The sequence below is a fragment of the Glycine soja genome, chromosome 20, assembly GCF_004193775.1.
Source record: "Glycine soja cultivar W05 chromosome 20, ASM419377v2, whole genome shotgun sequence".
Taxonomy (NCBI): domain Eukaryota; kingdom Viridiplantae; phylum Streptophyta; class Magnoliopsida; order Fabales; family Fabaceae; genus Glycine; species Glycine soja.
In genome coordinates this window covers 3,316,632-3,604,989 of record NC_041021.1, presented here as the reverse complement: position 1 = coordinate 3,604,989, position 288,358 = coordinate 3,316,632, and the positions used below count along the sequence as shown (strand labels likewise).

The following is a 288,358-nucleotide window of genomic DNA, read 5'->3' as shown; positions in this document are numbered from 1 at the left end:
ATTGACTTTAGTCAAGTCATGTTGTCCTTTAACTCTCAAGTGGATTGATGTCATAAATGATGTAATAAAACCGATGGTTGAACATGATATTTGGGATATCGTCAAATTACTTAAAAGTGTGAAACCCATAAGTTATAGATAAGTATTTATAGTCAAAAGAGATTCAATGGGTAATATTGAGTTATATAGAGTTTGTCTTGTCGCCAAAAGTTTTACAAGAAAGAAAGCATTGATCACAAAGAAACTTTCTCTATGATTTCTTAGAAAGATTTTCTTAGGACTATAATGATATTATAGATCATTTTAATAATTGTTTTGCATAGATGGATTTAAAAATTACGTCCCTAAATAGAAACTTTGAAGAAACAATTTATATGATGCAACCAAAAAACCTTGTTTAAGATGATCCAAAGTGTATGGTATACAAACTAAAGAAATTCATTTATGCTTTTAAACAAGTCTCTTGTCTATGGTATTAAAAAATTCATCAAGATTATCTCTTATGGTATTGAGGTAAATTTAGTTGATGATTGTGTATACTAAAAGTTCAGTGGGAGTAAATTTATTAATTTGGTATTATGTATCATACAGTTTATTGTTGCTAAACAATTATATTGTAGTTTATCATGTATGCTTAAGTTTATTTTTTATTGTCTTGGAATTATTTTTTGCTGAGTCCTAAGGTGATATATGAGTAATCTTGGTATGCAACACTAGAAAGTAGTAAAGTGCATTATGCGCTAGTTAGTTAAAGAGACCAAAAGCTACATGTTTTTGTATCAAAAGTCTAGAAGTTTAGAGATCATTGGGTATTCTAACTTCGATTTTTACGGAATATTTTTACAGCAATCACTCCACATAAGGATCCACATTTAACCATGTTGGTGGAGTTAATATTTTTCTATGAGACATCATACGAGAATTATTGTAACTGGCTTGCCTGTTGTTGCCAAAATTAAGAAGTCATCGGGCGTGTAACACCCTCTATCCCATACATATATGTACTAATAATAAAAGGAAAAGAAATTATAATTAATTAAAAGTTCTTAAAACACATTTAAATAAAATCCTTTCAAAAGAGTAAAAGGCCCACATTCACTTTTTTTTTCATCATAATAAAACTTGTCCAAATAATAAAATCATTTCGGCTCAAACAAGACCATCCAAGACTTCATACAATTAATATAGAAATCTATACCCCAATGCCACGTCCTATCAAAGCATTGTGTTCCCACATCCTCTAGCATAAGTTTCTGCATAGCCATTCACCTAACCATCTTCTCCCACAAATACAAAATTCGAGATCATTACAGGATCCAAACACAAATAGCACACGGGGAGTGCGTTATCACATTCCTAACTAATAGAGAGAAATGAGACAACTAGATATACATATGTTCGCTTCCCCACACAGTTTCTTTTTCTTAAATTTACAGACACTTATGTCAATGGGAAAGTGATATACTGGCAAGCGCACCGGGTCGCCAAGTATTTAAAATTAAAACGGAATGATCCAAGTATCAAACACAGGGAACTTGCTTATTTGATAGAGTTTTATTCAGAAATAGGGCATTGTGTGAAAAACATTGATAATTGAGAATATAAACAAAAGTAAACTAGATTCTACATTAAAAAGCAGTAAATGCAAGTAATTAAAACTTGACAGCAATAGGTAAAAAAAATGTTGGGTTTTTCAAACAAACAAGTTGATGCATATGAAGATATTTCTCTAATTGATCATGTTCTTGTGTTCTATGCTGAAGCCTAAAGTACTAAACCTTGATCCCTCATAAGTTTAGACTAATTTAACCCAAGCTTCGTTCTCAGATCCCTCTTGTTGGACTAGGATTAACTTAAACAGCATTATCATCACAACATAATAAGAAAACTAAAACCCCGCAATACATCCCTGGTAATGCAGTTATTTAGCCCTGCTTCTATCTAGTTCTAAAGCAACATTACATTTCCCAATGCTAAAGTCACCTAACAGTACACACAAATGGGTGATCAGACCAAGAGCATGCAGTAATTAAGCATTGAAAGAAGCATTGAACACACAAAACATAATTAATTAGATATGAGAAGTAATTACATCAATTGTTCATTAGAAATCCCCAACTAGTGTTTTTAGCTAGCCATACAAGGAACCCTAATACAAGTGAGGTAGAAAGTACAGAGCAATTGTTGCTTACACAGGAAGGGAGATCCCTCCTCCTCTTCTTGGCACCTCACAATCACTCAAACACTCTCCAATCTCTCAAAGTGTTGAACCCTAGCTACCTTGCTTAGCTGCTGCCTCTAGGGCACTCTTCTCGAATTTTGTGCAAAAGTATGCAGCTCTAGTAAAGGTGTTGTATCCTTTAATTCTGACAAATCAGGCTTTAAATAGGCTCTGAAATCATGATGTCGCGCTTAGTGCCACCGTCGCGCTTAGCGCGAGTAAGTGGATTTGGGCTAGGCGCCAGTCGTGCGCTGAGCCTGGCAAGAGACGAAAGTCTCGCTTAGCGAGCTGATCTCACGCTTAGCGTGTGGCCTCGATTCTTGTGCTCTTCCAGATTCTCCCATCACGCTAAGTGCGTTGTAGCTGGACTTAGCGATAGATGCGAGCTGAGCCCACAGTTTCCGCTTAGCGCAACTGCTCCTTTTAGCACTTCAAGACTTTAGCCTCTTTAGACCTGAAATTGTATAGATTTTATCATTAATTCCAATTAAAGATACTATAATGACAGGTATCTAAGCATATCAAGATTTATTTACAAATTCCTACAAAAGAACTATAAATTGGGGAAACTATACATGTTTTGAAAAAGTTTTCTATACAAAAGTTATTCATATAAGACGACTAACAAACTCCCCCAAATTTACAGTTTTGCTTGTCCTCAAACAAAGAAAGAATAGTTCACTTCTCCTCAAGTGACAACATCTACAGTGGTTATTCAAAACTTGTGTTTGTCTTAAGAGAATTCAATCACATGAAATGAATGTCATAAAATGCTTCAATCAACAGCCCTTCACAAAACATGCAACTTTTCAAAGATAAGAACATTTTTATTCAGACTCACAACTGAAATAAGCTAGTACGAATGACAAATATCAAGGAAGGATCATTAACCAAAGCCTCACGGTCACTGTTTCACTCACACACAAATGTTTAGGCTTATTCCATCATAAACAACTAACACAAGTCCCAACCTTTGCATTTCATCTCATGCCATACGGAAATAAACACACAAATTGAATCTGAAAGGCTTTCTAGGCTTGTAACGAGGCTGGGCTGCCAACAAATCATGGTTTTTCTAGGATTCAAAAGCTTAAATTCTAGGAGAGCATTCATCCATAGATCAACCTTTACTTTTTATTAATTCCCAACCTACTACTTGCCCTTTGGCACTTAGCTTTTTCTTTTTGTTAAATGGCAGCACACACACACACTTTTATTTTATAATTACATTTTTTAACACATTTAACTGTGTGTGCTGCTTTGCTCTTACCATTCCATTCCTTTTTACCCAATAGCTCCCCCAAATTTGGGGCAAACTTACTTTGATATGTGACTCCCCCAAATTTGGGGCAATTTTTGCCTTGAACCAAGTCTTTCTATGAATGATGCTCTCCTACAGCCTAAGACAAGGTAGCAAGAGATAAATTGTGCAGGCTCAAGGTTCAATCAATCAAACATTCATTCAGCTCAAACTGGGTGCAAGGGATAAATCATTCATGCACATGATAAACTTTTTGGCTAAGTGGCTATTTACAATCAAACATGGCCTTCATCATCCTCAAATTCATGCATTCATTCCATACTTCAGAGATTCATGCAAAAATCATTACCCAATGTTATTCGTTTCTCTCATAATTAAGATCACACTCTCACCGGATTACGGTTAACACATTCCTTCATAATCAATCTGACAAATCGACTAGCATTTTTAGTCATAATCCTAATTTCATGTTCTTTCTCTTCTAATGACTACATACTTGTTCAAGACATATGATCTACACATTCCAATTCACTCAAATCATACAATTGCTTCATTCAAAGCAATCACAAACACCGAATTTCAAATCAGACATCAAACCACTGAATATAATCAATGCATTGTTCAATCATGCTTTTATACAAGCTACCAAACAAAATATAACTATAAACTGAATTTAAAAACTAAACTAGAAATAAAAAACTTAAACATAAACATAAAATGAACTAAAAAAGAATAATAGTAAAACTGTTCAAAATGCAAGAAAATAAAGATCCTGTCAATCATCCTACCAATGATCCTCTCCATGCTCGTTCAGATCCAACACTGCTGCAACTGGAGGGTCCTGAGCAAGAGGCTGGTCAGGCACTGGTGCTGGTGTAGATGACTCTGGGTCTTCAAGGACTGGAGCTGGTGATGGGTGAGACTGAGGAACAAACTCTGGTGATGCTACCTCCTCCTGAGCGATCTCTGCGACTGGCTCATAAATGAATGGCTCAGGAGGAATGAGCTTGTCCTCCTCTGGAACAAGCTCTTGGGCTACGGAGGCCTCACCCCCTCCCAAAGGAGAAGGCTGGACTCCTGGCCAAGCCACCTGGCTAAGGAACTCCTCCATGCTCTTCATAGGCTGCAGGCCTAAGCTCTATAGTCTCTACATGATAATAATATGGCCTCTGTGCAAGCTCTGCAACATAGCAAATAAAGTCTCTGAAGTAAAGGAAGATGATCCTATAGAAGGAGCTGTAATAGGAGCTGGTAAGGGTGCAGATGCAGATGGGGCAGAAGAAGTTGGAACTGTAGTGGAGGGAGCTGCTAATGGGGGAATCTCAAAAGATGGGAGAGTCTCTGACCTCTTCCCCTTGGCCTTGTGAGGCCCTCTGAAAGAGACTGAGGGGTCATCGAGGTTCCAGCAGTTTTTCTTCACATAAGCCAAATTAATGGCTAGACTGAGACTCTAAAAAAGATAAAGAATCAGAAGTGACTCCCCGGGCTTTGCATAAAGCAGTGATGAGGGCAGGGAAACCCAACCTCGAGGAATCATGCTGTGCAATCATAGAAATCTGACTTGAGATAATATACCCCAAGTTCATGTCCATCTTCTGGATGATGCCGTAGATCAACCTGGCCCTATCCAGTGTGATGTTAGAAGTGTGAGAAGTAAGGGCCAAGTTGGAGAATGAAAGAATGCTCCATGTCTGAGCAAGAGTGGTCAGATTCTTCCTCAAGATCTTCAAGGGCAGCCCATCTGCATTTAGCTCAAATCCCCTCCCAGGGATGCATAATTGGGCTGGCAGTTCCGATGGATCTGGCCTTAGATGACAAAATCTTGAGTATGAAGATAGCTCTTCCCCCTCCTCTATGATCATAGGGGTCTTCAGAAAAGTATTCAAAGCATCTGCATCAAATTTGATCAAGTGACCTCTGACCCTCACCTGCTTAGGTGAGTTATCCTTTGGATCATAGAGGTTAGCATAGAACTCCTTAATGATTGCAACATCAGTGCTTCGGTCCATGAAATTGGTCAGCTCCTTGTGCCAATTCCTTCTCTTGAGCTTAGCCTTGAACTCATCAAATTTTGTATGATATATCATGACATTTCTCTCAGGCAGGATCTTCCTGCTAATAACAATATCAGAGTAACAATCCCAGGCCTCCTGAGATGTGAATCTGGAGCGGTCATAGCGGGCCTGGTATACTGAGGCAGGGGCCTTTCTCTTGCGGAAAGCCATCTGAAAAGAAATAGACGATAAAACAGGATTAAATAGGAGTTATTCACAATTGGAAAACAGAAAAAAAACTGAAAATAGGACTGGGCGCTTAGCACAGAAAGCTGGGCTTAGCGCGCCTTATGAAAATTTGTTCATGGGCTAAGCGTGATAGCCACGCGCTTAGCCTGAGTACTCAGAAAATATTTTCTGCATATTAGGCTTAGTGTAGCGCACTTAGCCTAAATCCACATTTTTCATAAACATAGAGAGATTTGAGCTTAGCGCGATAGGCACGCTTACCCTAACATCTCAAAAAGACAACATGGGTTTAGCGCAACAGGCCTGCGCTTAGCGCTGTCTGCAACTCAAAATTGTTCTGCAATTTGCACTTAGCCTGAGATGTCAGGCTTAGCGCTAAATCAAGCCCTAACTTACAGGGATAGTCCAAGCTTAGTGCGTCGAGCGCACTAAGCGCAATTCTATGAGTTTCAAAAAAAGTGAAGGATTGGCGCTTAGCACATCTTGTCACTAAGCTCAATTCATGAAAGCTCAAATCCAGAGAGGAAATTGAGCTTAGTGCAGGGTAGCGCTTAGCGCTGCTACAATAATTTTTCAACAGAGAAGGAATTCCGCTTAGCGTATCATCTTCGCTAAGCCCAAATCAATGAAGTTCAATTATAGAGAAGAAATTGAGCTTATCACAATGATGTGCGCTTAGCTGAACCATCTAGCCAATTGGTGAAGGGTCAAAGCGCTTAGCACAAGCAACATAGGCTTAGCGTGTGAAGACATAGCGCTTAGCACAAGTGATGCGCTTAGCGGATGGACAACTGAAAAATTTTTCTAAGTCTTTTCCTGTCCAACTCTTCACAAGAACTTGAAACCCTTCTTATCAATACTATCAAGCTTAAATCACATACAATCACAAGCAATTAAACTAACTAAATGCGGGAAAAATAGAAATTAGAAAGAGAGCTGGGTTGCCTCCTAGTAAGCGCTCGTTTAACATCATTAGCTTGACACATTGTTCTTTTATCCTGGATCCAACAAGGTTCCAACTTCCAGAACCTTCTTCTCCAATCTCTTCTCATCCATCACATTCACCTTCATTCAAACATTTTGGTCAGGCAAAGCTTTCTTTTCATGAAACAGATCGAAACTGATCTGTTGTTCTTCTATGGTCATTTGTAGTTTCCTCTTCCCCGTATCTACCACACAGCTTGCGGTAGACATAAATGTTCGTCCATGAATTAGGGGAATGTCAGCATCTTCTTCTATGTCCATCACTAGAAAATCAGCCAGAAAGATCAAATGTTTGACCCTAACCAAAAGTCTTCAATCACTCTATAGGGTCTTGTGATGGAGCGATCAACCAATTGTAAGGTCATGCGAGTAGGCATTATCTCTAACTCTCTAAGTCGCCGGCACATGGAGAAAGGCATCAAGTTGATACAAGCTCCCAAATCAATGAGAGCCTTACCCACAGCGACCTCACCAATAGAACACGGGATGGTGACACTTCCAGGATCTTTATGCTTCGGTGGAAGGATGCGTCGAATGACAACACTACAATTTCCTTCCACAATTATCGTGTCACTGTGGATATACCGGTTCTTCTTCATCAGCATGTCTTTTAAAAATTTGGCATAGAGTGACATCTGTTGGAGAGTTTCTCCAAAAGGCAATGTGATCTCCAACTTCTTGAAGATGTCAAGAAATCTGGCTAAGTGTCGCTCTTTATCCTTCTTGGAAGGTACCAATGGATATGCCACTTCCTTGCCTTCAGCTGGAGAGAGTTCTCTCTTCTTCTCTCTTTCATATCCTCTCTTACTCTTTTTTCTTTCCTCAACCTTCTGTTTTTCTTTTTCATTTTTTTCTTTTTCTACTTCTTCTTTTTCTTTTTCTTTTTCTTTTTCTTTGTCTTCCTTCATCTTTATTTCTATTTCACTCTCTTTTATTGGTGTTTCTCTCTCCTGTTGGTCATCTTCATCTTCCATAACTTCCTCAAGTTCAACTAAGTCAGAAACGAGTTCAAGTGTCGGCTCAGTTGCCAGCTGTTGTTTATGCTCCTCCACCTTCTTCTCAGTTTTTCCTTCATCAACATGGGTTGCCATTCTGCTCCTTGTCACGACAACTTTGCACTCCTCTTTTGGATTTTTCTCGGTGTTAGCACTAAAGCTGCTTGATGGTCAATCTGCCAACTGTTTAGCCAGTTGTCCCACTTGGACTTCCAGATTCTTTATGGCAGACTCTGTACTATTCTAATTTGACATAGTACCTGCATAAATTGAGCCAGAGTCTCTTCCAGCTTCGTTGTCCGATCATAGAGACTAGGCCCTTGTTGCTGTGGCCTTGTGGATGGTCCACCCTGGTCTTTGTTGAAAGGATTTCCAAGGTGATTCCTCCATTGTCCCTGTTGTTGGTTGTATTGTTGTCCATGCTGGAATACAGAGAATCCACCTGCATTGAAATTGTGTCTTAGCTGGTTCCCCATATAATTGACTTCATGAGCTAGTTCTTCATTGGGAACTGTCATATCCTAATTTTGTCTGGGGACCATTGTTTGTCGGCATGCGACCTTCGTTTGACAACCTCAAAATGTTTAACATCCATCGTTGTGGAATCCGTAAAGTTTCGAGATGTTTCGGGAAGAAACCGGTCAAAAACACGAAGACGAGAGTGTATTTAGAAAAGTGGGGTGTGTGTAAATAAATTGTTACACTCTAATTTCATCCGAGGACCATTGTTGATCACTTCAGAAAGCTTAACACTCATCGTGGTGGAACTTGTAAAGTTTCGTGAGATTTCAGAAAGAAAACGACCAAAAACACAAAAGTGGAGGGTGAACTTATCAAGATAGGGGTGTAAATAGCAATTTGAATCTAGGCCCATCCAAAACATTTTGGAAGTTGGGTTGCTTAAGGAGGAAGCAACTGGGCGGCAAGCTCCTCCACATTGTTAAAAAATGGTTTACGACACTTCCGTGGCTTCCGTAATGCTTTCGTAAAATTTCCGAAAACCTTGGGTAAGCATATTTCACTTAACATTGGTGAAAGGGAAGAGAAAAAAAATGAAAATCAAATCCGAAACATTTCTGTAAGGCTTCCATAACTTTTCTGTAAAGTACGAAAAGGGGGGTGAACTTAGTAATTAGGGTGCGCTTAGAAATCTTCCTCAAGAAGCCTCTGGGCGGAAAGCACCTCCCTTTTCCTTATAAATAGGGGAGGGGGAGCTATTTCAAAATGTTCATGACCCCTAAGCTATGCATTTCGGCTATTTTGGGCAAAAAACACGTTTTCGTGAAGAAAAATCGAGTCGAAGTGCTTCCGTAATGCTTCCGTGATGCTTCCGTAAGCGATTCTGTGAAAATTCTTCATCGTTCTTCATTGTTCTTCACCGTTCTTCGTTCGTTCTTCAATCTTCAACCGGTAAGTTCCCGAAATCAAATCTTTCAATTCATTCTATGCACCTTTAGTGGTCCCTACTTGTTTTGTGTACTTTCACTTTAATTTCGCTTACTTTCAGTTTTCTTTTCTTCCGCTTTAACGAGCTTTTAACCGTTTATTTAAGCCGTTTTCTCACCTAATAAATGATAAAATGAATTTCAACCGATCATTTGTATTGTAATCTCGTTCAATCATTGTTAAAACAAAATCTAACCGATTGTTCACGCTGTAACCTCGATTAAACCAAAAAAAGCAAAATAATAATAAAATAATCAAAATATCTTGAAAAAAAAAATCAAGAAAAATCAATCGGATGTTTTTCTTTGAAAGTTTCCTTGAATGAATTGACTAATAACCAAAGTAAAACTAAAGCTAAAATCAACTCACAAATCAAGCTTTGTCCGCAAAAATCACAAAAGACCATTTTAAGGTCCAACGCCTTAAACGGTCCTCTTTGCTTTTATCGGTTAACATGGACCGTTCAAAAGCATACAATCAACATGTAACTTTACCACTTTTTGCAAGAACTACGTAGGTCTGATTTCCTCATTGCAATTGAGGATACATAGGAGCAAAAGCTCCGCTTTTGTCGACCACCCCAAGAGATCATTAATTGTCCAACCCCTTAATGTTTCTCTACTTTCAAAAACCAAGAGATCGTTAATGGTCCAACGCCTTAACGTTTCTCTCCTTTCAAAATCAAAAGTTCGTTTAATGGTCCAACGCCTTAAATGACCTTTTGTTCGGTTATAATATATCTTGCGAAAAAAGATAAAAACAACTTAACCAACGTTTAGTTCTCAAAGAACTACGTAGGTCTGATTTCCTCATCGCAATTGGGGAATACGTAGGAGCGAGGGAAACACCCTTGTCGACCACTAAAAGATAAAAAAATACAAAAAAACACAAAAAGCATAAAAACACAAAAAGACATAAAAAAAGGTAAAATAAAACATTTTGAAGTCATATTTGCACACTTGATTAAAGGTTGTCGTCCTTTGTGACGGACGCGTGGGGTGCTAATACCTTTCCCGTGCGTAAAAACAACTCCTGAACCTTTCACGATTAAAGTTTGTAGACCACACCTTTCCAATTTTTCTGACGTTTTCCTCGAATAAATGTTGGTGGCGACTCCGCGCATTTTCCTCCCATAGAAGATGCACCCGTGAGCCCCGCGTCGCCCTCCCACCAAAGGATAGGTTGCGACAGTTGGCCACTTCACTGGGGACTATTTTTAGAGAGTTATGGCTTCTAATCTTGTGCAATATCATGACTTCCTCTTTTGTCGGTTTCCTTTTATTTCTCTTACGTTCTTGTACATAACTCTTTGATGCTTTTAGTGTGTTTTTGAAATGTATACATGAGATAGATATTTATTCATTTGATGCACACAAACACCAGCACTATTTGTACACATGGTGAGTTGAAAAGGGGCCCTACACCCGGGTCCATGGGAACATAAGGAATGGAGGTGAATCTGTGGTCATGCTGGGTCTCCGACTTGCTTGATAACAGTGAATCCTCATCTAGAGTTTTTCTCTATGATAACATATTATTGTTGGTAGTTCCTACTGCCGCAATATGTTTTTTCGAAGGGGATGATACCTCTAGAAACCATCAAGAGAGATATGACCACCTTGGGAATTATCACTAAAAGCCTTTTAGTTCCTCCCATTTAGGTCCCTAAAATAGGGGCACGAAGTGAACATGCTGCGTGCCTTTTAAACACTGCCATGCATATAACCTAAATGTCATGTACGCCTTTGTTGTATGATTATTTGAGGATATTGTCATGCTGTGTACATCCCCCTGTTGCGCTTTTACGCATCTGCATTATGTCGTCACACATGCATGGTATGTTGGTCTCGTCTTTTGTCACGGGAAGCCGAAAGGTCCATATCACCTTCTTCACTGCACACATGGGGCACTGTGCCCCCGAATGCGCAAGTAAGAAGATATGATTTTTCGGTCTCTCGTGTCCGTAAATGCATTCATATCATTCACCGCATAAGCATCTCTTCATGGCATCGTAATGGACATATCATTCCTACATTTGTCACTTATCATTTCATGCATTGCATTTTGCATAAGTCATTTCATCACCATGCATCTGCATCTAACATGCTTTTTGCATACCTATTATTTTCATGTTTACTCATGCATGATCCTTGCGTTTTCCTCTGCAAAACAAAAACAAAAAAAGGAAGCGTGAAAATTCACACTACATTCTTAGTTGCATGTGTTAGGTACCATGAGCCAACCATGTTGGGATCATAAACCCATTTCTAAAAAAAAACCACAAAACAAAATGATTGAGCATGGTACCTAATGCGTGGTGAACTAGGAAATGATGTTTCTTCGAGCATCTCAATCGCATCATTTCCTTTTCCATGCATAGCGTACGTATTCTCGAGCCTTTCATCTCTATGAAATGTTGTCAAAGTATTGGCGATCAAAATTGTTGTTCCTTGGGTTATGGGGTTGAACCAAGCTCATGCTTTTATGAAAAGGTTCATCAAGTCAAGTTGAAGTATGGAAGTAACCACCATGCAAAAATTGGGGCAAAAGATGGATCGAGTTACATCGCTGCTTCGTTTATTGCCAAACACATTTAGGACTGTTGATGTCCTTGTTACTTCTAGTTTACCTTGACAAAGATGTCATGGACCATGCTGAAAATCTAAATTGATTCAACCCCATGTCCTGTGTAAAAATTTGCAATGCTTCAAACTGTGCATCATTCACATACATCCATGCTTTTCATTGGTTGCATTGATCATTGCATTCTTTCCTTGAAAAAAAATGAACTTAATCATTGTTTTCAAAAAGAAAAGAACATGCTTTACGGTGCCCTTACCGAACCCGTGCTACAGCTAGAGTAATGGGTGAAGTAGAGGAGGTGCAAGAGCAGATGAAGGCCGACATGGAGGCCACGAAAGAGCAAATGGCCACAATGATGGAGGCCATGATGAGCATGAAGAAGATAATGGAAGCCAATGCGGTTGCCGTTGCCGCTACCAGCGCTGTTGCTAAGGTGAACCCGATGCCCTCATTTGGTCTCAACCAAATGAATCATCCAACCTCAAATATGGTAGGCAAAGAGTTGGGAGGTACGGGCGGCTCTCATTTAGCGCAAAAAAAGAACCAAGCATGCCTTCCCACCATATGGCTTGCCTCCCAACTATACACTACCCAATGTGGCATACACTCTCAGTGAGGATGTCAATAACTCCACTCTCATACTCATTGAAAACCAACAACCTCAATTTGATCATGCACATGTCTCTCAACCCATGGGGGAGACACATGAAATGCCCCACCACAATCTAGCCGACTTCAAGCCTTGCCTCGGATATGCAACTAAAGGGAAAGCAGTTGGTGGTATACCCTTGCAAAACACTTTGGAGGGCCCTCAGTTTTGCCCCCAACCACAACCCTTGCATTCCACAGCAGGTAAAATCCCTTCTATTATAAAAGAAATGGGAAAAGTTGGATCACATAGAGGAAAGGCTTAGGGTCGTTGAAGGAGGTGGAGGTTATGCCTTTACTAACCTAGAAGAGTTGTTCCTAGTACCCAATATCATCACCCCTCCCAAGTTCAAGGTGTCGGACTTTGACAAGTACAAGGGGACTACTTTCCCCAAGAACCATCTATAGATGTATTGTCAAAAGATGGGGGCATACACAAAAGAGGAGAAACTGCTGATACATTTCTTCCAAGAAAGTCTTACTGGGGTAGCTGTTACTTGGTACACTAACTTGGAACCTTCCCGAGTCCATTCTTGGAAGGACCTAATGGTTGCTTTCGTTAGGCAGTGTCAGTATAATTCTGATATGGCTCCAAATAGGATGCAACTACAGAACATGTGCAAAAAGGGGCATGAATCTTTCAAAGAATATGCCCAAAGGTGGAGAGACCTGGTAGCTCAAGTGGCACCTCCAATGACGGAGAAAGAGATGATCACAATAATAATAGACACATTACTAGTGTTTTACTATGAAAAATGGTGGGGTACACACCTTCAAGCTTTGCGGATTTGGTCTTTGCCGGCGAAAGGAACGAAGTGGATCTGAAAAGAGGAAAATTTAAATAATCCTGCTTGGACGAATGAGAAAACTGGGGCAAATGAAGAGGGTGAGAATGAAGGTGAAACCCATGCTACAATTGTCATTCCTACATGGCCAAACTTCCCACTAGCCCAACAATGTTATTACTTAACCAATATAAGCTCTTCTCATTACCCACCACCCAGTCATCCACAAAGGTCATCCCTAAATCAATCACAAAGCCTGTCTACCACACGCCCAATGCCCAAACACCACCTTTAGCGAAAACCAAAAAGGAATTTTGCAGCAAAAAGCCTGTAGGATTCACCCCAAATTCTGGTGTCATATGCTAACTTGCTCCCATACCTACTTGATAATGCAATGGTAGCCATAACCCCTGCTTGGTTTCCTCAACCTCCATTTTTCTGAGGATACGACTCGAACGCAACATGTGCATATCATGGAGGAGTTTCGGGAAATTCCATTGAGCACTGTATGACTTCGAAGCATAAGGTGCAAAGTCTAATTGATGCGGGCTGGTTGAAACATGAGGAGAATCGATTGTGAATCCTAACATTGACAAGCGACACTACACACGGGGCAATTTTGAAAGTTGTTGTTAGATGTCTCTAATGACTCATCAGGATTTTCAAGTTTACGCCATTATTGTAAACCACAGTTACAATGCTAAATAAAATGGATAAATTTGACATCTTTGTCCCTCATCCTCTCGTAATTACATCTTTGCTTCCACTGGAATGTGAGTGTAAGCCATTGGTTTGTTTGCTCAAAGCGATCTGCGCTCCTGAGTGTTGACTTCTAAGTCCGTTCAAATAGAGATTCTCGTCCTGCACATTGGTGGGGGTGCCGTAAAACGACGAGTAAAGCAAAAAAAAAAGTTCAAGAAAAAAAGCATTTGATTGACTGTGTTTTCAAGTAAAATATAGACGTTCATGTGACCTCATTTTATCATTCCAGAAAGTTTGTCTTTTTTAGAGAGAAGTGATTTATCAAGAATAAGAGTCATTTTACTTAAATTGTCAACTGAAAAAATCCTTCAACTATTTCTCGTCCTTGAAAAATTCTTTTTGCGAGAATCAACCGCTTCTTTCATTCTTCCTTGCTACAAGGTTGTGAAAACAAAACAACGGTGGATACCTCAGAGCCCTACACTGGGGCAATGAAAGGCACCATGCAAAAACCTCAAGCGAACCTAGGGGTAGATTAGAAGTTCTCACCCAATAGGTTCCCAGCTACAAGGTCATGACGAAAGATAACAATTGGTACCTCAAAGCCTTACACTGGGGCAATGAGGGGCACCGTGCATGAGCCTCAAGCGAACCTAGGGGCAGATTAGAAGTTCTCACCCAATAGGTTCCCTACTACAAGGTCATGACAAAAGACAACGATTGGTACCTCAAAGCCCTACACTAGGGCAATGAAAGGCGCCATGCAAAAACCTCAAGCGAACCTAGGGGTAGATTAGAAGTTCTCACCCAATAGGTTCCCAGCTACAAGGTCATGACGAAAGACAACAATTGGTACCTCAAAGCCTTACACTGGGGCAATAAAGGGCACCGTGCATAAGCCTCAAGCGAACCTAGGGGAAGATCAAAAGTTCTCACCCGTCGATGTTTTTAAATGAAAAGAGGGGGACAAACCCTGGGTTTTCAATGGATTGATTAAACGTCAAACGACTCCATTGCCGTCACTCCAAAATGGTCAAGTGTTTAAATCAAACAGAACATACACTCTGAGGGAGTTCCCGGAGAGATTTGCAAAAGATAGGATGAGGTTGCATGAATTATCACCTCTTTCAAAAGAACAGTCAATCTGTGTTTTCCGAAAAAATCAAATCAAAATCAAAATCACAATATAGGGAAAGAATGTCATGAACATTGTAAAACTTTCCATTACATTGCATTGTTGCATACAAAGTCCGCATTTACCGCATTTCAAGACAAAGGTTGCATGCATCTGGATCCCTAAAAATCATATTAACTACATAGATTTCCTACATCTACTGTCTAATCTTTTTGAATTCGGAATGACCGGCCCTCTCAATGAGTCAATCTCTTGCTTTCTCATAAGGGTGGACCCATGAGGACGACACGTCCTTACCTTCAGAGAGCTACACGCCCTCGCCTTGAGAGGGCTACACGTCCTCACCTTCAGAGGACTACACGTCCTCGCCTTGAGAGGGCTACAAGCCCTCACCTTTAAAGGACAACATGTCCTCGCCTTCAGAGGGCTACATGCCCTCGCCTTCAGAGGACTACACGTCCTCACCTTCAAAGGGCTGCATGCCCTCGCCTTCAGAGGACTACACGTCCTCACCTTCAGAGGGCTATACGCTCTCACCTTCAGAGGACTACATGTCCTCGCCTTCAGAAGGTTGCACGCCCTCACCTTTAGAGGACTGCACGTCCTCACCTTCAGAGGGCTATGCACCCTCACCTTCAGAGGACTACACGTCCACGCCTTCACAGGGCTACATGCCCTCGCCTTCAGAGGACTACAGGTCCTCGCCTTCAGAGGACTACACGTCCTCGCCTTCAGAGGACTACACGTCCTCACCTTCAGAGGACTACACGTCCTCACCTTCAGAAGGCTACACGCTTTCACCTTCAGAGGAGTACACGTCCTCGCCTTCAAAGGGTTGCACACCCTCACCTTCAGAGGACTACACGTCCTCTCCTTCAGCGGGCTACACACCCTCACCTTCAGAGGACTACACGCCCTCGCCTTCACAGGGCTACACGCCCTCGCCTTCAGAGGACTACACGTCCTCCCCTTCAGAGGACTACACGTCCTCGCCTTCAGAGGGTTGCACGCCTTCACACGTCCTTGCCTTTAGAGGGTTGCACATCCTCGCTTTCAGAGGGCTCCACATCTGTGCCTTTAGAGGACTTAAGGTCCTCTACACTTAATGCTTAATTGAGACTTGTGCTCCCGAGTGAGGGGCCAGTAGTTTCCCTTTATCAGTCCCTTGGTCACCCCCTGATCTCGGAGGAGGGCCAACTGTGCGAGCACAACCAGAGGGAGGCTATCGTGCAGCCACTATGCATACTGGGGCAAGATTTCACCCTTTTCGCTACAAAGAGATGAGTGCGGATCATGCGCACCAACATGACCACTCTTACACAGATATGGATGACATTGCTACTTAGCAACATTCTGCCCAGTGACCATAATGCCGATCTTCCCTTGTGAAAAATTCAGTTGGTCTGTGCCGTCATGACATAGGTAAGTATGCACGTGGCTCAACTGATTTCTGATGCCATTCATTATTGTAGGGATCACGCCCATAAGACACCAAATGGACCTGGAGGAGCCCAACAGGGCCCTGGGGTTTCCAGCTCTGGTTACGGGCCTCTATCAGTCCTACAGGGTGCCCGTCCCCCCCAGCAAGGTCATGCCATTGTGACATAGGTAGGTATGAACTTCTCTCAACTAATTTTTGATGTCATCTATTGTTTGCAGGGATCGTGCCCGCAAGACACCTAGTGGACCCGAAGAAGTCCAACAGGGTCTTGGGGTTTCCAGCCCTGATTACGGGCCTCTATCAGTTCTACGGAGTGCCTGTTGCCCCCACCAAGGTCATCAGGCCCCCTAATAACCGAGCTTTCATCAAGAAGTATTATGTCCCTAGGCAAGCGTAGGGCGAGACACCACAACAGTCTGGGGATGGCTGACAGCGGGCAACAAATGCACTGCCACCATCTCCAAAGCCCCTTAGTTCATCTACAAATGCTGGAGCGTTGCCTACGACCCGTGGTCGACCAGCAGGCGACCAAGTCCAAAGCCAAAGGTAAGCAAAAGTACTAGGTCCGTGACCGACAAGTCATCATGCGTCCAGCTCAAGACGCTAAAGAAGCGCTACTAGGAGGCAACCTAGTACCTTTTAAATTTCTGCTTGTTATTTGATCACCTTTTGTTTCTCAAGTCATAGTAGGACACACCTAGTTGCTTATGATCCTAGGAATTTAAATAAAACAAGCACAAGCTCGGAAGGTAGTCATACCTCACAATATATATATATATATATGTATGTATGTATGGAAATGAAGTAAGAATGCAGTATAATAAATGGAAATGAAAATATAAACTTGTAAAACAGATATCAAGGGCACACCGGAGACCGGCTTACAAATCCCAGGTTTTCATAAACAAAGAAACCAAAGCGGTGGCAGAGCCGCATGGATCGGTAAAGAGAGAGAAGAGGGATAAAAATAGAAATTTATTGAAACTTGAAAGAAGCGCTTACAAAAATCTTGTTTCAGAGCACCTCTCTTCAGAAACCTGAAAAATGGCCAAATGAAAGGGTGCCTCACAACATACATGAGGACTCCTTATATAGCCAAAAATCTAAGACTGATAGTTGCCGGTAGTTTTGACCGGGACTATTTGACTGTTTGTTACAAGATAAGTAGGTTTGACCGGGACTTTAATGGCTACAGGACAGGTAGTATTGTCTAGCATTAATTACACATTAATTACAAACAGACGATTTTGTGACCGAAATTAAATTTAATCTAAACAGATACCAAAACAATCATCTTCGTTTTGGTAAAACGGGTCTTGTTCTTCTTCTTCAGTAGAACTTGTTTCTTCCTTCTTTGAGGATGAACCTTCTTCTTCCTGCTGTAGCATTTGCAGAACTTTTTTTAAAATTTTTAGTTAGGACCTCCTTTGATTTCAATCTTGCTAAAAATGATGCCAGATGATACTTTTGGTTCAAAAACACAAAAGTTTCTGGATTAGCTGCTTTGAGGAATTCTGGATGGGATTGGAGCCAGAGTTTTACTTGTTCTGAATCTGCTTTGGATGAGTCAAATTGTGTCCACCATTTTACAAATGCATGTCTTTGTAGTGATGGATATTGGTTTGTCTTTTCAGTCTTGCTGTAACGATATTGCCATGAGAAGATCCATGACAGTGCAAAGCTTGAAAAGTATTTAAGATCTACTGGAATTCGTGATTCCTGCGAATTGTATTGTCTCTCAAATTGAGCAAATGCTTGTTGGACTGTTTCTGGGAATATCTCTGGAATTGGTCCAAAGAAGTCCCACCATTGCAAAAACCAATTGGGAAAATTGTAAATTGTATTGGTCTTGAAATATATCAGCCATGAATGCTTGAAGCGGGTATTTTGGTGCCAAAACACCTTAGTCCAAGCATCAACATAATCCCAATAGGTATAACCTACCGGATCAAATGGAACTGAAAATCTCTTTCCTTTGTTCAAGTCCGAACCAAAGTGTCTTGGTTGAAGAACTTTTAGTATTTGGATTGTGGAGTGGGTGTTTAATGTTTGGTCTTTTGGGTCTTTGAAATGTTTGATAGATATTGAATTTGAATCTACCAAAATCAATTCATAAAAAGTTATTGTCTTCAGGATGGTGGTTGGTTTGTAGTGAAATCCTGGTGGGAAAGCCTTGGTCGTCGCCTTGAAGGGATTTTTGTCCCAAAATTCAGGTTCCATCTGCAAAACAGTTTCAAATTTATTTTTATAAATATAATTGTTAGTTTGTTTGGTAGGTGGTGTTTGAGTTTTGGCTAAAGGTAGTTCCCCTTTAGGATCGGTAGCTATTTTGGTCATTGATGCATTTTGGATCATTGTTTGTAAATTTGATTTAGATTCATCATTAGATTTTGAGGCAATGTCTGCCCAAGATTTTTTGATTATTTTTGGAAATTTGGTTAGACCCATGTCTTGAAGGGCCTGAAGGGTTTCAATTGGCCATGCATAGTCGGCCGATGTTTGTTTGGCGGTTGCTGGTTTGGGGGATTCCTGAGTGGATGGCTCAAGTTTGATTGAGGTAATCTGGGTTGATGACCCTTCTAAATTGGTTTTCTGGGTAGATGACCCAGCCTGGGTTGGTGACCTAGAAGAGGTTGATGATTTCTTAATGGTTGGCTCTGGAAGAGCCAGTCTGGCTCCTTTGACTGTAGTTCTTCCTCCCCTTAGGGAGATTCCCGATGGCTTAGGAGGCATTACCACTTTTCTGTAAGAATTCACGGGTAAGGTTGTCAGGTAATGAATTTGAGGTGCCCTTGATGTATTCTATGTCAAAATCAAAGACACTTAGAATTGCTTGCCATCTTGCAAAAATTTGTTTTGAGGCAAGGTTTTTAACATCTTTTTGTAAAATATCTTTGGCTGATTTACAATCAACTCTGATTAAAAATTTTTGGTTTAATAAATTCGATTGAAATTTGGAAATGCACAAAACAATTGCTAAAACTTCCTTTTTAACAGTTGAATATTTTAATTGTGCAGGATTCCAATGTTTTGATGTATATGCAATGACATGATCTTGGCCATGGACTCTTTGTTTGAGGATGCCACCATAACCTATGTCTGAAGCATCAGTTTCGACAATTTTAAATGTCTGTGGAATAGGAAGATACAGACATTTTATGGATTGAACTTTGACTTTGATTTCTTTAACTGTTTCTGTATGGAGGTCAGACCAAGGAGGTGGAATTTTCTTCAGCCTATCATGCAATGGCTTGACAATATTGTTTAAATAGGGGACAAATTCTCCTACGTAATTTAGACAACCTAGAAATCTTTGTAACTGGGTTTTGTCTAAGATTTGGTTGGGAAATTTGCTAGCAAACTCAATTGACCTTTCTATTGGAATGATTGTACCTTGATATATATTGTGACCAAGGAATCGAATTCGAGTTTGGAAAAGATTGATTTTTAATTTGGAGACTGCCAAACCATTCTGTTTGATGATATGGATGAAGGTCTGGAGATGTTTGAAATGTTGGTCAATGTTTTGGGAAAAGATTAAAACATCGTCTATGTAGACAATGACAAATTTTGAATAGGGATTAAAAATATCATTCATAATTTTTTGAAATTTTGAAGGGGCATTCTTCAGTCCGAATGGCATCACATTCCATTCATATTGCCCGAAAGGTACAGTAAACGTTGTTTTGTACCTATCTGATTCTTGGATTTGGATTTGCCAAAATCCAGATTTCATATCAAATTTTGAAAATATCTTTGCAAAATTTAATCTGTTAAGCAAATCTTTTTTGTTTGGAATAGGATATCTAATCCATTGTAATGCTTGATTTAGTGGTTTGTAATTTATGACTAAGCGGGGTGTTCCACGTTCAATCTCAGATTGTTTGTTGACATAAAAAGCCGCACAAGACCATAGGCTTTTGCTTTTCCGGATTAGGCCTTTATCAAGCAAATCCTTGATTTCCTTTTGGTAGTATTGAAGAAGTTCTTCGTTCATTTGGATTAGTCTAGCTTTTGTGGGAATTTTTTTTCCCTAAAGTCTTTCTCATAAGGGAGATCAACAATATGTTTCTTTCTATCCCAAAATGCATGTGGCAAATCAGAACAGACAGTCGATTCAATATGATTTAATAAAGATTGAATTTTTTCTTTTACTTGGGGTTTTCCCAGTTGTATCTGAATATTATTAAAAGATACTTCTTCTTTTAAGAAGTTAATTTGATTAATCTTATTTTCTATAAGATTTATATTTTTGGAAATTGGTTTAGTAGAAAAATTAAATATAATTTTTCTTCCTAAATAATTTGTGGTTATTCCTTCATTAGATATTTGGATGGGAAACAGGGCTCTAATGAAGGGTATTCCTAGGATTACTTCATTCTTAAGGTTTTTTACCAGAATAAATTTGGTGTTAATCTTAAGACCTTGGTTTTCAATGATTGCATTTGATAGCTTAAAATTAATTTTTAATTTTGAGCCGTTTGCCGTACTTAATTTTTTTGAGGTTTTCTCAAAGAATTTTGTAGGAATTAATCCTTCTAAAATGCAGTTTGAATCAGCCCCTGTGTCAAATAGGGCCATTGTTTCTAAAACGAAATCATTAATAATTATTTTTATGTTTATGTAAAATTTTTGGATTTTAATCTTGTTGATTAATCCCATAAACATATCATCTTCTAAATTTTCTGGTTGGTTTTCCTCACTGTTGTTGGCACTTTCAGAATCACTATCTTCCTCAAACTGAGAAAGAATGATCTGATGAATTTCTTGTTGTTGACGAAGTTCTTTTACCTCTTTTTTTAGATTGTTTATCTCTGTTTGGAGATCTTGGATTGTCGTTGGTTTGGTTCAAGAATTTTCTAATCTCTTGAGTATGTTACTTACATCAAATTTGTTGTTTGTAATAAAATCCTTTTGTCTAGGTTTTACCTCTAATGTTTTCTTGAGTTTTTCCAGAAAAACCTTCTTTTCCTGGGGGTCAGGTATGGAATTGATTACTTCAAACAAGAGATCTTGTTCTCTCGTTAGAGTATTGATTTGCCCATCATCATCATCTGTTGATGATAGTTGGTCATCTTGTTGGATTAGGTTTAGGTTTTCATCGGAAAGCACGGAGGATGAAGTTTCTGTTTCTTCCTCCGAGGTTTCTATAAGCAAATTGTTTATTTGCTCTTCAATTGCGGGTTCTAGGTTATGGTTTCTTAACTTCTTTTTTAGTCTACAATATTTGCTAATGTGGCCTTGTTTTCCACAATCGTAGCACGTTATTTTTTATTTTATTTTTTGTTTAGGATTTTCCATTTCTCTACTGGTTGATGGTTTGTGTGAGTATCTCCTCCTTGGAAATCTCTTTGTATTGACCGGTTTATTCTCATGGATTTCTTTTCTATAGGATTGTTTTTTCTTTTGTTTTGGACAGGCCGGTAGACCAAATTGTTCGCAGAAAGAACCTAAATCTTTCTTTGTTTGAGCCTTTTCTTTGGCTAATTGCCTCTGAATTTTGTCATCCTGACAAATTTTTAAGGCTACCTTTTGGACATAAGAAATTAATTGACTATAGCTTAAACTTTCATACGGAATATCTCCATTGGCAAATTGACTACGGATTTTATCTCTAACCTTTTCTCCTAATGATCTGGGAAGACCGGCTAGAAATTTTTCTTTCCAAAAAGGTTGTTGACTATCTTCTCTTGTGTAAACCCTAGTTAGGAAAGTATCTCTGTAGCACCTAAAATCCGCTAAGGTTCTACACTTAAGATTTGATAATAATTCTGCAGACCTATCTTTCCACAAGGATGGGTCTCCAATGAAATGTTGGGCTATTGTAAAAATTAATGTGTTAACAGCGTCAGGAATCTCTTTATCATCGTCATTAGTAATGACTTTTCCATTGAGATCCGTCTTAACTGCGCTGTAAATTTTTTCTTTTTCTTCATTAGTGAGATAATTATCCCACCATCCTTTCAGTTGTCCAGAAAATCCTGCCACTAAGATATCTATAATGGTCTCTTTTGAACATTCATGGGAGGTTTGGTATGCTGTAGCTACCATGGTCATATGTTGGAGTGTATTCATGATGTTATACTCCGTTTGTGCATCTATGTTCCATTCATAGATGTTGTTTGCACTAAAACTATTAAAATTGTTTTCACCTCTTTCTTCTAATAGAAGGTCAGGGGCAGTCGGACGTTGATAATATAATTTGGAGGGTGTTTTCCAGTGTTTGGAATTAATTGGATTTATATTCTTTTCTGACACTGATCCTATCTCAGTTGTGTTATCTGAGTTTTGGTCACTATTTTCATTAATAACATTAATTAATTTGGAGGTACTTCTTGTTACCATTTTGGAAGTATTTTCTGAGGTTTGGGGAGTATCTGGAATGACCTTAAGTAAACTACCAATCTTGTTTAGTAATTCACTATGATTGTCACCTACGCCTTCAATTAAGGATTTAGTTTTTCTAAGTTCCCTAATTTTTCGTTTAGCTTTCTCACTAACTTTGAAAGGTTTGAATAAAGGTTTTTCAATGGGGATACTTGGCGAAGCTTCCTCAATTGATTTTTGTTTAGAAACTACCTTAGCTTTTATGGTTTCTCCTAAAGCTTGTAAATATTTATTGGTATAATTTGCCTGTTCCATTAGGCCCTTAATGTCTTTAGATGTTACTTCCTCGTTGACATCTTTTGTCTTGAATGGAATTGCCATGACAGGTTTATTGTTACTGTCTTTGATATTTGGTAGTTGATATTGTGTTGCGGGAGATAATTCCGATTGGATTAACTCATCATCCTTCACTTGCTAATTTGTTATGACATTTGTTGTTGGATCACCTATGATGTCTTGTTTCCAAGGGTAATCTATATCCTTTCTGATGGCATAAGCATGAAACCAATCAAAGAAAAGGACACTAATTTTGATTCTTTCAACAAATTCGTAGAACTTGTCTTGCATTTGTTTTCTGTTTGTACCCTTGTAATGTTGGAAAAACCATCTCCATTGAGGCTCATTCTCTGGAGAATAAAAATCTTTCCTAAGGGTTTCCTTATCAATGCTAAAGTTGTCAGATAACATCATAAGGTTCCATAGAAGAGTATGTTGGGGATTGGATCGACTTTTGGTCGTCCTCTTGTTCTTGGTTATAAGTTGTTCTAGGTATGCTAGAAGTAGTGTCTAATCCTTGGAGGTTTACAGTAGGAAACGGGTTATGTGACTCAGATCTGGTTAGTCCTACTGGAATTGAATGGGTTCTAAACGAAAAAGACCTTCTGGGTGACTCATATTCAGACCTAGAGGCTTCTATCCTTGATGAAAAAGAATTTCCCCTATTGAAGGTTATCTCTACCTTTCCGGAGTTTTCTTGCTTAATATGCTCTATGGTTGGAGCGTGTCGGGGAACAGACGGTGTGGCCTTATCCATAACCCATCTTTCAGGAAGAGTTACTTCATCCCATTTTATTTTTCTTGTGAGAGAAACGTTAGCCTTTGTCATATCAGTGATAAACAAAGTTGTTTCTCCTTTTTGAGGTTTTAACAGGACTCTAGATGCACAAGTATTCATGACCTTGTACTAGATTCTATAAATTAAGGCTGTTGGGATTGATCCTTCTTTCATGTCAAGGCCATGAAAGTGGATGTTTAAGAATAGAGAGTCAAGAATGTTTCTGTCCATTCTTCCCCTAGAGGAATATTGTTTTCTACTGTTTTGATTATGTAATCAAAGTTGTGTTTGTCCTTAATTGTTTCAAGAACATATAGTTGATCCTGAGGGATTTCTGGAATGTTCTAGTCATCTATGTTTTGATTGATATCTTCGAATCGGACTTCCTCATCGAAGAGATTGTGTTTGGGGGCGACCTCTTGGGTCTGGTTATCTTGATCATTTAATAAATTGGAGTTTCTTGAAGAAGATGATGAGGAGGAATTTGATTGAAAAGAGATACGGGAAAAAGAGCGCAATAGTCTAGACATGATTATAACATTCTCTAATATCTTTGCCTTCATTTGGTTCCATAGAAATATTTCCATAAGGCTTTATGTTACAGAACTTCTTGGATCTGAATAAATGAAACAAATTTTTTTTTAGACAATATAGTTTGAACACTACTCCTATAGCCACGAGTATATTATGTCTCAATATTTTATTTGAACAATACACCTTAGTCTTACTGCCCTTTCTCAACCACGGGACTTACTGCTACAGTATCATTCAACTAAAATATCTGACTGCTGTGCTTCCAGAAAATACTGTTCAAACACATACTGTTTAAATTAAAATTACTGTACATGGTTCAGATCCATAAGTTCAGTTAACATATGCCCTTACGGACACTATTCCTACTTCCATCCTTGCCCTCGGAAGAAAACAAAGAAAAGAAAGTTCCCAATCAAAGATTGAAAGAAAGCAAAAGAAGAAAATTCCCAATCAAGATTGGAAGAAAGCAAAAAAAAAACATTCCCAATCAAAGATTGGAAGAAAACAAAATATATAGAAAGGTTTTTGGACCAGACAATATCTGAACAATACAGAATTGTCACAAGTAATCAAGAAAAGAAAGAAAACCACGACTTGAAGTGGTCTCCTCCCTTTGATTGCCAACCAAAATCCTGTGCGCTAACGACTTTCTCGCCCCGCACTAAAAAAAATAGAAAAGGAAAAGGCCCAAACACTCAGAGCCAAATTCCTCACCAAAACACCATTCCTGAAAAGGTCCTATTGATCCATGATCACGCACGTAATCTTTGATTTGATAGGAAATTATTTGCAAAATTAAGTCATGACATATCTATGGTTCGGAATTGTGATAAAATACTTACCTGTGTGAGATTGATACACTTCGAGTGATTTTCTTCTATTTTGTTGGACCCAGTGTTTCCTCTAAATGGTCATTTAGAAACAAAACGCTAACATCCAAAATCTCATTTGTGGTTATGAGAAAATTTCATCAGCATACTCTCATTCCCCAATAGACACATTGTTTTTCATCAAAAAATCATATGTTGCCCTGATCAGTTGAAGGTTTTGTTTCTTTACTAAATCATGTTCGCATTTTAGTGAAAAAACACTGAGACTATTTTAGTCTCACAAAGTCAAGAACTACGTAGTTTGAGTTCCTCATCACAAATTGAGGATACGTAGGAGCAAAAGCCTTGCTTTTGTCGACTACCCCACCTTTTGTTACCGTGACCCAAAAGTCTGGTGGCATGCGGAGACACCCGACGGTAACCTGCAAACACCCTTTGCTATCCAGCGACTCGAGAGTCCGTTAGCATGCGAAGACACCTTACGGTTATCCACACCTCGTCATTCGGAGACCCCAAGTCCGATTGACAAGCAGAGACCAATGTGTTCATCTGCACCCTTTTCGGAGATGTCAGCATCTTTCGATAGAGACTATTTTAGTCTCACACCGCTTTCTTAAGAACTACGTAGGTCTGAGTTCCTCATCACAAATTGAGGATATGTAGGAGCAAAAGCCTCGCTTTTTTCGACCGCCCAACCTTTCGCTATCCTGACCCGAGAAGTCAGGTGGCAGGCGGAGATACTCAAGTGGTTATCCGTACAAAACGATTTTTGTTAATCCTAACCCAAGAAGTCAGGTGGTAGGTGGAGATACCCAAGTGGTTATCCATATAAACACTCTTTTGCTATCCGTTAGACTCAGAGTCCGGTAGCATGCAGAGACTAGCGTCGTCATCTGCACCATTTGCCAACCAGGGGCAAGCAACCCCGTTGAGACGCAGAGACTAACATCATCTTCTGCACCTTTGTCATCTAGAGATGGCGAGTCCGATGACATGCAAAAATACCCAAGTGGTTATCTGTACAAACGATTTCTGTTAATCCTAACCTGAGAAGTCAGGTGGCAGGCGGAGATACCCAAGTGGTTATCCATACAAAACGATTTTTGTTGACCCTGACCCGAGAAGTCAGGTGGCAGGCGGAGATACCTAAGTGGTTATCCGTACAAAACGATTTTTGTTAATCCTGACTCGAGAAGTCAGGTGGCAGGAAGAGATACCCAAGTGGTTATCCGTATAAACAGTATTTTGCTATCCGTTAGACTCAGAGTCTGGTAGCATGCAGAGACTAAAGTCATCATCTACACCCTTTGTCAACTAGGGGCAAGCAAGCCTGTTGACACACATAGACTAACATTGTCTTCTGCACCTTTGTCATCCAGAGACGGCGAGTCCGATGACATGCGGAGATACCCAAGTGGTTATCCGTACAAACGATTTCTATTAATCCTGACCTGAGAAGTCAGGTGGCAGACGGAGATACCCAATTGGTTATCCATACAAAACGATTTCTATTGACCTTGACTCGTGAAGTCAGGTGGCAGGCGGAGATACCCAAGTGGTTATCCGTACAAAATTATTTCTGTTAATCCTGACCCGGGAAGTCAGGTGGCAGGCAGAGATACCCAAGTGGTTATCCGTATAAACACTGTTTTGCTAGCCATCAGACTCAGAGTTTGGTAGCATGCAGAGACTAACGTCGTCTTCTGCACCTTTGTCATCCAGAGACGGTGAGTCCGATGACATGCGGAGATGCCCAAGTGGTTATCCATACAAAACGATTTCTATTAATCCTGACCCGAGAAGTCAGGTGGCAGGCGGAAATACCCCAAGTGGTTATCCATACAAACGCACTTCTATTAATCCTAACCCGAGAAGTCAGGTGGCAAGCAGAAATACCCCAAGTGGTTATTCGTACACACACAGTTCCTCTACCCCGACCTAGAGAAGTCAGGTAGCATGCAGAGATGCCCTATATGGTAATCCACACACATTTCGAAGACGACAATGTCTTCACCTCAAAAACTTCAATATCCTTTTCCCTTGTGCTTCGTAGGACTCGACGTCCTATATTTGTACGTATTTTTTTAAAAAAAGGAATTTAAATATCTTCATGCCTTCATGGGTTTTACTGCTTGGATTTGCGCTAGTGGCCGGTCGGGTAAATATTCAGCTCGAATGAAATTAGTGTCTTATCTTTACTTCCCTTGTATCTCCAATAAAAGATATGTAAAGAGGGGCAACTGTCATACCCTAATTTCGTCCGGGGACCATTATTTGTCGGCATACGACCTTCGTTTGACCACCTCAAAATGTTTAACACCCATCGTTGTGGAATACGTAAAGTTCCGAGATGTTTCGGGAAGAAATCGGTCAAAAACACGAAGACAGGAGTGTATTTAGCAAAGTGGGGTGTGTGTAAATAAACTGTTACACTCTAATTTCATCCGAGGACCATTGTTGATCGCTTCAGAAGGCTTAACACTCATCGCGGTGGAATCCGTAAAGTTTCGTGAGATTTCGGAAAGAAAACGATAAAAAAACACAAAAATGGGGGGGGGTGAACTTATCAAGATATGGGTGTAAATAGCAATTTGAATCTAGGCCTTCCGAAACATTTTGGAAGTTGGGTTGCTTAAGGAGGAAGCGACTGGGCGGCAAGCTCCTCCACGTTGTTGAAAAATGGTTTACGTGGCTTTCGTAATGCTTCCGTAAAATTTCCGAAAACCTTGGGTAAGCATATTTCACTTAACATTGGTGAAAGGGAAGAGAAAAAAAGATGAAAATCAAATCCGAAACACTTCTGTAAGGCTTCCATAACTTTTCTGTAAAGTACGAAAAGGGGGGTGAACTTAGTAATTAGGGTGCGCTTAGAAATCTTCCTCAAGAAGCCTCTAGGCGGAAAGCACCTCCCTTTTCCTTATAAATAGGGGAGGGGGAGCTATTTCAAAATGTTCCCTAAGCTATGCATTTCGGCTATTTTGGGCAAAAAACATGTTTTCGTGAAGAAAAATCGAGTCGAAGTGCTTCTGTAATGCTTCCGTGAGCGATTCTGTGAAAATTCTTCATCGTTCTTCATCGTTCTTCACCGTTCTTCGTTCGTTCTCCGTCGTTCTTCAGTCTTCAACCGGTAAGTTCCCGAAATCGAATCTTTCAATTCACTCTATGCACCTTTAGTGGTCCCTACCTGTTTTGTGTACTTTCACTTTAATTTCGCTTACTTTTAGTTTTCTTTTCTTCCGCTTTAACGAGCTTTTAACCGTTTATTTAAGCAGTTTTCTCACCTAATAAATGATAAAATGAATTTCAACCGATCATTTGTATTGTAATCTCGTTCAATCACTGTTAAAACAAAATCTAACCGATTGTTCACGCTGTAACCTCGGTTAAACCAAAAAAAGCAAAATTATAATAAAATAATCAAAATATCTTGAAAAAAAATAATAATAAAATAATCAAGAAAAATCAATCAGATGTTTTTCTTTGAAAGTTTCCTTGAATGAATTGACTAATAACCAAAGTGAAACTAAAGCTAAAATCAACTCACAAATCAAGCTTTGTCCGCAAAAATCTCTAAAGACCGTTTTAAGGTCCAACGCCTTAAACGGTCCTCTTTGCTTTTATCGGTTAACATGGACTGTTCAAAAGCATAAAATCAACATGTAACTTTACCACTTTTTGCAAGAACTACGTAGGTCTGATTTCCTCATCGCAATTGAGGATACGTAGGAGCAAAAACCCCGCTTTTGTCGACCACCAACCCCAAGAGATCATTAATGGTCCAACGCGTTAATGTTTCTCTACTTTCAAAAACCAAGAGATCGTTAATGGTCCAACGCCTTAACGTTTCTCTCCTTTCAAAATCAAAAGTTCGTTTAATGGTCTAACGCCTTAAATGACCTTTTGTTCGGTTATAATATATCTTGCAAAAAAGGATAAAAACAACTTAACCAATGTTTAGTTCTCAAAGAACTACGTAGGTCAGATTTCCTCATCGCAATTGAGGAATACGTAAGAGCGAGGGAAACACCCTTGTCGACCACAAAAAGATAAAAAATACAAAAAACACAAAAAGTATAAAAACACAAAAAGACATAAAAAAGGGAAAATAAAACATTTTGAAGTCATATTTGCACACTTGATTAAAGGCTATCGTCCTTTGTGACGGACGCGTGGGGTGCTAATACCTTCCCCGTGTGTAAAAATAACTCCTGAACCTTTCACGATTAAAGTTCGTAGACCACACCTTTCCGATTTTTCCAACGTTTTTCTCGAATAAATGTTGGTGGCGACTCCACGCATTTTCCTCCCATGAAAGATGCACCCGTGAGTCCCGCATCGCCCTCCCGCCAAAGGATAGGTTGCAACAGGGTCACAGCAGCCAGAATCGTGAGCTCCACCACAGATGGCACACCCTGCAACCTGCAAAACAGTAAATGGTAAAGATTGTGCAGGATGTATTTGAGTTGGCAACTTACTTAGTGGTTCAGTCAATGCTTTCAATTGCTTGGACAAAAACTTGTTTTGTGCCAACAATACATCTTGTGATGAAAGCTCTAGCAAGCTTCTTTTTGTTAGAATGTGGGCTCTATCTCTCAAAATAGCTATGTCACTTGCAGCCATATTTTCAATAAGTTTCATGGCTTCTTCGGGAGTCTTTAATTTTATTTTTCCCCCAGCAGAAGCATCTAGTAGCTACTTGGACTGTGGCCTTAACCCATCAATAAAATTGTTGAGCTGAATCGTTTCTGAGAATCCGTGAGTAGGTGTCTTTCTCAATAGACCACGAAATCTTTCTAAGGCCTCACTCAGGGATTCATCTGGAAATTAGTGAAAAGAAGAGATGGTCGTTTTTCCTTCTACAGTCTTATACACAAGGAAATACGTCTTTAGAAATTTCTCAACCACTTCATCCCAAGTCTTAAGATTGTTGCCTTTGAATGAGCGAAGCCACCTCTTAGCTTCTCTAGACAATGAGAATGAAAACAAGCTCAATTGAATTGCATCTTCAGGCACACCAGCCAATCGAATAGTGTTGCATATTTCAATGTATGTGGCTAGGTGTGCATATCAGTCTTCATTTGGTAACCCGTGAAACAAATTATTTTGGATTAATTGAATCAATGATGGAGGGTATGTAATGGTCTGGGCTTGAACCTCCGGTTGTGCAATGCTAGTGAAAAATTGTGGTACACTTGAACTTGAATAGTCTTCAAGGGTCACTCTCCTTGGCTGCTCAGCCATGATAGTGTCTCCTCTAACTCCTGCATGAGATTGCCCTTGAGTAGGAAAACTAGAAGATGCCTCAGAAGATCGAGGTTTCTTGGAGTTGCTGCTGCTTCTAAGTCCTGCAAAAAATTTCTAATTCTCTCTGTGCTTCGTCTCCTGCAAGTAGCGTTAATCTCCAAATCGATGGGAATTAAATCACCTGCAGCAGATCTCCTTTGCATACAAAACAAGCAGAACAACAATTATCCAATTCCAAAGAACAATAAATTATGCAGTAACTAAATATTCACAAAAAGAATCAATGAATCAAAGAAAGCAATATAAAGCAATGCCTTAAAACTGAACTGAACTCTTCTAATGAATTAAAATCCCCGACAACAATGCCATAAATACTTTGTTCGATTCCCCACAAAGTTCCTTTTTCTTAAATTTACAAACACTTATATCAATGGGAAAGTGATATATCGGCAAGCGCACTGGGTCGCCAAGTATTTAAAATTAAAACAGAATGATCCGAGTATCGAACATAGGAAACTTGCTTATTAGACAGAGTTTTATTCAAAAATAGGGCATCGTGTGAACAACATTGACAATTGAGAATATAAACAAAAGTAAACTAGATTCTACATTAAAAAGCACTAAATGCAAGTAATTAAAAATTTGACAACAATAGGTAAAAAAACGTTGGGTCTTTCTAACAAACAAGTTGATGCATATGAAGATATTTCTCTAATTGATCATGTTCTTGTGTTCTATGTTGAAGCCTAAAGTACTAAACCTTGATCCCTCGTAAGTTTACACTAATTTAACCCAAGCTTCGTCCTCAGATCCCTCTTGCTGGACTAAGCTTAACTTAAACAGCATTATCATCATAGCATAATAAGAAAACTAAAACCCCACAATCCATCCCTAGTAATGCAGTTATTTAGCCCTGCTTCTATCAAGTTCTAAGGCAACAGTACATTTCCCAATGCTAAAGTCACCTAACAGTACACACAAATGGGTGATCAGACCAAGAGCATGCAGTAATTAAGCATTGAACACACAAAACACAACTAATTAGATATGAGAAGAAATTACATCAACTGTTCATTAGAAATCCCCAACTAGGGTTTTTAGCCAGCCATACAAGGAACCCTAATACAAGTGAGGTAGAAAGTAAAGAACAATTATTGCTTACACAGGATGAGGGATCCCTCCTCCTCTTCTTGGCACCTCATAATCACTCAAACACTCTCCGATCTCTAAAAGTGATGAAACCTAGCTACCTTTCTTAGCTGCTGCCTCCAGGCACTCTTCTCAAATTTTGAGCAAAAGTATGTAGCTATGGTAAATGTGTTGTATCCTTTAATTCTGACAAATCAGGCTTTAAATAGGCTTTGAAATCATGATGTCGCGCTTAGCGCGAGTAAGTGGATTTGGGCTTGGCGCCAATCGTGCGCTGAGCTTGACAAGAGACGAAAGTCCCACTTAGCGAGCTGATCTCACCCTTAGCGCGTGGCCTCGATTCTTGTGCTCTTCCAGATTCTCTCATCACGCTAAGCGCGTTGTAGCTGCACTTAGCGGTAGATGCGAGTTGAGCCCATAGGTTTCGCTTAGTGCAACTGCTCCTTTTAGCACTTCAAGACTTTAGCCTCTTGTGACCTGAAAATGTATAGATTTTATCATTAATTCCAATTAAAGATACCCTAATGACAGGTATCTAAACATATCAAGATTTATTTACAAATTCCTACAAAAGAACTATAAATTGGGGAAACTATACATGTTTTGAAAAAGTTTTCTATACAAAAGTTGGTCGTATAAGACGACTAACAACATATCATGTAAATGAGATACAACTTACTTAAACATAGCTCACGTAATTCCACCACTTTGTCGCATAACATCACATCACAACACAACACGTCTCATTCATTTTTACATCATTCATGTACTCAAAGATCAAAACACAATATCTCTAAATCAATCAATATCAATAAATACACAAGCGTTATGCAATAGATACACTTAGACTCAAGCCTAAATGCAATGTAGTACCATGTCAGTGAAAAACCACCCTAGGGCGCTAAGGAGTACATAACAAGTCACACCACACAATGGGTATATCAGGTCACTCTCACTAAGTGAAATTATAAGGTGACAAGTCAGGGTCACTCCATTTTGCGAGAATGCTCGAACCATATGGGATCAATATAGGCTTAAAGGGGCACTCAAACCGAGTGTCTTTACCCCCAAGGCCTAGACTCCGAACAATCCGTTAGGGCCTTACCTTTTTTATTCAGGTCCAACCCCTAAAATAATTCTTTTTACACACAAAAACTGCTCATGAATTATGCAATACCCATGACCTCACACTCATATTTCAAACACATTTAACACATTACGCTAAAATTTAACACGGGTTCCTAACAAGGAAACCTACACTTTTCCTTTAACATCGCATATAGACATTTTCCTCAAGGTAAATACTAGTCGGGTTATTGTATAATTCATAGCTCACAATACAAGTATTATCACATCAAGTGTTAAACACACACTTATTTACAACCAAATCTCATGTCCACAATTTCACATTTCATAATGTCACAATCCACCATCACATGTTTACGTGTATCTCACAAATTAACAGATGTTCAACTTTACACTTATACTCAATCTCAATAACAATATTATAATTTCAAAGCAACATGTTATCCCCCAATTCGTCACATATTTAATTTATCACTTATACACAATTTCAATCATAATTTCACGATCCCAATATAACTATTTATCACGTTAATCCTATAAAAAAAACAAACAAATTATATAAAAATGTTTCTCAATCCACGGGGAGTAAAACCCCTCAACAATTTCACATAATCATATAGATAGAATTTCAATGCAATAAACATCTCAAAATAAACCCCAATTTGATCCTCTAAGGATTCCTACACATGTTTATTCTAACTCCAATTGCGATAAACTCATCCCTTATCTCTAAGCGGGTTCATGTGTGTATTCTGACAGTGATAGCGGAATCTCTAGTGATTTCCTGAGATTCCTCAAGCTTTTCCTCTGGTTTACTCTGATAGGGTTTCCAAGCGTTGGAGAGAAGGACAAGAAATTAAAACCTTCATTTTGTACTATCTTTGTGCGATTCACTTTTCTCTCTCCATGAATACTTCTTTGCAAATCCTAACATTGAAGATGTGCAAAATTGAATCAAGAACCAGGTGTCTAAATTTCACAACAATCCAACGGTTAACGAGTCCGGGATCCTAGTTTTACTAGACAAGTTTTGAGTCTCTACAGGAAAAGAGAAAGTTACGATACGAAGGACATTTGTCTTAGCTCAAAAACTTTTTCACAATTTCCAACAGTGAGAATGCTCGGAAATGAGTTACAAACCTGGTGCTGAAATATCATAGCGATCCAACGGTTAACGAGTCCGAGATCGTCATTTTATTAAGAGGGTTTTGGGAGGGGAAAAAAGAAAACGAGATTGAGAGGAAGAGGAGACGTAGAGCCTATCGTTACTCTGAAAACTGACCTAACATGTCTATATTTATAGCTAGAGTACTCACAACCTATTATTTAATTTGTTTATTTATTTATTTTTATTGTTTTATAAAAAGTAACTCTATTTTATTTTCTATCAAATGAATAAATCGAATATCTTTTATTTATTTTCCTTCAAATCATTATTTTAATACAGTTATTTCTCCTTATTTATTTAATTATAAAAACCTCACCATTTTTTTAAAACTCCATTTATTTTAAATGAAAACGTTTTTAATTTATTTCGTGAAAAACTGGGATGTTACAGGGTGTTTACTGGGACAACATCTTAGTGGTCTTATTAAGGATTCAACCAAGTAAAAGTTTGTTAACATAAAATATTTGTTTGTTAAATAATGAATTTAGAATATGCAGATTTGTATAGAACATATAGGGACTCATTCCATACTAGTTGATCCACTTACTAAAGGTAACACTTAAATTTTTTTTTTTTCATGAGCACATTGTTCATATGGGTGTAATTCTTGATAGTACCTTAGTTTAGTTTGCTTATGGTCTATATCTTATGGTTTACAAATATTTTGTTGTTTGGATTTTCTGCAGAAATAAAGTTAAAGTTTATCATTTCATTATAAGCTTGTTTTGTTTGCAATATTTATATAGTGTTTGTATTGATCTCTATATAGAATAAAATTTAGATCAATTGGAATTAGGTATGACTGAGATCACATTGAATGTAATTTACATGTTGTTTATCCATATTGACACATACAAAAAGTGTCACTATAGACTAATGTATGTAGGTATAAATCCATTCGGCATATACCCACACATAATTTTAGTGTGAATAGGATCCAGCCACATATCTTGTGTGTCACTATAGTCTATACCTATACAATTCAGAAAATATGGGAATAAATATATTAACATATGCCAACGTGAATTGTGTGTCCCTATAGGCAATACCTAAATTATAAATATATAATAGTTTTAATCCATTTAACATCATATAAAAAAACAAAATAATCAAATAAATTAAAAAGAACCAAAGTATAAATAATAAAATTTATATGCTTGCATAATTACAAAAAACAAAATTATATATAATAAAATTTAATTACATTGAGATATAATTAAGTAAATAGAAATAGTTACCGAAAAATCACTGACTAGATGGACTTAAGAAAATATTGGTCATGATCCTCTTGCATCTAGTGGTGAAAAACAACTTTAGTCACCAAAAATAATAAAAAATAATCACTCAGTGGAAATATTAAAAAAATTATTTTTAAAAAATATTCTCTCTTAATTGTTTAAGAATCATATCAAGCCTAAAAGGAATATTATGAAGTCTTTGCAAAATAAACACTAAGATGCAAATAATGTCCAAAAAACTCTAGTCAGCCATGCAATGTATACATTAATTAATAACTAAAAGAATACATCATAATCATAAATGCACAAACTATGTAAAACAAGGAGAAAATATTAAAAAAAATACATATTTACATACCTTCATTGCTTTCCAATAGGAAGTTCTAGGAAAATGTAATGGATATAGATTGTAGCTTTCTCCAAGCAGAAACAAAGCTCTCTCTAACATTAAGCAATGAGCATGGGATTTATATGTTTAAAACTGCTGCAAAAAAGCCTTTTAAAGACAGTTAATAAAGACATTCAACGACGGTTACAAACTGTTCTTATATCCAATGTCATTGAAAGTTAAGACCTTTAACGACGGTTAAAAAACAACCATTATAGAATAATCAAACTTTCTAAGACAGTTGTCAACTAGGATTGTCTTAGACATGATACTTTCTAAAACAACCGTCTTAGAAAAGAAAGGATATTTTCTAAGACGGTCCCAGATCAGAACCATCTTAGAAAGTATCATTTCAAATACTTTCTAAGACGGTCTTAGCTAAAACCCATCTTAGAAAAAGTCTTTTCTACGTCTTAGAAAGTTTCCTTTCAAAGACGGTTTTTAAATAGAACCGTCTTAGAAAATCTTAAACATGATACTTTTTAAGACGGTTGTTTGGTAAAAACCGTCTTAAAAAAGAAAGGATACTTTCTAAGATGGTCTCAAATTAGAGCCGTCTTAGAAAGTATCATTTCAAATACTTTCTAAGATGGTCTTAGCTAAGAACCATCTTTGAAAGTGTCTTTTCTAAGACAGTCTTATTTCTTACCTAAACTGTCTTAGAAAACATTGCTTTTTTTAGACATAATTGGTTTTGTTCACTCACACATATGCAGAGCCATCAACCAAATATGCTCCATAGTTTCCCACGTAAGTTTCAATTACAATGGGACATTTCCTATATCTTTCATCTCTCATAAAGTCAGAAGAATCTTTGGTGCATCTATCATAATAAATTTCTCGTGCCTCATGTGCTATCTCCACACTTCTTCTAAGCATAGTTTATTTTGTATTAAATAAAAATTATACTAATAAACCATCAATCTAACATTTTTTTTAAATAACCACCAATCGGATATTAGTTATTAAAGAGCAGTGGAACATTCCACATTATAGAATTAAAAATGAGAAAGAAGAGATACAATAGGGAATTCACACCTGGTATGCCACATTTTCTAATTTATGCCCGAGCTTGCTCAAAGCCTCAGCATAGGGACCAATTAACTCTAGATTTCCTATTGCATTTAATAGTGCTCTAGCCTGCAAAATAGAAAAATAAATTGAAACAACATTAGATGCCAGAAATGTTCCAAGCTATTCAAATAATTATGGTAACACCCAACCTGCAAAAATTCCATCAAAAGGTAATATGCCTGCTTAACATTCAGTTTCTCATAGTAATCATAGGTAGGATTCCAGTTTATAATGAGAGCATCTCGAACACTTTGTGCAATTGCAAAGATTACTGTGAGAATGTCTACCATGGACTCACGACTTGACTTGCATAAACTATTGAGTTTGGCTTAATCTAGTTTTTAGCCTATTTATAAAAAGGATAGGCTTAACCATTTAAAAAAAAACATGTCACAATATAAATTTATTTAATTTTAAAATAGAAGAACTTGATTGAGTAAAAAATTAAGTGACCAAATCACACAAATCTAATATGATTTTTAATTTTAAAATATAAAAACTTATGCTATTTAAAATATGCATAACAATTATTTATAAGGCACAAATTAGTCTTTTTTTCTAACAAGGACACATGTATCTTCACGAGAGAATAATATGCTTAAGTAAAGTTGGACCACTATAAATAATATTTTTTTTTTCAAATATTAACTGTAACTACGTACTAAAAGATAGGGCAAAGTACAACAAACCTGGACCAATCCAATGGGCTTTATTGTGATTGAGTTTCAAAAAAAGACCGTGACCCATTATCTTTTCCAATAATGGTCTAGGACCATGAGCACCTGCATAAGGCTGCAAGCATGCCTGCAAGCATATGATTAAGGATCATTTTACAAAAAAAAAAAAAAACACACCCAAAGGTGTGTATTGTTTTAAGAAAATAAATAAATTATACATTTATAATGTCATTCAATTATAACATAATTTATGATAAATTCATTAAATTTTATGATAAAAACTATTTCACACTATGATAGTGTATGATATTAAACTCTTATTTTAAAGGGAAAAAAATGTAAATGATGAAAAATAATACAAGCATATTGGTTGTGGGTTGTGTTGTTCATTCTTAATTTTGTTGTTTTCGAGCCTTAGGCCTTCCTCAAGACTAAAAAAATATAAAATAAAAAGGTAATTGTTTTATAATTTATATTTATACTAGCATTTAAGTTTTATTAACTTGCATTTTAAATTGTGCATGCTCTCTTGTGCTTGAACTTGATTTTTTATTAATAAATAAAAATTCAATTGTTTTATAATTTATATTTATAGCATTTAAGTTGTAGTTACAATATACATTTTAAATAGTACTCTTAGTCACATACATGAGCCCCGCATGCATCTCGCTCATTTACTGGGGCTTGGTTACATTAATTGGTTTCAACAAATCCATATCCATACTGATAAGTGATGACTTCTAATGAATTGTATATATCAGGTTATTTCAGGGCTAGACTAAGACAGCAAAAATATAAAATATATATTGAAAGGTAGTTGCTAGGTAGCTGCGTAAGTAAGCGCATATATATCTGATGGGGGATGATGCTATTTAATGAGTATCATACAGAATAATATTAGGAGACACAGAGAACAACTACATATGGAGACCATTATTATGATTGCAGTGGCTAGTACACCATTATTACTATCTAATAATGCAATCATTTCACAACTAACAAAATAAGAATATAAAGTAAAAGAAAATTTTGAAAGAAAGCACCACAAAAATATAAAGCACAATTACTAATTGAGTAATGTAGTTTTCATTGAACTACATTACTCAATTAGTAAGTATAAATACCTGGTAGCTTGTTCACTGCAGAAACTATCTGGCCTTGTTCCAAGTTTCATGAACTTCATATCTATTTATTGTGATCTATCCCCAATGATCAAGAAAAACCTCTACTTGAAAGCCTGCACAAATTCTGAACACTACAACTATAATGCTACTATAGATCCCATAAAGTAAAGGTCAGGATATTATGCTTAAGGTCAGAATCCATTCCCCTCACACAAAGAATGACACAAGAAAATCTATTAACTAACTTCACAGCTAATTAAGCACAACAACATCCCTTGATTTGACTATGGTTGGAACTTATTCAATTTATTATACTACAATTCATGAGTAATAATGCGTGGACATATTCAATTTATTCTACTACAATTCATTCTAGGAAGGGGTGCTGTCATTTAACTTATTTGGTTCTAAGTATTACACAATTCAACTATATCTTTGGTTCTAAATCTTTCTGTCCGAACAAGATGACCTACATCATCCCTGTATCACAACCAAGTTATATTAACATACACACAGGCTAGAAACCACTATCAGTATGATTTTTTTCATTTGTCAAACATGCCAAATGGAAGAAAAGGGTTATGCTTCAATAAGCTGAAAATCAATCTTTCCAAATCTAGTTGAACTGTGTAATACTGTAATTATATGAAACAGAAACAATTACCTAAATCCTATGATAATATATGGAACACCAACCAGAAATGACTGAATCTGCAAACAGAAAAAGAGGCTTGTCGAATTTATCATGCTAGTGAAAATGAGAACCTAAGAAAGTAAAAAGATTGATGACAAAAGATAGGAAATGTACCCAAAACTTCAACAGTTTCTCCCTCTCGAATCTTTCCTCGATGTGATAATTTAACTACATCATAAGAAATGACAGTTGTATATCGTCAAGCCAACATAAATGCGCTATTGGAAAAGAAAAATAAGAATTGAGACTAAAGTATAACACAAGACAACTGGAAATATGTCAACCTCACAACTTGCCTTTAACCCCACATAAAATCTCTTTGCCTCAATAGTCGAATCACAACAATCCATCTCAGCACCCATTAAGATGCAGTGAGCTCCTAATTTTGTCTTAATCACAGCACAAAATTCAACATTGGCATCAACATGATGTATCCCCTCTCCATCTGCTTTATTAGGATCTTCAGTTGCAAGGCTCTCAAAACAATATCCTACATGACATCTAATTTCCAAACACATTAATTTTAAGGTTTATCCAATAAAAAATTTTAAAAAATGGAAGCAAAAAGAGGGAACTGGAAAGTAATATTCTATTTTGCATAATAATTAAGTAGAAAGGAAAACATCATATTTTTACAAATTAAACATTGTTCTTTTTCACTTTTTTTCCTTTCACTTTCAAAATTAAATGTTTCTTTGAGTGTGTTTAGTTTTCTACATTGCCAATATCTTCCGATGTCAATTAATTTGAATTTTCCGGCTTGGTTCCAATATAAGGCATTATTTCCAACCATAATTAGGGAAAAAGATGGTGTGAAGTGGATGCAAACCATTGTAATCAGCTTGATACCACAGTCACACACTTCCTCTGAGCAAGATGCTTTTCCATTTTCCCTAACATGTACCCTTTTTTGCTTTATTGATAACATTTTCTCTCACACAGATGAACAAACCGAGATCATCTGCCTTGATTGTTGCTCCATTGATTATACTAAAGATTTACATATCCAAATATCATAAATAAAAAGGCATCTAATCTTACCTCCTACGATCTAAATCACTTTGAGGTTTTTTTGGTAATTTTTACACATCAAGATAGACAACACCATTCCTTTTATGCACTCCCATTTCCCAAGGTGCATGACGGATATAAGCTGTTGCCAGTATCTGCAAAGATAGGAATAATTAGTTAATACTCATATTCTCATCACTTGTACTTAAATTGAACAATAGCACACAACTCACAAGGTTATCACCACTTGACTTAGAAATTTCTAAAATGCCAAAATCAAACAATCCAAAATGAATAATTACCTTGTTAAGATTGTTACAGAATGTCTGCAAAAATGAAACAAGATTGATGTATGACCATCAATAATTAATTCAGCAACATATTAAAATATTTTGAAAACATAGATCATGATATACTTCATACCACAAAATGAATGTTTTGAAGCGGGATATTTTTGTCTCCAACGCAAGCACGAAGATCACCAAATCCCTCTGAGCCTAAGTCTGCTTTACAAATTAACAACAGAAGAAAAAAAATTACTAACATAAATAGCAGTGTACAATTGAACATTGTTTGTCATGCACAAATCATCCAAGTAGCATTTCAAAATCTAACTAAATTCATAAACTAAAAGATTAGGTTATAGACAAATCACATACCTTTTTTGGGAATGTATGTATCATAACCTTCATTCAAATCAGCTCCAACATCCTCAGTGATATGGCGGTTAAAAAGTCTTTAAATAAACGGGGGGAAAAGTGCTTAAATAAGCATAATATCACAATAGACCATTGCAAAGAGAAACAAACAAAAATCAAGTAATCATGGATCTCAAACAGCTTACCAAGCTATGATCGCTGAAGTATACTTCTCCGCCTTCTAGACGACTATAGCAGGCAACTTCACAAGACTATTAAAATAATCCACAAGGATACCAAAAGAACCACTCTTGGCTCCGAACCCATGCCGGTTCTGGATGTTCCCAATCCAAAACCCTCAAATTTGGGAAATGTATAAGAAAGTCGAGGCCTTGTTTTGGATGGCAGAGTGTTGGATCAAGTGGCCTTGGAATAATTAAGAAGCAGGGTTAAATTAATTATGATGTGTCTTGACTAATTAAAAATTTATCCTTCTTAATGTTACTAGATTCAATTAGGCTTTACTAATAAGTTATGAGAAAGTAAAGAACAGAAACAATAACTTAGACAAAAGTAAAATGGAAATAAAAAGTGCACAGCGGAAATTAAATAGTGTAGGGAAGAAGGAAACAAACACAAGATTTATACTGGTTTGGCCACAACCTGTGCCTACGTCCAGTCCCCAAGCAACCAATGGTTCTTGAGATTTCCAATAACCTTGTAAAATCCTTTACAAGCAAAGATCCACAAGGGATCTACCCTTCCTTGTTCTCTTTGAACAACCAAGTGGATGTACGCTCCACTTGAACTGATCCATAAGAGATGTATCATCTCTTGTTCTCAGTATTACTACCCAAGTAGATGTACGCTCTACTTGTACCACAAAGGATGTACGCTCCAATGTGTTCAGACAAAGAATTCTTAGGCGGTTAGTCCATTGAATCTTTGTAAGGGGAAACAAAAGATATCTCAGGCGGTTAGTCCTTTCAAATCTTTTGTTCAGAGGGAAGAGGAAGAATCAAAAGAATTCTCAGGCGGTTAGTCCTTTAAATCTTTTGGCAAGAGGAAGAAGGAAGAATCAAAAGAATTCTCAGGCAGTTAGTCCTTTGAATCTTTTAGCAAGAGGAAGAAGGAAGAAAAGATAGTACACTTTTGTTTTCTGCAGAATTTCCACTTGCAGTAAAACAAAGTTTTGAAACCAAAGTTTAGAAAGCTTTTTGGCAAGAGTTTTTGCAAAGAAAGACAATGGGCAATGGTAAAAAAAATATTTGAAAGAGATATGTGTTTTGGATGCTTGTAAAATGCGTGCCAAGGTTTTGCTTTTATAGACTCTTCATGTCTGGTCAAAAAACCATTGGAAGAGTTATGACTTTTGAGAAAATCATGTTAAGAGTTATAACTCTTAACTTTTTCTTCAAAACTATTCACTGGTAATTGATTACCACAATGGTGTAATTGCTTACACAATGTATTTTATGAAAAGTTGTGACTCTTCACAATTGGATTTGAATTCCAACGTTCAGATTCACTTGTAATCGATTACTAATATAGTGTAATCGATTACACTATTTGAAAATCATTTTGGAACGTTACAAATCATTTGAAAATATTTTGAAAACCAATCTGGTCACTGGTAATCGATTACTGCTAACTGGTAATAGATTACCAGAGAGTAATCACTCTAGTAACTTAGAAAATTTGAGAAAATTCTTTTGTAAAACAAAACTGTGCTATTTGGTTTTTGAAAAATTCTTTTAATACTTATCCTATATGAAGTCTTGACTTGTTGCTTCATGATTTCTTCTCTTGAATCTTGAATCTTGGATTGGATTCTTGATGCTTGATCTTGAAGTCTTGAATCAATCTTGAATCAATCATTTGAGCTTTTGGCATCATCAACATTGCTTGGTTCATCATCATGAAGCTTGCTTCTACACATAGGAGGTGGACCTCTCACCGGACCTTCGCCACTGGGCCATCCTCAGCAATGGCAAGCGCCACTTCATCACCCACGTCCTCGCCTTCTTCGTTGCCTCCGACGACATCGTCCTAGAAAACCTCAGCAGCCGCTTCATCAAAGAAATCCAACTCCCGGAGGCCCAAGCTTTCTACGGCTTCCAAATCGCCATCGAAAATATCCACTCCGAAATGTACAGCCTCCCCCTAGAAACCTACATCAAAGACTCCACAAAAAAAATTGTTTGTTTCGCGCCATAAACATCATCCCATGCATCACCAAAAAAGCCCAGTGGGCCCTCCGCTAGATCAATGCCTCAGAATCCTTCGCGGAGTGCCTCATGGCATTCGCTTGCATCAAAGGAATATTCTTCTCCAGAAGCTTCTGCGCGATATTTTGGCTCAAGAAGCACGGGTTAATGTTGGGGCTCACCTTCTCCAACGAACTCATCTCGCGAGATGAGGGGCTTCACTGCAACTTTGTGTGTCTCTTGTACTTGCTTCTCAGGAAGAAGCTTAGTGAGGGGCGTGTGAGGGAGATTGTGCGTGACGCAGTGGAGATTGAGAGGGAGTTTGCGTGCGGGGGTCCAGGGACGATGGGTTAGAGAACGCTATGGCGTTGTTAGGTTTCTTTCTTTCGGCACTTTTGAATGCCAAGGGACACCACAACCTTTATGAAAGAGGGTGGAAGACCACTGAGATAACGATGGTGTTTTAATAAAACCCGTCATAATTTTTATGACCAACACACATTCTAAGGTGGTTTTTAATAACCGTCTTTAGAATGTGTGTCGTACAAGGCTTTTTTCAATAAATAATTACAAAATTACCACTAGTTCGTTTTCTAAGGCGGTTCTAAAAGAACCACCGTAGAATGGCTATCGTAAAAACACCCATTTCTAGTAGTGCAAAGCCAATTTGTAAACAATTAAGACACAAGAATATTAGGCACATCAAACCTTTGAATTTACTTTACCGTCTAACCTAGTATAGCAAATGCAATATAAGCGTAGGGAAATAAATACAAAATATTAACACCATTTGTAAAATAATTAATACCTTTGAATTTTATGAACAGAACTGACCGTCTTCACTAAACCCAAACCCAACTCAGATAAACAAGTATCCACAAAGGGGTTAGGTCCTGTGAGGAATATTAAATACTCTGGACTCTAGCATCAGCATGTATAAGAATAAATATAATATTATGTTCATGAAGAGATATAGCATCATATTTGATGAAATTGTAATTTTTTATAGCCGGATAATTATGCTCTGAGTAAGATGGCTTTTTTTGTATAAGAATAAATATAATATTATGTTCATGAAGTTTATTCTTTCATTTTTTTGAATATTTTGTTGTGAATGGTATCTGTTAGGGTTCTAAAATTTATATTGATTGTTTCCCTAAATTGTAATTATTTGTGTTTTTTCAGAAGTTCAAAAGTGACAAATGATGTTTGTATTATATTGATTTACACATTAAAAAAATTATGAAGAGATGAATTTCTATGTTTCCTTTTATTACATCTAAGCCGGCTTTCAAGGAAATCACCAGCCATTGGATTACCTATCATTACATAGACCAATGAATTGAAGAAGCGAAATTCCGTTATAAAATTATGCATCTTCTCTGGTTAAAAAATTAGTCAGTTTCTTGTAGATATTAGTAGAATGTGTGTATGTTGGCTAGCAATCGCTGAAACTGGTTAGCAACCCGTCTTTTGGAAAAATACATTCTTCGGGCCATTCAGACTGTTGTTACTATTGTCGCAAGTATTTACATTTTGCTGGCTACAAAAGAGGCTTTTACCAGCATTCGCCGCAATTGTCGAAAATTCTTTACCGACCCTGGATATAATTGAATTGTCGGTAAAAATATTAGTATCTATGTTTATTGTCACTAAAACGCAAAATAATTGCCATGTAAAAACTCACTTTTGGTGTAGTATTACCCCCTTTCACAAATCAATTGACCCTGTAACCTCGGTTTTCAGTTAAACCCAGCCTCCTCGGAAATGCATATCTTGTCGTCAACTTTGATGGCTCCGCTCAGCACTGCCATGGATTGTCCCTATGCAAAATCAGCGTCTTGCATTGGAATCTTAGCGAGCTACCTATGTGCGCCACAACTCTAGTGGTTCCAATCTTGAAGCACTTGGGTTCACGCCTAATTCTCCCAATCCGATGGCATTTGGCCAAACAATAAATAGGAAATTGTAGCTCATTTAGTTTATAGGCAGGTTTATATGCCTAACTTTTAAACCTTCATTTAGTTTATTTGCAGTTCTTTAACTATAATGATTAACTATCGTCCATTGCTGCCACAAAGCTGCACAAAATTAGAAATTGCAGAAGATAATTTGATTCCTAAATCTGTTGCCACAATGAAAAGGGTGTTAATTACTCAGTGATAGTTCATGCTTTATGATTCTGGGAGGTCCATGTGACGATGGGAAGGACATAAGAAATTTGTGAGAGCGTAATGGCCGGGGAGAAAGGGGTCCCGTGAGTTTTTTTAGTGAATTACTAAGAGTCGTTAGATCAAATTAAAATGAATCAGTGATATTTGGTGTTATACAGTAATTTGACACATTGATATCATTTTGATCCCATCGTATATATGTCCTCTCAAATAATAATACCTATGAATTAAGGAAAATATTAACTAATGTGTTAAGAATATTAGTTGAAAAAGTAAAATAGACAATATTTTTTATTGTAATGAGTAAAAGTACTCCCTATAACTTTTAATAAAATCTTTTTTAATTAAAAGGTGACCATTGCTAGCTAAAGAGAGGAGAAGACATTCAAACTATATTGGCACCCCTTCCCCTAAACTCAAAACCAACACAACCAGAAATTTACAATAATTAAAGATATATTGTTGACAGTCATGTGGCTTTCCAAAAATGGGAACAAATTTAAAAACAGAGGTATCCAATATAGTGAAAATATTATAAGATACTCTCTTACTCTCATATAAGATACATTTTTCTCATATGATATATCCTCTCTCTCTATATATATATTAATATTATGAAAAGTAATATATTTAAAAGCTTCAAGTAAATTTAATTAACGTTAATATTAAATATTGACTAAAAAACATTAATATTAAATAGGGTAATTAATTATTTCCAAAAAAATATTACTTTTGTCCATTGAATAATATCCATTTTTTACTACTAAATACAAATTGATTTTGGCTTAACATTTATAAAATAAAAAGTAGTAGCATATTTTCGATTGAGGAATTATTGTGGGACCAAAGCTTAAAACCTTGAAGATATGTCTTTAGGTCTTAGTTTTGGTTTAATAATTTTACAATGCCAAACAAGTTTTATAGATATGGCATATGTATTGATTGTTTTAGACTAAACATGATGATTGTTATAGGTTAAGTCTTCTTTTATACATTCTTAATATGATTCTAAGATGTTAAACAAATTGATTCATCTCTAAGTTTCTTAAGAGCAATGAGTTCAACATAGTGTAATTGATTATAATATTTTGAAATCAATTACAAAGTGTTCACTACTAAAAAATATACATTTAACATCGGCATGTTAACATCGGTTTCCGGAAAAACCGATGTTAACAAAAGCGCAGTGGCATACTCGTAATTAAGATTTGTTTATTAACATCGGTTTTATGAAAAACCGATGTTAACTGTTAACATCGGTTTTGTAAAAAACCGATGTTAACACAAATGCGGTGGCGATGTCAACATCAGTTTTTTAAATAACCAATGTTAACATTCACTTGTTAACATCGGTTTTTGCAAAACCGATGTTAACTTTAGAAAGTTAACATCGGTTTTTTAAAACACCGATGTTGACATGAACTACTTAACATCGGTTTTGTTTAAAAAACCAATGTTGTCCCTTTCATAAGTACTAAAACCCCAAAAATCCTTTTTCCCTCCACACGTTCAGTAACCAAAACTCTTTCTCCATTTCTTCCTCATCACTTAGGTTATTGGTCCTCCTGAAGCTGCCATTCCTGTTCGTGTTCGAGTTGGAGTTCGCACCAGTTCCCGTTCGAGTTGGTGTTCGAGTTCGAGTACGTGTTGGAGTTCGAGTTCGAGTTCGCAGCTGTTCCCATTCGAGTTCGTGTTCGTCACTGTCGCATTTAGGTACGTGGGCAAACCTGCTTCTTTCTGTGCTTTGTGGTCATAATTCGTGTCGTCATTTCCCACATTGTAGAGTGTGAGTCAACACCTTGCTTCGCTTCGATTGGTGTCTGCTTCTTCCTTTGTTTGAATGGTTTTCGTTGCAAGCTGGCTTTTGATTTTTGCTACAAATTTTAAGGTAAAATAACATCTTAAATGTTTGGCTTCGAGTTTCATTATTTCACCCTCCTGGGGATTCAATGCTTTTTGTGGCTTTGTGTTTACAGTGACCCTGGACCTCAGCAGCACTATGCCTTTGTGGGTTTGTGTTTACAATGACCCTGGAGCTCACTTATCAGTGAAGTTTCCATCAAAGGTAAGTATGACAGTGTCCCTGAAACATTTATTTTCGTTCCATGATAGAAAAATTGTTGAACCCAGCATTTACTAATTCATATGGTACCGTTGTTGACCCTAGACCTCAGTTGCACTGTGCCTTTGTGGGTTTCTATTTACAGTGACCCTGGAGCTCACCTATCAGTGAAGTTTCCATCAAAGGTAAGTACCACACTGTCCCTGAAACTGGAATTCTAGAGCTCTGTTTTAGGTACACAAAATGGGGGGACATGGGATGTTGAGCTTTTCCTAACACAAATTGAGATCTTAGCAGATTATTGGGCATGAAAGCCTCCAGAAATGAGGTTGTGGCAAATGTATGCTCCAAAGTGTAACCTTAAAGCAAATCTTCTTCCTTCAATTTGACTTATTTTGGTTCAACATTTCCATTGTGTAATATCACTAGTTAGGAAACCTGACCAATTGATGAAAGAATTATATGTCTTATTCTTCCTCTCTCTTGTTCTTGATCTCTACTCTCTAGTGGCATTGCTGCTTCTGAACCTTTTTTTATCCTTGAAGTAGTTTAATTTTTTTTATTTGTGTTAAACTAGTGAAGAGTGAAGTTGTTCTGTCACACTCATTGATTTTCCTTTCATTTTGATGGAAGCCTAAGCAATACGCTGCCACTGAATTGCCAGTAAGAAAAATTGGTCATGAAACACACACACACACACAAACCCTAATCACACACACACACACACACACACGTATGATAGAAACACACAGACACACACTCATCACACACACACACACACACACACACACACACACACTCATCATACAAACACACACACACACACACACAAGTTTGATAACAAATTTGTTCAATTATACATGCAGAAATTTCTTCAGTTCTGACTTGTTAGCTGTGCCAAGGTAGCTGGCCTCTTCATAAGGTACTTATCTAAGTTTAACTTAAATTCTACTGCAGTGGTGATGACCTACTAATATTAGTGAAAACAAATTTGCCTATTGTACCTTAGTTAATTTGTTCAGAGTTGTAAAAAATGAATTGGTTTTAACTTGAGTTATTCGTATTTTAAGTTTTCAAATATGCTTGCATGATTGTATTTGTATGAGGATTATATTATTTTTTTATATAAATTTTGGCAAGCTGAACAGTTGTTAGTGTAATGTTGGTATTTTAGGGGCAGTGGAGTTATTTAAGGGTACTTGTTAGCTTTTTTTTGTTTTGAACGGCGAAAATAATTTATATATTATAAGATAAGTAGTACCAGAGGTACTACAAGATAACACAGGAGATAAGATCTCCTGAAACAGAAAACCAAAACAGCATTACATCAGCCCAACAATAAATCACCAAAAGCCCAACCCTACAGACCACACACTAATTAAAAGCCATAGCCATAGCCATAACTGAGGACCATTGATGGAAAGGAACATTAAAATCATTTTCCCTCCCCCTCACATTGACAGGAGTATTTGAGTCACTCCTTCTAGAACTACCTTGCCCAGTGATTGTCCTTCCCATGAACTTTCCTGCTCTGCTCAGTCCACTACCAACAGCACCAAGACCACTGCCGACAAAACCAACTCCGGCACCAATGCCACTGCCAACAAGACCGGCTCCAGCACCAATTCCAGTTCCCACAAGTCCAGCTCCCACACCAATTCCAGTCCCCACAAGTCCAGCACCAGTAGCAACACCAGTACCAACCATTCCAACACCGGACCCAACTGCCGAGGCTGCTCCATCTAGCGAATCCATTGTAGTTCCTATAACTTCCTCTTCTTTAAGTTTATTCCTTTCTTCTAGTATATTTTTCTCTGCTTATAGTGCAACCAACTGTTCTTCCTTGTTAAATTAGAGATAAAAGATCTAAAATTCCAATGAGATTAAGACTTTTAATCCAGTGAAATTGTAGAGGGAAAGAAAGTGCGGGGGGGGGGGGGGGGGGGTCACTCTCAATTTACATCTATACTATAGCCCCAGAAACTATGTAGTGATGTTAATCATAGCCAAATGCAAACAAATCAATGCATGTCTTATTTATACCTTTATGGTTATGGTTCCTCGATCCTTCTTGTCTTTCACTTTCAGTGTATCAAGTGATGTCAGCAGCCCCAATTCAAACTCCTTTTCAGTTTCTGGTTCCAAGTCATTAAGTGGCAATTTTACTATTCCCAATCGCTTATCTTGCTCAATGTCTTTATCAGAAACCTATTTCCAGATCCATGAATGAAAAATCATTTATGATAGTTTTATTAAATCAATCATGGCACACAAACAATTTGATAAGGATTGTGCAGTTAGAAGGAGAAAATTTGAAGATTTCAAACTAAAATACTAACAGGTGTAGGCTGAAAACAGATTATAAACCTTCAGGGGGAGAAGATAAAGTATCAACTAGACAGAGTTGGCTACATATATCACACATGTCCAGTGTTATGCCAAAAAACAAGGGTTAAGGAGAGGCCAATTAGATCAAAGTCCTTTTAAATAGTTCACTTTGAGTTATTCATGATCTTATACCTCTAACTTCTGGGCTATCCTCCATCTAAACAACTACTCACAATGGGACATCTATAAGTCTTACTTGCACATGGACAAACCTTTATTAAATGTAATTCTAATATTCTACCTTTTTTTTCTTTCATGGGTGCTACTACTACTTTCTCTTATTTTTTATTGCAAGTCCATTCACTCCTTGAAAGATTCTTATCTTTACAACACTTAGCTTATGAAGGTTTGAAAGTAGTTGTATAATATTCCTTTAAGCTTAAGCAGCACCTTTTGATAAAAAAATAACACTAGAAGCATTCCACCATTTCATTCACCTAGCAAGAATCCTCTTTTTTGCCCCCAATTTTCCTGCTTGTCGTTGTATCTTCCTTTCCCCTGCATCATTCACAGTACACACTCTTTAGCTTCATGATCATGGATTCACGATATGTTTTCCATATATGTACAACAAAATACATAATAAAAAGTGAGATGAAGAAAAAAGGAAGTAGTGTATAATAATGATGATTAATATTACTAATTTTTTATAGTTCTCTATCTTGTTCTTTGAAACGAATGATCCCTGCATAAAATAAGCAAGAAATGTTATGTGTATCGAAACCTATGAGAAAACAAGCTAGCTACAGCTAAGAATTGAGAGAAAGGGAAAAAGAAACAATGAAGCAATATTTTCACTATTAAGAGACAATGATATTTAGTAACAATCAAAGTACATCCAAGAATTATATTGTAATAGACTAATAGTACAGCGATTAAAGATCAAGAGAGGGTAAAAGGCGAGCACTGGGAGATCAAGAAAAACACCCAATAATAGTAATCATTATCATATTAATTCACAAAATCATAACACACATATAGTTAAAGCAATACATACAACAAAGCCTTAGCTTTATAATTAATTAATTAAGCTTTACCTAAACTTTTTTTTCCTGCATGTGAATGAAACATTGATGTATTCAAGTTCTCTCGTGGACCATATATATATATAACCCTATTAAAACAGGGAGTAGACAAGCTGAGAGAACCTGAAGAAAAAGTTCTTTGGATGCTTGCATTTTCGATGTCATCAATCCTTATAAAAGATGACAAGCCGAAGAACCTAACCCAAGAATATTCATTCTGATTGCCCAATGATTTCTTTCTATTACTTTGTTCTGGAAAGGGAGAGGAATTAATCATAAAAAGATTAAAAAAATGAAGATTAAAAAAAGCAATCAATGATTCTTAAGTGTTTTTTCTGGGTTTGCTTTTCCTTCTCGCCCTGCTTCTTGACGGTTCCCCTTTTGGGATTTGAATCTCTTCCTTTGTGATTCTTTTGCATGCCACCGATTCTGATGTTAACTCCTCTTGTTGCTTCCCATGTTAAATAGATGGGCTGCATCTTCCTCTGAGCTATTACACAATGGACATCTTGAATCGTTTAGCTCCACTTGTCTAATCCTTAGGTTTGTCCTGGTTGGCAAACGATCTTTAATGAGCCTCTATGCGAACGCTATTGTTTTACTTGGGATCTTGAGGTTCCATAATTCCACATAAGTCCTATCTTCGGGAATCCCCCCTGTTGCTTCCATCAATAACCGGTATGCAGATTTTGTGGAGTAGTTCCCACTCGGGTCAGCCTTCCAAACCCATAAATCTGGTCTATCTTGATGAATTGTAACTTGAGCTAACTACTCTAGAAATTCAGCAGCCATCCCAATTTCATTATCAAATAGAGATCTCCTCCAACTAAAATTTCATTCCCATCCTATGATTATTGGTAGGAACGAAGCCAGCACCACAGCACCCTGCTACCTAACCCGTGCTACAAAAATCCATCCCCCATACTCCCAAGCTAAGTACAGAAACCTAGTGTTAGATTGGTAGTCCATTGGTTAAAATGAACTGTAAAATCTTTCTCGTTGGACTTGAGCCATGACCAAAGTAATAGTAGAGCATCATCCATAACTTTGCTGCTGTTGAAACCTTGATTTTGAAAGACTATTCTGTTTCTTTGTTGCCAAATGGTCGACGTTACTGCCATTCCCATACTGCATCTGAAAAACTCCCCATCTACATAATAGTCTACTGCTGCTGAGATGAAATCTGGTATAACCGTGGGTATTTTAGCTTCAATGGTACATCATTGTCAACCCAACAGTCCTCCCAGAATCGACACTTGTCACCACAGCCCAGCCTCCATTCAGTTTCCCTCCTAAGTGCCCTGCTTTCTTGCAGGTTGTGAATGTTGATCATGTCCTTCCACCATAATGAGTCATGACCACCTATTTTCCCTTCTTCCAAAGACCTCTAGCCACCATATTTAGAGACTAGTATCCTGGCCCATGGTTCGCCGGGCTGCTGGAACATCTCCCATCTCCCATGGTTCGCTTTAATTACAGTCGCTCTAAGTGTTCCCTGGGGTTTAAGCTCCAGTTCACTGCAAAAAAACAAAGGTGCTTAAGCAGTGTAAAGTATTTGAGCATCACCATTTAAATTGGCATGTTCCTAAATACCAATTTGTTTTACTTTTTCAAGGGGGAGAGGAAACAAAATAAAACAGAAGCTCATTCCTTGAGGAATATTCCTACAGCAATTTCAAATAATTTGAAAAACTGTTTATCAGATATATTAGTCAACCACATGTTTTGATCTGCATGCAGATAGAAATATAAAACAGGAAAAAAAAACAAGTGTTGGTGATAGGTGAAACAAGTGTTGGTGTGTCTTGTAGTCATACTCATAATATAATGGTGATAGGTGAAACAAGTGTTTTGGTTTTGGGTGTTGTTGTGCTCCTCCTCGTTACTCAGCTTCTCCCCATCCTACGCTCCCGCTGACACCAACATGTTCGGTCTCTCTTCTAGCCCTCCGATCTTCATAAGCAATGGCTCTGATTCACCCATTCCCTATTCGCCGTCTTTCACATGACGTCTTTCACGCAACACACACTTCAGTCTTCCCGCTCCCACTCATAGCCTATTCCCTATTTTTCTTTTTACAATATTAATTAAACTGAAAATATATCTGCATGTCCCTCAGAGATTGCAGTTTCCACCCATTGCACCACATCAGCCCCACCCTTTCCATTGCTGACATACTGAGAACGAAACCTCGCTGTCAACATCTCAATTATGACAACACCAAGACAGTGAACAACGTAACTGCGTGAAACCTGGCCTTGTTGTGTTGCCTCTGGTGCCTTCTAAGCGAATAGTTTTTGTGCAACGGTTGAAGGGTTAACCATATGGCTGACCCCGTAATCTACAAGCATTGGTTCATTGTCTGGTCCAACGAGAACATTGTTGGACTTGAGATAATGGTGTGGAAGATCAGAGGAAGCAAGTACTGTGTAAAGATAATGCATTCCTTGTGCGATTCGTCGTACACACACACACACCTTGATGCGACTCACACACACTGAGAAACCCTAATGACAAACACACACACATACCCTCATCAAAGACACACACACACACCCTCTTGAAAAATTCACACAAAGGCACCCCCTGATGAGACACACACACACACACCCTAAAGAGACACGCAGACACACAGACAAACCCATATAGGCATGGACACACACACACCCTCATGATAGACACACACCGATGAACCCAGAGACACATACACACACACAAAAACCCTAATCACATCCACACACACACCCTCATCACACACATACAGACACAATCACAAACCCTAATCAAACACACACACACACAGAAACCCTAATGACACACAAACACACACCCTCATGACACACAGACACACAGACACACTTAGTCAACCTGACTTGCGACCTAGTCAATTTCCGTTAGCTTTCTTGTATGTGATGAATGTAATATGCTATAGAAACAACTGTTGATGTCGATATTTGTCTATAATCGAAATTTAGATTTTGTATGTTCTTGTATGTCGTCAATGTTATTTGCTATATAAACAAATGTTGTTCATGCTGAGTGAACCTTAGATTCCTGTTTGAGACTGAATGCAATGATTCTTGCGGAGAGTTTGCATTAGTCATTGTATTTAGTCTTGAATTGTCCGTTTGGACAGTTTGGGGAGACTGGTATTTTTATGTTAGATTCATTCGTGAAGGTTATTATTATTTTGATTAATACGATGAAATTTGGGTTCAATGCATTTCAAGTTGTTCTCTGGGTGCATACTTGATTATCGGGAAATTCATTTCACCGATGTCATGTCGTGTACTTGGAGACCAATGCGAAATGCTGTCGAAATTTTGTCAAATTATTTAAAATAATGCTAACCCTGACGTTTGAAGCTAACATAAAAGACAGTCTTCCTAAATGGGATAGGGCCACACCTATAAATAAAAAGTGAGATTTTCATGCATGGAATTGCTTAGATGGATCGAAGTTGGATGAATGAAAGTCGCATGAGCCCAGAATATGAGCATGGCATCGAGCAGTTTTTTCAATTTGCTTCAGAAAGAGGCCGACCGAATGAAGAAGGAAAATATTATTGTCCTTGCATCAAATGTTTGAATGGAAGACGACAACTACTGGATGACATAGGGACCATCTATTGTGTGATGGCATTAAGAAGAATTGCACGATGTGGATATGGCATGGTGAACTGACAGACATGCAGAGTGGGTCACAATCTGAACAGTTTGATATAGAAATGGGAGATCGCTTGGAGGACATGATTTGTGACCTTGGACAAGAGTCTTTCCAGCAAGCACATGCCCCTGTCTATGAAGGATTGCAGAGTGATTCAAAGAAGCCTTTGTATATGGGGTGCAAGAATTCCTTAACTTTATTGTCTGCGGTGTTAAGTCTGGTTAATGTGAAGGCCAGGTATGGGTGGAGTGACAAAAGTTTCACCTCACTACTTGAGGTAGTGCACAATCTGCTTCCAGATGACAACACGTTGCCTATAACCTATTATAAGGCAAAAAAGATATTGTGTCCCATGGGTATGGAATATCAGAAGATTCATGCTTGCCCTAATGATTGCATACTGTATAGGCATGAATGCCAAGAAATGTCCAAATGCCCTATCTGTGGGGCTTCACGGTACAAACTGAAGGATGAAGAGGAAAGCATGTATGATGAAAACTCAAAGAAGGGCCCGCCAGCGAAGGTTTTGTGGTATCTTCCAATCATTCCAAGGTTCAAGCATCTTTTTGCTAACGAGGATGACGCAAAAGACCTTACATGGCATGCAAATGAAAGGATTTCTGATGGACTGGTCTGTCATCCGGCTGATTGCTCACAGTGGAAGAAAATTGATGCTTTGTATCCGGATTTCGGGAAAGAGCCAAGAAATCTTAGACTTGGACTCGCTAGTGATGGAATGAATCCATATGGCACGTTAAGCACTCAACACAGTTCATGGCCAGTTCTGCTAGTAATTTACAATTTGCCTCCTTGGTTGTGCATGAAGCGAAAATACATGATGTTGTCTATGATGATATCAGGCCCAAGACAGCCAGGAAATGACATTGATATTTATCTAAGTTCGTTGGTTGAAGACCTGAAAAATTTGTGGGACGAGGGGGTTTTAGTGTTTGATGCATTTCACAAGGAGACGTTTGAAATGCGTGCAATGCTTTTTTGTACCATTAATGACTTTCCAGCATATGGGAATCTCAGCGGTTATAGTGTTAAGGGTCATCATGCATGCCCCATCTGTGAAGAAAACACAAGCTACATACAACTAAAACATGGAAGAAAAACAATCTATAGTAGGCATCGCCGTTTTCTAAGACCCACTCATCCTTACAGACGACTGAAAAAAGCTTTTAATGGAAGTCAAGAGCATGATATTGCACGCATACCATTGACTGGTGAGCAGGTATACCAGCGGGTTCAACACCTGAATACTGTATTTGGAAAGACCCAAAAGAAGGATAAAAGTAAGAGTTGCATATGGAAGAAGAGGTCCATTTTCTTTGATCTTCCGTACTGGTTTGATCTAGACGTTAGACATTGTATTGATGTTATGCATGTGGAGAAAAATGTATGTGACAGTGTGATTGGGACGCTTCTTAACATTCAAGGCAAGACGAAGGATGGCTTGAATACCCGTTAAGATCTAGCTGATATGGGGATACGATCACAGTTGCATCCAAAGTCTGATGGCAACAAAATTTACTTGCCCCCAGCTTGCCATACTTTGTCTAAAAATGAGAAGATAAGTTTTTGTCAGTGTCTTCGTCAGGTGAAGGTTCCACAAGGATACTCTTCAAATATTAAGAGCCTTGTGCAGATGAAGGAGTTGAAGCTTGTAGGGTTAAAGTCTCACGATTGTCACGTGCTTATGCAACAATTGTTAGCCGTGGCTATACGAGACATCTTGCCAAACAAAGTCAGGTTAGCCATAACTCGCCTGTGCTTTTTCTTCCATGCTATATGTAGCAAAGTCATTGATCTTATGAAGTTTGATGAGCTGGAAAATGAGGCCACAATTATATTGTGCCAGTTGGAGATGTATTTTCCCCCTGCTTTCTTTGACATCATGATTCACTTGATTGTGCATCTGGTCAGAGAAATCAAATGTTGTGGTCCTGTTTATCTACGGTGGATGCACCCGGTTGAGCGATACATGAAGATCTTAAAAGGGTATACAAAAAATCTATATCATCCAGAAGCATCTATTATTGAGAGGTACATTGCAGAAGAAGCCATTGAATTTTGTTCAGAATACATTGAGAAGGCTAAACCTGTTGGCCTTCCTGAGTCTCGGCATGATGACAGGGTGGGTGGTAAGGGTTCAAGAGGACTGCATGTGATGACTCCAAGTCTAGAAGATTTGTTACAAGCTCACTTGTATGTCTTGAACAACAGTAATGAAGTTTTGCCATACATACTTAAGCATGAAGCTTTAGTCAAACAGAATAATCCAAAAATGTCAAAGAATTGGGTGTTGAAAAAGCATAACAAGACTTTTTATGATTGGTTTAAAGATACAATCTTTGCAGATGACAATGCTTCATAAACATTAAGAAAGCTAGCAGATGGACCTAAAAGAAATGTTATAACTTGGCAAGGATACGACATAAACAAGTATTCATTTTACACAAAAGCTCAAGATGACAAAAGTACAATGCAGAACAGCGGGGTCACCCTAAGGGCTGAATCTTAACACTTTGCAAGTGTGAATGACGCCAATCCCTGTGTAGCGTCCATCCCATACTTTGGGTTCATTGATGAAATTTAGGAGCTTAACTATGTGAAATTTATTGTATGTGTTTTTAAATGTAAATGGGTTGACAGCAACACCGATGTGCGCACCAATGATATAGGATTTACGCTAGTAGACCTAAAGAAACTTGGTTACCACAATGACCCTTTCATCATGGCAGAACAAGCTAGACAAGTATTTTACGTGCAAGACCCTTGTGATGAAAGGTGGTGCGTGGTTCTGCAGGGCAAAACAATTGGTGTTAATGTAGAAGATGATGATTCATACATGGACACCTATGTTAATCCTTTGATCGCACAAATCACTCCTAACGTTGTCGGAGAAGAAGAAGCTGACGACGTTCATGCTAATCATAATGATCATAATGAAGGAGAATTGATTAACATCGTCTAATGTAATTTTCTGCAGAGACAGAGGTCACCAAAGCAAGTAAGTGACAGCTACATTTTTTCTGATTGAGGCATCGGTATTTTGTTTTAGATGGCATCCTTAGGACTTCATACAGCTCATGTTTGTCGCCAGTTTCATCATCCACCACCTTTTTCTTCTCTGTCTTCTCACGTTTATTGTTGTTAAACCCATATTTATGCTCTCCTCCCTTCATGTCTTGTTTTATCACAACTTTAGCCGAATCTCCTATCTTTAGCACAGTTGAATCCCCTGTCTTATTCTCCAATGACACACTTTGATGGCCTGTATCTCTTTTCTTCATATGTTCTAGTGCTTCAGCTTCAGAATGCATAAAGCAATCTGAACTTTCCAGTGATCACTAAAGGCTTCTGCATCAGCATTGACACTCTCCACCCTTTTTGCTTTATGCTTTTGTGCTGCATTTCGTGCTTCCTCCTTATAAATCTCACATTTATTAGAGGTTGCACTGGAACGATCAGCACCAATTTGTGCTTCTTCCTCGTCTACCAGCTCAATATCTTTCCTTTCAAATTTTGTTTTGTAAATTATAGTGTAGTTTACAAAAGCAAAGGTGAAATGAAAGATATTGAGCTGGTAGAGGAGGAAGAGGCACGGATTGGTGCTTATTCTTCTAGTGCAACCTCTAATAAATCTGAGAATTATAAGGAGGAAGCACGGAATGCAGCACAGAAGCATAAAGCAAAGAGGGTGGAGAGTGTCAATGCTGATGCAGAAGCCTTTGGTGATCACTGGAAAGTTCAGATTGCTCTATGCATTCTGAAGCTGAAGCACTAGAACATATGAAGAAAAAAGATACAGGCCATCAAAGTGTGTCATTGGAGAATAAGATAGGAGATTCAACTGTGCTGAAGATAGGAGATTCGGCTAAAGTTGTGATAAAACAAGACATGAAGGGAGGAGAGCATAAATATGGGTTTAACAACAATAAACGCAAGAAAGCAGAGAAGGTAAGGGTGGTGGATGATGAAACTGGCGAACATGAGTTGTATGAAGTCCTAAGGATGCCATCTAGATGTGTATGAAGTCGGAGGTTTTGGTTTTTGTATAGGCAATTAGTTATATTTTTTAAGGACTGATTTGACATTAAATTGTAAAATTTAGAAACTAATTTATTTCTCAAACTAATTTATCATTTTCCACGTATTCAAAAATTAAATTAAAACTTTTTACATGTTTCAAAAATTAATTTATTTCTCAGACACTTTATTTACCCTTTAAATTTACTATCATAACTTCATTGTAACTTTGAAACTATAAAAACTTTTGTAACAAAAAAAAGAAATTATAAAAAACTTTATTTAAAAATTGGTGAAAGTATAGACTATAGAGTCCTTCCTGCACATTAATTTAAACTAGAGATCGTACTGAATTTTAATTAAATGTTGAGATGTGGAAAACTATGAATTGAATCCTCCTTGAACTTGTAGGACACAATATGGACCTACCTCTTTAGACATGCAGTAAATTAGCCTAGTGAGAGTCAGAGCAGTAAAATGTTGAACATAAGACATGTACAAATTTGTTAAGTAATAACAGGTATGCAATAGCTTGTACTTCTCATCTCAACATCTAAACATACCAAAAGATCAGTAGGTCTTCTATGTTGAGTTTTAGCCTCTTCCTTTGAGACATAACTAATGTACTCTTTTGTATCTTCCAAAACAATTATCTGCATAGATGAAAAGCCAATAAAACATATGTTTTTATACAACTCCACATTGTACATTAACACCCAGAAGATTTTAATTTTAAACACAACAAACCTCATTTCTTTAAACAATAAAGATTCAGCCACCAATAGTGAAAAACTGAAAATAGTGTGGATTGGAAAGGTTTTGCTTTTTTATAAGGCAAACCTTCAATCCACATGGATATGTGACCACTGTTTTTATTTGTTTGATTCACTTGCTTTGGTATAAAATCACTGGTGATCACAGGTTACACGAGTCTTGTTCAAGTCTCAAGCCAATTAGTGTGTGTTGTATTGAAAAATGTCAGTGTGCTTATCTAACTAGTTGAATGATTATTTGATTAAACTGCTTGGGTGGATCTATCAAAATTTGTCACCATATAGGCATGTACTTCTTTAGTTGTTCAAACCTGTTTTCTTCTTGTCTGTCTTGAACCACTTATTCCTAATAATTATACAGGAATCTGTAATTAATCAATTGCCAATTTGTTGTCGAGTCAAATCCTGTAAATTTATGATTAAAAGTCATTAGTTGCTATTTTGTTTTGGGATTTGATTTCCTTGTCCCTTTTCTTAGTTTGTTTTGCATACATCCAGATTGTTAAACGCTAAAATCTGAAAGATGTAAAATAAAAAACCTTGATTATATTTTCAGTTTTCTCCTTCTTCTTAAGCAGTTGCAATGCTTGTTGTTTTTGAAGTTTCATATGGTCCTCCTCTTCCATCATGAAATGGCCAGCCTCCTCATCTTTCTTCTGTTTATAAGCCTCCATATGTAAGGCATATTGCTCCTTATTTTTCTTTGCCATCTGAGAGTTACTTAATAAGTTACTTGTTCTTCTTTCCATCTTTTTCTGCCTCTTGTTTGAATTGCATGTACTGTTCAAGCAATTCCATTGCAGTCCTCTGCTTCTGCTCGTCTTCCAAGAACCTCATTGAGTCAGTTTCACGTTTTTCCTTTGCAATCACCTGCAAATAAGCTTCTTTCCCCGCATGGTATATCCCCTCATAAGGCTTCTTCTCTTCTGCAGTAACAGTCTTCTGCAGTAAGGTAGCCAGAAATATTTTTCTAAAAAGCATGGATATTATACAAGTTAGAAATTCCACCCCTACAGTCTTCTGCAGTAACAGTCTTCTGCAGATAACAATTCCATAATGACTGAAATAATGATCATGCATATGATTCATGAATAATTAAGGAAAAAAAAAGGAATAAATAAACTTTGGCAGAAGAAAATAAACCAAAAATAGCAGTATCACGCACCATCATCTACTGTTGTAATATTATTGTTGATTCTTCCTTCAATAGAGGTATGATTTTGGGATCTCCTTTGTCGTTCCTTAACTCCACCTATATATTTCATTTAAGGAGGTAATGTGAGTTTTGGCTCTTAACTAAGAAACATACGCGGCAAATGGAAATTGAATGAAAATGGAAATAGCAAGAAAAAAGCATGCATACACTTACTGCTGACAATACTGTTATTATTCCCTTGATCTTTTCCTCCTGAGCTGTCATGTGTTGTATTTTGGATTGCTCTTCCCAATTGAAAGCCATGAGTTTTTGTAACGTTTGGCAACCGCTCAGCAGTAGTAGTAACGTTCTGAGATGTTCCTCTTTGTAAGTTGCCTTCTGAATACCCCTTGAATAGTCTGAAACTAGAGTTTCTATACATTAAGGTAACTGTGACAACAACAGGGAAAGCTATGGAATTCGGTGCCATCTGCACGGTTTCAACCAAACCCTTTAAAATTGCCAAGAATTCCCGTAATTAAGCTCTAGCCTCTAAGAATAAGAACAATGAGAGAAAGCAAAAGTAATCAAGGACTAATTAAGGACAATTTGTTCCAAAAACAAGAATGGTGAGAATTCTAAATAAAACAAAGAACCAGCCCATAAATCAAAAACCAAAAAGAGAATTGTGTGAATTGATCATTGGGTTCCCTTAGGCTTTTACATAATTAATTTGCAAATAGAGGCAACCTTTTTAAATCATAAGTGATTGGTCATAGCTAAAGTATCAAGGTGAATTTTATTTGTAACATGAGATTTAAATTATAGGGTTGTCACTTTAGAAAGATAATTCTACCCTTCTATTACCTCTAACTTAAAAGTTAATGTTATTGTTATATAAGACCAAAATATCATTCAATGGCCAAACAACTGAAGTCCCTGGAGCTGGAGAAGAAAGGTAGCCAGAAATGGTGCTAAAGTATTTGCACATTGCAGTCTTCTTATTTAAGAAAATGATGCTAAGGACATTAACTAAGATTAAAGTCCAAACCATATGACTGAATGAAGCCAAATCCATCTACATTTATTTTTTAGGTTATATAAAAATTCAGGGAAAAGGAAACTGTCCTATTCCAGAATAAGGCATGAAGAGTAATTTGACTCATTTGAAGTTCCAGTTTTCAAATATCTTAATCCAATCAACCTTTATGTCATAAATAAAAAATAAAAACCTTAGAGTCCTACTAGAGATTGACCCTAGAAGAGAATAAACACTACACTAAACTACCATTATGCAGGCCATTTGCAGCAAGGACAGAAGGACCACGCTGAACCAAATTCAGCAGTGAGATGCCTCATAATTGTAATCAAACACATATGACAGAGTTTAAAATAAATTCAATTAAACACGTTTTAACTTTATAGGCAATTTAGTGCATGTTTGTGGGTACTTTCTGTTCAGTTTGAACATGATGATGGGTGGAGACTTGCAAGCTTTAGATGGTTCAATTAGTAAAATTATGCTTTCTAGCGTGTGTGAGTGCATCATATCCCACACCGTGCGTAAGCAATTTTTTCACCATCAACGCTTGATTTGATGCAATCAACGTTATGTTAGCACACCAAATTAAAGATTTATTTTAGTCTTATTTGTGTAACCTTTATTTATATTATGTACGAAATACTTATACTGGTTTAATATATTTTAAATGACTTCAAAAGTAAGTTTTGAATTTTTTTTACATTTTAACATCATGTTTTTTTTTACTTTTGTTCTCTTAATTTATAGAAGTGTACCTAAGTTTAATATTTATTTTATAGTTTTTGAATACAATGAACTGTTGATGTCGGTATTTGTCTGTAACCCAAATTTACATTTTAATGATGTATACAGGATCATGGCTTCTCCACCTGCCTCGCCTCCTCCTCCTCCTCCTCCTCCTCCTCCTCCTCCTATTTCCGATGCATCAGCTTCACCGTCTGCCGTGAAACGGACACGCAAAGCCTCACGTCTATGATCCTTGTCTACTAGACCAGCTGGTGCTGAAAGACCAGTGGTCCACATTGATCCTGCTACCGGCAAGGCTGACGGTCCCCACAGGAAGAAATTAAGAACTTATTTGGGGATTGTGGCGCGTGATAAGGTGGACATCACGTACGAGAACTGGAAGGAGGTCCCTACTGCTCATAAGGACTTGATTTGGGAGGATATTCAGGTATTTATATTTTCTTATTTGATGTTTTCTAATTAATAGCCAAAAAATACATTATTGTAACAAATAAACCTTATTTGATATTGTCAGGCGGAATTTGAAATCCCAGAGGCTTCTGACAGTAGGACGAAAAGAAAGTTACTTCAGACTGTGGGCGAGAGATGGAGGTAGTTTAAATCAGACCTCACGAGGAAATGGGCCCTTGCACCTGATACCGATAGTGTGGACGACACTATCTATGAGAAATGCGGGATAAGCAAGGAAAAATGGGCCCCGTTTTGCCAGATTCACAGAGACACTTCTTGGGAGGTATGTTCCTTGCCATTTAAGTTGTTTTTCAAAAAACATTAACTTGTTATACTTCATAAGGACTTGATTTGGGAGGATATTCAGGTATTTATATTTTCTTATTTGATGTTGTCTAATTAATAGCCAAAAAATACATTATTGTAACAAATAAACCTTATTTGATATTGTCAGGCGGAATTTGAAATCCCAGAGGCTTCTGACAGTAGGACGAAAAGAAAGTTACTTCAGACTGTGGGCGAGAGATGGAGGTAGTTTAAATCAGACCTCACGAGGAAATGGGTCCTTGCACCTGATACTGATAGTGTGGACGACACTATCTATGAGAAATGCGGGATAAGCAAGGAAAAATGGGCCCCGTTTTGCCAGATTCACAGAGACACTTCTTGGGAGGTATGTTCCTTGCCATTTAAGTTGTTTTTCAAAAAACATTAACTTGTTATACTTCATTCTACCAATTTGAAAGATTGTTGTTTTATTTTTGCAGGATGTGCACAAAAAGGCGCATGCCATCCAGAAACAGAACACTGCCCCCCACGTTTTGTCTCGTGGGGGTTATGAATATTTAGAGCAGAAGCTCCTAGCTGAGAAGACAAAGAAGAAGCTCGAGGAAGCTGCACGGTCCGAAAGCGTTGATGGCGTCATCGACCCTCCATCCCCGGTCAGACACCACGTGAAGTGGAAGATGGCCAGCACGAAGAAAACAGGGGAAATGACGACTGAGGCTGCAAAGGAAATCACTGAGAAGATCGTAAGTCATCTTCAACTAACCATTACAATTATATTTCAATATTTTGTGAATGCCATGTACAACTGTGTGTTTTCTGTACAGGATTCCTTTGAGGAGCAGGCGACACAGGGATCCTTCATCCCCTATGGACGTCAGGATGTTCTGACCGCTGCTATTGGACGTCCAGAGCACCCTGGACGTGTCCGTGCTGCTGGAGCCGGTGTCACCTATCAAGCACTACTTTGGTTCGGCTCCATGGATGTCCCGCACCTCTTCCTCCCTGCCTCCTAAGGAATTGCAGCAGCTGATCCAACAAATCAGGGACCCGCTAGAGGAGTCCATCACAGAGAGAGTGACGCGGCAGGTCATGGCATCCTTCAGCCAGATGCAGTCCCAGCTTCAGTCGCAGATGCAATCTCAGGGATTTGTAGTGCCTCCTGACCCTCTGGTTGGTCCCTCCGGTCCTCGAGTGAGCACAAAGGGGAGTTGTGTTGATCCCTTAGGAAACGATCCTGAGACGGGTGACTTTGATAGGTGCGGCTTGTACATAGAAGCAGATCCTGCCCGCCTGGTTGCCATGGGGAGAGTTTATGAGGGATCCACTGTTGTTCATAACACTCCTTTGTTGCCTGACCCAGTAAAGGTGAGTGTGGAGGAGGTTACAGATGCAGATGCTCTAGTTCCTGTACCCACTGATGAGGTTTCCTTAGTGGGGTAGGCACTTCACACCTTCCTTGCTTGGCCGACACATCTGGTGAATTCTTTATCATAGCAGGTACTTTATTCTTACTATATGTTTGTTCTTTTTAAATTAATTCATTCAGCGTGTCTCAAATTAGGCCATTTAACTTTGTTTCATGAACAGGTAGCTGTGTCTCCAGCAAAACCACCTCCAAAGCCCGATCCGGAGGTCGATGATCCACTATATCTGATGACATTGATCATCCCGGAGCTTTTCTTGAGGCCTTACCAGGTTACATGGGATGCCACCGTGTTCGGGGTCTTTAATCCAGATTTCCCGCTCTACATAAAAAATGAAGACCTCTCGAAAATCGTACACGGTGGTCAATGTCTCAGCATATCAGTGTTACAGTTGTGGATTCTGTAAGTCATTTTATGTTACTTTTAATTATCCAAGTTATTGCTTTCAATTCATAAATATTTAACTTTGACTTAACATAAACAGGCATCTGACTGATACAAGTATGCGAGCGGGGAATTATGATATCTATGGATTCCTCGAGCCACAGTCCATTTAGAGGTCTGGGCAATCGCAATTTGAGTCTGAAAGTTACATAAAGACTTGGATGCAGAGTTCAAAGCGCGATGTCTATCTTGTAGCCTACCTAAATGGGTAAGTCACACAAAATAACTTAATTTTATTAATGTTTACTAATATACTAACCCATATTCGTCTCCACTGCAGCGGACACTGGCAGATGGTGGTCATCCTGCCCAAGGAACACCTAGTTGTTTGGTTTTGTTCATTGCATAACAGGCTAGACAACTACCTTAAGGGGATTATTAATAGTTTAGTGTTCTTTTCTATACATTTGCATTGAAATACCTCAACAACAACAGTTTTTAATTGTAACTCATCTGGAACAGTTCTTTAAAAGGTCTTGATGATGCTCCACAGCCTAAATCAAAGGCTCCTGCTAGGTGGATTGTCGTCAAGGTACGTCATTTACATAAAACTCCCACTTATATATATTTCTTATGTGTTTGTACACTAATTGTTTAATTAATATCCAAATTTCATTATGTATTTAGTGTAATAGACAAAAAGGAAGTACTGAGTGCGGCTACTATGTCATGCACTAGATGTCCACCATCATTTTAGAAACATTTAGGAATAACTGGGAAGCGGTACGTTTATTTCAAACAAATCCGATTTTTTAATAATTTGTATTACATTATTAACTTATTATCATTTATTTCATCGTGCAGTATTTTAACAATCCTAGACCATTGGAGCCAGAGAGATTAAAGGCGTTGCGGATCCAGTGGGCACAATTTTATCTCCGAGTTAGAGATCAGACTTAGGGTATAGGGACATTAAGTTTAGCTTAGTTTACTTTGGTTTAACATTTTTGACATTTCTTATGTAATTTGAACATTGAATTCATTTGTTTATGATAAATCAATTATTAATTGTTTATTGTGTGATTAAAACTGCTTGAAAGCAGGTTAAATGTTTATTTGCTGTGAATTGAGTCTGAAATTACATTTTACAGGTACAATTTTGGGTTTATTGTAAAAACAGAAAGGTTATATAAAAAAAAAACTTGAAAACAACATCGGTTATTAAAAAAAAACCAATGTCAACATTCAACTTAACATCGATTATTTATAAATAAAAAAAAGCCGATGTTAATGTACATAGGTTAACATCGGTTATTTATAAACAACCGATGTTAATGTACATAGGTTAACATCGGTTATTTATAAATAATCGATGTTATACATAAATTATTACAGCAAAATAGGTGCATGAATGATGAACGTTCACATCGGTTTCTTCTAAAAACTGATGTTAATATAACATATTAACATATTAACATCGGTTTTAGCAGAAAACTGATGTCAACGTCCCTCACGCATACACTTATTTTGTTGTACTTCTTTCTTTATAACATCAGTTATTTATAAAACTGATGTTAACATTTTTATGTTAACATCGGTTTTTTAAAATCGATGTTAACAACAATACATTCTACATCGGTGCTTTCAACATCGGTTTTACAACCGATGTAGAAGACCCTAAATAACCGATGTTGAAAGTGTATTTTCTAATAGTAGTTACAACAAGCAACATATCTCTCTTCTACTTTAAATTTGACAAGCTTGGATGAATTAATCAATTATTAGTTTTAGTAATCGATTATAGAAGCCAATTTTAGAAGGAGGAAGGCTTTATAGCTTGAGATAATCGATTAACATGTGCTATAATCGATTAGATTACTTTTGGAAACTTAAGGTGCCCCTTGTGTGATGAATAATTGATTACCACAATTGCTAATCAATTATTCCAAAAAGAAGAGAAGCATGAGAAACTCTTTATCTGAAAAGAGATAATCGATTAAATTTTTTTCAAAAGGTAGAACAAATAGGATTTTGGAGAATTATTTGATTACCATATTTGACAATTGATTAAATTTGTTTTACCTGTCAAAATTATAAATATCCTTTTAGGCTCTTTTCATTAGCGACTGTTGATACACTTTGAACTTTGAGAAAAATACTTAAAGAGAGTCAAGTAAGGGAATTTCGTTATATTTCTTCTGAAAATTCAATGCAAGTTGATCAAGATCCATTCATTGTTCATCATGATTTGATCATTCTCAAAAGAAGAGCTTGAAAATGTTGTGATCTACATATCAAGGTATTCGCTGTTATTCTAAAATTCATTCTTTTTTTTTTATCTTGGTTAGGCTTACCAAGAGTTTTGTGAGTTGATAGAATTTGAACTCTTGTTCTTTCTCTTATACGATTCAAGGAAAGAGTAAAATCTAGAAAATTATATCTACATAGTATTTGTATCTAATTCTCTATAAGTGAAAGTTTTAAGAGGTCTTAAAACAAGGTCCCTTAAGAACTGAACCATTGTATAATTTTGAATTTCCCTTACTCTTAGCTTTGTTGTTAAATCTTGGAAATGAAATTGGTGTTAAAGGGCAATCAAATTCTATTTTTCATATGATCTTGTTGTGATAATCTTTTTTGTGACAATCTTTTCAGAAAACATTGATAGCTGGAAATGGATTGTTTTGATTGAATTAACAAACAAAGTGGTAAAAATTCAATCCCCTCCCTTTTTTGATTCCCGGATAACCCCACAATTATAGTTTTTTTAACTAAAAATAAAATAATACATTTTACACAATTCAAAAAGAAATCACTTTAAATAATTACATATGTAAGTATATATTATTTTAAAAAATTATTTATGCAATTTCCAATAATGATATTTGTTTTTACTGCATCAATGACATTTAATTATAAAATTCATCTTAAAAACATCTAAAAATATAGTAAAATATTAATTGTTATTATAAAATACACTCAACACAAAAACAATTAAAGAGATTAAAGGACAGTTCCATTAGCATCAACATAATTTGGTAAAAAATTACCCAAGACACTTAACATTGCAATTAATTCTTGGTCAAAATATGCTATACTATTTGACTCATTAATAATAATATCTTTAAATGCTCAAAGAAAAAATCATTTCTAGGAGTATTTTAATATTGTAGTTATTTTTGTCTAAAGCGTTATTATATTTTCTTAATATATATCGTTTACTTTCCACATTATACTTTATAACAGATGATAGACTCTACATGCAATTCTATATTTTAAGGTTAAAAGAATAAGAAAACATAAGTGCACCTGATTTTAATTTGAACTAGTGGAGTGTCCGTGCGATGCACGGGTCGGTATTTTGCTGTAAGTGAAATAAATACTATTTGTCAGGATATTGTTTTTATCATTAGACTGTAAGTGACATAAATAATATTTGTCAGGGTGCTGTTTGTATAATTTTACTGTAAGTGACATAAATACTATTTGTCAGGGTGTTGTTTGTATATAACATAAAGATAATTTGTATCAAGAGTTGATTGTGTTCAAAACATTTTAAAATTGATTTAAATTATATAAAAGAAACATAGGAAATAAATTAAAAAATATTGTGGTTTTGCAGGAAAATTTTTATTTTATTGTGAAGAGGGACTAAATTTTCATCATTAATAGACATATGAAAGTAATATTTTCATTGTAAAAGATAATTGACACTTAAAAAAATAAGTTTTTTTGTAAAATAATTTTGTAGTGTTTGTTTAAAAAAAAAATAGTGGGCATATGAAAGTAATATTTTCATTATAAAAGATAATTTACACTTATAAAAAAATAATGTTTTAGTCTTTGTTTTAAAAAATGTTTTAGTCTATAAAAATAATTTGTTGTTATGTTAAATAATTTTGTAATCTCTATAAATAATATTATTTAAAAATAACCTTTTCTTATCCTAAATAAATTTTAATCTAATTCAGCAAAAAAAATTATAATCATGTATAAAAAATAATGTTTTAGAACAATTTTAGTTATGTATATGATTATGGGACACAAAGTTAATGCTCTTTGTAATTTAAAATTAAAAAATTATTCTAGCAATTTGAATGTAAAAAAAATATGCAGCTTAAATTAATTTAAACATATAGCATTTTAATGGTTAAAAATTGCTAAACTTAAATGCAATTTTGTTTTTTTAATTTTATTTAATCTACAATTTGATCTCTTTATTTTATAATTAAAACATTTGATTATTCTATTTTTAAAAATTCACAACTATGATCTCTTTATTGCAAAATATAAATATTTGGTTTTTATATCTTTAAAAATCCACAATTTTTGTTTAATCTTTTATTTTTTGTATATTATATTTCTTTTTTTTTTTACTCTGTGCTATTGTTTTCCAAATGCAGAACGGGAATGAGAGAATCCATTGCTTATGTTACTATTGGCTTTCTTATTTAGTGAAGAAGGGTATTTTTGTGGGAAAAGAAAATGCAAAACACAAAGGTTAGGAAATAACTAAAAACTTTTCCCCGTAACTTTAAAAAACTAAAATGTTCAATAATTAGAAGCAAAAATATTGAAAGGTCACAGTATGGTGGGATAATTTTTTTTTTTTTCTGATCAAGTAAATCTGAAAACAGAACATGGATATTACATGGTTTGTAAAACATAAGCACTAGAATAAGCAACAAATAAATATGAGATGAGCATAGCAGGGAATGTGTAAGATGAGCAGAGTAGACAACAATATCCCTCCATCAACAATGTTCAGTTTACTAAACAATAAATTCGTAGTACAGCAGTTATAAATTACTAATATAGCATATTAAATAAAACAGACTCATTTCATTCAAATTCAAACCATGAAAACTCAAAACTCACTAATACATTCCTTAACAATGTCATATGACAAAACAAAATTTGAAAGCCAAAATTCATGTGGAATACATCTCAACTGCATCAGAAATATACTCCATGCGTAGGATGTTTAACTCTGGCAGAAAACAAAATAAAAATGTTTTTATGAACCAATACTAATGTGTAAAAGAGAAATAAAATTTAAGCTAATGTGCAAAATAAAAAAGATTAAACATTTATAATATATCTGATGTTCAAAGTCAAATAAGTAAATAAGAAAGAGACCATGTAATTGACAAAATGTTCATAAAAGACAAAAAGATAGAAAAACCAAAGTACATAAGCTAACTCTAATACTCCCAATTCTTTCTTCGGCGGATGACAATTTCCCATATTTTATCAATGGTCCTTTAATAGATGGAAACTTCATCACCATGGGAGAAATCATTATCTGCAAGGAATTGATACCATGGTTGGACAACATATCTGCGCCTAACTCCACCATCAACCACCACAACATTCCACTGTAATGGAGGTCCAAATCTCCTGAGAATGGTCATGTGTTGACCGCAAGCATTTACATGTGTCATGGCACAATTGGGGAGTCTCTGCATGGGGAAAAATATGTGTCATGGCACAATTGGGGAGTCTTTGCATGGGAAAAAATATGATGATATATAAGCATGAATTAATAAGCAACATTGAAGAGGTTTTCATTGTTACCAGTGGTCCTGGTGCACCAAGAATTGATTGTGTGATTTCAAGTGTCTAAATATGTTGTCTTGACATAACTTCTGGCCTTCCGCAAGTCTGACATTCTAGTGAGGGAACGAAATAAAGATCAAACATGGATTTGCTGCTGCATGCCAAGAATTTAATGATCACAGATTCGTAAATTGATAAATCTTTTCTGAATTCTTTCAGCCCTTCCGCAAAGTAGACTTTTTCCCGATGCTGCCTTAGCCTGATTTGGTATATTGTTCCATCATATCTAAAGTTGACAAACTCAGGGTATTTTGGTGCCCATTGTTGGTGGTAAAAAGTGGGCACTTCTATAATGTCCTGCAAATAATTATAGCAAGAAAGCAAATATGAAACAACATGAAGAATAAAAACAATTAGTATGTAACATTACCATATCATTGTGGAATACTGCAGTGAACTGTAGGATTAATGGATTAGTGTGAGTTGGATATTCAATCTACAGTGAGAGGAAATGCAAAAATGAAAATCAAGTATGACACTGAAATAGGAACGTCTAAAATATGTGGAGAATGACAACAACATATTAAAATGAAAAAAAGTTGTATGTACATTGTTTGTGACATAAAGGTTTCATTTTGCAGATTCTTATTGCTGTAAATGTGCCGTTAATCTTTTCGATCAAACTTTTAGGGTGATACTCATGCCAAACTTAACAGGATGCTGACATAAAGTATCTTTCGACTGGAATGTAGATTAACAATCAAATAACAAAGGAAATTGTGTATTTGTTGTCTGCTGGTAAAAAATAAACAAAACAATCTTTATAACAGTTGACAATAGTAATGAGTCAAAATATATCCGTGCATGCATTCAAAACATAAAGGAAGAAAGAAGGCTTGGTTCCATAGCTAGATCAGAATAGCAGGAGACAAAGAAAAGGTAGGTATGTCAAAGGTCACGCATTTTTTCAGGCTGAACAATCGAAAGCAATATACATAAAAATCAAATAAAAAAATTAAATAACCAAAAAAAGGAAAACAATTACATGCAAGGGACCGAGAATGAAAAGGAAGTAAAATACAAAACAAAAAGCTAAGCCAGCAGGAAGCAAAACAATAACCCATGTGAATGGAGTGAAAGAGTGAATGGAGTGAGAACGGGAATAGAAGAGAATAAGAAATGGAAAAAACGCAGGAGAGAAAGAATGGATGGAGCATAAATGGAAAAAATCCAAGAAAACAGAGAATGAACAAAGTTCAAAATATTTTGAGAGAGTAAGCTGAGTAATTGGTTTCACATGCACCTTGCTTGTAGTTGTTGATGAATCAGAACTGGTGCTTGTCTTGGTTGAGTCAGTTGATAACTCTGAAGGCATTCTCTGAGCTGTTTTAGTATTTTTTTTGTTCAAGGAATGAACGTTGAATATCTGCTGAAGAAGTGACCTGTGAAGAATAAATGTTGAAGTGACACAGTGGTTGATGAAAATGTGTAAGGGGCAGAATACGGAGAGGTTTGAGAATTGTGGAGCATTCAATGGAGTATGGCAAGATTGGAGGTGGAGAGTCATCTGAATCGTTGTGACTAATTTTTTTTTTTTTTGTTTACTGAATGTCCACAACCAATATTGATATTTATAAAAATGCAGTGAAACAAATATATGAGCAAAAAATAATCAGCATGTATTTAATATGACAGGTGTTAACAAAGTAATTATGTTATATACTATATATTATATATTATATTATATTATATATATATATATAATAAAATAAATAAATAATCTGAGAAGACTAATTTTTTGGTATGAAGCAAAGATTTTTTACCAAATTAGATGGTTTTTAATAACTAATTCAAATAAATAATAATGTAATGTAATGGTGGAAGCAGACATAAAAATCATAGATTTGGTTTTAAAAATCGCAACCTTAGATGTTTAAAAAGCATAGAAGACAGACCCAAGATTCTGGGCTGTAAAAAACCATTTTTTAAAAATTAACCAATGATACAGATATAAACCGAAAATGCAAGGCAAGGTGTAGAAGCTCTAGCAACATTTCCTTCTTGTAATTAATTAATAATTCATTTATTTCCCAAAAAAATCCCTCCTCAGTGCCAGGTGTTGCAACTACGTTTTCCCTTGTCTCCTCTTTATTTCTCTCATGAAATTACGTTACCACTTTTTTTCTGATCTTTCTCTTCTTTCTTTGTGTTTGTCACAACATTTTCTCTCTTTAGAAAAAATGAGGAGTGAGAGAAAGGGATCAGAAGAGAATGGGAATGGGAAAGGGTGAACGGAGTCAGAATGAGGATGGAATGGCAATGGGAAAAGAAGAGATGGGAAAACCCAAAACTTTTTGATGAATATGAAAATTTTTAATCATGAACCAAAAAATCAAACCTGGACTCGTGGAGTTTCCAGATAAAAACTGCACCTGTAGTGTGTTATTCTACCAGATGTGCATGCAATAGAGGCAAACTAAAAACATTTAAGCTTTTGAACTGTAAAAAAGAAAGAAACAAAGAAAACATAGACAACAAAAACAAATCAAAATTAGACAAAAAGAAATGGGAAAAAAATAGATAAAAATGGAACCTTTAATAATTAAATATTAATGTTAATAAATTGACAATGATTACGACAAAAATAAATAGAAAATTAAACCTGATTTGAATAATATGGTAAAATTGATAGTGTAATATTTGGGAAAAACCTTTCCATTAATAGGTACTTGCCAATTAATTTTGTCTAATAATAAATAATAAACTCTTCAATCTTTTTTCACTTCAATCCACGTGTAATTTTATATATTATTTTTTAATTTTGCTCAGTGCTTACACCTTCCTCACATGCTGATGTTTTTTTCTAGTACCATCAAGCCACACGTATCACTTTCTAATTGTCGGATATAAAAATAGAGTGATGATGACCCCATTTTGATTGATGGAAAAATATTTATGTTACTTTGTTTTGACAGTTTAAAGTTGTAATTTAATCATTATGATTTCCAGATAATGCATTTTATTGTTTACAATTTGCTGAAAAACGTAAATTGAAAACATATTTTTTATATTAGTTACACTGAGTTATCTAATATTAGAAATTTTATTAATTTCACTTTCGTATGAAATTTTTTTTTCCATTAAAAGTATGATATGATATTTTTGTTTTCATAATAACGAATTCTCTCTCCTCCATCTCTTTTGCCTCCGTCAAGATTTTCTTATCAATCAGCTTTAAATATTATATTGTCCATTTGGTAAAATTGATAGTGTAATATCTGAAAAGAAGTTGCATATAAAAATAGAGTGATGATGACCCCATTTTGATTGATGGAGAAATTTTTATGTTACTTTGTTTTGACAGTTTAAAATTGTAATTTAATCATTATGATTTCTAGGTAATGCATTTTATTGTTTACAATTTGCTGAAAAACGTAAATTGAAAACACATTTTTTATATTAGTTACACTGAGTTATTTAATATTAGTAATTTTATTCATTTCACTTTCGTGTGAAATTTTTTTTTCATTAATAGTATAATATGATCTTTTTGTTTTGATAATAACGAAGTTACGAAAATTGATTCCACTATTATAAACCCGATTTATGAAGGAAATGCACATATAGTGAAGAGTATTTTGTTTATCACATTTTGTTCTTTCTCTATTTTAATTTATACCAAATTCGTGATTTTGGAAGTAAAAGGAGCTTGCAATCAGCTTTAAATATTATACTGCCAATTTAAAAATAAATAGAAAATTAAAGCTGATTTGAATAATATGGTAAAATTGATAGTGTAATATTTGGAAAAAACCTTTCCATTAATAGGTAATTGCCAATTATTTTTGTCCAATAAAAAATAATAAACTCTCCAATCTTTATTTTCTCACTTCAATCCACGTGTAATTTTATTTATTATTTTTTTATTTTGCTTAGTGCTTACACCTTCCTCACATGCTGATGTTTTTTTCCAGTACCACCAAGCAACACGTATCACTTTCTAATTGTCGGATATAAAAATAGAGTGATGATGACCCCATTTTGATTGATGGAGAAATTTTTATGTTACTTTGTTTTGACAGTTTAAAATTGTAATTTAATCATTATGATTTCCAAGTAATGCATTTTATTGTTTACAATTTGCTGAAAAACGTAAATTGAAAACACATTTTTTATATTAGTTACACAGAGTTATTTAATATTAGTAATTTTATTCATTTCACTTTTGTATGAAATTTTTCTTTTCATTAAAAGTATGATATGATCTTTTTGTTTTGATAATAACGAAGTTACGAAAATTGATTCCACTATTATAAACCCGATATATGATGGAAAGACACATATAGTGAAGAGTATTTTGTTTATCACATTTTGTTCTTTCTCTATTTTAATTTATAGCAAATTCGTGATTTTGGAAGTAAAAGGAGCTTGCAATCAGCTTTAAATATTATACTGCCAATTTAAAAATGAAACAAAAACGTTAGGAAAATTAAAAAACCCTTTCCATTAATAGGTACTTGCCAATTAATTTTTGCCAATCAATTTTAAATATTTTGTTGGAGTATGAAAATGGTCATGATCTTCAAATTAATGAGACTATTCCGTTAGGATATGAAGATGATGATAATATTATGTTACTTAGTGTAATATTTGGAAAAAAGCTTTCCATCGATAGGTACTTGCCAATTAATTGTTGCCAATTAATTTTGTCCAATAAAAAATAATAAATTCTCCAATCCTTCTTTTCTCACTTCAACCCACGTGTCCTACAATGTCATTTTTTAATTTTATTATTTTTGCTCAATGCTCACACCTTCCTCACATGTCGAAGTTGTTTTCCAGTACCACCAAGTCATACGCGTCGCTTTCTAATTGTCGGATCTCACCGCACCATTTAATTCCCCTTAATTCTAGAACTTTCTCCTCTCTCCTCCATGCCTTTTGCCTCCATCAAGATTCTCTTATCAATCAGTTTTAAATATTATATTGTCCATTTGGTAAAATTGATAGTGTAATATCTGAAAAAATCCTTTCCATTAATAGGTACTTGCCAATTAATTTTTGTCAATTAATTTTAAACATTTTGTTGGAGTATGAAAATGGTTATGATCTTCAAATTAATGAGACTATTCCGTTAGGATATGAAGATAATCCTAATATTATGTTACTTAACAATTAGTTTTAAATATTATGCCGTCAATTTGGTAAAATTGATAGTGTAATATTTGAAAAAACCCTTTCCATTAATAGGAACTCGCCAATTAATTTTTGGAAATAAGTTTAAATATTCTGTTGAAGTATGAAAATGGTCATGATTTTCAAATTAGTGAGACTATTCCTTTAAGATATGAAGATAATCATAATATTATGTTACTTAACAATCAGCTTTAAATATTATACTACCAATTTAAAAATTAAACAAAAACGTTAGGAAAATTGAAAAAAACATTTCCATTAATAGGTACTTGCCAATTAATTTTTGCCAATCAATTTTAAATATTTTGTTGGAGTATGAAAATGGTCATGATCTTCAAATTAATGAGACTATTCCGTTAGGATATGAAGATAATGATAATATTATGTTACTTAGTGTAATATTTGGAGTAAAAATGATAGGTATAGTGTCTTCTTCAACCTTGTCTGCATACAATACTGATTCATGAAATACAATCAACATGCAATGACATAAACAAAAATGGAACCAAAACGAAAACAAAAGATAAACGGAATATAAAGAAAACAAATAAAGAAAACGAACTTGTAGATAGAGAAACAAAGAAAAGAATCCTGTTTGAGATAAAAATCAAATAAAAATTGAAGGTTTTTGGAGTTAAAAATTGCAGCTTTAGTGTCTCCTTCCACCTTCTCTACATACAATAACGATTCATAAAAAGCAATTAACATGCAGCGAGATAAACAAAAATGGAACTAAAACAAAAATAGGAGTAAAACGGAATATGAAGAGGAATGAAGACGAATGAAAATGGAAGTTGGAGAAACAAAGAAACAAAGAAAACAGAATATGAAGGAAGATGAATGGAGAGGAACGAAAAAGGAAGATGGAGAAACAAAGAAACAAAGAAAACGAACATGTAGATAGAGAAACAAAGAAACAAAGAAAACGAACATGTAGACAGAGAAACAAAGGAGACAAACCTTTTGACATAAAAATCAGATAAAAATGGAAGCTTTTTGGAGTAAAAAATGGCAGCTTCGGTGTCTTCTTCCACCTTCTCTGCATACAATAGCAATTCATTAAAAACAATGAATAGGCAGTGAGATAAACGAAAATGGAACCAAAACAAAAATAGAAATAAAACGGAATATGAATATGAAGAGGAATGGAGAGGAACAAAAATGGAAGATGGAGAGGATGTAAAAAATCAGTAACAACTCTTTGTAGCAAAAATGACAGAAGATAATTTAAAAAAAAAAACAAAAAAGGATTAGAAGAGAAACAAAAAGAAATCAGCATAGCAAAAATGGGAGAAGATAATTTTTTGAAAAAAGGAAATTACGAAAAAAAATGACACATTTGTTCTTCAACACAGAACCTATACTCATGTAGAAAACAAAATAAAGGCAGAACACCTCCAAAAATTAAAGCCTTTGTGTTTACGAACCTGAACCCATGAAGTTTTTGAGATAAAAATTGCAACTTTAATGTGTTTTTCCACCTTCTCTGCATACAGCATGCCAAAAGAATACAAAAAAATTTAAACTTTTGTATTGGGAGAAGTCAGAAAACAAAATAAAGGCAGAACACCACAAAAAATTTAAGCTTTTGTGTCTACGAACCTGCATTTAAAAAAAACGAAAAAGAATTAGAAGAGAAACAAAAAGAAATCAACAACAACTCTTGTAGCAAAAATGGGAGAAGATAAATTTTTTAAAAAAGGAAATTACGAAAAAAATGACACGTTTTTTGTTCAACACAGAACCTGTACTCATGTAGAAAACAAAATAAAGGTAGAACACCCCCAAAAATTAAAACCTTTGTGTTTATGAACCTGAACCCATGAAGTTTTTGAGATAAAAATCACAACTTTAATGTGTTTTTCCACCTTCTCTGCATACAACATCCCAAAAGAACACAAAAAAATTTAAACTTTTGTATTGTGAGAAGTCAGAAAACAAAATAAAGGCAGAACACCACAAAAAATTTAAGTTTTTGTGTCTACGAACCTGCATTTTAAAAAACGAAAAAGAATTAGAAGAAAAACAAAAAGAAATCAGCAACAACTCTTGTAGCAAAAATGACAGGAAATAATTTTCTTTTAAAAAAACGAAAAAGAACAGTAACCTCAAGTCCTATTGTTGCAATCCTTGCACGGGCAAAGCGCCGTAACCTTCAACACCACTATTAGCCTGTCCCAAAAATCAAACCACAAAAAATTAGGCAAAAAAAGGAGAAAAAATAGATTAAAATGGAACCTTTATTCTTGAATACCTTTATTCTTTAGTAGCCTATCCCAACTCTTCCATGGACAAAGCCTCGTAACCTTCAGCACCGTCGTTAGACTGTCCTAAAAATCAAAGCACAAAAAATTAGACAAAAAAGGGAAAAAAATAGAATATTGATGTGAAACAAAATATGGACGGACGCAAAAGAATAAAGGAGGAGAAACAAAAATGGGATGGATGAAAAAGAATAAAGGAGGAGAAACAAAAGCGGAGAAGTAAAAAAGGAGAAGTTGAGGAAGAGAAAAAAGGGGAAACTGAATATTGATAGAGAAGAAAAGAGAAGAAGTTGAGGAAGAGAAACAGGGGGGAAGGAATCTGGACGGACACAACAGAAATGGAAGAGAGAGAAGAAAGTTATGGAATTAAAGAGAATTAAATGGTGAGGTAAAATCTGGCAATTAGAAAGTGACACGTGGCTTGTGGTTGTGAAAATAAGGAATTGCAACAGCTGGCACAAAGAAGAGAGAAGGGGCCTTGTAAAACACAAACCTTCAGAAAAGGATGAAGTCTTCACATGGCAATGAGCAAAGATGCATAAAAGAGGGTTTATTATTGGACAGGTGGCAACACACAACAATGAGCAAAGAAGCATAAAAGAAGGCCTATAATTGGCCAGATGTCAACAGGACAAAGAATAGGCAGTGAACAGGTGTCAACAGGACAGAGAAAATGTAGTCAGAGCCTTATTTGTATAATTATATAGATTTCCAACTTCTTTAATTTTTTAGGCTTTTATGATCTTATTCTAACAAATATTCTGTTGAACTTGAAGCACCTCTATAATTATTATTGTCCTACATATTCAAATAAAACATTAATACTATAAAATCAAGTTTGGTGAGCTGAAAAGGAAATAAAATATTTAGATGAATAGAGAATAAAATTATCCAATGAGCTGAAACGGATATCAATTGTTAAAAAATAGTCAATAAAAGATAAAAGGGTTAACTGAATTCTTAGTGATTAAACTATCTTGAAATTCAATTTTTTAATCCCTAAACAAATGTTTGATTTCTCAAGATCCCTCGATTTTATCCAATAAGATTTGTGATCCCAAAACTTTTGTTTGACGACTAGTCGAGATCCTTATACTTTTAAAAAATTCAACTTTTAGTCCTTAAATAAAAATTTGAATTCATTATTTTTATTTATTTATTTAGATTTTAGGAACTAAAAATCAAATTTTTCAAAATTTTAGTGACTAAAAATCTTAATAAATAAAAGTTGATGGATCTTGACTGGTCAAGTTTTTGCTTAGGAACTAAAAGCCAAATTTAAAAAGAAAATAGTTTAGAGATTTTAACTCAACAAATTTTTGTTTAAGGACTAAAAATTGAATTTAAAAAATGTTAGGATTAAAAACTTTACGAACACAAGATAAAATTTGAAAACGATTGAAAACTTAAGAGCAGGGGTTAAAATAATAAAATTAGGGGTGTACAAAATAACAACAATATATATATATATATATATATATATATATATATATATATATATATATATATATATATATTTGTATTTCCTTAAAAGTTACGGAGTCAAATACACCCCATCAACTGCATATAGGTCCGCCACTCCGTTCCTTGTTGCCCCAGTCATCTTACAACCAAATGTGCGTATGATTCCTTGATGACCACTGGTAAGAAATTAAAAATTCATTTTAATAACAGCCATAGAATAAGACGTACGTTAGAATTTTGTAATATAAAAAATTGATGTTGATTTTTTAAAATTTTATACAATTACCCTATTATTCTTTAAATGATATGATGGATAATAGTATTTTTTTAAAAAAATAGGACAAGAAACCAAAATTTAAGCGTTGGGCATCATAAACAAATTTAAGCGTTTATAAGAAAACAATAATCTTCAAACAATGAGTTCTTTTTCATCCTAGCTAAATCTCCGTTGAGTATCATAAACAAATTAAACAAACTAGTATATATTTATAAATTCTGTTGGTTCGCCCAACCTTAATTATCACACTAACACAGAAAATGCCTGAACAACACACAAGTCAACAATTTCCAATAACATTCATCCAATAACAGTTTATAAATGACACTTTTTTTTCTCTCTAGACAAACAGCAAAGAATGAGTACCTAGAGCAAATTCCTAATAATAGCCCTTGCCACATTCGCCACATCATGCATACCATTATTCACATGGGTGAGTGGTGATTTCCCATGGAAGCCATTTTCACAAGAATCAGCCTCAACAGCACAGTCACTTACCGCATTTTCTGCAAATTTGGGGTTTCCCCTCACAGCCCTAGTGGCAGTTGGCACATCAAGCTTCAAAATCCCATCGTAATCGTCAGCACATTCACTTAAGGCTTTCTTATTCCCACCCTGCTTAAGAAGTTGCTTGATTGTTTTCTCGGCTTCGGTTGCTTTGGCTTTGATCACATCGACCAAAATCAATGCAAGGCCTGCAATATCAGCGCTAGGGGCACGGGGGTCAGCTTTTAGGAGTTGAAGACAAAGATTAGGATTTGGGGTTCTCTTGCAAGTTTCCTCAATGAGTTTCAAATCATTTGGTTGCAAAACTCTGCAATGACATGCTGACATTGAAATGATAGCCACAACAAGAATGCTGCAAATTATAGAGAGGTGCTTCAAGTTCAGCATCTTTGTTAGAATACGATGGATGATATATAGAAGGCTCAAAAATTGAAGTTGGGGAATAGAAATTGAAATCAAGTGCACTGTGGTTGTGGAGCTTCCTGTTCTTTCAGCCTTAAGTAGAGAATTGCTTGGAGAGATAATCATCAATTACAAGGAATTTTAATGTGACAAGTAAATGATATCATTAATAAAATAAATAACGGCCAGAAAAGGAGTATAGCATTAAATATTATTAAATACTAATAATAATAAATGAGATTTTCTAATCAATGGGCCAAAGATATTATTATTAATGAATCAAATAATATAAGTATTTTGACAATAATCAAATTACTGACAAGTGTCAAGTATAGTTTAAAAAAATGAGTTGTTTTTAGTGGCATTATGCTCATATTCTCCGAGTATGTTTTTTGGCTTGAGCTTTCACTAGCTACTCCAAATTGTAATTGTGATAAGAATGCGATTAAACAGCAGAGAGAATAAGATTGTATAATTTGCTTTCTTAAATGTGTTGGAGAAGCTTATGGAATTGCTAGAACTCGGATTTTGCTTTCGAAATCCTTGCCTTCAATTAGCAAGGTATTTTCTCTTGTTATTCAAGAGGAAGGACAAGTCACTAATGGAATTGTTGATTAGAAGGTTTTGGTCACTTCATCTGAAAACCAAAACTATTATTCATTTGAAAACCAAAATTACCTTTAATAATGGAAGAGGAAGAGGAAGGAAGAGGTTCACTCAAGGAAGAGGAAATCAGACAGTGAAACAATGTACCTTTTGTAATAGAATGGGAAACAATGTCATAAAATGGGAAATAATGTTAGGAAATTTCATATCGCCTGCTTCAATTTTCAGGATGCAACTTAGATATTTGTTGGATAACTTCAGTTGGTGCTAATTGGTTTTAAGCTTAAATCTAACAACCCATGTTGCTACAAACATGGTTTCCCACTCAGAAGACTTTGTTTCCTCAATTCACTCCTGATCAAATTCAAGAGCTGCTAACTATTCTGCAGCACAACAAAATCCAGCCTCACGCTGTTAATTAAGTCAGTTCATTTGTTGGTGAGTTATCCAATCATCACAACTTCCCAAATGGCCAAGCACGCAAACAATCTACGCACTCAACAATTGAAAGTATTTGGTGATTCTGATTGGTTGACCTATGATATTGTGTTTTTTACAAAGCGCCTGGATCCCTCCTCATTTATGAATGGGCTGTCATATTAACTGTACCTAGACAAATGAACAGAGAACCTAAATAAACTACATGTGACACACAAATATCGTTGATCAAGCAAAGACAATGCAAGAAACAGAAAAATCACATTATGTCAAATTTTAAGTATTTCAAACTGAGAGATATGAACAGCGAAGAAGATTGAATGAAGAAAAGGATTCTCATTGCATAAAGGTATTTATAAAGAAAAGTATCTCATTGTTTACATGGGTAACTAACCAACAGGAATTAAAAACTAATTAATGATATGTCTTAGTTCCACTCACCTTGGCATAACTACCAGTAACAACCTAACTAACTTGGACTTCAACTGCTATTGGCTGATCATTTTATATCAGCAGATATCATGCTCCAAGCTTTCAGGTTTTCCACTACGATTGGTTCAGTACCATTGTTGAACACAAACAAGTGCGCTTGGTTCATCACTGCTAGCTCAGGATAGACCCGGGACAAAATGTTTGTCTTCCCTCCTGCTCCAAAACTCTCCACAACTGAGTGATCAATCTTCCATTCATTTGAAAAAACAAAGAATATTAAATAATTATACATTAGTATTTTGGAGCTCATAAATGCTATATATTGTTGTTGAAATCCTGATCCATTTGTGGATAAATTAGTTAGTTTTCATTTTTTAGAAAATTAGTTAATTTGTTAGTAGCTTGTTGCTGAAAAACAGAAAATAGTGTGTTAAGTTGTAATTTTCAGTTTCATCTTTTCAGCCCTTTCACAATGATGTATAAATACAATTGATCATTCAATAAGATAAGTTGAATGAGTTTATACATTACAAGAAAGAAATACACTTGCAGAATAGAAACTTTCTCTCTCCTACCTCATACATTTCTCTTTTTTCCTGCAAATGTGTGTCAAGGAACTCATATGTTCTTGATACTAACTATGGTATCTAGAGCAAGGAACGATCAAGAAGGGATCTTTAAGCACAACCATGGCTTCCAATGGCCCTTTTCCAGCGAATCTCCCAGTTCTCACTGGCAAGAACTTCAGCAAGTGGCAAGTTCAGATGAAAGCCTTGTTTGGCTTCCAAGATTTAACTGATATTGTTGAAAATGGTGTAGAAGTTCCAAGAGACAATGCTCCTGATGCACAAAAGGTAGGATTCAAAGAATTAAAGAAGCGGGATTGCAAAGCATTGGTGATTCTTCATCAGTGTGTTGATGATATCCACTTTGAGAAGATTGCAGGTGCAACTACTACAAAAGAAGCCTGGGACATGTTGAACAAAGCCTATGCTGGTGCAAAAAAAGTCAAGAAAGTGCGCTTACAAACCATGAAGAGACAGTTTGAACTGCTGCAGATGGAAGAGAATGAAGGTATTGGAGATTTCTTTGGTAGATTACAAGTTCTTACTAATTCAATGAAAGGTTGTGGTGAGAAATTCACTGATCTAATACTGATTGAAAAAGTATTAAGATCATTGAATCTAAAATTCGACCACATTGTGGTTGCTATTGAGGAATCAAAGGATTTGAAATCCATGAGCATTGATGAATTACAAGGTTCCCTCAAAGCCCATGAGCAAAGATTGCAAGAAAGGAATAATTGTAATACACAGCCTGTTGAAACAGCTCTTCAAGCTCAACAAAACCCGAAGAACTCTGGAAATGAATCATCCAGAGGAAAGAGAGGCAGATTCAAGAACTCAAGAGGAAAAGGCAACCATGGATCAAGAGAGCACTCAGATTAGAAAAATAATGGCCACCAAAGTTCCAACAGAGGAGGACATATTGGAAATCGAGGGAGAGGAGGAAAAAAGACCTAGGACAAGAAGAATGTAGATTGTTACAACTGTGGAAATAAGGGACATTATGCTGCTGATGGTTGGTACAAGGATAAAAATCCTGCTGATGAGGCTCAACTTGCAGAAGGAGCAGATTCAGTTTCTGAACCTGTCCTGTTGATGGTGACAAACAAGACAACGCCTGATGACAAGGGTCAATGGTACTTAGACACAGGATGCTCTACACACATGACTGGTCACAAAGACTAGTTTGTTTGTCTAGATGAAAGGATGAAAAGCAAAGTGAGATTTGCAAATGACAGCACCATGCTTGCTGAAGGAATTGGAAACGTCTTGATTCAGAGGAAAGATGGCAGAGAAACTTGCATAGAGGATGTACTTTATGTTCCAGGCATAAGCAGCAATCTTCTAAGTCTTGGCCAGTTACTTCAAAAAGGATTTAAGATAACTATGGAGGACATGATGATGCTGGTATATGACAAAACCAGAAATCTAATCATAAAAACACCATTGACCAGAAATAGAACTTTCAAAATTGGAATGCAAGCACTTGAGCACGAATGTCTTAGTGCTGTGAGCAACAAAGAAGAATGGCTTTGGCACTATAGGCTTGGAAACTTGAATTTTAGAGATCTTGCTCAAATGCACAAGTTGGCACTGTAGAAGCAAGGCTTCATGGTGAATGTGATTCAAAGGTGTTTTGATGATAACAATGATGACAACAAAAGATGATGACAAAGGTGATGAACAAAAAGATCAAAGATCAAAGAACAACTCAAGTGAATCAAAGAACATCTCAAGAGAATCAAGAACAAGTCAAGAGTTCAAGAATCAAGATTCAAGATCTCAAGAATCAAGATCAAGATTCAAGAATGAAGAAAAGACTCAATCAAGATAAGTATTAAAAAGTTTTTTCAAAACTTTGAATAGCGCATGGTTTTTTGACAAAACCTTTACCAAAGAGTTTTTACTCTCTGGTAATCGATTACCATATTGTTGTAATCGATTACCAGTAGCAAAATGAGTTTGAAAAAGTTTTCAAACTGAATTTACAACGTTCCAATTATTTTTCAAAAGGCTGTAATCGATTACAATGTTTTGGTAATCGATTACCAGTGCCCTTAAATGTTAAAATTCAAATTTAAATGTGAAGAGTCACATCCTTTCACTCAAAACCAGTGACTGTTTCTGAAAAATCAAAAGATGTAACTCTTCAAAAAGGTTTTGACTTTTTCAAATGGGTTTTAAGTTTTTCTAAAAGTTATAACTCTTCTGAATGGTTTTCTTGACCAGACGTGGAGAGTCTATAAAAGCAAGGCTTTCTTTTGCATTTCAACAAACTTGAACACTTATTTCATACAATCCTTTATAAGCCTTGAATCTCTTTGAACTTCTTCTTCTTCTTTGTACCAAAAGCTTTCTGAAGTTTTCTGGTTTTCCAAACCTTGAAAACTTGTGCTATTCATCCTTTTCATTCTCTTCTCCCTTTGCCAAAAAGAATTCGCCAAGGACTAACCGCCTGAATTCTTTTTGTGTCTCTCTTCTCCCTTTTCCAAAAGAACGAAGGACTAACCGTCTGAATTCTTTTGTGTCTCCCTTCTCCCTTGTCAAAGAATTCAAAATGACACAGTCTGAGAATTCTTTTGATTCTTCCCTTTCCCTAATACAAAAGTGTTCAAAGGACTAACCGCCTGAGAATTCTTTTGTATCCCCATTCACAAAGTATCAAAGGTTTAACAGCCTGAGATCTTTGTCTCAACACATTGGAGGGTACATCCTTTGTGGTACAAGTAGAGGGTACATCTACTTGGGTTTGACTGAGAACAAGAGAGGGTACATCTCTTGTGGATCAGTTCTAGTGGAGGATACATCCACTAGGTTCAAAGAGAACAAGGGAGGGTACATCCCTTGTGGATCTTTGCTTGTAAAAGGTTTTTTTACAAGGTTGAAAGAAATCTCAAGGACCGCAGGTCGCTTGGGGACTAGATGTAGGCACGGGTTGTTGCCGAACCAGTATAAAAACTCTTGTGTGTTTGTTTCCTTCTTCCCTACTCTTTTACTTTCCGCTGTGCATTTAATTTTCGCTTTTACTTTCTGTTAAGTTTCTCTTCTACTCCTCATTCTGTTAACAAATTAGTAAAAGCCTTAAAAGAGTAATTTTTTAATTAGTAAAGGTTTAGGAATAATTAATTCAACCCCCCCCCCCTTCTTAATTATTCCGAGGCCACTCGATCCAATAGGCACGAGGAATTCCTCAACTACAACAACCACAGGAGAAATGCAGAAATTTCTTGGAATGCAAGCAGACAAAGAAGCCCTTCAAGAAGTTTATCCCAATAAAATCAACTCAGAAGCTTGAAATCATCTATTCAGATGTTTGTGGCCCTATACAAGTAGAGTCCCTTGGAGGAAACAGGTACTTTATAACCTTTATAGATGATTTCACTAGAAAGACCTGGATTTATATGATCAAAAGAAAGAGTGATGTGTTTAATATCTTTAAGAAGTACAAAGCTTATGTTGAAAATCAAAGCTCTAGGAAGATTAAAGTGTTGAGAACTTATGGAGGTACTTTATAACCTTTGTAAAGTTTCTTTCTGAAATCATATGCCCCAAGGGAAACAAACCCCAATCTAGGGTCAATTCATTCATAACTATGAATAATTTCCCTCATTAGCACTAATATCTTAAGTTGTCCATTGTCCTACATTACATACACAGAAATAGAGGAGCCAAAACAATCGGTTCAAACTAATCACTTCTACGATTTACAAAATTTCCATTAGTATAGTAGTTTGTAAAGTTTCCTTTTGAAATCATTTGCCCCAAGGGCAACATATCCCAATTCATTCATATCTTTGAATAATTTCTCTCTACAATTATTTAGTATGCTAAAAGAATATTATGCTAGCATCATCTGGACATACCAAATTTACACACACTTACAATACAATCAAACATAAAATTAGATTCATTTAGCCACTTTAGAAAAGCTACATATGGATCAAACTATCTGCAATGCACTAATTTGGTAAATGAAATTCAGAGTAAGCAAATAATCCTAGGACCCACCAAGTGAATACATAAAACCAGCCGGTCCTCCACACCACATACAAACCCTAGGGCAAATTAACGCATCCTGACATAAACCACTTTGTGCAATAATCGTAGACTATTGAAGACCTCTACTGCAATATGTCCACAAAAGAATTGAAACAAGATCACAATCTATTCATTAATTCATCTCCTTTTCAAAGAGACACAGTTGCTTTCTAGTTTTTTATAATGCAGTCAATGATTAAAACTAACTACAGAATACGGCAAGATATGCAAAAACGAAAATGCAGGTCCAGAAATAAAGTCTTCATTCTAACCGTTCATCCAGTTTTTAAGGGGTTGGAAATGGAATCCAGTTCTGTCATAATCTCCTCTCACCGAAACCGCTTCAATGCAATTGTTGATCATCAGCAACACCATGGAGTAAAACACCACAGGCATCCTGGTGTTTGGGAGAGCCATCTGAAAAATGGACGCCCAAATCAGTATATCACAGCTCCAAAGTGAATTACCAAGAAAACTCATAAGTCACAACAGGAAATTGAAGCTTTGCTAGTATATTAGCAGCATAGGAAAAAATGATTTTTTCCGTATAGGAAAAAATGATTTTTTCCGTCAGCAAATAATAATATATAATATTAGTAGCGGACTAGTTCCAAATCACAAGCTGTAAAAAGGGAAGCAGCCCAAAAAAAATACAAAGACCAAAAAGGTCCCATGATGAACACAAAATAAAGAAAATCAGTCAAAACAACAGCAACTCATCAAAGGAAAAACTGACCAATCGTAAAAGGAGAAGTTGACCCAGGCTTTGATTTAAGCACTATTGAGTCCACTACCCTTCGATTCTGATTTGCTCTTTCAGTTCATTAAGTGGTGCTTGTTTACAGGTTCATTGAGTCACCTAGTGCTGCTATTGGATATATATTCTGACATGTAGGGGATGCTGATAGTATCATTAGTTTTTCAATTAAATTTCATTTTTTTTATAGCATTGAGTATTATTATTGTTAAGCATCTTGAAAAGATAAAACTGGAATCGGTGATTCCATACTTCATTTCCCAATATGGAAACTTGAATTAATTAAATGCTTTTCTAGGTTCATTAGAATTCTTATACTACCTAGTACCTATATGCCTGCTGTGAAAGTCATTTTCACACCAGCATGTACGTACTACTAAAATTACTCTATTGGTAGTTGATTAGATGATAGGTGATAGTTGATAGTTGATAATTTTAGAGAATTGTTTTAGAAAGAAGGCTATGTCATTGATTTCTTGGATTGTCAATTACAACATACCAATTGCCTATTTATAGGCTCAAGTCACCAACCTCTCAATGGTGGTGAATGTTTCTACATTACTTTAGGTCTTTCTAGAATTTTCATGATAGATTAGTATCATGATAGATTAGTATCATGATAGTTCTAGATTCTTCTATCTTATACATACACTTATAGTTCTAGATTGTTCTACCATATTCATACACATTATAGTTCTAGATTGTTCTACCATATTCTATAGTTCTAGGATATTCTACTATTTTCATATATATTATATTTAAGAATATTCTAGAAATTTGTAGCAATTTCAACACTCCTCCTTGATGCAAATTTCTGTGACTCCAAGCATAGCTCGTAATTCTTCAAATCTTGGTCTTGGCAAAGCCTTCGTGAATATGTCTGCAATTTGATCTTCTGTTCTGCAGTAGTCGAGTTTGATCTCTTTAGTTGCTTCAGCTTTTCTGATAAAGTGATACTTGATTGCTATGTGTTTTGTTCTGTTGTGATGAACTGGATTCTTCGCCATTGCAATTGCTGATTTGTTGTCGCAGTTGATTTTAGTAGGCTTATCTTGTTTTTCTCCCATGTCTTCAAGTATCCTACGAAGCCATATAGCTTGACTCGTTGCTTCAGTAGCTGCCACGTACTCTGCTTCTGCTGTTGATTGTGCTACTGTAGCTTGCTTCTTCGACGCCCAAGAGAACATTCCCGATCCTAGTGAGAAAGCATAGCCAGAGGTACTCTTCATGTCATCTGCCGAACCTGCCCAATCACTGTCGGTGTAGCCAAGTAATTCTGAGTTGGTTTCGGTAGTATACCATATACCGAACTCTTTTGTTCCTTGTAGATACCTCAAAATTCTTTTTCCTGCTCCAAAGTGTATTTGACTTGGGCTTTGCATGAATCTTGATAGAAGACTTGTAGCATACATTATGTCAGGCCGTGTAGCTCTATGCCGAGGAAGTAACTCATCAAACCAAGGTCGGTCATCTCAAAGGTCTTCATCATGTCTTCTTGAGACTTGATGTAAAGTGTAGGCTCACTCTTGCTCCTCCTGAATCCTCGATCAATGAAATACTGATCGATTCTGCTATACCATGCTCGAGGTGCTTGCTTCAAACCGTAGAGTGCTTTTCTTAGTCTTAACACTTTTTTTCTTTGCCTTCAGACACGAATCCTTGTGGTTGTTCCACATAGATCTCTTCTTCAAGTACGCCGTTAAGGAAGGTGGATTTGACATCTAGTTGATGGATACTCCATCCTTTTTGTGACGTAAGAGCTATTAGAGCTCTTATGGTATCAAGACGAGCTACTGGTGAAAATGTCTCATTGTAGTCAATTCCGGGTTGCTGTGAGTAACCCTTAGCTACTAGCCTCGCCTTGTGTTTCTGTATGGTGCCATCAGGGTTGAGCTTTGTCTTATAGACCCACTTAACCCCAATGATATCTTTTCCATCGGGACGATTTACTAACTCCCATGTGTTGCTTTTCTCAATCATCTGTATCTCTTCTTCCATTGCCTTGACCCATACTTCCTGCTTTGACGCTTCTTCAAAGCTTCCAGGTTCAAGTATGGCCAAGTTACAGGTTTCATATATGTCCACCAAAGATCTTACTCGTCTTGGAGTAGACTCTGGTGATGATAGTTCTTGATCTTGTTGTTGTGATGGAGGTGAAGGTGGTTCACCTGGGTCTTCTTCCTCATCTTCTTCTTGAGGTAGTTGAGCGGGTATAAGAACGTTCTTCTCCACTTTTTCTTCATCCCAATTCCATGAAGCATATTCATCAACTTCAACATCTCGACTGATGACGAGTTTCTTAGTTTGCAAGTTGTAGACACGGTAGCCCTTAGAGATATTGCTATACCCAAGGAAGATACCTCGTATAGTCGATCTTGTCTTCAAGCTTGTGCCTCTTCACGTCTGGAATATGAATGTAGCATATAGATCCAAAGACCCTTAGGTGCTTTGCTGATGGCTTCTTCCCGTTCCAAGCTTCAATTGGAGTCTTGTCTTTTACAGACTTAGTTGGACATCTGTTGAGTATGTAAACAACAGTGTAGACTGCTTCAGCCCAGAATGTGTTAGGTAGTCCCTTTTCCTTGAGCATCGATCTAGCCATCTCCATAACTGTGCGATTCTTTCTCTCGGACACTCCATTTTGTTGAGGAGAATATGCGACTGTAAGTTGTCTCTCAATGCCTTCATCCTCACAAAATCTTTCAAACTCGCGAGAGGTGTACTCTTTGCCGCGATCACTTCTTAGTACTTTTATCCGTTTTCCACTTTGATTTTCAACAAGGGCCTTGAACTTTTTGAATACTCCAAAGACTTCTGATTTTTCTTTTAGAAAATATACCCATGTCATTCTAGAGAAGTCATCAATGAAGAGTATGAAGTACCTGTTTTTCCCATGTGATGGCATCCTCATTGGTCCACAAACGTCCGTATGTATCAGCTCCAATAGATCTTTCGCTCTCCATGCTCCACTTGTTGAGAAAGGAAATCGGTGTTGCTTACCAAGAAGACATCCTTCACACACTTCATTGTTCTCCTTTATGCTTGGAAGATCTCTCATCATGTTCTTCTCATGTAACAACTTCAAGGCATGTGAGTTGAAGTGGCCAAATCTTCGATGCCATAGCCATGAATCATCAACTTGTACCTTCATGGCAATGTTTGTTGCATATTTTAAATTTAGATGGAAGCTTCTATTGCTCTTATTCATCTTTACTTGGGCTATCTCAGACCTTTTATTTTTGTTGTCTAAGATTTTGCATACACCTCCTTCAAAGTGAAGTGTGTAGCCTCTCTCCATCATTTGGCCAATGCTTAGAAAATTTTCTTTTAGGCTGGGAACTAGTAAGACATCATGGACGAGTCGCGTACCTTTATCTGTCTCCACCATGACAGTGCCTTTGCCTTTTGATTCAACCACACTTCCATTTCCCAGTCGAACTTTGACTTTGACAGACTCGTCAATGCTTTTGAAAATAGTCTCATCCTTGGCCATGTGATTGCTACATCCACTATCCAAGTACCAGTTTCCTCCCTTTTCTTTTATTGAGTCTTGAGTGGCGTAGAACGTATATTGTTCTTGATCATGCTCCTCTGCGATATTAGCTTGATGCCTATTTTTGTTGTGACAATTTTTCTCTACGTGCCCGAACTTCTTGCAATGGTTGCATTGTGGCATATTACGAAACCAACAATTTTTCTCTGCATGGCCTTGCCTTTTGCATATATTGCATAGAGGATTTTTATCTGTTTTGTTCTTAAGGAAATTCCTAGAACCTTCTCTTCTTCTAGAAGTTTCTCCATAATTTTTCTTTCCTCTATTTTCTTTGTTTTGGGGCTGAAATTTAAACTATGACTGGAAGGCATTTTCAATTGTATCTTCTTTATGCCTATACAGTCTTTGCTCATATGCTTCAAGAGAGCCCACAAGTTCTGTCTCTGATAGAGTGGACAGATCTTTGGTTTCCTCAATCGTTGTCACGATTGGGTCAAACTTTTGGGGCATAGTAATTAGAATTTTCTCAATAATTTTCTTGTCAAAAATATCTTTCCCAAAAGCTCTCATTTGATTAACTATTCCTTTAACTTTAGAATAATAATCTTTAACTGTCTTAGACTCCTTCATCTTCAATAGTTCAAAATCTCTTCTTAGAGATTGAAGTTTAACGGCACGTACCTTAACACTTCCTTGAAACTCCTCCTACAATGTGTTCCACGCTTCTTTGGCAGTCTTAGCTCCCATAATTCTTGGGAAAATTGGATCAGTCACCGCTTGTTGCAAGGTGAACAACGCCTTTGAATTTCTCTATTTATTTTTCTTCAACTCTTTTTCTTGAGATGCATTAAGAGCTGAAGTATCCGCGGGAATGGTGAAGCCTTCTTCTGCTATGTCCCATAAATCTTGAGATGAAAAATATGTTTCCATTTTAACACGCCAGAAATCATAATTTTCACCATTGAAGATAGGGACAGAAATAGTTGACGATTGAGTAGTGTTATCCATAGCTTAGAAAAAATATTATTAGAGTGGGTTAATAGTACAAAGGAAATTTTTGAAGTAGTTGGGAGGATTTTGGAATGGTAGGTAGGTAATATAACTACGCCCAATGTATGACCGAACGTAGCTCTGATGCCACTGTTGGTAGTTGGTTAGATGATAGTTGATAGTTGATAGTTGATAGTTGATAGTTTTAGAGAATTGTTTTAGAAAGAAGGCTATGTCATTGATTTCTTGGATTGTCAATTACAACATACCAATTGCCTATTTATAGGCTCAAGTCACCAACCTCTCAATGGTGGTGAATGTTTCTACATTACTTTAGGTCTTTCTAGAATTTTCATGATAGATTAATATCATGATAGTTCTAGATTCTTGTATCTTATACATACACTTATAGTTCTAGATTGTTCTACCATATTCATACACATTATAGTTCTAGATTGTTCTACCATATTCTATATTTCTAGGATATTCTACTATTTTCATATATATTATATTTAAGAATATTCTAGAAATTTGTAGCAATTTCAACATACTCTATATATAGTCCCAGGGCAGAAAGGGTTGCAGACCTGGATTATATTATAATAGGTGACTGCTTTCTGAGATGGATACACACACAAATAAATGCATTTGCCGATACTAGCATAAGCTTAGTCGTTTACTTGAATGCATGCATATAACAATAATAATATGAGACCAATATTTCCCCCATATTAACTTCAGTTTGATCAATGGAGATCACAAGAATATTTTGGTCCCCAGTCCTTTTAACCATTCTCTGCTGTGCTTCCAACTAGACAAATAAGAGAAGATTCTTGAAAATATGGTGACAGTAACGTTAATTCCTCTTGAAATCACAAGATTGTTCCCAACGTTTAACGCCTAGTCGCCTACTATGTATGAATTTGTAAGCTGAGATTTCTTTTAACTATAAAATTTGATTAAACTTTTTAAGATAAGAGTGTCTAAATATTTTCAATAGCCCCCTCCCCCCTCTCCCCATCTCCCAATTTCCTTCTTTTCAAGGACCAACCCTGAAAAGGGTGTTAGTTACTCAGTGATAGTTCATGCTTTACGATTCTGGGAGGTCCATGTGACGATGGGAAGGACATAAGAAATTTGTGAGAGCGTAATGGGGAGAAAGGGGTCACGTGAGTTTTTTTAGAGAATTACTAATTAAGAGTCGTTAGATCAAATTAAAATGAATGATTGAGATTTGGTGTTATACAGGAATTTGACACATTGATATCATTTTGATGCCATGGCATATATGTCCTCTCAAATAATAATACTGATGAATTAAGGAAAATATTAACTAATGTGTTAAAGAATATTGAAAAAGTAAAATAAAAAATATTTTTATTGGAATGAGTAAAAGTGCTCCCTATAACTTTTAATAAAAATTTTATCTTTTTATTTCCTTAATTACTACCCTAGACTAAGAAGTAGTATTTCGTTCACATTAGAGGAACTAAACGTAATATCTATATTTTTTTTTTAATCAAAAGGTGACAATTCCCAGCTAAACAGAGGAGAAGACATTCCAACCCCTTGTCCTAAACCCAAAACCAACACAACCTGAAATTTACATTAAAGGTATATTATTGACAGTCATGTGGCTTTCCAAAAGTGGGAACAAATTTTAAAAACAGAGATATCCAACATAGACATGGCAAGAAAATTCGTACCTGTGGGTATCCGTCTGAATTCGTCCTGATTTTGATGGGTAATACCCGAGTTGATCGGGTATGGGTTCGGGTTCAGGTTTTCTCCATTAAACAAAAGTAGGGTACGGATACAGGTATGTGATTACTACATCCGTCGCGACCCCGAATTCGGACCTGCCCCGCCACTTAAATTTTTTAAAATTTTTGCATAATTTAATCAAAAGGCCTAGAATTTTAATTACTAGTTAATTTTATTTTAAATTTTTGACATAATTTAATATTCTTTTCTTAATGATTTTTGTAGACACATGCACTATGATAAATTTATTGATATATAAGTAATTAAAAATAAATGTTTAACAATCAATTTATTTTTTCTAAAATTAAATTTTTAATATTTTCTTTACAAAAAAAATATTTTTTTAATTTGAATCGGATACGGGACGAGGTCGGGGATACCCAATAAATTTTAACCCGTTGAGTATTGGGTATGGGGACATGCTGGGGGAGTCGGGGTCGGGGCGATTGGGGAGACAATACCCATTCCCGCCCTGCCCCGTTGCCATGTCTAATCCAACATAGTGAAAATATTATAAGATACCCTTTCACTCTCATATAACTTACCTTCTTCGCATATGATATATCATATATTTAATTAACATTAATATTAAATATTTACTAAAAAAACATTAATATTAAATAGTGTAATTAATTATTTCTAAAAAAAATATTACTTTTGGCCATTGAATAATATCTATTATAACATAAAGTAATAAAAAAAATTAGTTGTTTTATTTTTTATTCAATAAAAAATATTAATTAGTCTTGACATTTTAATAGAAAGTAGGTTTGGAATGCACAAATATTATTAGTTATGGGAAGAAGGATAATGAGTTTTAATGGTCTTATTAATGATTTTGGCTTAACATTTATAATATAAAAAAGTAGTAACATATTTTCGATTGAAGAATTATTGTTGGACCAAAGCTTAAAACCTTGAAGATATGTCTTTAGGTCTTAGTTTTGGTTTAATAATTTTACAATGTCAAACAAGTTTAATAGATGTGATATTTGTATTGATTGTTTTAGACTAACATGATGATTGTTCTAGGTTAAGTCTTCTTTTATGCATTATTAATATGATTCTAAGGTGTTAAACAAATTGATTCATCTCTAAGTTTCTTGAGAGCAATGAGTTCAACATATGTAGTGTAATTGATTATAATGTTTTGAAATCAATTACAAAGTTTTAGAATGAGCAACATATCTCTCATCTACTTGAAATTTGGCAAGCTTTGATGAATTAACCAATTATTAATTTCAGTAATCAATTATAGAAGACAATTTTAGAAGGAGGGAGGCTTTATAGCTTGAGATAATTGATTAACATGTACTGTAATCCATTAGATTACTTTTGGAAACTTAAGGTGCTCCTTGTGTGATGAATAATCAATACCACAATTGCTAATCAATTATTCCAAAAAGCATGAGAAACTCTTTATCTGAAAGAGATAATGGATTACAATTTTTTTGAAAAGGTAGAACAAATAGGATTTTGGAGAATTATTTGATTACCATATTTGACAATTGATTAATCTGTTTTACCAGTCAAAATTATAAATATTTGTTAACTCGTTGGCAAGTGTACCAAATTTGTAACAAGTAGTAAAGTACTTGAAAGTCTGAGTATCGAATCTACGAGAACTTTGTTATATTTAGATTAAAGCAAATCCAATCTACAAGAAAGAGATAAGAAATTTAAAATAAAAGATGCAGAAAGATAAAGACACTGCTAGAAAAATAGCGTTCTACATCGGTGGAATTGGCATTTCTACGACGGTGGACGTGTGTCTTTAAATCTAATGTCGTTGTAGAGGGTGGATGTTTCTACATCGGTCGTAAAAGGACCGTCTTAGAAACACGTCACAAAGGAAGTCGTGCCTACAACAACACCAATGTAGAAAGCACTGCTTTCTACATCGTTGTTGGCTTAAGCACAACTTTGTTTCTCATGTGTTCTACGACGATCATTTTAAGACCGATGTAGTTTATCACGTGTTCTACGACGATCCTTTTACGATCGATGTAGAAATCTTTGTTAAGCACCAGCTGATATCACCACCTGCAATGTTTACAATACAAACAGAATAGCATAAAAACTACTACAATGCAATGATAAAACACATAATAGTTTTCAAGGTTCTAAAAACCCTCCTATGGGCAATGCAACAAATGGCTTTTACAAGAGAAAGACAAGTATCAATCTTCTAAATTTCTAAGGAAGTGAGGAAGGAAACTAGTAAATCAATACAAGGATAAAACTGCATAATAGTTTTCAAGGTTCAAAGTGTCAATATACACAATGCAATGAATTGATCTTTAATGCTTCATAACAATAAAAATCATATTGATGAGTCTAGCTAAATGAACGATATGACAGTTTTATATTTTCACCCAAATTCTTCTCAGATAATTTGACGCAAGAATCTAATGACAACAAAAATGGTATTAACACAGCAGCATAAAAAATGGAATGAACATGTGTTGAGAAGAAAATATATATGAAAGTTGTAAAAAATTGTAGCTCATGCCTAGTATATTTTTTTTATTGATAAATGTTAATTGTTAGTATGATTAATTTTTTTTATTAGATCATGCCTTGTGTATTCTATTTAAAATAAAAAAGTTATACGATATTTTATTTTATTTTTCTCTACTTTTTGCTTTTGCAAATAAGTTGTGTATATGAAATATGACTTGTCATCTTTTTTGTATTCCTCGTCTACAACTTGGATTATGAGGATGTTTAGATAATTTTTCTTTTCAGAAGTACTTCTAGAAAAAAAATGAAAAAATAAAAAATAAAAAATTCTCCATAATCTAAAATTTACTTAAACATAAGTTAAAAATAAGTTTTTTAGAAACTATGATTTTTTTTTTACAAATTAATTTATATGCAAGTTAATTTTAGTTTTTTTTTCTCGTTCTTATAAGTGCCTCTGAGAAGTATATCCAAGCATATCCTAAATCGATAACATTTTTATTCTAGGCCAATTCAGGAATTTCCGAAACAAATTATAGAGCTTAAAGGACCAAATACGAGGTTTACGTAAAACCATTTACGTGTGGATTATTATTTGTAAAGTTTGTATTGTTGGTAGGCCGTGGCCCGCCACAAGGACTTCAACAAATATAAAGAGGAAGGGAGCATTTGTTACCTAGTTGTTATTGTGCAGATTCTTCATGTCCAGAAGGTGTTTTTTTTTTTAATAGCATGGGAAAACCCCCAGAAAATAACTAAAACCTGCGCCAAAACACTGTAGACATTATATTAGCCATAACAATTGTATAGTGATAAATGCATAAAATGTAAAGCAATCAATGACACAGAAACATATTCATAATATTGAATCATGAAGTAGGAATTCCTGCAAATCCAATCCATTTCAGTTGTTTTCAGCTATAGTTACCCCCACAACCAAAGAGACCATTCCATGGATTTAAACCCATGACTTACAGAAAAGGCCATAAGGCAGCAACTTTACTGTTGTGCCAAAATTATTTATATGTATATATGAACTCCAAGGGTCTAATTATTTCATTTTACCACCAATCTGAACTAATACCAGTAAACAATCCTGCAATGCCTTTAACGGATTAAATTAGCCCGATTCATAACTCAATTACAAAAAAAAAAAAAAAAAAAACAGATTTTAAAAGAATTTTAAATATGTATGTATAGTACCCTTCCTTGTCCTCCCCATGCAACAAGAACTTCATCCCAAGGTTGTGTATCTATTTTTTTTCCTCTTGTAGTTTCCTCTGGTCCATGCAACAAGAGCATCTCCAGGGTTGTCTATCTATTTTTTTCCAAATAAAATATGGCCAAACAGTTAGTGGTGAATTAATTATTTTGTACTGTACCTCTTTAATTTCTTCCTCGGTGATTTTGCCATCTGCATCTTTATCAACCCTGCATTCCAAATCCAAATTAATATAAGTCATCTCAAGGGTGATATATACTTACTGAGAATCCAAATTAACCAAAACAATGAATTACATGTCAAAGAATGTTTTGAGCCTAGTAACAAAGTTCTGGTCAGAAATATGATCCCAGAATTCCTTCTACTGGATCTTGTTAATGGAACCCCCCTGAATACCTCTCTGCCTAGCAAGAGTATCAAAAAGCTTTTCTGCAAAAGCCTCAGACTCCTTGTTCAACCCTACAATCAAATCAAATCCAGTGATATGCAGACACAGAATTCAGAAACTAGTCTATATTTACATTCCTATCAATCATTTGAAGCAAGATGGGTGGGGTTTGGTACCTAAGCATTGGGCAAATAAAGCTAAGATAAAAAAGAGATTATACAATATATATGAGGGGCAATTGGCTTCCTGTGCCATCACTTCTACCTACACTTCCCTAATTTTTAATATCTCAATGTTACCCTTCTTCCTTTAGGTGGTGTGGGCTGTTTCTGTACAGTGTCTGCCACCTTATGTTCTGCATTGATGTGAGGATAGCAGAATTCGATAATCCACCATCTTTACTCATATTCAATGCCTCATTATTCATATCCATATCTAAGGATATATATGTTCATTGCTTCAGCAATATTTTGACCACATAGTTCTTCCTTCTCAAACTCATCTAGGACCATCTAACAACATATTCATCTAGAACCACAACCTAATCTTAAAAAACTTCATACTTCAATTCCTAGTCCATATGGAAACTTAAAAAAAAAAATCTTTTATGAAAAAATGTACCCTTTTATTTTAAGAATGAACTATCAATTTGATCCTCGAAGTATTAACCTCTCCCCTACTTATTCCCTCAAGTAATGTAAATTAGAAGTCTCTCTATCATTTTTCCACATCTGAATCAGAAAACACAGTTCATTAACAAACTTTTAATCTTTATTTTTAACCAATCAAAGTTGAGGCTGAGATTCCGAAATAGAACCTGATTCTTTGGTTTGATCCGCGGCTTCAACTTGTTCAGACTGATCACATACCTTTGCTTCTTCGCTTGCATGCTCATGCGAGGCCGTTGAAGAAAACCCGAATCTAGAAGTCAATGATGAATTCATAAAATTGGTTTGAAGCAGAATCAGCTAGAACATAACAAAACACACATAGACTTAACGAGAATTTCTATCTAAAACTAAATTTGCTCAACACAGAATCGTAAGGGGAAAGTGGAGAAATTCTAAAATTGGCAGAATAATTCTTAGAAAAAAATCATAACAGGATAAACCGAACTCACAGATGGCATAAAAATCCCAAAACTGTGGAGTTTTCAATAAACCCTAAAACCCTAGAAAAACCCCCCACTACTAAAAATACCGAAAAATCAAATTTTGATCGCGTTTTCGAAGTGCGGTTACCTTGTTGGGAGATGGGTGAAGGAGGGAATGGAAGTTATTGGACAGGGTGGTGGAGAAAGGTTGGGAATTTCGTGAAACAGAGAAAAGGGTGAAGCTTCAAGAAAGGATGGCAGAGGAACGGTGGGTCTACAAGTGTGAGGGTATGGTGGGTCGACCAGTGGAAGCTACGTAATGGAGGATACACTTAGGGTATGGTCAGTGTGCAAAGTGGGAGGGTATGAAGAAAAGAAGGCAGACGGACGTAGTGAGGGTATGGCGCAGAGTAATGAGGAGTCACAAATTAGAAAGAAAAGTCTATTATATAGTTCAAAATTAAAGACGGGTTTTACACTAACCCCGTTGTTGTCTCTAGCATGCTTCAAAGACAGTGTCAGCCAAATACGTCTTTGTTTCTTTTTACCAAATGATGGAAGATGTCTTTATTTATCTATCTTCCAAGTGTCTAATCCCTAGAACTAATGCATACATATTTTCTTTAAATTTTATTTAGAAGTTACCCTTACTCGATCGTCTATCCCCTAATAGAATATAAAAGATGAATAATTCATGAAAAGATAAACATAAAATATAATAGGAAAGAAAACACCTGGTATTGCATTGATAAATAATGAGTACATCGCTTTGGCTTTTAAGCCTGTCAGACCCTAACTAAGAATTTAGCCACTCATGTCATGAGACACTTTTATACTTTAGGAGGTTGAGGTGGATGGAAGAAAGTGATAGATAACAAAAAGGAAAGAGGGTTTCCCTAAGGGATAGATTCGGTGTGTGGGTTGTGTGTCTCCTCTTTGGCTTAACTCCCTTTGGAGTGGACTTGAACCTAATACTAAAAATCTTCCTTATTGAAATTTTTGATATTTTCTCTATCTTTTTCTCTTTTAATCTCTCGTTTTCATAGTTGCATGTCATAATTAAGAAAAATATCAAATCTTAATATTTAAGTCAAAAATAATTGCTAAATAAATGTTTTAAAAGATATTTTCAATATATTTTTATTATCAAAATAACTCATATTTAATAGTTATCAATATCCTTTTATGTTCTTTTCATTAGTGACCTACACATCAAGGTGAAAGTGTTGATAGGATTTGAACTCAAGGTGTATTCGTTTTTATTCAAGAATTCATTCTTTTTTTTTCTTTTATCTTGGTTAGGGTTACCAGAGTTTTGTGAGTTGATAGGATTTGAACTCTCATTCTTTCTCTTATAGGATTCAAGGAAAGAGTAAAATCTAGGAAATTATATTTGCATGGTATTTGTAATTAATTCTCTATAAGTGAAAGTTCTAAGAGATTTTAAAACAAGGTCCCTTAAGAATTGAACCATTATAAATTTTATGTATAATTCTCATTCTCTTTGACTCTTAGCTTTGTTGTTAAATCTTGGGAATGAAATTGGTGTAAAGGGCCATATAATTTTGTTTTTCATATGATCTTGTTGTGATAATCTTTTCAGAAAACATTGATTAATGGATATGAGTTGTTTTGATTGAATTAACAAATAAAGCGGTAAAAGTTCAATCCCCTCCCTTTTTAGATTCCCGGAGAACCCCACAATTATAGTTTTTTTAGACTAAAAATAAAATAATACTTTTTAGCCAATTCAAAAAGAAGTCACTTTAAATAATTACATATTTATATGAATATATATTATTTTAAAAAATTATTTATGCGATTTCCAATAATGATATTTGTTTTAAATGCATCAATGACATTTAATTATAGAATTCATTTTAAAAATATCTAAAAAATATAGTAAAATATAAATTGTTATTATAAAATACATCCAACACAAAAAAAAAATTAAAAAGAGATTAAAGGACAGTTCCATTAGCATCAACATAATTTGGTAAAAAATTACCCATGACACTTAACATTGCAATTAATTCTTGGTCAAAATATGCTATACTATTTGACTCATTAATAATAATATCTTTAAATGCTCAAAGACAAACTCATTTCTAGGAGTATCTCAATATTGTAGTTATTTTTTGTCCAAAGCGTTATTGTATTTTTTTAATATATATCGTTTACTTTCCACATTATACTTTATAACTTATGATAGATTCTACACGCAATTCTATATTTTAAGGTTAAAAGAGTAAGAAAACATAAGTGCACTTGATTTTTAATTTAAATTTCCAACTTTAATTTTTGAGGCTTTTATGATCATATTCTAACGAAGATTCTGTTGAACTTGAAGCGCCTCTCTCAATAATTATTATCGCCGTACATATTCAAATAAAAACATTAATACTATAAAATCAAGTTTGGTGAGCTGAAAAGGAAATAAAATATTTAGTTGAATAGAGAATAAAAGTATCCAATGAGCTGAAAAGGATACCAATTGTCGAAAAAAATAGTCAATAAAAGATAAAAGGGTTAATTGAGTTCTTAGTAATTAAACTTTTTTGAAATTCAATTTTTTAGTCTCTAACCAAATGTTTGATGTCTGAAGATCCCTCATTTTTTTCCATTAAGATTTGTGGTCCCAAAACTTTTGTTTGACGACTAGTTGAGATCCTATACTTTTAGAAAATTCAGTTTTTTTTTCCTAAATAAAAGCTTGAACCCATAATTTTTATTTCTTTATAGTGATTTTAGGAACTAAAAATTGAAATTTTTTAAATTTTAGTGACTAAAAACTTTAACAAATAAAAGTTGACGGACATTGATCAATTTACTTTTTGCTTAGGAACTAAAAGCTAAATTTCTTTAAAAAATAGTTTAGGGATCTTAACCCAACAAACTTTTGTTTAAGGACTAAAAATTGAATTTTAGAAAAGGTTAGGGGTTAAAAATTTTACTAACACAAAATATAATTTGAGAACGATTGAAAACTTAACAGCAGGGGTTAAAATTATAAAATTAGGGGTGTAGGTACAGTTCTACATGCCCCTATGGAAGATTCTTCTATCAAAAAGAAAATTCTAATTTTTTACTTTTTAGAAGGAAATTAAAATTTCATTTTTCAGTTGTTTAAATTTCTGTTTTGAAATTATAAAAATTTAAAGGAGTCAAATACACCCCCAATCCACATATAGGTCTGCCACTCTGTTGCTTGTTGCCCCAGTCATCAGTTACAATACGATTCCTTGATGACCATGGGTAAGAAATTAAAAATTCATTTTAATAACTTCCATAGAATAAGACGTTAGAATTTTGTAATATAAATAATTGATGTTAATTTTTAAAATTTTATACAATTACCCTATTATTCTTTAAATGATATGATCGATATTAGTATTTTTTTAAAAAAAAATAGGACAAGAAAACAAAATTTAAGTGTTTGGTATTTTAGAAACTTAATTTAAACAAGAAAACAAAAATCTTAAAACAAAATGAGTTCTTTTTCATCCTAGCTAAATCTCTGTTGAGCATCATAACCAAATTAAACAAACTAGTATAGATGTATGAATTCTGTTGGTTCGTCCAACCTTAATTATCACACTAACACAGAAAATGCCTGAACAAACAATTTCCAATAACATTCATTCAAATAGACTTCATTTTCATACAATAATGTCTCTCATTATCCTTTTATATTTGGACAGTTTGTTAATGACACGTTTTTTTTTTCTCTCTAGTCAAACAGGAAATAATGAGTACCTAGAGCAAAGTCCTAATAATGGCCCTTGCCACATTCGCCACATCACGCATACCATTATTCACATGGGTGAGTGGTGATTTCCCATTGAAGCGATTCTCACAAATATCAGCCTCAACAGCACAATCACTTACCGCATCATCTGCAAATTTGGGGTCTCCCCTCACAGCCCTAGTGGCTTGTGGTATATCAAGTATCAAAATCCCTTTGTAATCGACAGCACATTCACTTAAGGCTTTCTTATTCCCACCCTGCTTAAGAAGTTGCTTGATTGTTTTCTCGGCTTCATTTGCTTTGGCTTTGATCACATCGACCAAAATCAATGCAAGGCTTGCAGTATCAGCGCTAGGGGCACGGGGGTCACCTTTTAGGAGTTGAAGACAAAGATTAGGTTTTGGGGTTCTCTTGCAAGTTTCCTCAATGAGTTTCAAATCATTTGGTTGCAAAACTCTGCAATGACATGCTGACATTGAAATGATAGCCACAACAAGAATGCTGCAAATTATAGAGAGGTGCTTCAAGTTCAGCATCTTTGTTAGAATACGATAGATGATATATAGAAGGCTAAAGAATTGAAGTTGGGAAATAGAAATTGAAATCAAGTGCACTGTGGTTGTGGAGCTTCCTGTTCTTTCAGCCTTAAATAGAGAATTGCTTGGAGAGATACTCATCAATTACAAGAATTTTAATGTGACAAGTAAATGATATTATTAATAAAATAAATAACGGTCAGAAACGGAGTATAACATTAATTATTATTAAATACTCATTAATAAATGAGATTTTTCTAATAAATGGGTCAAAGATATTATTGATGAATCAAATAGTATAAGTATTTTGACAATAATCAAATTACTGATGACAAGTGTCAAGTATAGTTTAAAAAAAAATGTTATTTTTAGTGGCATTATGCTCATATTTTCTAAGTATGTTTTTTGGGTTGAACTTTCACTACCTGATCTTTAAGAACATTTTTTGGTCTAACACTAATTTGCTTTCTTAAATGTCTTGGAGAAGCTTATGGAACTGTTAGAACTCAGATTTTGCTTATGGATTCCTTGCCTTCAATTAGCGAGGTCTTTTCTCTTGTTATTCAACTAGAAGGGTCACTACTAGAAAATATACTTTTCACACTGATTATTAAGGTCTTACAACATTGTTTATTAACCGATATTGAAACTATTGACGTTAAAAGTCTCTGCGTCAACATCGATTTTGAAAACCGATGTAAACTAAATTACACAATATTAATTTTCTACAAAATCGATGTCGTATCATAAAAAAATAACAAAAAACATAAAATATGTAGAAAATCACATCAATTTTTTTTATGAAAATTGATGTTGTTGTTGAATATGAATTGTTCACTAATTCTTTTCCTTTCCCGATTTTTTCAACATTGTAAGCCTGTTCTGTATTTTTGCTTCAATGTTTACTTATTTAATAAATCATGATTAACTACATTATTTTGTACTATTTTACATTAACCTTTTTCTTGAAATAATTTTGTTTTTCAGTTAATTATAGGTACGATCATTTTTCCCTTCAAATTTAACTCAGTTTTCAACTTGGTTCCTTTTGTAGTATTCCACATCCCTATACGCTGTAACTAGCTATTAAATTTATATAAAAAAAAATTTCTCTCACAGTGCATGGTAATATTCAAGAAAAAGTTTGATACTCAAATCTTAGTAATATGTTATGCTTTGCATGACTTCTGGTAATTAGACCAAGGGACAATTGGGTATGTGAAATCCATCATGAGGCATGGGAATGACGATCACTTGAAACTGGAAAGCATGGATTTTTTGTTTTCCCAATCTATATATTAATTCCTGGGTTCTTTCTTCGGTGGTTTCCCAATCAATTCCATACTTAAGCCTTGAGTTTTTTACATGCAGGAGAGTCTATGAACTCAGAGGCAATTCTAATTGTTCAGACACAAGTAAAGGGTCTCCATGCACTGGGTAACTGTTATTTTCCTTGGATCTGATTGTGCTGTGTATTTTTTCAAGATGTTGTTCATTGTGGGTCTCATTCAAGTGGTGTCATAAAATATGATAAAGTAAGACTTTGTGATTTTCTTGTCATAAACTAGGATCTTCCAATGCTTATAATTTGATATTCTTCTCTTAATTTTCTGTTTGCATATCCATGCATGAATGGACTGTATGTAGAATGTTAGCCTTGTAGAATTCCTTTTTTAAAAATTTTGGAAAGTGCTAATGCATTTGAAATTTTAGAATGAATTGTTAAGCTCTAGCTTATTGATATTGCTGTTATCTTGTTCTAGTGAGTAAAATAAAATTGGATTGTTTGACTATTTTAACTAACATATAGGGTGTATGATAGGGTGTGACCCCCTATTAAAAAGGTCTATGAAAGAATAAATAAAGGAATAGAGCTGCTTGAGTTAGTTACATAAGTCAGCAGAGTAGTTAGGATCGAGAGATGTTTGTACAAAAAGGAGGAAGGTTTAGGAAGAGATATTCAGAAAAGTTGGAAATTCATTGTGAGGAGGATTCTGGTCCCTCAAATAACCAGAGCTATTCTTTCAGTGGTTCAATTCATTATTGGGGAATAACCTCGTTCGGTTCTTTTCTTTTCTTTTCTTTTCTCGATATTCTATTACTGTTATATGCGGATCCAGTTTCTGAGTGTATCATGAACATATAGTGAAAATTGTACTAGATATTTGTCATCTATTACATAAATGCTGGAATAATTTCTGGTGTTTGTATTTTGTAGAAATTAACTAAGAGGTGAAAAGATTTCCCTGTGAAAGTAAGGATTCCACTGTAATTTCTAACAGAGAGGAGCAATGACCCTTAGGAGATTAAGGATTCAAATGTAATTCTGAAGTTGTTTTAAACAGATTATGACATTGACACCTTGGAAGTTTTTGAAACCTAAAACGCGCCCTCTGGTTCTTATATTGCGTTGACCTCCATTGGTATTGTTATTTCATGATTTTCATCTGTATATAATTGTGTAAAAGTTTTTGTAAAATCTCTCAATGCCTGCACAAAATTTGAACATGGCAAGTCTGTCTTAAGAAAATTAAAAATAGTAGGGAAGTGTAATTTTCTGTATTATCATCTATGCCTTTGGTGCATGTTTTATTTGTGGAAGTTTTCCATTATCGTATTGTTGACTTTGTAGTGAATTTAATGGAAGAGTTTCAGCGTGTAACTTCTCTCTGTGCCTTGATCCTTCCAAAGGGAAAATTCACATGATAATTTGATTTTTTTTTTATGGACAAATGTTACTTGTTATCTTTCCTATGTTTTTGGCTTGATAATATTTCTGTGCCATACATGAACCGCACAAGGTTTCAAATCTATCCACTGAGCTCATTTAGTGATCTGTGGGCAAGATTAATATCCTTCCTCAGCTGAGTCCAATGAATGCCAAGTTATGCTTTTCCTACACTCCTTGCTTTTTCTCAAAAAAAAAAAAAAAATTACGGAAGAACTCAATCTATATGGGATAAAGCTCATTTATTCAATTATTTCGACATATAAATTTTAGGTAACCTGTTTGGCCGGTAATTTTGTTTACTATTAACCTGTTGGGTGCTTATAAGCCATAATTACTGATTAGAGAAAACTAGTTTTTTGTTTTGTTATTCTCAATCAATTTTTACAATTATATCTTTTTTTTTAACGGATTACTTATTAGATTCCATTCCAAGAAAATGTATGTCTTTCCCTCTAGTTTTTTTTTTATACTCATTGGTAAATATAATTTACTTATTAGATTCCAATTCAAGAAAATATAAATTACAACTTCTAAGTTCTAAATATAAATTACTTCTAAGTTCTTTGCAAATACACTTAATAAATAAAAGTTGAGAGACTTTGATTAGTCAAGTTCTTGTTTAAGAACTAAAAGTCAAATTTAAAAAAAATAATTTAGAGATCGTAACCCAGATAACTTTTATTTAATGACTAAAAATTAAATTTTGAAAAGGTTAGGAATTAAAAACTTAACTAACCCAAGATAAAATTTGACAAAAATTGAAAACTTAAGAACAGGGTTTAAAATTATAAAATTAAGAGTGCACAAACAAACAACAATAAATATATATTTGTATTTCCTTAAATGTTACCGAGTGCAATTACACCCCCTCAACTATAAGATGAAGAGGCAGAGGAAGAGGTTCACTCAAGTACTACTAGAATAATAATATTCTACAACACTCCAACCACACCGGTTTCAACAAGCCGTGGTTGAATAAAATGCAGTGGCAATATTATAATTAAAAAGAAACGAGCAACATCGTTTTTGTTAAAGATGATGTAATTTATTCTATTCAACAACGTTTTTTAAACAAACCCGTTGTGGTCTTGGATTCTGCGTGCAATAATATTTTTTATTCAACAACATTTTTTAAACAAACCCGTTGTGGTCTTGGATTCTGCGTTTTTATTTTTTATTCTTTCTCGCTCCTAGAATATGGAAAGGCACAAACCTAAATTCCAAGAGCAGCGCCGTTTCTCTCTCAGGGACCACGAGCCACACTCCAAGCATGGTTGTTATCCTCTTTGGCGTCGCGACTCAGCAAGGGCTCTGACAAGCCCTTGATGAGATCAAGAAGAGCATAGCCACGCCAAACGTTAACACAAAACCCCAATACCCTAGTCCCGACCACAGAATAGCATAGCCACGCCAAACACTCGCTTCCTTCTACCACCCTTTTTCTCCTGCTTCCAAACTCTTCCCTAGCGTCCCTTTTGTTGCATTTTCCTTCATTAATAATCAGTAATTAGTCTCTCCCAAAAATACAACCTTTACTCTTTTCTTCAAAGAAAGACACTTTTTTTTTAATTTTAATTTTCTGGGTCAAAGAGAAAATGAGTGATTGGGCACCGGTGTTGAACGGGGTGGTTCTGTTCATGCTGCTCCAACCAGGGCTGCTTTTCTCCTTTCCTGGGAACGGGAAGCAGCTTGAGTTCGGTAGCATGAAGACCAATGACAAAGCCATTTTCATCCACACGTTCATCTTGTTCGCGCTCTACTATGTCCTCATCCTCGCCGTTAAAATCCATATCTACACCGGCTGAACCGATTCCCGGGATCTGAGGTATCATTTCGTTATTGGTTACCAAGCAAACAAAAGAAAAGGAAAAACACACCACCATTGTTGTAACTGGAACTGCCTGTTCTTCTTTCTTTACTTGTTCTTTTTGTTATCTTTTTATGGAAATAATAATAATAATAATAAATAAATAAAGCAAAGATTTTTCTTCTTTTTGGATATGGGAAATGCATAGATCTAACTATTTTCTGGTGGTCGTGTTTTGCTTTTGATTGATTTATGTGTAGTTTTGGGTTTGAACTAACTTTTCATGTCCTTTTTCGGATCCAAAAGCTGAGTTTTGTAGTGAGTACTCAGAAGGATTTTTTTTAAGGTGACTGTAGTTGGAAAAAAAATGTGCTTGTGAAAATTTGTCGTTCCATCATCCATGTGCAATTTGATTTGTGTTCCTTGCAGTTGACACTTGTCCTACAAGTGAGTGGCTTCTCTTACCATTTTGAATTTTTTATGGTGTCCATCTTTGTTTTCATTTGATTTCCTTGTTTCATTTTTTGGGGTCAATTTGTGTCCTTTCTTGTTTCATATTACTTTAATTTGCAATTTATATTTTTTGCAATTTGATTGAAATGATGGTTTCAATTCTGAACGTTGGATTGCACATGTTCACTCTCCTTGAGTTGTGATTTTATGGTGTTTGATACACTGCATGAGAAATAAAGTTTCAATATTTTGACATGTAGTTTAAAATTTTGTTGTCTATATATTTTATTCCATTATTATTATGCTTCTTAGTTCTCGGGTTTATATCTTTTCAGTATGCCATTTTCTGTATATATTTATCTTCTCAATGTGAAAGCTCTTATTCGTATCTGACTAAACTGATTTGCTATTGACTAATAAGCAGGCAGCTCTTCTCAAATATGGATGCTACTTATAACAACTGTGTAACTTTTTTTTACAAAAATTACAAGTGTGTAATTTTTCTTTTTTGTCCGAAGGACAGTGTAAAGAGGACAAAGAAATAGTAGAATGTAGAATTCTTTTGTTGATACAGATTTTTTTCTCTCTCTCTCGATCTCTTTGGTTTTGTTCATATATAGTAATTAATTCTTTAGTTGCTGCCTTGCTGGATTTTTTTACTGTTTATACTGTATTAATAAAGACATGGCAAAAACTAATCTTCACTTTGGTGAACATTGCCTATACATTCCCCCTTGATATATATGTTACTAATTCAGAGCCTAATTCTACAAGGGAATATTCAATAAACTTTGCTTTCAATTGTCCCTTGTGGAAAAAAATCACTTTTTATTAGATTCACGTAACCAACACCCCTACAGGGTTCACTTTGGTTAAGGAAATTTGTTTCATCCTGTTATAAAAAATAGAGAAAGAGTAACTGCCTGTTTTTGTCTAGGTACTTTATTTGGATAATTTAATTAGTGCAGGATTAATAGCTTATGTTGTGATGTTACCAAAAAAAGAAGGGTGTAAATGGAAGGTGTTAACCACCTTTTACATTGTAGTTAATAGCTTATTAATTTGTATGTTACAGGCTTGTTCACAAGGATAACTGACGGTGATCTTCACAAGTATTTCAGTAAAGAGGGAAAGGTATTGTTCCTTTCAATTGTTATGTTGAACTTATGGCAGTGTAGTGATGAGCGCATTCTGTTATTCAACATGATTTGATGCCGTGTCTCTTTTCAGTTTTCTCGATGCTTGTATTTAAGCAACTATAGTTGCTAAATCTAAATATTCTCCTATTTCTTATTTCTCCTGACATATACTTTCAAAGGCTTATTACCCTCCATCTATACTTTGTTGAAGCCGTGCTTTTTTTAGCTTTCCCCTTAAAAGTGCTTTGATATATTAATATCAACAAAAAGATTAATTACATTGATTTGAAACATGGTTTGATTTCTAAGATTAATTACATCCTATTCCTCATTCACTGCGTTGGTTGTTTGTAATATAACAATTCTATGCAGTTTTCTCCTTCTTTTTCATCCTTAGGAGTCCAGATTTATAATTAGTGTTTGTAAAGGTAATTGCCACTTGTCTTTTTAATTTATTTCCTTTTATATTGTCTTTTTAATTTTATTAAAAGTGCTGTCAAATTTTATTTACTAAAAGTATATATTACTTTAAGAAAGATAAGGAGAGATAGAGGAATTATTATTATTGTATGTTATTATTTTGGGGATAATGGTTTGGTGGAATTTAATTATGTGTAGGTGGATGACAAGTACCAATATTCATGTCACAACAAAGATAGCCGAGTTCATGGATGGGAAAACGCTAAACTACAGGTTTAATATTAATTTACTTTATCTATCTAATATATAAGTATATATTATATACTTGATTTTATAACTTAGCTACAAGTTTAATATTAATTTACTTTACCTATTCATTCACACTGTAAATTTCTAAGGATTAAAACCACAACATGGAGATGAAGAGGTTTAATTTGTCCATCTCTAAACCTATAAGTAGGTTCATTAGATTCAATTTTGGTTCAAATCAGGCTTTTGGTTTGTAGTTTGCAAATGGTTGTCCGGACTCATTCCAAGTGTCACTTCTGATTATGTTAGTCTGTTAGTAATCTTGATACAACTTAAAGGCCTTAGTAGTTTGCTACTAGGAGAATTATGTCTACCAGCCATCAGTTGGGCCAGGTCCAACATGTTTTTTTCATGTTAATTCTCTAATTGGCTTGGTCGATAATAATATTTAGCATAGATAGCTATGCAAAACTTTTAGTCCTGATAGTTCAAACAATTTACGACATTATAAATAAAAATAGAATTTTTCTTTTCCTCCAGTGCTGAATGATAATGATAATGCTGAGTTGCTAACTGCTTGTAATTATAAATACTGATTTTAATATTATATAATAATATTTATTGATTATTAGAAATATTGATAATATAAATTTTGATTATTAATTAACCTAAATTTTAATTGTTTGCAGGTTATTTAACATTTAACATCGGTGCTTACGTCACCACCGATGTTAAAATACACAGGTTATTCAACATTTAACATTGGTGCTTATGTCACCACTGATGTTAAAACATTTTTTACATCGTTGACGAATACAACACCGACTTTGAAGATATAATTTCTACATTGGTGGTAAGGATAGCACCGATGTAGAAAACATTATATTTCTACAACGGTCGATTGAGGAACGATGTTGAAACTTTTAACTTTCAACGATATCATATTCAAAAATGGTCCAAAAATGATGTAAAATGTCATTTTCGACCGATGTAAAAACTGCGATTTCTAGTAGTGAAGGAAGAGGAAATCACGGAGTGAAGCAATCTTTTGTGATAGAATGGGAAATAATGTCAGAAAATCTCATATCGTCTGCTTCAATTCTCGCGGTGCAACTTATATATTTGTTGGATAACTTTACTTGGTGCTAATAGGTTTTAAGCTAAAATCTAACAACCCATGTTGCTACAAACATGGTTTCCCACTCAGAAGACTTTGTTTCCTCAATTCACTCCTGAGCAAATTCAAGAGCTGCTAACTATTCTGCAGCGCAACAAAATCCAGCCTCACACTGTTAATCAAGTCAGTTCATTTGTTGGTGAGTCATCCACTCATCACAACTTCTCAAATGACCAATTAGCATGTAAACAATCTACGCATTCATCAATTGAAAGTATTTGGTGATTTTGATTGGTTGACCTATAATATTGTGTTTTTTACAAAGTGCATGGATCCCTCCCCATTTGTGAATGGACTTGTCAAATAAACTATATCCAGACAAATGGACAGAGAACCTAAATAAAATTACATGTGACCTATGAAGCACGGACACGCCGCTGAAGTGTTGTGTCCCACGTCGGTGGCGCACCGGACACGCAAACGGGTACGACTCCGGTGCGACGCGGTGTTCGTTGCCTCCGCTGTCACCAGACACGGTTGGACGTAGGAAGTGCGCGATTGGACGCGGCCCACCAAGGGGACACGCGCGACGATGCGCAGGTTAATGATCATGCACGCTCCTCCTCCGATAAGGACTCACCGTATATAGAATTGCGGGTGCGAATATCAAAAGAAAAGAAGGTAGGAAAGAAAAAGGATAGAAGAATCGGTTGATGTTTGAGGAATCGCATTAGAGCGAGATTCGAATGAAGGAGCAGCGACGGCAGAGAGTTACGCCAAGCGTGGCGGTGGTGGCGGGTTGTAGCTTCTGATTTAGAGAGTAAAATGATGAAGCGATTTGGATTAAAGGACGATAATATTCAGATGAAAAGGGGGAAATTAAGAGTTTTTGTTTGCCCTTTTTATTTTCCTCTAGAGAGAGACACACGGAGGAAATGATATATTAATAAGGTGAGGAATTTTTTTTTTCTTCCTTTGAGAAACGTTTTTATTTACACTCTTTTTTTAATTTTTTTAATTTCTGCAACCTCATGAGTCATGGTGGCATTGGCTCTTGAGTGTAACCAACTATACGAGTCCACATGGCGATGATGTTGCGTGGTCCTTCAACTAAACGGTTAAGGTAAATCTGTATTTATTTCTCAATAATTCTACATTTTCTTATAACTATTTATTATTAATTTACTAAATTTTTATAGTAAATATTAATTGTATTTAATATTTACAAGAGATTAAATATAATTTTATTATTTATTTAACATTTTTTTTATAAAATATAATGTTTAAATTTTAATTAACATCCTATCCCATTTGTGACTCATTATCATAGGAAAAGTTCTTTTTAGATGATGATAAATATATAAATTTTGATTTTCAATTTAGATCTTTTATGAATATAACTCATTTAATTTTATGTATATATATATATATATATATATATATATATATCATGTGTCTGTATCCTACATTTTGGACATTACAAGTGTTTATATGTCCGTGTCGGTGTCAATATTTCATAACATGTGACGCACAAATATCGTAGGTCTACCAAAGACAATGCAAGAAACAGATAAATCACATTATGTCAAATTTTAAGTATTTCAAACTGAGAGATATGAACAGCGGAGAAGATTGAATGAAGAAAACAATTCTCATTGCATAAAGGTATTTATAAAGAAAAGTATCTCACTGTTTACATGCGTAACTAACCAAGAGGAATTAAAAACTAACTACTGATATGTCTGAGTTCCACCCACCCTGTCATATGTACCAGTAACCACCTAACTAACTTGGACTTCAATTGCTTCAGGCTGATCATTTTATATCAGCAGATATCATGCTCCAAGCTTTGAGGTTTTGCACTACGATTGGTTCAGTACCATTGTTGAACACAAACAAGTGCACTTGGTTCATCACTACTAGCTCGGGATAGACTCGGGACAAAATGTTTGTCTTCCCTCCTGCTCCAAAACTCTCCACAACTGAGTGATCAATCTTCCATTCATTTGAAAACACAAAAAATATTAAATACTTATACATTAGTATTTTGTAGTGCATAAATGCTATATATAAGTACCAAATGGAATTGAATTTGCACATACCAAACTCATAAGAGAAATCTTCTTATCCGCAGCCAAATCCACATCTACAAACCCCGCAAATTGCGGTTTGTACAGATCACTCTTCAAAGATGAACTATTTAGAAATACCAAAAACAAAAATAACCAATTTGAAGGAAATACAAAAAAACAAAATATCATATAATTAAAATAACCTAACCCCATCCAATGCAATTCTCCAACCACTTAATTTGATCTCTTTTGGTCTAAAACCCATCCTATCATGAAGATAGAAAGAAAACTAGAAGTTCTCATCCCAATTTGGAATAGACTAACCTTCTCGCATCAGAGCATAAGAGAACAATATGCTTATTTGGACTTTTGAAAACTCTGAAAAACACAGGAGTGAACTCTTCGAGATTTTGAGAAGCCAAAGTCAGAAGTCCAAACGGTCCAACCCCACCCTGTAGTTTTGAACCCTTTTGGGCACATGGATCCTGCGCCTTTACCCACTTAGGATCATATGCCTCTGCCTTGTCCAAGCTTGAAAAGGAGAACGTAACTTCAACATCTGCCTGCAGTTATATAATATCATTAGTTTTATATCATTATATGTATTTATTTGTATGAGCATACATTCATTAATGCATAATTAAGAATTAGACCTGGGCAACAGTGATTCCTTTTACTTCACTATAATCTCCCTTCTCAAGCCTTTGATTGTCTATGTTAACTTCTTTGCCTCTGAGACTGTTTAACTCTTCAACAGGCCATTGCACCAATTGTCTCCCAGTAAAATCCAGCCACACAGTTCGTGGAATCGCCTAATTATTTTACCAGACACATACACGCATATTACAATTCCTTTAATTTGTATAAGGATACAAAAATAAAACACTTATATCTGAATGCCAAAGAAAAAACATGAAAGGGAGTCAGAGATTCAGAATCGAGCAAAGATTGAATAAATCTAGAATTATCTCTCTCAATCCAAGAAAAAAAATATTGAAAACATATGTAAGATTGGGCAGTGAAGAGAATAAAAGGGTAGAAAGAAAAAGAAAGACAAAAGCAAGATGGAGCCAAAATTTAATTTCTTACTAAGAAATTTTTTTATTTTACATTTAAACTCAATAATTTTAGGTTTTTATTTTACATTTAAACTGAATAATTTTAGGTCAAAGAGTATTTAACAATGTCAAAATATATTGTCTCCTGATTAGATTGAACAATTTAAGAGAAATTACTGTGCCCTGGCCTGTGGCTGCATCTATTGAAACTGATAAAAACTCTGTAATCGGGAGAGTGAATTTCTTATCGAATGAAGAAGATAACTGGCTTTTTAAATAGCCCTACACCAGTAACTACTACCACCACTCGTGGAATATCAAATTTTATCAAGACCAGCATGAAAATAAGGAATGCAACTATAGTCAACCTATCAAACTCCTATTACATAGGACTTATAAGCAAAAGATAAAACCATATGAAATATAAATAAGAGAACAAAACTCTATTTTATTTTAACCTTGTGTTGAAGGAAATGCATACATATAAATTCAGTACCTGAATTCCTGCCCATCCTTTCCGAAAATTGTCTATCGGTTTATCACACTCGTTTGCCCAACCCCATAAGATCCTCCTGTTCTTGCTGGGGTCAAAAAATGATTTGGAAGCATAGAAGTTGCCATAATCATACCTAAGTCCACCCCAACCATCCACTAACCCATGTCTTGAAGTCCTTGCTCCTGTATAGATAAGCTATTCCTCTGCGCTTCCTTACACTGCCCACCAGCATCCTCCAGTGACCGTCCTTGCCCCACCAAGCTGTTGTGGGGTCACGAAATTCAGTGTGGTTAACATCTTTATCTACCACAGCTGGGTTGAGCTTGTCTGGTTTCACCCATCTCCGAAGAAGTGGGTCATTTGGGTCTTCTGGTTCGGCATAGCATTGCACTTGAGTGTTATTTTCTTCTATAACTCCAGTGTAGAGGATCACGGGCCCCTTACCAGGGATTATGGTAGCAGACCCTGACCAGCAGCCAAATTTGTCAAAGGTCTTTGATGGATAAATAGCATGTTCAATGCCATTCCAGTTTATCAGATCCTTGGACACTGAGTGCGCCCACACTATGTTACCCCACACTGTGCCATTGGGATTGTACTGGTAGAACAGATGGTATACTCCATTGTAGTACATTGGCCCTGCATTGTTGACAATTAAAAGTGTAAGATGGTGTACACAAATGTATGGATGGTTGTCATTGAAAAAATAAAAGTAAAATATAATAGAATTATAAAGTTCTTGGTTACCATTTGGATTTGCATGTGATTGACGCATCGTTACAGAGATATAGGTACCATGAAAGTATTACATGCAAAGGAGAGAAAGTTATTAGCTTGATTGGTAATGAAAACAAAAATTATAAAATTTCTACAAAATATGTTTATATAGGATAGCATGAGACAGTCAAAATAAGTAAAAGAAGCATGTATTTTAATGTATTATTTTTTGGTACACATTTTAATGTTATATGAATGGTTAAAATTACTCATTTCTTATAAAAAAAAAGGAAATTATTAAATTTTACTGTCAAAATTTTTACACAATGTTATCAAAATGCAGAAGTAGTCTACTTATTTGATGCAAATGAAAGAAAAGTTCCATCTTTAAGGATTAAACCTACTGCAATGATGTGCATGAGTACAAGGGAGAAAATCATAATAAACTATTACATTATGTTGCACTTTTAATTTCAATCTTGGTTTCTTACTGCAAACAAAAAACATTAATAACTATTACATTTCATCCCTTTCCCTTCTCTTTCTATCAATTATCCAAATAGCCTAAAACAAGAATGGCATTTTTTTGTATGAAGAGCTAGATCCACTGTCCTACATTACAGACACGGAAAGAGAGGGGCCAAAACAATTTATTTAAATAAACTTATCTGAATATGATCGTCATTTACTAAAATGCCGTTTGAAATCATATGCCCCAAGGGAAACAAATCCCAATTTAGGGTCATTAATTCTACTGCAATATGTCCACAAAAGAATTGAAACAAGATCACAATCTATTCATTAATTCATCTCCTTTTCAAAGAGACACAGTTGCTTTCTAGTTTTTTATAATGCAGTCAATGATTAAAACTAACTACAGAATATGGCAAGATATGCAAAAACGAAAATGCAGGTCCAGAAATAAAGTCTTCATTCTAACCGTTCATCCAGTTTTTAAGGGGCTGGAAATGGAATCCAGTTCCGTGATAATCTCCTCTCACCAAAACCGCTTCAATGCAATTGTTGATCATCAGCAACACCATGGAGAAAAACACCACAGGCATCCTGGTGTTTGGGAGAGCCATCTGAAAAAAGGACACCCAAATCAGTACATCACAGCTCCAAAGTTAATTACCAAGAAAACTCACAAGTCAAAACAGGAAATTGAAGCTTTGTAGTATATTAGCAGCATAGGAACAAATGCTTTTTTCCGTCAGCAAATAAGAATATATAATATTAGTAGTGGACTAGTTCCAAATCACAAGCTATAAAAAGGGAAGCAGCCCAAAAAAAATACAAAGACCAAAAAGGTCCCATGATGAACACAAAATAAAGAAAATCAGTCAAAACAATAGCAACTCATCAAAGGAAAAACTGACCAATCGTAAAAGGAGAAGTTGACCCAGGCTTTGATTTAAGCACTATTGAGTCCACTACCCTTCGATTCTGATTTGTTCTTTCAGTTCAATAAGTGGTGTTTGTTTACAGGTTCATTGAGTCACCTAGTGCTGCTATTGGATATATATTCTGACATGTAGGGGATGCTGATAGTATGATTACTTTTTCAATTAAATTTCATTTTTTTTATTGCATTGAGTATTATTATGGTTGAACATCTTGAAAAGATAAAACTGGAATGGGTGATTCTATACTTAATTTCCCAATATGGAAACTTGAATTAATTAAATGCTTTTCTAGGTTCTGTTAGAATTCTTATACCACCTAGTACCTATATGCCTGCTGTGAAAGTCATTTTCACACCAGCATGTACGTACTACTAAAATTACTCTATATATAGTCCCAGGGCAGAAAGGGTTGCAGACCTGGATTATATTATAATAGGTGACTGCTTTCTGAGATGGATACGCACACAAATAAATGCATTTGCCGATACTAGCATAAGCTTAGTCGTTTACTTGAATGCATGCATATAACAATAATAATATGAGACCAATATTTCCCCCATATTAACTTCTGTTTGATCAATGGAGATCACAAGAATATTTTGGTCCCCAGTCCTTTTAACCATTCTCTGCTGTGCTTCCAACTAGACAAATAAGAGAAGATTCTTGAAAATATGGTGACAGTAACGTTAATTCCTCTTGAAATCACAAGATTGTTCCCAACGTTTAACGCCTAGTCGCCTACTATGTATGGATTTGTAGGCTGAGATTTCTTTTAACTATAAAATTTGATTAAACTTTTAAAGATAAGAGTGTCTAAATATTTTCAATAGCCCCCTCCCCCCTCTCCCCATCTCCCAATTTCCTTCTTTTCAAGGACCAACCCTGAAAAGGGTGTTAGTTACTCAGTGATAGTTCATGCTTTACGATTCTGGGAGGTCCATGTGACGATGGGAAGGACATAAGAAATTTGTGAGAGCGTAATGGGGAGAAAGGGGTCACGTGAGCTTTTTTAGTGAATTACTAAGAGTCGTTAGATCAAATTAAAATGAATAATTGAGATTTGGTGTTATACAGTAATTTGACACATTGATATCATTTTGATGCCATGGCATATATGTCCTCTCAAATAGTAATACTGATGACTTAAGGAAAATATTAACTAATGTATTAAGAATATTGAAAAAGTAAAATAAAAAATATTTTTATTGGAATGAGTAAAAGTGCTCCCTATAACTTTTAATAAAAATTTTATCTTTTTATTTCCTTAATTATTACCCTAGACTAAGAAGTAGTATTTCGTTCACATTAGAGGAACTAAATGTAATATCTCTGTTTGTTTTTAATCAAAAGGTGACAATTGCCAGCTAAATAGGGAAAAGACATTCCAACCCCTTGTCCTAAACCCAAAACCAACGCAAAGTAATAAAAAAAATTAGTTGTTTTATTTTTTATTTGATAAAAAATATTAATTAGTCTGACATTTTAATAGAAAGTAGGTTTGGAATGCACAAATATTATTAGTTATGGGAAGAAGGATAATGAGTTTTAATGGTCTTATTAATGATTTTGGCTTAACATTTATAATATAAAAAAGTAGTAACATATTTTCGATTGAAGAATTATTGTTAGACCAAAGCTTAAAACCTTGAAGATATGTCTTTAGGTCTTAGTTTTGGTTTAATAATTTTTCAATGTCAAACAAGTTTAATAGATGTGGCATTTGTATTGATTATTTTAGACTGGCATGATGATTGTTCTAGGTTAAGTCTTCCTTTATACATTATTAATATGATTCTAAGGTGTTAAACAAATTGATTCATCTCTAAGTTTCTTAAGAGCAATGAGTTCAACATATATAGTGTAATTGATTATAATGTTTTGAAATCAATTACAAAGTTTTAGAATGAGCAACATATCTCTCTTCTACTTGAAATTTGGCAAGCTTTGATGAATGAACCAATTATTAATTTCAGTAATCAATTATAGAAGACAATTTTAGAAGGAAGGAGGCTTTATAGCTTGAGATAATTGATTAACATGTACTGTAATCCATTAGATTACTTTTGGAAACTTAAGGTGCTCCTTGTGTGATGAATAATCAATACCACAATTGCTAATCAATTATTCCAAAAAGCATGAGAAACTCTTTATCTGAAAGAGATAATGGATTACAAATTTTTTGAAAAGGTAGAACAAATAGGATTTTGGAGAATTATTTGATTACCATATTTGACAATTGATTAATCTGTTTTACCAATCAAAATTATAATTATTTGTTAACTCGTTGACAAGTGTACCAAATTTGTAAGAAGTTGTAAAGTACTTGAAAGTCTGAGTGTCGAATCCACGGGGACTTTGTTGGACTTAAATTAAAGCAAATCCAATTTACAAGCAAGAGGTAAGAAATTTAAAATAAAAGATGCAGAAAGATAAAGATTTAAAAGGAAAGATAAGAGATAAAAGATAGAGAAGATAAAATATTTAAAGTAAAAGATAATAAAGATAAAAAAATAAGATAAGAAAAGAAAAATAAAAGATAAACAAAGATAAGAAAAAAAAAAGAAAAGATGAATAAAAGATAAGTTCTCAAGAATGTGATGATGTTGGGACCTAGCCTGTCGTATCTGCATAGGATGTATAATTTTATGATTTTCTTTATCAATATAGGTGAATTTATCATTCCCACAACTATTCATTTACTTGTCTTTGATTACTCACGATGATTATCATCCTATTTTATTCATCTATCTTCCAAATTCCTTTGAAAAGATTCAATGAATAAAATGCATGAAGTATGAATTCTAGATGTTTGCAAAAATTCATGGGCATGAAATTATCATTCTATCTCTAGCAATGAATTTCTTACGAAATCCTTTCTTTTTGTTCTATTAGAATTTGCCCTCTTCCAAGTGTCTAACCCCTAAAACTAATGCATGCATATTTTCTTTAAATTTTATTTAGAAGTTACCTTCTCTCGAGCGTCTATCTCCTAATAGAATATAAAAGATGAATAATGCATGAAAAGATAAACAGAAAAGATAATAAGAAATAAATCATTTGGTATTGCATTAATAAATAGTGGGTACATCATACATCGCTTTGCCTTTTAGGCCTGTCAGACCCTATCTAAGGATTTAGCCTCTCATGTCATGAGAGACTTTTACACTTTAGGAGGTTGAGGTGGATGGAAGAAAGTGATAGATAATAAAAAAGAAAGAGGGTTTCCCTAAGGGATAGACTCGGTGTGTGGGTTGTATGTCTCCTCTTTGGCTTAACTCCCTTTGTAGTGGACTTGAACCTAATACTAAAAATCTTCCTTTTTGATATTTTTGATATTTTCTCGATCTTTTTCTCTTTTAATCCCTCATTTTCATAGCTGCATGCCATAATTAAGAAAAATATCAAATCTTAATATTTAAGTCAAAAATAACTACTAAATAAATATTTTTAAAGATATTTTTAATATATTTTTATTATCAAAATAGCTTATATTTAGTAGTTATTAATATCCTTTTATGTTTTTTTCATTAGTGACCTACACATCAAGGTGGAAGTGTTGATAGGATTTGAACTCAAGGTGTATTTGTTTTTATTCAAAAATTCATTCTTATTTTTTTTTATCTTGGTTAGGGTTACCAAGATTTTTGTGAGTTGATAGGATTTGAACTCTCATTCTTTCTCTTATAGGATTTAAGGACAAAGTAAAATATAGGGAATTATATTTGCATAGTATTTGTAACTAATTCTCTATAAGTGAAAGTTCTAAGAGATTTTAAAACAAGGTCCCTTAAGAATTGAACCATTATAAATTTTATGTATAATTTTCATTCTCTTTGACTCTTAGATTTGTTGTTAATACTTGGAAATGAAATTGGTGTTGAAGGGCCATATAATTTTGTTTTTCAAATGATCTTGTTGTGATAATCTTTTCAGAAAACATTGATTAATGGAAATGGGTTGTTTTGATTGAATTCACAAATAAAGCAGTAAAAGTTCAATCCCCTCCCTTTTTAGATTCCCGGAGAACCCCACAATTATAGTTTTTTTAAACTAAAAATGAAATAATACTTTTTAGCCATTTCAAAAACAAGTCACTTTAAATAATTACATATTTATATGAATATATATTATTTAAAAAAATTATTTATGCGATTTCCAATAATGATATTTGTTTTAACTGCATCAATGACATTTAATTATAGAATTCATTTTAAAAATATCTAAAAAATATAGTAACATATAAATTGTTATTATAAAATACATCCAACACAAAAAAAATTAAAAAGAGATTAAAGGACAGTTCCATTAGCATCAACATAATTTGGTAAAAAATTACCCATTACACTTAACATTGCAATTAATTCTTGGTCAAAATATGCTATATTATTTGACTCATTAATAATAATATCTTTAAATGCTCAAAGACAAATTCATTTCTAGGAGTATCTCAATATTGTAGTTATTTTTTGTCTAAAGCGTTATTGTATTTTCTTAATATATATCGTTTACTTTCCACATTATACTTTATAACTGATGATAGATTCTACACGCAATTCTATATTTTAAGGTTAAAAGAGTAAGAAAACATAAGCGCACTTGATTTTAATTTAAATTTCCGACTTTAATTTTTGAGGCTTTTATGATCATATTCTAACAGAGATTCTGTTGAACTTGAAGTGCCTCTCTCAATAATTATTATCGCCGTACATATTCAAATAAAAACATTAATACTATAAAATCAAGTTTGGTGAGCTGAAAAGGAAATAAAATATTTAATTGAATAGAGAATAAAAGTATCCAATGAGCTGAAAAGGATACCAATTGTCGAAAAAATTAGTCAATAAAAGATAAAAGGGTTAACTGAGTTCTTAGTAATTAAACTTTTTTGAAATTCAATTTTTTAGTCTCTAACCAAATGTTTGATTTCTGAAGATCCCTCATTTTTTTCCATTAAGATTTGTGGTCTCAAAACTTTTGTTTGACGACTGGTTGAGATCCTATACTTTTAGAAAATTCAGTTTTTTTTCCTAAATAATAGCTTGAACCCATAATTTTTATTTCTTTATTGTGATTTTAGGAACTAAAAATTGAATTTTTTTAAATTTTAGTGACTAAAAACTTACAAATAAAAGTTGACGGACATTGATCAATTAACTTTTTGCTTAGGAACTAAAAGCTAAATTTCTTAAAAAAATAGTTTAGGGATCTTAACCCAACAAACTTTTGTTTAAGGACTAAAAATTGAATTTTAGAAAAGGTTAGAGGTTAAAAATTTTACAAACACAAGATATAATTTGAGAACCATTGAAAACTAAACAGCAGGGGGTTAAAATTATAAAATTAGACGTGCACAAAATTCAATCAACGGTGTAAGGCATGACCCACGTCACCTGATTGACGCTCCACGAGTTCAAACGATGTTTCTTGAAGAAGAGTATCATTGGCGTGAATGTTATAAATGAAATATATGAACGTCTTGGTAGGTTCTTCTGTCAAGAAGAAAATTGTAATTTTTCACCTTTTTAGTTGTTTAAATTTCTGTTTTGAAATTCCAAAAATTTAAAGGAGTCAAAATACACCCCCTATCTACATATAGGTCCGCCACTCCGTTGCTTGTTGCCCAAGTCATCAGTTACAATAGGATTCCTTGATGACCATTGGTAATAAATTAAAAATTCATTGTAATAACAGCTATAGAATATGATGTTAGAATTTTGTAATATAAAAAATTGATGTTAATTTTTAAAATTTTATACAATTACCCTATTATTCTTTAAATGATATGATCGATCGATATTAGTATTTTTTTTTAAATAGGACAAGAAAACAAAATTTAAGTGTTAGGTATTTTAGAAACTTAATTTAAACAAGAAAACAAAAATCTTAAAACAAATTAAACAAAGTAGTATAGATGTATAAATTCTGTTGGTTCGTCCAACCTTAATTATCACACTCACACAGAAAATGCCTGAACAAACAATTTCCAATAACATTCATTCAAATAGACTTCATTTTCATACAATAATGTCTCTCATTATCCTTTTATATTTGAACAGTTTGTTAATGACACGTTTTTTTTTTCTCTGTAGTCAAACAAGAAATAATGAGTACCTAGAGCAAAGTCCTAATAATGGCCCTTGCCACATTCGCCACATCACGCATACCATTATTCACATGGGTGAGTGGTGATTTCCCATTGAAGCGATTCTCACAAATATCAGCCTCAACAGCACAATCACTTACCGCATCATCTGCAAATTTGGGGTCTCCCCTCACAGCCCTAGTGGCTTGTGGTATATCAAGTATCAAAATCCCTTTGTAATCGACAGCACATTCACTTAAGGCTTTCTTATTCCCACCCTGCTTAAGAAGTTGCTTGATTGTTTTCTCGGCTTCATTTGCTTTGGCTTTGATCACATCGACCAAAATCAATGCAAGGCCTGCAGTATCAGCGCTAGGGGCACGGGGGTCACCTTTTAGGAGTTGAAGACAAAGATTAGGTTTTGGGGTTCTCTTGCAAGTTTCCTCAATGAGTTTCAAATCATTTGGTTGCAAAACTCTGCAATGACATGCTGACATTGAAATGATAGCCACAACAAGAATGCTGCAAATTATAGAGAGGTGCTTCAAGTTCAGCATCTTTGTTAGAATACGATAGATGATATATAGAAGGCTATAGAATTGAAGTTGGGGAATAGAAATTGAAATCAAGTGCACTGTGGTTGTGGAGCTTCCTGTTCTTTCAGCCTTAAATATAGAATTGCTTGGAGAGATACTCATCAATTACAAGAATTTTAATATGACAAGTAAATGATATTATTAATGAAATAAATAACGGTCAGAAACGGAGTATAACATTAATTATTATTAAATACTCATATTAATAAATGAGATTTTTCTAATAAATGGGTCAAAGATATTATTGATGAATCAAATAGTATAAGTATTTTGACAATAATCAAATTACTGATGACAAGTGTCAAGTATAGTTTAAAAAAATGTTATTTTTAGTGGCATTATGCTCATATTTTCTAAGTATATTTTTTGGGTTGAACTTTCACTACCTGATCTTTAAGAACATTTTTTGGTCTAACACTAAGCAAAAATATTACTAACTTTTTTTGATAAAATTTAGAAAATATCATCAAATATCAATAAATATTAATGATATGTTTTCGTAACTTTGGAAGATCCAAGAGCTACTCCAAATTGTACTTGAGATAAGAATGTGATTAAACAACACCGAGAATAAGATTATGTAATTTGCTTTCTTAAATGTCTTGGAGAAGCTTATGGAACTGCTAGAACTCAGATTTTGCTTATGGAATCGTTGCCTTCAATTAGCAAGGTCTTTTCTCTTGTTATTCAACTAGATGGACCACTACTAGAAAATATACTTTTCACACTGGTTATTAAGGTCTTACAACATTGTTTATTAATCGATATTGAAATTATTGACGTTAAAAGTCTCTGCGTTAACATCGGTTTTGAAAAGCAATGTAAACTAAATTACACAATATTAATTTTCTACAAAATCGATGTCGTATCATAAAAAAATAACAAAAAACATAAAATATGTAAAAAACCACATCAATTTTTTTATGATAATTGATGTTGTTGTTGAATATGAATTGTTCACTAATTCTTTTTCTTCCCCAATTTTTTCAACATTGTAAGCTTGTTCTGTATTTTTGCTTCAATGTTTATTTATTTAATAAATCATGATTAACTACATTATTTTGTACTATTTTACATTAACCTTTTTCTTGAAATAATTTTGTTTTTCAGTTAATTATAGGTACGATCATCTTTTCCCTTCAAATTTAACTCAGTTTTCAACTTGGTTCCTTTTGTAGTATTCCACATCCCTATAAGCTGTAACTATTAAATTTATATATAAAAAAAAAATTCTCCCACAGTGCATGGTAATATTCAAGGAAAAGTTTGATGCTCAAATCTTAGTAATATGTTATGCTTTGCATGACTTCTGGTAATTAGACCAAGGGACAATTGGGTATGTAAAATCTGAAATTTCCATCATGAGGCATGGGAATGACGATCACTTGAAACTGGAAAGCATGGATTTTTTGTTTTCCCAATCTATATATTAATTCCTGGGTTCTTTCTTCGGTGGTTTCCCAATCAATTCCATACTTAAGCCTTGAGTTTTTTACATGCAGGAGAGTCTATGAACTCAGGCAATTCTAATTGTTCAGATACAAGTAAAGGGTCTCCATGCACTGGGTAACTGTTACTTTCCTTGGATCTGATTGTGCTGTGTATTTTTTCAAGATGTTGCTCATTCTGGGTCTCATTCAAGTGGTGTCATAAAATATGATAAAGTAAGACTTTGTGATTTTCTTGTCATAAAATATGATCTTCCAATGCTTATAATTTGATATTCTTCTCTTAATTTTCTGTTTGCATATCCATGCATGAATGGACTGTATGCAGAATGTTAGCCTTGTAGAATTCCTTTTTTAAACATTTTGGAAAGTGCTAATGCATTTGAAATTTAGAATGAATTGTTAAGCTCTAGCTGATTGATATCGCTGTTATCTTGTTCTAGTGAGTAAAATAAAATTGGATTGTTTGACTATTTTAACTAACATATAGGGTGTATGATAGGGTGTGACCCCCTATTAAAAAGGTCTATGAAAGAATAAATAAAGGAATAGAGCTGCTTGAGTTAGTTACATAAGTCAGCAAAGTAGTTAGGATCGAGAGATGTTTGTACAAAAAGGAGGAAGGCTTAGGAAGAGATATTGAGAAAAATTGGAAATTCATTCTGAGGAGGATTCAGGTCCCTCAAAGAACCAGAGCTATTCTTTCTGTGGTTCAATTTATTATTGGGGAATAACCCCGTTCCGTTCTTTAATTTTCTTTTCTTTTCTCGGTATTCTATTACTGTTATATGTTGATCCAGTTTCTGAGTGTATCATGAGCATATAGTGAAAATTGTACCAGATATTTGTCATCTATTACATAAATGCTGGAATAATTTCTGGTGTTTGTATTTTGTAGAAATTAACTAAGAGGTGAAAAGATTTCCCTGTGAAAGTAAGGATTCCACTGTAATTTCTAACAGAGAGGAGCAATGACCCTTAGGAGATTAAGGATTCAAATGTAATTCTGAAGTTGTTTTAAATAGATTATGACATTGACACCTTGGAAGTTTTTGAAACCTAAAACGCGCCCTCTGGTTCTTATATTGCGTTGACCTCCATTGGTATTGTTATTTCATGATTTTCATCTGTATATAATTGTGTAAAAGTTTTTGTAAAAACTCTCAATGCCTGCACAAAATCTGAACATGGCAAGTCTGTCTTAAGAAAATTAAAAATAGTAGGGAAATGTAATTTTCTGTATTATCATCTATGCCTTTGGTGCATGTTTTATTTGTGGAAGTTTTCCATTATCGTATTGTTGACTTTGTAGTGAATTTAATGGAAGAGTTTCAGCGTGTAACTTCTCTCTGTGCCTTGATCCTTCCAAAGGGAAAATTCACATGATAATTTTATTTTTTTTATGGACAAATGTTACTTGTTATCTTTCCTATGCTTTTGGCTTGATAATATTTTTGTGCCATATATGAACCGCACAAGGTTTCAATTCTATCCACTGAGCTCATTTAGTGATCTGTGGGCAAGATTAATATCCTTCCTCAGCTTAGTCCAATGAATGCCAAGTTATGCTTTTCCTACACTCCTTGCTTTTTCTCAAAAAAAAAAAAAAATACGAAAGAACTCAATCTATATGGGATAAAGCTCATTTATGTAAAAATATACATATATTGATCTAAACATGCAAATCAATTTAAATGGTATATTCAGATCAAACAGCGGAAATTAAAATATTACGAGCGTACCTCCAGTCATTGCAAATTGAACGCGAAGCGGTACACACACAAACCTGGAAGACAGTTTTGTTCTTCGTAACCCTTACTCACTCTGAATAGATGGTGTAATTTTTTCTGAATGGAGAAGTGGGTTTGGTGATACAAAACTGAGAGCACCCCATCACAGAGCTCAACTTGTTATCAGAACGTGAGATAGGAAGTTATCAGTACGTGAGATAAAGGATGGGTACGTGATTTGTTTCTGAAGGTGGTTGCAAATAAATTGCAAAGATATGGGTTGAATGTGGATGGAAAATGGATCAGATTCAGAAATAACTAAATGTTCCAAAATAATAAAATAAAATAAAAAAGACATGGAACGTGAACGTGGGCGCTCAATATTCTCCCACTTGGTCCATTTAACCCAACATCAACCATAACAAGAAACATAATATATGAGTCATGGCGATAGGTCCTCTAATGATGAGTAGTATCTTCCATGTACCACAATATATCAAGTCTCTCAACACTAGCTCTCAACTTAATGAATAAACCATATATTTATTCTATATCTAAACCGAATGATTTTTCTCGAAATAAATAAATATGTGCACAAAACCATATGAGAAAATATCTAACTGAATAAGAGTTTCATTGAAAATAACAAATGTACATACAATGAAATTACATCATGGAACCAAGTCCCATTCGTATTACATGATCCTTAAAATTCTTTGGTGGCATGCCGTTAGTTAAAGGATCAACAATCATCAACTCAGTGTTGACGTGTTCAATGACCACTTTCTTTTCTTTAACACGTTCTCTTATGGCTAAGTACTTGATGTCGATGTGCTTACTTCAACTTCCACTTTTGTTGTTTTTAGCCATAAACACCGCAGCAAAGTTGTCACAATACAACTTTAATGGCCTAGAAATAGAGTCCACAACTCTAAGGCCAAACATGAAACTCTTCAACCATACACCATGCGAGGTAGCCTCAAAACAAGAAACGAACTCAGCCTCCATAGTGGAAGTAGCAGTTAAGGTTTGCTTGGGACTTCTCCAAGATACAGCTCCACCGGCTAACATAAAAATATAACTAGATGTTGATCTTCGTGAATCAACGCAACCAGCAAAGTCTGAGTCGAAGTAGCCAATCACTTCCAGACAATCAGTTTGTCTGTACATGAGCATGTAATCCTTTGTTCCTTGAAGATATCTCATCACTTTCTTTGCAGCTTTCCAGTGGTCAATACCTGGATTACTTTGATATCTTCCCAAGACTCCAACAACGAACGCAATATCAGATCTAGTGCAAACCTGAGCATACATAAGGCTTCCAACTGCTGAAGCATATGGAATATTTTTCATGTGTCCCCGCTCAAAATCATTTTTGGGGCATTGACTCAAAGCAAGTTTGTCACCCTTCACAATGGGAGCTACACTTGGTGAACAATCTTTCATATTAAATCTCTCTAAAACTTTGTTGATATAGGTTTCTTGAGACAAGCCTAAAATGCCTCGAGATCTTTCTCTATGGATCTTTATGCCTATGACATAAGATGCTTCTCCCATATCCTTCATATCAAATTTCTTTGAGAGAAATTGTTTCACCTCATATAGCATACCCTTATCATTAGTCGCAAGCAGAATATCATCTATGTATAATACAAGGAAACAAATCTTACTCCCACTGACCTTCTGGTATATACAGTGATCCATGACATTCTCTTCAAAGCTAAATGAAGAAATGACCTTATGAAATTTTAAATACCACTGGCGGGAGGCTTGTTTCAATCCATAGATGGACTTATTAAGCTTGCAGACTAAGTGCTCACCAACACTAGATAAGAATCCCTCAGGTTGTTTCATGTAAACCTCTTCTTCTAGATCACCATTTAGGAACGCCGTTTTCACATCCATTTGATGCAGCTCAAGATCAAAATGAGCTACTAATGCCAAAATTACTCGAAGAGAGTCTTTCTTAGATACAGGGGAAAAGGTCTCTTTGTAATCGATTCCTTATCTTTGAGTGAATCCTTTAGCAACAAGTCTTGCCTTATGTCTCTCAATGTTGTCTTCTGAGTCTTTCTTTGTTTTGAAGACCCATCTACATCTGATGGCTTTTACACCAACAGGCAACTCAACGAGATCCCAAACTTGGTTAGATGCCATAGAATCCATCTCATCCCTCATAGCATTATACCATAAATTTGATTCCTTAGAACTCATGGCTTGTGAAAACGTCTTAGGATCATTTTCGACTCCAATGTTGTAGTCTGATTCTTGTAGGTACACTACATAATCACTAGGAATTGCTGTCTTTTTTACTCTAGTAGATCTTCTTAATGTTGTTTTGTCATCTTGTTGAGGAACATGTTCAACTGGTTCTTCACCAGTTTGTTCAATATCATCATGTTGTTCCTCACAAACAACTTGATCTACATGATCACTTTCAACAGCTTGTGGAACTTCAATCATTGGTTGTCTAACACCCATTTTAACTTGAGGGGTGGGAATGACTACCAACCTATTACTTGTCCCAGAAGGTTCAACTTCATAGTGATCCCTTTCAGAAGAAATGTTCTGAAATTGATCACTCTCACTGATCAAGTCATTTTCAAGAAACTTTGCATTCCTTGATTCCACAATCCTAGTGTTGTGGGATGGACAATAGAACCTATATCTTTTAGACCTTTCAGCATATCCAATGAAATACCCAGTAATAGTCTTAGGGTCTAGTTTCTTCTCTTGTGGATTATAAATTCTTACTTCAGACGGGCATCCCCAAACGCGTATATGTCACAAACTTGGTTTCCAACCCTTGAATAACGCAAAATGTGTCTTTGAGATAGCCTTGGTTGAAACTCGGTTTAATATATACGTAGCCGTCTTAAGAGCATCAATCCACAAAAATTGAGGAAGCTTTACATTACTCCTCATGCTTCTCACCATGTCTAATAAGGTTCGATTTCTTCGTTCTGCCACACCATTTTGATCCGGAGAACCAGGCATAGTGTATTGGGCAACAATCCCATGTTCTTGAAGAAATTCTGCAAATGAACCTGATGCTTGTCCATCCTTTGTGTATCTACCATAGTACTCCCCACCTCTATCTGATCTCACGATTTTAATTTGTTTTCCACATTGTTTCTCAACTTCATCCTTAAAAACTTTAAAGGCATCTAAAGCTTCATTCTTAGAATGAAGTAAGTAGAGATACATATATCGTGAATAATCATCTATAAAGGTTATGAAGTATTTCGGACTATTTGCATCCATGTCTGGATAACATATGTCTGTATGTATGATTTCTAATAAATTAGAACTCCTCTTTGCACCCTTTTTAGACTTGTTAGTTTGCTTACCCTTAATGCAATCTACACAAGTATCAAAATCAGCGAAATCCAAAGTACTAAGTACTCCTTCATTTACTAATCGCTTGATTCTCTCAATAGAGATATGTCCTAATCTCCGGTGCCACAACATAGAGGATTCTTCATTCGCAATACATCGTTTTAACCCAATAGAAACGTGCATAGAAGTAGCGTCGCTTTTCAATTCAATCAAATAAAGACCATCAACCAATTGACCACAACCAATAATTTCATATTTATTTAGTAAATTAAAACCAAAGTCTGTAAAATTAAAATAAAATCCCAAAGGTGCAAGTTTAGAAACAGGAATTAAGTTTTTACAGAAACTAGGAACATAAAAAACTTTCTCCAAATGTAATTTAAAGCCACTACTTAAAACTAAGACGCACGTTCCAATGGCCTCTACATGCGAGCTCATCCTACTCCCTGAGTAGATGCACTGCTCACTTCCCACTGGCTTCCTTAGGCTTTCCATACCCTTTCTTCTCAAACCAACTTTTAAATTTGGGGCAGTCCTTCTTCATGTGTCCTTTCTTTTTACAGAAGAAACACTTTGACTCCTTTTTAATTGTTGGTTGAGTCGGAATCTTTCCTTTATTGGTGCCTACAGACTTCTTCCTATCCTTTCCAGAAGTAGAAGTAGTCAAATTTACCTTCTCACCCTCTTCCATTATCAATCTCTCCTCTTCTTGAACACACATGGTCATCAATTCATTAATAGACCATTTATCCTTATGTGTGTTGTAGGAGATTTTGAAGGGTGTATACTGTTGAGGTAGGGTGCACAAAATGAAATGTACCAGGAAGGATTCAGACATGGTAACTTCCAGGGTTTTCAACTGAGTCACTATGTCCCTTAAGCGCATGATATATTCACGCACACCCCTTGTTCCAGTAAGCTTAATGGAAGAGAATTGCATAATGAGTGTGCTAGCAAGCGACTTCTCAGAGGTCGTAAACTGTTCATCAATGGCTTTCAACAGATCTCTGACCTTATCATGCTGGTCAACTGAACCCCGGATACTAGTGGATATGTTGGTTTTTATGAACATAACGGAGAGACGATTAGATCTCTCCCACTTTTCATAAAGATCAACAGCATCAGGTTCACTAGTTTCAGTAATAGCCAGTGGCTCATCCTTCCTTATAGCATAGTCAATATTCATCCAGCCCAAATGAAAGTGAACTCTTTCCTTCCAAACCTTATAATTATCACCTTTCAAAATGGGAAGGTCACAAGAAATATTCATAGATTGTGAAACTGCAAACAAACATACATGCTCATTAAGAAAATTTGAGACTAAACAAATGTCATGTTTTGCCAATGCAAATCATGTCTCAATATATGAATCTAGTGACACAAAACTTGCCTGTGGGCTAAAGTCCTACTCAATTAGATTCATCATGCAACTTTATGATAAAACTATTAAATCATGTTCTTTTCCTTAATTCCTGTGGGTAAATTAAGAAATATAATTTAATATTTTATCCTAATTAATCATACAAATACAACAAAATTCCTGTGGGTAGATTTCATCACATTACATATGATTAATCACAATTAATATTTCTAATGTGATTATAAATTTAGCATATAATTTTACTCAATTAAAGATGTTGTGGCTATTCTCTAATTTAATAAAATTATATTAATCACTTAACATTCAAAAATAATCTTTGCATAAACATACTTAATAATGCAAATGTGCTTAATATCAAATCATAAAAATTACATGTATGCCAATTCAAAATAACATTGTATGTATATCCATTCAACATGTAATAAACTTTAAGGATCAAATCCAATGCATACCAGTATTTAACATAATATTGCATGTTCAACATAACTTAGAGACACACAATTTTAAACAATTTGTGCATAAATGATTTATCCTTCAAAAGTTATAAATATACATGAACTGCACTTAATAAACAATTAAATTGCAATAGCTTAGCGGCAAAGGGAGTCCTTTGATGTTGTACTCAGAAAATAAACTCCGCAAAGGAACGACCCAATAAGCAAGACAGAGGTACAAATAGGCTCTGATACCAAATGTAAAAATATACATATACTGATCTAAACATGCAAATCAATTTAAATGGCATATTCAGATCAAACAGCGAAAATTAAAATATTACGAGCGTACCTCCAGTCATTGCAAATCGAACGCGAAGCGGCACACACACGAACCTGGAAGACAGTTTTGTTCTTCCAAACCCTTACTCACTCTGAATAGATGGTGTAATTTTTTCTGAATAGAGAAGTGGGTTTGGTGATACAAAACTGAGAGCACCACATCCTATTTATAGAGTTTGTTCATCACAGAGCTCAACTTGTTATCAAAACGTGAGATAAGAAGTTATCAGTATGTGAGATAAAGGATGGGTAAGTTCAGTACTTGAGATAAAAGATGGGTACGTGATTTGTTACTGAAGGTGGTTGCAAATATATTGCAAAGATATGGATTGAATGTGGATGGAAAATGGACCAAATTCAGAAATAACTAAATGTTCCAAAATAATAAAAAAATAATAAAAAAAAGACGTGGAATGTGAACATGGGCGCTTCCAACAATTTATTCAATTATTTCGACATATAAATTTTAGGTAACCTGTTTGGCCGGTAATTTTGTTTACTATTAACTTTTGGGTGCTTATAAGCCATAATTACTGATTAGAGAAAACTAGTTTTTTGTTTTGTTATTCTCAATCAATTTTTACAATTATATCTTTTTTTTTAACGGATTACTTATTAGATTCCATTCCAAGAAAATGTATGTCTTTTCCTCTAGTTTTTTTTTATACTCATTGGTAAATATAATTTACTTATTAGATTCCAATTCAAGAAAATATAAATTACAACTTCTAAGTTCTAAATATAAATTACTTCTAAGTTCTTTGCAAATACACTTAATAAATAAAAGTTGAGAGACTTTGATCAGTCAAGTTCTTGTTTAAGAACTAAAAGTCAAATTTTTTTTAAAAATAATTTATAGATCCTAACCCAGCAAACTTTTATTTAATGACTAAAAATTAAATTTTGAAAAGGTTAGGAATTAAAAACTTAACTAACCCAAGATAAAATTTGACAAAGATTGAAACTTAAGAACAGGGGTTTAAAATTATAAAATTAAGAGTGCACAAACAAACAACAATAAATATATATTTGTATTTCCTTAAATGTTACGGAGTGCAATTACACCCCCTCAACTGTAAGATGAAGAGGCAGAGGAAGAGGTTCACTCAAGGAAGAGGAAATCACACAGTGAAGCAATGTACCTTTTGTGATAGAATGAGAAACAATGTCAGGAAATCTCATAACGTCTGCTTCAATTCTCGCGGTGCAACTTATATATTTGTTGGATAACTTTACTTGGTGCTAATTGATTTTAAGCTAAAATCTAACAACCCATGTTGCTACAAACATGGTTTCCCACTGAGAAGACTTTGTTTCCTTAATTCACTCTTGAGCAAATTCAAGAGCTGCTACCTATTCTGCAGGGCAACAAAATCTAGCCTCACACTGTTAATCAAGTCAGTTCATTTGTTGGTGAGTCATCCACTCATCACAACTTCTCAAATGACCAATTAGCACGTAAACAATCTACACATTCATCAATTGAAAGTATTTGGTGATTCTGATTGGTTGACCTATAATATTGTGTTTTTTACAAAGTGCATGGATCCCTCCCCATTTGTGAATGGACTGTCATATTAACTGTATCTAGACAAATGAAGAGAACCTAAATAAAACTACATGTGACCTATGAAGCACGGACATGCCCCTGAAGTGTTGTGTCCCGCGTCGGAGGCGCACTGGACATGCAAACGGGTACGACTCCGGTGCGACGCGGTGTGCGTTGCCTCCGTGGTCACCGGACATGGTTGGACGCAGGAAGCGTGAGATTGGACGCGGCCCACCAAGTGGACACCCGCGACAATGCACAGGTTAATAATCGAGCACACTCCTCCTCCGATAAGGACTCACCGTATACAGAATCGCGGGCTGCGAATATCAAAAGAAGAGAAGGTAGGAAAGAAAAAGGACAGAAGAATCGGTTAATGTTTGAGGAATCGTGTTAGAGCGAGATTTGAATGAAGGAGCAGCGGCGGCGGCGGGTTGTAGCTTCCGATTTAGAGAGTAAAACGACAAAGCGATTTGGATTAAAGGACGATGATGTTCAGATGAAAAGGGGGAAAGAGTTTTTGTTTGCCCTTTTTATTTTCCTCTAGAGAGAGACACACGGAGGAAATGATATATTAATAAGGTGAGGAAAAAAAGTTTTTTTTTTTCCATTTGAGTCATGGTGGCATTGGCTCTTGAGTGTAACCAACTATACGAGTCCACATGGCGATGATGTTGTGTGGTCCTTCAACTAAACGGTTAAGGTAAATCTGTATTTATTTCTCAATAATTCTACATTTTCTTATAACTATTTATTATTAATTTACTAAATTTTTATAGTAAATATTAATTGTATTTAATATTTACAAGAGATTAAATATAATTTTATTATTTATTTAACATTTTTTTTTATAAAATATAATGTTTAAATTTTAATTAACATCCTATCCCATTTGTGACTCATTATCATAGGAAAAGTTCTTTTTAGATGATGATAAATATATAAATTTTGATTTTCAATTTAGATCTTTTATGAATATAACTCATTTAATTTTATGTATATATATATATATATATATATATATATATATATATATATATATATATATATATATATATATCATGTGTCTGTATCCTACATTTTGGACATTACAAGTGTTTATATGTCCGTGTCGGTGTCAATATTTCATAACATGTGACGCACAAATATCGTAGGTCTACCAAAGACAATGCAAGAAACAGATAAATCACATTATGTCAAATTTTAAGTATTTCAAACTGAGAGATATGAACAGCGGAGAAGATTGAATGAAGAAAACGATTCTCATTGCATAAAGGTATTTATAAAGAAAAGTATCTCACTGTTTACATGCGTAACTAACCAAGAGGAATTAAAAACTAACTAATGATATGTCTGAGTTCCACCCACCCTGGCATATGTACCAGTAACCACCTAACTAACTTGGACTTCAATTGCTTCAGGCTGATCATTTTATATCAGCAGATATCATGCTCCAAGCTTTGAGGTTTTGCACTACGATTGGTTCAGTACCATTGTTGAACACAAACAAGTGCGCTTGGTTCATCACTGCTAGCTCGGGATAGACTCGGGACAAAATGTTTGTCTTCCCTCCTGCTCCAAAACTCTCCACAACTGAGTGATCAATCTTCCATTCATTTGAAAACACAAAGAATATTAAATACTTATACATTAGTATTTTGTAGTGCATAAATGCTATATATAAGTACCAAATGGAATTGAATTTGCACATACCAAACTCCTAAGAGAAATCTTCTTATCCGCGGCCAAATCCACATCTACAAACCCAGCAAATTGCGGTTTGTACAGATCACTCTTCAAAGATGAACTATTTAGAAATACCAAAAACAAAAATAACCAATTTGAAGGAAATACAAAAAAACAAAATATCATATAATTAAAAGAACCTAACCCCATCCAATGCAATTCTCCAACCACTTAATTTGATCTCTTTTGGTCTAAAACCCATCCTATCATGAAGATAGAAAGAAAACTAGAAGTTCTCATCCCAATTTAGAATAGACTAACCTTCTCGCATCAGAGCATAAGAGAACAATATGCTTATTTGGACTTTTGAAAACTCTGAAAAACACAGGAGTGAACTCTTCGAGATTTTGAGAAGCCAAAGTCAGAAGTCCAAACGGTCCAACCCCACCCTGTAGTTTTGAACCCTTTTGGGCACATAGATCCTGCGCCTTTACCCACTTAGGATCATATGCCTCTGCCTTGTCCAAGCTTGAAAAGGAGAACGTAACTTCAACATCTGCCTGCAGTTATATAATATCATTAGTTTTATATCATTATATGTATTTATTTGTATGAGCATACATTCATTAATGCATAACTAAGAATTAGACCTGGGCAGCAGTGATTCCTTTTACTTCACTATAATCTCCCTTCTCAAGCCTTTGATTGTCTATGTTAACTTCTTTGCCTCTGAGACTGTTTAACTCTTCAACAGGCCATTGCACCAATTGTCTCCCAGTAAAATCGAGCCACACAGTTCGTGGAATTGCCTAATTATTTTACCAGACACATACACGCATATTTCAATTCCTTTAATTTGTATAAGGATACAAAAATAAAACACTTATATCTGAATGCCAAAGAAAAAAACATGAAAGGGAGTCAGAGATTCAGAATCGAGCAAAGATTGAATAAATCTAGAATTATCTCTCTCAATCCAAGAAAAAAAATATTGAAAACATATGTAAGATTGGGCAGTGAAGAGAATAAAAGGGGTAGAAAGAAAAAGAAAGACAAAAGCAAGATGGAGCCAAAATTTAATTTCTTACTAAGAAATTTTTTTATTTTACATTTAAACTCAATAATTTTAGGTTTTTATTTTACATTTAAACTGAATAATTTTAGGTCAAAGAGTATTTAACAATGTCAAAATATATTGTCTCCTGATTAGATTGAACAATTTAAGAGAAATTACTGTGCCCTGTCCTGTAGCTGCATCTATTGAAACTGATAAAAACTCTGTAATCGGGAGAGTGAATTTCTTATCGAATGAAGAAGACAACTGGCTTTTTAAATAGCCCTACACCAGTAACTACTACCACCACTCGTGGAATATCAAATTTTATCAAGATCAGCCAGAAAATAAGGAGTGCAACTATAGTCAACCTATCAAACTCCTATTACATAGGACTTATAAGCAAAAGATAAAACCATATGAAATATAAATAAGAGAACAAAACTCTATTTTATTTTAACCTTGAAGGAAATGCATACATATAAATTCAGTACCTGAATTCCTGCCCATCCTTTCCGAAAATTGTCTATCGGTTTATCACACTCGTTTGCCCAACCCCATAAGATCCTCCTGTTCTTGCTGGGGTCAAAAAATGATTTGGAAGCATAGAAGTTGCCATAATCATACCTAAGTCCACCCCAACCATCCACTGAAGTGTTGTCAGGCACATACCTATCCTTATCCTCCAGATAGGTCCCCACAGTATAGTAATCGAACTTAGTATCATCAAGGCTGTTCTTCAACACATGTTTCACTGGATTCCCCACTACATTTCCTATAACTGAAACTGGGTAAAAGTCGGGGCACTCCCACATACCCGTACCACCCTTGGAATGGATAGGGTGTTTGGCCCGAACCCATGTCTTGAAGTCCTTGCTCCTGTATAGATAAGCTATTCCTCTGCGCTTCCTTACACTGCCCACCAGCATCCTCCAGTGACCGTCCTTGCCCCACCAAGCTGTTGTGGGGTCACGAAATTCAGTGTGGTTAACATCTTTATCTACCACAGCTGGGTTGAGCTTGTCTGGTTTCACCCATCTCCGAAGAAGTGGGTCATTTGGGTCTTCTGGTTCGGCATAGCATTGCACTTGAGTGTTATTTTCGTCTATAACTCCAGTGTAGAGGATCACGGGCCCCTTACCAGGGATTATGGTAGCAGACCCTGACCAGCAGCCAAATTTGTCAAAGGGCTTTGATGGATAAATAGCATGTTCAATGCCATTCCAGTTTATCAGATCCTTGGACACTGAGTGCGCCCACACTATGTTACCCCACACTGTGCCATTGGGATTGTACTGGTAGAACAGATGGTATACTCCATTGTAGTACATTGGCCCTGTATTGTTGACAATTAAAAGTGTAAGATGGTGTACACAAATGTATGGATGGTTGTCATTGAAAAAATAAAAGTAAAATATAATAGAATTATAAAGTTCTTGGTTACCATTTGGATCTACATGTGATTGACGCATCGTTACAGAGATATAGGTACCATGAAAGTATTACATGCAAAGGAAAGAAAGTTATTAGCTTGATTGGTAATGAAAACAAAAATTATAAAATTTCTACATAATATGTTTCTATAGGATAACATGAAACTGTCGAAATAAGTAAAGGAAGCATGTATTTTAATTTATTAGTTTTTGGTACACATTTTAATGTTATATGAATGGTTAAAATTATTCATTTCCTATAAAAAAAATATTAAATTTTAATGTGAAACTTTTTACACAATGTTATCAAACTGCAGGAGTAGCCTACTTATTTGATGCAAATTAAAGAAAAGTTCCATCTTTAATGATTAAACCTACTGCAATGATGTGCATGAGTAAGAGAGAAAAAATCATAATAAAATTAACGCATCCTGACTTAAACCAGCAGGCCCTGTACACCATATACAATCCCCATGGCAAATTAACGCATCCTGACTTAAACCACTTTGTACAATATTCGTAGACTATTGAAGACCTCTACTGCAATATGTCCACAAAAGAATTGAAACAAGATCACAATCTATTCATTAATTCATCTCCTTTTCAAAGAGACACAGTTGCTTTCTAGTTTTTTATATTGCAGTCAATGATTAAAACTAACTACAGAATATGGCAAGATATGCAAAAACGAAAATGCAGGTCCAGAAATAAAGTCTTCATACTAACCGTTCATCCAGTTTTTAAGGGGCTGGAAATGGAATCCAGTTCTGTGATAATCTCCTCTCACCGAAACTGCTTCAATGCAATTGTTGATGATCAGCAACACCATGGAGTAAAACACCACAGGCATCTTGGTGCTTGGGAGAGCCATCTGAAAAATGGACACCCGAATCAGTACATCACAGCTCCAAAGTTAATTACCAAGAAAACTCACAAGTCACAACAGGAAATTGAAGCTTTGCTGGTACATTAGCAGCATAGGAACACATGCTTTTTCCGTCAGCAAATAATAATATATAATATTAATAGGGGACTAGTTCCAAATCACAAGCTGTAAAAAGGGAAGCAGCACAAAAAAGTACAAAGACCAAAAAGGTCCCATGATGAACACAAAATAAAGAAAATCAGTCAAAACAACAGCAACTCATCAAAGGAAAAACTGACCAATCGTAAAAGGAGAAGTTGACCGAGGCTTTGATTTAAGCACTATTGAGTCCACTACCCTTCGATTCTGATTTGTTCTTTCAGTTCAATAAGTGGTGCTTGTTTACAGGTTCATTGAGTCACCTAGTGCTGCTATTGGATATATATTCTGACATGTAGGGGATGCTCATAGTATCATTAGTTTTTCAATTAAATTTCATTTTTTTTATTGCATTGAGTATTATTATTGTTGAACATCTTGAAAAGATAAAACTGGAATTGCTGATTCCATACTTAATTTCCCAATATGGAAACTTGAATTAATTAAATGCTTTTCTAGGTTCTGTTAGAATTCTTATACTACCTAGTACCTATATGCCTGCTGTGAAAGTCATTTTCACACCAGCATGTACGTACTACTAAAATTACTCTATATATAGTCCCAGGGCAGAAAGGGTTGCAGACCTGGATTATATTATAATAGGTGACTGCTTTCTGAGATGGATACACACACAAATAAATGCATTTGCCAATACTAGCATAAGCTTAGTCGTTTACTTGAATGCATGCATATAACAATAATAATATGAGACCAATATTTCCCCCATATTAACTTCAGTTTGATCAATGGAGATCACAAGAATATTTTGGTCCCCAGTCCTTTTAACCATTCTCTGCTGTGCTTCCAACTAGACAAATAAGAGAAGATTCTTGAAAATATGGTGACAGTAACGTTAATTCCTCTTGAAATCACAAGATTGTTCCCAACGTTTAACGCCTAGTCGCCTACTATGTATGAATTTATAAGCTGAGATTTCTTTTAACTATAAAATTTGATTAAACTTTTTAAGATAAGAGTGTCTAAATATTTTCAATAGCCCCCTCCCCCCTCTCCCCATCTCCCAATTTCCTTCTTTTCAAGGACCAACCCTGAAAAGGGTGTTAGTTACTCAGTGATAGTTCATGCTTTACGATTCTGGGAGGTCCATGTGACGATGGGAAGGACATAAGAAATTTGTGAGAGCGTAATGGGGAGAAAGGGGTCACGTGAGCTTTTTTAGTGAATTACTAAGAGTCGTTAGATCAAATTAAAATGAATGATTGAGATTTGGTGTTATACAGCAATTTGACACATTGATATCATTTTGATGCCATGGCATATATGTCCTCTCAAAGAGTAATACTGATGAATTAAGGAAAATATTAACTAATGTGTTAAGAATATTGAAAAAGCAAAATAAAAAATATTTTTATTGGAATGAGTAAAAGTGCTCCCTATAACTTTTAATAAAAATTTTATCTTTTTATTTCCTTAATTATTACCCTAGACTAAGAAGTAGTATTTCGTTCACATTAGAGGAACTAAATGTAATATCTCTGTTTTTTTTAAATCAAAAGGTGACCAGCTAAACAGAGGAGAAATTTAATCAAAAGGTGACATTCCAACCCCTTGTAAAGGTATATTATTGACAGTCACGTGGCTTTCCAAGAGTGGGAACAAATTTTAAAAACAGAGGTAATAAACATGGCAAGAAAATTTGTATATGTGGGTTTCCGTCCGAATCCGTCTCGACTTTGATGGGTAATACCCGAGTTGATCGGGTATGGGTTCGGGTTTGGATTTTCTCCAATAACCAAAAGTAGGGTATGAGTACGGGTATATGATTATTACATCAGCCCCGACCCCGAATCCGGACCCGTCCTGCCACTTAAATTTTTTAGAATTTTTGCATAATTTAATCAAAAGGCCTATAATTTTAATTACTAGTTAATTTTATTTTAAATTTTTGACATAATTTAATATTATTTTCTTAACGATTTTTGTAGACACATGCACTATGATAAATTTATTGATATATAAGTAATTAAAAATAAATGTTTAACAATCAATTTATTTTTTCTAAAATCAAATTTTTAATATTTTATTTACAAAAAAAATTATTTTTCTAATTTGAATCAGATACAGGACGGGATCGGGGATACCCAATACCCCTAACGGGTACAGAGATGAGATAATAAATTTTAACCCGTTGAGTATCGGGTATGGGAACATGTTGGGGGAGTCGGAGTCGAAGATTGGGGAGACAATACCTGTTTCTGCCCTGCCCCATTGCCATGTCTAATCCAACATAGTGAAAATATTATAAGATACCCTCTCACTCTCATATAAGTTACCTTCTTCTCATATGATATATCATATATTTAATTAACGTTAATATTAAATATTGACTAAAAAAACATTAATATTAATTATTTCTAAAAAATATTACTTTTGACCATTGAATAATACCCATTATAACATAAAGTAATAAAAAAATTTAGTTGTTTTATTTTTTATTTAATAAAAAATATTAATTAGTCAGACATTTTAATAGAAAGTAGGTTTGGAATGTACAAATATTATTAGTTATGGGAAGAAGGATAATGAGTTTTAATGGTCTTATTAATGAATATTTGACTTCATGCATTCATTTATGATACTATATAAAATAATATTTTTTAATACTAAATACAAATAGATTTTGGCTTAACATTTATAAAATAAAAAAGTAGTAACATATTTTCGATTGAAGAATTATTGTTGGACCAAAGCTTAAAACCTTGAAGATATGTCTTTAGGTCTTAGTTTTGGTTTAATAATTTTACAATGTCAAACAAGTTTAATAGATGTGGCATTTGTATTGATTGTTTTAGACGGGCATGATGATTGTTCTAGGTTAAGCCTTCTTTTATACATTATTAATATGATTCTAAGGTGTTAAACAAATTGATTCATCTCTAAGTTTCTTAAGAGCAATGAGGTCAACATATATAGTGTAATTGATTATAATGTTTTGAAATCAATTACAAAGTGTTACAACAAGCAACATATCTCTCTTCTACTTGAAATTTGGCAAGCTTTGATCAATTAACCAATTATTAGTTTCAGTAATCGATTATAGAAGACAATTTTAGATGGAGAGAGGCTTTATAGCTTGAGATAATTGATTAACATGTACTGTAATCCATTAGATTACTTTTGGAAACTTAAGGTGCTCCTTGTGTGATGAATAATCAATACCACAATTGCTAATCAATTATTCCAAAAAGCATGAGAAACTCTTTATCTGAAAGAAATAATGGATTACAAATTTTTTGAAAAGGTAGAACAAATAGGATTTTGGAGAATTATTTGATTACCATATTTGACAATTGATTAAATTTGTTTTACCGGTCAAAATTATAAAGATCTGTTAACTCATTGGCAAGTATATCAAATTTGTCACAAGTAGTAAAGTACTTGGAAGTTCGAGTGTCGAATCCATGGGGTCTTTGTTTGTACTTAGATTAAAGCAAATCCAATTTACAAGCAAGAGATAAGGAATTTAAAATAAAAGATGTAGAAAGATAAAGATTTAAAAGGAAAGATAAGAGATAAAAGATAGAGAAGATAAAATATTTAAATTAAAAGATAATAAAGATAAAAAATAGAAGATAAAATATTTAAATTAAAAGATAATAAAGATAAAAAATAGAAGATAAAAAAATAAGATAAGAAAAGAAAAATAAAAGAGAAAGAAAGATTAAAAAAAAGATAAGATGAATAAAAGATAAATTCTCAAGAATGTGATGATGTTGGGACTTAGCTTGCCTTATTTGCTTATGATGTATAATTTTATGATTTTTCTTTATCAATATAGGTGAATTTATCCTACACATATCTGTTCATTTACTTGTCCATAATTCTTCACGATGATTAGCCTATTTTATTTATCTATCTTCCAAATTCTTTTGAAAAGATTCAATGAATAAAAGGCATGAAGTATGAATTCCAGATATTTGCAAAAATGCATGGGCATGAAATTATCATTCTATGTCTTGACTTTCTGATGAAATCCTTTCTTTTTGTTCTATTAGAAGTTACCCTCTTCCAAGTGTCTAATCCCTAAAACTAATGCATGCATATTTTCTTTAAATTTTATTTAGAAGGTACCCTCTCTCGAGCGTCTAACCCCTAACAGAATATAAAAGATGAATAATGCATGAAAAAATAAACAGAAAAGATAATAGAAAAGAAAACACATGGTATTGCATTGATAAATAGTGAGTACATCATATATCGCTTTGACTTTTAGGCCTATCAGACCCTAACTAAGGATTTAGTCTCTCATGTCATGAGAGACTTTTACACTTTAGGAGGTTGAGGAAAATGGAAGAAAGTGATAGATAATTAATAACAAGGAAAGAGGGTTTTCCTAAGGGATAGACCCGGTGTGTGGGTTGTGTGTCTTCTCTTTGGCTTGACTCCCTTTGGAGTGGACTTGGGCCTAAACTAAAAATCTTCCTTATTGATATTTTTGATATTTTCTTGATCTTTTTCTCTTTTAATCCCTCATTTTCATATTTGCACGTTATAATTAAGAAAAATATCAAATCTTAATATCTAAGCCAAAAATAACTGCTAAATAAATATTTTTAAAGATATTTTCAATATATTTTTATTATCAAAATAGTTCATATTTAACAGTTATCAATGTCCTCTTTATGTTCTTTTCATTAGTGACTCTTGATACACTTTTAACTTTGAGAAAAATACTTAAACAGAGTCAAGTAAAGGAATTTCATTATATTTCTTCTGAAGATTCAATGCAAGCTGATCAAGATTCATTCATTAATGTTCATCATGATTTGATCATTCTTAGAAGAAGAACTTGAAAATATTGTGATCTACACATCAAGGTGTATTCGTTTTTATTCAGAAATTCATTCTTGTTTGTTTTTTTTATCTTGGTTAGGGTTACCAAGAGTTTTGTAAGTTAATAGGATTTGAACTCTCATTCTTTCTCTTATAGGATTCAAGGAAATAGTAAAATCTAGGGAATTATATTTGCATAGTATTTGTACCTAATTCTCTATAAGTGAAAGTTCTAAGAGATTTTTAAAACAAGGTCCCTTAAGAATTGAACCATTATAAATTTTATGTATAATTCTCATTCTCTTTGACTCTTAGCTTTGTTGTTAAATCTTGGAAATGAAATTGGTGTTAAAGGGCCATTAAATTTTGTTTTTCATATGATCTTTTTGTGATAATCTTTTCAAGAAAACATTGATTAATGGAAATGGGTTGTTTTGATTGAATTAACAAATAAAGCGGTAAAAGTTCAATCCACTCCCTTTTTAGATTCTCGGAGAACCCCACAATTATAGTTTTTTTTTAAGCTAAAAATAAAATAATACTTTTTAGCCAATTCAAAAAGAAGTCACTTTAAATAATTACATATTTATATGAATATATATTATTTTAAAAAATTATTTATGCGATTTCCAATAATGATATTTGTTTTAACTGCATCGATGACATTTAATTATAGAATGGATTTTTAAAATATTAAAAAAATATAGTAAAATATAAATTTTTATTATAAAATACATCCAACACAAAAAAAATTAGAAAGAGATTAAAGGACAGTTCCATTAGCATCAACATAATTTGGTAAAAAATTACCCATGACACTTAACATTGCAATTAATTCTTGGTCGAAATATGCTATACTATTTGACTCATTAATAATATCTTTAAATGCTCAAAGACAAACTCATTTCTAGGAGTATCTCAATATTGTAGTTATTTTTGTCTAAAGCATTATTGTATTTTCTTAATATATATCGTTTACTTTCCACATTATACTTTATAACTGATGATAGATTCTACACACAATTCTATATTTTAAGGTTAAAAGAGTAAGCAAAAACATAAGTGCACTTGATTTTTAATTTAAATTTCCAACTTCTTTAATTTTTGAGGCTTTTATGATCATATTCTAACGAAGATTGTGTTGAACTTGAAACGCCTCTCTCAATAATTAATATCGCCGTACATATTCAAATAAAAACATTAATACTATAAAATCAAGTTTGGTGAGCTGAAAAGGAAATAAAATATTTAGTTGAAAAGAGAATAAAAGTATCCAATGAGCTGGAAAGGATTCCAATTGTCGAAAAAAATAGTCAATAAAAGATAAAAGGGCTAACTGAGTTCTTAGTAACTAAACTTTTTTGAAATTCAATTTTTTAGTCTCTAAACAAATATTTGATTTCTCAAGATCTCTCATTTTTTCCCATTAAGATTTGTGGTCCCAAAACTTTTGTTTGACGACTAGTTGAGATCCTATACTTTTAGAAAATTCAGTTTTTTGTTCCTAAATAAAAGCTTGAACCCATAATTTTTATTTATTTATTGTGATTTTAGGAACTAAAAATTGAATTTTTTTAAATTTTAGTGACTAAAAACTTTAACAAATAAAAGTTGACAGACATTGATCAATTAACTTTTTGCTTAGGAACTAAAAGCTAAATTTCTTAAAAAATTAGTTTAGGGATCTTAACCCAACAAATTTTGGTTTAAGGACTAAAAATTGAATTTTAGAAAAGGTTAGGGGTTAAAAACTTTACTAACACAAGATAAAATTTGAGAATGATTGAAAACTTAAGAACAGGGGGTTAACAATATATAATTAGGGGTGCACAAAATTCAGTCAACAGTGCAAGGCAAGACCCAGGTCTTTTGCGATAGTTAGCACCTCCTCTACGGGTGCAGTTCTACATGTCCCCTTATACCTGCACCTGATTGACGCTTCGCGAGTTCAAACGGTGTTTTTTGAAGAAAGAGTATGATTGGCGTGAGGGAAGAGTTGCGAGTTCGAGAACGAGATTTTTGGAAACTTTCAAGTGAAAGAGAGGATGAATGTTATAAATGAAATATATAAACGTTTTAGAATGTTCTTCTATCAAGAAGAAAATTCTAATTTTTCACCTTTTAGAAGGAAATTAAAATTTCATTTTTTAATTGTTTAAATTTCTATTTTGAAATTCCAAAATTTTAAAGGAGTCAAATACACCCCCTATCTACATATAGGTCCGCCACTCCGTTGCTTTTTGCCCCAGTCATCAGTTACAATACGATTTCTTGATGACCATTTGTAAGAAATTAAAAATTCATTTTAATAACAGCCATAGAATAAGACGATAGAATTTTGTAATATAAAAAATTGATGTTAATTTTTAAAATTTTATACAATTACCTTATTATTCTTTAAATGATATGATCGATATTAGTATTTTTTTTTTTTGAAAAATAGGACAAGAAAACAAAATTTTAGTGTTAGATATTTTAGAAACTTAATTTAAACAAGAAAACAAAAATCTTAAAACAAAATGTGTTTTTTTTCATCCTAGCTAAATCACTGTTGAACATCATAAACAAATTAAACAAACTAGTATAGATGTATAAATTCTGTTGGTTCGTCCAACCTTAATTATCACACTAACACAGAAAATGCCTGAACAAACAATAATGACATGTTTTATATTTGGACAGTTTGTTAATGACACGTTTTTTTTTCTCTCTAGTCAAACAGGAAATAATGAGTACCTAGAGCAAAATCCTAATAATGGCCCTTGCCACATTCGCCACATCACGCATACCATTATTCACATGGGTGAGTGGTGATTTCCCATTGAAGCGATTCTCACAAATATCAGCCTCAACAGCACAATCACTTACCGCATCATCTGCAAATTTGGGGTCCCCCCTCACAGCCCTAGTGGCTTGTGGTATATCAAGTATCAAAATCCCTTTGTAATCGACAGCACATTTACTTAAGGCTTTCTTATTCCCACCCTGCTTAAGAAGTTGCTTGATTGTTTTCTCGGCTTCCTTTGCTTTGGCTTTGATCACCTCGACCAAAATCAATGCAAGGCCTGCAATATCAGCGCTAGGGGCACGGGGGTCACCTTTTAGGAGTTGAAGACAAAGATTAGGTTCTGGGGTTCTGGGGTTCTCTTGCAAGTTTCCTCAATGAGTTTCAAATCATTTGGTTGCAAAAACTCTGCAATGACATGCTGACATTGAAATGATAGCCACAACAAGAATGCTGCAAATTATAGAGAGGTGCTTCAAGTTCAACATCTTTGTTAGAATACGATAGATGATATATGTTGATAAATATTTGTGTTTTAATTTAAAATTTATAAATATATTAATTCTATTTTATAAAATAAAATATTTATTTTAGATTTTCTTAAGATTTTGTTTTAATGAGTCAATTAGTTTGTTATGTTTGTTGTGACAACTGTAGGTTGGTTTTCCAATGGTCATATTTTGTTGTTGCAAAATGCCTATATATTATCTTTCCTCCTTTCTAAAAAGATGACAGAGCTACAGTCTCATCCCTTCCTTCCAAAATTTTCTATTTCTTTTCTTATAAACTAATTTATTTCTTGAGAGTAAGAGCATTGGTGTTCATAAGGTTTGGGGATCCTTTCGCTGCACACGATCGGAACCAACGGGTTGTCGTATCTTGGGAGAGGAGCGCAATCAGAATTTCTTACCCGTGCAGTGGGGGCGTTTTCTCTCTAAGGACAGCGTTTACGCGCTTCAACCCAGGCTATTTAATTCTTTCCCTTGATTTAATTTTTTTCTTGTGTTCATTGTATGATATAATGCATTATTTATGCGTTGTCAATTAAATTTATTTTGCTACTGTTATTTTGTTATTTAATTCAAGACTGTGCATCTTCTTCGTATATTATTTTCCTTCATTTTTTTATTTTATTTTCCAACAGTCTTAGAGAGAAAAATGTTTTAGAGCGAAAATGTTTTATACTTTCTTCTTGCATAGTCTTTTCTACAGTAGCATGATGTTGTATCAAAATATCTATAATGGATATGATTGAGTTCCTTTCTAGTAAGCATGAAAAATTAATGGATGAAAACACAATGCATTATGTTCCATTAAAAATGTTTATTATATTATTTATTTCCTGAAATTTTACATTAGTATGAGATTGTTGAAAAATATTTTCTTTGTCTATTGTATTTTTGTTTAAGATAAAAAATGCTTTTAGAATTAGTTTGTGTAAAAAAAAAACTAAAAGCATCTCACTACTTTCATTCCTGCCTTAGGAAGTTATCTTTTACTTGGTCAAATGATCCTGTGAACACAAGTCTTTAAAATCAGGACATTTGTTGTTTGGTTTTTTTAATTTCTATTGTTTAACTATTTTGTTGCTACATGTTGACTGATTGTCTCTTTATTTATAACTCAATGATAAAAGATAAGCCTGTGAAAATATAACACACAAAAATAATAAAATAAACACTTTGGTGAAACTTTATATTTTGCATGTCGTATTCTTAAAAGAGTACCTTATAAACAAAAGAAAAATCTTTATGAGCTATGGAGAAAAAGAGAACCAAATCTGAAATATCTTAAAGTGTGGGGGTGTCTAGTAAAGGTTAATATCTCTATTAATAAGAAAAGGAAAATTGAAAAAAAAAATATTAATTATATGTTGTTGGATATTTTTTACATAATACTACTTATAGATTCTTAGTTATTAATTTAGAAGTATCTGAAATTTCTAATGGTACTATTATGGAGTCTAGAGATGTGACTTTCGTTGAAAATATTTTTTCTTGAAAAATAAATTGTTAAATCTTTGTATGGTTTGAAACAAGCTCCAAAGCATTGACACAAAAGTTTGATTAAGTTATTCTTTTGTATGATTTTCAAATTAATGATAGTGATAAATGTGTGTATGTGAAACAATTTGATGATAATGGATGCGTCATTTTATGTATCTAGATGACATATTGATATTTGGTAGTAAATGAATTTCATAAATGATGTGAAGTTTTTCTTGTTTAGAAACTTTGACATAAAAGACCTTGGTCAAGTAGATATGATTTTGGGAATTAAGCTTATAAAGAAAAATGATGGCATGACTTTTACCAAATCTTATTATGTTGAAAAGCTATTGAAGAAGTTTAATTATTTTGATGCGAAACATGCTTTTACTCCTTATGACTCTTATCCATCAAGTTAATGAAAATTTGAGTAAAGGAATTTCTTCACATAAATATTCTCAAAGTATCGGTTCTTTGTTGCATTTGACAAACTTCTCTAGGCCTGTCTGATATTGCACATGCAGTTGGTAGATTGGAAAGTAATTGAGGAATTTAGTGATACAAAATTGAAGTTCTGATTTTGATGAAATAAAATTGACAAGTGGTCATGTCTTTGCTTTAGCTGGTTGTGCAGTATCATGAAAATCTATTAGACAAATTATTATTTCACATGGAAGCAAAAATTATTGCTTTAAATACTGCTACTAGTGAGGCTAAATTTCTTAAAAATGTATTATGCAATTTGTCATTGTTGAATAAGCGTATACCTCCAATTTTAATGCATTGTGATAGTCAAATTGTTATATCTAAAGTGACTAGCAAAATTTTAATGAAAAAAGAAGACACTTAAGAGTGAGACATAAGTCTATTAGAAATTTGATTTCTCATGGTGATTCTCTTGACTTTGTCAGGTCATAAAATAATATTGCGGATCCGCTTACAAAAAGGTGGACATGTCAACAAGTATTTGAGTCGTCGAGGGGAATGAGATTAAAGTCCATTATTTAGTTACAACAATGAACACCCGTCTCTGTGTGATTGGTGATCCCATGAATGGAGTTCAACGGGTAACAACGAAATTGTTTGTTAACTAAAGTACACCAAAATGAAATTTGGCAGAGCTGTTCCGTTTCTCATTCCTATGACGAGGTGTATTATAAATTGTGGCAATATTAAGGTTGAGGTATTTATATGTGTATTTTTGGTGAAAAAAAATACCTCTTAATGAATTCGATGACAATTATTGTAGGGGTGGGGGTCACAATCCACTCTTTGAGGATTCACCTAGTGAGTGTGGTGGTGGGGCCGCCACTGTGAGATATGGGCTAATCTCTAAGTGACACTCACGAAACAAGATACAAGCGCAAGGCCGTGTAACGCGCTACCACTGATTAGAACCTAATTGAACGCCAATATTGTAGGGGTTGTGTACTAAAGTCCGGTTAAAGAATATGTAGTTCAAGACAATCAAGTCACTACATTTTTCTCGGATGGAAGTTCATAAACACTAGGTATAAGGCTCAAACCCGGAAGGTGCCTTATACCGAAATACAATATCACATGCTCTTTCTCTTATGTTTTTATACAAATTATCTTTTAGAAAATATATTTTAAAATTTTAAATTATGTGGGGGAATGTTGATAAATATTTGTGTTTTAATTTAAAATTTATAAATATATTAATTCTATTTTATAAAATAAAATATTTATTTTAGATTTTCTTAAGATTTTGTTTTAATGAGTCAACTAGTTTGTTATGTTTGTTGTGACAACTGTAGGTTGGTTTTCCAATGGTCATATTTTGTTGTTGCAAAATGCCTATATATTATCTTTCCTTCTAGATGACAGAGCTACAGTCTCATCCCTTTCTCCCAAAATTTTCTTTTTCTTTTCTTATAAACTAATTTATTTCTTGAGAGTAAGAGCATTGGTGTTCATAAGGTTTGGGGATCCTTTCGCTGCACATGATCGGAACCAACGGGTTGTCGTATCTTGGGAGAGGAGCGTAATCAGAATTTCTTACCCGTGCAGTGTGGGCATTTTCTCTCTAAGGATAGCGTTTACGCGCTTCAACCCAGGCTATTTAATTCTTTCCCTTGATTTAATTTTTTCCTTGTGCTCATTGTATGATATAATGCATTATTTATGTGTTGTCAATTAAATTTATTTTGCTACTATTATTTTGTTATTTAATTCAAGACTGTGCATCTTCTTCGTATATTATTTTCCTTCATTTTTTATTTTATTTTCCAACAATATATAGAAGGCTCAAGAATTGAAGTTGGGAAATAGAAATTGAAATCAAGTGCACTGAGGTTGTGGAGCTTCCTGTTCTTTCAGCCTTAAATATAGAATTGCTTGGAGAGATACTAATCAATTACAAGAATTTTAACGTGACAAGTAAATGATATTATTAATAAAATAAATAACGGTCAGCAACAGAGTATAACATTAATTATTATTAAATACTAATATTAATAAATGAGATTTTTCTAATCAATGGGTCAAAGATATTATTGATGAATCAAATAGTATAACTATTTTGACAATAATCAAATTAGTGATCACAAGTAGGGGTGAAAATAGGTTAAGGCGGTCTACAGGGGCCTACGATCTAGCCTATATAAAGCCTGGTCTGGACTGACCTATTTAATTAAAAGATTAGACTTAGACTTTTTTAAAAACCTATTAAATTAAATTGACCAGGCTTAAGCTTATTAAAAAGTCTTATAAGTCTGATAGGTCGGCCTATATATATATATATTTATATTATTTTTTTGGTACCATTAATATTTTTTCTTTGAAACTAATAAACTTTGATTACTCACTACTGCTCCATAACTTCCATTCCTATAATCAACTAAGATTTTAATTATGATTTAGGTGTGAGTCATGTACCATTTTATATTCCTCATTATTTTTATTTGCTTTCTTATTCCTGTTAGCGTTTCCTTTTCCTATTAGGTTTTCTTTTCATTTTAACTTTCTTATTACGTTCCTATTCCAAAGCAAACAAAAATCATATCTTTTCCACTCCAAGCTTTGATAGAGGTAAAACTTCAAAACCTTATCATTTTTTCTTGCATCTTCTTATTCCTTTAACATTTTTTATTGAATCTTCTTTTTACCTTCTCGTTTCCATGCATATATTCTTTCTTCATGGTGAAAGCCAACTAGCGCTTCTCCTCCTTTTCCATGAAGGAATATTAAAGATTTAATGTGAAGAAGACTTTTAAAAAGGCTATCAGGTCAGACTAAACTCTTAAAAAGGCCAGACTGAGCCAAAATAAAAGTCTTTGATAGGCTATAAATCAGGCTCAGGCCTCAAAAATTTATCGTAGGCTAGGCTCGGACCTTTTAAAGCCCGATCTAACCTATTCCCACCCCTAATGACAAGTGTCAAGTATAGTTAAAAAAAAAATTGTTTTTAGTGGCATTATGCTCATATTTTCTAAGTATGTTTTTTGGCTTGAGCTTTCACTACCTGATCATTAAGAACATTTTTTGGTCTAACACTAAGTAAAAATATTACTAACTTTTTTGGTAATATTTAGAAAATACCATCAAATATCAATAAATATTAATGATATGTTTTCGTAACTTTGGAAGATTCAAGAGCTACTCCAAATTGTACATGTGATAAGAATGTGATTAAACAGCATCGAGAATAAGATTGTGTAATTTGCTTTCTTAAATGTCTTGGAGAAGCTTATGGAACTGCTAGAACTCAGATTTTGCTTATGGAATCCTTGCCTTCAATTAGCAAGGTCTTTTCTCTTGTTATTCAACTAGAAGGACCACTACTAGAAAATATACTTTTCACACTGGTTATTACGGTCTTACAACATTATTTATTAACTGATATTGAAACTACTGACGTTAAAAGTCTCTGCGTTAACATCGGTTTTTTAAAATCGACGTAAACTAAATTACACAACATCGGTTTTCTACAAAATCAATGTCGTATCATAAAAAAAATAACAAAAAACATAAAATATGTAGAAAACCACATCAATTTTTTTTTAATGAAAATTGATGTTGTTGTTGAATATGAATTGTTCACTAATTCTTTTCCTTTCCCAATTTTTTCAACATTGTAAGCCTGTTCTGTATTTTTGCTTCAATGTTTATTTATTTAATAACTCATGATTGACTACATTATTTTGTACTATTTTACATTAACCTTTTTCTTGAAATAATTTTGTTTTTCAGTTAATTATAGGTACAATCATTTTTCCCTTCAAATTTAACTCAGTTTTCAACTTGGTTCCTTTTGTAGTATTCCACATCCCTATGAGCTGTAACTATTAAATTTATATCAAAAAAATTTCTCCCACGGTGCATGGTAATATTCAAGGAAAAGTTGATGCTGAAATCTTAGTAATATGTTATGCTTTGCATGACTTCTGGAAATCCATATCTATGAGATTTGAGTTCTGAAATGCTTGAATGCATTCAAAACTTTCATCAGAAAAGAAATTCATATGTATGAACTTAGGGTCAATAATAGAATGAGAGGAGAAGAGGTACGTTGTTGTTCCGATGAGAACAAAAAGGAGGAGGAAATGGAGGAAGGAATCAGAGTATCCTGAGCCTCGGAGTGCCGTTGGCATCTACTCGAAGAACCCTTGTGCTTCTTCGATGGTTTTGCCATTTGAGAGAGTTATTTGAAATTTTAATCGGTTGAAATGAAAGAGGATGAAAAAAGATGAATGTTGGACTTTGTGGGACGTGATTTGGATAAGAAATGAGCGAGTTATGGTAGAAAGAAAAAATTGGGAATGAGGGTTTCGCGAGAAAGATGAAGGTGCTGGTTCGTGAATTTTGAAATTTGAATTTATAAGCAACAGGGATGCGTTGTAATCAATTACATCTTTTGGTAATCGATTACACTTAGCCTGACTCGCTGTAATCGATTGTACATTGTGGTAATCGAATATTTGTTTTAAAAATAAACTTCATGCTTTAAGAAAGAAAAACAACTCAATCAAACAAATAAGCACAAACTTACAATAGCAATTAACCAAGACAAACAAATAAAATTTTGTTAGTCATCATATAAACAAGTTAATCGAAAGGAAAGTTTCAACCAACTTAATTTAAAAGAGAATGGTTTTGATGTTACCTTTTTCATGATTTAAGTGCCTAGATCTTCAAAGATGGAGGTCAGACTTTTTCTTTTTGCTTAATCTTCTTGAGAGATGTTCGCATCGCTCTCATAGTCCTTGGATAGAAGGTTGATCTCCTTCTCTGAACCATCGGATGAGTCATTGTCATCCCATGCAATATACGCCTTCTTGGATCTTCTTTCTTCATGACTTTTCTTCTCATTCTTCTCGGGCCATGACTCATTTGTGGGGTAATGTGCATTTATATGACCGTATTGATTACACTTATAACATTTAAGTGTTGGGGAACCTTCTTGAGATCTCTTCCCAGTGTTGAAGTTATGGAGTCTCTCCATTCTTATATTTTTGAAGAATTTATGAAACTTCTTCACAAAGAGTGAGGAGTCCTCTTCATCATCAAGATTCTTCTTCTTCTTCTTCTTCTTCTTCTTGTATTGAGGAGGAGGCTTTGAGTGCTATGCTTCTTTTCCTTTTGTCGGTCTCTTCACTTTGGTTGAGACATTGAAGTTCCATTTCATGTTCTTGTAGTTTGCCAAAAAGAGTGGCAAGAGATATAGAAGAAAGATCTTTACTTTCAGAAATGACAGTTACCTTGGGTTGTCATTCCCTACTTAAGCATCTCAAAACTTTATTAATTAGATCTTCATTAGGAAAGGTTTTTCCTAAGGAGGCAAGGTGATTAACTATGTGTGTGAATCTTTCCTGCATGCTTTGGATGTTCTCATTTGTGATCATCCTAAAGAGATCATATTCATGGGTCAATGTATTAATCCTAGATCTCTTAACATCAGTTGTGCCTTCATGTGTGAGTTGAAGTGTGTCCCACATCTCCTTAGCAGTTGTGCAGTTTGAGATCCTAAAATATTAATCTATTCCTAGGGCAGAAGTAATAATGTTTTTGGCTTTAAGATTATATTGAACTCTTCTTTTATCTTATTCAGACCATTTCTCTCTAGGTTTTTCTATTGTTGTGCCTGTTGATGTGCTTCCATCTACTATGGTGGGTACATAAGGTCCTATTTCTATGGCTTCCCAAATATTGTAGTTTATGGCTTCAATAAAGATTTGCATTCGGGTTTTTCAATAGTGGTAACCTTCACCATTAAAGATAGGTGGCCTATGGATGGAGTTTCCTTCGGGAAACAGAGAATTTGAGGAGGCCAATAATCTTGAAGTTGTGAAACTTTTCTCAAGAAATACGCTCTGATACCACTTGTTGGATCAAGTAACCTTAGAATAATTAAGAAGGGGGGGATTGAATTAATTATGAACGTGTCTTGACTAATTAAAAATTTATTCTTCTTACTAGATTCAATTAGGCTTTACTACTAAGTTAGGAGAAAGTAAAGAATAGAAACAATAACTTAGACAAAAGTAAAGCGGAAATAAAAAGTGCACAGTGAAAATTAAAGAGTGTAGGGAAGAAGGAAACAAACACAAGATTTATATTGGTTCGGCCACAACCCATGCCTACGTCCAGTCCCCAAGCAACCACCGGTTCTTGACATTTCCAATAACCTTGTAAAATCCTTTACAAGCAAAGATCCACAAGGGATGTAGCCTCCCTTGTTCTCTTTGAACAACCAAGTGGATGTACGCTCCACTTAAACTGATCCACAAGAGATGTACCATCTCTTTTTCTCAGTATTACAACCCAAGTAGATGTACGCTCTACTTGTACCACAAAGGATGTACGTTCCAATGTGTTAAGACAAAGAATTCTTAGGCGGTTAGTCCCTTGAATCTTTGTAAGGGGAAACAAAAGATATCTCAGGCGGTTAGTCCTTTGAAATCTTTTGTTCAGAGGAAAGAGGAAGAATCAAAAGAATTCTCAGGCGGTTAGTCCTTTTAATCTTTTTGGAAAGAGGGAGAAGGAAGAAAAGATAGCACACTTTTATTTTCTGCAGAATTTCCACTTGCAGAAAAACAAAGTTTTGAAACCGAAGTTTAGAAAGCTTTTTGGCAAGAGTTTTTGCAAAGAAAAACAATTGGCAATGGTCAAAAAATATTTGAAAGAGATATGTGTTTTGGATGCTTGTAAAATGCGTGCCCAGGTCTTGCTTTTATAGACTCTCAATGTCTGGTCAAAAAAACCATTGGAAGAGTTATGACTTTTGAGAAAATAAGTTAAGAGTTGTAACTCTTAACTTTTTCTTCAAAACTATTAACTGGTAATCGATTTCTACAATGGTGTAATCGATTACACAATGTATTTTATGAAAAGTTGTGACTCTTCACAATTGGATTTGAATTCCAACGTTCAGATTCACTTGTAATCGATTACTAATATAGTGTAATCGATTACACTATTTGAAAATCATTTTGGAACATTACAAATCATTTGAAAATATTTTGAAAATCAATCTGGTCACTAGTAATCGATTACCAGAGAGTAATCACTCTGGTAACTTAGAAAATTTGAAAAAAATTCTTTTGTAAAACAAAACTGTGCTATTTGGTTTTTGAAAAATTCTTTTAATACTTATCCTATATGAAGTCTTGACTTGTTGCTTCTTGATTTCTTCTCTTGAATCTTGAATCTTGGATTGGATTCTTGATGCTTGATCTTGAAGTCTTGAATCAATCACTTGGACTTTTGGCATCATCAAAATTGTTTGGTTCATCATCATGAAGCTTGCTTCTACACAGAGGAGGTGGACTTCTCGTCGGACCTCCGCCACTGGGCCACCCTTAGCGATGGCAAGCGCCACTTCATCACCCATGTCCTCACCTTCTTTGCTGCCTCCGATGACATCGTCCTAGAAAACCTCGGCAGCCGCTTCACCAAAGAAATCCAACTCCTGGAGGCCCGCGCTTTCTACGGCTTCCAAATCGCCATCGAAAATATCCACTCCGAAATGTACAGCCTCCTCTTAGAAACCTACACCAAAGACTCCACAAAAAAAAATTTTTGTTTCGTGCCATAAACACCATCCCATGCATCACCAAAAAAGCCCAGTGGGCCCTCCAGTAGATCAACGCCTCAGAATCCTTCGCGGAGCGCCTCATGGCATTCTCTTGCGTCTAAGGAATATTCTTCTCCGAAAGCTTCTGCGCGATATTTTGGCTCAAGAAGCGCGGGTTAATGTCAGGGCTCACCTTCTCCAATGAATTCATCTCGCGAGATGAGGGGCTTCACTACGACTTCGCGTGTCTCTTGTACTTGCTTCTCAGGAAGAAGCTTAGTGAGGGGCGTGTCAGGGAGATTGTGTGTGACGCGGTGGAGATTGAGAGGGAGTTTGTGTGCAGGGGTCAAGGGATGATGGGTTAGAGAACGCTATGGCGTTGTTAGGTTTCTTTCTTTCGGCACTTTTGAATGCCAAGGGAAACCACAACCTTTATGAAAGAGTGTGGAAGACCACTGAGATAACGATGGTGTTTTAATAAAACCCGTCATAATTTTTATGACCAACACACATTCTAAGGTGATTTTCAATAACCGTCTTAGAATGTGTATCGTACAAGGCTTTTTTCAATAAATAATTACAAAAATACCACCAGTTCCTTTTCTAAAGCGATTCTAAAAGAACCATCGTAGAATGGCTATCGTAAAAACACCCATTTCTAGTAGTGCAAAGCCAATTTGTAAACAATTAAGACACAAGAATATTAGGCACATCAAACCTTTGAATTTACTTTACCATCTAACCTAGTATAGCAAATGCAATATAAGCATAGGGAAATAAATACAAAATATTAACACCATTTGTAAACAATTAATACCTTTTAATTTTATGAACAGAACTGACTGTCTTCAGTAAACCCAAACCCAACTCAGATAAACAAGTATCCACAAAGGGGTTAGGTCCTGTGAGGAATATTAAATACTCTGGACTCTAGCATCAGCATGTATAAGAATAAATATAATATTATGGTCATGAAGAGATATAGCATCATATTTGATGAAATTGTAATTTTTTATAGCCGGATAATTATGCTCTGAGTAAGATGGCTTTTTTAAAAAGGTCAGAAACTAAATACTAAATAAAACCACTCTAAACCTGCCTATCTCAAGCAACAACAAACATGCAGACTGAACCAACCTGATCATTTGAGGAAAGGCAATCAAATGCATGAATGACAACTGCAAACTTATCCTTGGAATCAGATGCAATCACCACAGGACTGTTTAGAGAAAGAACATATATTGTGTATGTCAGTGTAGGTGTCTGTTGGTATATAGTTAAGTTTTTTGGTAGTATGAGGAATACTCACTAATCTGGTCTTGGCTTTAAAGATATTGAATAAGAATTATTACTTAATATTCTGTAAATGAGTACTCTAAACTTGATCTTTGTTTTGTTTTAAGGAAACTTAAACATATATTGAGATGCTTTTGGTCTGTGATCCATTTGGCAGGTGCATTTTCAATTTTCTATGGCAAACAGCGAGACCCTCAATCTACACCATGCATGTCATAGGTAAAGGAAATTCTGAACTCTACCTTTGATTTGTGTTTTGGAAAACTTTGATTTCCCTGAAGAACTCACAACTTCACATTTCTTATGACTTGATTAAGTTAAACAGTTATAAGAGGAATTTTAATTTTAAGTGAAGACTGAAGAAGATTTAAAGCAGGACAGGAAAATGATTCTCTTGATAAAACATGCATGCCTAATTATGCAGAATCTGATTGCCTATGTTTTGGTGAGCCTTGTATTGTAATCAGAACTTTAAAATGCCAAATTAAAACTTAAAATTTTCCTATTTATGTGTGTCACGTTATAACTATGAGATTGTTCTGTAGATTTTTTTAGTTAATACTATGTATCCCTTAATATTAGGTCTTGCAAAAGCATGTCTTCAAAATATTAAAGGTAAGTGACTCTGCCATATGCCTGAGTACTATTAGTGGTACCTTTGATATTACACTGCATGATTGAGAAGCTTGAAATAGACACAACTGAAATGAAATCTATCAATGTGAATAACCAATCTTTAGAATATGATCTAATTGCTGGTCTCTGTTACTACCTGTTACTGCCTGGAACAATGGATATTTCAGCACATGGTGCCCAGGCTCCTGTCTGGTGCTCTTACAAATCGAAAATTGCATGCTTCATTACTTTCTAAATGGTTAGTTACTTATTATTTGAAGTTAAGAACTTAGGGATATGGAATTGTATGGTAATTATTTTATTGGTTATTGTGTTTCTGATCATCCAGTTTATTCTTTCATTTTTTTGAATATTTTGGTTCGAATGGTATCTGTTAGGGTTCTGAAATTTATATTGATTGTTTCCCTAAATTGTAATTATTTGTGTTTTTTCAGAAGTTCAAAAATGACAAATGATGTTTGTATTATATTGATTTACGCATAAAAAAAATTATGAAGAGATGAATTTCTATGTTTCCTTTTATTACAGCTAAGCCGGTTTTCAAGGAAATCACCAGCCATTGGATTACCTATCATTACACAGACCAATGAATTGAAGAAGCGAAATTCCGTTATAAAATTATGCATCTTCTTTGGTTAAAAAATTAGTCAGTTTCTTGTAGATATTAGTAGAATGTGTGTATGTTGGCTAGCAATGGCTGAAACTGGTTAGCAACCCGTCTTTTGGAAAAATACATTCTTCGGGCCATTCAGACTGCTGTTACTATTGTCGCTATAAGTATTTACATTTTGCCGGCTACAAAAGAGGCTTTTACCAGCATTCGCCGCAATTGTTGGAAATTCTTTACCGACCCTGGATACCCTGTCTATAACTGAATTGTCGGTAAAAATATTAGTATCTATGTTTATTGTCACTAAAACGCAAAATAATTGCCATGTAAACTCACTTTTGGTGTAGTATTACCCCCTTTCACAAAACAATTGACCTTGTAACCTCGGTTTTCAGTTAAACCCAGCCTCCTCGGAAATGCATATCTTGCCATCAACTTTGATGGCTCCGCTCAGCACCACCATGGATTGTGCCTATGCAAAATCAGCGTCTTGCATTGGAATCTCAGCGAGCTACCTATATGCACCACAACTCTAGTGGTTCCAATCTTGAAGCACTTGGGTTCACGCCTAATTCTCCCAATCAGATGGCATTTGGCCAAACAATAAATAGGAAATTGTAGCTCATTTAGTTTATAGGCAGGTTTATATGCCTAACTTTTAAACCTTCATTTAGTTTATTTGCAGTTCTTTAACTATAATGATTAACTATCGTCCATTGCCACAAAGCTGCACAAAATTAGAAATTGCAGAAGATAATTTGATTCCTAAATCTGTTGCCACAATGAAAAGGGTGTTAATTACTCAGTGATAGTTGATGCTTTACGATTCTGGGAGGTCCATGTGACGATGGGAAGGACATAAGAAATTTGTGAGAGCCTAATGGCCGGGGAGAAAGGGGTCCCGTGAGTTTTTTTAGTGAATTACTAAGAGTCGTTAGATCAAATTAAAATGAATGAGTGATATTTGGTGTTATACAGTAATTTGACACATTGATATCATTTTGATCCCATCGTATATATGTCCTCTCAAATAATAATACTTATGAATTAAGGAAAATATTAACTAATGTGTTAAGAATATTAGTTGAAAAAGTAAAATAGACAATATTTTTATTGTAATGAGTAAAAGTACTCCCTATAACTTTTAATAAAATCTTTTTTAATTAAAAGGTGACCATTGCTAGCTAAACAGAGGAGAAGACATTCAAACTATATTGGCACCCCTTCCCCTAAACTCAAAACCAACACAACTAGAAATTTACATTAATTAAAGATATATTGTTGACAGTCATGTGGCTTTCCAAAAATGGGAACAAATTTAAAAAACAGAGGTATCCAATATAGTGAAAATATTATAAGATACTCTCTTACTCTCATATAAGATACATTTTTCTCATATGATATATCCTCTCTCTCTATATATATTAATATTATCAAAAGTAATATATTTAAAAGCTTCAAGTAAATTTAATTAACGTTAATATTAAATATTGACTAAAAAACATTAATATTAAATAGGGTAATTAATTATTTCCAAAAAAATATTACTTTTGGCCATTGAATAATATCCATTTTTTACTACTAAATACAAATTGATTTTGGCTTAACATTTATAAAATAAAAAGTAGTAGCATATTTTCGATTGAGGAATTATTGTGGGACCAAAGCTTAAAATCTTGAAGATATGTCTTTAGGTCTTAGTTTTGGTTTAATAATTTTACAATGCCAAACAAGTTTTATAGATATGGCATATGTATTGATTGTTTTAGACTAAACATGATGATTGTTATAGGTTAAGTCTTCTTTTATACATTCTTAATATGATTCTAAGATGTTAAACAAATTGATTCATCTCTAAGTTTCTTAAGAGCAATGAGTTCAACATAGTGTAATTGATTATAATATTTTGAAATCAATTACAAAGTGTTACAACAAGCAACATATCTCTCTTCTACTTGAAATTTGACAATCTTTGATGAATTAATCAATTATTAGTTTTAGTAATCGATTATAGAAGCCAATTTTACGAGGAAGGCTTTATAGCTTGAGATAATCAATTACCACAATTGCTAATCAGTTATTCCAAAAAGAAGAGAAGCATGAGAAACTCTTTATCTGAAAAGAGATAATCGATTAATTTTTTTTTTTCAAAAGGTAGAACAAATAGGATTTTGGAGAATTATTTGATTACCATATTTGACAATTGATTAAATTTGTTTTACCTGTCAAAATTATAAATATCCTTTTATGCTCTTTTCATTAGTGACTTTTGATACACTTTGAACTTTGAGAAAAATACTTAAAGAGAGTCAAGTAAGGGAATTTCATTATATTTCTTCTGAAGATTCAATGCAAGTTGATCAAGATCCATTCATTGTTCATCATGATTTGATCATTCTCAAAAGAAGAGCTTGAAAATGTTGTGATCTACATATCAAGGTGTATTCGTTTTTATTCTAAAATTCATTTTTTTTTATCTTGGTTAGGCTTACCAAGAGTTTTGTGAGTTGATAGAATTTGAACTCTTGTTCTTTCTCTTGTACGATTCAATGAAAGAGTAAAATCTAGAAAATCAAATATGCATAGTATTTGTATCTAATTCTCTATAAGTGAAAGTTTTAAGAGGTCTTAAAACAAGGTCCCTTAAGAATTGAACCATTATAGATTTTGTGTATAATTCTTATTCTCTCTTACTCTTAGCTTTGTTGTTAAATCTTGGAAATGAAATTGGTGTTAAAGGGAAATCAAATTCTATTTTTCATATGATCTTGTTGTGATAATCTTTTTTGTGACAATCTTTTCAGAAAACATTGATAACTGGAAATGGATTGTTTTGATTGAATTAACAAACAAAGTGGTAAAAATTCAATCCCCTCCCTTTTTAGATTCCCGGATAACCCCACAATTATAGTTTTTTGAAACTAAAAATAAAATAATACATTTTACACAATTAAAAAAGAAATCACTTTAAATAATTACATATGTTAGTATATATTATTTAAAAAAATTATTCATGCAATTTCCAATAATGATATTTGTTTTTACTGCATCAATGACATTTAATTATAAAATTCATCTTAAAAATATCTAAAAAATATAGTAAAATATAACTTGTTATTATAAAGTACACCCAACACAAAAACAATTAAAGAGATTAAAGGACAATTCCATTAGCATCAACATCATTTGGTAAAAAATTACCCAAGACACTTAACATTGTCAAAATATGCTATACTATTTGACTCATTAATAATAATATCTTTAAATGCTCAAAGAAAAAAATCATTTCTAGGAGTATTTTAACATTGTAGTTATTTTTGTCTAAAGCGTTATTGTATTTTCTTAATATATATCGTTTTCTTTCCACATTATACTTTATAAGTGATGATAGACTCTACACACAATTCTATATTTTAAGGTTAAAAGAATAAGAAAACATAAGTGCACCTGATTTTAATTTGAATTTTTAACTTCTTTAATTTTTTAGGCTTTTATGATCTTATTCTAACAAAGATTCTGTTGAACTTGAAGCACCTCTATAATTATTATCGTCCTACATATTCAAATAAAACATTAATACTATAAAATCAAGTTTGGTGAGCTGAAAAGGAAATAAAATATTTAGTTGAATAGAGAATAAAAGTATCCAATGAGCTGAAACGGATATTAAAAAATAGTCGATAAAAGATAAAAGGGTTAATTGAATTCTTAGTGATTAAACTATCTTGAAATTCAATTTTTTAATCCTTAAACAAATGTTTGATTTCTCAAGATCCCTCAATTTTATCCAATAAGATTTGTGATCCCAAAACTTTTGTTTGACGACTAGTCGAGATCCTTATACTTTTAAAAAATTCAATTTTTAGTCCTTAAATAAAAATTTAAATCCATTATTTTTATTTATTTATTTAGATTTTAGGAACTAAAACCCAAATATTTCAAAATTTTAGAGACTAAAAATCTTAATAAATAAAAGTTGATGGACCTTCACTATTAGAAAATACACTTTCAACATCGGTTGTTTACGACATTTTATATCGGTTTTAAAACTAATGTTGAATGAAATATTTTTAACATCGGTTATTCAAAACCGATGTTAACATAAAAACGATAACATCAATTTTCGATGTGATCCTCAAAGAACTACAGCAAAATAAGTGTATGCATGATGAACCTTGACATCGGTTTTCTACCAAAACCGATGTTAATGTTATATATTCACATCGGTTTTGTAGTAAAACCGATGTTAATGAAATATCTTAACATCGGTTTTCTAGCAAAATCAATGTTAATATATTACATTAACATCGATTTTACTAGAAAATCGATGTCAACGTTCATATGCATACACTTATTTTGTTGTAGTTCTTTGTATATTACATCAGTTATTTATAAATAACCGATGTTAACATTTCTACTTTAACATCGATTATTCGTAAATAACCGATATTAATATGCAAATGTTAACATCGGTTATTTACATAACCAATGTTAAGGTTCATGTTGACATCGGTTTTTGTAAATAACCGATGTTGTTTACTATATTAACATCGGTTTTTGTTAATAACCGATGTTGTTTTGAAGTTTTTTTATATAAACTTTCTGTTTTTACACAGCAAATAAACATTTTATTCTTCTTTGAAGTAATTTTAATCATAATAAACATTGAATAATTGATTTATCATAAACAACGATCAACAAATGAATTCAATGTTCAAATTACATAGGAAATGTCAAAAATGTCAAACCAAAGTAAACTAAGCTGAACTTAATGTCCCTAAATCCTAGGTTAGATCTCTAACTCAAAGATAATATTGTGCCCACTGGATCCGCAATGCCTTTAATCTCTCTAGCTGCAATTGTCTAGGATTGTTAAAATACTGCTTGATGAAATAAATGATAATAAGTTAATAATGTAATACAAATTATTAAAAAATTGAATTTGTTTGAAATAAACGTACTGCTTCCCAGTTATTCCTAAAAGTTCCTAAAATGATGGGGGACATCCAGTGCATCACATAGTAGCCACACTCAGTACTTCCTTTTTGTTTATTACACTAAATACATAATGGAATTTGACTATTAATTAAACAATTAGTGTATAGACACATAAGAAATATATGTAAGTGGAAGTTTTATGTAAATGACGTACCTTGACGATAATCCACCTAGCAGGAGTCTTTGATTTAGGCTGTGGAGCATCATCAAGACCTTTTAAAGCACTGTTTCAGATGAGTAACAATTAAAAACTGGTATTGTTGAGGTATTTCAATGCAAATGTATTGAAAATAACACTAACCTGTTAATAATCCCCTTAAGGTAGTTGTCTGGCCTGTTATGCAATGAACAAAACCAGACAACTAGGTGTTCCTTGAGCAGGATGACCACCATCTGCCAGTGTCCACTGCAGTGGAGACGAATATGAGTTAGTATATTAGTAAACATTAATTAAATTCAGTTATTTTGTGTGACTTACCCATTTAGGTAGGCTCCAAGATAGACATCGTGTTTTGAACTCTGCATCCAAGTCTTTATTTTATATAACTTTCAGACTCAAACTGCGATTGCCCAAACCTCTGAATGGACAGTGAGATGCCTGTTTATGTTAAGTCAAAGTTAAATATTTATGAATTGAAAGCAATAACTTAGGTAATTAAAAGTAATATAAAATGACTTACAGAATCCACAACTGTAACACTGATATGCTGAGACATTGACCATTGTGTGTGATTTCGGAGAGATCTTCGTGCTTTATGTAGAGCGGGAAATTTGGATTAAAGACCCCGAACATGGTGGCATCCCATGTAACCTGATAAGGCCTCAAGAAAAACTCTGGGATGGTCAATGTCATCAGATAAAGCGGATCATCGACCTCTGGATCGGGCTTTGGAGGTGGTTTTTCCAGAGACACGGCTACCTGTTCATGAAACAAAGTTAAATGGCCTAATTTGAGGCACGCTGAATGAATTAATTTAAAAAGAAGAAACATATAGTAAGAGTAAAGTACCTGTTGTGATAAAGATTTGACCAGATGTGTCGGCCAAGCAAGGAAGGTGTGAAGGGTCTGTCCCACTAAGGAAACCTCATCAGTGGGTACAGGAACTGGAGCATCTGCATATGTAACCTCTTCCACACCCACCTTTACTTGGCCAGGCAACAAATGAGTGTTATGAACAACAGTGGATCCCTCATAAACTCTTCCCTGGGCAACCAGGCGAGCAAGATCTACTTCAATGTACAAGTTGCACCTATCTGAGTCACTCGTCTCAGGATCGTTTCTTGAGGAATCAACATAACTCCCCTTTGTGCTTATTCGAGGACTGGAGGGACCAACCAGAGGCTCGGGAGGTAGTGCAAGTCCCTGAGATTGCATCTGGGACTACATCTGGCTGAAGGATGCCATGATCTGCCGCGTCACGTTTTCTGTGATGGACTCCTCTAGCTAGTCCCTGATTTGCTGGGTCAGCTACTGCAATTCTTCAGGAGGCAGGGAGGAAGAGCTATGGGATGCCCGTGGAGCCGATCCAAAGTATTGCTTGATGGTGACACCGGCTCCAGCAGCACGAACACGTTCAGGGTGCTCTGGACGTCCAATAGCAGCGGTGAGAACATCCTAACGTCCATGGGGGACGAAGGATCCCTGTGTCACCTGCTCCTCAAAGGAATCCTACACAGAAAACACACAGTTGTACATGACATTCACAAAATATTGAAATATAATTCTAATGGTTAGTTGGAAATGACTTACGATCTTCTCAGCGATTTCCTGTGCGGCCTCAGTCATTATCTCCCCTGTTTTCTTCGTGCGGGCCATCTTCCACTTCACGTGGCGTCTGACCGGGGACGGAGGCTCGATGATGCCATCAATGCTTCCTAATTGTGCAGCTTCCTCCAGCTTCTTCTTCGTCTTCTTAACCAGGAGCTCCTGCTCCAAATATTCATAACCCCCACTAGACAAAACGTGGGGGGCAATGTTCTGTTTCTGGATGGCCTGCGCCTTTTTGCGCACATCTTGCAAAAATAAAACAATAATCTTTCAAATTGCTAGAATGAAGTATAACAAGTTAATGTTTTTTGAAAAACAATTTAAATGGCAAGGAACATACCTCCCAAGAAGGGTCTCTGCGAGTCTGGCAAAACTGGACCCATTTTTCCTTGCTGATGCCATATTTCTCACAGACAGTGTCCTCCACACCGTCCTGATCGGCTGCAAGGGCCCATTTCTTCGTGAGGTCTGATTTAAACTGCCTCAATCTCTCGCCCACGGTCTGAAGTAACTTCCTTTTCGTCCTATTGTCAGAAGCCTCTGGGATTTCAAATTCCGCCTGACAACATCAAATAAGGTTTATTTGTTACAATAATGTATTTTTTGGCTATTAACTAAACAAAATCAAATAAGAAAAGAAAAATACTTGAATATCCTCCCAAATCAAGTCCTTCTGAGCAGTAGGGACCTCCTTCCAGTTCTCATAGGTGATGTCCACCTTATCACGCGCCATAATCCTCAAATGTGTTCTTAATTTCTTCCTGTGGGGACCGTCGGCCATGCCGGTAGTAGGATCAACATGGACCACTGGTCTCTCAGCACCAGGTGGTCTAGTAGACAACGATCGTAGGTGTGAGGCTTTGCGTGCCCGCTTCATGGCAGACGGCAAAAGCCGATGCGTCGGAAGGAGCAGGAGGTGGAGGAGGAGGAGGAGGAGGCGTCGAGGCAGGTGGAGAAGCCATGATCCTGTATACATCATCAAAATGTAAATTTCGATTACAGACAAATATCAACATGCTTAATCTACTTTAACACGTAATGCAGCACAACAACATGCTCCTCGCTATAATGAAATGACAAAGAAAGAACATATCAATTCTTTAAATAACAAGATGCATGATGTTAGGGGTCAAGTAGTCTAAAGGCCCAATTTTGCCTAAAATTTTCTGTAGGTGTGGTGGATTGTTTTGTTTCTGGGGTTTCTAAGGTGGGAGTGAATTTGGGTGGTGTTTGATTTTTTTAAGGTTGTTTTGTATTTTGTGGGGGGTGTGGACTACGGAGTGAATGCATTGGCATCATCATGGTGGAGGAGAATGCATTGCACAACTTATACTCACCATGTAAATACTCTCATTCAAGCCACTTGTCCCACTAAAACTTCTTTTCTAATAGTCCAGGTATGTGCAGTGTTGCTATATTTTCCCGTGTACAATATGGTATAAAACCCATTGTTAGGCGATAGGCCTACCTCAATTTAGAACAGACCTTGTAATTGGGTAACTAAATCCTTATACATTGATCAAGAACAGGCATAACAAAACCAGGGGCAAAAGATCCCAGGTATAGGTAGAAAGAGAAATCTGCCAATTAAGAAAATATATGCAGAAGTTATCTAGATCTACAGACACATGCACAAGCACGCCAACATGCAAATAACATAAGGTTAAAGCAGGTTTAAAGCCATAAGTTCCACATAAGTTGAGATCAATTTATAACTATAAATATTAGCTTCTAATTAAATATGGAAAATCACATAGGTAACGTGGAAAAAAGTCAATTTTGCTATTCTAAATCCAGTGTCTCTAGTCTATCTTTTTTTTTTCATCAGCAATTGTGTATTTTATTTTTGTACAATGAATCATGTGCCACATTGTAATATGCTTAGTAAAAAGAATGCAGTAGTGAAAATTAGGAGTGGTATGTGAGTGATTCCCAATAAATAAACTATGCAACTAAAAAGTTCAAATAAACACTGAATCTTTCTTTTAAAAAATACTGAATCTAATAATATTCCAAAAAAGAATTGAATCTAATATAATAGATATTGTCGTGTCAAAAAAATATAATAGAAGCTCCTTGAGGCACATGAAAATTGCTCCTTTAGGTTACAGGGAAAAGAGTCATCTCATCACAATTCGCAGGCCGAATAATGGCTACTAAATTTGTTGGTTGTGGCCCTGGCCCACTTTCGGGCAGTAGGTAATTGGGTCTGGCAAGTAACAACTTAAGTCCAATGAATTTGGAAGAAGAAGAAAACGAGTTTGGGGTTTTCCTTGCCAACATTGCTTATGACTGGTTTCACTAAAGTTCAAGTGAACACAATTTGGATAATCTGTTTTCTTTATTATTTAAAACACACTTATTGTCATTGTTATTATTAATATGATCAGCAATATGACAAAAGTATGAGATTAATTGCCTTGGAAAACCCAAGTGAAAGTCATATACTGTCTGTTGACTCTGTGGTACCTAATGGCTGGATTCTGGAACACCAATCCTATAAAGTAGTATGTACTGTCTGGTTCTTATAAAGCTATTATTATGTATTATAAATTATAATGCTTCCATGATTTGTAAGCGGTGGTCAGAAAGAAGATAAAAACAAGATTGGCCATGCACCTAATATTTGACAATTCAGACGCTACTATCAGTCTTATGAACTAATTCTCATGTAGGCCAACCCGGAAAATCCAATTCATCCACTCATTTGTATGTTACTAATTCATGCATACTTTAAATTGTGTGGACCAAATCATTTTTGTGTTCCCGATTTCATTCACGTGTTTACATAAGTAAGAGAAATTTGTATTTGTATAACATTTTTATTTTATACAAATTTTGTACAACAAAAAAAGATAAAAGAATAAGATAAGATGATGCGACGGAGAACAATAGAAAGAAAAATTATTCATGAATAATACAACGTTATTGGACTAAATAAAAGATGTTTTAACTACTAAACTTCATTATGGATATCATCTATGTCCATGATGCTTATGTTAGACCAACCCCGAAAATCCAATTCATTAAGTCATTTCCATGTTCTTTAAGTCAAACATTAAATTGTGTGGACCAAATCCTTTTTTGTTGCTGATTTCATCTTTTGTTTGCATATAAAAATTATTAGGCCAGATATAAGATGTCTTAGCTACTAATCTAATTTTTTCAAAAGGAGTCTGCTGAAATGAGTCAATTTTATTTTTTTGGATTCTATATGTTATTACTTTTTTGTTTATAGAATAATTTTCATTTGTTCAAAGTTTAAGCTCACTAAAGGTGACATGTTTGTGGGGTAATTATTTTTCTTTGCATCAAAGAAAAATGAATGAGGTGGAAACAAATTCGGATAGGTACCCCAAGCCATTACACATGAAGGGATAGAGAGGTAGATTTTATAATACACATAAAGAAAATCCATAAGGACATAAAAGCAACTGTACAATAAAATTATATATGTCAAATAACTGTAGGAGATAAAAGTTTTAACTGTAAAGCAAATCCACAAGGACATAAAGGCTTAAACTGTAAAGCAAATCTCAAAAAATGGATGATAGGCGCAAGATAAATATTCTATCACCACTCTTATCATTCTACCTAAACTAAGAGAGAAGATAAAATCAATTTAGATATTTTCATTGATGATAATAACCAAATGAGGGATACATTTATGTTGAGTAACCTGAGTGCAAAAGCAGTGTGGACAACAAGTGCAAAAGCAGTGTGGACAGCAAGGTCAATGCCTGGAGCTAACAAGAAGATGATTGACGCACTAGCTGCTAGGAAGAAGGAACAGTATCTGAAGAAGGAAGAGTACCTACAACAATTTAAGATGGACTGCCATAAGTTCCATTTTCAAAGCTTTCATCCAATATATGCATGCTTTCAATAATGCAATTAGTAAACCAATTACACAAACCAATGTAGTATTGATTGATTCTAAATAGAAATGTAGTATTGATTTGCTCCATTTTATGGACTCATATTAAATGTCCATTAAATATTAATGAATTTGAATTATGTGTATGAGTTATGTAAATTAATCTAGCAAAATCAAATATATAAATAGAAAATTACATTAGACGATGTTAATTAATTCTCCTTCGTCATGATCATTACGATTAGCATGAACGTCGTCAGCTTCTTCTTCTTCGACAACATTAAGAGTCATTTGTTCGGTCAAAGGACTAACATAGGTGTCCATGTATGAATCATCATCTTTTACATTGACACCAATTGTTTTGCCCTAGAGAACCACGCACCACCTTTCATCACAGGGGTCTTGCACGTAAAATACTTGTCTAGCTTGTTCTGCCATGATGAAAGGGTCATTGTGGTAACCAAGTTTCTTTAGGTCTACCAATGTAAATCCTATATCATCGGTGCGCACACCGGTGTTGCTGTCAACCCATTTACATTTGAAAACACATACAGTAAATTTCACATAGTTAAGCTCCCAAATTTCATCAATGAACCCAAAGTAAGGGATGGATGCTACATAGGGATTGGCGTTATTCACACTTGCGAAGTGTTGAGATTCAGCCCTTAGGGTGACCCCACTGTTCTGCATTGTACTTTTGTCATCTTGTGCTTTTGTGTAAAATGAATACTTGTTTATGTTGTATCCTTGCCAAGTTATAACATTTCTTTTAGGCCCATATGCTAGCTTTCTTAATGTTTCTGAAGTATTCTCATCTGCAAAGATTGCATCTTTAAACCAATCACAGAAAGTCTTGTTATGCTTTATCAACACCCAATTCTTTGACATTTTTGGATTATTCTATTTGACTAAAGCTTCATGCTTATGTATGTATGGCAAAACTTTATTACTGTTGTTCAAGACATACAAGTGAGCTTGTAACAAATCTTCTACACTTGGAGTGATCACATGCAGTCCTCTTGAACCCTTACCACCCACTCTGTCATCATGCCGAGACTCAGAAAGGCCTACAGGTTTAGCCTTCTGAATGTATTCTGAACAAAATTCAATGGCTTCTTCTGCAATGTACCTCTCAAAAATAGATGCTTCTTTAGATTCTTTGTATACCCTTTTAAGATCTTCATGTATCACTCAACCGGGTACATCTACCATAGATAAACAGGACCACAACATTTGATTTCTCTAACCACATGCACAATCAAGTGAATCATGATGTCAAAGAAAGCAGGGGGAAAATACATCTCTAACTGGCACAGTATAATTGCGACCTCATTTTCCAGCTCATCAAACTTGACAAAATCAATGACTTTGCTACATATAGCATAGAAGAAAAAGCACAGGCGAGTTATGGCTAACCTGACTTTGTTTGGCAAGATGTCTCATATAACCACGACTAACAATTGTTGCATGAGCACGTGACAATCGTGAGACTTTAACCCTACAAGCTTAAGCTCCTTCAACTGCAAAAGACTCTTAATATTTGAATAGTATCCTTGTGGAACCTTCACCCGACAAAGACACTGACAAAAACTTATCTTCTCCTTTTTGGACAAAGTATGACAAGCTGGGGGCAAGTAAATTTTCTTTCCATCAGACCTTGGATGCAACTGTGATCGTATCCCCATATTAGCTAGATCTTGACGGTATTCAAGCCATCCTTCGTCTTGCCTTGAATGTTAAGGAGTGTCCCAATCACACTGTCACAAACATTTTTCTCCACATGCATAACATCAATACAATGTCTAATGTCTAGATCAGACCAGTACCGAAGATCAAAGAAAATGTACCTCTTCTTCCATATGCAACTCTTACTTTTATCCTTCTTTTGGGTTTTTCCATTAAAAGCTTTTTTTAGTCGTCTGTAAGGATGATTGGGTGTTAGAAAGCGGCAATGCCTACTGTAGACTATTTTTCTTCTATGTTTTAGTTGTATGTAGCTTGTGTTTTCTTCACAGATGGGGCATGCATGATGACCCTTAACACTGTAACCGCTGAGATTCCCATATGCTGGAAAGTCATTAATGGTACAATAAAGCATTGCACGCATTTTGAATGTCTCCTTGCAAAACGCATCAAACACTACAACCCCCTCGTCCCACAACTTTCTCAGATCTTCAACCAACGGTGTTAGATAAACATCAATGTCATTTCCTGGCTGTCTTGGGCCCGATATCATCATAGACAACATCATGTATTTTCGCTTCATGCACAACCAAGGAGAAAAATTGTAAATTACTAGCAGAACTGGCCATGAACTGTGTTGAGTGCTTAAGGTGCCATATGGATTCATTCCATCACTGACTAGTCCAAGTCGAAGATTTCTTGGCTCTTTCCCAAAATCCAGATACAAACCATCAATCTTCTTCCACTGCGAGCAATCAGCCGGATGACGGACCATTCCATCAGAAACCCTTCCATTTGCATGCCATGTAAGGTCTTTTGTGTCGTCCTCATTAGAAAAAAGACGCTTAAACCTTGGAATGATTGGAAGATACCACAAAACCTTCACTGGGGGGCCCTTGTTAGAGTTTTCATCAAAACTTCTTTCCTCTTCATCCTTCACTTTGTACCGTGAAGTCCCACAGATAGAGCATTTTGACATTTCTTAGAATTCATGCCTGTACAGTATGCAATCATTGGGGCAAGCATGAATCTTTTGATACTCCTTACCCATCAGACACAATATCTTTTTTCGCCTTATAGTAACTTTTAGGCAACGTGTTGTCCTCTGGAAGCAGATTGTGCACTACCTCAAGCAGTAAGGTGAAACTTTTGTCACTCCACCCATACCTGGCCTTCATATTAACCAGACTTAACACCGCAGACAATAGGGTTAAGGAATTCTTGCACCTTGTATACAAAGGTTTCTTTGAATCACTCTGCAATCCTTCATACATAGGGGCGTGTGCTTGCTAGAAAGACTCTTGTCCAAGGTCACGAATCATGTCCTCCAAGCGATCTCCCATGTCTACATCAAACGGTTCAGATTGGGACCCACTCTGCATGTCTATCACTTCACCATGCCATATCCACGTCGTGTAATTCTTCTTAATCCCATCACACAATAGATGGTCTCGTATGTCGTCTAGTAGTTATCATTTTCCATTCAAACAATTGATGCAAGGACAATAATATTTTTCTTCTTCATTCGGTTGACCTCTTTTTGAAGCAAATTGCAAGAACTGCTCGACGTCATCCTCACATTCTAGGCTCATGTGACTTTTATTCATCCAACTTCGATCCATCTAAGCAATTCCATACATGAAAATCTCACTTTTTTATTTATAGGTGTGGCCCTATCCCATTTAGGAAGATTGTCTTTTATGTTAGCTTCAAACGTCAGGGTTAACATTATTTTGAAAATTTTGACTAAATTTCGGTAGCATTTCGCATTGGTCTCCAAGTACACGACATGACATCGGTGAAATTAATTTCCCGATAATCAAGTATGCACTCAGAGAACAACGTGAAATGCATTGTACTGAAATTTGATCAAATTAATCAAAATAATAATAACCTTAACGAATGAATCTAATATAAAAATACCAGTCTCCCCAAACTGTCCAAATGGACAATTCTAGACTAAATACAATGACTAATGCAAACTGTCCGCAAGAATCATTGCATTCATTCTCAAACGAGAATCTAAGGTTCACTCAACATGAACAACAGTTGTTTATATAGCACATTACATTGATGACGTATAAGAACATACAAAATCTAAATTTCAATTACAGACAAATATCAACTAAGTGTGTGTGTGTCTTCTTTATTATTGTAGTTGGGTATGTGTATTCTTTTGTGAATATGTTAGAGTGGTGTGTGTGTGTGATTAGGGTTTGTGTGTGTGTGTGTGTGTGTCATGAGGTTGACTAAGTGTGTGTGTGCATATGTGTGTGCGTATGTGTGTGATTAGGGTTTGTGTGTGTGTGTGTGTGTATTTGTCATAAGGGTGTCTGATGAGGGTGTGTGTGTGATGAGGATGATGAGGGTGGGTGTGTGTTTGTGTGATTAGGGTGTCTATGTGCATTTGTGATTAGGCTTTGTGTGTGTGTGTGTGTGTGTTTGTGATGAGGGTGTGTGTGTGTGTTTGTCATTAGGGTTTGTATGTGTTTGTGTCATGAGTGTGTGTGTGTGTGTGCTTGTGTGGGGAGTCATTTGAGGGTAGCAAAGGATCATCATACTGTAAACATCATCAACCACACCATGCACTCCTATATTGCTGGCATAGACAGATTCCCAGATAAACCTACAAGGGTCTCGAAAAGATAGCTTATATGATTTGGAATGAAAGGGCATTCAATTGGTTCTAGTGGTTAGAACTGTGGACAAGGGTCATGATTTGGGCAGTGTTCAAACATGGGTTCTTGGGGATGTTTTAGATTTACTTTTCAGAAAATCCATGAGGTGTTAATGGAGTTGTAATTCAAATTCGATGCTAGATTGATCATACAGGTAATTTGGAAGGTCCTTAAAGATCAACGTAATGTATTAACAGAAGAAAAATTGATGAAAGACAAGAAAATTAGAGACACAAATCTATTATTTTGCTCTGCCAAGGGAGAAAACCCTTCTACAATTGTTAAATTTGCAAACTTAGTGCATGTTTGGATTAATCTATTAAACTGCTGCAAGCCTCTATACCAAATAAAATGAGGCCTTACAATCCCTATGCACAAACATCAGATTCATCCCATAAGGCCTTTACAACAACATCAGATTCATAAAAGGAATTTTTTTAATCAAACTAGTGTATTTGGTTTGGACAAACTAGTGTCTATTATCTTTTTCTCTGCAGCATTCAAGATTTGAAGCATGTTATTAGTAGTTATTATTAAAAGCAGGGTTTAGTTTTTTTATGTGCTCTCTATTAGCCAGCTGGTATAAATCAAAGACTTCTACAACTATACAAGTAATGTTTACAAAAACAATTTCTAAGTATTTTTTGAATCAGATATAAATACCTGCGTTGGAGGCTTTAGCACAATGAAGTACTTTATATAATGAGCACAGGAGCACTTTTGGAAACAGCAATGAGCGCAAGATCAACACTGGCGAAAATCACTCCTAGTGGAATCTAAAAATCAAATGAGAGTAGGCCTTATAATCAATTAACATTGGTTATAAGTGAGGCTGGTATGCATACAGGCAAAAGGAAGGACATGAATATGATGCTGGTCCACCTTTGTCTTGGTTGACACCTAACTAGTATATAAAATGACAAAAGAGAACTTCATGAAATTTGTGGACACCTTTGAGAGGTAATTCCCAAAAAATTTATTTCGCTGAGTACTAGGAATTAAATTGTGAAATGACTTGTATGCTATCCCAACCAAGACCACATGGACTATATAGTAGTATTTATTACCCAATTCGTCTTAATTCGTAGAGCCATACATTCCCTCACACCCCCAAGATTTTGCTTTCGTACAAGGAAAGACAACCACACTACTTCCATCTCCATTATTTGAGTACTACTTTGCATCAAAGGTTCAACAATTCGTGCGTGCACAGTGCCAAATCGTGATCACAACTTAATCTATTAGCTAGCTTCACATGTCTTGTATATTAGGCTTCACAAAGGGAGCTAGGAAGTGATTAATACTGCTAGGAAGTGATATATACTTCAAGTGTGTGGAACCTGGAAACAACTTAACAGCAAAGCTACGGAATTGAAGCTGAATTATTTAGCTTAATTAATTTCCTTCAATCAAATGATTCAGAAGATGTTTGAACCCAGCCGTTCTGGTCTAACAAGAAGCTCCTCCCATGTAGCCTCCATGTAAGTTCTAATTGCATTAATTTCATCCTTCAGTTGGTACAAATCATGGATTTGTAAATCGCTTTTCATTATTAGAAATAACATCTTGGTTAAAAGGAAGATATCAATTTTTTAATTAAGTTACCTAAGGCAGTTAAAAGGTATCTAAAAGGAAGTTTAAAGGATCCTAAGGAACCTAAGGCAGTTAAAATGTATATAAAAGGTATCTACTTTTAGATATGTACTGATGCAGTAACATGCAGTAACATCAATGTCGGGGCAAGTATAAGTGAATATGGTGTTATGGGTATGGATGATCAAAGAGGTTCCCTTTTTGGCAGTCCTATTCATGCTGGTGCATTAGATATCTTTAAGGAAGATGTTTATGGCTTTGGTGTCATTCTACTTGAATTGGTTACTGGTAAGTTAGTGAACGGTAATGGGCAACCATATAATTTTCTACTGTGTTGGTGTGATATGAAAATAGCAGTTCAAACAGAAATGGAATTAAAAATGAAAATAACAGCCATCCCACTATCCTGCAATATCATTTTGGGGTCAGTCACTCCACACTGCTACTTGGGATTAAGAATTAAAATATATACGTCTATACTCAGACACACTCTCTCAAGTATACACAAATCAAAATATAGACATCATTGATATTGGAAAAATGATCATCACCTGATACAAAAAATAGAGGCTGCCTTATATCAATCACAACCAATTTATCAGTGTATGAATCACTGATGAGAAACAAATCTGTGGAAGAATAGTACTGGTCACCTAAAAATTCAGTGGAAGAAAAAAGTTAGTGAAATATTTTGCAAATAAATTGATCTAGCTAGTTTGGCATAAGCCAAATATTTGTACATGAAATTTGTCTGTTACACACATTAGTATACTAAGTAGTCTTGCAGATAAATTGATGTATTTAGTTTACTCAGAATATAACATCTTGTGAAGTGAGAAAGCAAGAGAAAAGCAAATAAAGAACCTAATAAATTAATTGTAATTCCAATCTGTCCTCAGACAAAAAGTAAACAATAACAGAAATCATCAGTCTCATTTTGCCCCAAAAAACTAACAGCACATAAGCTAAAGTTTAAGTTCTTGTATTGGACACCGGAAACATGTCCTCCTATATCTCTCTGTCTTGGATTTTTCTTCTTAGCTGTCTTATCCCTTCCCAAATTGCCTTATGACCAATTTGGATCCCTTCAATTACATCTTGTGTCTAATATTTTTAACCTTATTTTAATAGAAGGTTAGTTGTCCAATTTTTTTTTTTTACTTCAAAATAGAAAGCACTAACACAAAATACTCTGCAATCAAAGAAAAAAACAAGAAAACTATCATGACTGACAACTGCAGAATGACATCATTAAATTCTGCTAATCTTAACCCCTTTGAACTTCCCTCTTTTATCTCTCCTGGCTTCTTTTATATCAAGCATAATTTGGATTACTTGTTTACTGTTGTTTGAAGTATCAACCTCTAAAAAGTTGAGTGCCTAAAATATCTAATTTGAGCCTTTTGTTTTGTGATAGAGTAAGACTCAGAAAGACCTCATACTCATAGACTCATAGTCACTCTCACATCTACTTTCATTTCACACATAAACAAATAGGAAGAACTTTCACCCTTTAATTGAAAGAAATGCACAAGCATTAATAGTGGTATGCTATATATATGCCTCAACCAATTAATTGAATATACAGTAATTTTCTTTATCCTACACAAGGACTAAAGACATTGCCGCTAAGTTTATACTGGAAACAGTATCAAGAAGAAAGTGAATAAAAGGAAAAGACATAAAAAGCACTAGACGATAGACATGGTTAATGTGCTCTATGGATAACTGATGTGCATGTTAGAAGCCCTCTTAGAACATTATCCACCACTAACTCAAAACATTAACCAGCCAAAGGAATTAGGAATTCATAATATAATACTGAATATAACCATATTCACAACATGACCAACACTTTTGTCAGCCTAAATACTCGAGTAACATCCTGAATGAAGACACAGAATGTGAAGGAAAAGGAAACCGTTTAGGAAGCATTTTCAGTTGTGCATGGCTTTTAGTTTTGTGTGTGTGTGTGTGTTTGTCTGTGTGTGTGTGTGTCTCTCTCTCTCTCTCTCTGTGTATGTCTCTATGTGTATGTGTGTCTCTCTCTCTTTGTGTGTGTGTGTCTTTGTCTGTGTCTCTCTCTCTCTGTGTCTCTGTGTGTGTGGGTGTGTGTGTCTGTGTCTGTGCAACAAATCAGACACAATAGAGGTCAAAAAAGAGATGCTCAATCAAATCTTGCTAATCAAATCTTGCTTAAAAACAAATCTTAGGAGCAAACTCTAAACCAACACATCAACAAAAATTTATATCTTCAGTAAAAGAAAAGAATGGGAGAGGTCAAAAAAGAGATGCTCAATCAATGCAGTAGCTCCCATCCATAAATCAGACACAATAGACTTGATAATAAAATGATTCTAAACAAACATATACTTTAGTAACATTCATTGTCAATAAATAATCAGAATAAAGTTCACAGTGACATATTTCAGAAAAGAGCGAAACAGAAAAACACTAACCTTGTAAATGACATAATTAATGAGACGTTCAACCAGTTTACGAGTTTCAAAAGCATATAACTTCGTGAAAAACACAGCCTGCAAGTGATAAGAGGTCCCATAAACAGTAATAAATATATTAATTGATAAAAGAAATTAACAGGATCTATACTATCATGGACAAAAATCATGGACACCCTAGCCTACAAGATTACTTAGAAAATAAAGAAGAAAGCAACAGTAGCATAAATTGAGCAATGGGTAAATCATTGCTATTACACCTTTCTAATATAAAAAATTATAAAAATAAAAATTGTTACCAAATCCTAGGCAGAAAAAAGATTGATTATAATTCACCACCACAATTTTCAGGAACTATATTACACTATCCTATTCTTGTATCAACTAACTAGCCCAAAATAGGAAAAACACCAACAACAACCTACTTAAGACTTAAGAGCTACTTATCTGTGCAGAGCAACTTAGAACAATACTATTCTCCTTCAAACCTTGCTTTATAGATCCAACATATCTAGATGCTATTACTATCAGTACACATCATGCAACAAAGAGAATTATAACACTCCACCATCAAAGAGAATTATAAGTATCTATAACACTCCACCATCACTGTACTATAAAGGACAAGATGAAAAAGAAACCAGTTCATCTGCAGTTTCTCCCCTCCTACTTATCATCTTACGATGAAAAGAGCAAACCCACGAAGCCTAGGAATGTCTATGTGGACAAGTGAGACAGGAAAGGGAGGTGAATGGTCTAATTAAATCCACCCACATGCCAATCACCACCGTGCATGCTCACTTACCATTTCCATTCGTAGTTCCAAGACAAGAACTCCTTCAACAATTAAAGCCACCAACAAGGTTCTCACCCTCTACAATACACCCAAACATCAAAGCCATCATTTTCTATCACATTCAATTCAACACAGCAACTACTTGACTACTTCACAACTACCCAACCAGACTATCTGGGCAGGCTGACCAATCATAACACCTACGTTTAACCAGACAAGACGACATATCCCAGCTTCAATATGTAGTCCCTTCAAACAACACTAATCTTCATAATCCTTTTCAATATTGATTAAACATGTACAAAACTGCACTGGGCTCTTGAACCAAATACATTGAAAACAAAAAGCCAACTAGAGATTAAGTCCAAACAACTTGAACATGTACAAAGGCACAGGGACCAAGCTTACCTCAAACCCAAACAGTGACAATGGCAGTGAGATCTAAAACAATGGCACAGAGACATGAAGCTTTCCTCGTACCTCGATTAGGTCACTACTTTGCCCTTCGAACCGAAACAACACAGACATAGTAGGTTAGACAAAATGAAGCTTAGACATCAAATAGTTTACCTCACTCAAAATGACACAATGCGAGCAAAAACCTAATCCTTGCAGCGAACACGACTTCCATAAACCAACTCCTTGCAACACACACAAACAAACATCCTTGCAGTGAGCACAAGTTCCCCAAACAAACAAACAAAGAATAAGAAGTAGAACAAGAACAAGAACAACAAGAAGACAACAAAGACTAAGGTCTTTGCGGTTACAAAGAAGAAGAAGAAGAAGAAGAAGAAGAAGAAGAAGAAGTTGTACCTAGGTAACGTGGCTACGTGTCACGGTCGCGAAGAAGCTGTACAAAGAACCTGAAGAAGTTGTACTCACGGTCCCGAAGAAGAAGAAGCGAAGAAGAAGAAGAAGAAGAACAAGCGAAGAACAGAGCGCGAGGAAAGTAGCTAGGGGTCGGGTTCTGAAATTTTAAAATATGAGTCCAACATCTGTTTTCAATAACAAACTGATGTTAACCGAATGATGTCAACGTTGACATTGATTTTCTGAGAAAAACCGATGTTATAATCATTTCGTTAACATCGATTTTCCGTAAAATCGATGTTAATGAAATGATGTTAACATCGGTTTTCCAAAAAACCGATGTTATCGTATGATATGTTAACATCGGCTTTAAAAACACCGATGTTAACGAATGGTGTTAACATCGGTTTTTTAAAAAACAGATGTTAACGTCTTTTAATTAACATCGGTTATACAAAAAACCGATGTTAAGGAATATACATTATTTACATATATGCCACCACGTTTACCTTAACATCAGTTTTGTGTAAAACCGATGTTAATTTGACGATGCTAAATGTGTTTTTTGTAGTAGTGCTTGACCGGTCAAGTTTTTGCTTAGGAACTAAAAGTCAAATTTTTAAAAAAATAGTTTAGGGATATTAACTCAACAAACTTTTGTTTAAGGACTAAAAATTGAATTTAAAAAAGGTTAGGATTAAAAACTTTACGAACACAAGATAAAATTTGAGAACGATTGAAAACATAAGAGCAGGGGTTAAAATAATAAAATTAGGGGTGTACAAAATAACAACAATAAATATATATATTTGTATTTCTTTAAAAGTTACAGAGTCAAATACACCCCATCAACTGCATATAGGTCCGCCACTCCGTTCCTTGTTGCCCCAGTCATCTTACAACCAAATGTGTGTATGATTCCTTGATGACCACTGGTAAGAAATTAAAAATTCATTTTAATAACAGCCATTGGATAAGACGTTAGAATTTTGTAATATAAAAAATTGATGTTGATTTTTAAAAATTTTATACATTACCGTATTATTCTTTAAATGATATGATCGATAATAGTATTTTTTTAAAAAATAGGACAAGAAACCAAAATTTAAGCGTTGAGCATCATAAACAAATTTAAGCGTTCACAAGAAAACAAAAATCTTCAAACAATGAGTTCTTTTTCATCCTAGCTAAATCTCCGTTGAGCATCATAAACAAATAAAACAAACTAGTATATATTTATAAATTCTGTTGGTTCGCCCAATCTTAATTATCACACTAACACAGAAAATGCCTGAACAACACACAAGTCAACAATTTCCAATAACATTCAACCAAATAGATTTCATTTTCATACAATAATGTCTCTCATTATCCTTTTATATTTGGACAGTTTATAAATGACACTTTTTTTTTCCTCTCTAGACAAACAGCAAATAATGAGTACCTAGAGCAAATTCCTAATAATAGCCCTTGCCACATTCGCCACATCACGCATACCATTATTCACATGGGTGAGTGGTGATTTCCCATGGAAGCCATTCTCACAAGAATCAGCCTCAACAGCACAGTCACTTACCGTATTTTCTGCAAATTTGGGGTCTCCCCTCACAGCCCTAGTGGCAGTTGGCACATCAAGCATCAAAATCCCATCGTAATCATCAGCACATTCACTTAAGGCTTTCTTGTTCCCACCCTGCTTAAGAAGTTGCTTGATTGTTTTCTCGGCTTCGGTTGCTTTGGCTTTGATCACATCGACCAAAATCAATGCAAGGCCTGCAATATCAGCGCTAGGGGCACGGGGGTCAGCTTTTAGGAGTTGAAGACAAAGATTAGGATTTGGGGTTCTCTTGCAAGTTTCCTCAATGAGTTTCAAATCATTTGGTTGCAAAACTCTGCAATGACATGCTGACATTGAAATGATAGCCACAACAAGAATGCTGCAAATTATAGAGAGGTGCTTCAAGTTCATCATCTTTGTTAGAATACGATGGATGACATATAGAAGGCTCAAAAATTGAAGTTGGGGAATAGAAATTGAAATCAAGTGCACTGTGGTTGTGGAGCTTCCTGTTCTTTCAGCCTTAAGTAGAGAATTGCTTAGAGAGATAATCATCAATTACAAGGAATTTTAATGTGACAAGTAAATGATATTATTAATAAAATAAATAACGGCCAGAAAAGGAGTATAGCATCAAATATTATTAAATACTAATATTAATAAATGAGATTTTCTAATCAATGGGTCAAAGATATTATTATTAATGAATCAAATAATGTAAGTATTATGACAAGAATCAAATTACTAACAAGTGTCAAGTATAGTTTAAAAAAATGAGTTGTTTTTAGTGGCATAATGCTCACTCATATTCTCGGAGTATGTTTTTTGGCTTGAGCTTTCACTAGCTACTCCAAATTGTAATTGTGATAAGAATGCGATTAAACAGCAGACAGAATAAGATTGTGTAATTTGCTTTCTTAAATGTGTTGGAGAAGCTTATGGAACTGCTAGAACTCGGATTTTGCTTTCGAAATCCTTGCCTTCAATTAGCAAGGTATTTTCTCTCGTTATTCAAGAGGAAGGACAAGTCACTAAATGGAATTGTTGATTAGAAGGTTTTGGTCACTTCATCTGAAAACCAGAACTATTATTCATTTGAAAACCAAAATTACCTTTAATAATGGAAGAGGAAGAGGAAGAGATGCACCTAGCGAAACAATGTAAGATGAAGAGGAAGAGGTTCACTCAAGGAAGAGGAAATCACAGTGAAACAATGTACCTTTTGTAATAGAATGGGAAACAATGTCATAAAATGGGAAATAATGTCAGGAAATTTCATATCGCCTGCTTCAATTTTCAGGATGCAACTTAAATATTTGTTGGATAACTTCACTTGGTGCTAATTGGTTTTAAGCTTAAATCTAACAACCCATGTTGCTACAAACATGGTTTCCCACTTAGAAGACTTTGTTTCCTCAATTCACTCCTGATCAAATTCAAGAGCTGCTAACTATTCTGCAGCACAACAAAATCCAGCCTCACACTGTTAATCAAGTCAGTTCATTTGTTGGTGAGTCATCCAATCATCACAACTTCTCAAATGACCAAGCACCCAAACAATCTACACATTCAACAATTGAAAGTATTTGGTGATTTTGATTGGTTGACCTATGATATTGTGATTTTTACAAAGCGCTTGGATCCCTTCTCATTTATGAATGGGCTGTCATATTAACTGTATCTAGACAAATGAACACAGAACCTAAATAGAACTATATGTGACACACAAATATCGTAGGTCAACCAAAGACAATGCAAGAAACAGATAAATCACATTATGTCAAATTTTAAGTATTACAAGCTGAGAGATATGAACAACGGAGAAGATTGAATGAAGAAAACGATTCTCATTGCATAAAGGTATTTATAAAGAAAAGTATCTCACTGTTTACATGGGTAACTAACCAACAGGAATTAAAAACTAATTAATGATATGTCTTAGTTCCACTCACCCTGGCATAACTACCAGTAGCAACCTAACTAACTTGGACTTCAATTGCTACTGGCTGATCATTTTATATCAGCAGATATCATGCTCCAAGCTTTCAGGTTTTCCACTACGATTGGTTCAGTACCATTGTTGAACACAAACAAGTACGCTTGGTTCATCACTGCTAGCTCAGGATAGACCCGGGACAAAATGTTTGCCTTCCCTCCTGCTCCAAAACTCTCCACAACTGAGTGATCAATCTTCCATTCATTTGAAAAAACAAAGAATATTAAATAATTATACATTAGTATTTTGGAGCTCATAAATGCTATATATAAGCACCAAATGGAATTGAATTTGCACATACCAAACTCCTAAGAAAAATCTTCTTATCTGCGGCCAAATCCACATCTACAAACCCAGCAAATTGGGGTTTGTACATATCACTCTTCAAAGATGAACTATTTAGAAATATCAAAAACAAAAATAACCAATTCGAAGGAAATACAAAATAACAAAATAACATATAATTAAAATAACCTAACCCTATCAAATGCAATTCTCCAATCACTTATTTGATCTCTTTTGGTCCTAAAACCCATCCTATCATGAAGATAGAAAGAAAACTAGAAGTTCTCATCCCAATTTGGAATAGACTAACCTTCTCGCATCAGAGCATAAGAGAACAATATGCTTATTTGGACTTTTGAAAACTCTGAAAAACAAAGGAGTGAACTCTTCCAGATTTTGAGAAGCCAAAGTAGAAGTCCAAATGGTCCAACCCCACCCTGTAGTTTTGAACCCTTTTCAGCACATAGATCCTGCGCCTTTACCCACTTAGGATCATATGCCTCTGCCTTGTCCAAGCTTGAAAAGGCGAACATAACTTCAACATCTGCCAGCAGTTATATAATACCGTTATATGTGTTTATTTGTATGAACATACACTCATTAATGCATAATTAAGAATTAGACCTGGGCTGCAGTGATTCCTTTTACTTCACTATAATCTCCCTTCTCAAGCCTTTGATTGTCTATGTTAACTTCTTTGCCTCTGAGACTGTTTAACTCTTCAACAGGCCATTGCACCAATTGTCTCCCAGTAAAATCGAGCCACACAGTTCGTGGAATTGCCTAATTATTTTACCAGACACATACATGCATATTACAATTCCTTTAATTTGTATAAGGATACAAAAATAAAACACTTATAGCTGAATGCCAAAGAAAAAACATGAAAGGGAGTTAGAGATTCAGAATCGAGCAAAGATTGAATAAATCTAGAATTATCTCTCTCAATCCAGGAAAAAAAATATTGAAAACATATGTAAGATTGGGCGGTGAAGAGAATAGTTAGGGTATAAAAAAAAGAAAGACAAGAGCAAGATGGAGGCAAAATTTAATTTCTTACAAACAAATTTTTTTATTTTACATTTAAACTGAATAATTTTATGTCAGAGTATTTAACAATATAAAATATATTGTCTCCTGATTAGATTGAACAATTTAAGAGAAATTATTGTACCCTGGCCTGTAGCTGCATCTATTGAAACTGATAAAAATACTGGCTTTCCAAATAGCCCTGAACCAGTAACTACTACCACCACTCGTGGAATACCAACTTTTATCAAAACCAACCAGAAAATAAGGAGTGCAACTACAGTCAACCTATCAAACTCTTATTACTTAGGACTTATAAACAAAAGATAAAACCATATGAAATATAAAATAAGAGAACAAAACTCTATTTTATTTTAACCTTGGGTTAAAGGAAATGCATAAATATAAATTCAGTACCTGAATTCCTGCCCATCCTTTCCGAAAATTGTCTTTTGGTTTATCACTCTCGTTTGCCCAACCCCATAAGATCCTCCGGTTCTTGCTGGGGTCAAAAAACGATTTGGAAGCATAGAAGTTGCCATAATCATAACTAAGCCCGCCCCAACCATCCAGAAGTGTTGTCAGGCACATACCTATCCTTATCCTCCAGATAGGTCCCCACAGTGTAGTAATCGAACTTAGTATCGTCAAGGCTGTTCTTCAACACATGTTTCACTGGATTCCCCACTACATTTCCTATAACTGAAACTGGGTAAAAGTCGGGGCACTCCCACATACCCGTACCACCCATGGAATGGATAGTGTTTGGCTGCAACCCATGTCATGAAGTCCTTGCTCCTGTATAGATAAGCTATTCCTCTGCGCTTCCTTACACTGCCCACCAGCATCCTCCAGTGACCGTCCTTTCCCCACCAAGCTGTTGTGGGGTCACGAAATTCAGTTTGGTTAGCATCTTTATCTACCACAACTGGGTTGAGCCTGTCTGGTTTCACCCATCTCCGAAGAAGTGGGTCATTTGGGTCTTCTGGTTCGGCATAGCATTGCACTTGAGTGTTATTTTCGTCTATAACTCCAGTTTAGAGGATCATGGGCCCCTTACCGGGGACTATGGTAGCAGACCCTGACCAGCAGCCAAATTTGTCAAAGGGCTTTGATGGATAAATAGCATGTTCAATGCCATTCCAGTTTATCAGATCCTTGGACACCGAGTGCGCCCACACTATGTTATCCCACTCTGTCCCTTTGGGATTGTACTGGTAGAACAGATGGTACACTCCATTGTAGTACATTGGCCCTGCATTGTTGACAATTAAAAGTGTGAGATGGTGTACACAAATATATGGATGGTTGTCATTGAAAAATTTAAAGTAAAATATAATAGAATTATAAAGTTCTTGCTTACCGTTTGGATCTGCATGTGATTGACACATCGTTACAGAGATATAGGAACCATGAAAGGATTACATGCAAAGGAAAGAAAGTTATTAGCTTGATTGGTAATGAAAACTAAAATTATAAAATTTCTACATAATATGTTTATATATGATAGCATGAGACTGTCAAAATAAGTAAAGGAAGCATGTATTTTAATGTATTATTTTTTGGTACACATTTTAATGTTATATGAATGGTTAAAATTACTCATTTCTTATAAAAAAAAAGAATAATATTAAATTTTACTGTCAAACTTTTTACACAATGTTATCAAAATGCAGAAGTAGTCTACTTATTTGATGCAAATGAAAGAAAAGTTTCATCTTTAAGGATTAAACTTACTACAATGATGTGCATGAGTACAAGGGAGAAAATCATAATAAACACTATTACATTATGTTGCACTTTTAATTTCAATCTTGGTTTCTTACTCCAAAAAAAAAAACATTAAAAACTATTACATTTCATCCCTTTCCCTTCTCTTTCTATCAATTATCAAAATAGCCTAAAACAAGAATGCCATTTTTTTTGTATGAAGAGCTAGATCCACTGTCCTACATTACAGACACGGAAAGAGAGGGGCCAAAACAATTTATTTAAATAAACTTATCTGAATATGATCATGATTTACTAAAATGCCTTTTGAAATCATATGCCCCAAGGGAAACAAATCCCAATTTAGGGTCATTAATTCATTCATAACTTTGAATAATTGCTATTTACGATTATCCTATAATTATCCTTTTCAGAGGGACACAGTTTCTTTCTAGTTCTTAATAAAGCAGACTTACTGTTGAAGTTGTTACAAATTTCTAGAATATTCTTAAATATAATATATATGAATATGGTAGAACAATCTAGAACTATAGTGTGTATAGAATATGGTAGAACAATCTAAAACTATAATGTGTATGAATATGGTAGAACAATCTAGAACTATAAGTCTATGTATAAGATAGAAGAATTTAGAACTATCATGATACTAATCTATCATGAAAACTCTAGAAAGACCTAAAGTAATGTAGAAACATTCACCACCATTGAGAGGTTGGTGACTTGAGCCTATAAATAGGCAATTGGTATGTTGTAATTGACAATCCAAGAAATCAATGACATAGCCTTCTTTCTAAAACAATTCTCTAAAACTATCAACTATCAACTATCATCTAATCAACTACCAACAATGGTATCTGAGCTACGTTCGGTCATACATTGGGCGTAGTTATATTACCTACCTACCATTCCAAAATCCTCCCAACTACTTCAAAAATTTCCTTTGTACTATTAACCCACTCTAATAATATTTTTTCTAAGCTATGGATAACACTACTCAATCGTCAACTATTTCTGTCCCTATCTTCAATGGTGAAAATTATGATTTCTGGCGTGTTAAAATGGAAACATATTTTTCATCTCAAGATTTATGGGACATAGTAGAAGAAGGCTTCACCATTCCCGCGGATACTTCAGCTCTTAATGCATCTCAAGAAAAAGAGTTGAAGAAAAATAAACAGAAAAATTCATAGGCGTTGTTCACCTTGCAACAAGCGGTGACTGATCCAATTTTCCCAAGAATTATGGGAGCTAAGACTGCCAAAGAAGCGTGGAACACATTGCAGGAGGAGTTTCAAGGAAGTGTTAAGGTACGTGTCGTTAAACTTCAATCTCCAAGAAGAGATTTTGAACTATTGAAGATGAAGGAGTCTGAGACAGTTAAAGATTACTATTCTAAAGTTAAAGAAATAGTTAATCAAATGAGAGCTTTTGGGGAAGATATTATTGACAAGAAAATTGTTGAGAAAATTCTAATTACTATGCCCCAAAAGTTTGACCCAATCGTGACAACGATTGAGGAAACCAAAGATCTGTCCACTCTATCAGAGACAGAACTCGTGGGCTCTCTTGAAGCATATGAGTAAAGACTGTATAGGCATAAAGAAGATACAATTGAAAATGCCTTCCAGTCAAAGTTTAAATTTCAGTCCCAAAACAAAGAAAATAGAGGAAAGAAAAATTATGGAGAAACTTCTAGAAGAAGAAAAGGTTCTAGGAATTTCCTTAAGAACAAAACAGATAAAAATCCTCCATGCAATATATGCAAAAGGCAAGGCCACGCAGAGAAAAATTGTTGGTTTCGTAATATGCCACAATGCAACCATTGCAAGAAGTTCGAGCACGTAGAGAAAAATTGTCGCAACAAAAATAGGCATCAAGCTAATATCGTAGAGGAGAATGATCAAGAACAATGTACATTCTACGCCACTCAAGACTCAATAAAAGAAAAGGGAGGAAACTGGTACTTGGATAGTGGATGTAACAACCACATGGCCAAGGATGAGACATTTTCAAAAGTATTGATGAGTCTGTCAAAGTCAAAGTTCGACTGGAAAATGGAAGTGTGGTTGAATCAAAAGGCAAAGACACTGTCATGGTGGAGACAGATAAAGGTACGCGACTCATCCATGATGTCTTACTAGTTCCCAGCCTAAAAGAAAATCTTCTAAGCATTGACCAAATGATGGAGAGAGGCTACACGCTTCACTTTGAAGGAGGTGTATGCAAAATCTTAGACAACAAAAATAAAAGGTCTGAGATAGCCCAAGTAAAGATGAATAAAAGCAATAGAAGCTTCCCTCTAAATTTAAAATATGCAACAAACATTGCCATGAAGGTACAAGTTGATGATTCATGGCTATGGCATCGAAGATTTGGCCACTTCAACTCACATGCCTTGAAGTTGTTACATGAGAAGAACATGATGAGAGATCTTCCAAGCATAAAGGAGAACAATGAAGTGTGTGAAGGATGTCTTATTGGTAAGCAACACCGATTTCCTTTCTCAACAAGTGGAGCATGGAGAGCGAAAGATCTATTGGAGCTGATACATATGGACGTTTGTGGACCAATGAGGACGCCATCACATGGGAACAACAGGTACTTCATACTCTTCATTGATGACTTCTCTAGAATGACATGGGTATATTTTCTAAAAGAAAAATCATAAGTCTTTGGAGTATTCAAAAAGTTCAAGGCCCTTGCTGAAAATCAAAGTGGAAAACGGATAAAAGTACTAAGAAGTGATCGCGGCAAAGAGTACACCTCTCGCGAGTTTGAAAGATTTTGTGAGGATGAAGGCATTGAGAGACAACTTACAGTCGCATATTCTCCTCAACAAAATGGAGTGTCTGAGAGAAAGAATCGCACAGTTATGGAGATGGCTAGATCGATGCTCAAGGAAAAGGGACTACCTAACACATTTTGGGCTGAAGCAGTCTACACTGCTGTTTACATACTCAACAGATGTCCAACTAAGTCTGTAAAAGACAAGACTCCAATTGAAACTTGGAACGGGAAGAAGCCATCAGCAAAGCACCTAAGGGTCTTTGGATCTATATGCTACATTCATATTCCAGACATGAAGAGGCACAAGCTTGAAGACAAGACTATACGAGGTATCTTCCTTGGGTATAGCAATATCTCTAAGGGCTACCGTGTCTACAACTTGCAAACTAAGAAACTCGTCATCAGTCGAGATGTTGAAGTTGATGAATATGCTTCATGGAATTGGGATGAAGAAAAAGTGGAGAAGAACGTTCTTATACCCGCTCAACTACCTCAAGAAGAAGCTGAGGAAGAAGACCCAGGTGAACCACCTTCACCTCCACCACAACAACAAGATCAAGAACTATCGTCACCAGAGTCTACTCCAAGACGAGTGAGATCTTTGGTGGACATATAAGAAACCTGTAACTTGGCCATACTTGAACCTGGAAGCTTTGAAGAAGCGTCAAAGCAGGAAGTATGGGTCAAGGCAATGGAAGAAGAGATACAGATGATCGAGAAAAACAACACATGGGAGTTAGTAAATTGTCCCCATGGAAAAGATATCATTGGGGTTAAGTGGGTCTATAAGACAAAGCACAACCCTGATGGAACCATACAGAAACACAAGGCAAGGCTAGTAGCTAAGGGTTACTCACAGCAACCCAGAATTGACTACAATGAGACATTTGCACCAGTAGCTCGTCTTGATACCATAAGAGCTCTAATAGCTCTTGCGTCACAAAAAGGATGGAGTATCCATCAACTAGATGTCAAATCTGTCTTCCTTAATGGCGTACTTGAAGAAGAGATCTATGTGGAGCAGCCACAAGGATTCGTGTCTGAAGGCAAAGAAAACAAAGTGTTAAGACTAAGAAAAGCACTCTACGGTTTGAAGCAAGCACCTCGAACATGGTATAGCAGAATCGATCAGTATTTCATGGATCGAGGATTCAGGAGGAGCAAGAGTGAGCCTACACTTTACATTAAGCCTCAAGCTACACGGCCTGACATAATGTATACTACAAGTCTTCTATCAAGATTCATGCAAAGCCCAAGTCAAATACACTTTGGAGCAGGAAAAAGAATTTTGAGGAATCTACAAGGAACAAAAGAGTTCGGTATATGGTATACTACCGAAACCAACTCATAATTACTTGGCTACACCGACAGTGATTGGGCAGGTTCAGCAGATGACATGAAGAGTACCTCTGGCTATGCTTTCTCACTAGGATCAGGAATGTTCTCTTGGGCGTCGAAGAAGCAAGCTACAGTAGCACAATTAACAGCAGAAGCAGAGTACGTGGCAGCTGCTGAAGCAACGAGTCAAGCTATATGGATTCGTAGGATACTTGAAGACATGGGAGAAAAACAAGATAAGCCTACTAAAATCAACTGCGACAACAAATCAGCAATTGCAATGGCGAAGAATCCAGTTCATCACAACAGAACAAAACACATAGCAATCAAGTATCACTTTATCAGAGAAGCTGAAACAACTAAAGAGATCAAACTCGACTACTGCAGAACAGAAGATCTAATTGCAGACATATTCACGAAGGCTTTGTCGACACCAAGATTTGAAGAATTATGAGCTATGCTCGGAGTCACAGAAATTTGCATCAAGGAGGAGTGTTGAAATTGCTACAAATTTCTAGAATATTCTTAAATATAATATGTATGAATATGGTAGAACAATCTAGAACTATAATATGTATGAATATGGTAGAACAATCTAGAACTATAAGTCTATGTATAAGATAGAAGAATTTAGAACTATCATGATACTAATCTATCATGAAAACTCTAGAAAGACCTAAAGTAATGTAGAAACATTCACCACCATTGAGAGGTTGGTGACTTGAGCCTATAAATAGGCAATTGGTATGTTGTAATTGACAATCCAAGAAATCAATGATATAGCCTTCTTTCTAAAACAATTCTCTAAAACTATCAACTATCAACTATCAACTATCATCTAATCAACTACCAACACTTACAGTCAATGATTAAAACAAGAATTTCATTTTTTTTTATGAAAAGCTAAAGGATTTATTGATTATAAAATGTGTAGGAAAATCGAAAACGTGATGCATTAACACTAAAATCCTAAGTCATCCACCTTAAATTACATACACAGAAAGAGGGACCAAAACAATGAATTCAAACTTATCTGAATATGATTTACTAAAATGAAATTTCTGTTGTAGTTTGTAAAGTTTCTTTCTGAAATCATATGCCCCAAGGGAAACATACCCCAATCTAGGGTCAATTCATTCATAACTATGAATAATTTCCCTCATTAGCACTAATATCTTAAGTTGTCCACTGTCCTACATTACATGCACAGAAAGAGAGGAACCAAAACAATCGGTTCAAACTAATCACTTCTACGATTTAAAAAATTTCCATTAGTATAGTAGTTTGTAAAGTTACCTTTTGAAATCATTTGCCCCAAGGGCAACATATCCCAATTCATTCATATCTTTGAATAATTTCTCTCTACAATTATTTAGTATGCTGAAAGAACATTATGCCAGCATCATCTGGACATACCAAATTTACACACACTTACAATACAATCAAACATAAAATTAGATTTATTTAGCCACTTTAGAAAAGCTACATATGGATCAAACTATCTGCAATGCACTAATTTGGTAAATGAAACTCAGAGTAAGCAAATAAGCCTAGGACCCACCAAGTGAATACATAAAACCAGCCAGTCCTCCACACCACATACAAACCCCAGGGCAAATTAACGCATCCTGACTTAAACCACTTTGTGCAATAATCGTAGACTATTGAAGACCTCTACTGCAATATGTCCACAAAAGAATTGAAACAAGATCACAATCTATTCATTAATTCATCTCCTTTTCAAAGAGACACAGTTGCTTTCTAGTTTTTTATAATGCAGTCAACGATTAAAACTAACTACAGAATATGGCAAGATATGCAAAAACAAAAATGCAGGTCCAGAAATAAAGTCTTCATTCTAACCGTTCATCCAGTTTTTAAGGGGCTGGAAATGGAATCCAGTTCTGTGATAATCTCATCTCACCGAAACCGCTTCAATGCAATTGTTGATCATCAGCAACACCATGGAGTAAAACACCACAGGCATCCTGGTGTTTGGGAGAGCCATCTGAAAAATGGACACCCAAATCAGTACATCACAGCTCCAAAGTTAATTACCAAGAAAACTCACAAGTCACAACAGGAAATTGAAGCTTTGCTAGTATATTAGCAGCATAGGAACAAATGCTTTTTCCGTCAGCAAATAAGAATATATAATATTAGTAGCGGACTAGTTCCAAATCACAAGCTGTAAAAAGGGAAGCAGCCCAAAAAATATACAAAGACCAAAAAGGTCCCATGATGAACACAAAATAAAGAAAATCAGTCAAAACAACAGCAACTCATCAAAGGAAAAACTGACCAATCGTAAAAGGAGAAGTTGACCAAGGCTTTGATTTAAGCACTACTGAGTCCACTACCCTTCGATTCTGATTTGTTCTTTCAGTTCAATAAGTGGTGCTTGTTTACAGGTTCATTGAGTCGCCTAGTGCTGCTATTGGATATATATTCTGACATGTAGGGGATGCTGATAGTATCATTAGTTTTTCAATTAAATTTCATTTTTTTTATTGCATTGAGTATTATTATTTTTGAACATCTTGAAAAGATAAAACTGGAATCGGTGATTCCATACTTAATTTCCCAATATGGAAACTTGAATTAATTAAATGCTTTTCTAGGTTCTGTTAGAATTCTTATACTACCTAGTACCTATATGCCTGCTTGAAAAGATTTTTCCCAACGTTTAACGCCTAGTCGCCTACTATGTATGAATTTGTAAGCTGAGATTTCTTTTAACTATAAAATTTGATTAAACTTTTTAAGATAAGAGTGTCTAAATATTTTCAATAGCCCCCTCCCCCCTCTCCCCATCTCCCAATTTCCTTCTTTTCAAGGACCAACCCTGAAAAGGGTGTTAGTTAGTCAGTGATAGTTCATGCTTTACGATTCTGGGAGGTCCATGTGACAATGGGAAGGACATAAGAAATTTGTGAGAGCTTAATGGGGAGAAAGGGGTCACGTGAGCTTTTTTAGTGAATTACTAAGAGTCGTTAGATCAAATTAAAATGAATGATTGAGATTTGGTGTTATACAGTAATTTGACACATTGATATCATTTTGATGCCATGGCATATATGTCCTCTCAAATAATAATACTGATGAATTAAGGAAAATATATATTAACTAATGTGTTAAGAATATTGAAAAAGTAAAATAAAAAATATTTTTATTGGAATGAGTAAAAGTGCTCCCTATAACTTTAAATAAAAAATTTTATCTTTTTATTTCCTTAATTATCACCCTAGACTAAGTAGTATTTCGTTCACATTAGAGGAACTAATTGTAATATCTCTGTTTTTTTTTTTTTAATCAAAAGGTGACAATTGCCAGCTAAACAAGGAGAAGACATTCCAACCCCTTGTCTTAAACCCAAAACCAACACAACCCGAAATTTACATTAAAGGTATATTATTGACAGTCATGTGGCTTTCCAAAAGTGGGAACAAATTTTAAAATTAGAGGTATCCAACATAGACATGGCAAGAAAATTCGTATCCGTGAGTATCTGTCCGAATCCGTCCCGACTTTGATGGGTAATATCCGAGTTGATCGGGTATGGGTTCGGGTTTGGATTTTCTCCAATAATCAAAAGTAGGGTACGGGTACGGGTATGTGATTACTACATCTGTCTCGACCCTGAATCCGGACCCGCCCCGTCACTTAAATTTTTTAGAATTTTTTGCATAATTTAATCAAAAGGCCTAGAATTTTAATTACTAGTTAATTTTATTTTAAATTTTTGAAATAATTTAATATTCTTTTCTTAACGATTTTTGTAAACACATGCACTATGATAAATTTATTGATATACAAGTAGTTAAAAATATATGTTTAACAATCAATTTATTTTTTCTAAAATCAAATTTTTAATATTTTTTTTACAAAAAAAAAATATTTTTCTAATTTGAATCGGATACAGGACAATGTCAGAGATACCCAATACCCCTAACGGGTTCAGAGATGAGATAATAAATTTTAACCCGTTGACTATCGAGCATGGGGACATGTTGGGGGAGTTGGGGTCGGAGATTGGGGAGACAATACCCGTTCCCGCTCTACCCCATTGCCATGTCTAATCTAACATAGTGAAAATATTATAAGATACCCTCTCACTCTCATATAAGTTACCTTCTTCTCATATGATATATCATATATTTAATTAACGTTAATATTAAATATTGACTAAAAAACATTAATATTAAATAGTGTAATTAATTATTTCTAAAAAAATATTACTTTTGGCCATTGAATAATACCCATTATAACATAAAGTAAAAAAAAATTAGTTGTTTTATTTTTTATTTAATAAAAAATATTAATTAGTCAGACATTTTAATAGAAAGTAGGTTTGGAATGCACAAATATTATTAGTTACGGGAAGAAGGATAACGAGTTTTAATGGTCTTATTAACGGATATTTGACTTCATGCATTCATTTATGATACTATATAAAATAATATTTTTTTAATACTAAATACAAATTGATTTTGGCTTAACATTTATAAAATAAAAAAGTAGTAACATATTTTTGATTGAAGAATTATTGTTGGACCAAAGCTTAAAACCTTGAAGATATGTCTTTAGGTCTTAGTTTTGGTTTAATAATTTTACAATGTCAAACAAGTTTAATAGATGTGACATTTGTATTGATTGTTTTAGACTGGCATGATGATTGTTCTAGGTTAAGTCTTCTTTTTTACATTATTAATATGATTCTAAGGTGTTAAACAAATTGATTCATCTCTAAGTTTCTTAAGAGCAATGAGTTCAACATATATAGTGTAATTGATTATAATGTTTTGAAATCAATTACAAAGTGTTACAACAAGCAACATACCTCTCTTCTACTTGAAATTTGGCAAGCTTTGATCAATTAACCAATTATTAGTTTCAATAATCGATTATAGAAGACAATTTTAGAAGGAGGGAGGCTTTATAGCTTGAGATAATTGATTAACATGTACTATAATCCATTAGATTACTTTTGGAAACTTAAGGTGCTCCTTGTGTGATGAATAATCAATACCACAATTGCTAATCAATTATTCCAAAAAGCATGAGAAACTCCTTATCTAAAAGAGATAATGGATTACAAATTTTTTGAAAAGGTAGAACAAATAGGATTTTGGAGAATTATTTGATTACCATATTTGACAATTGATTAAATCTGTTTTACCGGTCAAAATTATAAATATTTGTTAACTCGTTGGCAAGTGTATCAAATTTTGTCACAAGTAATAAAGTACTTGGAAGTCCGAGTGTCGAATCCACGGGGACTTTGTTTGTACTTAGATTAAAGCAAATCAAATTTACAAGCAAGAGATAAGAAATTTAAAATAAAAGATGCAGAAAGATAAAGATTTAAAAGGAAAGATAAGAGATAAAAGATAGAGAAGATAAAATATTTAAATTAAAAGATAATAAAGATAAAAAAATATAAGATAAAAAAATAAGATAAGAAAAGAAAACAAAAGATAAGAAAGATAAGAAAAAAATAAGATGAATAAAAGATAAGTTCTCATGAATGTGATGATGTTGGGACCTAGCCTGCTTTATCTGCCTAGGATGTATAATTTTATGATTTTTCTTTATCAATATAGGTGAATTTATCCTACTCACATCTGTTCATTTACTTGTCCCTGATTCCTCACGATGATTAGTCTATTCTATTTATCTATCTTCCAAATTCCTTTGGAAAGATTCAATGAATAAAATGCATGAAGTATGAATTCTAGATGTTTGCAAAAATGCATCGGCATGAAATTATCATTATATGTCTAGCAATGACTTTCTTTTATGAAATCTTTTCTTTTTGTTCTATTAGAAGTTGTCATCTTCCAAGTGTCTAACCCCCAAAACTAATGCATGCATATTTTCTTTAAATTTTATTTAGAAGTTACCATCTCTCGAGCATCTAACCCTTAACAGAATATAAAAGATGAATAATGCATGAAAAGATAAACAGAAAAGATAATAGAAAAGAAAAGAAAACACCTGGTATTGCATTGATAAATAGTGAGTACATCATACATCGATTTGGCTTTTAGGTCTGTCAGACCCTATCAAAGAATTTAGCCTCTCATGTCATGAGAGACTTTTACACTTTAGGAGGTTGAGGTGGATGGAAGAAAGTGTGTCTCCTCGATCTTTGGCTTAACTCCCTTTGGAGTAGACTTGGACCTAATCCTAAAAATCTTCCTTATTGATATTTTTTATATTTCTTCGATCTTTTTCTCTTTTAATCCCTCGTTTTTATATCTGCACACCATAATTAAGAAAAATATCAAATCTTAATATTTAAGCCAAAAATAACTGCTAAATAAATATTTTTAAAGATATTTTCAATATATTTTTATTATCAAAATAGCTCATATTTAGTAGTTATCAATATCTTTTTATGTTCTTTTCATTTGTGACTCTTAATACACTTTTAACTTTGAGAAAAATACTTAAAGAGAGTCAAGGGAATTTCATTATATTTCTTCTGAAGATTCAATGCAAGCTGATCAAGATTCATTCATTAATGTTCATCATGATTTGATCATTCTTAGAAGAAGAACTTGAAAATGTTGTGATCTACACATCAAGGTGTATTCGTTTTTATTCATAAATTCATTTTTTTTTATCTTGGTTAGGTTTATATACCAAGAGTTGTGAGTTGATAGGATTTGAACTCTCATTCTTTCTCTTATAGGATTTAAGCAAATAGTAAAATCTAGGGAATTATATTTGCATAGTATTTATACCTAATTCTCTATAAGTGAAAGTTCTAAGAGATTTTAAAACAAGGTCCCTTAAGAATTGAACCATTATAAATTTTATGTATAATTCTCATTCTCTTTGACTCTTAGCTTTGTTGTTAAATTTTGGAAATGAAATTGGTGTTAAAGGGCCATCAAATTTTGTTTTTCATATGATCTTGTTGTGATAATCTTTTCAGAAAACATTGATTAATGAAAATGGGTTGTTTTGATTGAATTAACAAATAAAGCGGTAAAAGTTCAATCCCCTCCCTTTTTAGATTCCCGGAGAACCCCACAATTATAGTTTTTTTAAACTAAAAATAAAATAATACTTTTTAGCCAATTCAAAAAGAAGTCACTTTAAATAATTACATATTTATATGAATATATATTATTTTAAAAAATTATTTATGCGATTTCCAATAATGATATTTGTTTTAACTGCATCAATGACATTTAATTATAGAATTCATTTTAAAAATATCTAAAAAATATAGTAAAATATAAATTGTTATTATAAAATACATCCAACACAGAAAAAATTATAAAGAGATTAAAGAACAGTTCCATTAGCATCAACATAATTTGGTAAAAAATTACCCATGACACTTAACATTGCAATTAATTCTTGGTCAAAATATGCTATACTATTTGACTCATTAATAATAATATCTTTAAATGCTCAAAGACAAACTCATTTCTAGGAGTATCTCAATATTGTAGTTATTTTTGTCTAAAGCGTTGTTGTATTTTCTTAATATATATCGTTTACTTTCCACTTTATACTTTATAACTGATGATAGATTCTACACGCAATCCTATATTTTAAGGTTAAAAGAGTAAGAAAACATAAGTGCACTTTATTTTTAATTTAAATTTCCAACTTCTTTAATTTTTTAGGCTTTTATGATCATATTCTAAGGAAGATTCTGTTGAACTTGAAGCGCCTCTCTCAATAATTATTATCGCCGTACATATTCAAATAAAAACATTAATACTATAAAATCAAGTTTGGTGAGCTGAAAAGGAAATAAAATATTTAGTTGAATAGAGAATAAAAGTATCCAATGAGCTGAAAAGGATACCAATTGTCGAAAAAAATAGTCAATAAAAGTTAAAAGGGTTAACTGAGTTCTTAGTAATTAAACTTTTTTGAAATTTAATTTTTTAGTCTCTAACCAAATGTTTGATTTCTCAAGATCCCTCATTTTTTTTCCATTAAGATTTGTGGTCCCAAAACTTTTGTTTGACGACTAGTTGAGATCCTATACTTTTAGAAAATTCAGTTTTTTTTTCCTAAATAAAAGCTTGAACCCATAATTTTTATTTATTTATTGTGATTTTAGGAACTAAAAATTGAATTTTTTTTAAATTTTAGTGACTAAAAACTTTAACAAATAAAAGTTGACGGACATTGATCAATTAACTTTTTGCTTAGGAACTAAAAGCTAAATTTCTTAAAAAATTAGTTTAGGGATCTTAACCCAACAAACTTTTGTTTAAGGACTAAAAATTGAATTTTAGAAAAGGTTAGGGGTTAAAAACTTTACTAATACAAGATAAAATTTGAGAACGATTGAAAACTTACCCTTCTCTGCATGTGCAGTTCTACATGTCCCCCTATGCCTGCACCTGATTGATGCTCCGCGAGCTCAAACAGTGTTTCTTGAAGAAGAGTATCATTGGCGTGAGGGGAGAGTTGCGAGTTCGACAACGAGATTTTTTGGAACTTTCAAGTGGAAGAGATGATGAATGTTATAAATGAAAATATATGAACGTCTTGGAAGGTTCTTATATCAAGAAAAAAATTCTAAATTTTCACCTTTTAGAAGAAAATTAAAATTTTATTTTTTAGTTGTTTAAATTTCTATTTTGAAATTCCAAAATTTAAAGGAGTCAAAATACACCCCCTATCTACATATAGGTCCGCCACTCCGTTTCATCCTAGCTAAATCACTGTTGAGCATCATAACCAAATTAAACAAACTAGTATAGATGTATAAATTCTGTTGGTTCGTCCAACCTTAATTATCACACTACACAGAAAATGCCTGAACAAACAATTTTCAATAACATTCATTCAAATAGACTTCATTTTCATACAATAATGTCTCTCATTATCCTTTTATATCTGGACAGTTTGTTAATGACACTTTTTTTTTTCTCTCTAGTCAAACAGGAAATAATGAGTACCTAGAGCAAAATCCTAATAATGGCCCTTGCCACATTCGCCACATCACGCATACCATTATTCACATGGGTGAGTGGTGATTTCCCATTGAAGCGATTCTCGCAAATATCAGCCTCAACAGCACAATCACTAACCGCATCATCTGCAAATTTGGGGTCTCCCCTCACAGCCCTAGTGGCTTGTGGTATATCAAGTATCAAAATCCCTTTGTAATCGACAGCACATTCACTTAAGGCTTTCTTATTACCACCCTGCTTTAGAAGTTGCTTGATTGTTTTCTCGGCTTCATTTGCTTTGGCTTTGATCACATCGACCAAAATCAATGCAAGGCCTGCAATATCAGCGCTAGGGGCACGGGGGTCACCTTTTAGGAGTTGAAGACAAAGATTAGATTTTGGGGTTCTCTTGCAAGTTTCCTCAATGAGTTTCAAATCATTTGGTTGCAAAACTCTGCAATGACATGCTGACATTGAAATGATAGCCACAACAAGAATGCTGCAAATTATAGAGGTTCTTCAAGTTCAGCATCTTTGTTAGAATACGATAGATGATATATACAAGGCTCAAGAATTGAAGTTGGGGAATAGAAATTGAAATCAAGTGCACTGTGGTTGTGGAGCTTCCGGTTCTTTCAGCCTTATATATAGAATTGCTTCGAGAGATACTCATCAATTACAAGAATTTTAATGTGACAAGTAAATGATATTATCAATAAAATAAATAACGGTCAGAAACGGAGTATAACATTAATTATTATTAAATACTAATATTAATAAATGAGATTTTTCTAATAAATGGGTCAAAGATATTATTGATGAATCAAATAGTATAATTTGACAATAATCAAATTACTGATGACAAGTGTCAAGTTAGTTTAAAAAAAATAGTTTTTAGTGGCATTATGCTCATAATTTCTATGTTTTTTGGCTTGAGCTTTCACTACCTGATCTTTAAGAATATTTTTTGGTCTAACACTAAGTAAAAATATTACTAACTTGTTTTTGGTAATAATTAGAAAATATCATCAAATATCAATAAATATTAATGATATGTTTTCGTAACTTTGGAAGATCAAAGAGCTACTCCAAATTGTACTTGAGATAAGAATGTGATTAAACAGCACTGAGAATAAGATTATGTAATTTGCTTTCTTAGATGTCTTGGAGAAGCTTATGGAACTGCTAGAACTCAGATTTTGCTTATGGAATCCTTGCCTTCAATTAGCAAGGTCTTATCTCTTGTTATTCAACTAGAAGAACCACTACTAGAAAATATAATTTTCACACTGATTATTAAGGTCTTACAACATTGTTTATTAACCGATATTAAAACTACTCATGTTAAAAGTCTCTGTGTTAACATCGGTTTTTCAAAATTGATGTAAACTAAATTACACAACATCGATTTTCTACAAAATCGATGTCATACATAAAAAAATAACAAAATACATAAAATATGTAGGAAATCGCATCAATTTTTTTTATGAATATTGATGTTGTTGTTGAATATGAATTGTTCACTAATTCTTTTCCTTCAATTTTTTCAACATTGTAAGCCTGTTCTGTATTTTTGCTTTAATGTTTATTTATTTAATAAATCATGATTGACTACATTATTTTGTACTATTTTACATTAACCTTTTTCTTGAAATAATTTTGTTTTTCAGTTAATTATAGTTACAATCATTTTTCCCTTCAAATTTAACTCAGTTTTCAACTTGGTTCCTTTTGTAGTATTCCACATCCCTATAAGCTGTAACTATTAAGTTTATATAAAAAAATTTCTCCCACAGGGCATGGTAATATTCAAGGAAAAGTTTGATGCTCAAATCTTAGTAATATGTTATGCTTTGCATGACTTCTGGTAATTAGACCAAGAGACAATTGGATATGTGAAATCTGAAATTTCCATCATGAGGCATGGGAATGACGATCACTTGAAACTCGAAAGCATGGATTTTTTGTTTTCCCAATCTATATATTAATTCCTGGGTTCTTTCTTTGGTGGTTTCCCAATCAATTCCATACTTAAGCCTTGAGTTTTTGTACATGCAGGAGAGTCTATGAACTCAGAGGCAATTCTAATTGTTTAGACCCAAGTAAAGGGCCTCCATGCACTGGGTAACTGTTACTTTCCTTGGATCTGATTGTGTTGTGTATTTTTTCAAGATGTTGTTCATTCTGGGTCTCATTCAAGTGGTGTCATAAAATATGATAAAGTAAGACTTTGTGATTTTCTTGTCATAAAATATGATCTTCCAATGCTTATCATTTGATATTCTTCTCTTAATTTTCTGTTTTGCATATCCATGCATGAATGGACTGTATGTAGAATGTTAGCCTCGTAGAATTCCTTTTTAAAACATTTTGGAAATTGCTAATGCATTTGAAATTTTAGAATGAATTGTTAAGCTCTAGCTGATTGATATTGCTGTTATCTTGTTCTAGTGAGTAAAATAAAATTGGATTGTTTGACTATTTTAACTAACATATAGGGAGTATGATAGGGTGTGACCCCCTATTGAAAAGGTCTATGAAAGAATAAATAAGGAAATAGAGCTGCTTGAGTTAGTTACATAAGTCAGCAGAGTAGTTAGGATCGAGAGATGTTTGTACAAAAAGGGGAGGAAGGCTTAGGAAGAGATATTCAGAAAAATTGGAAATTCATTGTGAGGATTCTGGTCCCTCAAAGAACCAGAGCTATTCTTTCTGTGGTTCAATTCATTATTGGGGAATAACCCCGTTCCGTTCTTTTCTTTTTTCGGTATTCTATTACTGTTATATGCGGATCCAGTTTCTGAGTGTATCATGAACATATAGTGAAAATTGTACTAGATATTTGTCATCTATTACATAAATGCTGGAATAATTTCTGGTGTTTGTATTTTGTAGAAATTAACTAAGAGGTGAAAAGATTTTCCTGTGAAAATAAGGATTCCACTGTAATTTCTAACAGAGAGGAGCAATGACCCTTAGGAGATTAAGGATTCAAATGTAATTCTAAAGTTGTTTTAAACAGATTATGACATTGACACCTTGGAAGTTTTTGAAACCTAAAACGTGCCCTCTGGTTCTTATATTGCGTTGGCCTCCATTGGTATTGTTATTTCATGATTTTCATCTGTATATAATTGTGTAAAAGTTTTTGTAAAAACTCTCAATGCCTGCACAAAATTTGAACATGGCAAGTCTCTTAAGAAAATTAAAAAATAGTAGGGAAGTGTAATTTTCTGTATTATCATCTATATGCCTTTGGTGCATGTTTTATTTGTGGAAGTTTTCCATTATCGTATTGTTGACTTTGTAATGAATATAATAAAAGAGTTTCAGCGTGTAACTTCTCTCTGTGCCTTGATCCTTCCAAAGGGAAAATTCACATGACAATTTGATTTTTTTTATGGACAAATGTTACTTGTTATCTTTCCTATGCTTTTGACTTGATAATATTTCTGTGCCATACATGAACCGCACAAGGTTTCAATTCTATCCACTGAGCTCATTTAGTGATCTGTGGGCAAGATTAATATCCTTCCTCAGCTGAGTCCAATGAATGCCAAGTTATGCTTTTCCTAGACTCCTTGCTTTTTCTCAAAAAAAAAAAGAAAAAAAAATTACGGAAGAACTCAATCTATAGGGGACAAAGCTCATTTATTCAATTATTTTGACATATAAATTTTAGGTAACCTGTTTGGCCGGTAATTTTGTTTACTATTAACCTGTTGGGTGCTTATAATCCATAATTACTGATTAGAGAAAACTAGTTTTTTGTTTTGTTATTCTCAATCAATTTTTACAATTATATCTTTTTTTTAACGGATTACTTATTAGATTCCATTCCAAGAAAATGTATGTCTTTCCCTCTAGTTTTTTTTATACTCATGGGTAAATATAATTTACTTATTAGATTCCAATTCAAGAAAATATAAATTACAACTTTTAAGATCTAAATATAAATTACTTCTAAGTTCTTTGCAAATACACTTAATAAATAAAAGTTGAGATACCTTGATCAGTCAAGTTCTTGTTTAAGAACTAAAATCCAAATTTAAAAAAAAAATAATGATTTAGAGATCATAACCCAGCAAACTTTTATTTAATGACTAAAAATTAAATTTTGAAAAGGTTAGGAATTAAAAACTTAACTAACCCAAGATAAAATTTGACAAAGATTGAAAACTTAAGAACAGGGGTTTAAAATTATAAAATTAAGAGTGCACAAACAAACAACAATAAATATATATTTGTATTTCCTTAAAAGTTACTGAGTGCAATTACACCCCCTTAACTGTAAGATGAAGAGGTTCACTCAAGGAAGAGGAAATAACATAGTGAAGCAATGTACCTTTTGTGAGAATGAGAAACAATGTCAGGAAATCTCATATTGTCTGCTTTATTTCTCGGGGTGCAACTTATATATTTGTTGAATAACTTTAATTAGTGCTAATTGGTTTTAAGCTAAAATCTAAGAATCCATGTTGCTACAAACATGGTTTCCCACTCAGAAGACTTTGTTTCCTCAATTCACTCCTGAGCAAATTCAAGAGCTGCTAACTATTCTGCAGCGCAACAAAATCCAGCCTCACACTGTTAATCAAGTCAGTTCATTTGTTGGCGAGTCATCCACTCATCACAACTTCTCAAATGACCAATTAGCACGTAAACAATCTACACATTCATCAATTGAAAGTATTTGGTGATTCTGATTGGTTGACCTATAATATTGTGTTTTTTACAAAGTGCATGGATCCCTCCCCATTTGTGAATGGACTGTCATATTAACTGTATCTAGACAAATGAACAGAGAACCTAAATAAAACTACATGTGACCTATGAAGCACGGACACGCCGCTGATGTGCTGCGTCCCACGTTGGAGGCGTACCGGACACGCAAACGGGTACGACTCCGGTATGACGCGGTGTCTGTTGCCTCCGCCTGTCACCGGACACGGTAGAACACAAGAAGCGCGCGATTGGACGCGGTCCACCAAGTAGTGGACATGCGCGACGATGCGCAGGTTAATAATTGTGCACACTCCTCATCCGATAAGGACTCACCGGATACAAAATCACAGGCTGCGAATATCAAAAGAAGAGAAGGTAGGAAAGAAAAAGGACAGAAGAATCGGTTGATGTTTGAGGAATCGCGTTAGAGCGAAATTTGAATGAAGGAGCAGCGGCGGCAGAGAGATACACCAAGCATGGCGGCGACGGCAGGTTGTAGCTTCCAATTTAGAGAGTAAAACGACGAAGCGATTTGGATTAAACGATGATGATGTTCAGATGAAAAGGGGGAAAGAGTTTTTGTTTGCACTTTTTATTTTCCTCTAGAGAGAGACACACCGAGAAAATGATATATTAATAAGGTGAGGAAAAAAAGTTTTTTTTTTTTCATTTGAGAAACGTTTTTATTTACACTCTTTTTTTAATTTTTGTTGCCTTATGAGTCATGGCGGCATTGGCTCTTGAGTGTAACCAACTATACGAGTCCACATGGCGATGATGTTGCGTGGTCCTTCAACTGAACGGTTAAGGTAAATCTGTATTTATTTCTTAATAATTCTACATTTTCTTATAGCTATTTATTATTAATTTACTAATTTTTTATACTAAATATTAATTGTATTTAATATTTACAAGAGATTAAATATAATTTTATTTTTTATTTAACATTTTCTTTGCAAAATATTAATGTTTAAATTTTAATTAGCAACCTATCCCATTTGTGACTCATTATCATAGGAAAAGTTCTTTTAAGATGATGATGAATATATAAATCTTGATTTTCAATTTAGATCTTTTATGCATATAGCTCATATTTAACTTTGTGTAATTTTATTTTATTTAATTATATATATATATATATATATATATATATATATATATATATTCGTGTGTGTCGTATATTTTGGACATGACAGATGTTCACGTGTCCGTATTTGTATTCGTGTCGTGTCCGATTTCCGTGTTGGTGTCGGTGCTTCATAGCATGTGACACATATATCGTAGGTCAACCAAAGACAATGCAAGAAATAGATAAATCACATTATGTCAAATTTAAGTATTTCAAACTGAGAGATATGAACAGCGGAGAAGATTGAACGAAGAAAACGATTCTCATTGCATAAAGGTATTCATAAAGAAAGAAAAGTATGTCACTGTTTACATGCGTAACTAACCAACAGCAATTAAAAACTAATTAATGATATGTCTGAGTTCCATCCACCCTGGCATAAGTATCAGTAACCACCTAACTAACTTGGACTTCAATTGCTTCAGGCTGATCATTTTATATCAGTTGATATCATGCTCCAAGCTTTGAGGTTTTGCACTACGATTGGTTCAGTACCATTGTTGAACACAAACAAGTGCGCTTGGTTCATCACTGCTAGCTCAGGATAGACTCGGGACAAAATGTTTGTCTTCCCTCCTGCTCCAAAACTCTCCACAACTGAGTGATCAATCTTCCATTCATTTGAAAACACAAAGAATATTAAATACTACTTATACAATAGTATTTTGGAGTTCATAAATGCTATATATAAGTACCAAGTGGAATTGAATTTGCACATACCAAACTCCTAAGAGAAATCTTCTTATCCACGGTCAAATCCACATCTACAAACACAGCAAATTGTGGTTTGTACAGATCACTCTTCAAAGATGAACTATTTAGAAATACCAAAAACAAAAATAACCAATTCGAAGGAAATACAAAAAAGAAAATATCATATAATTAAAATAACCTAACCCCATCCAATGCAATTCTCCAACCACTTAATTTGATCTCTTTTGGTCTAAAACCCATCCTATCATGAAGATAGAAAGAAAACTAGAAGTTCTCATCCCAATTTGGAATAGACTAACCTTCTCGCATCAGAGCATAAGAGAACAATATGCTTATTTGGACTTTTGAAAACTCTGAAAAACACAGGAGTGAACTCTTCGAGATTTTGAGTAGCCAAAGTCAGAAGTCCAAACGGTCCAACCCCCACCCTGTAGTTTTGAACCCCACCTCTGCCTTGTCCAAGCTTGAAAAGGAGAACATAACTTCAACATCTGCCTGCAGTTATATAATATCATTAGTTTTATATCATTATATGTATTTAGTTGTATGAGCATACATTCATTAATGCATAATTAAGAATTAGACCTGGGCAGCAGTGATTCCTTTTACTTCACTATAATCTCTCTTCTCAAGCCTTTGATTGTCTATGTTAACTTCTTTGCCTCTGAGACTGTTTAACTCTTCAACAGGTCATTGCACTAATTGTCTCCCAGTAAAATCGAGCCACACAGTTCGTGGAATCGCCTAATTATTTTACCAGACACAGACACGCATATTACAATTCCTTTAATTTGTATAAGGATGAAAGGGAGTTAGAGATTCAGAATCAAGCAAAGATTGAATAAATCTAGAATTATCTCTCTCAATCCTAGAAAAAAAATATTGAAAACATATGTAAGATTGGGCAGTGAAGAGAATAAAAGGGGTAGAAAGAAAAAGAAAGACGAGCAAGATGGAGCCAAAATTTAATTTCTTACTAAGAAATTTTTTTATTTTACATTTAAACTCAATAATTTTAGGTCAAAGAGTATTTAACAATGTCAAAATATATTGTCTCCGGATTAGATTGAACAATTTAAGAGAAGTTACTGCACCCTGGCCTGTAGCTGCATTTATTGAAACTGATAAAAACTCTGTAATCGGGAGAGTGAAATTCTTATCGAAATAAGAAGATAACTGGTGTCATACCCCATTTTTGACCCGTTTTTATTTCTTTTTTTTCTCGTCTTTTAAGCCGGAAATTTCCATCATTTCAGATGAAATTTCGGCAGGGAGGTATTTTAAAATACCTCATTTTTGTTTTGAAGACGCCCCCTTTTTTTATTTTTATTTATTTACCTTTTTTATTATTATTATTATTATTCTTAGTTATTATTTTCTTCTCTTTTTTTTTTTTTCCTTTTATTAAGTGTTTTTATTATTTCCGTTTTTTATTAATATCTTTATTAGTATCTTCTTTTCGTTTTTTATTTTTTTTTTATTTTATTTTATTTTATTTTATTTTTGCTGTTTTATATTTTGTTTTTTTTTTTTTTTTTTTCCTTTCCTTTTTTTTTCTTTTTTTCCTTTTTCTTCTTTTCGGTCTTTTTTGGTCCAGGCCCAGAGGGGCTCTTCGTTTTTTACCCTAATTATGTCCTTTAAATGCTGCATTAATTACTGTGCGTGTCAGAGCGGAGTGAATACGGACAGTCAAAGCGCCGGAACAGCCAAGCCACCACTAGCCACCACTCAGCGCCACCCTTCTCTTCCGTGAACCACCACCATCGGCCGAGCCCAGCCACCGCAAACCACCAACACAGCCAACACAGCCACCGCAAACCACCAACACAGCCACCGCAAACCACCAACACAGCCAACACAGCCACCGAAAACCACCAACACGGCCACCACCCACCACCGTTTTCACAAATCTGTACAAATCAACCACAAAAAAAAAAAAAACCAACAGAAACGAAATCCGAAACACATTCAACACCACAGATTCGTATTCCATAACCACAAATCACACGATTCGTACCCCAATCATCACACAGACCACGGAAGCCGAACCGGCATAAACCAAGATAATACGAACCCAGAACCATACACTACGCGGTCCTAACTCACCGGTTACCAGCCCAAAACCGTTTCAACCCAACCAAACACGAAAGAAAAGGGTAGGATTCTACCCGCTTTAAGTTTAGATCTAGGCTTGCTGTGTCGCGTTTTTTGAAAACGAACCTCAGATTCATAACGAGTGAGTGAAGAGGGTTCGAGAGGTAAAAAAAAGGGGGGGACTTGAGCTACTCCGGCACGGTGGCGCCGCCAGCGGCCACCGCGCCGGAGGGTGTTCTTGGCCGCTGAGAACCTCAGAGAGAGAAGAGAGAAAAAGAGAAGAGAGAGAAAAAGCTTTTAAAAAATGAAAAAAAACCGGCCCCTAGCCCTTATATAGAGGCTGGACCGGTTTGGTTTTTTCCCTTGAACCAAACCGGTCCGGTTCTCCCCTCTGGCCCGTTGGACTCCTCTCTGGCCCAGTTTCTTTTTCTCTTTTTCTTCTTTTCCGATTCCTACTCTCACCCCCCCTTTTCCTTACTGCACCCTTTTTTTTTTTTTTTTCTTTTTTTACGCACCATATTTATTTTATGTCTTGCATTTTTATTTTATGCATCATATTTAATTTTATGCCTCGCATTTTTATTTTCTTTATTCATTTTCCAGCACCATATCTATTTTACGTCTTGCATTTTATTTTCCAGTATCATATTTATTTTTTGTCTTGCACTTTTATTTTCTTTATTTTATGTACCCTATTTATTTTTGCCTTGCATTTTTATTTTTATGTCTCGCATTCTTTTTTAGCATCATATTTATTTTTTGTATTGCATTTTTATTTTCGTTTTATTTTATTTTCAGCATCATACTTATTTTATGTCTTGCATTTTTTTATTTTATTTTTTTTTGTTTATTTTTTATTTTATGCATCATATTTACTTTATGTCTTGCATTTTTTATTTATTTTTAGCATCATGTTTATTTTATGTCTTGCATTTTTATTTTCATTTTTTTATTTTTTTATTTATTTCCAGCATTATATTTATTTTTATGTCTTGCGTTTTATTTTCTTTATTTATTTTATGCACCATATGTATTTATTGTTTTGTATTTCATGCATTTTATTATTTCTTCTAGCATATTTATTTTAATGCATTTGCAATTTTTATTTATTATTGCCAATTAGAATGTATCTAGGTCCAATGTAAATAAAAATAAAAAAAATGAGAATCTGCACCGACACTCACATTTATTTTTATGTTTTCTGCCGAGGACGATCATGTAATTTGAACCGCATCCGAGGAAAAGGACCCTCACTTGATCCAACGTCATTTTAAGGGATCCGGCGCGTTTAGACTTATCTCCGCATAATTAAAAAAAAAAAAAAAAAGTCAAAAACCAAAAACTTTCCATAATCAAAATTTCAAAAAAAAAGGGGGTCAATCTTTTTCTTTCTTTCTTAATCAAATCTTTAATCAATTTTTAATCAACCAAAACATTTTTTCTAATTTAAAATCAATCGAACTCACTTCTTTTATTTCTTCTATGCCTTTTCGGCCTCTTACCTTGCCTAAACTCTTCTTTTTTCGAACTTTAAAATCAATCAAAACCAACCACTCGACTTTCTACCCCGAACTACATGATTTTGATCCCATTCGGGTATGTAGGCAAAAGACTTTGTCTTTCCAAATCAATAAAAATAAACAAAAACTTTTTCCTTCTCCTTTCTTTTGAACCCATCTCTTTAATCTTTCCACACTTGAGCATTTATTTCCAAACAAATAAATAATTTAGCATAAAGATAAAATAAGCAAGAGGTTCCTATAGAGTACTATAGACGTTTAGGGTGCTAGTACCTTCCCTTTGCGTAACCAACCCCCGGACCATTGATCTCTTAAAAAAATAGGGTTTTTTCGAGCTTTCTCCCTTTTCTTCGGAAAAATAAAAGATCGGTGGTGATCTTAAAAAATGCGAGTCAATGCTAATCAATAGCTTGATATCCAAAAATCACCGCGACAGAAAAATGGCGACTCCGCTGGGGATCACACTCCTAAGTGGGTTAAACCTATCTTGTTTTTCTTCATCTTTATGCTTTGTTATTATTTGAAACTGTAAATACGTGCCTAAGTGTTTATCTTTTACGTGAGTGGTGAGATAAGTCCTACACCCGGACTTGAGGGAAACATAAGATAGGATGGTGGTATAATCATAGTGTCTTTCCGAGAGTGAGTTTCGGATGTGGCACATGTGATAACCCCGCTCAATGGAGGGATCTTGGGAATATTACTATGTTGGCATGAGTAGTCGTGTTCAGCATTGATATTTCCAAGCGACCTACGAAGTTGAGGACCTTTAGTTACCTTTAACCCATCTTAGCCTTTTAGGACGTAGTGCGGTGGCTAATCAAGAGTAGTCTTGAATTGGTTGATACGCGATACTACACTCAAACGAGGCTTTCCTATGGATGTTGTTGGACCGGGAGTAGTCCCGTAATCCGACAATATCCGGAAGTGGTCAATGACTTTGGGAACTTGGTAGAACCCGTGATACAGGTACATATGAAACCATAGTCCTTACCAAATGGCGTGTTTACCCTTAACTCCAACATTTTGGACTTAACTTCACCATGTTTTCTCCATACTTTGGCATAATCATGCATACATGCATCCATGCATAAACTCTTTTTTTTCATCCAAATTATCGAAGGATTTAGACAAGCTTTTTGTAAACTTTGTAGATATGGACATCCCACTGAGAAGCACTAGGAAGTACCTTTTCAAAAAAACAGACCTGTTGAGATTAAGGGAGCTAGCATCTTTAGTAAGTGATCCAGTTGATTTTCAAGCTCATCATGGGAAGTTGCTCAGAATTCTTAGAGTAGATGTTGAGGAAGGATGCCTAGAGACCCTGGTTCAGTTCTATGACCCGCTCTACCATTGCTTCACATTTCCCGATTACCAGCTTGTCCCCACACTTGAAGAGTACTCCTACCTAGTGGGTTTACCTGTGCCAGACAAGATACCTTTCCATGGTTTTGAGCCTACCCCTAAACCCTCTGACATCGCAGCCGCCCTCCATCTTAAAACCTCCATCATCCAAGCAAACCTTACCTCTAAAGGAGGCCTCCAAGGTCTTCCCACCCACTTCCTCTACCAACAAGCCTCCATATTTGCTGAAGCAGCTAGTATACTTGCCTTCCATTCTATCCTAGCCCTCCTTATATATGGCCTTTTACTCTTCCCAAATGTTGACAACTTCATCGATATCAATGCCATTAAAATCTTTCTTACAAAGAACCCCGTACCCACTCTACTCGCCGATACCTACCATTCTATCCATGACCGTACCCAGGCTGGCCGGGGAACCATTTCTTGTTGTGCACCTTTACTCTATCAGTGGTTTACCTTCCACTTACCTCAATCCCGTGCCTTCAAGACCAATGATGACAAGCTTTCCTGGCCTCGCCGAATCATGACTCTTGACCCATCTGACATTGTTTGGTACCAAGCAGCTAGTGATGTTGGAGAGATTATTGTGAGTTGTGGTGAATATCCCAACGTACCTCTTTTGGGTATGCGTGGCGGAATTAGCTACAACCCACTCCTCGCTCGACGACAATTCGGGTACCCGATAAAGACAAAACCAAACAACCTTGCCTTGACTAATGAATTCTATCTTAACCATGGTGATCACTCGAACAAAAGGGAAAGATTCGCACAAGCTTGGAGCGTTATCCGCAGACTCAGCAGAAGTCAGTTGGGAAAGAAATCAGACTATGTGCACGAATCTTATACCCAGTGGGTTATTGATAGGACCAAGAGCTTTGGCCTACCCTACCGCTTACCTAGATACCTATCGTCCACCATCCCACCATCATCCTTGCCTATCCCCTTCGACACCAAGGAAGAGTTTCATGAACAATTAACCAAAGAAAGGCAAGAAAAAGAAACTTGGAAGAGGAGATGCCAGGAGCTCGAGCAAGAGAATGAGACTTTGAAAGGGAAGATAGCCCAACAGAGCCGTGAGCTTTTTATCCAGAACCAGAGGATGATTGAGAAGGACGACTTGCTTCGTCGGATTCAAGAATGAAGAAGAAAGCCTAGAATCAAGAATCAAGACTCAAGATCTCAAGAATCAAGATCAAGATTCAAGAATGAAGAAAAGACTCAATCAAGATAAGTATTAAAAAGTTTTTTCAAAACTTTGAATAGCACATGAGTTTTTGACAAAACCTTTACCAAAGAGTTTTTACTCTCTGGTAATCGATTACCATATTGCTGTAATCGATTACCAGTAGCAAAATGAGTTTGAAAAAGTTTTCAAACTGAATTTACAACGTTCCAAATATTTTCAAAAGGCTGTAATCGATTACAATTTTTTGGTAATCGATTACCAGTGTCCTTGAACGTTGAAATTCAAATTTAAATGTGAAGAGTCACATTGTTTCACTCAAAAGCTTTGTGTAATCGATTACATTTATTTGGTAATCGATTACCAGTGTTTGTTTCTGAAAAATCTAAAGATGTAACTCTTCAAAAAGGTTTTGACTTTTTCAAATGGGTTTTAAGTTTTTCTAAAAGTTATAACTCTTCTGAATGGCCTTCTTGACCAGACATGGAGAGTCTATAAAAGCAAGGCTTTGTTTTGCATTTCAACAATCTTGAATACTTTTCCAATCATTTCAATACAATCCTTTACAAGCCTTGAATCTCTTTGAACTTCTTCTTCTTCTTTGTACCAAAAGCTTTCTGAAGTTTTATGGTTTTCTAAACCTTGAAAACTTGTGCTATTCATCCTTTTTATTCTCTTCTCCCTTTGCCAAAAAGAATTCGCCAAGGACTAACCGCCTGAATTCTTTTGTTGTCTCTCTTCTCTCTTTTCCAAAAGAACAAGGGACTAACCGCCTGAATTCTTTTGTGTCTCCCTTCTCCCTTGTCAAAGAATTCAAAACGACACAGCCTGAGAATTCTTTTGATTCTTCCCATTCCCTAATACAAAAGCGTTCAAAGGTTTAACCGCCTGATAATTCTTTTGTTTCCCCATTCACAAAGTATCAAAGGTGTAACAGCCTAAGATCTTTGTCTTAACACATTGGAGGGTACATCCTTTGTGGTACAAGTAGAGGGTACATCTACTTGGGTTTGACTAAGAACAAGAGAGGGTACATCTCTTGTGGATCAGTTCTAGCGGAGGGTACATCCACTAGGGTTTCAAAGAGAACAAGAGAGGGTACATCCCTTGTGGATCTTTGCTTGTAAAAGGATTTTTACAAGGTTGAAAGAAATCTCAAGGACCGCAGGTCGCTTGGGGACTGGAGGTAGGCACGGGTTGTTGCCGAACCAGTATAAAAATTCTTGTGTGTTTGTTTCCTTCTTCCCTACTCTTTTACTTTCCACTGTGCATTTAATTTCCGCTTTTACTTTCTGTTAAGTTTCTCTTCTACTCCTCATTCTCTTAAAAAATTAGTAAAAGCCTTAAAAGAGTAATTTTTTAATTAGTAAAGGTTTAGGAATAATTAATTCAACCCCCCCTTCTTAATTATTCTAAGGCCACTTGATCCAACAATAATCATACCTAAGTCCACCCCAACCATCCACTGAAGTGTTGTCAGGCACATACCTATCCTTATCCTCCATATAGGTCCCCACATTGTAGTAATCGAACTTAGTATCATCAAGGTTGTTCTTCAACACATATTTCACTGGATTCCCCACTACATTTCCTATAACTGAAACTGGGTAAAAGTTGGGGCACTCCCACATACCCGTACCACCCTTGGAATGGATAGGGTGTTTGGCCTGAACCCATGTCATGAAGTCCTTGCTTCCGTATAGATAAGCTATTCCTCTGCGCTTCCTTACACTGCCCACCAGCATCCTCCAGTGACCGTCCTTGCCCCACCAAGCTGCTGTGGGGTCACGAAATTCAGTGTGGTTAACATCTTTATCTACCACAACTGGGTTGAGCTTGTCTGGTTTCACCCAGAAGTGGGTCATTTGGGTCTTCTGGTTCGGCATAGCATTGCGCTTGAGTGTTATTTTTGTCTATAACTCCAGGGTAGAGGATCATGGGCCCCTTACCAGGGATTATGGTAGCAGACCCTGACCAGCAGCCAAATTTGTCAAAGGTCTTTTATGGATAAATAGCATGTTCAATGCCATTCCAGTTTATCAGATCCTTGGACACTGAGTACGCCCAGACTATGTTACCCCACACTGTGCCTTTGGGATTGTACTGGTAGAACTGTTGAAATTGCTACAAATTTCTAGAATATTCTTAAATATAATATGTATGAAAATGATAAAATATCCTAGAACTATAGTATGAATATGGTAGAACAATCTAGAACTATAAGTGTATGTATAAGATAGAAGAATCTAGAACTATCATGATACTAATCTATCATGAAAGCTCTAGAAAGACTTAAAGTAATGTAGAAACATTCACCACCATTGAGAGGTTGGTGACTTGAGCCTATAAATAGGCAATTGGTATGTTGTAATTGATAATCCAAGAAATCAATGACATAGCCTTCTTTCTAAAACAATTCTCTAAAACTATCAACTATCATCTAATCAACTATCAACAGTGGCATCAGAACTACGTTCGGTCATACATTGGGCGTAGTTATATTACCTACCTACCATTCCAAAATCCTCCTAACTACTTCAAAAATTTCCTTTGTACTATTAACCCACTCCAATAATATTTTTTCTAAGCTATGGATAACACTACTCAATCGTCAACTATTTTTGTCCCTATCTTCAATGGTGAAAATTATGATTTCTGGCATGTTAAAATGGAAACATATTTTTCATCTCGAGATTTATGGGACATAGTAGAAGAAGGCTTCACTATTCCCGCGGATACTTCAACTCTTAATGCATCTCAAGAAAAAGAGTTGAAGAAAAATAAACAGAAAAATTCAAAGGCGTTGTTCACCTTGCAACAAGCGGTGACTCATCCAATTTTCCCAAGAATTATGGGAGCTAAGACTGTAGAAGCAAAGCTTCATGATGAATCTAGAGTGATTCAAAGATGTTTTGATGATAACAAAAGATGATGACAAAGGTGATGACAAAAAACTCAAAGGTCAATCAAAGAATGAGTTCAAGACATTCAAGATAGAATCAAGAACACTTCAAGATTCAAGAGGAAATTTGATTTCAAGAATCAAGAATCAAGATTCAAGAGATCAAGATTTCAAGAGATCGAGATTCAAGACTCAAGATTCAAGAATCAAGAGAAGGCTTAATCAAGATGAGTATGAAAAGGTTTTTCTCAAAAATTGAGTAGCACATGGATTTTTCTCAAAACATGTTTACCAAAGAGTTTTTACTCTTTGGTAATCGATTACCAGATTGTTGTAATTGATTACCAGTAGCAACATAGATTTGAAAAAGTTTTCAACTGAATTTACAACGTTCCAATTGATTTCAAAAAGTTGTAATCGATTACAATGTTTTGGTAATCGATTACCAGTGTGCCTGAACGTTGAAATTCAAATTCAAAAGTGAAGAGTCACGTCCTTTCACATAAAAGCTTTGTGTAATCGATTACACTGATTTGGTAATCGATTACCAGTGATTGTTTCTGAATAAATCAAAAGATGTAACTCTTCAAATGGTTTTTTGACTTTTTCAAATTGGTTTTAAGTTTTTCTAAAAGTTATAACTCTTCTAAATTGTCCTCTTGGCCAGACATGAAGAGTCTATAAAAGCAAGGTTTTGATTTGCTTTTCAATACACTTTTACACTTTTCCAATCAATCTTATACTATCCTTTACAAGTCTTGAATCTCTTTGAACTTCTTCTTCTTCTTTGTGCCAAAAGCTTTCCAAAGTTTTCTGGTTTTTCTAAACCTTGAAAACTTGTGCTATTCATTCTTTTCATTCTTCTCCCTTTGCCAAAAAGAATTCGCCAAGGACTAACCGCCTGAATTCTTTTTGTGTCTCTCTTCTCCCTTTTCCAAAAGAACGAAGGACTAACCGCCTGAATTCTTTTGTGTCTCCCTTCTCCCTTGTCAAAGAATTCAAAATGACACAGTTTGAGAATTCTTTTGATTCTTCCCATTCCCTTATACAAAAGTGTTCAAAGGACTAACCGCCTGAGAATTCTTTTGTATCCCCATTCACAAAGTATCAAAGGTTTAACCGCCTGAGATCTTTGTCTTAACACATTGGAGGGTACATCCTTTGTGGTACAAGTAGAGGGTACATCTACTTGGATTGTTGACTGAAAACAAGAGAGGGTACATCTCTTGTGGAGGGTACATCCACTAGGTTCAAAGAGAACAAGGGAGGGTACATCCCTTGTGGATCTTTGCTTGTAAAAGGATTTTTACAAGGTTGAAAGAAATATCAAGGACCGCAGGTCGCTTGGGGACTGGATGTAGGCACGGGTTGTTGCCGAACCAGTATAAAAAGTCTTGTGTGTTCGTCTCCTTCTTCCCTACTCTTTTACTTTCCGTTGTGCATTTTAATTTCCGCTTTTACTTTTGGTTAAGTTTCTTTTCTGTTCTTCATTTACTTAACAACATAGTAAAAGCCTTAGAAGAGTAAATTTTTAATTATTAAAGGTTTAGGAATAATTAATTCAACCCCCCCTTCTTAATTATTCTGAGGCCACTCGATCCAACAAAGACTGCCAAAGAAGCATGGAACACATTGCAGGAGGAGTTTCAAGGAAGTGTTAAGGTACGTTCCGTTAAACTTCAATCTCCAAGAAGAGATTTTGAACTATTGAAGATAAAGGAGTCTGAGACAGTTAAAGATTACTATTCTAAAGTTAAAGAAATAGTTAATCAAATGAGAGCTTTTGGGGAAGATATTCTTGACAAGAAAATTGTTGAGAAAATTATTAATACTATGCCCCAAAAGTTTGACCCAATTGTGACAATGATTGAGGAAACCAAAGATCTATCCACTCTATCAGAGACAGAACTTGTGGGCTCTCTTGAAGCATATGAGCAAAGACTGTATAGGCATAAAGAAGATACACTTGAAAATGCCTTCCAATCAAAGTTTAAATTTCAGCCCCAAAACAAAAAAAAATGGAGGAAAGTAAAATTATGGAGAAACTTCCAGAAGAAGAGAAGGTTCTAGGAATTTCCTTAATAACAAAACAGATAAAAATCCTCCATGCAATATATGCAAAAGGCAAGGCCACGCAGAGAAAAATTGTTGGTTCCGTAATATGCCACAATGCAACCATTGCAAGAAGTTCGAGCACGTAGAGAAAAATTGTCGCAACAAAAATAGGCATCAAACCAATATCGTAGAGGAGCTAGGGCCTTCTCTTGCATCTCTGGCCCAATCTTCTTAGAGTCTTCTATCCAATGCCCTTGGGGGGTAGGATTGCATCATGCCCTCCCCCCCTTGAAAAGGATTTGACCTCAAATCCATAGGTTCTTGAAACTCAGGGATTCTTTCCTCAACACCTAGATGAACATGCTCTTGATACCACATGATGTAAGTTCCATTGGAGCTTGTAGGCCTAGGATCTTCTTCATCAATGGAAAATGAAGGGCCAGTATTGTACCTGAGAAGATAAGATAAGAGAGAAAAAAAACATAACAATTCAAAGACGGGTTTTTAAAATAACCATCCTTGAACTTATAATCTAAAGATTCTATGCCATTTTTCTGCCGACCGTCCTTGTTGGTACGTTGTAGTAAATAACTTTTGTAGTAGTGAAACCTTAGTTGAGTTGCAACATATGAACTGTCCACCTTCTTTAAGTAATCCTTTGATGCATTCCTTGAACAAACCTGCAATGGTGTTAGTGAGATAACACCAAATATATACCATCTTTTACTGCTTAGGAATATAAAAAAGATGAAACATTACAATGTTGGCATCAAATACAAACCATCTTTTTTACTCCTATTTCTACAATCTTTACCGTGAAGTCTAGAATCAATTCCATTCGAGTCTTCATTCAAACTTGTAAAAGTATGGCCTTTGATGGTAAAAGTTGTATTAATTTTGTGCCTCTATACACTCTTTCGAACATCCTGGACATTTGTCATGTTAAATTAATTTTGTTAAAAAATGGTGGCTTTTTTTCTACATCTCATCTCACGGAAGCCTTAAATTGGCTAACCAATTTGCCAAGCATTCCTTCCTAGTGTCCAATACAGATAATTTTATTCTCAATAATTTTCTTGCACCTCCTAGTTGTGGCTTCACTACAAAGAAAACATGATTTAGCAACCAAAATATTCGATCACCAAATCCCTAAATTCGGTCGCTAAAACTCTTAGCCACCAAAATAGCGACCGAATCATGTACGTTGCAAAAACCTAAGTCGCTAAACCCTCAGCGACCGAATTTCTATTCGGTTATTATTTCGCCAACGAACTACTGAGTCGCAAGCACACAAATTTCAGTCGCTAGATATTTGGTTGCTATTTTGCTTGGGACCAAATCAGCAATCGAAGGTGGGGTAGCTAATTCGGTCGCTAACAAGTAATTAAATTTTAAATATAAAATAAATTAAAATAAGAAGCGGTTGCTAATTCGGTCGCTAATAAAAACTAAATTTTAATTATAAAATAAATTAAAATAAAGGTCGATCGCTAATTCGGTGACTACTAAATAATAAAGTTAAAAAATAATAATAATTTTGGTTGCTAATTCGGTCGCTAATTTTACATTTTAAAATATATTTTAAATATTTTTGGTCTAGTTTAATAAATAATTTTTAAATTTAAAATAAATTAAAAAACAACTAGATTGTTCAAAGAAAATATGCCATTATTTTTATTTTTTCATTTATTAGATTTTAACTTGTACCAGTTGTAAATATAATTTTTAATTAAACTATATAATCAAACTTATATATAAAAGTGAACATTCATAATCTTTAAATACATCTAATAACAAAATTCTAATTAAATATTGATAAAGTGTAAAATGTGAAAGTTTAATATTGTTTAAATTCATAACTAACATGACATAATCAAACTAAAACAATGTTCAACCATTATCTGTTCAAGGGATAAAATTTGTGTTTAGTTGTGGCAATTCCACCTTCCTTTTCAGATGATATACGATAATATGAACATCCATCCTTCTTACTTAAATCATCTCTTGAAAAAAAACCAACTCAGTTGAAAGCTATAACATAGTTCCAGTTGTTGTATATTGAAAACACAATAATTTCCTCTCCAAACAAAAATCGAAAAATCTAAGTTTCAGTTCTAGAACACAAACTACAAAAGGGGGAAAAGGATGGTAGTAATGTAGAATAGGGAGCTTCACAGCCTGTCTGTTCCTCTTCTTCACACCAGACTTAGCAACTCTGAGGCTCCTATTGACAGCGCTCAACCTTGCCAGAGCTGCCTTTTTGAGATCAGGCCTGTAGTAGTTATCGGCTACCTGCAAAGCAGATCACAAGGCAGGAGGAAAAGGTAGGAAAATTAATAGCCTAAATTTAAAGGATTAATAGGCAGTGCAAGATTAAGCAGTAAACATTGAAAGAGCAGAGAAAGAAAATTATGTTTATTCACAACAAAGAAATTTACGAGAATGAGTAAAATATTTGTGGCAGCCAAACAACTAATTTCATATTAAACACCAAATGTAGATTGAGAGGGTATTGTTATGTAATTTGTAGGGCAGGTGGTAGCATTAAGAGAAAATAGTTAATTAGCAAAGGAAAGAGAGGCCAGAATCGTATTAACAAATTATTAAAGCTCAGAAGCCAAGCGTAACATGTAAATTTCATTGAAGTAATCCTATTAGGGATTCCTTCTTACATGTTAGAGGCTCATCACTACTGTTGGAAACTCATTTATGTTGGCAGAGGTTAAAAATGGATTCCATTTAAAACCTGATATACCAGAACAAGTTTCAAACTGTCACATTTATCAATAAGTCAACTCATTCAATTAAAATATATAAAAAAATGTAAGAATGGAATCAGCCTTTTGAAATTATACACTATTTACTCCATGATATTAACATATAACACAGAAGTCACCCTCCAAAAAAAATGAATTCATGAAATAACTTCTGAATTTTAAAAGCTTAGAAGCCAATGACACTTTTTGTAAATTAAAGGCTTTATCAAAGACAGTCTCATGAAGAAAACCATAATCGTTTGCGCGTTTAAATTAAGAAAATCACAAAAAAATCAATTAGTTGTCAATATTAAATTTTGTAATTGTTCTCTGTTTGATGAAGAATATTAATTTCGTGCTTCTTAATTTGCAGTGTTTACTATAGCACATGAACTGGGAACTTCAATTTGAAGAGGAAGCTCACAAGTTGTGAAGTTCTCTATAAATTTGACAGTGTTAGCCATAGTCCCTCAAAGGTGGTTCCCATGGTGCCCTGACCGTAGATACCTCACTAACATCATGCCATGACTTAGATCGTACCCTAGCTTGACTGTGTCACCTCGGCGTTGAAGGTTTGTGTCCCCCTCTTCATTTTTCCCTTTAACTTTGTACCTTCATGGAATGTTCACAAGTTTTTGACTATTAGTATGGCTTGTTTGTTGTAAGTAGTGAGCTTGGTCAATGTTTGCAACCTTGTACTAGCCGAAGGTCCTATATGGTCCACCTTGTTTGTCTTTAAAAGGAAATTGGGAAGTGAGTTAAAAGCACTTGTTTATTTGTTACATGGTTTTGTATTTTGATACTCGGCAGCTAGGTACATCGTTGGTAGTTTTTTACCATTTTAAAAGTTTTCAACGTTCATCTAGTTGTAGAAACTTCATTTTTCTATGCTATAAATAGGATTCTATTTTGATTGATAGAGGAAACGACATACATAATACTTATACCAACCATTCCCTAGGTACATAGCGTGAGTGGTTTTCTGCAGTGGTTCAGTTCAAATTGAATTCATAAGCATCACTGTGATAATTGATGCATATTATACCGACAGTAGTTAGTTTGAAGTATTATAAACAAACAAACTTGTCAATGTAAGTGTCCTATTTCTTTTCCAAGTGGTCAAATTTGCAAACATTACAAGTATGCAAGCGACCAAATGATATTGATATTCTTCTCTATGTTAACCCAAGTAAAAAAAGTAAAGAACTTGTTGTGGACAAAATCATTGAAAACACCCATTTTTATAGTTTCAGTATTTTATTTTTCATCGTAAATGGTGTCGTGTAATCCTAAATTAGAGTACACCAAGTTTAGGATGTTATAGAAGTTCATTGCTTCAAAAAGCCTAATCAACATTCAATGACACCAAGTTTAGGATGTTATAGAAGTTCATTGCTTCAAGAAGCCATTATGCAACACAGGCCATGCATGCACCCAAACACACCAACATAGTTTTCTCCCCCCGCCCCCCTTTCACCCTTTTTGAAGACATTACTAACTAAAGCATCCCAAGCATCCATCAAAAGGTAGGTTGCAAGAGATATGAGAAACAAAATCCGTTATCAATAGGCAATGAAGGTTAAAAAGATTAATTGAAATAACAAAATAAAAAATAATAACAGTTAGAAAGGAGAAAAATCACAGGAAAATATAAGGGTATAAAAGGAAAAAACAATGGGCTAAGTCCTAACTTGCTGTTTCTGATTCTGTAGCTTTCTAGATCAGCACCCCCCTTTTGTTGTGATTTGATTTGAACATCTCAACCACTATATGTATCTTTATTCTTGCTTCTTCCTTTGTTCCTCTTTTCCTTGTTGGTTTCTGAGGAAGACACCAAATCAATGCTAAACAATTTTTCTTGCATTAACAATCAATACCTTTCTCATGTGAGTTTCAATTTCACTCCCTGTGTCTCTGGGTGAGATTCATGCTAGAAGTAATCAAGAATATCAATACATAATCTTCACAAAAATAATTGGACCTTAAAAAATTCAGAATTTTGGATATTTGTTAGCCTGGTGGTCCCTTCCCATGACTACTTCCTTCATTATCACTGAATGTGAGTCTTCTTCTCTTTGTCATTGTAGTAGAAGAAGAAAATTGAGAGCTCTCTGTCATGTCAATTGGTGTATGGGTGTCACTTTTGGTATTCTCCTCGTATAATCTTTGAATTAGATTATAGCAGTCAAATACATCTTTCTGCGAAGAAGAAAAAAACAAAAAAGAAAATGCTAAAAATTAATTCACAGTATCATATTAGCTAAAATATGTTTAGGTATAAGTAAAAAAAAAAACACACACACACACAAAGAACTTACAGATTCTAGAAGCCTATGTTGTGGAATTGAACTCATCTTCAACTACACCGCATCTCTCGTCAATTGTTGATCCATTGCCACCAAAGTAGCTGCCACAACAATAACTGATGGTTTAAAAGTATTATACTCAGTTTGAACCAAGTGGAAATTATCAGATAGGTTTACAAGTTTTGTTTAGATTTGTGTGATTTGTAAAGTGAGACTATAAGTTAACAATGGTGAAGAGAATAGTGCAGAAATTCATCCTATCTTTTCATACATGCAACGAGAGAAATGTATAAATGTTGAAGGAGTTAATTCACATTGATTCAAAACTTAACCCCTAATATAATGTTTGACCATTGTAAGAGTTTCCTTTATAATATCATAATATAGTATATATGACACTGTTAACACTGAATTTGAAAGATGCAACTATAGTGCATTTTTAGTCTCTTTGTACTGTTTGTGCATAGTCTAAGAGTGGTAAATGATTTTATTCATATCAACCACAACTTTCTAACATCACTGCCATCCTTGAACCACTGTCTATCTTTGCCAATAGTTAGAATTGTGTAATGTTGCCACCATTATTTTCTGAGTCTTACATGCAATTTAAGTCTATAACATTGTTGTTATGATCATATACTGCATCCCTGAATTCCTTTTTTATAAGTTGGGATGCAAGTGTTTAAATTTGTTCGATTTATGGTAAATTCTAACTAGGACATATGCAAGTGAATGAGCAAGATGTCTTATAGAAAGATTAAATGAGGCGACTTAGGAATTAATTGTTTACAGATTTCCACATTCCAATCATTTATAGTTTGTTGTGGAATAATAGCTTCTCTATGAGTGTTCATTTTTAACATCATTCAGGGACACTTCTACAAGGTTCAAGTTGGTGTACAGTCACTGGAAGGGATTACAAAGGTCCATGGAGTCATAAGAAGGTTCAGTGATTTTCTAAAGTTGTTTCCTTATGTAAGTTTATCCTTTTTAAATGCATCTTGAATTTTTTTCATGTACTTGTACTTCAACCTTGATACTGACAACTGATTTCTCATTTAAGCATCATCATGTCTTTACACACATATTGGTCAATACCTATTTTAGTGTTTAACACTTACTCCAATTTTAGGCATTGGTTTATTTTCATCCATAAGACCATCAAATTTATTATAGTGTGACACTAATAAGGGATTTCCAAGATCTTTATGGAAGAAATATTTTAACTCAGTTGATACTCTTTCAAGGAGGGGGTTTTCTCCATGCAGTGAAAAGAGTGGGAAAATATGTCAACTGTGGTGAAAAAATCCACTGGTTTCATCCATTTCTACGTCCTTTAAAACTTATAAAGGACTAATAACATTATGGGAATGCAAATTGAAAGGTTAACAAGTATCAAGATTCAAGAGTAGTATATTCTATTTGAAGAAGAAGTAGTATAAGGTGTAGTATGGAAGTTTGAAAATAGGAAACTTAGCCATTACAAAACTGTCAGCAAAGTTCTAAATTTGAAACGTTACAAGATCTAAAGAAAATCCGCATTAACTTTTCATGTGGAAAAAAAACATGGATGGGAAGTTTTCAAAATATTATACCTTTCAATCAATGGATAGCCATGGTGGTCTCACAACAACATGAGAGAAGCCAACCCTTGTTTGCACCGATGGTAGATATGGATGAGAAAAAATTTTCTTCTGGAAACTGGAATTTCTTTCAAGTATTTCTCAATTCTTCAAGAAAGAATAATTTTGGTAATTAGATTAAAATAGAACCAGTGCGTTAAATGTGTTTTAGGACGTATGTTGCCTGGGCTATGTTTGCACTTGTGCGTGTATGATATATATAGATAAATATTTAGCATATGTGTCTACGCTTGTTTAGGTTATTCTGATTTTTAGACTTTTTCCCCATATTGTCTTTGTAGATTAAAAAGGAGTTTCCCAGGAAAAATACCCCTCCAGCAACCCAATGGACTCTTGCAGTTGAAAAGCTAAGCTTTTTTAGAAGAGGTTAGGAATGTCTTAGCTCACTATAGTACCAATTGTTTCATATATGCCATTATTGACCTACATATTGCATCATGCTTGAATTTCTTTATTTTATAAGAACATACTTGGCCTAAATGCTTAGCAACTGTAGATTACTAGCACCTAGAAATTTTGGTAAGGTATTTGATTACTATTGATGAACTCCTTAATACTTGTCATTGTCTTTTAAAAATGAGCCCATTGATGTATTTACCCAAAAACGTGGTAGCATTATGTGCTTTTGGATATCTACTACACCTCATTATATTTCTTTTCACTGAATCCTTTCATTGAATTTGTCTCTAACTTTCTAATTGCTATCTTTTCTCTTCGACCTAAAAGCAACAATAAATGCAACTTTTGTATGTCACTGCAACTAGGTCAAGTTTTCAGTATGAATTTCAATTCAAATAATGATAAAGAACTTTTACAAAGCCAATTTATATTTGAGCAATTATTTGAATTGGATAAGGATACTCGTAGAAATTTTGGGACATAAAAAATGTAGATGAAAATTAGCTCGATATTATCTCTTTATTTATGTAGAGGTAAAGACATTATACATTATTCTGAATTTTCTATAAATACGTGTAGCATGTTTCTTAATATTGACCCATAGGTTGGGTTAACTAACGGTAACTAAATATGTTTCAATAGTTGTTAGCTATATACTACTTTGGACAACTAGACAGTTGGCTCCATCTAATTTTGTGACCCCTACTTACAAATTTCACATCACAATTAGATTGAGCTATCTCTACAGTTGTGGACAATTGTTAATGCAAGAGTTGAAATGGTGGCTGTAAATGTTAACACATAATTTTGCTATAGAGATGGTGCTCTTTGGAGGAGTGGATCACCAAACTATTGTTTGACATTGATATATCATGATGTGTTGTCATGGCATCATTTGTTGAACTAGCAGCAACTGCTAGATCTTGTATGTGATTATCTTCTTTGTTTCCTCAAACATGTTTGTTTGGTCTATTTTATGCCAATTGATTGTTAGCTTTCTCAAATTTAGATATTTTCTACCTCATTTAATCACTTCTTAGTATTCCAATATGCAAGCCAGCAGAATTCTGAAACAGACCTTGATTCCATTAATAGTTTATTCTATGCAATCACCTCTCCAATCGAGCTTATCAATAGTTGCTGGCAGTTCATCTGTTGCCTCAGATTATGGTAGTGATACTGCATATGAGCCATCTGACCTAGGAAAACCAAGAATTGGATGGGATGATAATTCTGAAGTTAGCACAGATCGATGATCTAACATTAGATGAAGATATGATGAATCCAATAGAAAAGCTTGTGAAATATGGCATATCAGGCCTCATGAAGGTTTGCTTATGGGTCAGACTATTCTACACCAATTGGAAGGCCTTCCTAGGCATAAAGCCCCTTGGGCAATGGCAGCTTATTTCATTGGGAAGGGGTTTCTATGAGTTTAGTTTCACTTCTCCAGAGAATCTTTGTAGTGTCTGGGTAGTGGGTGTAGGGAATATGTGCTTAGGTCTTCTTCATTTAATACCATGGACACTTAACTTCAATTCTAATAAGCAAAAACAAACACATGCCTAATGTTGGGTAAGATTCCATGATCTCCCATAGGAGTATCAACACCTTAAAATGTTATTTAAGAATGTTGGGGCTATAGGTACTCCAATATCGTTGGATGAAGCTACACATAATCAAATGTTTGGTCATTTTGCTCGAATTCTTATTCATATGACCTCATTGGGAACTTACTAAAGGAGATACTAGTTGAAGAAGAATGTTTTGCTTCTTTATTCGAATAACCTATGAGAAATTGCCTTGTTTTTGTTCTTTTTTGCCAATCCATTGGTCATTCTTTATCCAAAAATTATAGTTTGGACCAAGTAAATGGGCATACTATCCTATGTGAAAACAAAACCCAATGTCTGGCGATGACATTGTTTATGTGACATGGTTACAATCAATGAACCGAGGAGTATACACGAAAATAAGTCTTGAAGTCTCCTTCCTCTTCCTTTGAAGATTCCTAGTTCTCTATCAAAAAGCCTTATATATTGAACTCTCTTAAGCTTAAAATATCCTGTACTAAGTTGTCAATTCTTAGTGTAAACACTTGCGCTTATTCTTGCACATGAATCTTATAAGAAGATAGGTAATTAGTGACCTTACCCTTATCCAATTTCTTAGTGATCTTGGTAAAAGCCTGAAGAGGCTTTGCAATTAAAAATACTTGGTTTGATTGCTTGGGGAGACAACTATGCAAACTACTTGTTCGTGTTTGGTTTAGCGTTTATCATTGTTTCATTTCAGTCAAGTACAAACTACAAATTGTAGATTTTGTGATTTTTTTGGACGTTATTAATGTCAAAATATCACATGATTTTGTGTTTCTAATTGATGTACAAACAATTGTAGGCTATGTTGTTATCCTTTAATTTTTATTCTATGCCTATGGTCATTATCATCATTTGTATTACATCATTTATCACATTTCTATTACACAGTTTCAATTTATATTGGAGAATAGTCTTTAACTATAAATATCATCCATTATGGAAAAAAAGGTGTGGTATCAATTGTTGTTTCCAATTCAACTGCCATAACTATCTCTCTTCTAGTTTGTATTCATTTTTGTTATTAACATGAACAAATCATATATGATTGCTTTACTATCTCACCTACTCATAGCGGTTGTTATTAGTTCTAGGTACTACTATTTCACTGCTATAGCAAGTTGAGGCGCTTTTATCTCATTGTTGTTTGACTAACCATAAACTCATACAATTTTCGCTACCATCACCACACTCATAGTTATTGTTATAAGTATCTTTCAAGGTATGTATGTCATTATGATACTTAAGTGGATATTATATTTTTTTTTCATATATGAATATTCTTTAATATTAAATTATCTACATGCTGAGTGACCCTTAGTTTACCATTTAAAATTCAATACGATGATTAATACGAACATTTTGGATTAATCGTTGTATTGGATCTTGAATTGTCTATTTGGACAATTTGGGAACACTCATTTTTTTACTTCATTCATAGTTATAGGTTAAGTATGTTATGTTATATTTACTTAAATTTCAGTTTAGTGCATATTGCTTTGTTCTCCGGGTGCATACTTGAACATGGTCAATTCATGTCACTACTTTCATTTCGTGTACTTGGAAACCAGTGCAAAATACTGTTGAAATTTTATCAAATTAACCATAACGTACTTAACTTGTAAATATGAATTATGTAGTAAGGAGAGTTTCTGAATGGGATAGGACCACACCTTTTTACAGAAAAAAGTGAGATTATCATGCATATGGGATAACATAGCCACTATCGCAGAACAAAAAACATGGATCAAAGTTGAACTAAAGCACTTCACATAAGCGACGACTATCAAAAGGGGGTTAAAGATTTCTTGCAATTTGTGCAACAAAATGCACCAGTATTAGCTGCAAAATATTTTTGCCCATGTGTTAAATGTGTGAATGGGAGACATCAGTCATTGAATGACATGAGATCACATCTTATATGTGAGGGGTTCAGTTTGACTTACACAAATTGGATATGGCATGGTGAATTGCCACACATGTCAACAACCCCTAACACTGAGGCGGTTGATGTACAAACCAGAGATCGTATGGAAGATATGATACACGATCTTGGCCAAGAGGGTTTTCAGCATGCTCATGCATGCTATTATGAAAAATTACAAAAAGATTCGAATAAGCCATTGTATTTGGGATGCACAACCTTCAATCGGTTATCGGTGGTCCTAGCTTTGGGTGGAGTGACAAAAGCTTCACTAAGTTGCTTGTGTTATTGAAAAATATGCTTCCTGACGATAACATGTTATCGAAGAGTCACTGTGAGGCAAAGAAGATATTATGTCCTGTGGGTATGGACTACCAGAAAATTCATGCGTGCCCTAATGATTGTATTCTGTACAAAAATGAGTTTGTGAAAATGTGTAACTACCCGACATGTGGGGTATCACGCTACAAAGTGAACAATGGCAAATACAGTAATGATGCAACCATAAACAACAGTCATCCAACAAAGGTTTGTTGGTATCTGTCAATAATACCAAGGTTTAAGAGATTGTTTGCTAGTGCAGATGATGCAAAAAACCTTAGGTGGCATGGAGATGGCAAAATAATTGATGGGTTGCTCTGACATCCCACTAATTCTCCACAATGGAAACAATTGATTGCTTGTATCCAGAATTTAGAGAGGATCCAAGAAATCCTTTTGGTAACTTGAGCACTAACCATAGTTCATGGCCTATTTTGCTAATGATTTATAACCTCCCTCCTTGGTTTTGCATGAAGTGAAAATACATGATGTTGTCTATGATCATAGCGGGTCCAAGATAGCTAGGAAATGATATTAATGTCCATCTGACTCCCTTCATTAAAGACTTGAGAAAATTATGGGTAGACGGGGTTGATGTGTATGATGTGAATGTTCAACAAACCTTCAGGTTATGTGCAATGATATTTTGTACCATTAATAACTTTCCGGCTTATGTGAATTTGAGCGGATATAGTGTGAAAGGGCACCACACATGTCCTATTTGTGAGAAACAAACGTGTTACATCCAACTGAAATATTGAAAGAAGACAATATATACAAGGCACTGAAGATTTTTTAAACCTTTTCACCCGTATCAGCAATTCAAGAAAGCAGTTAATGGAGAGAATGAGATTGAAAGTGAGCCTAAACCCTTAGCTGGACACGAAGTTTATGACCGGGTGAAAGACATCGTAACTATCTTTGGTAAGACACAACATAAGGATGCGTCTGGGAAGAACATTTGGAAGAAAAGGTCAATATTCTTTTATCTTCCATACTGGTGCGATCTACATGTACGACATTGTCTGGATGTTATGCATGTCAAGAAAAATGTGTGTGATAGTTTAATTGACACCCTTATTAACATTAAGAACAAGGCAAAAGATGATTTGAAATGTCATCAAGATTTGGTTGACATGGGTATACGAGACCAGCTGCATCCAGTTTCACAAGGTGATCGAATGTATTTGCCCCCAGCATGTCACACAATGTCAATGAGAGAGAGACAACGTTTTTGTCACTATCTCAAAAATCTGAAAGTCCCACAAGGATACTCTTCAAATATCAAGAGTCTTGTGTTAGTTAAGGATTTGAAATTGGTTGGCTTGAAATCTTATGATTGTCATGTGTTAATGCAATAACTCTTGGCAGTGGTCGTTTGTGGTATCTTGCCTGAAAAAGTTAGGCTTGCCATAACTCGCTTGTGTTTTTTCTTTAATGCTATCTATAGCAAGGTTATTGACCCTCGACAGTTGGATAATTTGGAGAATAAGGCTGCATCATCCTATGTGAATTGGAGATGTATTTTCCCCCACCAATTTTTGACATCATGATTCACTTAATTGTTCATCTTGTGGGGGAGATTCGGTTATGTGGGCCTATCTGTTTACATTGGATGTATCCGGTTGAGCGTTATATGAAGGTGTTGAAAGGATATACAAAATATCGACCAGAAGTAAGCATTGTTTAAAGATACATTGTTGAAAAAGCTATTGAATTTTGTTTCAAGTATATAAATACCACTACACCAGTGGGGGTTCCTTAAAGTCATCATGACTCCATGATTCAAGGTAGGGGTACACAAGGATTCAATGTTGTAACCATGGATCGCCAGTAGCTGTCACAAGCTCATCTATACATACTAAACAACACATTAGAGGTGATCTTGTACATACATGCTCACAAAAAACATGTCACGGATACTCACCAAAAAATGAACAAGATGAGGTTGTTGCAACAACACAATAGAACTTTCGTCAACTGGTTTAAACAAACAATCATCGCAGATGACAGTGCTTTGAAGACATTAAGATTGTTGGCTGTTGGTCCAAATCTCAATGTTCCAACTTGGAAGGGATATGGTATCAATCACTATTCTTTCTACAAAAGTCACATGATGAAAAAAGTAGCATGCAGAAAAGTGGGGTGAGCGTTGACGGTCAATCAAATCACTTTTGTAGTGCTTCTGATAACAATATGATTCAAGCGTCCATACCTTACTATGGAGTCATTGAAGATATTTGGGAGCTTGATTACGGTAAATTTAGAGTGTCTTTCTTCAAGTGTTAGTGGGTTAACGGAAATGGCAAAGTACATCTAAACAAAATGAAATTTACTATAGTAGACCTTCAAAAGGTTGGTTACAATGATGACCCATTCATCATGGTAGCATAAGCTAGAAAGGTGTTTTATGTCCAAGATCCGTACGACTTAAGATGGTCAGTGGTTGTTCTACAAGGGAGAACAATTTGTGTTGGTGAGCATATTGATGGTTCAACACTCGATGTCAGCAAGATTCAATCTGGAAGATGATGTACATGTAAATCGTAATGATCATGATGAAGGTTTATGGGAGAATATTCCTACGTAACTATGTATGAACAAAGTAATGTATATAACATGTCACATAATTGTAATACATTTATGTATTTGCATATTTACAAGTTAATGCTTATATGTTGTTCATATAACTGATTATGTCCTAACTTAATTTGTTTGACCTACGTAGACTCATGGAAACACCCCCAAGGTCCCCTCCACATTCAGATATTCCTTCGGAGGCTACATCTAGGAGGACTAGACAGTCTACCCAGCTAAGAAGGTTGATTGTCTGAAGCTTGGATCAGCCATGACCAATGGTTAACGTTAATCCTGCCATTGGGAGAGAATCAGGCCCCCATAAAGAAAAGTTCCATAGTTATCTGGCGGTTGCAGTGCAACAAAAAATTCCTATTGTCCACTCCAATTGGAATATTGTACCAAAATCTTTAAAGAACCTAATATGGGATGACATTTTGGTAATTGCATATTTAAGTTGATATTTGTATTCAATTTTCTTCAATTATTTTGAAAATATGATTATTCACTAACTGTTACTTAATAAATTGGATTTGGAGGGCAAATTTGACATCCTTGAAGGTGACAATGCAAAAAAGAAAAAAAGGTTATAGCAATGGTTGCTACTAGATGGAGGAAATTTAAGTCCTCCCTGATGACAAATTATGTTTATGCTGACAATTAGGGTCAACAAAAAGATGATCCTTCTATTAAGTATGGTATTTATGCAGTAACTTGGGCCGAATTTGAAAAAAAGCCGCAAAACCCCTAATTGGCAGGTTTATTTAAGTAGTTTTGTATTTACAATTGAATTTGTTATCATTTATTTATTTATTAATTTGAAATAAAATGTTTTTTTTGTAAGGGGATACGGAAAAAGGCCCAAGAAATACAAAAATGCAATGACTGTTCCCACTTACTGTCTCGTGGGGGTTATGATCTGCTTGAAAAAAAAAACTAATGGACCAGAAAAGGAAGACACAAGAACACCAAGTTGAGTTTACTGAAAATTTATCACTGAGTGTCGACCCACCATCCCCCGTTTCTAGACATGTCAAGTGGAAGATGACCCACACAAAGCGATATGGCCAGATGACCTCTACAGTGTCCCAAGAAATATCAGACAAAATTGCGAGTAATTACCTTGACATTTCATAGTCTTAATTTATTGTATAATAAGAACCTTCGTTGGATTGTAATAAATTCATGTTGTGTTGTTCACATGACTCTTCAGAAGAACAGATGACACAGGGAAACTTTGTTTCACATGTTCGTTAGGACATATTGAACACTGCTATTGGCCGACCGAAGCATCCAGGTCATGTACATGTGGCAGGGACAGGTGTGACAATCAACCAATACTTTGGACAGGCCTCACGCAGCTCCATCACTTCCTCTACATCAATCACTCAACAACAATTGGGTGGAATCATCGGTAACCTGAAGGAACAGTGGAGTAAAATAATAGAAGAAAATAAGAACCTACAAGAAGCATGGAGGAGAAAGGTAGAAGAGGAAAACAAATGAAGTTTAGAGATAATTAAACAAGAGTTGAAACAAGCAATACAATTAGAGTTATCTAAATTTCATCACAACACTCACCCCCACTTGAGCCATCAGATATACAAGTATTAGTTACGAGTGTGAGCACCAAGGGGAGCTGTGCCAAAGCTAACACAAATCCATTGGGTAAAGAGACATCTGATGTGCACCTGGATACTATGGGCTTGTATGTAGTTGGTGAGCAATGTACTCAACTAGTGGCATTGGGAAAAGTGTATGACAGTTCGTCCACTATACATAATGTTCCTTATGCAGATGATGTGGTTAGGGTGAGTGTTGTAAGAGTTTACCACGATGACGCTCAACTTCCTTTTTCGACCTCAGAGATTCAGTTTGTGAGGCCGGCCATTGGCACATTCGTGGGTTGGCCGACACATCTTGTCATTGGTAAATAAAATTAGCGTAATTGATATTTTCATTAATTATGTAGGATTCACAGAAGTGTCTGCCCAAATCGGTTGGATCTGCTCAAATGGATAATGAAGTGGTTGCAGTTGATATTTTCATTAATTGTTTGATGTTTACCAAAAGCCAATTGAGTTGCCATGGGATGGGGGGAAATTTAGGATACCTAATGTCAAAGATGACTTTTTCATCACACATGCAAATGTAACTGATAATTTTAGGTGACAAATGTTTGAACATATCCATACTACAAATATGGATGATGTAAGTAAAACTGGTTTAGTAGGTGTTTAATTTATTAACTGATTGTTAGTTGCTATTCATGAGTTAGTATTACATTGAAAATTTGCAAGGAAATAGCATTGTGCCTCCAATTTATGGCTCTTTTTGTGGAAATTGTATATATTTTCTTTCTTGTGTAATTTTATAGAGTAGAAACTCCATTTTTGTGACCTAATGTTGAATCCAACTCAATTTATAGGCCAAAGAAGAGAAGGTGTAAAAAGCTGCTGATGAACTCGCTTAGTGAGGCAGATTGGCTAAGTGAGCCTCATCCGCTTAGCGAGGCATCCAACTCTCTTAGAGGATGAGAAACCCTAGAAGAGGATAAGTCAAAGATCTGAACACTCTAAGCGCAGCCAGCCTGCCCAGCAAGGATGTTGTCTCTTCTCGCGCTCAGCGCGCCTACTCTCGCTTAGCGGAATTTCACTTACTCTCGCTTAGTGAGACATGCTCGCTGAGCGAGCCTTCGTGTGCTGAGAAGTCCAAGAGCCTTTAAAACATTGAGATTGGTGAAAACCAAGCGTGAAGAACCACAACCAGAGTCTAGCCAAGCCTTGCTACATGAAAAGCAGAGAGAAATAGGGCTGAGAGGCTAGAGAAGACATTTTCCTTCATCTTCTTCCATTTTCTTTCACCAAAAGTATTTTCTTTCTTTGTATTTTGAAGCTTTGCTTGTAATGGAAGGCTAGAACCTCCTTTTTGGGGAGTAACTACTGAACTCTTGATATAATGCTCTTACTATTTATTTAATGTTATTTTCAGGTGTTCTTTGCTTCTATCTATGCTTATTTCACATGCTTGTGGCTTGATCACACATTTGTATGTTTGGTTAGGATTTTTAGTATTGGAAAATGCTTTAAAACCTTAGAACTTGATAGATCAAGGTAGAAATCTGTATGTCTATGAATGGAGTGCAGTAATCTAGTATATTTACACTGTATGCTTAGTGCAACTCTTTTAGAACGAGTTTGTTGAGGAATCAAGAACAAAAGCTAAGAGAGTAAGGCTCATTCATGTGAGGAATCATGGTCTGAGTATTTTCTTAGTGTAAGAACACTAGGATAATGTTAAATAGAGAAAAACCGTTTTATACGGCAAGAGAAATTTTAGTAGGAAACTCCCCAATGCTTTTATCTTGATATTTGTCACATTTGACAGCTTTGAGTATTTTACTTTTGTCCAAGTAGTTTAATAGTGCAAAAACTTAATTCACCACTTAATCTTTACATTATTTCCAAGCTTTAAAAGTGTTTACATACTGAATATACATAGTCTAGGTGAAACAAATTCTGTGTGGATATGATACTCGGTCTTACCATTTTATATACTACTTGTGCGAATCGGTACACTTGCCGATCACCGAACACTGATAAATAATGTTCGTTACAATATACCATTAACAATATTTATGTCAAATATTTGAAATAGGTTTATGAATGATTGGAGTACTAGCTTAGGTTATGGATCACCGTATAGTTTCCTTGAACCTCAGTCTATACACAAGGCAAAGGACATACATCAAGAATGCCAACATTATATTGAAACATGGGTCACGAAATCACAACGACAATTGTACTTAGGAGCTTACCTGAATCAGTAAGTGAAATTCATGTTGTACAGTATGGATATTATGTGCATTATAATTGGCTAAGTAATGTTTTCTGTCTTTAGGGCACATTGACAACTTGTTGTTCTGTGTTCATGGGACAATATTGTTGTTTGGTTTTGTTCTCTCTGTAAAAAGTCGGATGTTAACATCAATGATGCATTTAACAGGTTATTTTTTTACATTATAAGTCAATTAATGTATACCAATTGTAGCGTATAAACATAATGGTTATTTTATTATATGCATTAACGTTATTTTGAAAGTAGTACAATGAAGACAATAACCACTACTTTGGAAGGAGATCCAGATTAACCTATACCTCGGTGGATTGAACCAAAGGTATGTCATTATTTCATGAATAGGTATTTCAAATTACTGCCATGTGTTACTTTCAAAGTACTAGCTCTAATAAATATATTTCATATTGCATTTAGAGTCATGTTCAACCTGAATGCTATGAGTGTGGATATTATGTCATGCATTGGATGTGGTGCATAGTGAGTGGCGGTTTAAAGAATGAATGGAATATGGTATGTTTACTATAACAAGTTTTAATTGTTACTTTCATATCAAATTCTAATTCAATGTTTTATGTACGTCACTAATTTGATATTTACAATTTTGTAGTGGTTTTGTGATGGAACACCGTTAGACAGAGAGGCCATGACAACACTTTGCAACAAATGGGCAGCATATTTTCTGCAGATTAAAAACATGAAATTTAGAAAAATTTAGATGACATAGGAACATTCATTTTCGAAGTAAACATTTTCATTGTTTATTCATAACAAAAAATTGTGCTCTGTTGACATTTAATTCAGCAATAATATATATTTGTTTTAGTAATACTTGGTTACCCTCCATTTTTGTCCAATGACCCAATAATGACATGCAAAAAGGTACCATCCTTAATTGGCTTAGTCACTTTTGATTAAATTATAATACTTTTTGCTTTTCATTGGACAAATCATTTAAGATTTGTAGATGAGGCCAATGAAATAAAGGTAAGGTGTTCATTTATTTAAATTATTATTATTACTAGTATATTGTCGCAATGTTGTGTCAGTTTTGTTTTTTTTTTTGTCATATATTTAATATACTTTTTGTATATAGCAGGCTCATATAATGGTATTTAGGCAAGTAATACTTTGGTGATCTTTTGACCTATCACTTTATCGACCCTTGGCTTTGGAAATTAAGTTCATTTTTTTAAACTTCGGCATAGTTGATGCATGGGATCCGTTTTATACAGCAGAAGTTCAAAAGTTGTGGTGTTAATGAGAAAGAGTTAGAGAGAAATACATGTACAATACTTTTGTGATTCAGAGTGTCCTTTTTGGTATTTTGGTGTTTTTTTGCTATGAAATGCTTCATTGGATATATTTTGTAGATGGAACTCTAACTGTAGTGCAGATCCTTTGATGCAATCCTACACCCCAAGCGCATGGGATAAAAGACTCCAAGAAGATTGGGCTAGAGATGTAGGAGAAGGCCTTAGGATTCTCACGAGCCTTAGGATAGATTTTGGGCCCATGGGCTAAGTATGAGCTCACTTATCTTTGTAAATATTAGAATAGGTTTTCCTTTTTTTGGGCCTTGTATTTTGGTTATTTTTAGGTTTGTAGGGTACCCTACAAATTAAGGGCACACTACCCTTCAAGTTAGGGGTACCCTAGTAGTATAGGATTTTAGCCTTGTATTTCAACGAATTTTGAGTAGTCTTTGCAGTAAGGACATTTTTGTATTTTCATATATTTTGACATGGGGTGAGTTTAGCTATTGGAGGGGTGTCAGTAGCCCCCCTCTAGCTTCTCAAGGAAACTTTCTTCCTTGCTTCTCATGGAAACTTCCCATTGTATTTTCATGTACTTTGCCATGGGGGTGAGCTTAGCTATTGGAGGAGTGTGAGTAGCCCCCCTCTAGCTTCTCAAGGAAGCTTTCTTCCTCTAGCTTCCCAAGGAAGCTACCTCCCTTGCTTCTCAAGGAAGCTTCCCATGTCCTACCTAGGCTATAAATAGAAACATGTGTAACACTTGTCATAATTTTGATGAATGAGAAACTTGTGAGACACGCTTCAAAGTTCAACTTCTCTCCCTATCTCCTTCAATTTCTATGCCCCCCCCCCCCCCTCTCTCATTCTATCCCTCATTGAAGCTTCCTCTCTAAGCTTCTTATCTAAGGCACTCTCTTAGTGGTGAAGCTTCTCCTTCCATGGCTTATTCTCTAGTGGATGACGCCTCTTCTCACCTCTTTTCATTTATCTTCCACTACAACTCCATGGATGAAAATCACCATTGAAGGACCTTTTGAAGCTCAAAGATCTAGCCTCCATAGAAGCTTCTCAAGCAAGCTTCCATCACCCTTGCACCGACTGCATTGTGTGGCATTATCCATTCAGTCTTACAATGGCTACCCCTCCTCATACTAGGCGTAGTTGAGCCAACAGTTCTGATGTATACATTCCTTTATGACTTTGCAAAAGGTAGAAAGGATTTGGGGCACAAATATTCTTGCCTTGGACTGGATGGTATCTCTTTATTTCCTTGAGTGGTTAGTTATTTATTAGAAGGAAATTTCTATTTAATTGAACCAATTTTCTACACCTTTTGATTTTTAGGGTGTGTGTTTGGATTGTCGGGTTGCTCTTCTTGCTGCCTATTCTTGGTGCATGCTCCATAATCAACAGATTCAGATGCCTTGCAAGTGAACTATTTGGCCTGCTAATACCAATGCTCTTTATGCAGTAGGCTATAAGGGTCAGTATGCACCAAACATGAACAATTTTTCTTAAGCAATATGAAAATTAGAGATATTTGGATCATATATAGGTGTCCTTTATTTACAATTACCAAAATTAAGATATTTGGATCATATGAGGTGTGTCTGATTATTTAATATGGATATCATTCTCACAGTATATGATAAATAATGTCACTTTAGGGAAAGCCAAGTGGAGAAAAAAGGTTATGTAGTGACAGTGTTTTACACTATCATGTAATAATTACAAACTATTATGTGTGGTATGTTTCTTAACTTTTATAATAATTAACTTAAAAGTCATACTAATGGTGATTTTTATTGGTTACTGGACAAGAAGTTTTTATATTTGCGGTGCATAGACATTAAACTCAAGTCAAATTCTAGCTTTCCCCCTTAAAAAGCTGCTCTTTGCTCATTTTTGTTGTATTTGACAGGAAATGTTGAATGTGCCTCTCATCCATATTATTGGAGCATTTGCACAATCAACTATGATTGTCGTGCTTTACTACTTTGATCATAGTGTTGCATCACAACTTGCCCAGCAGAAGAAGTTCAAGCTAAGAAAAACCTTTTTTCTTATCATTATGACCTTCTTCTCTTCGACTTCTTCGTATGTTATTTCTCTGAAATGCTCACCTCCCCCTCTAATGCAAAGCATCGAATACTCACTTAATGCATGTGAAATTATAAAACTACCCTTAATACAAAAACTAGTCTAGGTGCCCTAAAATATAAGGGCAAAAAAATCCTACATTTCTAGGGTATCCTACCTATAATATGGAGCCCTAAATACAAGGCCCAAAAATAATGAAATCTTAATCTAATATTTACAAAGATAAGTGGGCTCATACTTAGCCCATGGACCCAAAATCTACCCTAAGGCTCATGAGAACCCTAGGATCTTCTCTTGCATCTCTGGCCCGATCTTCTTGGAGTTTGCTATCCAATGCCCTTGGGGGGTAGGATTACATCATTCCCTCCCCCTTGAAAAAGATTTGACCTTAAATCCATAGGTTCTTCAAGCTCTGGGCTTCTTCCCTCAACACCTGTAAAAAGAATAAAAACATGTATATTAGTGGTGTTTGGTATGTTGGAGTAGGGTAAGGTTTGAAAACCTCTTTCTTGGGCATCTTCCCATGAGGGAACATGGTTCCTCACCAATTCAATGAGTGGTGCTACAAGTATAGAAAAATATGGGACTAACCTTTTGTAAAAGTTTGTTAAGTCATGGAAGCCCCAAATTTTCCTTATACTTGGTGGAGTAGGCCACTCAGGAATGACCTTTATTCTCTTAGGGTCCGTGACAACCCCTTGATCTTTATTTAAAAAAATTAAGGAAATTAATGCAATAAAACATACCTTTTTATTTATTTTCATGTTGATTATTCCTACCAAAAAGTACAACAAACCTACGGTGTCCCATATGAGCACCTAAGTTTGTATTGAAACTAAAAATAAGAACAAACCTACCTAATGAGTCCCTATGTATGTGAATCATGAAGATGTTGGATGCATGAGTGATTTAACAAAAGTGGGTTGCACCACTTAACACATTCATCATACCACCTATCATAGGGATTCGGTGCCTCAGAATTCCTATTTTGGGCACCAACAAATCACAAGGAGTTAAGCTCTTACGAACCAAACCCTCATCTAGCAACTCCTTTACTTGAGGAATAACCTCAAGCTCAAGAGGTATGGCATTGCTAAGGGATGTTTCCCTTGATAGGAGAAGGTAGAAACATTGTTTAAGAAGGAGTGCTCTTTTGATATCACCTTTTGTTTCAAAATGATTTTCCTTCTTGACAATCTTCTTGGAGGAATCATTTTCCTCTTTTTTCTTCCCCTTGGCCTTTGAAGACAAGGCCTTACTATCCTTCTTTTTTCTTTTGTTTTTCTAGTTTTTCTTCTTTGCCCTTCTTATCTTTCATAGTTAGTTGATCTTTGACCACCTGCAAAGGTGTTTGAGGATGCAACACAAATTTAGTGCCAAGATGGGTTGGGATAATCTCATTAGTTAGGCCATTGTAAATGATCTTCCTATCAAATTGACATGGCCTTCCTAAAAGAATATGTCCTGCCTCCATGGGAACTCTATCATAATTAACTTCACTTGTTGGTTAACTATCATTTCCCCTTGCTCATTGAGCCATTGAAGTTTATAAGGTTTTGGGTGGGGAATAATAGTGAGGTTCAACTTGAAAAATAATCTTGTGCTACAACAATTGCAACAAGATCTATTATCCATAATGAGAGAAAAAGTTTTATCTAAAACTTTGCATCTTGTATGAAAAATTTTCTCTCTTTGGGATTGAGATAGATCACAAGATTGACCTCCAAGGAGCCTTTTAATCATTAGGAGTTGACCTTCTTCATGGGGGTAGACTTCCTCACTAGACTCTTCACCCCTTACTTCATCTTTACTTCCAGTAGAGGAAGGGGAAGAAGTAGTCTCCTCTTGACAACTATAAATGTCTTGACCCCTTATAATCATGATATTCTTTGTGGTGGGCATTGAGAGTGAATGTGACCTCTCCCAAGACATTTGAAGCATTTAATGTTGCCAGTCCTTTCTTGGGAACTAGTCTTAGGGGTGGATTTCTCTATAGTCTTACCCTTATCTTCCTTGGGTTTTGAAGGTGTAGCCCCCAAAATTCCTTGGGTTTGGTCCTTCCTTAGATAAGAGTGAAAGCCATAAGATTTTGAAGAAGGCTTTCTTTTAAGTTGTTGTTCCACTCTTATATAAAGTTGGACTAGCTCATTTAGGTTGCTATATGAAAGGAGTTCAACCTTGTCCTTCACTTCCATATTAAGCCCACTAAGGAACCTAGCTATGATTGTTCTTTCCTCCTCCCTAAGTCCATATCTTAAAAGGAGTAGTTCCATTTGTTGTCTATATTCTTCAACACTCATACTCCCTTGTCTAAGCCTTTGGAGTTTGTCCATAAGCTCCCTTTCATAGTAGGAGGGAATGTGCCTCTTCCTAAGGGCACTCTTAAGATCATTCCTATACTCTACTGGAGGATCCCCATGAATCCTTTGTTCCCTAATAAGAGAAGTCCACCAATAGAGAGCATACCCTTGAAAGCTAAGGGTAGCCAATGGAACTTTTCTCTCTTTGCTAATATGATGGCTAGCAAAGAGTTGTTCAACCTTCATTTCCCAATCTAAGTAGGCCTCAACATTATCTTTTCCATGGAAATATGGGAGGCTAATGTTAACCTCTTGAGGCCTTCTATCATTTTCTCTTATTTGGGAATGATGTTTAGTATGTGAACTATGGCGCCCTCTATAATAGTCACTAAGTTTTTCACTTAAACTCTTGCAAGAGTCATGACTACTATAGGAGGCATCTTTTTCTCTTTTCATTTCTTTCATTATTTTTCTTCTTTCTTCCTCTTTTATTTGTTCTCTCTCATCTTGATTTATTTCTACCCTCTCTTTTCCTTTTTCTTTTCTTTCTAGTTTTTCTTTCCATAACTTGAAGGAACTCAACTCATCTAAGATTCTAGATAGAGGATCCTTATGACTAGTACCCTCACCATTAACACTAGAGGAATGATGACTCATGTTGGTTCCTAAGTTGTGGTTCTTTCTTGTTGGGGGTTTGTAAAAGGTAAAAAAGCTAGGGTTCAAAAGAACTCAAGATAAGTGTGATAAGCAAGAATAAAGTATTATGTAATTACAAGATAAACTAGGCGTGACTAGTAAAGAAAATAAGCTATGAAAGTAAGCAAGAAATTAAAGTGTAAGAAATGTAAACTAGGCGGATCTTAGGATTGTTTGGATGACCACATTTAAGGTTCCCAACAAAACACTCACTATCCTAAGGGAAAATTGCCTAAAATTATTACACACAAATGGAAGTTTGGTAACCTATTGGAGGCTCCCAACACACTTCCAATGAAAGACCTTTTTGTTACAAAACTTGAAAGCAACCAAGGTAAGTAAATTGCCAATTACAAAATTACAAAACGGTCCTTAATTTTGGTGGTTGTTCTCTCTTTGGTGATTCCCTCAATTTGGAGTGCTTCTTAGTCCAATAGCTCTTAAGGTGATTGGCCCCTTGGTTCTTGACTCAAATTCTTTAAGGGATGACACCAATCCTCCTTTCCAATTCCCTATATGGCAACTTACAAACAAGGAAACAAAATGACAAACGATAACCAAAGACAGAAAAAAATGAAATGAAAGCTAAACCAATAGAGTTTTAACAAGATAAATTTTCAAGGATTATTCAACAATTAAAGCAATGAAAAGCACACAAAAGCAAACTAGGACTCAAAGAGAAACCTAGAATGGCTCTAAAGTAGATTGAAAAAAACAAAAAAAAAAATAAAACTCAAGAAACCTCTAGTTTTGGCACTTGTTTTCAGACTAGTTTTCAATTGAAATTTCAAAACTAAAATTTGTATAAAATAGGCACCAATTATAGAACAAATTTCGAGCCAAAACTGTAACATCCCATTTTTCGTTAATAAATTAAAAAGGATTTTTTATTTATAAATAAATGGAGTTTTAGAAGAAAAAAATGATGAATTTTTTATAATTAAATAAATAAATGGAAATAACATTATTAAAATAATGGTCTGAAGGAGAAAAAAAAAGGGAAAGATATTTGATAGATTCATTTGATAGAAAATAAAATAGAATATTTGTTTATAGAATAATAAACAAACAAAAAATAGAATGAATAATAGGTTGTGAGAACCCTAATTATAAATAGAGGCATCCTTGGTCAATTTTCAGACTTACGATATTAGCTATGCCTCTTCTTCCTCTCAATTTCATTTTCCTTTTCCTCCTTCCAAAATCCTCTCTTTTTCCCGCATACCACCAAAAATGTCTTAGAAAACACAAAGATCTCAGACTGATTCACCATTAGATCATTGTGAAATTTTAGCACCAGGTTTGAAACTCATTTTGAAAATTCTCATCGTTAGAAATTACGAAAGCATGATGGAGCTAAGAGAAATACACTTTGCATCGTAGCTTTTCTTTTCTCGCAGAAACCCAAAACCGTCTTACTAAAACTATGATCCCAGACTCATTAACTGTTGGATTGTCATGAAATTTTGATATTTTGCTCGAGATTCACTTCCGCCCATCTTCATCGTTGGGATTTGCAAAATAACTTCTTTGGAGGGAGAAATACTTATCCCATGTAGACAGTGGAATGGAGGCTAGCTTCAATCCTTTCTCCTCCTCTCTAAACGTTTGGAAACCCTATCAGAACAGTCAAAGGAAAAACTTGAGGAATTGCAGGAAACCACTAGAGATGCCGCTATTGCTGTCATAATACACGTGTGAGCACGCTTAGAGGTAAGGGATGAGTTATTCACAATTGGGGAGTAGAGAGAACATGTGTAGGGATCCTTAGAGTATCAATTGGAATGAGTGTTTGGGGTGTTTCTGCAAATTTTGATTCTATTCTTACAATTATAACTATGAATTATATATGTTTGACGAACCAATTGATGTCCCAATGAGAAATTGTTGTAAAATTGATATGTTCTTGTGCTGAGTGTGAACCCTAAAAAAATTGAGTTCTTTTTATTAACGTGAATTATATTTTAAATAATATTCTTTTAATGAATTATTTTATACAAATTATTATCTTGTTCTATATTTTCCCATGATGATGATCAACATGTTATGTGTGTGTGTGTGTGTGTATTGTAATACTAAAATAATAAATTAAAGAAAGTTGTAAGGTTAATGCCTAGTAGTAATTTCTTTTGACGTAATCTTAAGTTAATTGTAGTATAAACTCTGTGGATTAAAAATAATGTAGTTGATTTACTATATATATATATATATATTGTGTCATGCAAATATTATTACTGTGTGATGTGTATATGAGTTATCAGACGTGATAAATTATTATAATGAGATTATAATATTGTTGATTGAGTAATGCAAAGTTGAATGTTTCAATTTGCAAGATACATGTAAACATGAGATGGTTGATTGTGACATAATGAGATGTGAAATTGTGAACATGAGTTTTAGTTGTGAGTAAGTTTGTGGTTAATACCTGATGTGACATTACTTGTGATGTGAACTGTGAATTATACAATAACCCGACCAGTGTTTATCTTGAGAAAAATGTTGATGTGTTGTGTTAAAGGGAAAATATAGGTTTCCTATTTTGGAACCAGTGTTAAATTGTAGTGCAATGTGTCAAATGTGTTTGGAACACAAGTGTGAGGTCGTGGGTATTGTATAATTCATGAGCAGTGTCTATAAATTGAATATGTGATGAATTGTGGAATAACATGTTGCTTTGAGATTATAATATTGTTATTGAGATTGAGTATAAGTACAAAGTTGAACATGTGTTAATTTGTGAGATACATGTAAACATGTGATGGTGGATTGTGACATTATGAGATGCGAAATTGTGAACATGAGTTTTAGTTGTGAATAAGTATGTGGTTAACACTTGATGTGACATTACTTGTGTTGTGAGCTGTGAATTATACAATAACTCGACTAGTGTTATCTTGAGAAAAGTGTTGATGGGCAGTGTTAAAGGGAAAGTGTAGGTTTCCTATTTAGGAACCGATGTTAAATTGTAGCGCAATGTGTTGAACGTGTTTAAAAAACGAGTTTGAGGTCATGGGTATTGTATAATTCATTAGCAGTGTCTGTATGTAAAAATTGTTTTAGGGGTTAGACATGAATCAGGAGGGAGAGGCTCTGGCAGACTCTTCAAGGTGTAGGCCTTGGGAGTAAATACACTCGATTTGAGTGTTCCTTTAAGTCTCTGCCAATCCCACATGGTTAGAGCATTCTCGCAAAATAGCATGACCCTAACTTGTCTCCCTATGATTTTACTTAGTGAGAGTGACCTGACATACCCATTTTGTGGTGTGTCTTGTTATGTACTCCTAAGCGCCCCAGGGTGGTTTTTCACTGACATGGTACCACATTGCATATAGGCTTGAGTCTTAGCATAAATGTTGCATAATGCTTGCTAATTGTTTATTATGAAATTGATGTGTTATTATGTCTTGATCGGTGATGTGCCATTATTTTCTCCTATTTCTTAACCCTTTTTGCACCATTTTAAGTACTGATTAATCTTAATTGTCAAGCGATTCTTTCTTAAGGAATTTTGATTGATCTTCATTGTACAATCTATCTCTTTTAAGAGAGATTTCTTCTTCTCTTCTTCTTATTTCTGAAAAGGGATTAAGAGAGTGTGTGTCTCTTTGTTGTAGAGGATTCTTGAACACAAGGGAAGGGTTGTCCCTGTGTGGTTCAGACTTTGTAAAAGGAGTTTTACAAAGAGAGTGGAAAATCTTAAGTGGGTTGCTTGAGGACTGGACGTAGGCACGGGAAGTGGCCAAACCAATATAAATAAAGTTTGCATGCCTCTCTTCCCTTAAACTTCTTTTATTTATTGTTATTTATCTTTTGCTTTAAAGAAGTTTATTTTGAATTGTCTTTTGAGTAATTCATGTTAAGGGTGCATTGTTAATCCGAAAAGAGAGAGTGAAAGTTTAATTGGGGAATAGTCTTCGTATCTTAATTCAACCCCCCTTTTTCTTAAGGTAACTGAGGCCATTTGTCCAACATCTTATTCTTGATAACTCACTTCTCTCTAAAAAGACAAACTTTCCGGAATGATAAAATGAGGTCACATGAACGTCTTGAAAACACAGTCAATCAAATGCTCTTTTTTTTCTTTTTCTTTTTGAACCATTTTTTTTATTTTGAAACTTATTTGTTTGGAACTTTACTCTTTGTTTTACGGCACCCCCACCAACGTGCAAGACGAGTAATCTCTGATTGAACGGTCTTGGAAGTCCAAACTCAGGAGGACATGTCGCTTGAGCAAATAGACCAATGGCTTGCATCCACATTCTGGTGAAAGTTGAATAAGCAAAGATGCGTTTGTGAGAGGATGAGGGACAAAGATATCAACTTTATCCATTTCATTTAACATTGTAACTGTGGTTTACAATAATGGTACAAACTTGAAAATCCTGATGAGTCATTAGAGACATCTAACAACAGCTTTCAAGATTTCCCCATGTGTGGCATCTCTTGTCAATGTCAGGATTTACACGCGATTCTCCTCAAATTTCAGCCAGCCCGCATCAATTAGACCTTGCCCCTTACACTTCAGAGCCCTACATTGCTCAATGGAACGCCCCGAGGCTTCTCCGTGACAAGCACACGTTGCGTTCGAGTCGTATTCTCGGAGAAATGGAGGTTGATGAACCTTGGCTAGGGTTATGGCTACCATTGAATTATCAAGTAGATATGGGAGCAAGTCAGCATAGGACACTGGAATTGGGGTGAATTCTACAGGCTTTCTCACTGCAAAATTCATTTCTTGGTTGGTGTTTTTGGTTTGTGCTAAAGGTGGTGTTCGTCATTGGAAGTGCGGTAGACAAACTTTGTGGTTGATTTAGGGATTGCCTTTGTGGATAACTGGGCGGTGGGTAAGGAGAAGGTTTGTTATTGGCTGAGTAATGACATTGTTGGGTTGGTGGGAAACTTGGCTGTATAGGAATGGCAGTCACAGCATGGGCTTCTCCCTCATTCTCACCCTCTTCATTTGCCCTAGTTTTTTTTTTTTTTTGCATTTATCAAAGCATGATGATCAGATTTGCCTCTTTTTAGACCCACTTTGATCCTTTCGTCGGTGAAGACCATATCATCGAAGCTTGAAGGTGTGTAGTCCACCATCTTTTCATAGTAGAATACTGGTAATGTGTCTACTATCATTGTTATCATTTTTTTCTCCGTCATTGAGGTGCCACTTGAGCTGCCAGGTCTCTCCACCTTTGGGCGTATTCTTTGAAAGATTTGTGCCCCTTTTTGCACATGTTCTGTTGTTGCATCCTATCCGGAACCATATCAAAATTGTACTGATACTGCCTAACGAAGGCAACCATTAGGTCCTTCCAAGAGTGGACTCGAGAAGGTTCCAGGTTACTGTACCAGGTAACAGCTACCCCAGTAAGATTTTCTTGGAAGGAATGTATCAGCAATTCCTCATCTTTTGCGTGTGCCCCCATCTTCTGATAATACATCTTTAGATGGTTCTTGGGGCAAGTAGTCCCCTTGTACTTGTCAAAGTCCAGCACCTTGAACTTGGGAGGGGTGATGATATTGGGTTCTAGGAACAACTCTTTTAGGTTAGCAAAGGCATAATCTTCACCTCCTTCAATGGCCTTGAGCCTTTCCTCTAGATGATCCAACTTTTCCATTACTGCCATAGCATGAGGGTTTTTAACTTGTTGTGAAATGCAAGAGGTGTAGTTGTGGGTGATACTGAGGACCCTCCAAAGTGTTGTGCAGGGGTATACCACCAATTGCTTGCTCTTCAATGGCATATCCGAGGCAAGGCTCGAGGTCAGCTAGATTGTGGTGGGGAATTTCATGTGTCTCCCCCACGATTTAAGAGACATGTGCATGATTAGTTTGGGGTTGTTGGCTCTCAATGGGTATAGGAGTGGAGTTATTGACATCCTCATTGAGAGTGTACGCCACATTGGGTGGTGTATAGTTGGGAGGCAGGCCATATGGCGGGAAGGCGTGCTTGTTTTGATTTTGCACATCATGGAGGTCGTCCCTACTTCCCAAATCTTTGCCTACCATATCTAAGGTTGGATGATTCATTTGGTTGAGGCCAGATGGGGGCATCGGGTTCACCTTAGCAACAGTGCTGGTAGCGGCAATTGTAACCGCATTGGCTTCCATTATCTTCTTCATGCTCATCATGGCCTCCATCATTGTGGCCATTTTCTCTTTCATGGCCTCCATGTCGGCCTTCACCTTCTCTTGCACCTCCTCTGCTTTACCCATTACTCTAGCTCTAGCACAGGTTCGGTAAGGGTGTCGTAAAGTGGGTTCTTTTCTTTTTTATAACAATGATTAAGTTCTCTTTTTTTTTTTTAAGGAAAGAATGCAATGAACAATGCAACCAATGAAAAACATGGATGTATGCGAATGATGCACAGTTGAAGTATTATGAATTTTTACACAGGATATGGGGTTGAATCAATTTAGATTTTCAACATGGTCCATGACATCTTCGTCAAGGTGAAACTGGAAGTAACAGGGACATCGACAGCCCTAAATGTGTTTGGCAGTAGACGAAGCAGCGATGTAACACGAGCTTTTCGTAAGATGGTTACTTCCATACTTCAACTTGACTCAATGAACCTTTTCGTAAAAGCACGAGCTTGGTTCAACCCCATAACCCAGGGAATGGCAATTTTGATTGTCAATACTTCATCAACATTTCATTGGGATGAAAGACTCGAGAATACGCATGCTATGCATGGGAAATGTAATTATGAGATTGAGATGTCCAAAGAAACATCCTTTCTTAGTTAACCATGCATTAGGTACCATGTTCAATCATTTTGTTTTTAAGTGAAATGGGTTTATGATCCCAATATGGTTGGCTTATGGTACCGAATATATGCAACTAAGAATGCAGCGTGAATTTTCGCGCTTTCTTTTTTGTTTTTGTCTTGCAGAGGAAAACGCAAAGGTCACGCATAAGCAAACATGAAAACAATTGGTATGCAATTTGTAGATCAAAAAGTTTGTTGAACACATATGCATGATGATGCAATGACCCATGCAAAATGTGAGGTTGGAATGTGATAACGGACAAATGCAGGAACGATATGTTCATTATGATGCTGAAGAGATGTTTATGCGATGCATGATATGAATGCATTTACGGACACGAGAGCCCCAAAAAATTATCTCTTCTTATTTGCACACTTGGGGGTGCAGTGCCCCATGTGTGTAGTTAAGAAGGTGATATGGATCTTCCGGCTTCCCATGACAAAAGACGAGACCAACATACAACGCGTGCGTGACGACATGATGTAGACGCGCAAAAGCATAACACGGGGATGCATAGAGTATGACAATATCCACAAATAATTACAAACAACAAAGGCGTACATGACATTTAGGTTATATGCATGACAATGTTTAAAAGGCACACAGCGTGTTCGCTTCATGCCCCTATTTTAGGGACTTATAGGATAATATCTAGGGGTCTCTAATAACTACTCCCAACGATTCATAGCTCACACGGCTGTTTTCTAGAGGTATCATCACTCAAGATAATAATATTGTGGCGGTATGGAATACCAGCGACAACATATTATAAAGAGAGAAAGCTCTAGACGAGGTTGCACTATTATCAAGCAAGTCAGAGACCTAGCATGATCATAGATTCACCTCCACTCCTTAGATTCCCATGAACCCGGGTATATGGCCCCTTTTTTTACTCAAACCCGTGGGTGCTTAGAATGTAGTGTAAAAATGTGAAAAGACAGCAGTTATTACATTTTACACAATTCAACAAATGCACACACAAAGTTTCACAATTCCACAATTCCTTAAAATAGGCCTAACTCACAAAAAACAGTCCCCAGTGGAGTCGCCAACTGTCGCAACATGCCCCTTTTGCGGGCGAGCAAGGCGAGGCTCACGGGTGCGCTTTCCAAAGGAGGAAAGATGCGCGGAGTCGCCACCAATGTTTATTTGTGGAAAACGTCGGAAAAACTGAAGGAAACCGGTCAAAATGAAAATTCTAAGTTCGGGAGTTGTATTTACGTTTGAGGAAGGTATTAGCACCTCTCACGTTTGTCTCTAAGGACAACAGCCTATTTTTTAGAATTGTGAAATTGTGTTATCTTAACTTTTATTTCCTTTTTTATTTTTGAGGTCAACAAAAGCGGGGCTCTTGCTCCTACGTACCCTCCATCGAAGAGGAAAACAGACCTACGTAGTTCTTTCTTAAGAGTGAATCAAGCGATTCTTTTTACTTGAAAGGTGATCATTTTAAGGCGTTGGACCTTAAAAATGATCCATTTACTCGGTAAGGAAAACAGAGATAATAAACTTTCAAATCCTTTTTAGTGACTTTTTTGTGGACGAGCTTGAATAGGCGAGTTGATTTTAGCCTTAGTTTCACTTTAGTTATTAGTCAATTCAATTAAGAATGAGAAATCCCAAAGAGAAAACGTCCGATTGATTTTTTCACTTCATTTTACTTAAAGGTATTTTTTGATTATTATATTATTATTTTACCTCTTTTTTTATTTCCAACGTGGTTACGGCACAACCGAACAGTCAGAATTCATTTTAACAAAAATTAACGGATATTACAATTCAAATGATCGGTGGAAATTTATTTTATTTTTTGATTAGGCGAGAAAACAGCTTAAACGATCAGTTAAAGCTCGTCAAAAACGGAAGAAAAGAAACCGAAATTGAACGAAATAAAAATGAAAGCCAAGAAACAAGAAATGAATTAAAAGTCTCAGATTTAGAAACTTACCCGTTGAAGAACGAAGAATGGATAAAAAACGGTGAATAACAAAGGAAAACCTTCACGGATTTGCTTACGGAAACATCTCGGAAGTGTTATGGAAGCACCTCGGCTTGGATTTTCTTCACGGAAACGATTTTTTTCACCCAAAACAGCTGAAATACATCACTAGGGGGATCCGAGACCCTTAGAACAGCCCCCTTCAGCCTATTTATAGGAAAAAAGGGGGAGCAGGTTGCCGCCCAGCTCGCCTCCAGCTTCGAAATAACTCTGGAAGGCCCAATTTCAAAATTTCAAAATTGCTATTTGCATCCCCCCATTTTTTATAAGTTCACCCCCCCTTCTTTCGTGATTTACGGAAAAGTTACAGAAGCCTTACGGAAGCCTATAGGACTTGATTTTCTTCTTTTTTTCCCTTCCTTCTCACCCATATTAAGTGAAATATGCTTATTTAGGGTTATGGGAATTTTATGGAAGCATTACGGGTGTCTGGGAAGCCCCGGAAGCCAATTTTTTAACAAAACGAGGGAGGTGGTTGCCACTTAGCTCGCCCAGGCGAGCTAGGTTGCTTCCACCTTAAGCAAGAAATTACCCAGAAACCTCTAGAAGGGCCCAGATTCGAAAATTACTATTTGCACCCTCCATTTTACTAAATACACCCCCTTTGCTGTTTTTGGTGATTCTTTTTTCGTAACGTTATGAAACTTTACGAATCTCGTAACGATACATATTTTTTTCCATAAGGTTATGGAACCTTACGGATCATGTATTTACTCTTTTTTAGTTTTCGAAGAAGTTATAGAAACTCACGGATTGCGTGACAATACTTTTTTTGGTTTCCATCGCATTACGGAATTTCACGGATTGCGTAACCACACTTCCTTTTGATTTCCGGCGCGTTACGGAATTTCACGGATCGCATAACCACGCTTCCTTTTGATTTCCGGCGCGTCTCGGGACTTCACATATTGTGCAACAAAGGGTGCCAAGTACTTCGAAGCGGTCAATCAAAGGTTGCATGCCATCAAGCAATAGTCCCCGGACGAAATTAAGGTATGACATAATGATATCTCAAAATGCTTATTAGAAAGATTCCTTAGGATGGGAATCTCATAATAACTCTAAAAATGTTATGTCTTGGCAACTGTCAAGTCTGTCTACATGCTCCAGAAGCTTATCAGTTGAGTGGGCTCCACTTCAACAGTCTTATGTGGGACTTTAAGAGGATATTAAAGAATATCTTGAAGATAAGTTGAAGCATTCCATTTAAAGAAACTTGAGCTTGGTCTTTGTGTCAGAAATCTACATTTTCTATTATAACCCTCTCTGTTGAGAATGACCAACTTATGTATTGAACTTGTAATTTGTAATAGATCTAAGATAAAAGTAAGAAACTATATTTTCCTAAGTGTAAATCCTCTATGAGGTGAAAATTTGTGTTTGTGCAATCTGAAAACACAGAAACCCTTTTTGTTGTTGAAAGTGCAATAGTGACTAGCATTGTTGAAATCCAGTGGTGTTGTTGGTCTAGTTTGGGCTAGGTTTGAAGTCCAGTGGGAGTACTAGCAAGTTGTTGAAATCCAGTGGTTCACTACAAGAAAAAAATAGCTTTTACGATGCTGATTTTAAGTCGGTTGATAAATAACCATCTTAGAAAGAAATGCGGTGACATTTTTGTAAATAAATACAATCATTCTAAGATGGTTTTGTGAAAACCATCCTAGAAGGATGTCATTCTAAGACTGTTTTACCAAAAAATCCATCTTAGAAGATTTTCAATTGTTTTTAAAATCTCCCTCTACTTTCTCATGCCTCTCTCTATTCTCACTCTCCCTCTCACTCTCTGTCCCAACATCTCATGTTTCTATGCTAGGGTTTCTCCATCTTCCACCTCCGTATGATTACCTTTAACTCATCCTCCTTAACCTTCATCTTCACCTTAATCTTTCACCTCGTGTGTGATGGATGACTAAAGCACATGACAATGAGCATGTTGCGACAGAAGCATTGCACCTTCATCTTCTTCATGATCTCTTTCTCCACTTTGAGGTGGAGAGAAACAACACCATCAACAACGGCAAGGCCAAGATCCAAGTTCTTTATCTCTCTCTCTCTCTTCCTTTTCTTTAATAAGTGTTTCTAATCTCATCGAGTTAGGGTTTAACGCATTTGGTTCTCACTTTATTAAAGTAATCAACATTGTGCATTGTGACACCTATCTCATTTAAACCAAAAATTGAAAATCTGGGTAATAGAGAGAGAAAGACGTCTTAGCATTTGTTTCTTTCTTTGTTTGTCGAGGTTCTCACACCAATCATTCACAGGTCGCTCAAGTTTCTTCTTTCTCTTTTGGCCTTGTTTATGGAAGCATTAAGCTCAAGTACCTCAAGGTACTATATATAACCAATCCCTCTTTTTTTTTTTATTTATTCATACGATCTTTGACTCCCTTTTATGACTTGTAATTTAATGATCCAAATAGGTTTCTTTATAGAAAATATTAATAAATCAATGTTGATCTGAATTGTTGATGTTCACGCCTTACTTATCAATAGATTCATGTTGAGTTAGGTGATTCAGTTTTTAGGTGCAAGGCGCTTAATTTTGATTGTCGAAATTATTTTAGCACTGCTTTCTTTTCTTGGGGGGTTTCTCTACCTATCCAACAACTAGATTAACAACCTTCTTTTTATTCGATTTCTCACTCTGTCGACATAGTGTGGATTATGTTTTAGGGATTTTGATTCTTTGATTGATGAACAACACAAATTTATTGTTGTTGGATTGGTTAATCAAAGCCAAATTTATTGTCGATCCTTTCGTAACTAATTCTACTTTTAGGCTATATCTACAGCCTTAGCTTGAATTAGAAGCCCTTTTACCAGGTGAATTTGTTGTTGAGTGGTTTACTGATATTTTCATAATGACTTTCAAATGAGTGTTAAATAGTCCCATGATGTTGGAAAAAAATGCATATATAACGTGTGTTATATGCTAAAGCTTTGATGGTTTAAATCTGTTATAAAATTTGTTATACATAATTTTGTAATCTCTATTTAATTAAATGGCATGCATTGTTGTTCTGTCTGCATGTCCCCGTCTTGAGGACTATGCTCATAAGATCTTTGCATGTTACTAACTTTTCCAGTGATGAGCAGTTAAAAAGGTTACCAAAATTGGTCAGAGCAGATATTTCTGATTCGTTTATATATATATATATATTCGTTTATATATATTCCTTTGACATGGTTTTATCATGTGGAGTTTCTTTGAACTATTAATTAAATTGCTTCATCAATGCCCCAATCTTCATATTCTTGTAATTGACAATATTTGTTGAGTTTGAGGATGATTTCTATCTTTTGTTGATTTTTTTAATCTTTTATGTTATCTTTATTATTGATTTGACAGAAAAATGGTTTCACCAAAACAAGTCTGGATGAAAATTGGGTATATACATGATTTGTTCCCAAAGGCCTTTCATCAAAACTTAAAACATGTTGTGTCTGAAATTATGAAGGACAAGAAAGTGAGCTTCAATTTGCAAGACATATTATGCAGAATGCAAGAGTTTTAGGCGCCTTGACCATTTTCAATACCACTTCCTCATATCCAGAGGCAAAACTCTAAATGATTAAAAAGTTATCAACATGTCTGAGGATTTCATTACCTGTGAACTTTCCTTTGAATGAAATTGGCACTACTACAAAAAGCGGATTTAACATCGGTGGCTTAACATCGGTTGTTAAAAAAACCGATGTTAACGTAAGTGCAGTGGCATAATTGTAAATATCGTGTATCCGTTAACATCGATTTTGTGAAAAACCAATGTTAACGAAGTGCATTAACATCGGTTATTGGAAAAACTGATGTTAACATTGATTAGTTAACATCGGTTTCCAAATAACCGATGTTAACATAAGTTTATTAACATCGGGTTTTGAGAAAACCGATGTTAACATTTGATAAGTTAACATCGGTTTTTTTTTTCAGAAAACCGATGTTAACCTTAACATCATGTTGTTAACATCGGTTTTTTAAAAAAAAAACCGATGTTGAACTTATATTTTAAAAAATATCGTGAGCCCTATGAAGCTCGCGCTGTCTTCTTCTCCATCTAAGCTTTCATGCTCTCTTCTTCTTCTTCTAATCTCCGTCTACCTTGAAGGTCTCTGTTCTGCATCTGAGCATCGTGTTCGTCGCACTCGAGCATCATCACAAGTCTCTGCTTCTTCTCCTTCGCCACCATACCTAGGTATGTTTCGTCTCCTTCGCGCTGTCTTCTCCTTCTCGTTGTCTTCTTCTCCATCTAAGCTTTCTTGCTCTCTTTGTTGTCCATTTACCTTGAAGTTGTCTGTCCTCCATCTAAGAATCGTTTTGTCTAAGCTTGAGCATCGTGTTCGTCGCACTCGAGCATCGTGACAACTATGTGCTTCTTCTCCTTCGCCACCTTACCTGGGTATGTTTCATCTAATCCTGTATAAATATTTGATTGCATTCATGTATCGCACATTTAGTGAAGTAAACATGGCTAGGGTATCTCATATTTAACTCGAGCATCATGACAACTCTGTGCTTCTTCTCCTAAGTGAAGTTTCCCTTACCCTTACTGTGTTCTTGTAACACTTTAAGTGGATCTGTTAATACCAACTATAATTTAAGAACTTTTAGTATTTTACTCTTGTAGTGTGTCAAAGAATATGTTGTTAGCATTCTTAATACAAAAGTGCTTTCCCACTCCTATGTTTGTCTAACAAGGAAAAAGCTGAAGGCAACCATTTGAAAAGCACTAGGATGAAACCATGAAAACAAGTCTATAACAAATGAAGTGTAGGGGTAAAGATTTTTCCTGAAAAATCTAAATTCCACTTCAGCCAAAGACACCACAGAACATCATATGAAACACAATACATAACATCGTAATAGGGGAAGAACATTTGATATCAGAGGATGAGGGTGAAATTAAGCAGATTGTAGGAGATGCAAAGGTAGAGGAAGAGCATTTGGTATCAAAGGATGAGAATGAACTAAGTGATGTTGATATTGGGAATGATGAATGAGAGAAATAGTTAAATTATGTATTAGGATCTAAGCATAGGAATTGGTGCATAGGAATTTGCATTTTGCCCCCTTATTGGTGTCCTTTTGAGGGGTTGAAGACTTGAACTTTGTGCAGCTAGTCACTGTTTTGTGTCATTTTGATTGACACTTGAATCTATGATTATTTTGAAGTTCATTTGTGATATATATCAGCTTATGTTTCAGTTTATGTAATGATTTATTCTCTTGTTTGACTTAATAATACTAATATCTTTATGTAAAAATATATTTTGTTATTCTTATTTATTGATCATGTATGTTATGATTCATAATAAGATCCAATTCATGATTCGGAAAATAGGTCTTTTGTTTCACAAATTGAATCTGAATAGATATTAGTATAAAATAAATGTAATATATTAATCCTTTGTTTTTATAAACAGTATATAACTCTTAATTCGGAAGTAAAAAAATTTGGTCTCCCTTTCCTTTTTGTCCAAAACCTCACTCCCAAAAATACCCTTGAAGTTTTTACTATGAAGCTAAAATATATGACTGGGGAGAAGGCTAAAAAGTTTACTGGCCTTTTGATGTTTGAGATTTTTTTTATTCAGTTCCGAAGGGAGCATACTTGTAGTATGCCTATATGGTTAAATCTCAAGTTTATCCAACTGATTATTTTTATTTCATGAAATTTAAAATATTGTGGGAGTCACTTCCAGACTTACTAATTATTCACTGGAAGAAATTAAAGAGTGGACGTATCAATTATCTTCACAGGGAATGCAATGATTTGAAAACTTGAATCTATTTTTATCATCATTTTTTGTTACTGCTAAAAATCTTTTTTTACTTGACTAAAACCTAAGTTTATTTTTGAAGTGTAGAAAATTAGTATACACAGTTTTAGCACCACTTGTGTTCCATACAACTCCTAGTCAATAGTTTGAATTAGTTATATGACTGTGAGCCGTTTATTAGGATTGGATTGACTTCAAATGTGAAAATAATAGTACTTAGGTTCATATTGAATTTTGATCCATGTGCAACCATATAATAGACCACAGAGAAGAAGATGCAGGGAAAGAGCCAGCACCTTGCAATGTAGCCTAGCTATGTAGAGAATATGTCATGTCCTGAACTTTTTTCATTTTCATTTTGTTTATGTCTTCATTGGTATTAAAAGTTGAGATGATTCCTGAATCTTCTTAGACAGAGACCAGACCATGGAGGATTTTTTCTTTGAGGAAAATTACCAAAGGTATTGAATAGAAGGAAGCAATAAATCAACGATACACTATAAATACATGCAAAAAAGATGATTGTAGACATTAATGCTCACAAGTTTAGATACAAAATATAATTTAAAATGTCTATTAATTAGTTTATTTCCCCCCTCCTCAAAGTATAAGTATAGGTAGAAAAGAAAGTTGACAGATTAATTTAAAATGCTTCAACTCTGCACCACCCAACATTTCAATTGTCTAGAAATTTCACTCCCACTAACTTTTGGAATGTGAGTTTAGGATAAACCCTTTTATGATAATATAATTCTTCTACAACTTTAGAGCAGCTATTGCTTCTAGTTTAAAATCAACTAGCAGACCCAATACATGCCTAACCTCTGCTAGAGTTAATCTCTAGGTCATAGGTCCAGAGTTTTCACCCTAGAAATCTAGAATCTGAGAAACCTTATCTAAATTTAGAATTTTTGCCATTTGAGTCAGACGGGCAAAGATGTCTAAATCCTATTTTCTCACTAGCCCAACTAAATCCACCTGAAAATTTGGTAACTCCTTTATCAAGAGGTGTGAAATAGTCATGTATATTGATCCAGCTGCTATTTTCTTCCACCAATATATTTTTCCTTTGGCTTGTTCTAATATCAAACTTAACGATCTTTATTTTAGTGTGGTGCCGATTCAAAATCTGAGCAGTGAGAATGTTTCCATGCATCCAATTAACTCTTGCCAAATATTCCTCCTCATTGTTTTGCTGTTCTGTGCCCCCGCAGAGAAGATCCATCCAAGTAATGGAGCTTTCAGCTACTGAAACAACCCCAAGGCGCACTTTAACATTTCAAGCTCCTGCAAAAGGATAAGGGTGGTCTTCCTGTGCCTCTAAACCAATATCCAGTTTTTCTATCCATCTCCTCCTGAAATCCGGAAAATACATGTTATTGGCAAAGATAAAAACCATTCCAGGGCCAACACATAACATATTAAGCTTTTTAGAAGAGTTAGTTCTTGTTATTGTCCAGTGATGGAAAATTTAACAATTGTTAATGATGAAATCATAAAAAATGACATCATTTCAGAACCTATCTATTATGCAGCTCACCCAATCAGAAGTAGAAGGAAGGACTAATTCATACAAGGAATGCAAAGCACCATATTTAGTCTAAAAATGTATATAAAAGTATCTAATTTTAAAGTAAATCTCACTTGAGCTATATATTCTGCAAGCCCATGAGTCTGCAACACATAAACCCAGTGTCAAATTTTCTCAGATTGAAATAATGTAAGAGTCAAACAAAACATATCAACTACTGGAAAACAAACTAAAAGCTTTATGCAATCATTTGAATGACAAGTCTACAAGTTCTTCTCCTAAGGCCTATGGGATCATTAAGATTAATTTGACTCTTTTGAAGTTCCAGTTTTCAAATATCTTAATCCAATCAAGCTTTATGTCATAAATAACAAAATAAAAACCTTAGAGTCCTACTAGAGATTGACCCTAGAAGAGAATCGACACTGCACTAAACTACCATTATCCAGGCCATTGGCAGCAAGGATAGAAGGACCAAGCTGAACCAAATTCAGCAGTGAGATGCCTCATAATTGTAATGAAACACATATGATAGAGTTTAAAACTTTAAATAGGATATGTGCAACTGATTTGAAGATTTGAAGTGGGTGAAGCTTACAATGTTTCAAAAGGACACATAACCATATAATCTTTTCATTGCTAAAATATTTTTCTTTAAATATTTTAAGTAACTTAAAAGATTACATTAATTAGTCAGCTGACTTATATAAGAATCATAAATATCTTGTAGAACTCAAATGCATTTAGCAATCCAATACAGAAAAGAACAGCCAAGTGTTGAACTTACCAAACCATTTTCTTTTGCCCCATGAGTGGAAATTTAACCTATGATTTATTATATATGAGATTTGATTTTTTTATCTAGAATAGTCATACAAAATTAGTTTGTGAAATTATAAACATTGATCACATTTTGTTGATAAAGAATTGTTGATATCGATATTTATCTGTAATCGAAATTTACATTTTCATGATGTATACAGGATCATGGCTTCTCCACTTGCCTCACCTCCTCCTCCTCCTCCTTCTCCTCCTCCTCCTCCTCCTCCTCATTCCGATGCATCAGCTTCACCGTCTGCCGTGAAGTGGACATGCAAAGCCTCACATCTACAATCCTTTTCTGCTAGACCAGCTGGTGCTGAGAGACCAGTGGTTCACATTGATCCTGCTACTGGCAAGGCTGACGATCCCCACAGGAAGAAATTAAGAACTTATTTGGGGATTGTGGCGCGTGATAAGGTGGACATCACGTATGAGAATTGGAAGGAGGTCCCTACTGCTCAGAAGGACTTGATTTGGGAGTATATTCAGGTATTTTTATTTTCTTATTTGATGTTGTTTAATTAATAGCCAAAAAATACATTATTGTAACAAATAAACCTTATTTGATGTTGTCAGGCGGAATTTGAAATCCCAGAGGCTTCGGGCAGTAGGACGAAAAGGAAGTTACTTCAGACTGTGGGCGAGAGATGGAGGCAATTTAAATCAGACCTCACGAGGAAATGGGCCCTTGCAACCGATCACGACGGTGTGGATGACACTGTCTGTGAGAAATACGGCATAAGCAAGGAAAAATGGGCGCAGTTTTGCCAGACTCGCAGAGACCCTTCTTGGGAGGTATGTTCCATGCCATTTAAGTTGTTTTTCAAAAAACATTAACTTGTTATACTTCATTCTACCAATTTGAAAGATTATTGTTTTATTTTTGCAGGATGTGTGCAAAAAGGCACAGGCCATCCAGAAACAGAACACTGCCCCCCACGTTTTGTCTCCTGGGAGTTATGAATATTTGGAGCAGAAGCTCCTGGCTGAGAAGACGAAGAAGAAGCTGGAGGAAGCTGCACAATCAAGAAGCGTTGATGGTGTCATCGACCCTACATCCCTGGTCAAACGCCACGTGAAGTGGAAGATGGCCCGCACGAAGAAAACAGGGGAGATGACGATTGAGGCTGCAAAGGAAATTGCTGAGAAGATCATAAGTCATTTTCAACTAACCATTAGAATTATATTTCAATATTTTGTGAATGCCATGTACAACTGTGTGTTTTCTGTGCAGGATTCCTTTGAGGAGCAGGCGACACAGGGATCCTTCATCCCCCATGGATGTCAGGATGTTCTCACCGTTGCTATTGGATGTCCAGAGCACCCTGGACGTGTCTGTGCTGCTGGAGCCGGTGTCACCATCAGGCACTACTTTGGTTTGTCTCCACGGACGTCCCGCACCTCTTCCTCCTTGCCTCCTGAGGAATTATAGCAGCTCACCCAGCAAATCAGGGACCAGCTAGAGGAGTCCATCACAGAAAAAGTGATGAGGCAGCTCATGGCATCGTTCAGCCAGATGCAGTCCTAGATGCAATCTCAAGGACTTGCACTACCTCCAGAGCCTCTGGTTGGTCCCTCAGGTGCTCGAGTAAGCACAAAAGGGAGTTGTGTTGATCTCTCTGGAAACGATCCAGAGGCGGGTGACTCAGATAGGTGCGGCTTGTACATCGAAGCAGATCCTGCCCGCTTGGTTGCCCTAGGGAGAGTTTATGAGGGATCCACTGTTGTTCATAACACTCCTTTGTTGCTTGGCCAAGTAAAGGTAGGTGTGGAGGAGGTTACAGATGCAAATGCTCCAGTTCCTGTACCCACTGATGAGGTTTCCTTAGTGGGGCAAGCAATTCACACCTTCTTTGCTTGGTCGACACATCTGGTGAAGTCTTTATCACAGCAGGTACTTTACTCTTACTATATGTTTTTTAAATTAATTCATTCAGCGTGCCTCAAATTAGGCCATTTAACTTTGTTTCATGAACATGCAGCTATGTCTCCGGCAAAACCACCTCAAAAGCCCGATTCGGAGGTTGATGATCCGCTTTATCTGATGACATTGACCATCCCAGAACTTTTATTGAGGCCTTATCAGGTTACATGGGATGCCACCGTGTTCGAGGTCTTTAATCCAGACTTCCCGCTATACATAAAGCACGAAGACCTCTCGGAAATCGCCCACGGTGGTCAATGTCTCAGCATATCAGTGTCACAGTTGTGGATTCTGTAAGTCATTTTAGATTACTTTTAATTACCTAAGTTATTGCTTTCAATTCATAAATATTTAACTTTGACTTAACATAAACAGGCATCTCACTGAAACAAGTATGCGAGCGGGGAATTCTGATATCTATGGATTCTTCAAGCCACAATCCATTCAGAGGTTTGGGCAATCGCAATTTGAGTCTGAAAGTTACATAAAGACTTGAATGCAAAGTTCAAAACGCGATGTCTATCTTGGAGCCTACCTAAATGGGTAAGTCACACAAAATAACTAAATTTAATTAATGTTTACTAATATACTAACCCATATTTGTCTCCACTGCAGCGAACACTAGCAGATGGTGGTTATCCTGCCCAAGGAACACCTAGTTGTCTGGTTTTGATCATTGCATAATAGGTCAGACAACTACCTTAAGGGGATTATTAACAGATTAGTGTTCTTTTCAATACATTTGCATTGAAATATCTCAACAACACCAGTTTTTAATTGTAACTCATCTGGAACAGTGCTTTAAAAGGTCTTGATGATGCTCCACAACCTAAATCAAAGGCTCCTGCTAGGTGGATTGTCGTCAAGGTAACACGAGAGCAGTGACCCATCATTTAAACACCGCATGAGGCTCAATCTATCATAGGAGTACTCACATAATAAGCCCAAAATTAATATTCATCAATTAATATACTATATATTTTATTTATGTAATTGATATTAATAATCATATATTTAATCTAATAATTAAACAATGTTAATTCATAGAATTTCAACAAATTCACTGTTGAAGTTTGAATCATAACCATTGTAAATTTTTATTCATGAACTTTATTTACATAATTATATTAACAATAATTATAGCAATGGAAGAAAATAATATATCATACTCTTCTCTCTTACATTCAACATTATACCTAAATTATTTTTTTTCCTCAAAATTGTGAATAAATTTTGTTGATAAATGAAAACGTTATCATTAATTGACTAATTACTGATATTGTTTTCCTAAAAAAAATCTATTTTAAATTATTTTATTTTTCATAATAATTTTTATACCAACATTTTTATATAATTTTAAAATTATATAAAAAAATAATATTTATATAAACTATATAGAGTCTTAGGCCACTCAGGGCCACCACTTTGGCAAATATATCAATTGGTTTACAATAACCAACTCAAGTTGATCCCTTATATAGTTATATTTGTCTAACTATTACTTTAAGGATATTGATTGATAAAAAATAAATATGCTTTATTACATATTTTCTATTACATAAAAATGGAGGTTTGTTATTTTTTATATTATCGATTTTATAAATATTAGCGAACACATGCACTACGTTCTTGCTCTTTTAAAAAAAAAAATGCGATTTCGATTGTTTAACAGATTTTTACTTTTTAAGAGTTTAATATAATTTATAAGAATGTTAACCAATGCTGATTAAGAAACTAAAAGAAAATATTTTTATTAAAGTGTACAAAATTGTGTTATTCACAATTTTTTTTAGGTTTTTTTTATCATTTTCACAATAAATATATTTTTTTAGTTCCTTAATAATACCCAAAAGGGACCAGTGAATCATACCCATAATTTATTTTACATGTGAGAATACTTAAGATAAGCTGGTGAGTTGTTTTAGTGGGTGATGATTAAAAAAACATTGATATGATGCAGAGATGTGACTGTGATAAGTACAGAAATTGTTCTTTCTCTTCCGTCAGATTTTATTTTATGTTTTTAGATAAAATGGAGAGATTTAAAAGGAGAGGATAAAGACTAAAAACATCGCAGGATCCGAAAACAACGGACCTAGGTGCATTGTGTGTCTGAAACATTTTTTTCTGTCTCTTTATTTTGGAAGTCTTTTTTGTTTTGTTTTCGTATTGTTGTTGATTCCTTCTGATTCTGAGACAGAAGAAGGAAGAACCAATAACAGAGGAATCCAAGTTCCTTTCTAGGGACCGCGATTCCTCATTCATTCATTCATATGCTTCTTCAACTTTCTCCTCTCTTCTCCCTCTAACTCAGGTTGTCCTTTTTTTTCTCTCTCTCTCTCATGCTTTTATATTTCGTCTTTTTCATGCATAAGAAAAAATGAGCATGACCCTTTTCTCTATATTATGTAATATTGTTCTTCCTTATTCAATGTGTTTGTGTTTCAACCCCGTGCCTTCAATTTCTTCATGCATGCATGCGTTTCATCACACCACATGTTTTCCCAATTGAATGTTTCTATTATTTTCTTGTTATATTTCATACATTATTTTTATCAGATGAATAGCTCTTAAGTGTTTTTTTTTTTTTACTGTTTTTACAAATATTTTTTTGTTTTTTAAAATTGCTTTGTTTTCGTCTCCAAAGCATATATCAGAACCCTTGAGACATTTCTTTTTTCTAACATTTTGTTAAAGCACATGAAGAGAACAGATGAGAAAATATTTTCCAAATTTTTCTGTTTTTTGGTTGTTAAAACACTTGTTTTTTAAATACAATTTTCAAAACTTAATAATTATAGATGAAAAATTAATTGCTAGAGGTGTGAAGTTGTTTTTAGGAAGAAAAAAAATGAACAAAAATGTGAGAAGGAAATCTAACAGTCCTAAGTTTCTTTTCTTTTTTTGGATGATGGGTTCTCTTTTTTTGGGGGCATATAAACACAATTTTTTACTTTTTTTTCATCAGTAATACCATTTTGCACAATGAAGTTTGCTCTAATTGTTGCTGCTTCCTACATTCGGGAAATTTTTCTTCTTTCCTTCAAGCACTTCTTAATGAATAATATATTTTTCAACTCTATATTTCATTCTTCAGGTCTTATCCAAAGCACTTCTTATTCAAGCACTTCATAATATATTTTTCTTCTTATTCAAGCACTTCTTATGGTGATCACTGATTCACTATCGAATTGGCTCCATGTGAAATATAATTGTAGGCGCATTATATCTAGCTAGCACTCTTGGTCCAAGGAAATAGAGCGAATGTTCCACTGTGGAATTAACTTATTTTGAGGTGGTGTGTACAACTGCTGAGTTTTATTCATTATCTGGAAGAGATGTTCTTATTAGAATTGATCCTATTTTTCCTTGTAATATGCTTATCTATATCTATCAGCAAATGGTTTAAAAATGGAAAAACTATTCATTTGGTTCCTAGAATTACACAAACCTTTTAGTCCCTATACAACCATCCCTTTTAGTCCCTCCATTTAACAACCATCCCTTTTAGTCCCTATACAAGTAGGTTATACAAGTAGTTAAGCACTTTCGACCTTATGATCTCTGCTGCAAAACACATTTTACTTTTTAATCTTTATCATTTTGTAATAACAGGGACCAAAAAATATCTAAAAGTGTTTGTAGAAGGACTAAAAGGGATGATTTTTAGGTATAAGGACTAAAAGGTAAAATTTGTGCAACTATAAAACTAAATGAGTAATTTTTTCTTTTAAAAGCAATTAATTTTTCGGAAGTATCGTTTTTTTTTCTCTCTTAGTATATATACTCACATATACATATATAAGGAAAATGATTCTGAATATAGTTAATAGAATGTGGTTTGGACTCTGGGTTATCTTTGGACTTTGGTTTATTCTTCTGTGTTTCCTTTATCATATGTAAATTTGGTTGTTTGTGTGGCAGGCAGATTCTTTCATCTCAGGGAGATTATAGCACAGTGCCTGAATCCTTTTTAGTGAGTTGGCATCAATCATGTTGGGTGGATTTGTAAAAAAATTCGCTTCCACAATGGGAGGCTGCGCTTCAAAGCCGAACAGGAAGAGTAATGTTCATAAAAGAGAACACAAAAAATTTAGGAAACATGCTTCACTTGGTGACATAACAAAGAAAAGGCATAGCAATGCTTCAGCCACCCGCCGGAAATCTGATGTTTCTAACATGAAGTTGCATCTTGCCCAACTCCAATACCAGAGCCATAGTAAAAAAGATGCAAGTGGTATCTTTTCTCTCCCTCCCAGTAGTAGTAGTGTACTAGTTGTAGTAGTAGTAGTAAATAGTAATATAATAGTATTGAAGATGCTTCTTGTTTTTTGTGCTATTTATGATAATGTTTCTTGTTTTTGGTGTTTCAAGATGCTTCTTATGGCATTATTGGATTTCATGTGGTTGACAATTGACATAGATACCTTTGATAAACATGATGAGCAATTATATTTTGTAGGAAAAACCCATGAGGATGCCTGGTTTGACTCAGTTAGCATTATAGAATCTGAATCAGATGATGATTTTATTAGTGTACTTGGAGGTGATACATTTATATGATGTTCCTTACCTTGTGACTATTTTTTTTTTCGATTGTTTCTTTGTTAAGCTCATGAAATTTCTGTGTCTTCCTTTGTGGCCTACAGATGGTTTTCCCTTTGTCACTAATAATGCTTTGGGAAGTGTCCCAAACACCCAGTTACTCCAACATGAAAATGCATCATGCTTGGTAGATTCAGGGTGTAAATATGATCGGTTATGTGATAGCTACTTCAAAGCAGGTAAATATAAGAGTAGGGAGGTTAATTCATTTTAATGACATGAAAAGTTCTCCAGTAAGTCTTCAGCCATCACAAGAGAAAAATGAAATAAGATTTTTCCTTTGTTTCTATTGAACTTTTGGAGGTTGGTTTGAATATTTCACTATTTAGATCTTTACTGTTTAAAAATCTTCAAATTTAAAAATAATATTTCATCATAAAGAAAACAGCAACAGGTGGTTTTTACTTTTTATGCTTTCTATAAAAAGGAAAACCATTGATGGAAGTGAGAAAAATGAATTATGCAAATACAAAAATGAATTAAGATTTTTCGTTTTGTTTTCGGTTGAACTTTTGGTGGATGGTTGGGGTATTTCACTATTTAGAACTTCATTGTTTAAAAATCATCAAAAGTAAAATAATTCTTTTGTCTGATAGCTTGGAGCTTTCCTTGTCCAACCGTGATAACCAAATCTATGAAGTATAGACATCTCTCTTATTGAGTTGGGCATGTTTCCAACATCAACATATCCGAATATTTGTTTGACACTTCTCTAACATTTCTTATTAGGTATCTAACTCAAAAATTATTTTTTGTTGGCTTCAATACTTGTTGTCACCTTTACACAATAATACACTTGAAAAGATATAGAATACTGATTTTAAAAAAATGAATATAACATCATTTAGATATTTTATTTTCATACTTTGTTTAATTATAATCTATTTGTTTATGTGTGCATGCGATGTCCCAGTGTCTAATATTTTAGACATTAACAATGTCAAAATATCTATGTTCGTGTTGTGTCCGGTGTTCATGTTGGACTCTATGCTTCTTAGACTAAAACAAAAATCTCATGATATTGTACCATTTTATATATCGAGACCAAGAGGAATTTTAACAATAAATGAGTGAATGGATAGGTGTACCTGAGAGATTTCTTTGTCGTCCTAGAGCTGGCCTTCAGATTCTAAATACAACTCAAGAGAAGCCATGCCCCAGTTCCTGGTCTGCAGTTTCACCTTCAGTTTTCAACCTCCGCGGAGAAAAATATTTCAGGCATGTCAGCAAATTGTATCTGTCAAATCTTATGTTGTTATGTTATGCAATCAATATCTATTAATCATTTGATTTCCTTTTATTTCATCAGAAACCTTGATATTATTAACTTAGGGTTAACTAAAAATTTAGTCTTAAACTTTTTAGAAATTTGATTTCGTCTTTAAATTTTGTTTTGATTGGTCAAGGTTTATCAATTTTTTCCATTAAGGTTTGTAATCTCTTAAACTTTTTGTTTGACCGGATAAGTTTCTAAACTTTTAGAAATTTCAGTTCTTAATCTCTGAACAAAAGTTTGAGTCAATTATTTTTATATATTTAATAAGATTTCAAGGATTAAAAACTGATTTTTAAAAAACAAATTGAGACTAAAAACCTTAATGAAAAAAACTTGAAGGACATTGATCACTCAAGCAAAAGTTAAGAAACCTTGATCCGTCAAATAGAATTTTAGAAACTAAAAATCAAATTTAAAAAAAAATTAAGAACTAAAAACTTAATTAACTTTATTAACTTATTATATATGATTATAATGATCTAACTGTGCAGAGATAAGCAAAAGTGTCCTGCTCCAGATTTTAGCCCTTATATACCAATAGGTGTTGATTTATTTGCGTGTCCCCGGAAGGTAAATCACATTGCTCAGCATCTAGAACTTCCTTCTGTCAAAGAGCATGAGAAAGTACCTTCCCTCCTTATTGTTAATATACAGGTTCACTCTCCATCTCAAACCACATACTTTCTCCTTCTGAATTTGACAACTTCACCTGTAACAATGTTTTATTGATGTTTTTCTGTTTGAACAACATATAAGAATGCTGCATAGGTTAATTGTGTTCCTTTTGTTCCAGTTGCCAACATATGCTGCTAGCATGTTCCCTGGTGATGCTGATGGGGAAGGCATGAGCCTTGTATTATACTTTAAATTGTCTGAGAATTTTGACAAAGATACCTCTCCTCACTTTCAGGAGAGCATCAAGGTATCTCTTCTAATCAATAATTGCATGTTTTGAATCTCAAATCTGTCGGATTACAATAATTTTTCCCTAAAAGGTATTTGCAAGTAAAAAGAAAGCTTAAATACATTTTTTAATTTAGTGTTTTTTATTCTCATTCCTGTAAAAAAAATTGTTTTAATCCTTGTAAAATATGTTTATTTTTGTTTTTTTCCTTATAACATTTTTTCACTGTTCAAAATATCTTTTATTATTTAATATACTATCTAAAGTGTTTTAGGATGAAAAATTAAAAGAACATATTGTATTAAAACAAAAAAAATTAATAGACGGAAAAAAAACAGTAAATTATAAGGAAAAATATATATATTTGAACAACAAAAAAATATCCACTTGCTAGATAGGTTTCTTCTTTTGCTTCATAAAGGCTATAGAATTTCAATATTTGATTGGATTATATCGCATTAAATAGTCGTTGCCTTACCAAGGAATTTAGGAGAAGCATCAAGCGTTACAAGCTAGCACTCAAGAAGAAAACATGAAATTTTTTCTGGTGCTACTACTAAGTATAGATTTTCTTTATAGTTTTGCTGCAGTGGCTCCAACTTGGCTACTTTTAAAAAAAGGAAATTAATAACAGTATTGTTTTCACAGAGATTAGTAGATGATGAGATGGAAATAGTGAAAGGTTTAACAAGGGAAAGCTTGGTTCCCTTTAGTGAAAGGCTAAAATTTTTGGTAGGGGTGGTTAATCCAGAGGACCTTCAGCTAAAATCCGCAGAAAGAAAGCTTATAAGTGCCTACAATGGCAAGCCAGTGCTTTCACGCCCTCAACACAAATTCTTTAAGGTATATACAAATGTATCTATCTCTTGGTTTAAAATATCTTTCTTCAAATATCAATCTTTAGCATCAGTGATCTACACTTGTTTGACGGGTGCACTTCCACTCCTTCACTTTTAAAAAATTACTTATAAATATTTTTTATGTGTATATTTTTTTCTCCCTTATTTTATATATTCCCGTGCTCCTAATTTTCTACTCTTTTTGCTAAAAATTATTAATTTTAATTTTTAAATAAATTAAACCTCCTGACTTAGGCTCCTATATCTAACACTGTTTAGCATATTCATTCTATTGGAGTTGAGTTTATCGAGGATGGGAAATTTTATATACAACTTTAGTCATTATTTTGAAATGTTTTGATCTACTTACAACCTTTTACCTTTGGGCATCTCCCTCAACCTTATTGGATAATTTCTCCTCATAATACATACATAAATAATATAAACCCCATTATATCTATTTTAGACATGTTTACAAGTCAAAGCTCTATGCAGTTACATTAACTACGTTGTTGATAGATTAACTTGCAAATTTGGTTTATTGCTCACCTATTTGGTAAATTGTAGCTGTAGTAATCCAATTTCCTAGGCTCTCCATATGATTTTGGGCTTTTCAGAAAGGGTTGTGATTGTTCTGTTTTCATTGTTTCTAGAAATGGCATAAGCTATGTTGAATTCTTTGACAAAGTATTTTTATATAGGGAAGAATGATCTTAACCGATGTTCTAATATATATTAATATTATCTAGCTATTTCCTACAGCATAGGGTCAAGCTCAATTTAATTACCACACAAAATGAAGCTCACTTTACCATACAATAAATCTTCATATCCTTGTGTATCTGCTGTTAATTTATGTGTTCATTGCAGGGACCTAACTATTTTGAAATTGACTTGGACATACATCGCTTTAGCTATATATCAAGGAAAGCACTTGATTCACTACGAGACCGTACAAAGAATGTAGTACTTAATATGGGCATAACTATCCAGGTATAGTTTAGTCTTGAAACATTTAATTTGAACCTTTTTTTTTTAGAAAATTTTGAACGCATTTAAGCATCAAGTTAATCAAACTACTCTCAAGGAGTATCTTCCTTCTTTAGCAAATATGATGTTTTTCTCAGCTGATTGATTGCTATATGAAAAAGGTTCCATATTTTAATACCTTTTTATTTTCTATGCTTGCACAGGCACAGAAGCAAGAGGAACTGCCAGAGCATGTCTTATGCTGCTTACGGCTGAATAAAATTGATTTTGCTAACAATGGTCAAATTCCTACTATTGTGGCTCTTGATGATAATTAATTAATTCATGGAGGCATGAGGTGGCAAATTGGGGTAATACCCAGATGATCATCTATGGGGGGAAGACATAAGACAAGACTGAGGGTTATTTTGTAAATCTATTTACTTAACAATGGAGGAAAAGGAAGAGAAGCAAAATTTAAGCATTTAGTGTTTTCTCTCATGCAAGATTTTTTTTTTCTTTTAGTGTATGGTTTGGATTTACCATTTTGTCACTCATTTGACATCCCATATATAATAGATTCTAAGGTCATCTTTCTAGAGGTGGTCAAATGGGAACTTACATGTAAATTTGAGATTCCCCTAGGAGGAATCATTGAGTAGAATGCATTACTTTCTGATAGTTTGTGTATCTTAGCAACATCGTTTTCTTTTTATATTCTTTACACTTTAACATGATCACACATTCACACCGTTGATGTCAAATGAGAAATGGGGGAAAAAAAGTTAAAGCTTTTTTCATGGTTGTGTCTCATATTTTAAAGAAGTGTTTATCTTTAGACACTCACAAATTTCAAACACCTATTTGATATTTTTGTTTTTTCTTTATCTTTATTTTTCTATCAAATCATATCACTTATCTTACATATATACTTTTCTCTCTTCTCTGTCTCTTACTCTCTCAATGTGTCACATAGTTTATGAAAATATATGTATATTTATTCTATTTAAATGATAAATGAACTTAATAAATGATAAATTTAGGTGTTCTCTAAATATTGAAAACAATGACATATTATTCAATCTATTATTAGTAGTTAGGATAAACAATACTACTAGAAAAAAGACATTTTACGACGGTTATACCTAGACCGATGTAATAAGTAAAGTGATGGCATTTTTGTAAATAGTTGTAACTTTTTAAAGGCAGTTTCCTAAAAAATGACTTTAAATATGCTTTACAACATCGTTTTTAAACATTGTTTTTCCACTTTCTGTTGTTTTTCCACTTTCTGTTGTTGACGTGGCATGTTATAATTGGGCGAGCTTGAGTAACCCTAAATCAATAAAATTTTCTTCCATTCCATTCTCTTTGTCATTCACTGTTCCCTCACATAGCAAGAAGTGCTGCATCGAGGATGAGCTTGGGCGTCGGACTTCGCCCCGATGTCTCTGCCATAAACACCGACCACATCGAGGTCGACAAGGAAACTCTCAACATGCTCCACTCCCTCGGTATCAACGGCATCCCCAACATCACCTAGGTCACACATATATATAAGCTTCCATTTCCTGAACTCATGTTTTCTGTTGGGGTAGAAAGCAGAGAAGAATGAAAGAGGAGTTGGTGGTGCAAGAAGGGTACCTTTTCAAAAAAAGAGACGAAGCTCACAGTGCTCAAAACATCCCTCTTCTTCAACAGTGATGGCTTCGATGTCTACGATTGCAAGGGCAAACTCATCTTCCGCTTTGACTCCTATGGTCCCCCCGCACGTGACAAGGACGAGCTTGTTCTCATGGATCCCCATGGCCGTTCTCTTCTCACCCTCCGTCGAAAGGTACAATTTCTTTCCCTCTCTTTTGGTAACAAACCCCTATTCAGCATGAAGAGATCGTCGATCATCGGAAGGTCGAGGACGAGCGTGGCCATGGAGGTGTACGATAGCCCCAGTGTGGAGTACCTCATTGAAGGGTGCTTCCCGCAGTGGTGTTGCAAGGTTTTCAATGCCGCTAAGGAACTTGTGGCTGAGATTCACCGCAAAGTGGACCCCACCACTAGCGTTATGCTCGGGAAGGAAGTCTTTTGGCTTTGCATCAAGCCTGCTTTTGATGCAGCCTCTGAAAAGGTATGTTCTACTCACTGAGCATTTGGGTGTTCCCTCTGTTCGGTGCTTGAATTTCTTATTTTCTAACACCACTCTCCGTGTCTATTAAACTATTGCATCCTATTCTTATCTTGCCTTTCATAATGTTATGCTTTTAGTTTAACAAGTGAAGTGTAAGAGTGTTGTAATCTAGGAACAGTAGGTATTTCATGGAGTTTTGTTAGTTAATAAGACATGGAGACTCCATCTTTTCATGGCATCATTCCCCATGTTTAGCATCATACAAGGGGTATTTCTAAGTGATATCCTGAATGGCATGAAAAGTATTTCCCTTCCTCTTTTGTCTATATGAAAAGGAAAGGACAATAAAGGATTTTATTGTTTTGTATTTCTTGAATTTGCAGTTGAGTTGTGTAATATTTGTTAATGTTCATAATAACTGGAGCTATGATGAGTCTATGATGCTTTAATCCCATTTAGTTTTTTCTTTTGTTGATTTCGGAATCATGGAGTAACTTTGTTGTTATGAACTTAATTATTCTAGCAATGAGGAATATCAGAAGCAGTCCCTTCCCTTCGAAGACTTCTTACTAACATTTTAGATTCTTTTGTTTTATGTTTATTTTCCATATAATATACTTAATAGAATTTGTTGTTGTTTATTGATTCTAGATGCCTATTGCCTAGTGAATTCTGCTTTCTTTCACTGTCAGATTTATGCTTGGCTGTCCTTAGATCTGTTATAATGCTCTCTATGTTGCTTAGGCACAGCAACTTGATATGTTGTAACAAAGTTGTAAACTACTGAGGTGCATAAACATTTATAACAAATGTCATATCTCATGCAAACTCAATATCCTTTACAAATTTTGTAGGGGTTACCTTGAAGCTATGAAGACTGTATGGTGCTGCGCTGCCATGTTCTTTCTTGAGGTTTGAGGGAATACCATTTTTCTAATGGTGTTTCATCATTTTCAAGATGTTGCATATACTGGGTTCATGTTTATCCTTAGCAATCTAAGAGGTTTTTTTTTCTTTTCATGTTTTTATTTTCAATTGATAACTTGATATGTTATCATTATAATTACTACAATGTTACCTTTTTTCATATTCTAGTTGAAATGATCCGAGTACCTGATTGGGCATTTGAAGCTGCAGGTCAAGAAACAAGGAGTATGGCCCAAGATGCTGCATATCATCTTGGACTTTACCTAACTCCAGCCCAGGTTATTTGATCTTATATTTCTTGATGTCTTGATCACATGTTGAAAAATCATGTAAAGCAACAATTAATGCTATTCTGTGCCAAAGTGAATGATCTTTACTTATTATGTCTTAAGTAATGATTTATTGCACTAGGGAATTTATCTGCTGAATGATGGAATTTTTATTGCTTCTTGGTGTTATCGCTTCTTGGTGCTTATTACTCAGCTTTACCTATGTTCTTGAAGAGCTTTAAAATGCATACACAACATGGTTCAAATATGTATGCATTTTTTTTTTGGAATGTGCTGCGTGTGCCATGAATGCTAGTTACATTGAGTACATCAATAGTAAGTCATTAATGTAACATTAATTTCACTAAATGTATCATGCTCTTTATGTTTTTTGGGTGAATAATAGTATTATGTTCTTTATATTGTAAGATTACATTTACAAAAGTATATATGGATAATTGCGTGTACGGTAAACATTAGATACATTAATGTATCATTAAAACAGTAAAGCATTAATTCATCATTTTTTATTAAAATATGTTATACTTATCTACGTAATGTTTAAATACATTTTCTCAAATAAACATTCAGAAATAAGCACCCATTGATTTTTTTCTTACTTAAATATATAGTCAACATGTTTAGGCTATCACTGTTAGAGAATTTCATTTTTTATGCAGTTTATGAAAGTTCCATCTGTTTTATAACCTTTAATTATATTATTTAGTAGCATGTTTAGGCTACCATTGCTAGAATCAGTCTAACATGGGATCTCTTGGCACTCTTGGATTATCAGATTTTTACTACAATTGTATTCAAAGGTGACATGGTGTTGCTTCTTTGCCCTATTGGGTTGCAACTTTTTGTGGTAAGGGAAAATTGTCTAAAATTATTAGACACAAAGGAAAGTAGGGTGACCTATTGGAGGCTCCCAACTTACTTCCAATTAAAGACCTTTTTGTTACAAAATTTGAAAGCAATGAAAGTAAGTAAATTGTCAATTACAAAATTGCAAAAAGGTCCTCAATTTTGGTGGTTTTTTTCTCTTTGGTGATTCACTCAATTTGAAGTGCTTCTTAGTCCAATAACTCTTAAGGTGGTTGGCCCCTTGCTTCTTGACCCAAATTCTTCAAGGAATGACACCAATCCTCCTTTCCAATTCCCCTATATGGCAACTCACAAATAAGAAAACAAAGAGACAAGCAATAACCAAAGACAAAAAAAAATGAAATGAAAGCTAAACCAATGGAGTTTTAACAAGACACTTTTTTAAGGATTATTCAACAATTAAAGCAATGAAAAGGACATAGAAGCAAGCTAGGACTCAAAGAGAAACTTAGAATGACTCTAGTGTAGAGTAAAAAAAAATTGGAAAAAAAGACTCAACAAACCTCTATCTTTGGCACTTGTTTTCACACTAATTTTCAATTGAAATTTAGGAACTAAGATTGGTATAAAATAGGCACCAATTATAGAATAAATTTTGAGTCAAAACAACAAGCACACTTCCCTTTCACTTTTTTTTTCCTGGATACTGATTTTTCTGCCAACTTGTGGGATTTTTAGTATTTTTTACTTTTATCCAAATCACTTGGTTCTTTGTTTATAACTTTTTTTCAGATGTCTAGAAAATTCAGTAAAAGTTTCAGCTCAAAATTCTAAGTAACCCATTCTCAGTAAGTTTTACAAATTTGTATGTCCAAGTTGCCAGCACCAGTGATTTCAGACTTCGAATTTTTTTTAGCATGGAATATTGATTGCCTTGGGCTTACTTTCAACCTTCCTATGTATGTTGAACTCACTAGGCTTGTTTACCACACTTTTAGGAGTTATTCACTTAGGATCAAAATTTCAGCCAGTAATTTATTCACCAAAACTCAAATTCACAATAGACACAATCAGAAGGAAATCTAAAAGTTCAAGAAAAGGTTCACAATCAAAGACTCTATAATTAAGAATTTTGAATGAACATGTTAAGGACTAATTAACATGCAAGATTTGAATCAAATCAAATAATAGGCCAAAAAAATTTCATACACTTATGAACAAATGAGTTAGACAAAGAAACAAGAAAAATAAAATTCAGCACAACATAAGAAATCTTATGCGACAAGTTTCATGACTAGACATGACTTCTATGACAAAACTACAATAGGTAAACAAGTCACTCTAGATTTTTGAGGTTTTATTCTACTTTAATGTTTTTGTAAGAATTTTATGGTTTAGGTTTCAGCCACAAAAAATAACAAGACAAAACTCAAAGGAACCTAAACTCAACACAATTCATGGTTCAAGAACAAGAACAAGAAATTTGAGCCATAGAAAATCAAATCTAGCTTCTATAGCAAGTTTAATTGGTGGAAACTCTAAAGAATCATGTTAAAAACATTTAGCACAAGACATGTGAGGAGATACATGGAGAAAAATGAAGAAACAACAATGGAAGAAAAGGTAAAGCAAAAAAATTAATGGAGGTTTACGGAACACCTACTTGAAGCTTTTGTGCTCTGATACCACTTGATGGAAGCTTGCTTGTGGAGCTTCTATGGAGGTTGGATCTTTGATCTTCAATGAGGTCCTTCAAGGGTGATTTTCCACCATGGAGATGCAGCGGAAGGCAAAGGAGAAGAGGAGAGGGGAGTCACCATCCACTAGGGAATAAGCCATAGAAGAAGGAGCTTCACCACCAAGAATGTGCCTTGGATAAGAAGCTTGAAGAGGATGCTTTAATGGAGGAAAAGAAAGAGAGAAGGGGGGAGCACGAAATTGAAGGAATAAAAGAGGGAGAGAAATGTGTCTCATAAGACTTTCATTCATCAAAGTTACAACAAGTGTTACACATGTTTCTATTTATAGACTAGGTAGCTTCCTTGAGAAGCTTCTTTGAGAAAACTTCCTTAAGAAGTTAGAGCTTGGCTACACACACCCCTCTAATAACTAAGTTCACCTCCTTGAGAAGCTTGCTTGAGAAAATTCCTAAAGAAGCTAGAGCTTAGCTACACACCTCCTATAATAGCTAAGCTCACCCCCATTCCAATAATACATGAAAATAAAAAAGAAAAAGTCTCTACTACAAAGATTACTCAAAATGCCCTGAAATACAAGGCTAAAACCCTATACTACTAGAATGGCCCAAAAGAAGGAAAAACCTATTCTAATATTTACAAAGAAGAGTGGATCCAAACTTGACCCATGGGCTAAAAAATCTACCCTAAGGTTCATGACAACCCTAGGGCCTTCTTTAGTATCTCTAGCTCAATCCTCTTGGAGCCTCTTGCTCATGGCTCTGGTAACTGGTCCCTTACTAGAGAGGATTGCATCAAATCGTTTGTCTCCAAGGGAGAAAACAAACAGAGTCGCCACCAACGTTTCTTCGAGGATAAGCGTTAGAAAAACCAAAATGATAAAGGTCTACGGATTTTAAAAATGAGGGTTCGGGAGTTGTTTATGCACGGGGAAGATATTAGCACCCCACGCCCCCGTCACAAGGGATGGTAGCCTTTAATCAAGTGTGCATAACGTGACTTCAAAATGATTTTCTTTTCCCTTTTTATATTTTTGTCTTTTTATGTTTTTTACTTTTTTGGGGTCAACAAGAGCATTGCTCTTGCTCCTACATATCCTCAAGTGTGATGAGGAACTCAGACTTACGTAGTTCTTTAAGTCTGAAAGTTTATGAGTTACATTGATTTTAGGTTTTTTGAAAGATTGATTTTAATTGCGAACAAAATTCATTTAGAGTGTGTTTGGATGGGGGAATTTAATAGGGTAATTCAATTTTTTAAAGGATTTTAATTACTTTCCAATCAAATAAGATGTTTGGATAGAAATTTAGAAAGAAATTGAAATTTGAGGATTTTGATAAGGGATTTTAGTTAACTTAAATATTAGCATTTTAAATTCTTTCCATTTATGAAAGAATTTGAAATTCTTTTCTGATGTAGCTTCTCCCGAAATCCTTCATTCTGTGGCTCCTTCATTCTCTGGCTCTTTCATTCTCTTGCAACAGCTTCTTTCGAAATCCTTCATTCTCTCTCTTGCAACAGCTTCTGCCGAAAACGTCCGCACTTGTTCAGCTGCCGGTGGTGGTTTCTGGTGACTGCATCGGTGGTTTTTGGTGACTGCATCGGAAAGGAAGAAGAAAAAGAAGGTGATTGTGTTAGGATTTTGATAGGTTCTCTCTCGATCGTTCATTCTTGCAAAGTTTTCCACTATTCTCTTTCTCTTGCAACAGTTTCTCTCTCTGCATTATTCTGAAAAAGGTGCCGATCACAAGCAAGGTCAGTTCTCGCCTCCATCAATGCACTTTTCAAATATATGGTTCATTTTTCATTATTCCTACGATTATTATTTCTATCTCTATCTTTATTGTTCAATCTAAGCGTAATAAGGCATAGATCTAGAAATCACGGTGTTCATTTATTTCTTGTCTATTTTCATATGATATGTAGTTTGTGCTGGAATTTCTAATTCTTATTGTGCCTTGTTCGTGCGCAGATTCTATATTCTGTATGAATGATCTGTCTAAATGTTATTTACTAGTTGTTTATGATCTTCCTGTTGTTTTTGTCTTGTTCTTCTTTAGAGTGAGAAAATCTTATCAATTTAAGAATTTAGTTGCTGTTAAAACAAGACATTGAGACATTTAAGATTGAACTTTTTTATGTTATTATATATATACTCTGATGAACCTTATAGAAATAGAGAAAAAAGAGACTTTTTGCTATGGTTTTCAAAATGCAGTAATGATGAAGCTGGATTGACAATGATAGCATAGCATTAGCATATATTCTGCTGGTTTAAACTTTAAAGTGATATCCTTGCTCTTATTGAATACAAGAATTTTGGTATCTCCAATAATCTGATATGTCTCTGCCTTTTCCATTACACTATATGATACGGTTTCCAAACTTTCTAGGGATAACTCACAGTACACCAGATTTGCCATTTATCTTGACATAATTTCCCTTTCCTAATTGAGCTATTTCAGCTAGGTTTCACTTAATTTAGTTTGCTATAGTTTACTCCTATATCGAACATAAATGTCCAAAGCTGAACTTAATGAGAAGAGGTCTTCTTATTGCAGGATTTCAGACTTTAAGGTGCTCATGACACTTTTAAAATCCTTGTACCATTATTAAAGACTATATATATTAGCAATGTTAGTAATTGGAAATTTGTTGATACAATACTAAATAGAATATGGACCATGGTATTCATTCCTTGATGGGGTTTAAGTTCATAAACGCCTTCTAATTTTAGGCTTCTAGGAATTTAAGTTCACCCCCGCTTTCTTATTTTAGGCTGCCTTTAGGTATACAACAACAACAACGCCTTATCCCACTAGGTGTGATAAAATTAAAATATATAAGTCAAGAAAAACTAATTTTGTAATATTGAACTATGCCTAAACTAGAGTGCAGAATACTACACTACCACTACTCCTAAGAAAACACAATAAAAGACTATATAAAAACTATGAAGAAGATAAAATAGCAACTCATTTTTCATTTATTGATTTCCTCATAGAGGAATATATTTATATAATAATCCTAATTGACCATGTATGAATAAACCATATATTTATGAGTACACCAGATATGTGCAAATTACTTAAAGCATGTATGAATAAACCATATGTATGAGTAATATATATTTTTTTGCAGATGTAGGGTGTCCTAGCATTGTGTCATACATGAATGTTGGTTTGAAACTAAAAGCATGTATGTATTAAGTTTGTGTTACAATCGTATATGAATAAACCATATGGAGTTCAACTGATAAAGAAAAAAATGAATATAATCAGATCCAGTCTAGAAACACTAAATCAGAAGTAAAAAAAAAAAAAATCCAATCTTCTCCTTAAAGAAAAGAATAATGTAGAACTTAAATAACACAACTTGCATTTCCTGTTTATAGAAAATGAATAAACCAATATTCTACCAGAAATGCCACTGGGTTAGCTCAATAATCCAATAAAAGAATCAATTACTGTTGGATGTGATGAATCCTTATATTTAATACATAACAATGATATAACAGTAAACAAATTGAAATAATTAATTACATGAATGACTTAATTAACTGACCTTGAAAGGATTGAGTGAAGATAAGTATTATCTATCCAAAGTCTCAAACTCAGAAGAACCTCCCATGAATCAAAACCTCAGGCAAGCAAAAATCAAAACCTTCTTCAAGAGCTCCCGAATCCTTGTCAGATATGCTTTTATCCATTCTCAAGCCGACAACAACCCTGCCATGTGCCTCCATAAAAAATTGATCAAGCAAAGTTTCAGGATTCTTCATATATTACGTAGCTAGATTCTTTTTCAAAGAGTTTTTTGGTCATCAAACAAAACATTAGTTATAGTATTTTTAATGAGTAAAGTTTCATATATTTAGCATAAGTTTCCACTAGTACATATGCATGTATGTAAATAAATATACTGCCCCTCCTCGTATTCGTACATCTCTGCAACTGTGAACTAGTTCATTGATCTCAGCTTTTCCAGCCATATGGAGTTACTTAAAGCATGTATGAATAAACCAGCATGATATGAGCGTAAGAAATTACTTATGTCTGAAACAATATATATTATAGCCAAGACACCCTACATCTGCAACTCTATTTATTGTAATGATATATTTTCATTATAGTAGTAATTTTAAATACAGGTTTTCTATTTATTAATTCTTTATAATTTTTTGAGCACACGTCAGTAGGACTGAATTTTAAATTATTTTATACTCCTTTAATTTATTTCTTTTTATTATATGTCCGCTTTTGAAAGCAAAATTTATTTTTATGTAATTGATATATTGGTCCTGGGTCTTATAGTAGAGCCTTAAACCTGAACCAGATGTTAAATTGTTAATACATGGCTTCTTAGCTAGGATAAAGAGTACACTGGTGCTACCAAGTTAAACAATATAATTAAGATGGATATATCCTGGCATTGATTAGTGTTTCAATATATAAACATAAAAAAGAGAGGACTACATACGAAGGAAGAAAGTGCATATACGTGGTCCTTTTCTACCTTCACATCTTGCTTTGTCTTTTTTTTTTCTTGAGTATGACACATGTTTGATAAGAGATGGTAATGATGTATTTGAATTTCTATTGATTGTTCAATTGAATTTTTATCATTATTCTTGATAAGCATATGCATCAACTGCCTAATTAATCCTTTGTTATTATATTACTTTTCTTTTAGTTATATAGTGTGGATAGTCAAGAAATGGAAAGTAGTATAGTTGATGCTTTGGCTACTTCAAGAAAACGTAGAAGAGATGAAGAGGAGGAAGAAGAACTTGAACAAGTATTTTTCATTATTGTTAGTGTTGTCACTATGCTTTTGGGTGCACTGACTTGGTATCATGACAAGTATTTTGTTAAGGAACCTACCCAAAATTTGGAATTAGAAAGGCATAGTTTCCTCAATCGTCTATACAGGGGAACAGAAACTGATTGCATTGAACAATTAAGGGTCAGTAAAAAGACATTTTTTAAGCTTTGTAGAATTTTACAAGAGAAAGGGCAATTGGTAAAAACAAAAAATGTTCCTATAGATGAAGTTGTGGCAATGTTTTTGCATATCCTTGCTCACAACCTAAAGTATAGAGTTGTGCACTTTAGTTATTGTAGATCCATGGAAACAATTAGTAGGCAATTCAAGAATGTCCTGCGAGCTATAATGAAAGTAAGCAAAGAATATTTGAAGTTTCATGAGTATAATCTAGAGGGCTCGGTGGAAAACAAATGGAGATGGTTTAAGGTAAGTTTGTCATTTGTTAGTAATTATAAGGTACTTTAAGTGACTGTGACTTATTTTTTTATTTTGGAATGTTTTTAGAATTCGATTGGAGCACTTGATGGGATGCATATTCCAGTAACAGTTTCTGCAGAAGATAGACCTAGATATCGTAATAAAAAAGGTGATATCTCTACAAATGTTTTAGGAGTTTGTGGTCCAGATTTAAGGTTTATATATGCGTTGGCCGGGTGGGAAGGGTTAGCAGGAGATTCTCGAGTATTGCGAGATGCTTTGCGTCGTCAAAATTGTCTCCATATACCAAATGGTAATATCATGAAATGATGAAACTATATTTAACATATAAAAGAAATATGCATACTTTTATATATAATATTTTTTTTAACCATTGTAGGTAAATATTTTCTTGTGGATGTGGGGTATACAAATGGCCCTGGATTTTTAGCACCTTATCAAGGGACTAGATATCATCTTAATGAGTGGATCAGAAACACTCCTCAAAATTACAAGGAGTTATTTAATCTTCGTCATGCAAGTGCAAAGAATGTTATTGAAAGGTCATTTGGGGTATTGAAGAAAAGATGGAGTATATTAAGAACTCCTTCTTTTTTTGATATAAAAACACATAAGAATTATTAATGCTTGTTTCATGCTACATAATTTCATAAGAAATGAACAACATAGTGATCCAATTTTGGAAGCCCAAGACTTGGAACTTTTATCTGTTGTTGACAATGAGTTAATCAATCAACAAATGGAAAGAGTCACAAATAATATTGGAGATGAAGTCACAACTATCCAAGCAACTGAGGAATGGACAAGATTTTGTGATACTTTAGCAATGAATATGTTTGCCACCTATCAAATAAGAAGAAACTTTGATTAGGGAGATGTTTTTAGTGGATTTGGATTTTGTTTCTTATGTGTAATTGACTCTATACTCATGTATGTGTGATACTTTGGATTTTTGTATTTTATAATACTTTGGATTTTGTTTTCTTTTTATGTGTAGTTAATTTTATACTTTCGTAGAATGCTAATTTTACATGTCTCACCTTTCGCATGGAACTTGGAAATGGAACGTGTGCTAGCTGAAGTGCTTAGAGATCAAAGAAATTTGGGCAATAAAGGTGATGGAAATTGGAAAGCAGTAGCATATAGTACTGTAGCTCAAATTTTGTCCAAGCGTTTTGGAGTTCACCTCATGGCAGATAATGTTAAGAATCGTTTTAAGCTTTGGAGAACATGGTATGGAATTGTGAGTGACATTCTTAGTCAAAGTGGATTTGACTGGGATAGCACAAAGTACATGATTATCGTTGAAAATGAAATTGCATGGAATGAATATGTTAAGGTAGCCAATTATCTTTTAATTTTATTCAATAGTAGTTGTTATTTGTGTTGTTATTAACATGTTTCTATTTTTTTCAAGTCACATGAAGAGGCCAAACGATTTCGATTCAAAGTCATTCCTAATTGGGATGATATTGTTGACCTATGTGCAAAGGATAGAGCTACTGGACTCGGAGCAGAAAATGCATTAGATGCAGATGATATCATGAGCAAAGAAACAAATGAAGAGGAAGTAATTCATAGTGTGAGTTTTGACTTAGAGGGATCAAGTTCTGCCACGAGAAAAAACATTCGCCAAGTAAGAGTGGAGAGAAAGAAGGGATGATTTCCTCAATGAAAGAAGTAGCCGAGTCATTGAAAGAATTTGTTGAAGTGACAAAGAAGAAGATGGAGATAAAAGAAGCTCAAGAAGTGGTACATGAAGTGGTGAGTGAGCTAGATAATATACCTAATTTTAATGGTGCACTTAGACATAGAGCAATTGATTGGTTGACAGAAAATCCCATTAAGTTTGCGATTATAAAAGCTCTTCCATTGGATGAGAAAGAGGATTACATCTTATCTTTTATGCCTTAATGTCAAATTACAAGTACGTTTGATATCATGACAAGTATGTTGATGTTGTATAATTATGTTTTACATTTATATCTTTCATTTTATATAACAAATTATGTTTTAACAAATATGATTTGTTTAGTGACACTTAACATTATGTCTTCTTTTGCAGAAAATATGTGAAGGAATTCCTGTGTTGAAGCAAATGCAATTAGAAAATTCAAAATTATTTTGTAAGTTGGACTTATTTTGTGACTAGATTTTATTTCCGTCTAAATTTTTTTGGTGTAATTGCATTACTGACCAATGACTTTGGCAAAAAAACAAGTTTCATCTATAGACTTCTAAATAACATTCTAAGGCGAAATGATACTAAATATTGTTTATGTTGTGAGTGGTGTAGTGTGTCGTAAATGAAATAATAATTTAAATAGTTAAATTATATATTTTTAATTGAAATAGATTAAAATAGTACATATTTATTGGAATATCACACTCGATAAATAGTACATAGAATTTATTAATGAAAAAAATAATTATTTTATTAAAAAATTGTTTTATTAAAATATAAAATTTTAAAAGAGAATGCATTTGATTATTTTATCAAAATAAGAAATTTTAAAAATAAATAAATTCAATTTCCTTATCCAAACACAAAATTTTGAAAATGAAGAAATTTAATTTCATTATCCAAACACAAAATTTTAAAAATGAAGAAATCTAATTTCTTATCCAAACACAAAATTTTAGAAATGAAGGAATTTAAATTGAAGAATTTGAAATTCTCAAAATTTTAAATTCTCTAGAATTTTAAATTTCCTCATCCAAACACACTCTTAAGGCATTGAACCTTGAAACTGTCTTTTAAACTTTGAAAAGCGAAAAGAATCATTAAGGCGTTGGACCTTAAAATAACCTTTTGATTTTTTAAAAGAGGAGAGAGTCGTTAAGGCATTGGACCTTGAAATGATCTCAAGTGATATTTGATAAAAAAAAAAAAGAAATTAGTTATGAGTTGGTTTTATCTTGATTTTTGCTTATTAACCTTCAATCCTTTTTTAAAGATAACTTGCGGTACTAATGATCGGTTAAAACTTACTTTAAAAAAAAAATGATCACCGATAATAGGAGAAATAGATGAAGATGCACAAAATAATAAAGAGAACCCCTAAGGGTTCATGAATCATGTTCAAATCCTTAAAGACAAACACTAACCGGACAAAGAATGAATGAAGAATGATGTAGAAATTGGTTATAGTCACAATTCGACAATGATTTAGCTTCTTTTTCTCTTCTTTCTCTCCAATCTTTCACCTCTGGACCTCAGAACCCCCCTCTCAACCCCTCTTCACGCCTATTTATAGCAAAACAAAGCATTTAGGGTCATGACAGCTCACCCAGGCGAGCTGTTACTTCTTCCTGAAGCAACCTTGCTCGCCCAGGTGATTTGAGCTCACCTAGGCGAGCTAGTTACTTCACCATGAAGTTATTTGGTGGCCCAAGCGAGTCAGGGTTCAGAAAAATCTTCTAAATGACTCTTTTGCCCTCTCTTTTGGGTATTTTTCATATTATTTTCCGAAATGTCAAAAAAACCTTTCGGATAGCGCGACAACTGGTGTCAAGCAGCTCAATTCGACTAGCAAGAATCAAAATGTTAGCAAATGAAGGTCCCTGGACGAAATTAGGGTATGACAGCAAGGATACGATATAAACAAGTATTCCTTCTATACATAAGCACAAGACGAGAAAAGTACAATGCAAAATAGTGGGGTTACCATAAGGGATGAATCTCAACACTTCACTAGTGTACATGATGACAATCCTTGTGTAGCTTTCATCCCTTACTTTGGTTTTATTGAAGAAATCTAGGAGCTAAACTATTCAAATTCACTATCTGTGTTTTCAAATATAAGTGGGTTGACAGCAATATCGATGTGCGGACCGATGATGTAGGATTTATGTTGGTAAATTTTAGAAACTCGCTTACCAAAATGACCCATTCATCATGGCAGAACAAGCTAAATAGGTATTTTGTGTTCAAGACCCTTGTGATGAAAGGTGGTCAATGGTTCTACACGAGAAAACAATTAGTGATAATGTTAAAGATGATGATTCACTCATTGATACTTATGTTAGTCCTTTGTCCACACAAAGCTTGCCAAACATCGTCAGAGAAGAAGAAGCTGACGATGTTCATGCAAATCATAATGATCATGATAAAGAGAATTAATTAACATTTTCTAGTATAATTTTTTTATATGTGCTTCATTTTAGTTTATTCAGTTACATAACATAAAATACTTTTATGATCATTTTTAAAATTAATGTTTTTTTCTTAACAAGCAAATGGCTATACCACCCAGCTCCCCTCCTCATCCTCCTCCTCCTACTGATTCAACATCACATTCACCTTCTACCATGAAGAGGACAAGAAAAGCGACCCAGCTGAGATCATTAGCTACTAGACTAGTTGGGGCAAAGATACCCTTGGTCCATGTGGATCTTGTAACTTGGAAAGCCGACAGTCCCTACAAAAGGAAGTTAAGAACATATCTAGGGATCGTTGCTCGCGATAAGGTAGATGTGACATATAAGAATTGGAAACAAGTCCCTGCTAACCAGAAGGATTTGATATGGAAGGATATTCAAGTATTTGACTTAAATACTGCATTTTGATGATTAACAATAAAATTGTAATTTACTATACTAACAATAAAATGTGATTTTCGTTTGTTGGGCTAAATTTGATATCCCTGAAGCATTTGATTTGAGGACGAAAAAGAAAATACTTCAAACCATAGGGGAGCGGTGGAGACAGTTCAAGTCTAATTTAACATCGAAATGGGCACTTGCAGCCGACAAGGATGGTGTCGATGACATTGTTTGTGAAAGTACAACATTAGCAAAGAGAAATGGACCCAATTTTGTCAGAGTCGCAGAGACCCTTCGTGGGAGGTAACTTTGTGATTTTCATTGTTTTAAACATTAAATTTACTTACTATTGTCAGTAATAATAACTTTGAATAATGCTTAATTTTTAAAGGATGTGAGAAATAAGGTACAAGCCATTTAGAAACAAAACACTGCCCTTCATGTGTTGTTTCATGGGGGTTATGAATTTCTAGAAAACAAGTTTATGGATGAGAAGAAAAAGAAACAACTAGAGGAAGCTGCTAAATCTAGAAGCACTAACACCATGATTGATCCTTCATCTCCCATCAAATGACACGTGAAGTGGAAGATGACCCGCACTAAGAAAACTAGCTAAATGACGTCTGAGGCAGCAAAGGAAATTGCTGACAAGATTTTCAATTGTCAATTGCAATTATTATGTTTATTGTGTGATTGAGTAAACCAATAAATGTGTTTGTTACAAGATTCCTTAGAGGAGCAGGCCTCACAGGGTTCCTTTGTCACCCATGGATGTCAGGATGTACTGACTGCTGCCATTGGGCAACCAGAACACCCTAGTCGTATGCGTCCTACTAGAGCCAGTGTCATGATCAAACAATACTTTGGACTGACTCCAAGGACCTCCTACACTTCTTCCTCCATGAATCCCGAAGACCTGGAGCATTTAACACCAAAGATCAGGGACCAGTTGGAGGAGTTGATCACTAAAAAGAGTGACTTAACAACTAATGTTGTCCTTCAGCCAGATGTAGTCCCAGTTTCAGTCACAGATGCAATCACAGGGACTTGCACTACCTCTTGAGCCTAAGGTTGGTCCTTTAGTTGCTCATGTTAGCACAAAGAAGAGTCATGTTGACCCCTTAGGGAACGACCTAGACACGGGTGACTCAGAGAAATACAGGTTGTACATCAAAGAAAATCCTCCCCGCCTGGTTTCCCTAGGAAGACTTTATGAGGGGTCGACAATCGTTCACAACATGCCTTTGCGCCATAATCAAATCAAGTTTAGTGTTGAGGAAGTGAGAGATGAAGATTCTCCCATTCCTGTACCCACCCAAGAGGTTCAGTAAGCAGGGCGGGCACTTAACACTTTCGTTGCTTGGTCAATACATCTTGTCAAGCATTTATCAGAACATGTATTTCACTGTCATTAATTTTTTTTCCAATTAAAGTGTTCACTATAATTAAATTATGTTAATTAACTGTGTTGGATAAACAGGAGAAACCTGTAGATAGGCCGAATCATGATGTCGATGATCCCCTATATCTGATGGCATTGACCATCCCACATCTTTTTCTTAAGTCATTGCAGATTATGTGGGATGCTACCGTATTTGGGGTGTTTAATGACAACTTTCCCTTGTACATAAACCATGAAGATCTATCTGAAATAGCACACGGTGGTCAATATCCCAGCTTCTCTATTATACAATTGTGAATTCTGTAAGTCAATTTACATTATTGTTTATTACCCAACTTATTGTTTTAAATTCATACATAATTTACTTTATTTTAACAACAATAGACTTATGATCAAACAAGTATACGAGCTGGGAATGTTGATGTGTATGGATTCCTCAAGCCACGGTCCATATAAAGATCTGGGCAATCACAATTTGTATCAAAAAGTTATATTAAGCATTGGATGTGAAATTCAAAGAGGGATGTGTACCTAGGAGCCTGCTCGAATGGGTAAGTTAAACTAAACAATTAAATTTAAATAATGTATAATAATATAATAACTTATATTGTTCTCCACTGTAGTGCACATTGACAAATGGTCGTCATTTTGCCTAAGGAAAATATTTTCATCTGGTTTTGTTCATTGCATAATAGGCCAGACAACTACCTCAAAGGAATTATTAACAGGTCAGTTATATTTATCAATACATTTGCATTAGCATTAGTCGGGAACATCAATTTTTTAATTGTACAATACGCATCCATGTGTGTATTGAACAGTGCTTTGAAAGGATTTGATGATACTCCACAAAGTAAATCCAAGTCTGTTGCTAGGTGGATTGTTGTTAAAGTAAGACCTTTAAACAATGCTTCTAGTTATATTTTAAATCTATGTAGACTAATTTTTACTTAACATTGAATATCTAAATTTCATAATGTATTTAGTGTAATAAAAAAAGGAAGCACTGAGTGTGAGTATTATCTCATGCATTGGATGTCAACTATAATCTTAGGAATTTTCAAGAATAATTGGGAAATGATAATTGTTTAATTCAAACGTATTTCATTTTGTTATAATTGGTATTATATATTATTAACATATGTTTTATTATATCATACAGTATTCCAATTATGCTAGACCATTGGAACCAAAGAGATTAAAGACGTTTCACATCCAATGGGCAACCTATTATTTGAAAGTTAAAAATGAAACAATTAGTGTTTAAGCAATTTTGGATTTGTAGTTTAGTTAATTTAATTTTTTATAATTTATGTTATATGCACATTAAATATTCTTTTAATTCATAGTAAATAATCAAACTTTTATTGAATTTCTGCTAAAACTTGTTTGAAAACATAATGAAAATTATCTATTATGGTTCTGCTTTTAAATTTGCTAGCTAATTTGGGGTTATTAAAAAAACAGACAACACATTAAAAAAATCCAATAAATAACATCATTTTTTTAGTAAAAACTAATGTTGTATGTATATATTAACATACAACATCGGTTGTTGGAAAAACCGATGTTAATATATACATACAACATCGGTTTTTACTAAAAACCAACGTTGTATGTATAAGTTAATATTAGTTTTGGTAAAAACCGATGTTGATATCAAGATATATGACTTTTTTTTATAATTTTTACTATATAACATCGGTTATTTAAAAAATTGATGTTGTCATTTTTATTTTAACATCGATTTTTCAAAATCGATGTTAACGGTATTACTTTCAATGTCGGTACTTTCAACATCGGTTAATAACCGATGTTGAAAGTCCTTAATAAATGATGTTAAAACCCTATTTTCTAGTAGTGATAAGCCAAAATCTAGTAGAATGCATGAGTTGAAGAAAACCTTAAGCTTTTGAATTATGTTCCCCTTCTCGACCTCCTCAATCATATGAAGATACTCGACGCCACATCGTGCCGCCACAATGTTTTATTCAATTAAGGGTGATGGTTTTCCATAGCAGAACTTAGTACACAACTCAAATGCCTCCATCCCACCATGGAACTCAAGGAGTTGGCTTATTTGGTGCTAAGAAGATGAATGCAACAAATTTTGAACATAGCTTTTGTAGCCTCAAACATTTGGACAACAAGGCAAACTAAACAACATCACCATGAACTTCAAAATAAGTACTAACAACAAACTAAACAACATAGAACAATTTCTATTATTAACAATTTCACTTCTGAAGAAGATATCTAATTCCCTTAACTTGAATTATGAGGTCACTAGAAACTTTAGAAGAGACTCACGTGTATACAAAAAAAAAAAAGATATATTATAGTCATTAACTAGAAGAAAAAAAATATACATAATCTAAGAAGAAAGAATCAAATAGATGAGTTAATTAATGTCTCACCTTACTACTTCTATGGTGTAGAATGTATCAGGACGAGATCCTAGTTTCATGAACTTCATGGCTTTCAGTATGTTATCATCTAAATCATGCACTAATTATGACTAGCCACTTGCATAATAATTCACTTGCTAACACAGAAGAAGTGCAATAAACAGATAGTCAAATAAGTTTTAAACAAATACCAAAGCAAGGAACAAATTTTGTTGCTGAGTTATACACTAAATGGTATACATGGACAATTTTAAGCTGCGCTAAAAATTTGTAACTAAAAGGGACACATAATAAAATAAATATATTAAGGGTCAAGTAATATACTTGAAATTTAGATCAATCACTGAGCAAAGAAACAAATACATAAACAAATTTGTAACTAGTCTATGCATAAGTTCATGCCATATGTTACTGCTAATATGAGCATTGTCTCTCTTCAAGAACAAAAATGCTTAGAGGGAAATAGAATGACAAAAACAATATAAAAATATCCACCATTTGTTTTTGTGTTAGGTTGTAACAACATTGTTGTTCGTGTTCACTTGGACTGCATGTTGGAGAATTAACTCCACTGGAGGAGCTTGTGTTAGAGTTCAAGGCTTGATGAATAAGGTTCAACCACTTCGATGTTGGTCCACTATCCTCTGGTCCAAGCAATTCCCAAGTTTAGAGGTATAATTTCTTGGAACCTAAGGTGCAATGCAAAAAAAAAAAAAAAACAAAATCATTAGCATATTTCATTATTTTACTCTCAAAAGAAAGAATTTAAATTTATTTTCACATAGGCATTATTTCATTAGAGGTATAACATTAATCATGTTTGTAATACAATTATACAATAATAATATTGTACAAACAAACAAATTAATCTTATATGTTTTTTAATTAATTAGTTGGTATTAATAAAATTATCAAACAAATATACTCTATAATATTTTTATTTTACCCTTTACAATAAAAAATCTAAATTCATAAAACCACTCTTTTGAGCTATAGCCTAGCCTCTAAGCCCTGGCCCTAGCCTCTAGTGTGTAGAGACTTCCAGTCACCATAACCAATAATAAAAGAATTACAGTTGT

General features: G+C 34.6%; 11 protein-coding genes, 1 long non-coding RNA gene, 1 other non-coding gene and 6 pseudogenes across 16 annotated transcripts; 6 read left to right on the top strand and 13 right to left on the bottom strand.

Annotated features, from left to right (window-relative positions):
- Positions 1 to 38,804: 38,804 nt before the first annotated feature.
- Positions 38,805 to 43,147, bottom strand: LOC114403589 (annotated as a pseudogene).
- Positions 43,148 to 79,486: 36,339 nt separating this feature from the next.
- On the bottom strand, positions 79,487 to 80,322 carry LOC114401260 (cell wall / vacuolar inhibitor of fructosidase 1-like). Its single transcript, XM_028363735.1, has one exon. It carries the CDS (start codon positions 80,192 to 80,194, stop codon positions 79,667 to 79,669), a length of 528 nt encoding a protein of 175 aa, XP_028219536.1. The 5' UTR covers positions 80,195 to 80,322; the 3' UTR covers positions 79,487 to 79,666.
- Positions 80,323 to 82,374: 2,052 nt separating this feature from the next.
- LOC114403586 lies at positions 82,375 to 83,133 on the top strand. Its single transcript, XM_028366618.1, has one exon. The coding sequence runs from the start codon at positions 82,375 to 82,377 to the stop codon at positions 83,131 to 83,133; it is 759 nt and encodes a 252-aa protein (XP_028222419.1).
- Positions 83,134 to 94,897: 11,764 nt separating this feature from the next.
- LOC114401497 lies at positions 94,898 to 98,889 on the bottom strand. 3 transcript variants are annotated; one of them, XR_003664285.1, is made up of 6 exons: positions 98,608 to 98,889; positions 98,184 to 98,334; positions 97,275 to 97,437; positions 96,960 to 97,187; positions 96,433 to 96,531; positions 94,898 to 95,336 (listed from the first exon to the last, which is right to left on the bottom strand). It is a non-coding gene; the product is annotated as an uncharacterized LOC114401497 (long non-coding RNA). The 3 variants fall into 3 exon arrangements; XR_003664286.1 differs by having other exon boundaries at positions 96,433 to 96,518; XR_003664287.1 differs by having other exon boundaries at positions 97,139 to 97,187.
- A 3,180-nt stretch (positions 98,890 to 102,069) lies between these two features.
- Positions 102,070 to 102,838, bottom strand: LOC114401239 (cell wall / vacuolar inhibitor of fructosidase 1-like). Its single transcript, XM_028363704.1, has one exon. The coding sequence runs from the start codon at positions 102,741 to 102,743 to the stop codon at positions 102,216 to 102,218; it is 528 nt and encodes a 175-aa protein (XP_028219505.1). The 5' UTR covers positions 102,744 to 102,838; the 3' UTR covers positions 102,070 to 102,215.
- Positions 102,839 to 112,319: 9,481 nt separating this feature from the next.
- On the bottom strand, positions 112,320 to 253,412 carry LOC114403585 (annotated as a pseudogene).
- Positions 114,390 to 115,157, bottom strand: LOC114401431 (beta-fructofuranosidase, insoluble isoenzyme CWINV4-like). Its single transcript, XM_028363942.1, has 2 exons — positions 115,033 to 115,157; positions 114,390 to 114,924 (listed from the first exon to the last, which is right to left on the bottom strand). The coding sequence occupies exons 1-2, from the start codon at positions 115,058 to 115,060 to the stop codon at positions 114,419 to 114,421; spliced, it is 534 nt and encodes a 177-aa protein (XP_028219743.1). The 5' UTR covers positions 115,061 to 115,157; the 3' UTR covers positions 114,390 to 114,418.
- LOC114401433 (cell wall / vacuolar inhibitor of fructosidase 1-like) lies at positions 122,480 to 123,138 on the bottom strand. Its single transcript, XM_028363943.1, has one exon. It carries the CDS (start codon positions 123,045 to 123,047, stop codon positions 122,520 to 122,522), a length of 528 nt encoding a protein of 175 aa, XP_028219744.1. The 5' UTR covers positions 123,048 to 123,138; the 3' UTR covers positions 122,480 to 122,519.
- Positions 134,553 to 138,832, bottom strand: LOC114401429 (beta-fructofuranosidase, insoluble isoenzyme 1-like). Its single transcript, XM_028363941.1, has 8 exons — positions 138,647 to 138,832; positions 138,209 to 138,353; positions 137,494 to 137,502; positions 136,544 to 137,385; positions 135,646 to 135,804; positions 135,317 to 135,555; positions 135,023 to 135,116; positions 134,553 to 134,915 (listed from the first exon to the last, which is right to left on the bottom strand). Exons 2-8 carry the CDS (start codon positions 138,351 to 138,353, stop codon positions 134,736 to 134,738), a joined length of 1,668 nt encoding a protein of 555 aa, XP_028219742.1. The 5' UTR covers positions 138,647 to 138,832; the 3' UTR covers positions 134,553 to 134,735.
- On the bottom strand, positions 146,008 to 146,573 carry LOC114401432 (annotated as a pseudogene).
- On the top strand, positions 153,417 to 156,473 carry LOC114403494 (annotated as a pseudogene).
- LOC114401434 (cell wall / vacuolar inhibitor of fructosidase 1-like) lies at positions 180,690 to 181,388 on the bottom strand. The gene has a single exon (XM_028363945.1). The coding sequence runs from the start codon at positions 181,285 to 181,287 to the stop codon at positions 180,760 to 180,762; it is 528 nt and encodes a 175-aa protein (XP_028219746.1). The 5' UTR covers positions 181,288 to 181,388; the 3' UTR covers positions 180,690 to 180,759.
- Positions 182,884 to 191,942, bottom strand: LOC114402799 (annotated as a pseudogene).
- LOC114401435 (cell wall / vacuolar inhibitor of fructosidase 1-like) lies at positions 198,834 to 199,571 on the bottom strand. Its single transcript, XM_028363946.1, has one exon. It carries the CDS (start codon positions 199,444 to 199,446, stop codon positions 198,979 to 198,981), a length of 468 nt encoding a protein of 155 aa, XP_028219747.1. The 5' UTR covers positions 199,447 to 199,571; the 3' UTR covers positions 198,834 to 198,978.
- On the bottom strand, positions 219,265 to 219,355 carry LOC114403985. Its single transcript, XR_003664750.1, has one exon. It is a non-coding gene; the product is annotated as a small nucleolar RNA R24 (small nucleolar RNA).
- A 7,982-nt stretch (positions 253,413 to 261,394) lies between the features above and the next one.
- LOC114401363 (protein ENHANCED DISEASE RESISTANCE 2-like) lies at positions 261,395 to 268,494 on the top strand. Of its 2 annotated transcripts, XM_028363872.1 has the most exons (11): positions 261,395 to 261,534; positions 262,439 to 262,515; positions 263,145 to 263,457; positions 263,683 to 263,766; positions 263,870 to 264,004; positions 264,908 to 265,043; positions 265,593 to 265,755; positions 265,895 to 266,023; positions 266,654 to 266,848; positions 267,715 to 267,837; positions 268,038 to 268,494. In XM_028363872.1, the coding sequence occupies exons 3-11, from the start codon at positions 263,214 to 263,216 to the stop codon at positions 268,149 to 268,151; spliced, it is 1,323 nt and encodes a 440-aa protein (XP_028219673.1). In that variant the 5' UTR covers positions 261,395 to 261,534; positions 262,439 to 262,515; positions 263,145 to 263,213; the 3' UTR covers positions 268,152 to 268,494. The 2 variants fall into 2 exon arrangements, with proteins under 2 accessions (XP_028219673.1, XP_028219675.1); XM_028363874.1 differs by lacking the exon at positions 262,439 to 262,515.
- A 708-nt stretch (positions 268,495 to 269,202) lies between these two features.
- LOC114403843 lies at positions 269,203 to 271,143 on the top strand (annotated as a pseudogene).
- Positions 271,034 to 280,688, top strand: LOC114403842 (protein ALP1-like). Its single transcript, XM_028367038.1, has 6 exons — positions 271,034 to 271,143; positions 275,144 to 276,448; positions 276,482 to 278,912; positions 278,991 to 279,216; positions 279,304 to 280,263; positions 280,342 to 280,688. Exons 3-5 carry the CDS (start codon positions 278,376 to 278,378, stop codon positions 279,546 to 279,548), a joined length of 1,008 nt encoding a protein of 335 aa, XP_028222839.1. The 5' UTR covers positions 271,034 to 271,143; positions 275,144 to 276,448; positions 276,482 to 278,375; the 3' UTR covers positions 279,549 to 280,263; positions 280,342 to 280,688.
- Positions 279,985 to 280,587, top strand: LOC114403584. Its single transcript, XM_028366617.1, has 2 exons — positions 279,985 to 280,263; positions 280,342 to 280,587. The coding sequence occupies exons 1-2, from the start codon at positions 279,985 to 279,987 to the stop codon at positions 280,585 to 280,587; spliced, it is 525 nt and encodes a 174-aa protein (XP_028222418.1).
- Positions 280,689 to 288,358: the final 7,670 nt, after the last annotated feature.

Excerpts from the sequence above, each read along its gene's own strand:
- LOC114401260 (XM_028363735.1), bottom strand. The coding sequence starts at position 80,194 with ATGCTGAACTTGAAGCACCTCTCTATAATTTGCAGCATTCTTGTTGTG.
- LOC114403586 (XM_028366618.1), top strand. The coding sequence starts at position 82,375 with ATGGCTTCCAATGGCCCTTTTCCAGCGAATCTCCCAGTTCTCACTGGC.
- LOC114401239 (XM_028363704.1), bottom strand. The coding sequence starts at position 102,743 with ATGCTGAACTTGAAGCACCTCTCTATAATTTGCAGCATTCTTGTTGTG.
- LOC114401431 (XM_028363942.1), bottom strand. The coding sequence starts at position 115,060 with ATGCGTCAATCACATGCAAATCCAAATG. Across the intron at positions 114,925-115,032 it reads ATCACATGCAAATCCAAATG|GGCCAATGTACTACAATGGA; the intron begins GTAACCAAGAAC and ends TCAACAATGCAG.
- LOC114401433 (XM_028363943.1), bottom strand. The coding sequence starts at position 123,047 with ATGCTGAACTTGAAGCACCTCTCTATAATTTGCAGCATTCTTGTTGTG.
- LOC114401429 (XM_028363941.1), bottom strand. The coding sequence starts at position 138,353 with ATGGCTCTCCCAAGCACCAAGATGCCTGTGGTGTTTTACTCCATGGTG. Across the intron at positions 135,805-136,543 it reads AAGGATGGGCAGGAATTCAG|GCAATTCCACGAACTGTGTG; the intron begins GTACTGAATTTA and ends TAAAATAATTAG. Across the intron at positions 135,556-135,645 it reads AAGGAATCACTGCTGCCCAG|GCAGATGTTGAAGTTACGTT; the intron begins GTCTAATTCTTA and ends ATATAACTGCAG.
- LOC114401434 (XM_028363945.1), bottom strand. The coding sequence starts at position 181,287 with ATGATGAACTTGAAGCACCTCTCTATAATTTGCAGCATTCTTGTTGTG.
- LOC114401435 (XM_028363946.1), bottom strand. The coding sequence starts at position 199,446 with ATGTCAGCATGTCATTGCAGAGTTTTGCAACCAAATGATTTGAAACTC.
- LOC114401363 (XM_028363874.1), top strand. The coding sequence starts at position 263,214 with ATGTTGGGTGGATTTGTAAAAAAATTCGCTTCCACAATGGGAGGCTGC. Across the intron at positions 263,458-263,682 it reads TAGTAAAAAAGATGCAAGTG|GAAAAACCCATGAGGATGCC; the intron begins GTATCTTTTCTC and ends TATATTTTGTAG. Across the intron at positions 265,756-265,894 it reads TCCTTATTGTTAATATACAG|TTGCCAACATATGCTGCTAG; the intron begins GTTCACTCTCCA and ends CTTTTGTTCCAG.
- LOC114403842 (XM_028367038.1), top strand. The coding sequence starts at position 278,376 with ATGGAAAGTAGTATAGTTGATGCTTTGGCTACTTCAAGAAAACGTAGA. Across the intron at positions 278,913-278,990 it reads ACAAATGGAGATGGTTTAAG|AATTCGATTGGAGCACTTGA; the intron begins GTAAGTTTGTCA and ends GAATGTTTTTAG. Across the intron at positions 279,217-279,303 it reads TTGTCTCCATATACCAAATG|GTAAATATTTTCTTGTGGAT; the intron begins GTAATATCATGA and ends TAACCATTGTAG.
- LOC114403584 (XM_028366617.1), top strand. The coding sequence starts at position 279,985 with ATGGAACGTGTGCTAGCTGAAGTGCTTAGAGATCAAAGAAATTTGGGC. Across the intron at positions 280,264-280,341 it reads CATGGAATGAATATGTTAAG|TCACATGAAGAGGCCAAACG; the intron begins GTAGCCAATTAT and ends ATTTTTTTCAAG.